The sequence below is a fragment of the Crocodylus siamensis genome, chromosome 3 (assembly GCF_052110815.1).
Source record: "Crocodylus siamensis isolate JL-2025a chromosome 3, ASM5211081v1, whole genome shotgun sequence".
NCBI classification, from domain to species: domain Eukaryota; kingdom Metazoa; phylum Chordata; order Crocodylia; family Crocodylidae; genus Crocodylus; species Crocodylus siamensis.
The window spans coordinates 248,976,014-249,264,371 of NC_143397.1; the positions used below are offsets into that span (position 1 = coordinate 248,976,014).

At 43.7% G+C, this 288,358-nt stretch overlaps 1 protein-coding gene and 1 long non-coding RNA gene across 6 annotated transcripts; one reads left to right on the plus strand and one right to left on the minus strand.

Annotated features, from left to right (window-relative positions):
• Positions 1–15,998: 15,998 nt before the first annotated feature.
• Positions 15,999–47,251, minus strand: LOC149869660 (uncharacterized). The gene is made up of 3 exons (XR_016441127.1): positions 46,184–47,251; positions 20,038–20,453; positions 15,999–17,829 (listed from the first exon to the last, which is right to left on the minus strand). It is a non-coding gene; the product is annotated as an uncharacterized LOC149869660 (long non-coding RNA).
• Positions 47,252–47,507: 256 nt separating this feature from the next.
• Positions 47,508–238,038, plus strand: KHDRBS3 (KH RNA binding domain containing, signal transduction associated 3). 5 transcript variants are annotated; one of them, XR_016441505.1, is made up of 12 exons: positions 47,508–47,767; positions 110,096–110,214; positions 126,646–126,762; positions 142,114–142,260; positions 156,399–156,538; positions 175,397–175,589; positions 184,946–185,086; positions 198,222–198,304; positions 229,593–229,651; positions 233,221–233,370; positions 234,746–234,804; positions 236,398–238,038. XR_016441505.1 is itself a non-coding variant. In XM_090040695.1 (11 exons), exons 1-10 carry the CDS (start codon positions 47,680–47,682, stop codon positions 234,762–234,764), a joined length of 1,197 nt encoding a protein of 398 aa, XP_089896821.1. In that variant the 5' UTR covers positions 47,508–47,679; the 3' UTR covers positions 234,765–234,804; positions 236,398–238,038. The 5 variants fall into 5 exon arrangements, 4 of the variants coding, with proteins under 4 accessions (XP_089896821.1, XP_089896823.1, XP_089896822.1 ...); XM_090040695.1 differs by lacking the exon at positions 229,593–229,651; XM_090040697.1 differs by lacking the exons at positions 184,946–185,086; positions 229,593–229,651.
• Positions 238,039–288,358: the final 50,320 nt, after the last annotated feature.

Genomic DNA, 288,358 nt, shown 5'->3' on the forward strand with positions numbered 1-288,358 from the left:
GGTTGATAGGAAGGCAGATGCCAGGATCCTGCTGAAGTCACTGCTTGTCTTCCCAGCTGCATGGGGAAAGGGCCTGCAGGCAGCATTGGTCCCCGGAGCAGCAGAGAAAGAGAAGGCATCCTCTGCCACCAAATGCTGATGAAGCTGCGTGTCCATGGGCTGGATCCAAAGATTCTGTGGGCTGAATCCAGCCCATGGGCTAAAGACTGCCAATCCTTGACAGAGAGAGTTGTAAGAATACATGTGTGTTTCCTTTCCTGTATTGAGGAGGGTTGGTGTTCATGCAAGAAAGGGCTGCTAACAATGAGATTGAAGTAGAGGCCTTCCAAAAACTTGCCACTGCTGACCTTAATTGCAGAACGCTTAAGTGGCATTGAGGTAGAAAACCAGTTGATTACAGACTTCTTTTATTTGTAAACTGCCAAGCATACATATCAAAACCTTGTAGATCAGAGGAGTTCTCGGTTGAGTTCCACCAAGATGACATGTATCTGAGACAGTGGTTGGCAGGACATGTTCTCTGAACCATCTATAAATGAACTATAAATGAAACAGTTGATAGAGGGCAGTGTCGCGGGACGCGAGGGATGCAAGAATACTCACCGGCAACTCAGGAAACAACACGTTGAGAACAGGAAGCAAAATCTGTATGGCTCATCAGCCGCCTGTTTATACAACTGCAGCCGGCCAGTGACATCAGCATGGAGTGCCGGCCAGCATGAATAAAAATGGTGGCGCACGCTGCGGAGCCGGGAGAAAAGGAGAGGAGACAGCAACTGATGTCCCTGCAGCTAAGGCAAGCAGGTACACTGGGCCAGAAGGGAAGGGACGTCCGGGATGAGTGTAAGAAGAGAGAAGAAGGTCGTCCAGACAATGCTGCGGATGCGGTTGAGAAGGGATGCCAGGATCGCCCTGTAAAGACTGCAGCGGGTATTCCTGAAAAGATCAGTCCTGGAAGCGAGAGACTGCGTGGGATCCCAGTGAGAGATGTTCAGCCGAGAAAAGCATCGTCGCTGGACCAAGAGGTGCATGGGAGTAGGCAGGGAATTGAGTGCCTAGGCATAAGGCAGCCAGTGCCCCGGTAAAGTGCGGGGGGGCAGTTAAAGGGGCAGTATGCCCAGTTTTTGTGTTGGAGCTTCGTTTCGGTTATTTTGGGTTTGTTTCTCCCTGAGCTCCAGGGGACACCTGAGGGTAGTAGACCTGCACTATAGGCCTAGACAGTGTTAGGGAAGGGCCCGAGTAGTACCCGGTTGAGAGTCCAAGGGATGAAACAACAACCAGTTCGACACCACTTACAGGAGGCGTGAGGCCGGGGTGTAGGGGTGGCGGAGCCCTGAGAGTGACTGCTGGGAGGAACCTCAGGGCCAACGAGCATGCACAATGAACGGCCCCAGACACTGAGGTCATCAAGTTGTGGCAGGCAAGAACAGGGTCAGGGAGTCAGGCAGAAACCACCAGCTCAGGCAAAGGCGCGAGCACAGGAGGTGTGTAACATCAATCACCCGGGCGAGAGCGGCATGAGAACAACTAGTTGAGTCCCAGCGGTGACAGGTAGCTATGCTCATTTCTAGGAAGCACCAACTTTGACCAAAAGAAACTAACCTAATGTCAAAGTGAGAGAATCTACCAGCTTTCCTCTACACCAAAGCCCACTGAGGTTGGAACTGAAGTCCATGGGAGTGGGTTACAACTTTTAATAATATAAGGGTGATTCTGGAATAAATAGGCTGGATTTGACAGTCATTCAGAACAGTACTGCGGCATAGCTTTAGTGGGCATCATGCTGCTGCAAGCTTCTTTATTCCAATAAAGGTTTGTATTATTAAATGTTTGATTTATTAGAAAGGATCATCTCACCTCAATTCTAAAGATTGATAATAATAATATGCAACTTATGCATGGGGGAAGTTATGAATTTTTTGCAGCTTTCATGTATTACCACTTACAATCACCATTTGGGCAGAGAATTTCAACACCAACAGTTGCCCTCATCTATTTATTCACACCACCGCAACATGTAAGCACAATCAGACACACCATTTAATTATACTAAGTCTTTTGGGCTCTTATTAAAGTACAGAACCGCAATTGTTCTTTATATACATCAGAAAGAGAATGCAGTATGTACTTATTATTAATGTCTGACTGTTCTTTTCCACTTCTTAACCACAACATCATTCAGTTCTATAGCCAAAGAAAGAATTAGGAGGATGTGCATTTAACTCACGAAATATCCAAAAGGTTACAGAGCTATTCTTTTGTCTGAGAGGGCCCAACACAAAAATAAGATCAAAACCTGCATTCTGAACATTAACTCAATACTTCTCTCTTGTACACTACTGAAATTATGTACAGAGGTACAGATGTGCAGGCTGTTAATCACGTAGAAAAGATGAGGATTTAAAATATAATTGTTCTTCTGATTAAATCTCTTTAGAAAATCTAACCCTGAAGATTATAGAGGCATGGATATTTCATTGTCCTATAGGCATTCAGAAAATAGACAATAACAAAAATGTGTAGGATTTTTTTTCCTAATCTGTTTAGAATGTTTTACTCTACAGGAGGAGTTGATAAAATTTCCCAGGAGTGTCACTTAGATTAGAAACAAAAGGTATTAAGGGCATTGCTATACAATACTTCTCTCTTGTACACTACTGAAATTATGTACAGAGGTAGCATATCGCCTGAAAACAGAAAAATAAGTAGCCTATTGTAATAACTAGGCTCAGGGTACTTACTCTCAGGTTCCTTTTTTAAACAAGAAAGTATGCCAACAAACCATAGAATTTATGTTTTGTTCTCAGAGAAAAAACTGCTGCCTAGTGACCACATAACGAGAGGTATGATGTGTGTCACAATTTCTTTAATATACTCATCTGCAAACTGGGTATAAGGCCTTGTAATTTTTATTATTTGTAAAATGCTTTATATCCCAAGAGAGAAGCTACATAAATGCTAAGACTATTTTTTCTTCTTAGAACAACAGAAAAGTAGGGCTGGAAGGGACCCCAGGAGGTCACCTAGTCTAACTCCCAGCTGAAGGCAAGATAATTCCTAGCCAAACTTATAGTGTATACTCCAGGGGAGGGTAATTATTTTGTGGGGAGGGCAGCTTACTGAGTTTTGGCAAGCTGTTGATCATAGAATCATATAATCATAGAAGTAGGGTCGGAAGGGACCTTGTAGATCTTCAAGTCCGACCCCCTGCCTGGGCAGGAGAAAAAGAGAATGACTGCATTGGTAGCCCTGTGTCAGGTATTGCCATCCCTTGTAGACCTGTAGGGTGCCATCTGCCACTCGAATAAGGTGTTATTGGTTTTAATTGATGATCTCCACGCCCACGTTTTGCCTGCCACGACTTGATATTAATGGAGTTGTTTCATGTACCTGCACGTGTAGTCCAATTAGTAGTCTCACTGATGTCCCGTGGGGTCCTGTGTTCCTGAGGGCTCCACCACCCCTACACCCTCACCCGTTCCACCGGGTTCTGGCCAGCCAGTTGGTCCGGGCATGTGTCTTCTGTTCCAATCAAACAGTCAACAAAAGACCAAAAAAGAAAACAAGAAAACAGAGAAGGCTCTCCTGGCCTGTGTCATTGCTCCTGCTGTTTGCAGCCACTATCTAAGCCAAAATTGACCTTTGTGTGGTCAGTCCCTCTTTGTTAGCTCTCTCTCTTTCTCTGAAAGCCTCTTGTGGAGATCACAATGATTTCTTTTAGCACCTTGGGTCCATCTTATTAGCTTGTGCCACTATTACATGCATTACAGTACCACTAAAAGTCAATAGTGCCCCTCTATTAGGGTTATTATGGTATCATTCTCACTGCCAGGCTCCGCTAGCTTCCAGCACATAAACAAACAGTTCTACTCCCCACAGGGGCCAGTAGACTTGGCTCTAAACCCCTGCTGGGGTTTTTACTCTCTGCCAGAGTCTCCTACCAGCACTCCACGTCGTTTTCAGAGTTCCCTGCAGCGTGTGCCGGCTCACTCCACCTCCTCTTCCTCCTCTTTCTGGTTCTGCGCTCCTCTAGCTTTCCTGTCCTGGGCTCTTCTTTATACCGGCGCAGGAGTTCTCTGCCCCTCCCTTCCCGACACATCTGGGTAAGGGAGATTTCTGCCGGGCTCCTCGGGGCTGCAGACCTGGGTCTGCTGAGCCTTAGATTAGCCCGGGAGCTTTGGAGCCTGGTGGCTCCTTCTATCTCTCACACCCCACCCCTTGATGGATGCCCCACTCCCAGTCACCATCTTGTGAGTGGAAGTCCCACCCCCTAACCCCTGACCCTTACCACCAGAAGTCCCTCCCCTTGCCCCCAGAAGTACTCCTTTCAGCAAGAGGTTTTGCCATCTTGGAACCAGAAAAATATCAAATTATATTCTAAAAAGTGAACATCTTCAACATTCATTAATTTGGTTTCAAAAATATTTTTGTCCTTATTTACATGTGTGTGTGTACAGAGGTGCATAGAGGTGATTGCACAATAGCTTAAAATGAAGTTTTACTCTTGTATATTGTGGGGTTGAGAATAGGTTTGTGGGGGTGTGTGGGTGTGGGGTGAGGGTGAATGTGGGGGTGTGTGTGTGAATATGTGGAGTGTGGGTGGATATGGGGTTTGTGGGGGGATGGGTGCCTGGGATGTGAGGGTATGTGGGGGAAGGTCTGCATGTATGAGGGGTGTGGATGCATGTGTATGGTGGGGTGTCCATGTGGGACCCAACCTATGAACACACACACACACACTGTCCCTGCCTGCAGACACACACACACACACACACACACACACACGCTCTCTCTCCCTGCCTGCATACACACACACATACATACACACAAATACAGTCCCTGCCTACATACATACACACACACACACATTGTCCCTGCCTGCATACACACCTCTTCCCCCCACCCAGTACTGGCATGTCCCCATGCTCCCTGGTTCAGCAATGCAGGTGGCAAACATGTGGTGCTGGAGCAGGGCCGGGGTCGGAAAGGGAGTGAAATGGCTGGTGATGGGCAGGGCTGGGCTGTTCAGTCCTGCTGAGGCTCCTCCTGGGTCCTACTGTCCCTGGCTCTTGTCAGCTGTATTAATTTTCTAAATTTTTAGCGGCCCTATGGGCCGGATAGAATGACCTGGCAGGCTGAATTCAGCCCACGGGCCATATTTTGCCCAGCCCTGGTTTACTCTATGTAATTGGGTTCTAGAGATGGGGTACTCACTCAGACCTCCATACCTTTGGGGTTCTGTCCTCGAGTCACCATTCAGCAGACACTGGTGGGGTGGTAAATAGCTTTATCTTTATTAGGAACAGGATTCAGCAACTCACATGCTCACAACTTGCAGGGAGAACTACAAGTACCCATCACCACAAACCACACCCACAGGGTAGCAGGGGGAGAGAGACTAGGTCATCCCACTGCTGGCTCCTTAAATGTACATATACCACATCCCCCTTTTTTACTCTGGGAGCTCCCTCTTAAATAGTTGGATTTCATCAGGTGTTACATTAACACAGAACGTTTCAGGATCGTGGAGCCAGAGGTTGCTAGCACCTGGATCACCAGTGGGGTCTATCTAGCCTTTACCGCTGTCTCATTATATAGTCCTTGTACTTCACAGACAATCTCACCACATGTCCACTCTTACTTTGCGTGCTGTCATCAGGTTCCTCTGTGGGTACTGGTGGATTCTCTGCAACATGTTGAAACTCTTGCTCATGGTGGCCTGATTCGTCTTCTGAAGTTTGTTCTGCTGCTGTCTCTTGAGGTACATCAACATGTTCTGCTGGTACTGATGAATAATCCTTTCTTAAGCATCTTCTGTTCCTCTTGTAGACATTACTGCTGGGGTTTTTTACTACATAGGAGTGTGGTTCATCCCTTTTTCCCATGATGGACTCTGGTGTCCAACCTTTCTTTGTTTGCATCCTTACTTTCTCCCCCTTTCATAGACATGGCAAAAATGCAGCCATGAGGTCATTCTGCTCCTTCTGGTGCCTTTAAATGTTCTGAAACTTGTGGGAGGCAGTCAACGGTAGTCTAGGAGTTAGCACCGCCATTTTAGCAGGAACGATACTGTGCAAAAGTCTCCCCATCAGAAGCTGTGCTGGATCATACTCAAGACTGGTAATGGGTGTGTTCCTCAGATTGAATAAAGCCAGATATAGATCAGAGATGTCCTGGAAAGTCTTCTTAAACATTGATTTGATGGTCTGAACTGTGTATTCAGCCTGACCATTGGATTGTGGGTAACCTAGGCTAGAATAGGTGACAGTTATCTCAAGGCAAGAATATCCTTAGCCAAACCATTCTTTACAAATACTTATCTAACCTGTTCCTAATACTATACAACAACCTTGTTATACAGCTGCAAGGCAAATCACCCCAAACTACCAAAAGCAACTTAAGCAGGCACAGGCATACAGTAGTGTAACTGAGGAATGGAACAATCAGGGAAGTAGCTCTGGTTGTGTTGGTGGGCACAAAACAGGTGTCACCACAGAGGTAGATGATCATGCTGCTGTCACTGGCCCAATGCTGTCATTGGCTCACACTGTCCCATGTGTTTGGGCTGCCCAGGGCATGAAGCTGCCTGGCTGCACTTCTTCAGATAAAGCAAAAGAATGAGGGCATTGTCAGTGTCCCACTACTGCAAGGATTGTTAAATATACTCAAGAGATCTGAAGAGGAGGATCCATACTCTGCTACAGAGAAAAGCCAAAAAACCCAGTCCATGCCAATCTGACTCTTTTCTGATCCTAGATGTGGCAATCAGTGTGATTACTTCCAGTTCTTAGGAATGGTGTCGTTGGAGCTTTTCCTAGAATAACCTTTTCATGCTAAAATAATATGAGGGCATTTATTTATGTATATGCCACCCTTCCCAAAAAAGGCTCAGGGAAGCTTACAGGAAGAAAAATGACTACATAATATAAATATTATGTCAACTCTTCTCTAAGTTGCAGTCCTGATTTTACAATATGCTCTCCCTGGACAGGAGGGTCTGATGATTTGATCCAGTCTGGGACTGGGATCTATTACTGTGCTAAAATACCAGCAGAAAATAAATAATAATATCACTGTGGGATGAAACAAAAAAAATCAACATATACCTCATGGGTCATTTGCAGGCTCAGACTTAAGAAACACCATGATCAAGGTGCTCTTGTATTTCACTACTTTTGACCATGTACTTCCCTTCCAAAGTGCTAATCCCATGAGTTCAAGTGACCTTGACCTGAATTTACAGCATTTGAAAGGTTTTTGGTTTGGTTTTTTACCTCCATCCTATTTTACATACCAAAATAAAAGTCTACATGGCTGAATAGTGAACTAAATTAGATATCCTGATAGCCAAAAGAAGGGCCATCAGTATCTTTGAGTCTGGTGTGCAAAGTTGATAAGAGTCATATTTGACCCAAGTCTTGCCAGCTGAGTTCAGCTTAAGACAAGACTGTCTATAGAAGTGTATTATTGTTCACCATGGATTGAAATATCAAAAAATGAGATCAGGCAGCGGGTTAATTTAAGTTAATGTTTAAAGTATCTTCATCCTTTCTCTCACTTCATTATACATAAGATAATTAGGTATCCTCATATTTCAAGTTAAGCACCTGAAAAGGTCTTCACAGGACAGGGGTTATAGCAATCAATACCTCCTTTGGTGGATATTTCTTTTTAAGTGACTATATGAAAACTTGCTCTCCTACACTCTGAAGAGGTTACCAAAGCAATGCAACCTCATTAAGTATATCTGGGACATCAGAAAATTGTCTGAAGAACTATTGCTGTACAACAAGCATTTATTAAGACATTCTTATTTTAAAATTTTGATGGTCATTAGCCTAGCAGAGTGGACATTTTGTGAAACAAACAACCTAAAGTAAAGATATATTTCATTAGGAGATAACGTCAATGGAACAAAATGTTGTCATTGGATAATGCTGTCTGGCTTCTAGATTAATAGCAAAGCAAGCCTGAGGCATTTATCAAAAATAAACACCAGGGAGAAGTTGAGACATTTGTTTTCTAAATGGAACACATTTGGACTGTGACACCGCTTTCTTCCCATAGCTTCATCTCTCTCATAGGCTGTCACAGGGACCCCCTAACCTCTGTTACTGGAGAGACAGAAGCAGCAGAGTTAATAGGCCACAAGAAAGTGCAGAGGCAGCCTGCAGAGCAGTAAGCCTACTGATGAGGCCAATGGGAAATTCCTGTGGCTGGGTGAGAGAACCACAGTTCAGGTGACCAGAAGAGGTGGAGCCCAGGGCAATAGGAAGTTCAATTAAGAGTGAGCCAGACTGAAGCTGCTCCATGATGAGTGGGGCAGAGTGAAGGACCTTAGTTCTTATTCTAGTTTTCTGAGAGCAGCTTCCCATATCAATATCGATTTACCAACAAGGTATGCCAGGTTGGGTAGCAGTTTGGTACCCTGGTGAGATTAGATGAGGAATGGGTTTAGGGAGGCTCTAGAGGTGAGTGCTGTTACACAGAGCACATATTTCCATATAGCAACTCTACATAACTGGTTTACACCAAAGGACTTTCCATAACAGTGAAGTAGAAAGTGATATCGTATTTCTACTGCAGATGAGCCTGGCTCACTTTCTGCTGCAAGCATCAACTTAGATATTACTACATTGTTAATTATTAAAATTAAAAAGTCAGAAAATTCTATTTATAATTATGGCTGACAGTAATTATAACTCCCATCCAGCTTACCCATTCAGGCACAGATGACTGAAGTCTTGTTATCTGCTCATTTTAAGTCCTATACATATTCAAATCCATGATAAAGTTTCCCCCCCAAGCAACATGGGGGAAGGGGAGGGGTGGGGAAGCCTCACCTTAGATTTAGTACTGCAGCTCAGCCCCAGCCCTGGCCTCAGGTTCAGAGCTAATGCAGGAAATGAGCTACTGCTTTTCCCAGGCCAAGATATGTCACGCGGGGGAGATGGCATGTGGCTGAGGGAGTGTGAGGAAGACCATGTGCTAGTGGAGGAGTGTATGGGAGACCATGCCACCTGCCCCCACCCTCTGCCACTTACCTTTTACTCTGAATCTGGCCCCTGAAGCCCAAACCTCATTGGGCCCAGAGCTGCAACTGCTCCTTTTGCCTGGCTGGGCAGGGAGGTCACTGTTAATGTCTTCCCCAGAGCTAGAGCAGAGCAGAAGGTAAGTGCTGGCAGTGGGGATGCAGCAGGTGGGAGGAACAGGTGGCAAGGGTCATGCTCAGGCATGGGGGGAGGAGTGAAGGGGCAGGCAGAGGGGAGCAGGCAGAAGAGGGTAGGTACAGGCATGGCAGGACAAGGGGCATAGGGGCAGGCAGCAGGAGTAGCACGGGGGAGGGGCAATGGGAGCAAGGGATGAAGGTCTGGTCTCTTGTCCTTCACCCCCATCTCAGCAGTGGAGGGATGAATTTAAATCACTAATTAGATTCTATACATGGGCAATTATAAAACAATAACTTTCTGTGTATAGAATCTAATTACTTGGGGGGTCATCTTAAATTTGAAGTAATTCTGGATTTGGGTAAATACAATATTTTATATAGAAAATGTAATTTGTGTAGGTTAGTTTGGTTTCCATGCCATATTTCTTTTCCTTGACTGGAGGAGCAGAAGCCTGACGTTGATATTTACCATTTCAAACCTAGACTATTTGTACAAAGCTTCAATATTCATAAAGTAGGAATGTTGTAGCTGTGATGGTCTAGAACAGGCTTGTCCAACATATGGCCCGCAGGCTGCCATGTGGTCCGCCAAGGTATTTTCTGTGACCCGTGGTGCTACGACAGGAAACGAAAGTAAACACGGTTTATTTTCGTTCCCACCCCTTGTCCCCCCCCAGCCCCTCAGCAGCTTCCTACTGCTTTTTAAAGGGGTGGGAAAGGGACTAGGTTCCCACACACACTGCATCAGCGCAGCACAGCTCGGCCGGGTTCCTCTTGTGTCTGGACCCTTCCCCAGCTGGGGGCAGCGCTGGCTGCAGCTGCTTAGCAGCCCCGCCCACCTACACGCCCCAAGGAGCTGGTGCAGGATGGAGCCTTCATGGGAGAACTTTGCCGCTGGGTGGCGGAGGAGCAGCTCTGCTCGCAGGCCCGGGACACACCAGTTGCTGGCGGGGAGGATGAGCATCCGGGAGTGCCCATGCTCCTGCCCTCACCTTCCTGCCCCAACACAAGCCCGTGCCTGTGCCCTGCGCTGCCGGAGCGGCCCTGCACAGGAGGCCAAGCAGCAACTGCTGGCACTGCCGGTCCACGCCTGCCTCCTTACCCACCCACTTCAAGCCAGTGCCACTGCCCTGCCCTGCCCTGCCTTGCCCTGCTCCACAGCAAGGCAGTGCCTGCTCCTCTGGCCAGTCTCCCCTCGAGCGCTGTGGCTCTCCGGGCCCAGCCACCCGTGTGCAAGGCCCCAAAAGGGCCGCTTCTCATGTGCTGCTGGGGACAGGAGGAGTCTGGCTGGGTCTGCACTGGCCAGCAGAAGCGGTGGCGGAGCCATGTGCCGCTCGGGACAGGACGAGCCTGCACTGATCAGTCCTGAGCAGCACACAGCTCTGCCACCGCTTCTGCTGGCTGATGCAGACCTGGCTGGCCTCCTCCCATCCCCAGCAGCACATGGGAAGCTGGCTTCAGCGGCATGCTGCTTTTCCTGGTTGGTGCTGACCCGGTTCTGCCCAGGTGGTTCCTGCAGCACCATGTCAACCCAGGCATGGCACCAGGCCGGTGAGGGACCAGGTCTGTAAAAATACTGTCCAGTGCTTGGATTGTGTTTGCTTCTGTTTCTCTTTGTGCGGGATTGGGGGTTCAGCTTGTTACTACTTGTTAAAGATGTGTTACTAACAAGTTATTAATTCAATAAAAATAAATCTTCTTGAAGATTATTCTCAAAAATGCCCATATTTTCTTGCTTTGATTAGTTTCCACTCTGGCTGATATCTTTTCCACATTTGCTCTGTTGACTTGTATTAAGCTTCTTTCATTCACTGAGAAGTGAGTAGAAATGAAAGTGTTTATTTTAGTCAAGTGTTCGGTATTATTTCATTCTTGCTTTTGTATTGTGTTTATTTTGGATTTCAAACCACATTTCCAGACCCATTTCATTGTCACTTCCTGCAACTTCATTGGTATCAAAGGCCATGTGACATCACTTCCTGATGTGATACCACTTCTGTGAGGTCTTTGAATATGGCTCGTCGGCCCACTGGCTGATAAAAAGTTCATGATCCCGCCCCACATTCAAAAAGGTTGGACATCCTTGGTCTAGAAAATATGAGAAAGCAGTAGTGTAACAAAGTAGGGGGTGAGCAGAGCAGTATCCCTGGGTGTTGCCTTTGGTTGGGGGATGGGGAGGGAGAGGCTGATCACACTGCTGCAACTGGCACAGTGCCAACCCACTCTGCCCTATGTGCCGTGGCTGCTCCAGGCACACTAATGTCCTGCTACACTTCTGTATGAAAGCAAGGCTTTTAGATGATATTTTATATTAAGCTAAGTGTGCCTTTGGGAGAGCTGTTACGCAAGCTTTTGGGCACCATAGGAAAGGTGCTTTGCACCCAAAAGCTTGCCCAACCTCTCTCCCAATTGAAAAAGGTCCAATAAAGGTTAACACCAAAAAAACCCTGCTTTTCAAATAATCACATATGAATAGGTTAGCTTCATGAATATTCTAGCCATAAAGCTTATTCACTGGGATAGTCATATCTGACAGATGTCCACAGGCTTTCTCTTGTAGTATTTGCCCAGAATGAATGAGACGCACTATGGGATACTCAAGATTTATCAGAAGAGATACAAAATAGGTTAAAAGGGTGCAGCAACACATACTGGTGTGCTTTAGTTGACAGTCTGCAGGCTGCTGATGAAGGCAACTCAAAGTGCTACTGCAGAGGTCAAAGCTAAGCTATACCAATAATAAATGAACCATAATACAAGCTGCAAATGTATCATCACTTTTCCTAAATGTTGACATACTACAGCACAATTCACTCATTCAGCCACTGTTGCAAAAGATGGTTATATCTATGATGCTCAGGAATATCTTATTAAAACAAATGACATTTTAAATAAGCCCTGTACTATCCTCATAAGAAAAACAAAACAAAAACAAACAGCTGGCTTTTCAGAAACCTCTAGGAAAAAATTCTAAAAATCTGCAGATACTAAACAGAGCCATATCCAGTACAGATAGATAGGTACTCTACCATCATTACCAACGTTTATTCTGACTAGAAGTTTCTAAGAAAAGCCTCTGATTACCAAGGGCCATGTACTCCTCTCCTCCTAACGTGCTCCTTGGGGGTCAATTTTTCAAATTAGCCTACATCAACAGAACTACAGTTTCCAGCCTGCCTTGCAAAATGTTTGCGCTGAACAACTTCCCTCCATTTCAAAATAGCTCTTCTCCAGTCCCACCCAATAGTTTCCTAATTATAAGTGAATTCCTTTAGATAGTTTGATGTATTCTTTTCCTTATTTTTCCAGATCTGAATTCTAGGACCAGAAAGAGTTAACACTACCAGAAATGTGTATTATATATTAGTTCCAAACTCAAGCTGATTATCTGTCAATAGGTAGATAAGGGAAATTGTTAAGTTGTTTCTTCATAGGTTTTTCACTTTGCTTCTACTGTAGTGGTTCAGATGCATTTATATGAATGTATGCACGTCAATTCCAAGCACAGCTTTTTATAAGAGAGGGAGAAAAGCAAAGAGACCTTGTATTCCTGGGAAATGCCTATGTAAATGACAACTGTTTATAGAAAACCTGGAAACAGATAGAAGGAGCTCCAATCTTAGGGTCTAGAAAAATGCAGTGAGTTTTTTTAACAGAAACTACTACACATTCTTGAAACGTTTTCTCTTATTGCATTTTTTCTCTCAATTCTTATGTATGTGAACTGTTATTTGCAAATATTTGTTAAAGTTTCAGAAATAGACCATCAGCTGCAGGACAGGCCAAAAAAGGTCAAAACTTTTGATCCTTTTCTGAGCGACTGTCTAAAAATCAAACTAGAAATCTAACTGGTCTTTGTTCCCCCTTTGAGCTAGATTAGAGATGGCTTCAGATCAAGCTCGTAAGGGGTCAATACTTTTGCATCTAAGTGAAATCACGGCATGAAAGATTATGAAAATGAAAACAAACAAAAAAAAGGCCGCTAAGTGGTAGCTGGCTCTGAAAAAGGTTAGTTGACTAAATTTTAAAATAATTTAGTATTTATCTTTCTTCCATTCCTCACAGAAGTATTGTGAATTATGTTTAACATAAGACTATTTTCTTGCCATTTTCCAGTTGGTTTAATAAAAGGTATCATTTTGGAATCAAGAGTTCTAGTTTTTTGTATGTCTTTATGTTTAACATGACTTCCAATCTTTGCAATCTTCTTCTCGTGTCCTCTCTGAGATTGTTGATTATAGGAATTTAGCAGAATTTGTGGATTTGTTCGATTCTCACAGCGCCGTGTTGTGGGCGCTTCTGCTATGGTCATTATGGCAGTTGGAACTGTGCAATAAAGACTGTATAAATACATCTGGGTGTTACTAATAACCTTTATCAGAAGAACAGTCCTTTTAAGGAAGTGCTATAGGTTAAGGCTTTGTAATCTGATCCATATATGAACTGTTAGGGATATACATTGTAGATTGACTTGATTTTCTCTGTTGGTAAGAAAGCAATCTACTCATTCCTCAAATTACAGTTACCGTTTTTTACCTTGGAACCAAGTTTTCTAAAGCTTATGTAAAAAGAAAACGCCACTTATTTGCTGAGGGCATCTATAAGTCTCTGTCTTTTATTTACTATAGTATTAGCATTTTATGCATTTAGTTTTTAAACAGATTTCCTGAACTATCTCTTGGGGACAATCTGAGATTAAATATTATTTTGAATTTGTTGTGTCCCATAGTGCAGTAAATGGAGATCTAGGCTGACCTATGCATTAGATTTTTAATTATAAAAAATGTAACAGTGCTCTCAGCTCAGACCATTCAGCTGACTATATTTTCTTTGGAAGCCCGTAAATCTTACGTAAACATTTTCATAAATACCATCGTGTGGCCTTCCTACTTGGCCTATTTGGAAATCTTTATTCTGTAGCAACATTGTTAAAGAAGCTCTTCAATAAGAAAATCAGCTGAACACCAATCTTCGTAGACTGAAAATAGTTTAACTAGGTGAAGCTGCTGCTATTAGCACTTCCATAAGCTTAGTGCTTTTACTTCAGCATGGGTGTGTCTACATGAGATGCTACTGCACCGTAGCTCATTACTATGGCACAGTAGTGTTGCTGGGCAGTAACTGTGTGGTGATGACACTGCACAGTACTAACAAGCTACTGCATGTCCATTCACTCCCCTTTAAGAGGCTGAAACCCTGCATGTCCAGGATATGGCGGGCTTATGCTGCTATAAATTTTTCCAGAAGCGCCAAAGTCCAACTTTTCTGCTTGTTGATCTGTTGTTAGCCACTCCTAGTGATCCACACAGCTCTCTTGCCATATGTCAGCAGCTGGAGATTCAGGCTTCCGCTGAAGCCCCTCCAGGGATGCATCTTCCCTTCACTTGATGGTCCCACTGGACTCTTCAGTGGCCTTCCAGCCACAATCAGCTTGCAGGCTGACAGCTCTTGCCTAATGGAGGACTCCCTAACTTCCAGTTTCTGGCTCTCCCGGAAGTGAGAGCACACTGCTCTCTGATGGCGTCCTTCCACTCTACACTTTACTGGGGCTTTAAATAGCTCTGCTGGGTGCCTCTCCTTCAATCCAGAGAGAGAGGTTGCTTTTAAAACTCAGAGCTTTGGGTGCGGCTTGGCGTGCCAGCTCCAGGACCTGTTTAGTGCTGGGCTGCTGTGAGGCCATTCCTGGAGTCTCTCCCTCACTCCCTGTGGCTCTCTCTCGCTGCACAGTAGCTCATCATTACTATGCAATAGCATCAGGAGAAAAACATGTGGTAATGGTACTGCGCACTAATGCCACTTATTGCGCAGTCATCCGCATGTGTAGATGCAGCCCATGTTTCATGAAAATTACATTTAATGTAAATAAGTGCTTATTCATGGAACTGATTTAGACAGATTCTTATTTGTACTTAATTAGTGGAGGGCAAAGTTCAGGCATACAATTAATATGCTTAATTTAAGAAATAATAATTAGAACTTTTACAGTGAGTTACAAGTTCCGAGTACTTTTCAAAGATGACATAATACTTAACGCTTCTGTGGGAATGGGTAAATATTGTTCAATCTCAAACACTGAGAACGCTCTTTGGACATAAAATATTGAGGGTAAAAATTACAAGTGCTATCAGTTTGCCTGCTCTAGGGAAGAAACTGATCATGCTCAAATTCCTTCTCCAAACAAGCTTTGTGTAGACATGCTGCCTGCATCCTACAAAGCTCCATTTATACCTGTAGAGTTTTTAGGGTGCAAGAGTCTGTCAATATGCAGCTCATTTCAAAGCTGGGGTCTAAATATGATCAAAAAGAAATTGCACTCTGCGGTGCACCTCTGGATATAGTAGGGTTTTTATGCTTTCCATTAAAGTATTCATGGACTAGACTACCATTCATCACTAGGCTCTTTTGATATGGAAATTTCACTATCTTTGTTTGTCAGTATATGAAAATCCACATAGTTTTAATGTTACTATACTTAGATATTGACAAAGTTGAAATTAATGCATATGTTTGTTTCACACTTTGACACTATGTTTTCTTGTGTGAATTTGTCCCAGCCTAGCTTGGGGGTTTGCATACAATTTAGATCTGTTACTACTATAAAATTACAGCTGTGCTATTTTTACAATGCGAAAATGAAGCAGAAATGGATTTTGATACTTTTAGGATTAAGTTTCATAATCTGCTATGGAAATCTCTAATATACTGTAGAAGAAAATAGACCATAACATTAGTATTCCTGTAGCTATAATACAGGGTCTCAAGAAGTAAAATAAGAATATAAAAAATAATATTAAGAGTCTAATGAGAGGTGTCATTTATAGATGTTTTATTTTACAGTATAATCAGTAATATATTGTATCAATACTACATATTAAATGTGTAGAGAAAAGTATAAAATAACTGTATGTTTTATATTGTGAACAAAATGTGTTTTTTTTCCTTTCACAGATCAGACAAAAATCACAGTAATGAATGAAAATATAAGTAGTAGTGAAACTTCCAACCAGGGACCCATTTGTTCTTGGGATTGTTATGCTAATTTTTGGGACTTGCTGCAGCAGCAAAATTGAGATTTAGGATGAATGCATCAATTACTAACTGCTAATGCTATAAAGACATTCTTAGCTCCTCAAGCTAATTTAAAAGGCTCATTTATATCCTATTTTTCAAGTGTTGCACTTTTACTTGAACTGCATAAGAGGTAAACTGTTCAAAAGTCAATAAAACTTAACAGCTTCCTTAAGAAAAGCGAGATTATTTCTTTGGGACATATTAAGTTCCAATTCTCTGCTAATTTAAAGAAAAAAAATCTGACTACTGGGTTCTCTATAAAACCATTGATTTTAGGTATTAGCCAATTACTTCACAATTTTTAAGGAAACCTCTTTACTGAGTTGGATCCGATGAGGCATAATTAATATTTCATAGACAAGCATAGCCTCCCTGGTGCCCATTGCAAAAATTACTTGTCAGTACATCAATGGAACTAATTATATAGATTTTAGTATTTTATTTTTCTTGTGATACAAATATTTTTCATAACTCATATCATAGGTTTGTACCAAGCAGTGATCCCAAAAAAATCCAAAAATCATCACTGACTTAATAAAACCCAGGTTAGCACAACAGAAATTTGATTTATTCTCTATTTTATTTTTTTTCCTAGTGGTGAGGAACTAATTATGCAAACATGACTCTAGTCTGATCATCTTGTATTAAGACAAGCTATAGAATGTTTCTTAGAGCAGTATCGTGATAATTGGAAGAAATCTCTTAAAGTGTCTTCAATATAAATTTTATCAATATGTAGATACAAGTTTATCAGCTTCACTCAGGAACATGATGATAAATTATTTTTAGAATGCAAGCCCTGGTAATGTTTATGCATTTTGCATTAAATAGTTATTAGATAAAATGCAGAAATAATATTAGAACCAAATGCATAGAACACAGACTCACCATCACCAATACGCTATTCTGCCAGAAAAAGACACAATCCTACCAACGCCCATGATCTAAGCACTGATATTTGATTTATTATGTCATTGCTCGTGCCTCAGATTACAAATATGTCCACATCACCTTAGCTATGCTAGAAGCTGACAATTGTTGGACTGATCACTGACTCATCTGCTCAGTTATGTCACTTAAAATGGCTTCCAAAATGACAGCTGCAGCAGAAGCAATGCCAACAAAAGATCATCGTTGAAGGACTCAAGGACCCAATCAAGTGAGACTTCTTTCATCACTGCCTCAACAAAAAAACTGGTGAATTTTGATCAACAAAAGATGGGAGAATGTTGGCAGTGCTTTGGGTCGCTTCAAATCCACTGTCATAAGCACCAGTAAAAACACATGTGGATTCTCTACCAATAAATATCAAGACTGGTTTGATGAATATGACCAGGAGATCCAAGAGTTGATTGACCACAAGGCCTTTTGTTCTTGGCAGAACAGCATCAATTCCAAGCAATACAAACTGAATCATCAACAAGCCAAGGCAGAGGTCCAAAGGAAGACCCATGATATGAAGAGCAGATAGTGGGAAGACATGAAGAAGGAGATTCAACATCTCACTGACATCCATGCTATGTGCTGTTTTTTCAGTGCCACCAAAGTCATCTGTGGTCCAGGTGCTCAGGGACCAACACCTTTGAGACCTAAGGATAGAGAAGATTGGATCAAAATAGGTAAGCCATCAATGCCCATTGGAAGAAGTATTTTAAAGACCTTGTCAATTAAGATTCTCTTACTGAGAAGCAGGGATCCTGGTTTTCTCTGATAAAAAAAAATGACAAATTCTCTGATAAAACCCCCAAAATCCATTATTAAAATTAAAAGTCCCCTGCAGCACCCCCCAGCCCTGCTAGTGCTCCTCACTCATCCACAATGCCTCCCCCAGGCCTACTGGTGCCCCTCGCTGCCCTCACAACAGCTGCCCCCACAACAGCCCCCTGCCATAGTTGTGCCTCTTGCCCCCACCAATAACCCCTGCCCCGGCCCTGCCAGAGGGGGCCCTTAATTGCCAGGGCTATGGGGCGAGGGACCCAAGTCTGAAGGTCCTTGCCCCCAAAAGCAGGCAGCTGCAGCAGAAGCAGCATGGAAATGGCTTCCCCACTAATGCTCCCTGTTCAGGTGGGGGTGGGGGCAGCTCCTGGCTCCCCCAAACTCTGCCGGTGCCCCCCAGTCATGACATGCAACCCTTCAGCCCTGCCTGAGGGGCCCCCAGCCCCCTGAAAGCCCCACTTACTTCAGCTCCAGGAGTGAAGAGTGAAGCTGAGCTGAGCAGAGCTGTGGCTGACTGAGAGTCTCAGGCCCCGCTCTTCCCCCTCCGGGCAAGGCTGGGGGTATCCCACCCTGTTTGCAAACAACTCTTGCAGGCTGGAGTTCAACCAGCCTGCAGAGCTGTTTGCAAAAGCAGGGAATCTGTGAGTTTCTCTGCTAAAAGGAGAAACCTGCATTTTCTCTGATAAAAAAGGGGAAATCTGTGGTTTTCTCGGTTTTTCTGTGGGAAACGGAAAACCAGGATCTCTGTTGATAAGAGCGCTCTCAAAGACATCCAGTCAATGACAATTTGGAATCCTTCCAACTCTTGCCAAGATGAAAAAAAATCAAGTAGATGAAGAATGACAAGGCTATTGGAGCTGATGGAATCCCTGCTGAAATCCTTAAACAGTGGGAAAAGGAGGTCACATCACAGCTCCATACTCTCAGCTTAAGGGTCTGGAATGATGAGAAATTCCAAATGACCTCAGGGATGCCATGATCATGACAATCTTTAAGAAGAGAGTCAGGTCTGACATTGGAAATTTCAGAGGGATCACTTGGCTGTCCACCAAAGGAAAGAGCATTGCAAGAATCCTTACCAGCTTCAGGGAAAATGCTACAAACAACATAAATTGCTCCTCCTGGCCTTCTTTGACCTGTAAATTCTTAAATTGTCAACTGACAAGCACTGCAGAGGATTCTTCTGAAGTATGGATGCCCACTGAAATTTGTCACCATTTTTCAATTGATCCATGACAACATGCAAGTGGTGGTTCTCAGTAACAGATCTATCACAGGTCTGTTTGATGTTAAGATGGGAGTTAAGGGCTGTGTCCAGGGCCGGATTACACAAAAGGCAAAGTAGGCATGTGCCTAGGGGTGCCAACATACCAGGGGCAGCGGTGGTCTGTCCTCGCCCACCCGTGTGCCATCCCTGGGTCCCTGCTCTGCACCCGGTCACGTGCTGCCACCCCCTTCCCCGCTTTCTGTTTGGATAGGCAGCACTGAAGATCATGTGCCTAGAGGTGCGTGAGGTGTAAATCCAGCCCTGGCTGTGTCACCACTCCAACACTCTTCTTGATATTCCCTACCATGGTGTTATATCTGACTACTAACAAGTTTCCAATTGGAGTGGAGCTAAACTACCAAATGGACGGTAAATTGTTTAATCTCAGCCAATTGCAAGCCAAAACCAAAATCACCATGACCTCAATCACTGAGCTCCAGTATGGTAATGATGCTGTAGTCTGTGCTCACTTGGAGGCAGATCTTCAGACAATCATCAACATCTTTACCAAGGCATACAAGAAAATGGGACTGACACTTAGCATTCAGAAGACTAAGGTCCTCCATCAACAAGCTCTTAATGAGCAGTCCCCATCTCCAGTAATTCAGGTTTATGGTGAGACTCTGGAGAATTTTGGCTATTTCCCATACCTCAGAAGCCATCTCTTGCAGAAGGCTGACATGGATGAAGAAAGCCAAAATTGCCTTAAAAGTGAAAGTGCAGCCTTCAGATGCCTGAGGTAATGGGCATTCAATTACAATATTGCAACATCACATCAACCAAGCTCACAGTTTATCAAACCTATGATCCCCACCTTACTGTATAGAGCTGAAACATGGACAATGTGCAGGAGAAACCTCAAGTTGCTGGAGAAGTATCATCAATGCTGCCTGCAGAAGATCCTTCAAATCCAGTGGGAAGACAGATGCACCAATAGTAGCGTCCTCTTACATGCAAACACCACGAGCATTGAGGTGATCATCATCCAGCATCAACCTCGCTGGGCCAGCCACATCATCCAGATGTCTGACTCTAGACATTCAAAGTAATTTTTGTGCTCGTAGCTCAGCCTAGACATATGCTCAAGTGGAGACCAGAGAAAGCACTTCTAGAATGTCCTCAAGGTTGGCTTGGAAAAATGTAACATCATCATCAACTCTTGGGAGACTATTGCTCAGAACCGTCCAAATGGAGGAAGAATCTGCTGCAAGGATCTCAGTACTTTGAAACCTTAAAACAACAAGAGATGGAAAAGCAGGAGCAGCAGAAACAGTTTGATGTAGCCCAAATCAAGAATCCAGAGCAACCCACCCTACACAGAAATGTGTGCCCAAGTTGCAAAAGTCTATAGATCCTATAGATCAGCCTTATCAGTCAACTTCAGACCCACAGATAAAACAACCATGGAAAACAATCATCCTGAACTATGAGGAATTGCTGATATTGGGACCAAACCGTAGGTTTCCTTTCCTCACTGGGCTACAGAGTCACATACCCTCTTATTTGTTCTCCTTCTTGCTTCATGACCGTTGTGCTCTTGGTTGCACAGTTGGCAAATTTTAAGTGGATAAGGAGTGCGAGGGCTTTCAGTAGCCTAGCTTTTAGCCATGAATTTAAGTTGCTTCCCTGGGAAGTGGAAGATGTACGTTTAAAAACCCCTTTGGCCAAGGAGGGACCAGAACACAGATCTCTCACTTCCTGGGAAAGTGTCTTAATCACTAGACTTTTGGGTAAAAGATCCTAGAATCAGAGAAAAGTAGGGCTAGCAGAGACCTCAGGTCTAGCATGCTGTTTAGAGAAGTTAAACAACCTTTATGAAGTTCAGAAGCAAATTCTGATGCCTGCTTTTAGACACCAGTTCACTTTGACTAGCAATGCTGGATAGAACACCAAGAAAAAGTTGGGTTCCAAGACATACCTGTATTTAATGCTGTCCGATTCAGGGAAAAGGTTGGTTATTTATGAAATTAAATTTTAGCTCCATGATGGTACCTCAAGACTGACAAAAACTTCCCTGCATAGGCAAAAATTTTCATAAACCTCCATGGTCAAAATCCACAACTGAGCCACAATTATGTTATAGGCCTGTGCCAAGTGGCTGGTATTCGCTTCCGATTCAGATTTGGCCGATTCTGGGGACAGTGATTCAATTTGAAGATTCAAATCACTGTCCCAAACCGATTTGGCTGAATCTGATTCGGAGATTCAGCTGCTGCTGAATTGGCCAAATTTCCGAATCAAATAGGCCCCATCCCTGCATGTCAATGGCTGCTCCCCGCAGCCCCAGTGTCTGGGCTCTTTAAAAAAAAAAGCCCGGCATTCACCGGCTGCTGCCAGGCGGGGGTCGATCCCCACTGCCCCCCACTCTATCATGAACCGCCAAAAGGCCCGATGGCTGCTGCATTAGCTGGTGAGTGTGGCGCTTTTTTTTTTTTTTAAGAACTGGGAGCTGGGGCTGGGCAGGGCAACCATGGGGGGGAGGGGCCTGGCAGAGCAGGTGGGGGTTGGGGGACCCTCAGGGGAGTTGGGGAAGCAGGCAGGGGATGGGACCCATGGTCCCCTCCCCCTCCTCCAGCCTGCCCCCACCACGCCCTACTTACCGACTCGGAGTCCGGGTCCAGCTCTCTGTGGCAGTGAGTGGGGACTCCCCGAATATCCGAAGCTCTCAGAATCTTTTCGGAATCGATTCAGAGAGCTTCAAATTGATTTGGACCTTTTTATTGGTCTCCTGATTTGATTATGATTCGGAGATTTGGCCACCGAATTGGGCCCGATCTCCTCCAAATTGAATCAGCACCCAAAGCATCACACAGCCCTAATGGCTTATGTTTTTATAACAAAAACAATAGCCAAGTGTTAATTACAACTATTTTGCTACAATTGTGAATGCTTTCAGAAGACTTTATAATCCCTCTTGTGATAATTACAAGAATGGACAAAATGCCTCTGCAACATACCTAATAGTGAGTTACTCTCAGCAAAGGTTTCTCCAAGGTGGTGGACCAACTGCATAGAGCAGTGGGGGCTAAACTTTTTGGCAGGCATGCCAAAAATTACCCCATACCCTCTGTCCCGGGGAGCCGGAACGGGATTCACCCGCGGCAGCAGCGGAGCCCGAGCGGGACATCCGCCGCTTGTTTACGCCAGCGCGACTGGAAGTCGGCGCCGGTGCCGGTAGTCGGATGCCGGCGATAAAAGTGGCTGCCGAGGAAGGATGGCCGTGGGATCAAGGAAGGAGCCTCACACCCGCCGAGGCAGAGGATCCCAGGGTGGACCGAGCTGGCAACCTCGTAGCCACCGAGAGCGAGGCCTCCAGAGGAGGACGGGCCACGAACCCCTCAAGTGGAGGGTCAAGGAGTGCCTGGAGCGGACGAGCTGCCACCCGCCCGGCCTGAGGGATAAAGAATGGCAGCCATAACCGAGCGGCTGACCTCCCTCAAGGTGAGACAGGGAACCCCAGCGGGGAGCTGCAGCCTACCCACAGGGGAGGACACCAGCGGCAACCAGCCCCAGCACGGCAAGCGAAGGGCGGCAGACAGACTCTGAGGAGGAGGGATCCAGCGGCAAGGAGTTCTGGGACTGCGAACCCGAGGTGCGCTGGACTTACAGGTCCAGGGTTGGGGCATCGGCACTGGAAGGCGATACCTCCAGGGAGGGTTGGGCCTGGGAGGGCGCCAAGGAGGCTCAGTCGGGCGGAGGCTGTTGTCGGCCACCTATGGCCGGAGACTAAGATAAGGGTTGCCCGTAGGGGACCTAGGAAGGTCCAGGCTAAAGGCCTAGCTAGTAGGGCTGTGGAGGCCTAGCTTTAATTTTCCAGGTTCTTTTCCATTAAAGAAGGAACCCCGGTCAAGGAATATAGCCGGGGAGTTCTGGCTATGGGCCCGTAGTGGAAACCCTGTCTTGGCCGGGACCTGGTCCCAGGTCACCTGGGGCACGAGGAGCCTGAAGATAAGGGTCGGCTGGGCCAGCGAGGCAACCGGCCTTGGGACAGGGAGCCGGGATATTTGTTAGAAGGGGACACAAGAGGAGGCGTGAGGCTGGGGTGCAAGGGGTGGCAGAGCCCCGCAATGTGACTGCCGGGGATCCCGGGCTGCGGAGTGACCAGGAACCGCCCTACTGAACCTAACAACAAGTCGTGGCGGGCGAGAGCCAGGGCAGGGACTGGACGACCTAACACCTACTCCGGGTCAGCGGTATCCCAGGGTGAGCAGCGACGGTCCTCCATCCTCAGGCGGCTACCCATGGGAAGAACGCCCCCCCCCAGTCCAGCGGCCACACCCTCCTCAACTTCTACTCCATGAACGACGTGTTCTCCCAGTGGCTGGGGGGACAAGGCGGCAGCGGAAGCGCAGCAGTGGCGGGAGTGCAGGGCTGGCAATGGGAGCACGGCATGGTGGTGGTAAGTGACGGGGGGTGGGGGATGCCAACCGGAGGTCAGTGGAACATTTTCGTAGGGGGTGCACCACCACACTCAGGGGGTGCACATGCACCCCCTATGTGTTGCCAAAGTGCTAATCTAATCCCTTTCGCCTGTGTGATTTGCGTTCTGATTTGTTTCCTGCCTAATCTACTGCTCATTTTCTGCTCCCTGCCTTATCTGCCACTGTGCTGCCTATCCCCTCCATGATATGTAGTGTGCCACATATATTGCCTGTGACACTTTGGGCACACATGCCACAGGTTGGCTACCTCTGGTGTAGAGCACCTTTTGAACATATGGCTCTTGATTTGTAGCAAAGTTTATTTTCTTTTTTTACTTCAGTGCCACTAAAGTACCCACTCAATTCTGAAGGTTTGTGTAAAGTACTGGTGGCTCTCAAAGTGTCAGTTAAAAATTATGGGTAGGAAGCACTGGAAACAGACCTCTACATGGTCATGCAGAGAGAGGGAATAAAGAGTTCTTTCTCCTACAGAGCGTCTTTCCATCTGGAGTGCTAACTGAATAGTTTAAGTAGGTGAAGTAGGTGTGAAGTCCTTTGTCCCCTGTTCAGCAACAGATGAAAACAGAGTTCTCTATATCCTTTATAACTTCAGGCTACAAAGCTTACGCTGGTCATAATCTTCAAAAGATATTTCAAAATGTTTCTAATTGGTATAAGGAAAACAATGTGTAGAACCTGTGTACTATTCACACAAATATTTCTGTTTGCTATGTTCATAGAAAAGACATGGCTTTAAATCTTGATTAAAATCTTCTAGTAGAAAGCAGAGACACATAGCATGGCCTTAACTTTTCATTTCAGACACTGAATAAAATCCAACATACTTCTGTGGATTTTTTTTAATGTTCTGTCACTTTAGTGACATTTAATACACGGACAGAAATGCTTATCATGTTCCTGATCATGTGGCTAAGACCAAAGAAATACATATCAGTTCCCAATTAAGCTCTGAATGCCTAATTAAAATTATTGAATTAGTACCCCGGGAATTCAGAGGTGTGGTTTATCTGTAGAAATAAGTTATTCATTCTTCATTTTATATAAAGATGTTTTCTTGATATTTTCTCTTGTTCTCCATAACCACATTCTCTCCTCCTTAGCCCAAAGGATCAATTCTCTCAACTCTTACATAGAGAGAGCAGAACAATTTAGCTTCTGAACTTTTACTTCTTTGAACTCTGAGACTATTCTTCCAAATGCTCTTTACACTCTGAAGACTTCTCTTTCAATCTATAACTGTGAAATTCAGATTCCTAGAGTGAGCTATCTGAATACTTTAACTCTCTACATTTTTCTTTATTTAATGTATTTAACATAAACCTATTGCTTGACCTATTTAAAAAAAGCTAGAATCACACATGGGGAAGGTAGGTGGTAAAATGACTAGCCAGATGTTTAAAACTTCAACAAAAAAAAAAACTATCAATGTGGTAGTTGTGGTAACCATGACAATATCTCTTATTTTTCCTGCAACACTACCTGTTATTGTGACAACCCATCATTTAAATAAACAGCCTAGGATACAAATTTCCAGAGCTTCCTACAGTGAGACAGATAATGAAAACTCTAAATCACCTTAATCCTAAACATGTATTAATTTATATGATCAAATGAATGATTCTGTAACATTACCAATTTGAATGTACCTAAAATATAGGGTTAGAAAATAGTCTTTCACTCTTCTTAAGACCAAGAGCAATCATTGGAAGAGTATAAACCTGACTGTTACTATTAACCAGCATGAAATTTGAACTTTGTACAAATAATACAAGAAAACCTAAAGGTAGCCAACAACAAAATAGCTGTTAGCTAGTAGCTAGCCTATTTTCATTGTCCCAAAGAGGCAAGCTGAGTATTTATTTATTTCCAACAATACATCCAAGAACACAGGAACAACAGATATGTTTAAAATTGTTAGCTGGTTTATACATTCCATAAGTAAGAAACATAGTGGTTTGGTTTGGTTTCATTTTCAAATAAGGCCAGGTTGATTACTGGTACAATCAATAGTTAATTCAGATATAAATTTGAGCCATAAGGTTTTTTTTTAATCTAATGTATAATAAATTTAAAGAAACATTGTCAAAGTGGAAAGACTTTAAAATACCATATTTATCAAAGATTTCCCTTGTACCATGTAGTTATTTCCTGCAGTGTATTTGGGAAATGGCCACCATTTCCCATTTCTTCCAATAGCACAGATGCTACAAGCTGTAATCTGTTAAGATAGTCATTATCTCCCAATAGTGGTTGCAGTGGGAACAAGGCAACTTGAAGTAACGAGGGCCACTATCTTCCATTATTTTTAGTGAGAATCAATTCAGAATTCCCCCAAGAAAGATGGTCTTTGTATTATATTCATGCTCAGTAGATAAATGGTGTACCATTACTTTAAGAGAAAAACAGAAAATGACTGCTTCTTGGTCACTCACTGTGTTTAGCTAAGATGCTGAGGATGTATGTTTGAAAAGGCTTGCTAAAATGAATGCTTACTTTATCCCTTTATTCTCTGTGGATCTCTATTTTCAGGAGTGGTCTAGATGAAGACAATACATAATGTCGAAAGGAAAAACAAATAGGCAAGTAATGCACCATGTGTGGACTTCGAAACAAGGATCACTGCAGAGCCTAGGTTGAAGGAGTTCACCAAGCTTATCCTTACAGGTAAATGATTTGCAACACAAGGAGCTACTGGTTTTCTAATATAAATCAGGCAAAAACAAAAAACCAAACAACCCCAACCCCAAGGATACCTACACAACACAGATCCCAGGACCAAGGAGACTAAAATCTAGGAAGGGTCTTTGAACTACTTGAAGCCTACTGTGTAGAAAAGGGCCCCATAATATTATGTGAGAGACACTGGGGTGTTCTGAAAAAAACTGAAGAGTGGATACCTCAGCTACTGTTGATAAAACAGTTTTGACAAACATGAATGACATGCTAAAAGACAGGAACATAATGGGAACAGACGGATGAGAGTAACAAAATTATTAAAGGACAATAATATAATGTTAGAAAAAGGTTTTATAGAATCATAGAAGTAGGGTCAGAAGGAACCTTGTAGATCTTCCAGTCAGATCCCCAGCCTAGGTAGGAGAAAAACTGGACGAAAATGAGTCCAGCCAGGTAGGCATCAAGCCTCTTCTTAAAGAACCCCAGGGTATGAGCCAGGACCACTTCCCTTGGAAGTTGGTTCCAGCTCCTAGCTGCCCTAACTATGAAGTAGTTCTTGCGGATGTCTAATCTAAACCTACTCTCCAATAACTTGCGTCCATTATTCCTTGTTATGCTAGGGGGCGCTCGGGGAAACAGTGTCTCTCCCAAACCCTTCTGGTCCCCCTGAGTTTATAGACAGTCACTAGGTCCCCTCCTCAGCCTTCTCTTGTGAAGGCTGAACAGGTTTAGGTCCCACAGTCTTTCATTGTAGGGTCTGCCCTGTTGTCCACGGATCATGCGGGTGGCCCTCCTCTGGACCCTTTCAATGTTGAACACATCCATCCTGAAGTGGGGCGCACAGAACTGGACGTAGTACTCCAGATGTGGCCTGACCAGTGTCGCATAGAGGGGAAGGATCACCTCCTTGGCCCTACTTGAGATGCACCTGTGGATGCACGACAAGGTCCAGTTAGCCCTGCCAACTGTGACCTCTCATTGTCGGCCCATGTTCATCCTGGAGTCAATAATGACTCCAAGATCCTTTTCTACCTCCGTGCTCTCAAGAAGGGAGTTTCCCATTCTATAAGTGTGCTGCTGGTTTCTACTGCCCAAGTGCAGCACCCTGCACTTGTCAGTATTGAAACGCATCCTGTTTATGTTAGCCCACCCCTGTAACCTATCCAGATCTTGCTGCAATCTTTCCCTCCCTACTAGCATGCTCACCTCACTCCAAATTTTGGTATCATCAGCAAATTTAAACAGGTTGCTTTTCACCCCGTCGTCCAAATCACTGATGAAGAAATTGAACAGCGCAGGCCCAAGGACCGAGTCCTGGGGAACTCCACTGCCCACTTCCCCCCAGGTCGAATATGACCTGTCCACCACCACCCTCTGAGTACGACCATTAAGCCAACCTACAATCCATCTGACTGTGTAAGCCTCTATGCCACAGTCGCCTAGTTTTTTAATGAGGATGGGGTGGGAGACGGTGTCAGAGGCCTTGTTGAAATCTAGAAAGAGTACGTCCACGGCGACACCTGCATCCATTGCTTTTGTGACCTGATCTTAAAAGGCAATCAGGTTGGTCTGACAGGACCTGCCCCTAATGAAACCATGCTGGTTGCCCTTGAGCATCATCCCTGAAGCTGGCCCATCACAGACGTGCTCCTTGAGGATCTTTTCAAAGAGTTTCCCAGGGATAGAGGTAAGACTGACAGGCCTATAGTTGCCCGGGTCCTCTCTCTTCCCTTTTTGGAAGATGGGGACCATGTTAGCTATCTTCCAATCATCTGGCACCTGGCCTGAGCACCACGAGTGCTCATAAAGCTGTGCCAAGGGCCCTGCTATAACCCCAGCTAGCTCCCTCAACACCCTGAGGTGGAGAGCATCTGGACTCGCTGACTTGAACACGTCCAGCCCCTCCAGAAGCTCTCTAACCTGGTCCTCCGCAACCTGAGGTCTGGAGGTGTTCCCCTCCAGTCCATCTGGCATCACAGCGGGGAAGTCCCGGTCCCTGCACAAGAAAACAGAGGTGAAGAATTGGTTAAAGAGGTCTGCTTTCTCCTCTTGTGCAACCAACAGATTGTCCAGCATATTTTGCAGGGGCTGCACACTACCCTTTTGGTGCCTTCTTCATGCTCTCTATATATTTGAAAAAGGACTTTTTATTATCCTTGATCTTAGACGCTAGTCCTAGCTCTATGTCTGCCTTAGCTTTCCTGACAGCCCCCCTATAGGCCAGAGCAGAGGAGGTATACTCCTGTTTGGAGATAGCACCCCCCTTCCACTGGGTGTACGCTGCCTTTTTGGCAATCAGGCATTCCCAGATGGCCTTGGTGAGCCAGGGGGGCGTTCGGGCACTCTTGCCCCCCTTGCTTCTTGTTGGGATGGACACCCCTTGGGCCCTGAGTATCGTTTCGTTAAGGAACGACCACTCGTCGTGGACACTGAGTTCCCCTGCCCTCAAGGACCCCAGCACCTCTCCCACTAGTCTCCTCAACTTGTTGAAGCTGGCCCTCCTAAAGTCTAGGGCTACCATCTTGCTGCAGGCCCTTGACACCCTGCGCTGGATGGTGGATTCCAGCAAGCAATGACTCCAAGATCCTCTTCCGTGTCTGTACTGACAAGAATGGAGTTCCCCAACCTGTAGGTATGGTGCTGGTTGGTCCTCCCCAGGTGCATCACTTTGCACTTTTCAGTGTTGAATCCCTTCCTACTCTCATCTGCCCACCCTTGTAACCTGTTTAGGTCCAATTGCAGCCTATTCCTCCCTTCTAGTGTGCCCACATCCCCCCACATCTTAGTGTCATCAGCAAATTTGAACAGGGTGCTTTTTACCCCCTCATCCAAGTGACTGATGAAGATGTTGAACAGTGCAGCCCAAGGACCGAGCCCTGCGGAAGCCCACTGCCCACATCCCTCTAGGTCGAAAATGACCCTCCACTACCACCCTCTGGGTGCGGCCCTCCAGCCAGTTAGCAATCCAATTGACTGTGTGGGTGCCGACACCACAGTCCCCCAGTTTCTTAATGAGAACAGGGTGAGATACAGTGTTGAAGGCCTTCTGAAAGTCCAGGAAGACTATGTCCACTGCATCTACGGATTTGGTGATCTGGTCATAGAAGGCCACCAGGTTAGTCTGACAGGACCTGCCACTAATGAACCTGTGCTGGTTGTCCTTAAGCATGATCTCCCCTGCTGGCCCCCCGCGGATATGCGCCAGAATAATTTTCTCAAAAAGCTTGCCCAGGATCGAGGTAAGACTAACTGGCCTATAGTTTCCCGGGTCCTCCTTCTTCCCCTTTTTGAAGATGGGAACCACATTGGCCCTCTTCCAGTCCTCTGGCACCACACCAGTTTACGAGCGCTCGTAAAGCCATGCCAGCAGTCCTGCAATGACCTCAGTCAATTCCCTCAGTACTCTAGGGTGGAGATCGTCCAGACCAGCTGACCTGAATATATCCAGTCCCTCCAGAAGTTCCCTAACTAGTTCCTTACTAACCCTTGGCCTAGGGTTACATAGGATAAGGATAGTAAGTGGCCGAATCAATCTAGAAAAAGAGAGAGGTAGTAAACATAAAATGCAAAACTGTTAACTAGAACAAAATAAACTTCATTCCTGAGACAGAATATAACAAAAGTTCATTCCATACTATGACATTAACATCTCTTCTGCATCAGTGAGGATCCACTCTACAGTAAGGAAATACAATCTTAAATGCAGGTGCAAAGGAAAATGTTAACATCTAGATCTGTAATAAATCAGAGTATGAAATCAATAGTTGGAAAAGCCTTAATATTATGAGGACAAATCTACCCTGCCTTTAACTTAAGAACTGCTGTATGGGCTACCTAATATTTTCATTGTATGTTCCCTAGTCCTAACATTTTGAAGGATTCTTATATTTAAGATACGTGAGTGTGTTGAATTTGCACATATGAATCTGCTAATGGGACTAAATCAAGGTTCCTCTAAGCTGCACATGTATGCGGCTGTGCATGCTTTAAAACAATGCCATGCAGAAGCTCATTAATGCCACACACCCACCCAGTGAGGAGCTGGGTTGTGGCTTCGAGAGGCAACAAGCTGAGTGCGGCAGAAACACCAATGCCGGCGTGGGAAAACTTACTGGTAAGTTCAGGCAGGCTGCCAGAGGCAAAGCAAGGCAAGGTGGGGACGGGGGCAGGGCTGGGGGTTGGAGGCTGGGACACTGCTCCGCTTCCCAGCCCCGGTGCCATGTGCCTCTTCGCTCCCAGAGACATGGCGAGCCAGTGCCGGAAAACTGCTCTGCTCCTCAGCCCCAGTGCCACGTGCCTCCTTGCTCCTAGAGGCGAGGCGAGGCGAGGCAGGGGCTGGGGCCGGGACCGGGAAACTGCTCTGGTCCTGGTGGCGATGTACGGGCTGGAGCTGGGACCGAGACCAGCAATGATGCAGGGGCTGCGGCCAGGATTGGGACTGGGAAACTGGTTTGGTCCTAGGGGCGATGCGGGGCTGGGGCTGGGACTGGGAAAACTGCTCCCAACCCCAATACTCCGCTCCCAGAGGCAATGTGGGGCAGGGGCTGAGGTTCCTGGCTTTGAGGGGCCTTCACTAAAATATTCTTTTGCATGTAACAGAACTGGATTTGTTCATTAAATTGGAATTTCCAAACTGCAAACTAAATAACAAAGCAATGTGCTGGGAAATGTAGAGGGAAAATTAAATTTATTCTGAAGTGTTTTTTATTTTTTGAATATCTGTAATCATGAAGGGATTATAATTCCAGTCTTGGAGATAACCTGGAGACTGTATATTCTGTTTGGAAAACAGAAAATGGTAGATGGGAGTCACTTTGGTAAATAAAGGTTATAGTATCATCTTTTGTTGTTATACTGTGGGCACGCACCAAAAGAGGGAGGTGGGACCGAATTGGCGTGCTTACGGACCAAAGCGGTGCGTTCACAGACTGCTACACCTTAGAGGGAACATTGGACTAAATATATAGTTTTACTTTTATATTTACAATATAGTCCACGCTTGACAGTCTAGCAGCACACTTTCCCACACTTGCGGCTGGAACCATTTATGAATGCCTGGACAAACATAATGACTGGCAAAGAGGGTGGGATCCCACAAGCCGGGCATGCATTAAATCAACCTGAAGAATTTTCTTTAATTGTGAGTGCTTCAGATCTGCTGGAACGCATGACTACTTATCTTGGAACAACTGGAGCACATGATAGCACCCTGAAAAACTGACCCATATCTATACTAGCTGGAACAGCTTTTTGAAGTAAATGAGATTCCCTGACAGAAACACATAGCTGTATTACTGAGTATGTATTTGAAGGGAGGAAAACATGTAATTTACCATGCAGTCTGCTTGCCCCGAAAACAACAGCAAGTAAAATCTTTAAAGAATTAGTGAAAATTGTCCAGGAGCATCTAGCACCCAAGCCATTGATTACAGGAAAGTTCAGATTCCATAGGAGAAATCAACTCGAAGCTGGATCTATTTCTTCTCTTGCGACAGTTCTGGAAATTGTCAGAACATTGTAGTTCTAAGGATGGACTTAATGAGGCCCTCGATAGACTTTGTGTGTGGGCTACTTAAAGAAGGCATGCAAGGAAGCTCTTAGAAGAGGAAAATCTCACTTTTGAATGTTTTGCTGAGATTGAATTAGCTAAGAAAACTGCAGCAAAGGTTGCCACAGAATTGCATGGAGGTGTACCTATGGAAAAAGGTGTGGGCAGTTCTACGATTCTGGAAACGGTGGGAGGGTGTAGGTGGAGTGATGCATTATAGTGTGGTGATTGGCCCGGGACTCCTGGCCCCTGATTGGATGCTTCCACATACATACGGCAGAAGCATTGTTTTTTTGCCTCTTGCCTCCAAATCCTGCCTTTAGTTCCAACCACCCATTGCTGGCCCTGCTCGGACTTCAGCCTGGGCCTCACATGCAGGATTGTTGGAATTCAACTTTCACAGGTATCTTACCCAGCTTGCTCCCTGACCTCGTTCTACCTTGACCTTGTTCTACCTAGCATTTTGGCCCTGGCTCAAACTCTGATCCCCTGGCTTTCACCCTGGCACCCCTCCAGACCTTTGGCTAACAGCATGTACAAATTATCAGTCAGCCTGCCTATGGCTTGGTGAGTGACAAAAAAAGATATTGTTTCAATAGTCCTGTAGTCACTATAGTTAAATGTACATCTCTTCTTGAGATTTGTAAAACAAAGTCTAGCCTTTGTGAATTCATGACAATCCATTCAATATATCAATGTCAGCCACTTCCACACCCGAGTTAATATTACCATACCCGAATTAAGATTTTTTTAGCTAGAGTTAAAAACAGTCTGCAGGGCTATAAAACTGAAAAGAGACGTTACCAGCAATGGCTAACAAGACAGCAAAATTGCAGAAAAAAGGATGGCTGGCATAGTGGAACATCAATGATATAATAAACATCATTAAAAAAGGACAGAGGGTCCTTAACACCTGTGTAGTGAAGACAGAGTAGCAGGAATCACATAGATTATAATGGCCCATGAAGTCAATTGACTTCCTCAGTTTTGCCCGAATAGAATTGCCACTTCCCCTTCTAGAGAGTTGGTTTAAAATTTGCTTAGAGCAGGAATCAAAGCAGGGTACACCTGCACCACTGCACTTCCCCCCACCTCCGATATGCCCCTAGACCCAGATATATGCAAAAGCAAAGCAAGTTCAGGCAGCAGCCTGATGTGTGCTATCAGTGTGGAAAAGGGTCCCACACCCCAGCTAATTGCTGATTTAAGAAATGCTACTGCCAAAGTTGTAATAAAAAGGGCATATCCAGCCAGTGTGCTGTGCTAAGGCAAATAAAGATGAGAGTAAGATAAAATACTGAAAAAAGGAATAAAAAGGTATCTATATTAGATGGGGACAGTAGTGACACAGATAGTGAGAACAGAGTAGCTAGTCTGGGCCTATATCATGTGAACAAGGGTGATAAATCAGCCATCTGGCTGACACCTCAGGTTGCTAGGAAAACCCTTAAAATGGAGTTGGATACAGGCTCTGCAATGTCTGTTATTTCATATGCAGAATATGAAAGAACTTGTAAAAATATTAAATTGAGGAAGACGCCAGTGTTGTTAAAAACTTACAGAGGAAAGAGAATTGTGTCAGTGGGGGTGATGTCAGTGTCAGCACAATATAATACTAAGTGGTGCCTCTTAGGCTTATGTTATTGAAAAAAGGGGTCCCGCTCTGTGGGTTTGTGAATGGTTAAAAGATTCCTTGGACTGGAATTGAATAAAAATGCTGCAGGCATTTTCAAAGGTCCCTGCAGAAACAGTTATACAACAATTAGAAGGGTTATTAAGTCAGGCTTCTGGAATGTTCATGGGAGGCATATGAACTTTAAAACAGAGGTGTACTGATATATTGGTACCTATCATATTGGCACCAATAAAAGGAAAACTGATACTATCAGCAATCAGCTTTTCTTGGCCACCGTAGCCGATAACATCACTGATAAATGCCATGTGTTTATGCGCAGTCACAGTATGCACAGGGCCAGGAACACAGCCTGGCAGCTTGGAGACTAGCATCCTGCTGGTAAGTCTATGGGGGGGAAAGGGTATTGGGGAGGAAAGAGGTGGGGGGGCAGATTGAGGCCCTAACAGTGAGGGAGGGAGTGGGGCTTGGGCAGAGGCAGATGCTGCACAGCCAGGGCAGGGTGGGTTGTGGGACAGAGTCATAGGTGTCTCATCCAAGAGGCATGGGGAGGAGAAGGGGGGCTCCCCACCACTGTGTGTGCCCCCGGCGGAGGCATGGGGGACATGTGCCCCCGGATTTGTGCACAGGGCGAGAGTGGGCTGCCCACTGCAGGGGCTGCACCGGCCTTTTCCTGGCAGGGGGCTGGGTGGGGGCTACTGTAAATTTTGGGGTGATCGTAGCCCACCCCATAGCCTTGGCTCTCCCAGTGCCATTGCTGTCTGCCCTGAGTGCAGCCACAGTCCAACCCCACCGGGAAGAGTCCAGTGCAGTCCCTGGCCGCAAGTCTGCAGTTGGCAGCCCTCCCTTACCTTGTGCACAGGTCCGGGGACGCATACTCCCATGCTTCTCCCAGACCCCTTCCTCATTCATGTTAAATCACAGTTCCCCAACATCCCAGCATATTTTCTAGCCCTGGGCTGGGCTGCCTGCTCCACAGAGCGGGGTTAGTCCCACCCCTCTGCTCACTAGCTGGAACAGTGAGGGCTGACTGACAAGGGGGTGGGGGAAGGCAAGCCAGGCTGGGGATGCATCCCAGTCTGCAGGGGAGGACTGCCTTCCCAGGCACACCGTGGCTGGGATCTGGGGCCAAGAAGGGGTGTTAAACACCCCTTCCTCTGCTTAAACTGGGTGCTGACTGCAACTGTGGACTAAAAATCCCAGAGGCACCTGGAAGCAGGAAGAGGTGGTGAGCAACCCTGCAGATTCCTGTTGCTGTAATTCTGGACTGCAAATCCCAGAGACCTTGGGGGCAGCAGGAAGATGAAGTGAACACACAGTCAGACAGCTATGCTCTACTGCCCCCGGCTTCTGGCCTGAGCCACTACAGGCATGTGGCTGCATACCTGAATCCAAGGTAAATGTCTGTTCACTTCTGTTTCAATTTAATTTGCTCAGTTTAGATTAAGCTGCAAAAACTGAATTGATTCAGCCCTGGGCTTTTTGAACTGCAGCTACCTAGCCAAAGTGCCTAAAATTATCAAGTCCTTTTACTAGAACAATAATGGGATAATGGGTAACAAATGAAAACTGTCCAATGGACAAACAGTGAAAATCACAATATACAAGTTATATTGTTCCCATGTGAAGGATAGACCATAAGCCAGTGATGAGCAGTTTTTGAGAAATCCTAGTATTTTGGGTCCATGAAATGGAAATGGGAATGGCAGCTACTCCTGGATCCCTCCACTCTTATTGCTCTATAACAAAAAAGTGAATAGCTTCCTGCTGTGGTTGCCCTCTGGCAGAAAGCTGCTCTACTCTTCACAGAGGCTTCCAGCAGAACTTATCAAGGCCTCCTGGGTACTTACTTAAGTTGGCTGCTAAAGTCATATGTCCCCCACGAAGTGTGTCTGAGAGGGTCTCTCTGACTTTCCTAAGATGGATTCACTTTTTTTCTTTTTACTCCACTAGGCATGTTAGGTTGCATTTTGAAAAGTTCCTTCTGACAGTGTAGGATGGAGGGGGGCACAATATTTGGCACTGCCTCAGCTCCTGCTATATGGCAAGAAGCAGTGGCTTAAGTGTTACAAGGCATTCCAAGAACACAGTGTTATTTGGATGACATTACTGTAACTGATGAAAATGATGAAGTGAATATGTCTAGAATATTCGAATGTCTCAAAGAATATGGGTTGCAATCAAACCTTGCAAAATGTCAATTTTTCAAAGAGTCAATTGCTTATTGTGGACACGTTATTGATGCGCAAGGCTTACATAAATCTCAAGAGAAGATTAATGCAATTCTGTAAGCCTCACAGCCAAAAGATATTTTTGTGACTTAGATCTTTTCTAGGATTTATTATTATAGTAGATTTGTACCAAAAAACTGGGTCATATCTGATAGGGTACTTGTTCACTTTTAAACCCATCGTTGCCCACCAAGCCAGCATTTAACATACACTCACATTGCATTTAAACTGTCATATTGTATACCATGGCCAATGGCACTGAACGGCTTATAGCATTTGCAGCAGAATGGCATTAGGCATATAAATGACAAAGCAACTTTAATTCTGGTGTGGTGGGTGAAGAAATTTAATCAGTACTTATGGGAGAAAGTTTACACTGGTCACAGATCACTAACTCTTAGCTTCAACAAACAGAACACCTTGTTAAGTAAAGTTTGGGATAGCAACAGGTACAGAACATGTCCAACCTGGCCTCCAACTGTAGGAATGGCTCTATATTGATTTTTGCAGGACCTTTTCTGGGATGATGTACCTAGTGGTGGTGGATGCCCACTCCAAATATCCATAAAGTTTCTGTATGTAAAGTGTTACAACAGCACATATGGTAGAAAAACTGTTGGCAAAGACAGGTTTCTCAAAACATGTTATAAATGACACTGGCCTCAGTTCAGTTCAGGTGAGTTTCACGGGTTCATGGAGAAAAATGATATGTGGCACTTCCCTTCTGCACCATACCACCTGGCCACCCATAGGTTGGCTGAATGAATTGTACAGTCCTGCAAAAATGCCTTGCTCTCCATGGTAGAAAAGGCAGGGTCAGTATAGGAGAAGATGGCCCACTTTTTGTCAGCATACCAAAGTGCAGTATGTACTACAATGAATGAGACCCTGGCGATGCTGTTTATGGGCTGCGATCCTTAGGTCAATTTTGGAATTATTAAAACAGGACTAGTAGCAATGTGTTAAAATTGCCAAATGAGTCATGCCATGACAAAAAAAACAAACCAGATGTCTCTTGGCAGCTACATGTAGGACCAACCGTACTGGCCAGTGATTCCTGGGCACTTAAATGCCTACAGTTGTGGGTCCTTTCTCCTATGCAATAAAAGTGGTGCCTAGTGCTGTTTGGTGCTTCCACATTGAGCAATTATGAGAACCAGGACTGACTGGCAAACAGAGCACAGAAGCAACAGCCCCACATGTTATTGAGCCACCAGCTTTGAAACCTATGCTTTGATCAATAACACTACACTAAAAAGTGACAGGGCTGACTGTCCAAGATCTAGTCATGCTGAACAACCTACATCTGATGAGGGGCTGTCTGAATCTGATACGGATGAAGGAAAGCCACTTGCTCAGGACTGGGTTTGAGGTTGTCATAGCCGTTACCCCATTACCCAGAAAGGAAACCCAACATAATATTCAGTGTAGCACATCTTTAGGGAAACCATGAAGAAGGGAAAAGATGATCACTACTACTCAGAAAGGAAATAAAAACCAGTTGAAGGGATTGCAACAGTCTGTACACTGGTGCAGCTATTTCAAAAAGGGAGGACAGGTTCGTGAATATATTGAATCTGCACATGTGACTCAAAAGTAAAACTATACATTCATTAGCAGATTCAACAGAAAGTAATTTTAATGTTTATAATATATTCCATGCTTGCCACTCTGGCAGCACTCTTTCCCACATTTTTGGCTGGAATTATTTACTTATGAATACCCAGTGAAGAATGCCTTGTATTCAAAAGCTCATCTAACATTTATTGAACCAACAATATCATTCAGATAAAGAGATTGCCCTAAGAAATCCTTCCCTCTTTCACATAATTTCTGAACCATCATGGCTACAACATCATTCTTACACTACCTTCACAAAAACCACTAATTTACCTTCTCCATACTAGTTATGATTTTATAGACTCCTATAATACTCTTGCTAAGTTGTCTGTTTTTTCTAAGCTGGCATGTTAGAGCATATTCAGTCTCTCCACTTACAAAAGCCTTTCTGCACCTTTGATCATCCTTATTGGTCTTCTCTGTGCCTTTTCTAGTTGAGGTCAGGAAACCAAAACTGCATGCAGTACAGTATTCGAGGTGTAGGTGTATCAATGACTTATACAGTGCTATAATGGTACTTTCTGTTTTATTTTCAGTTCCCTTAATAATTCCTAAAATTCTTTTTTACTGTTTACAGTTAAGCTGATGTTTTCAGAAAACTATCTACAATAAGTCCAGGTTCTTTCCTCAGTAGTAACAGCTAATGTAGCATCATATCAGTTGATAAAAATCATACTGGAAATAGAACCCATAAAAGGACATCTCACAGAGGAGAAAATTAGGAAAGTATTTCCTGATGTGCTTGGAGGTACAGTGTCCACTGGGACATTGTTAAATCAAGCTGTCTACAAATGCTATCCCCATAGCATGTGCACTGAGGCAATTGCCATTAACAATAAAGCCCAAGGTGGAGAAAGCCCTCCAGTGTATGGCATAATTACATCAAACTGAAAAGGCAGAGAAACCATCAGAATGGGTAGTTCAGTGGTGGTCGCAGGAAACCCCCCGCCCCCATCTAAACAAAGCAATAATAGGGAACAGTGTGGCTTACCCAGCATAGATGGCATTATGTTCCCTGCAAGAACTGTGTATTCAGGGCACTGAATGAATAGTCTAGAAATTGGTAAATGGAACTGGGCAAAGAGAAGCAAAGTAATGCTTTTCAATACTACCTTTGGAAGATGGTGTTTCAAAATAAATCACCTTTCTTGTCAGTGCTGCACAAGAGGTAAAAGGAAAAGTGCACAAAACACTAGCAGGGTTGGCAAGAACCAGTCATTATCTATCACATTATAGGACAAAGCAGCATGGAGAGAAGGTTTTTGTCATGTTCTTGTTTTTGATAGTATAACAGGGCCTGGCCCTGTTACTATGGATATGGAAGAGACCGAAGAGTCCCACAACTTGAGAGCTTTCCTCCAGACCCACCCAGCTAGAGGGATTCACCAGAGGCTGAAGACCCAGGTGGGAGGATGAAGCCTCCCAGCAAGGGAGATAACCCAGGTGTGAGGAGTGAGGCAGAGAGCCAGTCACCTGACCCAGCAGGGTGGGAAATAAAAGGAAGCTGAAAGCAGCCCCAGGGAAGCTGTAGTAGCAGAGAAAGCTAGGCTGCTTAGTGTTTGGGGTTAGCATAGGTCTAGCAGCTGCAGGAAGGGGCTGTGAGCAAGACTTCTCTTTTGTTTGTTGTGTAAGCCCTCAAAGCCTCTGAAAGATAAGAAGCTACGGGGCAAGTAAAACCTGGGAGAAGCCTGGCAAGCTGGAAGAATGAAGCCAGCAAACAGCTAAGTAGTTTATTTGTTTAACTGTGTTTGTTTCTTTTGCATCTCTCCCAAACTCAGGATCGTAGTGCTATGAGCTTAACTCAGGTGCAAGGACCTAGTGGGTCCTTAACTAAAGCTAGCAGCCAAAGTAAAAGAGCTCAGCTTGGGTCCTGAGCATACATGCTTGGCTCTGCTCTGCACATACATAGTTTCATAGTTTCATAGTTTCATAGTAGCTAGAGTCGGAAGGGACCTAGGTAGATCATCTAGTCCGACCCCCTGCCTTAGCAGGAAAGAGCACCGGGGTCAGATGACCCCGGCAAGGTGCTCATCTAACTTCCTTTTAAAAATCCCCAGGCTAGGAGCCTGCACCACTTCCCCTGGAAGCTGGTTCCAGGCCCTAGCCACCCTGACTGTGAAGTAGCGCCTCCTAATATCTAATCTAAACTTACCCTCCGCCAGTTTGTGACCGTTATTCCTGGTCACTCCTGGCAGCGCACGGGGGAACAGGGACTCCCCCAATACCTGCTGATCCCCCCTGACCAGTTTGTAGCAGGCCACAAGGTCCCCCCTTAGCCTTCTCTTGTGGAGGCTAAACAGGTTCAGGTCCCGTAGCCTATCCTCATAAGGCCTGCCCTGCTGACCCCTGATCATACGAGTGGCCCTCCTCTGAACTCTTTCCATATTGTCCACGTCCCTCTTGAAGTGTGGCGCCCAGAACTGGACGCAGTACTCCAGCTGCGGCCTGACCAGTGCCGCATAGAGGGGGAGGATCACCTCCCTGGACCTGCTCGAGATGCATCTGTGGATGCATGATAGGGTACGATTGGCCTTCTTGACTGCCTCCCCACACTGCCGGCCCATGTTCATCGTGGAGTCAATGACGACTCCAAGATCCTTTTCCGTCTCCGTGCTGGCAAGAGGAGAGTTCCCCAACCTGTAAGTGTGGTGCCGGTTCTTCCTCCCCATGTGCAACACCTTGCACTTATCAGTGTTAAACCCCATCCTATTCTCATCCGCCCACCGTTGCAACCTGTCAAGGTCAGCTTGTAGCCTATTGCACCCTTCTAGTGCACCCACATCCCCCCACATCTTAGTGTCATCAGCAAACTTGAACAGGGTGCTTTCTACCCCCTCATCCAAGTCACTGATGAAGATGTTGAACAGTGCAGGCCCGAGGACCGAGCCCTGCGGAACCCCACTGCCCACATCCTTCCAGGTCGAGAAGAACCCATCCACTACCACCCTCTGGGTGCGGTCCTCCAACCAGCTGGCGACCCATTTGACCGTGTGGGCATCGACACCACAGTCTCTCAGCTTTTTGATGAGGACAGGGTGAGAGACAGTGTCGAAAGCCTTCCGGAAGTCCAAAAAGACTACATCCACAGCAACCCCTGCGTCTAATGATTTGGTGACCTGATCGTAAAAGGCCACCAGGTTGGTCTGACAAGACCTGCCACTGATAAACCCATGTTGGTTGCCCCTGAGCATGCATTCCCCCGCAAGGCCCTCCTGGACGTGTGCCAGGATAATTTTTTCAAAGAGCTTCCCCGGGATTGAGGTCAGACTAACTGGCCTGTAATTTCCCGGGTCCTCTTTTTTTCCCTTTTTGAAGATAGGGACCACATTGGCCCTCTTCCAGTCCTCCGGCACCTCGCCAGAGCACCACGAGTGCTCATAGAGCCGTGCCAGGGGTCCCGCAATGACCTCAGCCAGTTCCTGTAGAACCCTAGGGTGAAGATCGTCCGGACCAGCGGACTTGAAGACGTCCAGCTTCTCCAGAAGTACCCTAACTAACTCCTCGCTAACCCTTGGCCCAGGCGTGTCTCTCTCGGGGCCCGAGGGGGGCCCAGCAGGGAGGTGGCTGAACTGGTCCCTACTTAGGAAGACAGAGGCAAAGAAATCGTTAAATATGTTAGCTTTGTCATCTGGCGTGATGACTAAGTTGCCCATCGTGTCCTGCAGGGGCCCCACATTACCCGGGACCCTCTTTTTACCCCCTATGTATTTGAAGAAGGACTTCTTATTGTCCTTAATCCGGGAAGCTAGTCCTATCTCCAACTCTGCCTTGGCCCTCCTGACTGCCCCCCTACATCCTCGGGCGACTATAACATAGTCCTTCTTGGCGATGACCCCATCTCTCCATTGGGTATATGCCTCCCTTTTAGCAAGGAGACATTCCCGGATGCTCTTAGTGAGCCATGGGGGTTTATGTGCCCTCCTGCTCCCTTTGACCCTTGTTGGGATTACCTCCCTTTGGGCATGGAGGATCGTCTCCTTAAGGAGCAACCACTCACCTTCGACATCTGATTCCCTTCCCCTCTGGGTCCTCAGCGCTTCCCCAACTATCCTCCTTAGCTTGTTGAAGTCAGCCCTCCTAAAGTCTAGGGCTGTTGCCTTGCTGCAGCCCTTTGCCACCTTACGCTGGATGGTGAATTCCAGCAAGCGATGATCACTGTCTCCCAGGTGGCCCATCACCCACAGCCCCCTCACCAGGTCCTCACCCGTGGCCAGCACTAGGTCCAACAAGGCGTCTCCCCTGGTGGGACTGTGCACCTCCTGGGTTAGATGGAGGTCCTGCAGTGCACAGACACAAGTGTAACCTAAAACTGAACTGCAACACATAGACCTAATGAGTTACTTGGGTCACACCTTAGAAAGGAAATGTCAAACTTGATCCAAAATAAAGGGAAAGCAAATAAAAGCATCAACCTCCCCACAAAGAACTGAAAACTACACTTGCAGTATTATACTAAGATGAGCAGGAATCACAAGGTCACTGATTAGGCATGAAAGAAAGCAAGTGATTCCAGAATGGCATGCTGGTGAAAGGTCTGGGAATATGAAGGATGTCCTCACTGTCCAAAATTCCCTAAATACTACAATAAAGTAAGGCAGGAAAACTAGAAATAAACCTGTTACTACTTGCCTAGTATTGTATGTAGTGAGAGCCTTTTTTAAAAAAAAAAAAAAAAAAATCTCCTAGGGCTTTATTAGAAACTCTTGAAAAGGCAAAAGGGTTAATTGTACATAATGGACTGGTGCTGAAAGAAAGAACTAGTGATTCCAGAGAAAATGGACATGGTTATTCTGAAGAAGATTCATGAGGGATATGTGGCACTTTACAGAAGAATAGCATTGTTCAGCAGTCTCTAGTAGACCCCATCATAGTATCACTATTATTCCTTTCTCTCCATCTTCACTCTGAAATACTCAGATTTGTTGCTTTTCTTTTTCTCTTGGACCTGCGAAAAAGCATATCTATTAACACATAAGGCAGTACCATGACATTGTATTTGTGAAAACTACCAGAGGAGAAACCTGAAAGAAAACTATGGTCACTTACAAAGTGCCTGGCAACAATTGCCAGCTATTTAAGTAGTGATGAAACTGCTACTTGCTGGCTGATCTTAGTCCTCTCTCTTTTAAAGCAGCTCAACTACTGAATCAAACGGAGGTAATACTCACCAGACATGGAATTTGCAATAAATTAAATTTTGGGTAAGGAATAACAATGCACCTAAGATGCTTTAAAACTTGCTAAGGATTTTAAGATCGGCTCATATGAATAAGCTAGCATATGTAGTGTACTGTATGACCCACAGTTCAACACACCCACACCCAAATGGATAATTAACAAAACAAATGAAGAATGTCAAGATCTTTACCTAGCTTTACTTAAATATGAAAGCACTGGCCTGAAGAACAATGCTTTGCATTTGAAAGCTTGCCTATTTTTATCCCAGCCCTACAATTGATCCAATAAAAGATATCAACCCAAAAATTTCTTGCCAATCAAATAAGTCTTGGACTAGCATCAGCTACAGCATTACTCTAACACTACCAACGCACAGGAAAGATATTAATATGAAGGTTCAAATCAGTTAAACTATTATAGTTAATCCCTTCTAGTGCCCCAAGTTACAAAATTATAGCATAATAAACAGAGAGGATGGAATGAAAAAGATGACAAATCCAACTGTGATAAAAATGCCAGAACTCCAAAACATTTCTTAAAAAACTCCGATATAATGATGCAAGTCCTAGTTTTCAAAGACACTTTTAGCATTGTAACTGAACTCCTGGGACAAAGCTAGTTGCATGTAATAGAGACAAGGAATGGAGTTATTTAAGCAAATCTGCAGAAACTTAAAGACTGCTCCAATTAGTATAGCCCTATCTGAGAATGAAACTACAACCTGTGATGGTGAAATGGCATGCGAGAAGAACACTAGCTGCAAATTCAACAAGCCTATAGAACCACCCACTGAGCAGACAGAAGGGACAACTCAATTACAACCCACACAAGCATGTCCTCAGATACACAAAATAACTTGCTCCACATATTGGAAGATATTTAATTCCAAAGGAAGGAAGAACCATCACATGTTTGAATGCTGCTGTTATACGGGAATATTAATACTGCAAAAGGCAAGGATTTCTCAGGGTGATATTTTATTGGATGAACTATGTAGCTGGGATAAGGTTAGAGAAGCTTTTGAATGCAAGATGTTCTTCCTCTTGTATCACCGTAAGAAATCCTTGTCTTTTGCATAATTCCTGCACCATTTATATAGCTGCAACATCACTGTTACAGTATCATAATATTAGTAAGTGCATTGCCAATATTTTGTTTACAGTGAGGAAGTATTATGTTAATCGAAGATAACTAGAGAAGGTGAAGAAACAATTCTAAAATTGCTTCTTGATCACACTGTGTACTGTGGTTAATTGTTGACAGCAGTGTGTGTGTTTAAACAGGCTTGTTCATTAACAAGACTTTTCAGCCTATTGGAAAGCAGAGGAAAAACAGTTTAAAAAATCATGACTATTTGAAATATGAAATGCTGTTTTTGAATGAGCTTTGAAGACAGTAATACTAATATCTACTGGACTGCTGTGATCCTTGAATTTCCTTTGGTTTTCAATAAAGACAACAATAGTTTTAAGGACTGATCCTTTTGTCCTTAACCCTTTCAAGGATTTTGTGTCAGTCCAGTAACTACAGCTTAGTCTGCTTCAGGGGCGGATCCAAGATTTGGCAAAGAGACCCCACTGCAGGGGTGGCTGTACGTCCATTCCCAGGCTCCTGCCACCCACATGGATAAGGGTATACCTTGCTGTGGCAGCCTCTGGGGACTTTTTCAAAGTCCTCCAAGCATGTTAGAATCCCCACCTTTCCCTTCATGCTCAGAAGCACGTTCTCTGCTCCTACTGCTACTGCTTTCTCCACTGTCCCAGGGGCCTGGAAGCTTCAAAGTTGCTCCTGTCTGCTCCAAGGGGCCATGAGTGGGCTGGGAATGTTAAAAGCTGTAGCAGCCAGATTTGGAGGGAGGGGAGTGGGAAGAGGGTGATTTCCCTATTGTGCCTGGTCCTCCTCCCCTCCATTCCCCCAAGCAGGTGCAGGAAAGGGGAACACTTCGGCTCCTTGGGGTGACACCTTGGCCCCTGAACCCACCCCAGGAACCACTTTGAAGCTTTATCCTGCCCCAGATGGGGTGGGAGGAGGAAGCAGCTGTAGCAGGAGGAGGGGAAGGGGGATGTCTCTGGAGACCAAACAAAAATCTCCAGAGGCTCCTGGGCTAGATCCAATGCAAAATTCAGCTATGCTGCTAAATCCCCTTCCAGGTTCCACCCTGTCTGCTTCCTTCAACCTGAACCTTCTATGCTTACGTAGCTACTAGGCTTTGTTCCCTCACCCCTTCCTGTTCTGGATTTGCTGTAGCCCTTTGATTTAATTGATTTGATCCTTATTCTGACTGTGGTGGAGAACGCAGTGCATTTCACTAGTAAGATGCTGATTTTGACTTGAACAATAGGCTAACGTGGATAAACTGGTAATGACTGTATTTTCTGATTTCCTGCAAAAGAGGACAAAGTTTTAGATGTATCCTTGCTACACTGGTATTTGTTTTCACATTAAAAGCACCTGAGGTTTCATAAAACCAGAAACACTAATTTGGCCAATTCAAAACACCTTCTCTTTCCAAGGCCTGTTCCTTGCAATTCATGCGGTGTAGATGGTTTGAATGTGGGCTTATCAAATTAAGGTCCTGTACTCTGCAAACACTTTATCTTATGGCTTTAGTCACAGAAGTAGGAATGTTTTTCTCGTGTCCTTCACCAAGGATTACATTCCCACATGTTCTGTGCAAAAGTTATCTGCTTGACCTCTTAACCAACAAATGGCTGCATTTTAAATGTGTGTTTACAATATTCAGTGAAGGATGAATTAAAAAAAAAAACTCTAACAACTTTTTCTCCCAACTGCTTGTAATTTTGGCATTTACATTCCCTGTTTTTGTCTCTCACTTTATTTAATTAGTAACTTTCATTTAGCCTCTTCCCAGTTAAGTACTATAAAATATTGCAATAGTTGCCAAGAGCAAATGTTGCATTCAGTTGCAACTATTAACTTCAAACAACCTCTTGGACAAGTATTTTACTGTCTGACTCTTAAATTTTTTGTTAAGGTCATCCCAGTTCCAAAGATGTTTTTAGTTGTCCATGAGTGTAAAACTTTTATCTTTACTCATATTTGATCTTTTTACATATTGCATTAAAACACTGAGTTTATTTAATAAATGTCGATCTTCAAGTCCTGTGCATACCAGAGAACAACAGTTGTGTCGAACTGGAACCTAACCAGAGTTCCAGCAATTCTTTGTTTACTGCATTTGAGTCTTTGCTCAATGGTGGATTACTTTAGAGACTGCTTACCAAATATGAATCGCTTCTGGACATGTTGAGCTAAATAGCTCTGGCTTGGGTTTATTTTGAAGATCATCAGAAAAATTAATCAAGACAAATATACTTTTTATTGTAACACTGTCTGTGAAGTGATGTAAGACCTTCCAGTTTGTATTCAATCTTCTATTTGATATCTTAAAGTATGGTTTCATAGATTTATAGTCAGGCACAAGGACACACATGGTTGGAGAGTTGTGTTATGTGTACAGTTTCTAACTTTTGAACGCAGTTTCTTAAGCATTAACACTCAGGGCTTGTTTCCAAGAAATGTTATTATACTACAAACACTAATCAATATAAAGCTATCTGATTATCAACCTATAATTCATACTTTGCCATGTTTTAAGGGCAACGACTCACCTGTTATTACTTCTGTTAACCTTGCAATCAATGGACACTTTAAAATGTTATATGCTCCTTTAACTCCTGGCTCTTACTTGTAAAATGGTGATTGTCTCTGTCTGTTTGTCAGGCATTTGTGGAGAAGATTCTCTTTTATTTTCTCTGATGAAATTCCTGAAGGCCAATGAGGAAGCCACAGTGTAGCTCAAAACTAAAGACCAAGGTAAAACGTGTTCTAATATACTAAGTGTATCCACGCACAGATAGGTAGCAGTGATATTCTTGCAGATTGATCCTTGGCACATACGACTGGAAGGGGCCACCTGGTTCATTGAGCCTGCTTCCTTGGTATTGCGGCTACCTGAATTCAAGGGCTGCTAGTCAGGTTCACAGGGCCCATGCAGTGGGAGCCCTGAACGGACTTGGCTCTGGTACAGTTGCAGCTTGCATCGCCCTGAGGCTGGCGCTGCTGCAGAGAGGCTTTTGGGAGAGGTGAATATTCGGCCCGGGGAGGGAGGATCCTTATAGGGAAAACATTTCAATAGTCAACCATGAGTGTTTTGCCGCTTGGGCGGTAAGGGACCCATTTACATCTCGTGGAAGCATTTGAGTGATGGGGTAGCCGGGCTGGTCCTCGCCTCTCACATTCATGCATCATGTCACGTAACTTCAGGTATCAAGTTAATATAGTTCACGTATCAGTATAACTTCAGGTATCAAGTAATATATAACTCATACGAATCTCCTCTCAAAGGGCGAGATTGGCAAGCGTTTTCCTAGCATCCCTTCCGCATTTCGTGCCGTGATCAAGTGGTGTCTTTGTGCTTTTTGCCCGGTGGCACCGAAATGGCAGCTCGTCTTGCTTTCGGACCGTGGCGCGTGTAAAGCGGAGTGGGCCGCGGCCCGTGAGAATTGCTGCCCCTGCGACGGTGACCCCGGTTTCCCGCCACCACCTGGCTGGGCTCTTTCTGAGGGGAAGCTCCAGGGTCCTTTCCTGGGCATGGAGAAGCGCGGCGGGAAGACCCCCAGGCCGCTGGGCGCTGAGGGGAGATGAGCTGCGGCGCACGAAGGGTTAAAAGAGGCTAAGGCTCCTTCCCCCGCCTCCGGCTCCAACTGCCGCCGCGCGCGAGCCCGCCCGGCCCAACGGCGGGGAGCGGCAGCAGCCAATCGGGAGCCTCAGGTGTCCCGGGAGTGACAGCCGCAGCTGCCCAATAGGAAGCTGCACAGGCGTGGGAGAAGGAGGCGGGTCGGCCCCGCCCGGTGGGAGGGTTCGGTGGGTGCGGCCTCTCCTCCCGGCGAGGGGCGGGACTTCGGAGGCGCTATATAAACCTGCGGCTGAGGGGCCGGGCTGCTCAGTCGGCGCCGAGCGGGGCAGCGGCAGGTGGCGCGCTGGGGATATCCTCCCTCTCGTCCTCTTCCCGCCGCGGCACAGGCTTGGGGCGGCCCCGCCCGCTGGATGCACCCCGGGGCCGGGCGGGAGCGCTGCGGCCGCGCGGGGAGGATTTACCGCGGCCATGGACGACAAATACCTGCCCGAGCTGATGGCGGAGAAGGACTCGCTCGACCCGTCCTTCACCCACGCGCTGCGGCTGGTCAGCCAAGGTGCGCCCGCCGGGGAGAAAGGGGGTCCATCCTCATGTGTGCATGTGCCCGGTGTTTCCGCGTGTGTGCATTTGTGTGCGTGTGCCGTGCGTGTGGCGCTTCTTGTGCGGCAGCCGCCGGAGCTTGCCCGCCGCTGCTCCCCTGCCCGTGAGCGGGGGCCTCGGTGCCCTCTGCCGCTTCTTGTGATTTCCGCTCGCGGGTACGAGCCTCTCCTTCCTGCTCTGCTCTCAGGCAGCAGTTCCCGAAGCGTGGTGGGGTGCGCGGACAGCCTGTCACTGGTACGGGTGAGCAGACCGATTATAACTACTTCACACGACCAGCATTTGCTGGTGGGTACTTAAGGCTCAGCTGCAACCTTTGCTGGCGGTGGTACTTAAGCCTATACGGTTTTAAATTGGTGGTGTCAGTCTGGGAACTGCTGGTGTAAGGGCAGCTGATCCCCCTCCGTCGCTCCCTCCCTTAACTTTCCATCCACCTCCCGCTTGAGCGCGACCCGCACCCCCGGGCGGCTCTCGGCTCAGCATCCTCAGCCAGGGGCACAGCCCTCTCCCAGGGGAAGCGGTGTCCCGGTACAATCGCAGCAGTTGTGCTGCAGGCAGAAGGGAGAAGTGATTTCAGGTGCCGGGGTCCATTGGCAAAACATCTTGCGTCTGAAAGCTGCCACAATTGTTCTGGCAACAGATGTTCATGGCGAAATGTTAGCAGGCATTGCGCGCGGCGTGTTTGCACATCATGTGCAAACATCGGATTGGTTATTGATTAAGCCCTCGCTGCGTTAAACCGTTTGTTTCTTCAGAATTCATAAAGTCAAGGTAATGGATTTGCCAGGGTTTTGAATGGTAAAATCCCAAATTTAGGACTCCATCTGTTTGGCAGCAGGCTCTTTAAAAACGAATGAAGAGGCAGGACTCTGACCTGAGCTGCTCAAATGAGTAGAAAGCGGATTAAGTAGAAGTTGCTTTACCTAAATTATACTTATTTAGGTATCTTCAGGCTACAAATGTTATTAGATGGGTATAGCCTGTTGATTTTCAGGTGTTAAGAAATCTCCACTCCTTTAAATTTGAGGACTAATAGTTTCTGAAATGCTGCATACTATAGGGTGGCACTAATACAGGCAATTTCATGAGGGCAATAGAAATTATTTTTGCTTCTTGTTCCCCTTAAGCAGTCAGTGCTCTTTGTGTTTTGGTTTGGTTTTGTGGGGTTTTTTTTTGCATACTTGGTGATCTGTTAGAAATTTTATATATGGGGGGAAGCAAAACAAAAAACACTTGCATAATGTATGGAAAGATGGGGGGAGGAACTAGCTCAGAGGAGGAAGCTTGCTAAAGCAAATTTTGATGTAGCAAACAAGAAGCTGGGTTTAACATGTACTTATTTTAATGGATGTTTGTTCATGAAACTTAAAGCAACATCCGTGCTTCACTTATGAAGAAAATGACCCACTTCTCAATGAGTATCTGAGTGAAGGCTGTGGATAGAAGATTTTCTGAATAGCTGCATTCTGCATGTGTGTAAAGAGGGTTTTTGAGGAGGTTGTGCAAACATGCATGGTACTTGTAAGAGTAGAGGACACAAAGGATAGCTGTGTGCGCAGTCTGGTAAGAGTGAAGCTACCAGCATTAATGTCTGAGGTGTGTTTTTTCTCTTGTTTTATGGATGAGTCAGAAATCGAAAAGAAAATAGGTGGCAGCAACTTGATTGGGAAGTGATATGACCTTTTAAGTTCCCTGATACAATAATTTGATTGTTGCATCTGTGTGTACTTGGTAAGTTTCTAGCTTGCAGGACTAAAAAATGGAAGATACTCCTGGAGCAAATGGATTAGGAAGAGCTGTCTGTTGATGGGTCTTGTGTCCAGGTAGGCTGCTTTCTTCAGCTTTGGTTTTAATAAGTGAAACATTAAGTGTGAACCCATTGTGTTCAAATCTGCAGTCTCTAAAATAAAAGCTCAGTAGGTAACAACTTGCTAGCTCCATGTAAATACAGGTTTCGTTCATAACAATGAATATTCAAAGTGACTGCAGCTGATGGGTGGCTTCCCAGGCAGTTTGTATGCTGGATTGATGTAAAGCATCTAATTAATGAAAGAAGTGGAAAATGGAGGTTGTCCGCTTTCTGTAAGTGATACAAAACTGTACTGTGATTAGTGACTTCAGGCTAAAGAAATGGTTTCTGAAAATGGCTTTTTAAACCTACTAATCTAAACTGTAACAGGTGATATTCTTTGCTGTTAAATGGAGAGCACTTTTTTTTTTTTTTTTTTTTTTTAGTCAAAAGGGTTATTTCCACTTCTGTCTGCCTGAATTTGTGCTGGTTTATACTTTGAGACACATAATTCCCCTCTTATTGTCTTTCCTTACAAGTTGCTCAGGCACTTATTTTTGAAAAATTGAAAGCTAAAGTTTAGCTGTTTTGTTCTCTGTTGCAAACACAGACATTAACAAATCTCCAGCTATGTTAAGGCTGGGTCTCAAGGGAGCAGAGTTGTCCTGTGCCCAGAGTTTTAGTATCTGCTAGTTATTGTTTTCACATATAAAGATGTATGTGTATCCACTTCTATCTGCCTTCTTCATTTGAAAGGTTAAATTACAGGACTCTGAAAAATGCATCATAAGACACATTGGTGGGGTGAAGAATTTTAATTTGCTAATAATAGTTCTGCAAAATGTGTTACTTCAGCATTAGCAGTAGCTTGCTTTTGTCTTAAAGAATTGAAATGAGAAACAATGCATTTTTTGCCTACATATTACCTTCACTGCTACTTCCACTTGCCATAAAGCAATAAACAATAGTCTTATTGTTTCCCCCCCTCCCAAAAAAACCCCAAAACCCAAAGTTTCCAGTGGTTTTAATATAATGCTTACAAATATAAATGAAAAAAAGTTATTTTTTTGAAGTATTATGGTAAACACACATTGGGACAACTCACTACTGCTTAAATTTAGTAGAACAGTAGGGGTCCTTCTCTTGGAGGTAAGGAGAATATATTGTCAGTTCTGGTTTGAATGAGGCATTTACATTTTATACTTGAGCAAAATGCATGAAACCTGTTTACTGTATTGTAATTAGCTTGCTTTCCATCCACTCGGTTTAGGTTTTTTGTGAGGAATTAAAGCCAGATATACAGATAAATCTTTCAGGTGCTTAATAAGGGGATTGTCCTGAAATGGTTAAGCTGCAGCTGCTGTTATATCCCAATTAAAGAAGATATTCTGGTGATCTTTTTCTTTAAAAGAAGGCACCCTTCCTATGGGTGTTCGCTCACTATAAAGAGCAGGAGGTATACATACCCATGCCATGTATAGGCATGAGGGCATGTACCTTTTCATATTTAAAATTTGGGACCTGGCTGATTTAAGAGAGAAATGGTAGAACTGAAAGTTCATATGAGCAAACTGGAAAAATGCAGGGAATGGTACATTTGGTGTTGAGGCTAGGTGAGACCTTCTATAACCGTTTCATTCTTATTTCCTATAACTTTAGGATTTAACATTAGTTTTTTATCAACTTTTTTAAAAAGTGAAACATTAAGTAGCATGAGAAGTTTTCCGCAAATAACGGAAAAGGAAATGATTCCCTTAATGAAAGGTTTTATAAATACTTTTCACTGCAGCTTCTCTCTGAAGGGATGTCAAAAATCTCTCAAAAGTGACTTGTCAGCCCTGGTATTAATACTTAGCTTGGGGGATGCCTTTAATATGCAGTGGATTAATCTGCTCTTGGTACAGGTAGGAAACTACTGAACGAAGGCTACAGTAGTAGGTTTTTCCTGGTTAAAATGAAAGTGCAGTAATACAGCTTGCATTTGAAAGTTTGTAGTACTTACCTTTTTAAGGAAAGATGAGTAGAGGAGACCTTTCTTTAGCTTCCCCATCCAAATTTCTCTTTAGACTTAGGAATTAATACTGTGTCTGATATCACATTTTTCTTTTGAAGCTGAGCAATTTGCCTTGGCTGGTTTTCAGTTGAGGTAGGCAGGCTGTTTGGCTTGATTTCTTGTGCTCTGTGTGTACTGCCTGCTCCCTTGTATAGGCAGACAAGGTTCTTTGGGTAGATGTAATGTATGTATGTATGTATCCAACTAAATAGTTGGAAAAAAATATTTAGTGTAAGCTTTTGGGCACAAACACCCTTCAGGCATAGGCAGAGTCTGGTTTTTGAGCTCTTCTGGGTAGAATAGAAGCCAATAGGCAAAATACATATTTTTTTGCTCCTTTGTATGGAACTTAATGCCCCTGATCAAGCAGCCCTTTGCAAAGCTGACTGCCTTTTTGGCTGTGCAGTACATTAAAATATGTTTGCAAGGATAAATATTCGTTATGTTGTTCCTTGCAGTAAACTGTTAATAACTGAGGAGCGCTGTAAACATAAACAATACAATAAAAGATTGGAAAGGGGAGGATTTGTGTTAAAGAATAGAGGGAGGTAATTTTAGGAGCTGCTAATCAGACAATACAAGATGATCTTTAGTGTTGGCTTATAATGCATATCTATTGAAATACGAGAAACTACAAATGGTAGAAGTTGGTTATCAGAAACAAAACCTGTTAATCGCACTCCATTTGTAGCTGCTTAATATGGAGAACATCTGAGAATCTTAAAAATAACTAAGGCCACATGGTAAGTGTGAAATTTGAAAGGATAGCATATAAACACAGTGAAAAACATCTCAATGCTGAACATATTGTGTCTTCTGCTCTTCTATATGCTGAAGCAGAGAGTTCCACAGATTCAATACTCCATTGCATGGCCTTCAAAGAATAATATTAAAAATATTTAATCCTGTTCCTGCCCCCCTACTTTTTGCTTTCGCAGGATATAAAGTGGCAACAGGGATCAGTAGAAAGTCGGCATGTGCACTGACATGTTGCTTTACTGTTTGGGCACCTACGTGAGGTTTGCTCATTCTTATATGTAAATCTCTGGAGTAGCAATGACATACAGCTCAACTAAGGGCTTTCTAAACTAAATTTCATCCCTGAAATTTCAGAGAAAATAGTGGGGAGAGGCAAGGTAAGAATGTTTTTCTAAGTTTTTCATTTAGGAGCACCTTTGTGTGTTAATTTCTGTGCTATAGGAGACTGATCAACTGGCATTCAGTAAATGAGAGTTTTGTAAATAGCAGCAACCCTGCGTTTCTCCAGTCGGATTTCTTCAACTGAAGTCTGTGATATTACTGAGGAACTAACTTGTGGCCTTTCCATCTTCAAATCTGCTGGGGGTTGCATGCCTTTGGGCCTCATCAGCATGAGCCATGGACCCCCTGCTACATCATGTACCTGTGCCCCCTCCCTCTCCTGCACAGTGTGCCTACTTGTGCCCTTCCTGCTGCACTGTACCAGAGCAGCCCCAGGTTCATGGTGCTGCTCCACACAGTATTGCCCTGGGCCTGGGGTGGGGACATGCAGGAAAAGCCAAAGGAGGGAGGGGGAGCCTGGAGATGCCAGCTGCTCTTGCAGCCAGAGCAATGGGGGGTAGAGAGAGTGGCATCCATGCAGGAGCATAAGGGCTGCAACTTAACCCCCTATGGGTCGCACTGAAAAATAATGAGCATTGGTTCCCTTACAGACTTCTTTAATCACCACACAACCATTAACACTATATTGGTCATCTGGGCCCCTGTGGTATTATCAAAGGGGTGGAATACAGCTTTCAGTCATTTCAATTTGGTACGGATGTCGTGTTCATAGGAAGATGAATGTGTTTCTATTTGAAGTTGTAGATGCAGTAAAATGATCAGAGAAGGGAACCCATAATCCAGGGCTGACATGGCTCTGTGGGCTGGATCTGGCCCATGGGCTGTAGGTTGAGCACCACTAGATTAGGGAATTTGGACCATAGTAGTGATCTGAATGGATGTAGCTTTTTAGCAGCCTCCCAAAACTTGGGTAATGTGAGACATATTCTGATTTGCATGTGTCATAGGTTGCAGCAGTAGGAAGCAATAATACTAGAATAATATATTAACAGTACTGTTTTGGGGTTGGAGTTTAGTATTCAGGCTGTCCTTACAATGTCAGTAAATTCTTAACTTCTTGATTCACTGTGTAAGTGCCTAAAACATTCAGTGATGGGGTGGTTGGGGAATTGGAACTTCTTTTAAAGGCAGGTTATATTTAATTTTAGCCCTATAAAACTGAGTTTTGGATATCCATAGGAAATGTAGGAACCAAAGGCACCAAACTTGTGCAATGTAATGCTGTTTCTGTCTACTTGTGTAGAATGTAGTAAGTTTAACTGGAGTACTGTAAAATATAGATTAAGCTAATCATCTTGTACTTCATGCCAGGCTCCTCTGCTCTGAAGCATGACTGTAGCCTGCAGCCACTCACCAGTGATCACATCTAGTCTAAACTGACTTTAATTCACTTGCACACTTACTTTGGCAGTCAATGAGAGTGATCGAATTTAAAGGTTTCAAACGTAAATTGCCATGGTTTGTCACTTCCAATCCTCTTTGACACTAGCTATGCAAATTTAAAACTGTAACCTTCTTGTTCTTATTTACTAGAAAAGTTGGAAAGAAGGTCACAGAGCACCGATTGGTTGAACTTATGGCCCTAGTCTCATTTTATGCAACTTGGACGTACTTCTAAATTCTACACGTGCAACCTTTGCTGTGCCCCCTCTGGGATTTTTTTCCCTCTTTTTGACTTCCAGAATTATATTTCAGGTCAAGGTATTTAAATTTCTTTTCCCTTCTCATTGGGAAGAACTAGGTATTAAGGTTGTGGCTGAGGAACAGCCCTTGTAAGACATTTGACACAGCATTGTGAGATGTTTGTCACTTTTTAGAAAACATTCAAGTTAAATGGATTCAGAGTTGACTAAGTGACGCATCTTACAGTAGTAACCTGGTGGAATGACTTGGGTCTCTTTCTGATTCAGCTTTGCAAGAGCCATTACTAGGTCTCTCACTTTAGATTTGGAAGTAAAGCTAAAATCAGTGCTGCCCCTCTTTAAATTAGTGGCTGATGCAGATTGCACAGTGTCAAACTAATACAGAGGAGCCAGATACAGTCATCTGAATAGTTTAGGGACACATAGGTTTTAGGTTAGATATAGGTTATTATCGATATTAGGATAACCTAAAACACATAGCGCCTCCTGATACCTAACCTAAAACCTACTTCACAGTTAGGGCAGCTAGGGTCTGGAACCAGCTTCCAAGAGAAGTGGTGCAGGCTCCTACCCTGGGAGTGTTTAAGAGGAGGTTAGATGAACACCTTGCTGGGGTCATTTGACTCCAGTATTCTTTCCTGCCATGGCAGGGGGTCAGACTAGATGATCTGCTTGGGTCCCTTCTGACCCTAGAAACTATGAAACATACTCTTGTGGTAAGGTAACAGGCTCTGAATGGGGGGGAGAACAGTAGCTATGATGTACCTTGACTTCAGCAAGGCTTTTGACAGTCTCCCATGACAATCTCATTACAGGTTGTGACAATACAGACTAGATGAAAATGCTGTAAGGTGAATACCTAACTGGTTGGATCACTGAGTGTTCAATGTCTAGCTGGGAGAAGGTATTAAGTGGGGTTCCCAAGAGGTCTGTCGAGGGTCTGGTATTGTTTAGTATCTTCATTAATGATTTGGACAATGGGTTGAGCACATGCTTAGCAAATTGGCAGGTAACAAGTTGGGTGGATTGGTGGATATCATGGAGGGAAGGGCTAGGATCCGGAATGACCTGGATCAGCTGGACAGATGGTCTACAATCGATCGGATGAGATTCAACAAGGTTAAGTGCAAAGCCCTGTACTTCGGATGGAATAATGACTGGCTAGGCTACACTACTGCAGAGAAGGACGGGGAAGTTAAAGTAGACCGGGGTAGGCAATGTTTTTTGGCTGGAGCTCCGAGAACCCCACCTGCCTGCCTTGGAAGGTGCTGGAGTGCCGGCATGCCAGAAAAAACAGAGGGCAGGGGGTACATAACAAAATGCCCTGCTCGTGCCCCTTGGCCCCCAGGCTGGGCTATGTGGCTGTCAGCAGCTACTCAGAACCTGGGCCAGCTGCAAACATCTGCTGCCTGCCAGGCCCAGACTTGGCCCCAGGCTCCGGGGAGGCAGCGCATCCCAGCAGTGCTCCCTGCTGTGCTGCCCTTGTCGCTTCTGCTAAGCTGTGTTGGAACCCATTTCGGCAGGGCGCAGCAGGGGGTGCAGAAAGCTGCTTACTCCCAGCTCCCTGCTGCCCTGTCACACTTCGCCTGTGTGCATGGGAGCAGTGTGGGCAGCAGCACAAGGGTGTGCCCCTTGCTGCTGCCCCTGCCTGCAGGGGAAGTGCAGCAGGGCAGCTGGGAGCAGGCAGCTTTCTGCGCCCCCCACTGCCCTGCTTTGCTGGGGTTCAAATGCTTATTTGCAGAAGTGGTGAGGGCAGCACTGCCACTATGTGCTGCCTGCCTGTGGGCTGGGGCTGGGGTGGAGAGGCAGCAGATGTTTGCAGCTACCCAGAGCTGGGGCTGGCTGCAGCTGGGAGGCTACAAAGGGCTGTTGCCCTCCTGCCCTGACCCCAGCCTCCAGGAAGGCAGCAGGTGCCAGCACTGCCCTTTGGGGCTGGGGAGGCAGCAGCTGTTTGCAGCCTCCCAGCTGTAGCCATGAAGCCCAGGCTGCTCCCAGCAGGCAGCTGGGACACTGCAGCAGGGGCTCAGAGCTGGGGCCGGCTGCAGCCAGGAGGTTACAAACAGCTGCTGCCTCCCTGGTGCCCAACCTGTGCTGGAGAAAACGGCCTTGCGTGCCATGCATGGCATGTGTGCTGTGACTGGCCAACCCCTGAAGTAGACCATAAGCTAAATGAGTCAACTTTATGCTTTTGCTGGGGGGTAACTGGGGAGGGGTGGAGTGGTATACTGGGTTGTATTGACGTGTCAGTTGCAGACCAGAAGAATAATTTTCCTTGATATGCATTAGTGAAGCCTCAGCTGGACTCCTGTGGCCAGTTGAGGGCCTTACGCTTCAAGAAAGACATGGGCAGTTTGGAAAGCCCAGTGGAGAGTCGGGTGGGCGGGGGAGAATCATTAGACGCCTGGAAAGCATGACTTGCGAAGAAAGACTGGACGTGCTAGCGGAGTGATTTCCATCCAGGGTGGTACAGCACCTGGGGTGGTGTTAGATCTTTTGAAGGGTGCTTTGGGGTGTCCAGAGATAAATAGATAAGTTCAGGCTTGTCCCTGTGTGACAGGTCTCCAACACCCACTACCTGGTTCAGCTGCAATGGGATAAGAACTGTAGTGCAGAAATCTATTCTTGCAATTGGGGTGGGGTGATAATAACTGCCCTTTTTAGGTATTTGGAGAGTGTTGAGAGCACGGAGATGAGTTGTTCCCTTGTGGTCACAGGGGACAGAACTAGGAACAATGGCCTCAAGCTGTAGTGGAGGAAATTTTAGGTTGAAGATTAGGAGGAACTGTCTGACTATGGCCAAGCATAGAAACAGGGTACCTAGAGAAGTTGTGGAGTCTTCACCCCTGGAAACTTTAAAGAGCACCATATACAGACATTTGACTGGGATGGTATAGTCAGGGTTGCTGCTGCTTTGAGCAGAAGGCTGGATTAAATGACCTTGTGAGGTCCCCTTCCAGTCCTAATTTCCTGTGATCCTGAACTAATTCAGACCAATTCAAACGGAGCAACTTTAAGACAACTAAATGCAAAAACCATACATCTAAGAGCCAAGAATTTCTACCTGTAGAATAGGGGCTGTATTCTGAAAAGGATGTGGGGTCAGGGCTTTTAGTAAGAAACAGGGATTTAGAGTTTTTGAAGGTGCTGAGAGTTTTGTTTTTGTTTTGTCGTACTGTTTCATACAGATCTTAAGACACTAATTTTGTGTCCAGTTCTGACATTTGGGGTTTAAAATGGAGTAGTGGAAAAACTGGAGGGGGCTGGGGGTTGGTTTGAAGACTGGAAATAATGCTTCAGTCAGGGGCTTAAAGAACTCGGTCTGTTCTGTCTTTTTGATAAGCTATAAGGTGCACTGACTTCAGTGTACAGGTGTCTTCATAGGAGAAAGTACCAGGTACTAAAGGTCTGATATGAAAGTGAAGGCATAACCAGAACCAGTGGCTGGAAGCTCTTCAGCAAGGCATGTTCAAATTAAAATAAGGTAGAAATGCTCTAATTAGTAATAACCCATTGGAATGAACAGCTGGTGAATTCTACTTGTGCATCTTCAGATCAAAGCCAAATGTCTTTTCTGGAAGGTATAGTTGAGTTACAAAGCCACCCTGGAAGGGTAACTGTTAAAGCTTTTGTCAAATATGACAGACCATTAGGTTGTCAAGGTGGGAGGAGGGCAGTGAATTAAGCTTGATAGATGATACATGAACCCTTAGTGGTATTAGGTTCAAACCTAACCTCTGAGTTTGGGGCTGTGGTGTTGGTTATGCAATGCTTTGTCTATTCTTCACATACATCTCTTCCCAGTATGTCCTCTTAACAGAACTCAGCTTTGCCATATTTCCCACTTCCCTTATTGTTCTCTTCCCATTGTTAGTCTGTTTTGCAGATGCCTCCTTTCATCACATTTCTCTTTTTCCTTTTTGTCAAGTTAAAATGAATAGGAAACTGGGAAGTTTAAGTGAATTTTGCTCCATTTCCAGTTGCTGCTATATTGCTGGCTGCCTTCCATCTCCCGTGTTTGATGTCTTTATCAGACTTTCAGCTTCAGCTAGCAGCTCACCAGGAGCGAAGCTGCAAGGCAACAAACAAATGCCAGTCTAACATTAGTAGTTGATAATTCTTTCAGACCCTTTTGCAGGCTATATGGAGTTTTTTTTTTTTTTCAATTTGGAGACATTTTTTCCTTAATCTTTTTTTTTTTTTTATTTTTTTTTTTCTTACGTAGTAGTACATCTATGAATTTGTAGGTGATTTAAAAGAAAAGGAAAAAATCTTCAGCAAACTCTTGTTGTTTGAGCATTAATTGGAAACAGATTTCAATTTTCTCTTGGATTATCCTTCCCCTGCCCCAAGTGTTGGCAGGATGGAGCGACAGAGCTGGTGGATGCTCATAAATCTTCTGAGGACCTCTTTACTCTTTCAGTGGGGAGTTCCTCTCATTTCAATCAATTTGAGTCGTAGGGGAAGAATTGTCAGTGGGGGGAAATGCTTCCTAAAACGAATGCTTTAATTAGATATGTGCATGAAATATTCTCCAAAGACCTTTCTTTATTTCAGATTACTACTGGACTGGTTAAAGCAGTTTTATGAGCGTTCTGCATTTATTTCATGTTTTGAAAGGTAAAAGTATTTGTAGCTGCTTCCGTTTGACAGCATTGCTAGTAATAGTATGCTTATGTGATATTTTTAACCCCCCCCCCCCCCCAAAAAAAAAAAAATCTGAGTAGGTACTCAACTGCTAGTTTTCATATAGGGTTGCTGTTCCCAGGTAGTACTAGGTGTGGTTGCAAGACCACTACAAGGGGGAACAGTGTTTCCACCCCCCAACCACACTGTTCCCAGGTTGATAGCATAATTTTCCTTTTTACAAGCTGACGGACCTTTCGTGGCAGCTGGGGGACTTCAGTTTGAAAATGGACTTTTTGAAGAACAGCATATACAATGATGGCAGCTGGGGCAACTTAAGATGGAGTGCAATGCTTGCTAGCCTCATCCAGCGTACTTCTGAATGGAGTTCTCCGGTCTTCTTTCCTACCAAAATCCAAGAGGTTCTTGTACCAAAAAGTACTTTTGTATCTATTGTCATTGTTGCTGCTTTCTTACTGCTTTTAAATTTTGTTCCTCCAAGCATAAGGTTTTTCATGCCACGTTGTAAAGTCATTTATGATCCTAGCTTTGGCAGCATGGTACAGCTCTGTCGTTCTAGTACCAAAAATATACCAGCAGGGGGAGCTGGTATTCAGTTTACAGAGTTACAAGAAGGCTTTTTTGTCTACCTGCTGAAGCATTAAGAGGGGGAAAGCCCATTCGTACTGATCTTGGTGAAGCTGGTACTTGGAGGGGGGAGAGGTGTGGTTTTTTTTAACTATTTGGTTTTGGCTTTTGTGAGATCTGTGAGCTGCTATTGCAAAAAAACTACTGGGTATATTCTAATTTGAATAACTGGTGATGGCTAACTTGGGTATCTGAAAACATCTGAATCTGTATAATGCCTTCACAGCATTCTTGAGCATTTGTTCAAGGAGCATCTGCTTGACTAAAGTGTGTTTAAATTCAGGCTTTAACTTGAGCTTGGTCATGGAAAAGGAGGTCTTCACTTTTACTGTCTGTCTGCTGCTTGAACATGCAAGATGACGTGACATCTGCAGCTGTAACTAATGGGTCAGGTTGAAATGAGTATTCTGAGTGGTAAATGGCTTACTCGCTGCTTGCACCACCTCCAGTCCATATAGACCGTGGAGCTGTTTAGTTCATGATCAGCATTGTTACTCTTGGTATCCTGGGTGGCAAGCCCAGACTTAAGGACAGAATGAGCATCACAGATGAAACTGAATCACCACCTTATCTTTAGTAGCAGTGTTTTATAGACTGAAGCCTTGTGAAGCATATCAGTTAGTCCCAGTTGGTATTCACTACATCGGTGTTTCCCAGGCTGGGGTGCATCCCTTGGGAGTGGGAATGAAAGGTTCTCGAATGCAAATCGCTGCCAATTCACTTGGATTCTCTTGTCGCAACCAGCAGCAGTTGGTGGTAGAGGCCAGTTTGCCAGCAGCGGCTGAAGTAGCGGGGGTGTAAACCCACAAAGATTGGGACCCTTTGCATGAAATCTAGTTTTAAAAGACCCTGTGCTAGTGTATGGCTTCCATATTTTCAACTGTTTCAGTGTCCACTAATTATCTACTGATGTAGTTGAAAATTCAGGGAAGCTTCCATAATGACATTTATTGGATTAATTGTTAGCAGACGTGCTTAAAGAATTTACAAATCTTCGGGGCTAATAGGAAGACCTCCAGAAAGCCTTGTTTAGAACACTTTCACTAATACTTTGCATAGTTCAATAAAAGGTTAATTAAAAATGCTACTGCTAAACAGCAAGTGGCTGGCTGTATATTGAGCATTGGTTGTCTCTTTAACATTCTTCACAGAGGTAACAAACTCTGCATGGCAATAAAATGATGTGGGTTTTTTTTCTGGTTCTTGTTCTAGAATGTGCTCGGCAGTATCTAAAACGAGCAATAAATAGTTCCCTGTCGCAGCTGAGAAACTCGCAATTTAGAAAACATACTGCACCGACACCCCAGTGGGCAAAGAGCTTGTGGGTTTTTTTTTTTTTTATTTAATTTTTTTTATGGCTGTTACTTGAGCGCTGTCAAAAAAGACTTCTGAGACTGGCTCTAAATAGCTTGGTGAACTGAGTTGGGAGATTGCTGTATAAGGCTTCAGGTGGAGATGGGAAGAACGCTCATGGGTTCTCTTTGCAGTGGCACGTTCTGAAAATACCACTTGCTTGCTTGATTTCCAGTGCTCATTGTGGCAGGGAAAAACTATAGATTATTTCCCATGATTTCAGGCCAAAAGAATGTTTTTCTTCTCTCTTTCCTACTTTCCTACTTTAGCACCCAGATGAAGAACATTAGTATAGCTTGATTGGAAAGGGAAAGGGAGGCATACACCCAATGGAGAGATGGGGTCATCACCAAGAAGGACTATGTTACAGTCGCCCGAGGATGTAGGGGGGCAGTCAGGAAGGCCAAGGCAGAGATGGAGATAGGACTAGCTTCCCGGATTGGGGACAATAAGAAGTCCTTCTTCAAATACATAGGGGGTAAAAAGAGGGTCCCGGGTAATGTGGGGCCCCTGCAGGACACGATGGGCAACTTAGTCATCACGCCAGATGACAAAGCTAACATATTTAACGATTTCTTTGCCTCTGTCTTCCTAAGTAGGGACCAGTTCAGCCACCTCCCTGCTGGGCCCCCCTCGGGCCCCGGGAGAGACACGCCTGGGCCAGGGGTTAGCGAGGAGTTAGGGTACTTCTGGACAGGCTGGACGTGTTCAAGTCTGCTGGTCCGGACGATCTTCACCCTAGGGTTCTACAGGAACTGGCCGAGGTCATTGCGGGACCCCTGGCGCGGCTCTATGAGCACTCGTGGTGCTCTGGTGAGGTGCCGGAGGACTGGAAGAGGGCCAGTGTGGTCCCTATCTTCAAAAAGGGAAAAAAAGAGGACCCGGGAAATTACAGGCCAGTTAGTCTTACCTCAATCCCGGGTAAGCTCTTTGAAAAAATTATCCTGGCACACGTCCAGGAGGGCCTTGCGGGGGAATGCATGCTCAGGGGCAACCAACATGGGTTCATCAGTGGCAGGTCTTGTCAGACCAACCTGGTAGCCTTTTACGATCAGGTCACCAAATCATTAGACGCAGGGGTTGCTGTGGATGTAGTCTTTCTGGACTTCCGGAAGGCTTTCGACACTGTCTCTCACCCTGTCCTCATCAAAAAGCTGGGAGACTGTGGTGTCGATGCCCACACGGTCAAATGGGTCGCCAACTGGTTGGAGGGCCGCACCCAGAGGGTGGTAGTGGATGGGTTCTTCTCGACCTGGAAGGACGCGGGCAGTGGGGTTCCGCAGGGCTCGGTCCTCGGGCCCGCACTGTTCAACATCTTCATCAGTGACTTGGATGAGGGGGTAGAAAGCACCCTGTTCAAGTTTGCTGATGACACTAAGATGTGGGGGGATGTGGGTGCACTAGAAGGGTGCAATAGGCTACAAGCTGACCTTGACAGGTTGCAACGGTGGGCGGATGAGAATAGGATGGGGTTTAACACTGATAAGTGCAAGGTGTTGCACATGGGGAGGAAGAACCGGCACCACACTTACAGGTTGGGGAACTCCCCTCTTGCCAGCACGGAGACGGAAAAGGATCTTGAGAGTCGTCATTGACTCCACGATGAACATGGGCCGGCAGTGTGGGGAGGCAGTCAAGAAGGCCAACCGTACCCTGTCATGCATCCACAGATGCATCTCGAGCAGGTCCAGGGAGGTGATCCTCCCCCTCTATGCAGCACTGGTCAGGCCGCAGCTGGAGTACTGCGTCCAGTTCTGGGCGCCACACTTCAAGAGGGACGTGGACGATATGGAAAGAGTTCAGAGGAGGGCCACTCGTATGATCAGGGGTCAGCAGGGCAGGCCTTATGAGGAGAGGCTACGGGACCTGAACCTGTTTAGCCTCCACAAGAGAAGGTTAAGGGGGGACCTTGTGGCCTGCTACAAACTGGTCAGGGGGGATCAGCAGGTATTGGGGGAGTCCCTGTTCCCCCGTGCGCTGCCAGGAGTGACCAGGAATAACGGTCACAAGCTGGCGGAGGGTAAGTTTAGATTAGATATTAGGAGGCGCTACTTCACAGTCAGGGCGGCTAGGGCCTGGAACCGGCTTCCAGGGGAAGTGGTGCAGGCTCCTAGCCTGGGGATTTTTAAAAGGAAGTTAGATGAGCACCTTGCCGGGGTCATCTGACCCCGGTGCTCTTTCCTGCCAAGGCAGGGGGTCGGACGAGATGATCTACCTAGGTCCCTTCCGACTCTAGCTGCTATGATACTATGGAATGGTATGCCTGCTCTGCTCTGTTAGATATTTTCCAATGTATCTAGTATTCGGAGTTGGAACTCAATGCAGTCGCTTGCTATCTGTCTTCATGCACTTAAGTCTCGTTGGGTGGTCCCCTATTCAAACCATACCAAAGCCTTGCCTGTCCTGTTATCAGCCATTACAAATTTGGAAGGATCTTGGGAAGCAAACATTTTGCAGAAAACTCTTTCCTACAGGTACTGGTTAAACTACTGAACTTAAAAGAATGCAGCAATTTATTTGTCTTTCCTGAGTAGGAATGGGTCTGGAAAAAATAAAAGCTGCTTCTGAATCCACAAGGGAGGAAAAAGTCTGAACTTGAACAGGTAATTCTTATATTGCTGATGATACCAGTCTCTCTGAATCTCTAGTATAGTTTTCAGGAGGGAGCAGTTTCAGCATTGTTCTCAAGGCAAACTCCCGACCTAGGCATGAGCTGTTATTGTAAGAGCGCTGCGGTCATAGAAAACATAAATGGGGGTCCCTTTTTATATTTAAGCTCAGTGCGGGGTTTTTTTCCGAAACATGGCTTGCCACATTTTCTTGTAATTGATGTCAGGCTGTAACATAATAAAACAAATGTTATTAGAGGGAGGTTATTCTCCCTGCTTCATTTTTATTGGAGATTAATTGGCTATTTGAGCAATGGGAAGCAGTACATCAGGTTTCAGGAATGATAGGTAGGGGGGATTATTATTACTAACATGATTTGATCCTGAAGACGGTTACCTTGAAATAGAAGAAACTTTTTACATGTAACTAATTGAAATCTGACAGAATGGTGAATCTAATCTGGACCTGGGGCATGAAATTAAGGAATAGGAGCAGATGGCCCCTTCAGAAAAACAGATTAAAGAAAATAGATGCTCCTGGCCAACTATATAGCTAATCCCTTGTCTCATCAAGAAGTACTGCCAGTTGCTTGTGACTTATGCAAGGTGACTAGAAATGTATAGGTAGTTATAGGATTTTAATAGAAATGAGGGGGGAAATGGCCTAGAGCTCTCCTACTCAGTCCTCTTATCTCTTTCCAACTAATCTGGAAAGATGCTAATACCTTTTTTCTTTTTAAAGTTTACAAAGAAAAAACAATATTTGCAAGGCTATTCATTCCATCTCGCAGAGCGTAGCCAAAATACATATTGTTTGAGAAATAGTGCCCAAGATCAGAGGAGTGGGTGAATCCTAGCTACGCAGAGTCCTGAACATATAACCTGGCAATGCTAAAGGAAAGGATTTGCTGCTTATTCTCTTTTAGCTGGCTCAGCAAAATCAATATACTGACCTTTTATCTTTAGAAAACATAAACATTCCTCAGTGAAAAGTGATTTTTAAATCTGGCAGCATACTAAAAGACATTTCTGCAATATATTCTGCAGCTTTTTAAATAATTCTGGGTAATCCTTCCCATGTTGAGCTAGCGTAGCATCGCTAGTTCTGTTTGGCATTTGTTCTCAATGCTACTGTTTGAGCTAGACTGTTCTCAATAGTGACAGATGACAGAACAAGGAGCAGTGGTCTGAAGCAATGGCGGTTTAGGTTGGATATTAGGAAAAACTTTTTTTCATTAGGAGGTTGGTGAAGCACTGGAACAAATTGCATAGAGAGGTGGTGGACTCTCCATCCCTGAAGGTTTTGAATACCTGGTAAGACCAAGCCTTGGGTAGGATGATCTATTTTGAGGATGGTCCTGCTCTGAGCAGGGGGTTGGACCAGATGACCTCCTGAGGTCCCTTCCAACCCTCATTTTCCATGATGCTGGACACATCTACACATACAGTTAATGCAACTAAATGTACTCTGGCTCAGTTTGACCCAGAGTAAACTAGTCCTGTTATCAGTCTACACGTGCATTGAAGTACAGGAATTTACTGTGCTACGGAATACCACTTGCATCTGACGGGGCTATCTGGCAATGCAGTAAATTGGTCTACTGAACCCTAATTGCCATGCATGTGTAGATGGTGATGCTTTACAATGCCACTAATTAGTCTTCACCAGGGAACGTTTGCCATGATCCACTTCATTCTTGGAATAGTAGAGAGAAATAACCTGGTGGTTCTTTGATATTTTGAAGTTCACTGAAAACTTTTTAGCAGCTCATTTTAATTTTAAATGTTAGATGTTGAAGTTTGGGTAAAGTTGTATCTTGGGTAAGTGTAGGGAACAGAGGGGTGGGAAAGGAGGATGTCAAAGATACCAACAATTGCCTGGTGTGGTTTCTGAATTTAATATGACAACTAATATAAAATATAAGGCAAACTTTCTTCATGGTAAAGGAATGTAAGATGCTGCATCACGTGTCTCAAATAAACCCTACAGTATCATCCTTGTGCTTTTCTCAGGTGCTTGTTTGTTGCTTCTGTATAAAATCAGCAAATGTATCTTTCAAGATGCTGCATACAGTTTCTGCATTTTCCTTCTAACAACTTCTTTAGGGTCAGCAAGAATTTCTTTGTGTAAACTTGCTTGTATTGGTATCTGAGAACTACTAGATCATAGAAGCAGCATTACAAGATTTGCTGAAAAATCAGCTGCTGGGATCCCTTTTGTTTCAAAACACCAGGGTTATCCACAGTTGTTTATCTTGGTCAAAGCAGAAAGTTTTAAACTACCTTAGCTCTACTAAAAGCTTAAGGTGCCTATACATGTGCAGTGGGGCTGCTCTGATGTGCTGTAATTACAACACATGGGAGCTGACTTGATTGAGTCTTCTGGAGTGTGGTAATTACTGCACTCCAGCATCGTATGAATCAGTGTCCTCTTGCTGAAAAAGCATCCCTGCTGCCATTTAACTTTTTGAACGAGCTTCAGTTAAAGCACCCCTGCCACCATTTTTCAGTGCAAGGACACTAATGTATGTGATGCTCTGGGTGCTTTTAATTAGAGTGGAGCCACTCTAATTAAAGCATCCCCCTCCTGTAGCACATGTATAAACACCCTTAGTTTTGGTTCAAGTTCTTATAAAGACTTAAATCTGGAGTACTGGACATTTTCTCATTTCGCATCTAAAACTTCTGTTGAACTTCAAATTTAATCTGCTATTTAACAGTCTTGAGTTGCATAAATGTTCGGGTGGTATGCAGATCACATTGTGCGTATCTTGTCTCCTACAATGCATTGTTGTCTTGGAACTGAGGGGCTTATAAAATGTGTTGTCCTACTATATATAACACAACATTGAACATGCCTGAATGATCAAGGTAGCATGGACTTGTTATTCTGGAATTGTTCAGCTGGTCATAACTGGTCTTTGTGGGGACACTAGAGTTAATCTTGAATAATGTGTGAGTATGTGGTTGTTTTTTAATGCGGTGTGCCATGTGGCTATTACTGTGCTAGAGTGGCTACAGCTTGTGTTGCCATGCCTGACTTATTTTTTCAGCTGTTATAGTACTAGTGATAAGTAGTTTAGTACAGGTAGCAAAACCTACCTGAGAAATGGGGTGATCACTTTGGGCATAGCCAAATATTTATGTAGGATGGCTTCATAAAGGGAAGGGGTGCCCTTGCTCCCAGCCGCACAGCAGCTGTTAAGCTATACCTGGTACATGAGTAATGGGGGATGGCAATACAATGGCAGGAAAACTACTCTAGCTTTAACCCTAATTCATCCAGGGTCAGAGTTAAGGTGATTTTGAGCTCACTTGTGCATGAGCTAACATAACAGCAGGAGCTCTTCTTTCCTTTCTGAAGCCACTCTTGGGGTAGATATGGATGTTGCCTTAGCCTCACCATGAGAAGTTTCATAGAGGCACAAAGTGACAGCAAACAGATGTCCATACCTCTTTTAATGTACCACAGTGTGGCTGCAACAATATGTAGTAATAATTTGTGCTGCTTCTATATCTATTTGCTTTATGGTGGGGAGAGGATTGGCTGTCTGGAGCTGCCCTGGTCAGGCACTTGAGGGACTTGGTCCTGTGTACCCTGGGACTTCCAGTGCAAGATCTGGCCCCTGGGGCCTCAGAACACCTGCCCAGCTTTCCCTGCTTTGAGAGGTCCACCTCTTGTAATCTCTGGGGCATCTCTCTGGAAATGGTGACTCCGTGGGACAACTTGTTTGTCTAATGAAGGAGATCAGCTGTGCTGGAACACTCATCCCATTGCAGCTGAGCCACTTCATTTGGTGATGTCTTTTCCTAGGAAAAGTGTACCTTTTTGTCCATGCCCTTGGGTATTTTAACCTTCACAGAGCTCAGTGCTACTGCTACTAACAGCACTCGATCCTAGCTGAGGTGCATGGTCTCAAACTGCAGCTTGGGAAGCAACTGATGTGGCTAATGCCATGCGTTAGTGCTGGTTACTCTGCACCTCTTCAATATAGGTAGATCTTAACTTACTCCATGGAATAAGTATTCCTACTCTAGGATGAAGCTAGTAATACTGCCCTTGTGATACAGCTACCTGTTTCACTGTAACAGTGAAAGCCACATAATGGTGGGCTCATTTGGCAACTAAAAATAACACATTCATGACATGTGGTGTGCGTGGCTGATCTTTCTAGCCTCTGTTAGCAGTCCTGAAGCTGACTAAATCCTGCCAGGTTCAAGGTGTGCAGTCTGCTCTGGGTAACAAGGTAAAGCATGTTCACTAGGAATGAACAACCGAGTAGAGATGGAGAAAAAGCTTTGTGTAGCAATGGTCATAAGCAGATTTTACTTTTAAGGAATGGGGGGGCGGGGGGCAGGGTGGAAACACCTAGCTACAGATATTAAAGGAGTTTTGGCAGAAGAAAACTTGCTTGTATTTTGAAAAAATGATGGCACTTAACACCAGCAGCCTCTCCAGAGAAGTTTTTTCTAGTGCTACCTGTAATGCCCTGCTTCTCAGGGTCTTTAGTACCCCTTATATTCGGCAGTCCTCTGCTGTCCCTCTCCATCTTCAAAGCGAGGGAGAATACTGGTCCCTGGTGGCTTACCCAGCAGCAAGCTGTTTAGGGAGCCCTGTTGGGACCCTATTGCTGTCTTGCAATAGGGCATAGACTGTTTGCACTGTGGTGCAAGTTCTTGTTGCTGATTTGAATTGCACCAGAGTCTGGGTTCTGGTGTGGGTTTATGCAAGGGTTGTCACTAGGACACGGTGCACTCATTCACCCTCCATGGAGGCAGTTCAGATGGTGATGCTACTGCCTGCAGTTCCCAACGTGGTTTTGGGTGCTCCCCAGGGGCATGTGAGGATTGCCCCATGGCTTGAACCATCTTGGGATTATGCAGGGGGTGGGAGGGAGAGCCAGAGGTGTGGCAGGGGCTGAGGAGCAGATGTTTCTTACCCCTGCGAAGGTTGGGGGTGAGGTATGTGAATGAAGACTTTTCAGCAGCTGCCACCTGATCATTGACTTACAAGTCATTTGGAAGGTTTTTTAGCATGAGAGATTTCTAGTTTTAAAGTGGAAGGGGAATGATCCTTCTCGGTAATTGTGCCATCCATTACCCCTGGCTGGAGAGTTTTTACATGGGTGTATGTACATGGGTGCATGTGTGTATATATACATACACACAATGTTTTTAAAATTTCATAGACATTAGGGCTGGAAGGGACCTCGGGAGATCGAGTCCAGCCCCCTGCCCAAAGGGCAGGAAGTCAGCTGGGGTCATTGGATGCTTATCTTGCTGGGATCCTATTTGCTCTTGAAGGTGTTCAATGTAGGTGCTTGAACCACCTCTGCTGGCAGACCGTTCCAGACCCTGGGGGCTCGGACAATAAAGAAATTCTTCCTTATGTCCAGCCTGAAACGGTCTTGCAGGAGTTTGTGACCGTTCGATCTTGTCATCCCTTGGGGCGCTCTGGTGAACAGACATTCCCCCAGATCCTGGTGGTCACCCCTGATAAACTTATAGGTGGCCATCAGATCACCCCTGAGCCTGTGGTTTTTCCAGGCTAAAGAGTCCCATGGCTCTCAGCCTGTCATCGTAAGATCTGTTTTCCTGACCTCTGATCATGCGCGTGGCTCTCCTCTGGACTCTCTCAAGCTTCTCCACATCCTTTTTGAATTGTGGAGCCCAAAACTGGACGCAGTACTCCAGCTGCGGCCTCACTAAGGCCGAGTACAAGGGGAGAATGACGTCCCGGGATTTGCTTGAGAAGCATCTATAGATGCAAGCCAGCATTTTGGTCGCTTTACTAGCCGCAGCGTTGCATTGGATGTTCATCTTGTGGTCAATAATGACCCCCACGTCTCTTTTTGTAGTGCTATCCAATGTAGCACTGCTGAGCCTATAAGGGTGCTGCAGGTTTTTCCTCCCAAGGTGGAGAACCGTGCATTTTTTGGTGTTAAACACCATGAGGTTCTCGTCTGCCCATTTGCTGAGCTTGTCCAGGTCAGCCTGGATCACCCGCCTATCTTCTGGTGTGGATGCTTTGCCCCAAAGTTAGGTGTCATCGGCAAACTTGGCCAGTCCACTCCTGACTCCAATGTCTACATCATTAATGAAGATGTTGAACAGGATGGGTCCCAGGACAGAGCCTTGAGGGACCCTACTGGTCACAGGGCACCACAATGAGTGACTGCCATCAATCACAACCCTCTGGGTCTGACCACGGAGCCAGTTTCCCAGCCAGTGGATCGTGGTGGAGCCAAGGCCACAACTGGTCAGTTTGGCCAAGAGGTGATCATGGGATACCAGATCAAAGGCTTTTTTGAAGTCAAGATATGACATCAATATTAAATAGCAGTCTTGTTAGATTTCATTGGTTGTGACCTTTCTTATTATAAGAAGGCTTGGTATCTGAATAACCAGTGTTCTGCTCCACTTCAATACTGTTTTGATACAAGAGCTTGTTTTTTTTTTCAGTGAATCCATTACTGAGTAGAAGCTCCCTTTTAAAAAAAGTGTCTAGAAATTCTGCAAAGAAACATTAATCTTTCTTAGGTTGGTTTCTCATCCTTGTTAGTTTCCAAAGATCTTTTACAGAGTCTCTGACTTCTGAAGTCCTAATTATGTTGACAAATTCATATTCGTTGTATATGCTTACTCTTGTTAAATAAATGGAATTATACAGGCCTATCAATACGATCTCATTATTCTTTTTGAAAAGTGAAAGTTGCAAAAGGAGCCTCAAGTAAAAGGGGTCAAGCTACCTTAACAGGCATATATAAAATAGCTTCTTGTAAACAGACACGCAACTGGTCATAGTACAAAATGAGCCTGTTTGCTTTTTCAGTACCTTTTTGCCTTTTTTCCTTCTGAGAATTTATCTGGGTAGATTTACTTGCTTATTTCAACACATTTAAATCAAAGTTACTACTATCTTTTTTTTTTTTTTTCCCCCCCCCCGGTGTCATGGTATATAATATCCCTGTATATGATGGAAGTCATCATTGTTTGGTACTTTCTGTATGACAGCAGAAAATGTTGGACTACTGAAAAATACTGGCTGTCCCTTTAGTTAATGTACTGTTAAACAATGAAGTCATCACCTGAAGGACTGAAAGAAAAGAGTTGCTGAAACTAGATGTGCATCTATACATCAATCCAATATCGGGCTGGCACGGATATGAAGAAAATTGATCATATTGGAAATCGGCCTGATGTGTCTGGTAATCTTGGCTGATAAATGCTCATGCATGCACGCAGTGCAGCACGTAGACAGCGAGGAGCACAGCCCGGCAGCTTGCAAGTCTGGTATGGTGGAAGGGGAGGGGGGAAAGGAAGAGGTGTGACGGGGTAGATCAGGGTCCCTGCAGTGACAGAGGAGTGGGGCTGGGCATGGGGCAAGTGCTGCCCAGCCAGGATGGGATGGGCGCAGGATGGAGCTGTGCCTCATCCAGAGGGTGCAGGGAGGGGCGGGGGGTGGCTCCTGCCACTGCATATCGTTCATCCAGGAGCCACTGGTCTGGCGCTCCCCCAGCGGCTCCTCCTGCTCCCACTGCTCATCTTGGAGGGGCATGTGCCCCTGGATCTGTGTGGGGTGTGGCACACCCCTCCTGACCCCATGCCCTCCCGTGTGAGCAACGGAAGCCACTGGATGAGCAGGTGAGTGGGCTAGCAGTATGAGCCGCCACCCCCTGCTATCCTGCACCCCCTCCGTGACAAGCTGTGGGGACCTTGATCTGTCACCCCCCACACACACACCTTCCCTTCCCCCCCTTTCCACCACACCAGACTTACCAGCTGGAGGCAGCTCTCCAAGCTGCTGGGCTGGTATCAGAAATCAGATCAGCATTGGCCAATGTGCCAAAATTGTATGGGGCTGGTGCTTGGTGCTATCCTGGTTTTTATATTAATCGTACTCCTACATCACCATGACCTGAAAGTAAATATATAGTTGCTACTGATAAGTTTGTGAAATGACAAAGATTGGCAGAGTAATAAGAAATGAGAGGCAGTCATATAGAGCTGGATCATTTGGTAATAAAGGCTGATGAAAACAAGGTCTATATTTTAACATCGCCAAATGCAAAAATATGCATCTAGAGAAGAGGAATCCATCCTGAAAGGCTTTGACTGGACTGGTTTTGGGGGTTATAATGGACAAGAAGCTGAACTTGTCTTCCCCGTGTGATACCATGGCAAAGGGGCAAATATAGTCTTTGGACACATAAACAGAATAATGGTGAGGGGAGAAGTGAGGGTGTAAAACCTCTTTGCATGGCTTTTGGCGAAAGCTATTTGGGAATACTGTCCTCAGTTCTGGTAACAATGTTCTTAAAAAAGGATGTTGAAAACAAGAGGGTGCAAGAAAAGTCATAAAATTTCATGTTGAAGCTGGAGAAAACTACTGAAGAGCTCAATTTTTTTTATCAAAAAGATTGAGAGCTTGAATGTGGGGTATAGTTACCTTTTGTAGGGCAAGAATAGCAGGTACTAAACTCAATCTTGCAAAAGATGTACATAACACAAACCAAAGCAACAAAGACTGCTGACCAAAGGAGACTCCCAGGAATTGGTCCAAATCAGTGTTCAGCACAGTTTGAAAATAGTATACTTATGTTGGAGGCTTGTATTGGGAAGTTGTAGGTTTGCGGTAGCTGAGCAGGGCAAATGGGGACCTGTGGACTGAATCTCCCAGGATCCTTAAAGACTACAACAAAATCACGAGGCTTACAAAACATTCAGGGATGATGAGGTGCTTAGTAAAGAGACCACCTGTGCTCCCTGAGCTTTTAAATAAATATTCTTGTCTAACAGTAATATAGTAATAAATCTGTATCGCCAAAAAAGCTCATCTGAAATCAGACCTGAGATCTCCAGTTTTTTTCTCAGTGCTATCTTTGTGCCTAAAATACCTTATTTTTGAGAGGGGTATTTGCAGCAATGTTGAAAGCTTGCATGACTATCCATGACTTTGGATTTTTCCACACCCTCAGTCCAGGCATGTTAACAGTGTTGTTTAATGCGGTTAGTTGAGAAACTTGCTTTGCTCTTTCAAAAAGGTATTGGTACTAATCAGTTGCTAGAAATTAAAACCACCTGTCCAATGGGATGTTTGGAGAGAGGACAGATGAGCAGAACCTAAAGGGTTAACCTCCCCAAACCTGAAACCAAAAAATACCTTCTTGTATTAGAAAACCTTCCAAATTGCTTCAGTTTAAAGTTTGCTTGTAGAATTGTTTTCATGTCAAAGGAACCTCTATGGAGGTCTGAAAACCCAGTGGTCAGCTATGGTTCTCACGTGAAATAAAAGCTGCAAGGAAGAACATTCCCAATGTGCAGCTTAAAAAGAAATCCTCCATTTCTGTTCAAGGAGGTAACATTAAAATTGCCTTTTAGTTGCCTAGGAAGCTGTCATAAATGTTGGGAAAGATTTGAATTACTTGAATAAGCTACGTGCTATTGTAAAAAAGCATGTGGCGTTGTAGAAAATGTCACTGAAACAATGCTATCTGCAGACCTAGATTTTAAGTATTCTGGGTAGTGTATAACTTCATGGAGATCTAGGTGCGATGTCAGCTAATCCAGGCTAATAATCCATGTTAACCAACCTTCTGGAAACTGATTTGTTAGATGCTACTGTGTTTTAATGTGGTGTTGTATTGATAGTCCAGGATTTTATGCAAGAGGCAAGGATGGGGGGTGTGTGCGTGTGTTTGTTTTTCTTTACTGGATGAACTGTATAGTTGGGATAAAATTAGACAAGCTTTTGAATGCAAAGCATTTTTCTTTGGGCCTGTGCTTTGCATTCAAATCTTGTCTAACTTGAGCCTACCTATATACAGTTGATCCAATAAAAGTCATCACCGTAAAAAAATCCTTGTCTCTTGCATGGCAACTTAAAGATGGCTAAACTCTGAAGGAAGACAATCGCAAGATAATCTTTGCGAGGTGGGATATCATCCCTTGCTTTAAAGCTCCTTTAACATAATCCCTGGTAATGCTTTGTATACAGTTGTATCATAGAATGATTTATTTAATACCCTGTCCTTCCCCAAGTGAGAGCGCTCCTACTCTCTGCAGTTCTCTGTAGAATTAATAGTCTGAAAATGCTATGTTGCCAAGTACTATAGAAAATTTAAATTTTCTATTGATTTAAAAAAAAAAAAAAAAAGGCATCTATAATTTAAGTTCATAGTGGACTTTGTAGAGTGTTCTAAGAAGCTCAGACATACAAGTTTATCCTTGTGAGCGCAGGTGTTCAGATAACTAGCTTTTCTAAAAGCTAAGGAAGTGGTGATCCTGCTAATCATATAACAGGATGTTGCCTTGTATATTTTGTACTTTGGGGATATTCAAGAATTGTGCACTGCTTTGGAGCTGAAATATATTGGCATGTAATCTCTAACCATAAAACTCCTGGTTTCTGTTAACTTAGGTACAACCTATTTTTCTTCATGGTCTATTTTAAGAATGCTAGTTTTACCAGCTGGACTTCCTTGGCTCCATTTTCAGCGAAAAGAAGGAAATGATCATTTATGTGATATAGTTCACAGGTCAGTTTACAGTAGAGAGACTTGTATGATTTGAAGTTTGCCAAGCTATTGCCTTGTTGAAATGTTTTAATTCACTTTAATTGTATCAAGCCAGATGTATTTTTAAATTGATATACTTTCCAAAAGGTATTTAACTACCTCTTGTAGATAAAATGATACTCTAGTAAAGAGCTGTGAATGGAGAGGAGCATAGACCTTACTGATGTACAATTTTCAGTTGCATGGATTCTAAAAATTAAAGAAAATGTCTCTAGAATCTAGAACACACTTGCTTGAGTTGCATATTTTTACCTGTAAGTTTTTTGATTTAAGGAGTCAAAATTCAATGACCACTTTTTACTAACCGGGGGGGTGGGTGCGTGTGGGTAATGTGTTTTAGTACACACATTTGTACATACTTGCAATGTTTTCAGCTACTTCTGAAAAAGGGTGTTACTGTCAAATAGCTCTCAAGTTTTCTGTTTGATATTTGTATCCAGTGTTTCATAAAATTTAATACTTTAATAGTACATGAAAACACAATGTGACTATGTTGGGTGGGGGGGAAATAAAATATAATTAGAAATTAAAATCAAACTTCAACTACATTTGAAAATACAATATAGGAAACATCCTTGTTACCCCTTCTTGTATTTCTATATAAAAATATTAATGTGGTGTAAGTGAATATTGGGTACAGTATGTGTCCCAACGCTGCATCAAAGGTGTGGGCATGGATTATGGTCTCTGATTTAAGACGGTGCTGACAAGATTTGTGTTGGAACCCTTCATATCTGCATGGGATTTCTTTTTTCTGGGGGGAAAGAGGGCACTGAAGAATAGTTAAGAGAAAACACCCCTTCCTTGAAGTTAAAGAAAGCATAGCTTTTTGTTTTTTTTTAAGCTTCAAATGCAGCTTGTTACACCTTGTTTGGATGAAGATGGGCAAAACTGAAAATTAACTTCTCATAACATTTCTATCTATCAGTTACTGAGCAAATCAGTCTCTCTTCCTGGCAGGAGAATTTCTTCTTAGATGTTGGGGTCAGCCTGTTGCCAGTTTCTATAGAAACAGTACTCTAAATATTTTTTCTTTTACCTTGTGGGTATACTTAACTTAGTTCAGTGAACAAATGGGATATAATAATAGATTCCACCTTGCATAAAGAAGACTGGTATTGGCTCTGGTTGTAAACAAATACCATATTGCATAGCCCTGTAAAATTGGCAGTCTGGGAATGCATGCTCTTAGTGGAGGGGAGCTGTTTGCAAAATATCAGTAAATGGTACCATGTGCCATCATGGGCAGACTTGCATCTCTCTGGAAACATGAATAAGGATGTCTTGAGTCAGCCTAACCAGTAGTTGCTGAAGTGCAATCATGCAGTCAAATAAGGAGTGAGGATACAAATGGTTGTTTAAAAAGATAGATAGATTTTTATTAATAAAGTGTGTAGTGGAGCTCATTTGGTACTGGTACTACCTTACGTGCCAAGAGCAGGGCTGGGGATGAAGTGTGGGGAGGGGGGCAGCAGTGGAGTTCTGGCTTCCACTGCAGCAGTGGAGGAGGAAGGGGGCATGGTTGTGGGGAGCAATAGGGATACCTGGAGGACCAGCCAGACCATGCTGCTTCTGTGAAGAAGCATCATGATTTGCTTCCTCAAATGCTCCATAGTCTCTAAAGCCTCGAGTGTCAACAGCTGTATGCTGTGCATCTTTCCCCGGATCCTCTAGACTTGACACCTTCAGATGAGGTGGCTGTCTTGGATGCTTAATCATACCAATGTTGCCCTGGTAAGATGGTGGCTGCTGGTTTAGGCAGGGGGTTGAGTTAATGACTGCCAGAGATAGAAGGCTGAGTCTTCAAAGCCTTTTTTTTACTTGATGATTATGATTTTATTTTTTTTTTTTAGGAAACATCTCTTGAGTGAAAAGATGTTGAACTCTTATCCCCTGGATTTAGCATAGGAGTGGATGAATAACATGGTGATTAGTATGTTGTGACTGAAATGTGCATTTTAGTGATGATTAACACCATAATTAAAAAAAAAAAAATGCATATAAAAACTATGCTCTGTAGCAGGGACACTGCTTCAATGTGTACTGATCATCATCGGCATTTGAACTTACTGGCCACAAACCCAGCTTATACCTACTGCTTGGGCTACAGGCAAAATTGCTACTCTGCTTACCGCCCAGTCACTGGAGGAAGACTTGACAGATTTTCCCCATGTTTGATTTCACAGCTATTCGGTTGTGAATGGGTGACCTACAAAGGCTAGGGTCTCCCACAGATCCTGAAGTGGGAGTTCAGATTGTAATGGTTGGGAACAGGGCAAGCAAAACTAATTTAGTGTGGTCCAAACAATATTAAGATTTTTTATCAGTTTTTACTTTTATCTGCAGTGGACTTATAGTCGTTATCTCAAACATAGAAATTGTTATGGATTACCTGAATGTATTATGAGATTTATAGCCTTTTTTTAGTAAAAACAACAACTGCATAAGGATAAGGACATAAACTGAAAGCCTAAGATTTGAACTTTTGGGGGTGTCTGTTCTTGAGCCCTAATGTGCTGGACATACACGTTACTCCTTGCTGGGTGCCTTGATCCCTGCAGCATGCCAGTTGACCCCTGGAAGGCTGCCTGAGCATTGCATAGGGCTGGGTCTGCCCTCCCCTGCCCATCTTTCTGTGGCATGTTCAGTCCTTGGCAGTGTAACCATTGGGGAAGAACAGGAAGTCTGCCAGTGGCTTGCCTCTATCTCACTTTCTCTGTTTATTTATCATGAGACCAAAGTACAGAAGCAAGTGGCTGTGCACTTTTTTTTGTCATGCAACAAGGGAAATGAAGATGAAAGGACTTCCTTCTAGGAATCTGTTTGCCCAAGACATCTGCTCTGGTGTGTCCGTACTACTTCTTTCTGTACTTTTGTATGTGCACAGTTACAAAGATAGAAGGGAAAGGTGGTTTATGCTGGAATGGTTGAGAATTGACCCTTAAAGTAGCCCCAAGCATAGGTACAGACTTCTCTTAAGCTCCGTCAGTCTCCATTTTCCTCAACTATCTCAGCCTTCAGGTGAGTGAATTGGGCCTCTCAACCAGGGGTATGGACAGTGGGATTCATCACGGTATCCATGTTGTCAAACTAGATGGGTTCAACTTTGCACAAACTTGCTGTTGAGGCTAAAAAGCATGCTGTCTGCTTGTAACTAGTGCACAGTCTACATAAAATAAGTAACACTCTGGATGATTAATCCCATGGTGTCTTTTTAGATTTGGCACTTGGAAGATGTGATTGGGAGGAGAGGAGCCTGGCAAGTGAAGCTTATGCTTGGCTATTTTTTTAATATCTCTTTAAAGCAGGCGTGGGCAATTATTTCAGGTGGAGGGCCACTTACTGAATTTTGCGAAGCCATCAAAGGACCGCATGACGGGCAGCCAAGGCAAATCAGTATTAATTTTTTAGGGGCCCTGCGGGCCAGATCCTGCCCACATCTTGCCCACCCCTGTTTTAAAGGTATGAGTGAAATACAGGAAAACTTCATTAGTTTGATATCGGGTAGCTTCAAAGTATTCAATACTTGGAGCTATTGTCACTCCCCAGCTGAAAGGATAGGTTTTGATATGCCTTACAATATGGATAATTCAAAATATGGCTACTCTGAAATCGGAAGCCATTTTCTGGTAAACCCATAAAAACTTGTTTGTTAACTTCAGAGAAAATGAGGAGCTGGAGTCTTAGCAAGCCCATGTACCACAGAAGAGGTCACATGCAGCATTCACAGCTCTCATTTCCTTGCTGAAAGACAATGCTGCTGCCGTGGATGAGGGATTGATGAGAGTCGACACATTTTGTCCATGACCAATATAAGACAATTGAGCAGACCGCAATAAACTTTCTTTAAGAAACTAAGACACAGATGGTTTTATTTAATTAATACAGTATAGTAAATTGGATAATTTGAAACCATTTGTCAAAGTCAGTATTTTTTTTTTGGTCCCCTGCATTTTGAATTAACAAGGTTTTCCTGTAGTTGGTAAAGAGCTGTCTGACAAATTTTAGTCTAAGATGTTATTGAAAAAATAAGCCACTGAGTCATGGGTGAGAGGCAGTGTGGTTCAAAATCTCACCTGGAAGCACATAACTGAATGGGTTTAGTTAGTTTTGCTGTTGGTAAAGGATTACTTAAAGACTGTCCTGAATGCTCTGCTCAGTTAACTACTTGGTGATCTGGAAACATGAAGTTAGTTCTGATTTACCGAATCTTGCAAATAATAAAGCATTATTAGTTTCAAATTTATGTTGTCAACAAATGCTGCAAATCAATGGACACTAAAGGAAAACTGTAAATAATACTCAACCTTATGGGAGTTTTAAACTAACTGTATCAACTCAAGGGACTTGGATGTCATTCTGTACTTTGTTTAATGAAAATCTGCGTGATGAAGATTGTTTGGTTAAGGAACAAGACAATAACCCCTATAGGAAACGAAAACATCTTCCCTGAGGTTGGTGGTGTGGCTTTTTCTGGAATATGTTGTATGCTACTGGTCGACCTATATTGCTGAACTGGACAGGATTCGCATAAGGCTATTAAAAACAAAAAAACCCTTCTGTAGAGAGAGTGAAAAGATTTGCATTGTTTTAATCCGAGTGGAAGCCAGTAATAGCAGAAATCATAAGCACACAGAAGTGAATCATGCAGTAGGTAGATGAGGTAATGTAGGAAGAAGAAAGGTTTTGAAGATATTTAATCTAAATTTTTGAAATCTTTAAAAGGGAAATTCTTTATCTTATTGAACTTTGACAGCAGCACTCACTGTTACAGGAAGGGTGAATGCTGAGAACAGAAGATCAGAGGTATTGAGCCTATTTTTTTTTTTTTTTTTCCCACTTTTGTCTTGTATCTAGACTCTTTCATTGTTGCGGTGGGTCTGGAGAGAAGATCAGCCCTCATACTTTGGGGAATAAAGCCAATTTCTAGCTCTTGGAAAATGGCATCAAACTTGAAGGATATTGGGGGGAGAGAGAGAGCTTGCTGCAGGGCTCTGCTACTTTTACTCTGAAACATCGAGTGTGATAGCCCTTTTAGTAACAAGCCTGCGCAAAGCATCAAGTGTTCGCTTCAGATTCAGCCGATTTGGAGGGACAGTGATTCAAAGCACTGTCCTGATTTCAATTTGGGGATTCGGCCATGGATTATGATGAGGAATCACTAAAATACCTATAACTGTCATTTCTATGCAGATTAGGGTGAAAAGAGCAGGGATAGTAGCCTCTTCTAAGGGTATGAAGCCTGCCAAGTTTTAAGGAGATGAGTGCAGGGGTTTCTGTGAAAGTGCCCCTCAAGTTCCTGAAAGCAACTGGGTGAGGAGGGCGGCATGCAGTCCGTCTGCACGTGGAGCTTGGGGAACCCCAGCGGTGGGAGGTTCACCTTCAGGAACACCCCCTGCTCCACAAAACCGGGGTCCAAGGAGGTATGGTGGGGTGTCACTACATCCCCCAGCAATGCTGAACACTCTCTCGCTTGGAGCACCGGTCAGTGGACAGGACAGGTTCCTGGACAACTGCGGTCAGATCCGGCCACATCAGGCTGCCGGTTGCCCAATGAGCCAAGGGGTCACAGTGCAGTGGCTCCACATCCTCAGTGAGATGAGTAGCTACTGATGCTTCTGTGCTACCTGGCTGATGGTGGGGTCTGGTGCCTCCTAGATCCTAACACTTGAAACCATGCCCTTGGCCCAGATTGGCACCAGCTGTGGTGGAGGAGAGTGGCTTGTGCTTGGAGTGCTGGCATGGGACAGTGGATTTTCCCCCTTCCACATCTCCTGCCCCCCCCCCCCACCTCTGCCCTTCTGCCTCCCTGACTCTCTTCACCAGCACCTCTGTCCAGTGATCGAGGGTTTTGCAGGTGCAACTGTTCCCCTTCACCCTTTGGTCACACATGCACATGGAACGTACTGGACCGCAATGGCTCTAGAGAAAGGTCACAATCACTGGCTAGCTACAGATGTCCATATTAGAGCAGTCTTTCCCCTCCCTCAGCCTTTCGGGCATATGGAAGATCCCCATCCCCTTCCTTCCTTCTCAGTTTTTCTGCAAGCCCCCAACCTCTAAATCAATTTGGAGCTTTCCAATTTGATTCAGACCTCTTTAATGAGTCTCTTGATTTCAGTTTGGAGATTTGGCTGCCTAATTGGGCTGAATCTCTTCCAAATCATATCGGCTACCAAAGCTTTGCACAACCCTACTTGTTAGACCCACTGGGTCTCACTTCCTGGGGCATTTACTTTATGATCTTGAACGAAAATCAAGTCTGGTCAAAGACTTCAAAAGGAGTTATTTTGAACTGTCAGTTCATTTTCATCTTTTATGAAAAGATGTGCTACTCAGACCTTTCATTCTACTTTTGGCTTTGCTATTTCAATGGCATTTTTTACAAAATGAAATGTAAAGCTCTTGATACATTTAATAAAACATTAACATGGGACCTAATGCACCAGTCTTAATGTTTTTAATGTAGAGCATGCACCCAACACATGCTGTATTGGGATTGTAATAAACACTACTTTTTTCTTTAGTCCTCAGAGTAAAATTGAATAAATATTGTCATGTTGACTAGAATGGGGGTAGTCAACATGCAGCACCTTAAACCTAAAAAAGTGAATTTGATTGAAGATCCACTGTCAGAATGAGCCTGGATGCAATGGAGCAGAGCAGTGCATTGTTGTTTGAGGAGCGCAGCATCCTGCAAGGAGCTGTCTGCCAGGGCTTGATGGCCTATGGGAGCATCCACAGTCAACTCCCCCTTTCCTGCCCCTAGCCATGTGCAACCACTGTCCCATTGGCTGTTTCTTGCTTCTGCCTGTATACCTTGCAGGTAGGCAGGGCTGTGTGGTCCCAGGCAATCTGAGATGCTGATGGGATGTGGCAGTGGGGCCGGGAGGGAGAGAGCCACCTTTTCTTGCATTCCTGTGGGAGCCACACAGCTGAAAGTTTTGTGCCCATGCTGCCTTTGCTTCTCCCATCTCTGCACCCGCATCCCCACTCACGAGCTCAGGCGTGAGTACAGTTTCCAGCTGGAGGAGACGTGTGCCTCCGGCAGGGAATGGGGTGTGGACAGGGCAGGGAGGGGAGGAGCAGTAGCAGCATTAAAGAAGCTCCCAGCTCTGGTGCAGGTCCCTTCCGACTAGGAGCTGTGCCCCTGCTTGACTGCAGCGTGAGTGCAGCTTCCAGCCAGAGGGCAACTGTACCAGGACCGGGGACCTGGCTCCCCCTGCTGCTGCTTCTCCCACTACCCAGACTAGCTCTGGAATAGCTCCCCTCCAGGTGGGAGCTATGCTCATACCACAGCCTTGAGATGTAGGGTGGGGGGAGTTGAAGATCAGAAGCAGCAGTACAGGTGCAGCTTCCAGCTCCCAGGCCTCGATACAGCTCCTGTCTGGCTGGAAGTTTCCCTCTAAGCCCACCGCCTTGGAGTTGAGGTAGAGAGGGGGGCACATGGAGAGAAACAGCAGTGGCGTGGACAGTTCTCAGCTCCCTGACCCCTGCGTAGCTTGTCTCTACCTGGCTTCAGTGGAAGCATCAGCACAGTCCCAAGGACCATGAGTTGCAAACCTGTCTTAAAAGATTTTCTGAAGTACAATGGTCAACAAAAACTTGAGTTTGGGAGGTACAACTAAAGTATGCTGGGCTACTGTAATAACTCCCCTGGTATGGAACAAGGAAAATCTCTATTGAGCTATCTACATGAACTTGGAGAGAGCTACAAAGCAATATTTTGGTTGGAAAATATTTCAGTAAGGTTTAAAAAAAAACAAAACAAAAACCCCCCCCATAAAATAGACTGTGCATTAATTTGATAGAGCTTTGAACACTTGCTCTACTTATTTGCAACTGCCCATATGGATTTCTCCAATCTTGGTATGAATTCTTTCCAGAGAAATGTGAGAGGCAAAGATGTTTTTGGGTGATTTTTATCTTTTATTGGACCAACTACGTAGTTAGGATAGAGAAACTTTGAAATGCAAGCTGCCCTGAGGAAGAATGTCTTGCATTGAGAAGCTTGTCTAATGTAACCCCAGCTACATGGTTGGTCGAATAAAAGATATCACCCAAAGTAATCGTTGCCTCCTACACAATTTCTGGACCATCATGGCTGCATTACTCTTGCATTGCAGTCAAATGGTGTTTACAGCCAGGAAAGCACTTTTGGGGCCTTGCCTATATCCCTGATGTCCTTGCATACACTCGTACCTATCAAGTGAAGCTGTACGGGACAAAATACTGCTGTTATTCTTCAATTTCTTCTTGTTGCCTAGCAGCGAGGTTGAACCCTTGTAATGTTGACTTCTCCATTTTGTGTTGGTGTTTAATTATGGCTGGCTTCTAGAAAGTGTATGATATTCTTAGATGAAGCTGAGCTACATTAGCAACCTCCCATCCTGTGAAGGGTATTATCAGCTTTGCAAAAGTAAATATGGGATTCAAATCCTCCCCCTTGTAATGTTTCAATGCTTACTAGTAGGAGTCTCCATTTACCCTGTTGCCATGAAAGTATTTATCTACTGTAGTCATGTTTTTGGTTATCTTTTCAGAATTTAATCTGTTCAGTGTATTGAGGTCTGTCATTGCAAAATATTTCCTCCAGCTGTCAGATTTCTCTTTGTGGCCATCTTTCTGCAGTCTCTCAAACTTGCTTTTGTGAAGGTGTGAGTGGGCACCAGAGCTGGATGTAGTATTGTTTTTGCCAATGCTGTACATGGATGTGCAACAGTAGTGTGTAGGAGTGTAAAGCTGTTTCACTACACTTGACATTTGGCTCTTTTTACCAAAGCACCCCAGTGGGAGTTCCTGTTGAATTGCTTTACTTCCGTGCTGTGAGCTGTAGATCTTTTTTCCAGGGTCTGTTTTCCAGGATGCAATGGTCCATTCATTAAGTACATCTTCCATTCCTAAATGAATAACTTTTGCCTTTGGATATAATGTTTGAATGTGCCCAGCTTGCCAAGTGATTCATATCTTTCTTGTTCTGTTTAAATTTTTATATTGAAGGATTTTTTTTTTTCCTGTTTGCTTCCAAATTATGGCTGAAAACATTGAACAGCATTAGGCCTAGGGCCAATGCCTCTGGAACTGTTAGAAACATGCCGGTTACTTGATGGGAATTCCTTAGCGACTTGTAAATAGGGAGGTATGACAGGATGATTTGAACTAATCGTGCCTCATTCACAGTCACTCTCTCTAAAGCATGTACTACTTGCCACTGTTGGAAACTGGATATTGGGTTAGATGATCCATTGATCTGACTCACTATGATACCTGTTTTTTAGTTCTGTACTGGTGAGAAAATGAAGGGGTGTTTAGACCTATTATGTGATCGGGCTCGGGCACAGTTTTTTAATGCCAATGGATGCTGCTGTCCAAAGGAAGACCATGTTATGTCTGTGGGGCTTATTAATTGTAGAAAGTGTGTGGACAATGCATCTTGGAGGCATGTTCATCATTGGATAGCTCCTCACTTTATCTGGGCCATTCTGAAACTATGGTGCGCAGAACACATGCGTTATAAAGAGCAATCTTACACTGGCAGGAAAAATGAATTGGATGGCCTAGCAAGAGCCTTCCATCTCTGGTTCGTATGGCTTTAGACAAGGTGTCAGTTCTGGTGTTTTGAAATATGCATGAGAGCAGTTAAAATTTACATTTACAAAATAGTTATTGCCTATAACAGTGATGGACCAGCTCTGTGTAAAACCTTGTGTTGTCTGCTTGGCTTACTCCTTATTACAGGTCAAACCTACCCACTTCTTTCTTACTGACAGACTAATGTAGATTCCTGTGCATTCGTTATTACCAAGGAAGGGAAAACATTTTTGAAAAAAGAATCCATAGCTGCTGTTGGAAGTGGCAACTTCTGTAGTGTTAAGATGCCTCTGAATTAAGTGAATTTGGCTAAAATGCAGCTTGTCTGCAGACTCCTTACAAGGTGGTGGTATCACTTGTGCTTTGTGGCTATATATTCTGGTGTTCACAGTCTCCAAACTTTAATGAGTTGTTGGCACAGTAAATGCTTTCAGGTGATGTACTTTTTAAAACATCTGACTCTTTAGTACTCCAAGCCCAACTCTTTTGATAGGAAATCTGAGTGTTTATAGATATACTCCAGGAGGTGGAGGGTTGGTGCACTTTAATTGGCAAGCTGTGCTAATTAAAAACACCCAGGTGTCATGTGTATCAGCATCTCTGTGCTGGAAAAATGGTGGAGGGGTGCCACCCTGCTGCCATTTTTCAGCACATGGATGCTGTTGCATATGATGCTGGAGGCTGCTGGAGAGGGTTAATTTACAGTGCTCTAGCAGACATGATTAATCGATTTTTATAGCACATTGGAGCAGCCTCCCTGCATGTGTGTAAATGCCCTGTGTTCACAAAAGGCAAATTGCTTCAGGCTTCAAGTCCTTGGATCATGTTGGTCCCTAACAAATTTTCATTGAAAGTGTTAGACTGAAGACTCAGTTAAAGATCTTTGCCTCAAGAAGTATCTTCTGCATTCTGAATTTCCTTTGTAATCTGAAATGTGTTTGGATGGGACAGAGACACAAGTGCAATCAACAACTTAATTAACAACGTGTTAACATTGCTCAGAGGCAATATGCATTCAAAAGTGAAGTCAAGGTTAAGGGATCGTTTAGCCTTACCCTTTGCATCTGAAATGATACTTGCTTAAAATCTATATCCACAACTGCACATTACCTAGTTGTATTGGTAATGTACATAATGCGACTCAATTGCTGTGTTTTTTCTTAACTTGCTGCAACACAACCTTCCCTCAGTTTTCACATGGCTCATATGTCTCTCAAACTTGATATGTAACTAGAGATGGATCACTTTGTTTGTTTTTTCTCCCTTGTTTTGTAACTTAGGAGGAGAGAAGATAAAAGGCACATTAATAGGTCTCAACACACAAATACTTTTGTATTAGATCACAGAACAAAGCACTAGCACCCCTCTATCTGGACATACCAGATGACAAAAGTGCATGATTCACTGTCCCTTAAGCAGAAGGTCCTTTTTACCTATTTTGTTTTCAATGCGACGTGCACCCAGTGGGTTTATAATCCTTTGTTCTCAAGAAGCAACATACAAAACCCTAGCAATTTGGCCTGGTTTGAAAACTGGATATTAGTTTGTGGAGGTTTTTCTGCCAACTTCCTTCACCAGTATAACAGCAACACTTGCCTACCTGTGTTTTTCTTATTTGTCATTCCAAATTAATTATGGTGACCTAAGTTGAAAATGGCTAATTACTATTTATTAGCATGATGCATTTTGCTTATAATGAGGAAAAATTTAGTGTTTTGGTTTGTGGTGTTTTTTTTTTTTTTTAATTGAGTGGAGAAAGTGCTGAGTCATGTTTGCTATTTGAGAAGTGTATGGTTGTAATTTGGCAAACAAGGTTCTTTGGGTAAATGTGATATCTTTTATTAGTTCAACTAAAAGCTGGCAAAATTGTTCTTTGCAAGCTTTTGAGCACAAACACCCTTCAGGCACAGGAAAGTCAGATGTTTTCTGTTCTCCTAGGTAGACTAGAAGCCCAAATGCAGATTGGTGAAGATGCACATACATGGTAGGGAGGATCAGAGGGAATGGGAGGCAGTAGCTGCAAGGCAGGTAGGTGGGGGCAGGGCTTTGACTTGGTGTTAAAATGTAGCTGGTAAAATGCAGATGGGCTATAATGTGCCCTAAATCTAATGTCTATATTTAGGCCATGCTTTTTCGTCCCCTGTAGTCTTATGAAGTGAAGCTTGTAGGTTTGTCTATGAAAGGTGTTCTGTAAATTTTCCTCTGAGGATTAGAATTGAGAGAGTGGTCTTCCTGTGAGAAGTGGTACCCACAGGTAATTAGGTATTCTTGTGTTTGATACATTTCTGGTGCTCAGTTGTTGCTCAGTCTCCTACATATTTGCCATCAGGGCATTTAGTGCATTGGCTAAGATTACATTTCTGGAGGTGCAGGTATAAGGTCAGGGAATGGTGATGGTTCTGTTGTGGGGTGTAATTATTGTGACAGTGATAGAGATGTAAACCTGCCAACACCTGTCTTGTCCTGGTATGGTCTGGATTCTTTTAGTGTTATGAGCTGTAGGAAGCTTGCTTCTGGTGATGAGATTGGTGAGGTTCAGTGCTTGTTTAAAGGCTAGGGTGTGAATTCTGGGAAGATCTCTTTTGAAGAATTGTGTCTTCTACTATAGGTTGCAGTTGCTTGAAGATTTTCCATGTAGATCCCAGGGAAGGGTTATATGACATAACTAATGGTGTGCAGTTTGTGGGGATTCTTTTTGTATTGCACCAGTTTTTCACATGGTATCTGGGTGGCTCTTTCAGAAGTGTGATCTGTCTCTCTCTGGAGGAGTGTCCTTGTTAAGTGAAAGACCTTTTGAGATTTGTGAGGTGGTGATCATGGGTGTTCTTCTCAGTGCAAACTTGGTGGTATCGGAGGGCTTGGCTGTACAGCTTCCTTTGTGTGTTTTAGGGTGATTTGCTGGTTCTGTGAATGTTGGTCCATGAGTTTCTTGTATATTATGGTGGTTTGTATTGTACCATTCTGGATATTGATTGTAGCATCTAAAAAGGAAATGCTGGTGCTGGAATACTAGAGAGCTAATCTGATGGAGAGGTGATGATCGGGGGTCCTAGTTTTCTCTGTTTACAACTGGAAATTCTCTGATTTTTAAAAATGCTAATTATCCAATTTTAATCCCATCCAAATCTGGGGGTTTTCCCATGATTAAAATGAAATGCTATGTTGTGTACATATGTGTATTGAACACAATGTTTTATTGATTGCTTTAAAAATTGTAACTATAATTTTAAAGCCTGCCAGTGCCTCAATCACTAATTAAAAAAAAAAAAATTCTAAATACCTGTAAATGGTGGGTTTTCTTGATTTTGTTTTTGTTTTTTTTTGGGGGGGGGAGGGGGTTATCATGGAAAATCTGAGTTCCCCCTTCCCCTTTGCTCAGCTGGATGATTCGAGTCGCCGTTCTCTTCCCCTCCCCCCTCCAACTGTTCTTGGGGCACTGAGCAGCCCTGATGCTGGTGCCATGGCCATGCCATTGTCTGTTGCCACACCTCCCTGCAGCTCTGTTGGAGGCCCTCCCAGCCTTCAGGGCTATGGGGCCAGCGACCAGGGGCCACTGCCCCCTGTGCCCTGCAGCAGCACTGAAGCCCCCCTCCCCCATGGGTGGCTCAGCCAGAGTGGAGCCTGTGGGGACAGATGTGGGCTGGCCATCCCACTCCCCACTTGGGCCCTGCAGCCACACGATCTGGCCCCAAGACCCACACATTCCCTAGGCTGGCTAGCAGCCCTGGCCCTGCTCAACTCCCTTGCTCACTCACTGGGGGGGCTCAATTCCCCCCACTCCTGCATGCCAGACTTGCCTGCGAGAGCTGTTCTCCGGGCTGAATGGTGGCCATGTGCATGTGTACCTGTGCACATGCACATGGTACCCTCTGCCTGACTGCCTTCCTCCCATTCCCCTCAGCCCCTTGCAGGCTGGAAGGCTGCCAACCTGCAAGGGGAGACCTTTTTTCTCAAATTTTTCTTCTTTTAAAGGAGAAAATCTTGGTTTTACCATGATGAATGGAAAACGTAGATCTCTGGTGATGGTGATTTGAATTGGTGATGGAAATTGATCACATTGCAGGATTTTGGTCGAAATGATTATTTCATCTAAAAATTTAAAGTATATCATGGCTTGGTGCAGTTCATGAGGAATTCTTCCAGGTGGCCCATAAAAAAGCCCATGAAAAGTTTGTTATGTTGGTTGTAATTTGAGCATTTATTCACCTGTAAGTTCTTGATGACAAATTTACTGCTGTGCCCTGCTGCCCCCACCCCTTCTGGAGGTGGGGAGGGGGAATGCTTGTTTAGTTATGTTAATGGTTTTTCCCTTGTTTTGTAGCTAGACTTCAAGAATGATGATAATACACCAAATCCTTTGTGTATATTGAATTTTGATTTACCTTTGTAGGTTTTCTGCTTTCTTGTTCAGTATGGTATTTCGGTGGACACTACTACTTGTTTGACTGTTAATTCAGTCTTGAGCTAAGATTTGCCTGCCAGCTGGCTGTCACAACTTGGTGTAAGCTTTACTTGCATCCACAATGCAGTTGCAAGCTGTCTTATAGTTTGGTTACTTAAGTCAATGATTTATCAGGAGCAAATTCTGTTGTGATTTTTAGTATGTATTACCATTTGAAAATGATAAATTGCAGTTTGACTGGTGACTTATTAGCTAAAGCGTTTTGTGTACAAATCAATAGGACCCTAGCAGAGATTTACTATACTGATGAATAAGACCATAGTGACTATTTCATGGAGTAATTAACAAGATTTCTCCATATTTATACTGGCAGCTACTGCTGCCGTCACTTCTTCCCAAGCTATGCTGCTAGTAATACTTCACTGGGATCAGGATTTCATTCAAGATATGTTGTTCATGAGTACAGTTCATAATAAGAATTTTTAAAGAGATTTTTTTAACCTAAATTGAATCTCAAATTTTAAATGTCTAGATTTAATACAGTAAGTGCAACTTTTTCAAATGCTTGCTCTAACCTGATAAGCACAAAATAGTACATGGGTATAAAAAGATGTTTAATTTGGATGCATCTGAAGGCCAAAAATGCATAATTAATCTCTTCTGTAGGTTTGTGTGTCAAATTCATTTTAGTGTTTTTAGTCTAGCTTAAGTTTTGTGATGTAATTGCATGTGGTCAATGGGGGAAAAACAGTTCTGTCTACCAACAATATCTTGTGATAAAATATAGAGTTAAATGCTACTTTATTATTCTTATAGACTATATTAGTGCAGTCATATTTCTGTCTCGGTGTATGATAACACCAGCAGGATAAATGGGAGAGACTGAATCTTCACACAAAGGAAATAGGTTTTATAATGAGTGTAGTCTGAACAGAACTAATCTCTTTTTGGATCATTACTTCACCTAATCACAAAGTCTTTTTTAATTCAAATCCTTGCAGGGTTCTAATTGGTGACCTCCAGAGCCTGATAATTGTATAAGATAGCTGGTCTTTTGCAGGATACCTAAATGGCTCTTGCAATTAAAAGTGAGAAATATAGCTTCACCCTTAGGCTGATTTAGCCGTCCTCATTATTCAGGGTTTAATAATACACACACTGTATTCCACAAAAAAAGTCTCTAGTTTAGGAGGGCTCTTCATTTCTTCAATGTGTAGTTTTGTTATACTTGTCTGATGTACCCTTTGGGTGTTCTGGCATGTACTGGATTATTCACTGCATCTAATTTATGTGCTCTTAAGTGATTTGACTTTCTGCAGATGGACTGGGATAAAGTATTTTAATAAAGAAATGGACCTCTGAGTCTTGTGTTTATCTTTGTACATTTTAATTCAGATTTTCACAGAGAGAACTGAAACATGCAAATAATATTCCCTAGTGTTCCCCCATTTCTAGTTTTGTACCTTGTTACAGCTTCCAAAACTTTGGAAGTGTGTAATGGATTTACAATAAGAATTGCTTGTTCCTTCTCACTCCTCTTGTGATAGACCAGTTTATTTTTACCTGTTTTAGCTTTACCTCTTAATGTTTGTAATGCATTTTAATGTGCAGCCCTTATGCCACAAATGGAACTTGATACTGGCAACCTTCTTACCCAGTACCATATAGTGAACATGTACCAAGAAGTATTTTTGGTTCTGTAGTGGTGTTGCTCCAAGTTCAGTTTTTGTTTCATCCAAGTTGTAGCAAATTGAATTTTTAATACAACTTGTATACATGCCAGAGTGTTTGCTAAGAGGGCGTTAAATTGCCTGTACAGTACTGACAAAATTGAAACCTACTGTGGTGGTAGCAGACAATTAGTATAAGGTTGACTTACTGGCTTTGTTAATAGGAAAATGTGGCTTGTGTGTGTTTGTTGTTTTTAATTTGCTACATGCATAGATGAAAAAGGTTGAGATATTGAATAAACCTGAATATTATGCGAAAAAGCATGAAAGCAAAATACTTTCAGTCTTTAAAAGTTCAGAATCAAGTGGTCTCATAGTGTGGTGATGCCAGCAGGAAATATAGCTGTACACAACTTTATACCTACTGACCTGCTTCCTTTTGTTTAAGGAAAACAAAAACATCATTGTCGTGTTCTTTTTCAAAAGCCAGGAAAATAGATGAAGAGAAATAAGGAGAGAGAGAGAGGGAAGAGTATGGGAAAGCAAAGCAGATCATGGATAGGGTGCTTAGGACTTTAATACTGGACAACCCTGTGCTCTTAATCCCCAAGCTCCTTCTAGCCCAGGACTCTTGACTTTTTTTTCTTGCCACCCTGTCCCCAGTCCCTCCCTGGGATTCTCTTCCTCCTTTCCATTGTGTTGCTCAGTTCATACAGGAAACTAGGACAGTGGTCTCCTTTTTTTTTTTTTTTTTTTTTTTTTTTTATAGTTGCTGCAGAGTTTTGACCAGTTCTGCTGTCCTGCTCCTCTTCCCTTCCTCTCCCCTCCCCAGGCAATTGGGAAATACTGGAATAAGCTTTTTAGTGATTTCTTCAGCAAATGAATGGATTCATTCTTTAATTCCTGGCCCACCACATTACAAACATACCTATGATATTTGACTTGTTTTGCAGTTGGATCTCAAGCTGTCATGTAAGGGCGAACATGTATGTCTCTTAAAGACTATGGTTTTTAGCCTGTGGTCTGCGGACCCCTTGGGTCCTCAAATTATGATGTCAAAGGGGTCTGCAAAAGATGACTGTGATCAGTCAAAAGTATGTGAATATACCAACACATACAATTCAGTGGTACCTGCTCCTCCATTCAAAAATTTTAGGGGCTTGATGGGGGGGGGGGGGAAAGGTTGAAAATCACTAGTCTAAAGACAACATGAAATTAATTTCCCTGCTGCTTTTTTAGTTTTAAGTGTTAAGCTACCCATTTAATTTTTTTTTTTTTTATTACAAAAAACAGTTTTCTATGGAAAAGGAGTAGAGAGAGGAGATAATGGTTTCCCCCCCTTTCTGTACATCTAAATCTAGTTTATTTTTGACCCTCCTAGAACATGAATATCTTCTGGAGTGCTGCTCCCTTTCTGTCGGTGTCTGGTTTGGTACTTGTTTGCTCATTAGTGGTATAAATCAATGTGTTGGACAGATCTGAGTGTAGTCTTCTCAGATTTGAAGGTAATAGGTGTTCAATTAGATTTTTTTTTGTTATTTAAGCAAATTGAGACTTTCTCAAAACATTTGTCAAATTTGGTATCTGAAAGACTTCTTTTCACACCAGCAACCACAGTAATATTTTAATACTGTCAGACAATTTACGGTGGCTGTGAATACTATTTTATGTCTCTTAAAAAAAATCAATTTACATTCTCCGACTAGGGTATTGCATTAATTTAAAAATGATGTGCCACCATGCTCTGTGTTCTAGCATGAATAACTCCTTTATGGAATTTTACACTTGCTGTCCTCGGCCTCTGTTAAAGCGAGGGGATGGACAAGTAAACTCTCTTGAATTTTACAAACAATAAAAGCATTGTGTCCAAAGAAATGCTTAGGCTACCTGGACTGACTTCTGTTTTATCAAACTTTCTTTCCTCCGAGTGGATTCCTGGTAGTATCCTGCCTTGCGTTGGACCATGTTATGATTTAGCTTTGTGGTCTTCATGGGTGGGAAGCCTGCCAGGTGGAGTTAAGCTTTAGGTGATGCAAATCCTTTGTGTAGGCAGTCTTTAAGGAAGGCTGGGTTTATCGCAACATGCCAGACCAGATAAAGACTATCAAAGCAGTTGCCAGAGTTAAGCCCCTTTTTATTGAACGGAGGGACATTCTAGTAGTGCCGCCCATTGTGAAACAGGCCTATGGGCACTGTCTTAATAGATCAGTCTCACGGTGCGTCTTTCAGAGATCTGTATGGTAAACCTTAAAGAAAGCCTTAAAGAAAATCTTTTAGAATATGTTATAACTGCAGTACTGATGTATAAAATAAGCTAAAGCAGCTCTGCCTTATCAGATGTGGCATCATCTTTTGCTTCCGAGGCAACCAACACACCATTTAACTAGCCTTTAAACTTCAGCAGCTGTTAGAAAATTGGGTTGAGGTGGAGAGGTGAAGTTGCATCATCCTGAGCAGTGTTGCTCCAAATGGTTTTATTGCTGCAGTGATATACTTTGAAGCTCCAGGGTCCCATCAATGTGTAACCCCAAAGCACAGACAGAAATGACAGTTTTCACCCAGCCTGGCCCCTGAAAATGCACTACACCCATGACCAAACAGAAGTGCATGGCTGCGAAGTGCTTTCAAGGGCCTGATCTGACAAAAATCAGAACCTTCTTTGCACAAGGGTTTAGATAAAGACATTTCAAACAAGGCATCTTCAGTAACTGGTCTGCCTGGCCAGTTAAACGGTTAAGCAGAGAAGGGTGAGGCCACTCCAGGCCCAGGAGAACCAAACCCAGGGAGCTGGATTGAGCAATGGCTCCCAACCTGCCTTAGGAGCTGGCAGGAAATTGCTACCAGCCAATCGGAGGATGTGGGTGAGGATAAAGCTCCTGAAAATGAGAAACAGGACTGGGGTGAACTACAGCCCCCAGGCTGCTTTGAGGGGAAGTGAGGTAAAGGAGCTGTAATATGAAGGCCCCTGCCTGGAGCCAGTCTGGTTGGAGCAGAAGTGACCTTGCTCCCTAATAAACTCCCAGAGCCATTGAAAGAGCCCCAAGGAGATTTGTGGAGGAGCCTGGTGTGTTTTGCAGCTGAGAGTAAAAAGGACTCGCCCACTGAAGAGACCTCAATAGGGAGAAGCAGACCGCTGCCGCAGCAGGGCCAGAGTGAATTGCACTGAAAAGGCTGCAATGAGTGCAGTCAGCGTGGTTGTGGAGCGGTGAAAGTCTTCGTGCCACCTGGGACAGCTTGGGCTGCATACAGGGCAAAGGGTCCTTGTGGGCCTGTTGGTGGTCAGTTCTAAGTTGCAGTGTTAAAAGGGGTAACTTGGTTATTGGGTTTCCATGCTGTGTTTTTGTTGCAAAAAGCGGTTCGTTTCTTTGGAGGCTCGCAAAAATCACAGACACACAGTCATCAGTCGGCACAAAAGGATATATTTGTTTGCAAACAAGGTCAGAGTGGGGCATTGATGCCCAAATCAGCTTCTGACCTCCTAATTGTGTTTGCAAGCGGAATTTATCTTCTCTCTCCTGAGCACGTGCGCAGACACCGGAACTCTTACAGCTACTTCCGTTTCATACAAGCATACGTGTAGTTACATCATTACATACATGGCATGTATAGTATAATTAGCTACTTAAGTATGCGGGGCGGAGGGGTAAATATGCATCAGCTCATTAAGCATGCCCAGAAACTACAACAGTTCGCCAAAAGTTCATACCCCAAGGCCACAGTCAATTGAATTCCAGCTTCTGTATCAGCATGAGAGAGGCTAAGGCGGGTGAGGGGGAGAAAGGAGCCTTGGGCAGTATTTCTTTCTTATCAGGTGCAAGAAGATGCAAGCTGCGCATTTCTAACATTCAGATTGTATTACAAATTACTGTTGTAATACCTATGGATATAAATACATTGGACGTATTTGTACTCGACTGTTAAAGTGCAGCTCTGTGGGGGCACAAAGTCAACCAGTGCCACCCCTCTCACCCCCCCTCCCCCCCATGGGAGGGGTTGCAAATATAAAAAGAGAGATACTTGGGGAAAAAAGGGATCAAGATATTCCTGGTGAGTCTTACCTTGTATTAACAAGGGAGGAAGAAGCAGAAGTATGAAATCAATTTGTAACGTGCGACTTTGGTTACTAGTGTGGCCCTTGCTGTTGTGGTGCCACAGCTGTAGTCGGCATCCAAGAGTTTCCTGTGGCATGAGTAATTCTAATGAAGATGATGGTGCTAATTTAAAAAAAAAAAAATCATGCTCCTATAATTGTTTGTACTGTATAGGATTGTTTTGATGCAGTTTTTTTCCTGATTGCTTAGAAGATGGTATAGGGATCTGTTCCTTCAAAAACTGTATCCCTATCTATCCAAGTGTTGTCACAAGAACTTCTGAAATTCTGATGAACTGACAAAAACCATAAAAGCCACTTCACACTGCTGAAGACTGGGACAGGAACAGTTTTTTTTAATGTACATCTTCCATCACTTCTACAGAAGAGTAAGCTGACAGACTCGAGCTATTACCCTATTCTTTCTCATCTACCGTGGATTGTTTAGCCAAGTTGGTTGCAACAACCTGTCAACAAACTTCAAGTAATTTTTTTCTTTTACGGAATCTGGATTTCCACAGATTTGAAAACCAGCATACCAGCTGTATTGACTCATTACATCATATGAAGTGCTAGGCTTTATGCAACAGATGTCTCGCCTTCCCCTCTTCCCTACCCCATGCAACACTAGTAACTTCCATTTGAAAAATAAACAGCTTTTTTTTTTAACCTTGCATATCTAAAATGTGTAAACAACGATTTTTTTATTGGTAGTGAAAGTGCAAGCACAAAATCAGTAGCTTTAGAAAATAAACCTTGTCTAGGTTTTACCATGCATTGACAATAAGCATTTATTCTTCTCGCATACCACGACAGCCTTTCAACTGTTTCTTTCTGAAATCTGTAGTTGTTGGCAGCTCTTTGATCTGACGGTCATCTCTACCACGGCTCATTGATGGGCCTGGAGGTGACATAAGAGTCCAATCCTTGAGCTCCACAAATCACTCTGCAGAAGTTGCAGGTCTTTCCACAAGGGAGAGCTGGCTCTAGGCTGGGATTCCTCTTCTCCTCCTTCTACTTCAGGGGTCAGCAACATTTTTGGGCACCATGCCAAAAACACCCGCAACTTGTAAAATGTTGGTGTGCTGGGGGTGGATGACGGGGTAAATAAGGGGCCCAATCCTTGCTGTTGCTGTGTAGTGTTACCTGTCAGCTCCATGTTCTTGGGAAACCCTGACACCAGGATGCAGACTGTCTGACTCTCAAAGACTTTCCCCCTCCCCCCCCCCCCCAACAAACTGATTAAAATGCAGTGAGATGCACCTAAAACCTTCCAGATAAGGGTGACAGAAGTGAAACAACTGCCCTAGGTCTCATTTGCATCTGAGATGGGACCAGATGACCATTCATTTACATGGGTAATGGAGAACAGAAAGCCCGAAGCAGAGACTGCAGTGAATTCTGGGATCAGAGAAGCAGGGGAGCACTGCATGATGGGGAATCTGTGCTCGAAATGCTAATCAACCCTCACACCCAGCTCGGCATTTATCAGACCAGTTCTAATCTGGATTTACAAAGGACTTTTCCTCCCCCTCCCCCTCCCCCCCCCCGGCCCCTCTAAGCAAAAGTAAGTTTACTAGGCATCTTGGGTGGTACATTCCCCAGTCCCACTATGGTAGGCCTATGTAAACTTAATTGGCTAAAACTCGGTTGCTGGGTTAGGGAATGCTGAGGCAATAGACCGAGTCGGCGTACGGGCAACATTTGAACAATGGTACAGGGTTCATCGCAGTGTCCAGCCCGTTGGAGCCCTGTCCACAAGTGTTGTCATACTTTTCCTGGGATGACTGGTGGAAGTCCTCTCCACCACAAGTTATGAACACTTCCATAATTGCCTTAAGTCTGTTAAAAGACTATAGTAAGATCTGGAAAAGTCATGCTAAGCTAAGGCTTGTGCACAGCAAGTAAAAATCCAAAACCCTGATGCTGCAAGCTATTGTTTCTGAAGATACCAGGAGATATCCCATCAAGTATGTGCTATCCATAGGAATGTCAAGCTGGGTCCTAAGTAAGCATTTCCTGAGTATCAATCAGGTTCCTGAGATGTTCCAATCAGATAACCCCTTATTAACAGAGAAGATGATTTGATTTACACTATTGAGAATGCTTGAAAGAAGCTGAACTGAGGGTATAGAAGAAGCAGTAGTGTGTGTGTGTGCTGACACCATGTGCTTTCTTCTGGAGAGGCTGAGGGAGGCAGATCATCTCCCTTCAAGGATCGTGCTGAGAACTTTAACCTGTCAGCTTTGCAACCTGAGTGCCTTGGACTGGGGAGATCCCAGCTCGCTCTCTCTCTAATACAGTTCAGGTTCAGAAATCTGTGCTTAGTTAAGCTTGAGCTAAGTTTCCCCAAATACTTAGTGAAACCAGGGTAATACCGTAACTGTTTGTGTTTGTTTTTCCTTTGCATGTTTATTACTGCTAGTGTCATTATATACTTCATCTACTTGGCAATAAATAACTTTTATAGTCAAACTGGTGGTAATTGGGGGGTTTTTCCCTCCTTTTCTTCTCTTTCCCCACTTACGCTGCAGCAATGCTCCTTTTACCTAAGCTAAAGATCCCTGTAGCACAAAAATACTGTGGGGTTTGCTCAGCAAGAGGCTAAAACATTGGGATGGGCTGAGTTTGAAACACATAAGGGGATCAGTTTGTACAGGCTGATTGACCCAGTTTGGCTTAGCCGTGCCCTAATGAACTGAATGCTGGCCCATGAGGGTGTCAGCTGGACACCCAGCCAGATTCAGAGGGTTTCTGTTTAACTGTGCTTGTGTCTGACTGTAGTTATTGTTGCTCTGATGAACTGATTCCTGGCATACGAGGGTGTCAGCCTGTCCATGCTGATCAACCCAGCCAGGTCAGGCGTGTCGCATTAATCTCTGTGTGTGTGTGTGTGTGTGTGACTGATTTGGGGACTGGAGGAACCCAGCCCCACTGAACTGAGTCCTGCAAGATAGCTCCATTGGGAGTGAGGGCTTGCAGAAGGGAGAGATACAGCTCTGTATAGAAACACCAGTAACACGAGCAGCACATTAATAGAATTACCAAGACCCTAGCCCTAATAAATGAGCACACCTCAAAGTAGCAGGCAGATCTGGTAACAGTAGCCCTGGCTCCTTCCTGCCATCCACCCGGAGGTATGCATGCCAAACAAAATGCCTTCAAGTGCCACACTCTGGCACCCGTGCCAGGGTTTGCCTACCTCTGTTCTACTTTCTCTTCTCTGCTTCAAGGGCAAGATGTTTTACCTCCAAGCAGGCTGCTGCTTGGTTGAGGCTGTGGTGCTTCTGGAGCTGGTTAGCAGTCAGCTCCTCCTAACTCTTAATGCTGGCATCAGCTTCCTTTTGGTATGCCTTCAGTGTCCTTGTATACTTCCTCTGGCCACCATGAGATCTCAGGCCTCGACTCAGCTGGGAGTAGAGCACTTGCCTTTGGAATTGAGTTGGGTATCCATATGCAATGTCCAGCCCAGTGAAGTTGCTGCCTGAAGATCACTGACTCAATCCTGGTAACATTTATGTTCAGCAAGGATGCTGGGGTTTATGTGGCTATCTTTCCATTTGATGCATGGAGTTTTCTGGAGGCATTGTTGGTGATGCCTTTCCAGACTCTTGAAGGTGACAGTATGCAGTTTCACATCCAGACTGTAGAGTGGGGCTTGCAATGGTGTTGCAGACTTTGGTTGTGTTCTCCAGAAAGATGCCAAGATCCATAAAAACACACCAACATAACTTCCTGAAGGAGGCATTCGCACACTGGATTCTGTGCTGGATTTCTTCCCTTACCCTCTGTAGCCACATCTGAGAATGAACGCGGAAGTGCTTGACTACTGCCAGGGTTTTTGCTTCAGTGGTAATTTGTGGAGCATGCACAGAATTGTTGCTTTCAGTAATTTGGTGAAGACATCCTAGGCTTGGAAAGCCCTCCATCTGTTCAGTATTCAAAGTCCATTCTGGAATGGAGGTGGTCCTTTAACGAGAACCAGGATGATGGCCAAAAAAATGGAGAACAGAATTAGGGCGATTTTCATTCATTCTTGCTTGACCCAACTTTGTATGACAAATGGATCTGTTTCTAATTCATTACAAATAGTCACAGCCATCTAGTTGTGGAGAAGCTGGTGTGCAGGGGGGTACAGACTCAGCAGTAACATCTGTCACGGTCGACTCATGATCCAGGAGTGCCTCAATGCTCTTTCCATCTAGTTCAGGGCCAGGCAATTATTTTGGGCAGAGTCCCGCTTACTGAATTTTGGCCAGCTGTCAAGGGCCGTATGACAGGCAGCCCAGGGCAGATTAATGTTAATCTTTAAAAATTTTTAGGGGCTCCACAGACCATATTGAATGGCCTGGTGGGCTGCATGTGGCCTCTGGGCTGCATTTTGCCCACCCTGATCTAGCTTTGAATAGTTTTTGAGGAGTGGCAAGCCATTCTCAGGAAAGTAGGATCATGGGAAGTTGTGCCATAAATGACTTGTTGCCTGTCATGTTTGTCAGTATACAGCTGAATCTCCGTGGCTTTTGTCTTGCTACTACTAGTATTTGATATTCATAATGGGTCTGACAGGACTGATCTGTTCAGCAATTGTTGGCTCCTTGCGTAGCTTGTGATACGGACATCCATTTGACCATGGGCTCCAACAGTAACATAGTTGAGAAGGTGCCAGCGCTTAAGCTGAGGGTAGTCTTTATTTGTGTTTGTCTGAAGACTGTGTTTCTAATGACAGGACTGCTCTGTGCATTTGCTTAATAGAAGGGTGTTGTTGAAATTACCTTTTCCCATTTCTACCTTCCCAGTGGTGCCACTGTGGAGTTCCAGGTCCTGCCTGACTTTTGGCATTGAAGTCACTGAAGAGAATGATCTTTCCCTCCTTGCATATATTAGTTGGAAGACAGTCAAGTTTGGAGTAAAATTGCTCTTTGACATCATAATCATGATTAAACACCGTAGCGTTTAGTGGCATGCTACTTGTTGCTGAGCTTGAGAGAGATGGCTATAAGATATTAATTACCCATGGGGTGCTCCCTGAGTTGACTGGTGAGCCTTTTTTTTTTGTTGGCAAAACTGATGCTGAATGCATCTGTCTTGGGCTGGTGTCCCTTTCTAGAAGAAGGTATAGCCTCAGCTGACTTGCATGCTATTCAGCAGCTGCTACCATGACTGAGCAGTCCTATTCAGGATCTTCCTCTGCTTACCCCACATGTAGGAGAGACCAGGAGAGGTAACTGCATCCAGCAGGATCACTCCCGCAGTGGTCAAAAACAACATGGAACACTTGCACCATCGTTTCCAGTGAACTAGTGAGATGCACCAATTGCACAGCTCTTCCAGAAGTAGCTGTTCAACAAATTAGTTAACAAAAACAGCAGACTTCATATTGAGAACCAATTTTCTAGCTTTCACATTAAGGAACACTAAACATGAGGAACATTCTCAGTTTTTACTGGGTTTTTTGTTTCCCCCCACCCCTTTGATTACATTTCCTGAATTTTTTTGAATTTTTTTTTTTTGGCAGGCATTCAGTTTTTACTGATTTACACCCATTTTTAAATTCAAATCCCTGTTAACCAGCATGAATGGCCCATACAGAACCCACATAAATCAAGGGAAACCTTTATACTTTTTTGTGAATTGTCAGCATACTAATGTAGAAACCATTTAAACGTGTATGTTACAGCAAGAAATAGTTGTACTCACCAAAAGTACTATCATCCTACTATTGTAACTCCCTACGGTAGTACGCATAAGCAAGAATTAAAAAAAAAAATGAAAATGATGTCCAACTTTTGTCCAACAATATCTATTTTTCCTAAGTTGTTTTTTGTGTGTGTAAAGCTCAGGTTTTTATAAGCTGATTTTGAAGTATTAGAAAGAACAGTAAGGTTAGGCTTAACTTTTTATATACAAGCATAATTTTTGTGTCCCATCAAAACTCAAATTTTTTTTTTCCAGAAATCCTGGTTTGCATAGGCTCGCATGGCTTTCTTAAGTGTATCTTCACTCGTGTTGAGTCTCTTGCTCTCTTGGATGTAGTCCAGTTTTGAAAATAATAGTCCACTGATCCGGGGAGTACTCAAAGGTCATGCAGCTTTACTAAAGTTGGGAAGTGTCTTGGGTATTTCAGAAAGCCAGCACAATTAGTTCCACAGTGTCAGGAGTAGGCATATTCATGTAGGTAGTGTCATTTACTTTTTAAGATGTGAAATCTCATCTTTGGCAAACGGTTGAAACACTCTGGCATAATGGTTGTAGTTTGCAACAAAATTCACCTTGAGGAAGGGGTTTAACACCTGGATGATATTCCAAGAAGGATCTTTGGTGCCAAACACTTCAGGGTTCAAATTGCATGTTACAGTTGCCTGCCATTTTTTCATGGAGAACAGTGTTGAAGTCTTTCAGCTTGTTTGTATGCTTGAAAACAGCCCCAAAACAAATGATGAAAGATTGCACGTCTCTCGTTTCTTCAGTAGTTCTGACCGATGGTAGTGCAACATGAATTAAACAAGCGGGAGAAGCAACTCATAATAGCTCTGGTCTGTGATGGAGTTTTATCTCCATATAGGAGGCAGAATCAGTGTTAGTTGTGGTGACGTTTTCCAAAGTTGGTTAGTAAATGCAGTGTTACAGATGTACTGCTGCATAGATGCTTGGGGTGTCAGTAAATAGGATGAATGTCACTTATTCACAAAACGATGAAGGTTTTTTGGCTTTGAAATCAAAACACAAAAACAAAAGGTGAGAATCTGGAAGTCACACATCAGGTGACTTTTTTTTTTTTTTTTGGTCAGAAATCAAACTAGACTCCACCTATCCATTAATTCTTTCAATCACTTTAGATACTAGAGCTTTGTCATTTTCTCTGAGGTACTTACAAGTCAGGTTGTTTGCATTGGGAAGAGTGTACAGCAATACTGTCCAGCAGCAAAAAAAGGTCACTGATCGGTCCCTCCGGGAAACGGTGGTTGCCCAGCAAAACAAACAGCATGCACAGATTCATTACCACGGTCTTGTTGGGTTCTCTCTTTCATTAATGCCCTGTTAAAGGCTCCAGATATGGCCTGTTTATCCCTAATCTCACATTCCTTTTAAAAAAAAAAGAAATTGTGTTGCTTGCTTTCTACATGTTCTTTTATCCTGTTGGCACGAGAACTGACTTTAAGCCACAGCACCTGCGGTGCAATGCTGCCTCCTCTTCACCTTCCTGTTTTACTCCTTTTTGAAAACTTCTAAACACTGATTTTTTTTTCATGGACATAATCACATGGACCAATCTCATTTCCTTCTATGACCAGGTGACCTATCACCTGGACAAGGGAGAAGAGGTTGATGTCATATATCTTGACTTCAAAAAAGCTTTTGATCTGGTATCCCATGATCACCTCTTGGCCAAACTGCCCAGTTGTGGCCTTGGCTCCACCACGATCCGCTGGCTGGGAAATTGGCTCTGTGGTCGGACCCAGAGGGTTGTGATTGATGGCAGTCACTCATTGTGGTGCCCTGTGGCCAGTGGGGTCCCTCAAGGCTCTGTCCTGGGACCCATACTGTTCAACATCTTCATTAACGATGTGGACATTGGAGTCAGGAGTGGACTGGCCAAGTTCGCCGATGACACCAAACTTTGGGGCAAAGCATCCACGCCAGAGGACAGGCGGGTGATCCAGGCTGACCTAGACAAGCTCAGCAAATGGGCAGACGAGAACCTGATGGTGTTTAACACCGAAAAATGCAAGGTTCTCCACCTTGGGAGGAAAAACCTGCAGCACCCTTATAGGCTCGGCAGTGCTACATTGGTTAGCACTACAGAAGAAAAAGACTTGGGGGTCATCATTGACCACAAGATGAACATGAGCCTGCAATGCGATGCTGCGGCTAGTAAAGTGACCAAAATGCTGGCGTGCATCCGTAGATGCTTCTCGAGCAAATCCTGGGATGTCATTCTCCCCTTGTACTCGGCCTTGGTGAGGCCGCAGCTGGAGTATTGTGTCCAGTTTTGGGCTCCACAATTCAAAAAGGATGTGGAGAAGCTTGAGAGAGTCTAGAGGAGAGCCACGCGCATGATCAGAGGTCAGGAAAACAGATCTTACGATGACAGGCTGAGAGGCATGGGACTCTTTAGCCTGGAAAAGCGCAGGCTCAGGTGTGATCTGATGGCCACCTATAAATTTATCAAGGGTGACCACCAGGATCTGGGGAAAAGTCTGTTCACCAGAGCGCCCCAAGGGATGACGAGGTCGAACGGTCACAAACTCCTGCAAGACCGTTTCAGGCTGGACATAAGGAAGAATTTCTTTATTATCCGAGCCCCCAAGGTCTGGAACAGTCTGCCAGCGGAGGTGGTTCAAGCACCTACATTGAACACCTTCAAGAGTAAATTGGATGCTTATCTTGCTGGGATCCTATGAACCCAGCTGACTTCCTTCCCTTTGGGCAGGGGGCTGGGCTCAATGATCTCCCGAGGTCCCTTCCAGCCCTAATGTCTATGAAATCTATGAAAAGATGGGTAGAAAGTGCAAATCTTTCTTTTTCCTATCTATGGCAGCTCCATTTCATAAAAATAAACACAGTAAAATCCCTGTTATCTGGGACTTCGCTAACTGGAAAACTCTAACCGGAAATTCAGTGGCAGGGAGCATGTGCTGTTGTGTCCTGTCTTTTTCTTTCCTGGTGGTGTTCCACCCCTCCCCCCTGCTGCAGCAGCCTGCTGCTGGGCTGCCCTGGCACTTGGGCAGAGGGAAGAGTGGTGGTGGGGGGGAAGAGACTTGGTATTGGCAGCTCCTGCAGTCAGAGCCAGGAGCCCTGTGCCCCCAGGTAATGGCTCCAGACCTGTGTGGAGCAGCTGGGTGCAGCGCCTACTGCAGGGAGTGGGGCTGGGCTCTCCTACCTGGCCCCTCCTCCCCCCTCATGCGGCTTGCAGCTCCCAGTGCCTGGGGCAGGGTCAAAGCCGGAGCCACCAAGAGGAGCTGTCAGTGGGTATGGGGTAGTGGGGGGGCCTGGCTCTTGTTCCTGCACGGCCCCTAGGAGGGCTGGGGGGGCTGTGCCAGACTCTTCCCACGGGGTGCATGACCCCACATCTCTGCAGGATGAGCCGTCTGCTTCTGTGGGTTGGGGGCAGCAGAGGCACCAGGCTCTTCCCAGTGCTCCGGGCAGGCGGCAACCTGCTTGTGTCCCACGCCGAGATCCAGGGGCCCACACCCCTCAGGAGGGCTGTGCTGGGCTCTTATCTGTCCCCCATACTGTGCACAGGACAAGAGTAGGCTGCCCCTTGCCCGGAGCACCGGGCAGAGCTTGGTGCTGCTCTGAGCACCCATCCCGTGTGCAGATCTGGGGGCACGCATGCCCTGTGAAGAACCCCCAGCCCACAGCCCTCCCAGGGGTGCATGTAGCAACAAGAACTGCTCCCCTTGCTTTGCTTTCTGCTGCAGCCCCAGGAGCAGCAGACAGATTGCACTGAGCCACTCCCCTCAACCCCCTCTAGTCCCAGCCTTTCTCATTGCTGACTTTTTAAACCCCCTTTTCTTCCTTTAAACCCAATCTCATCCTGGTTTTTGTTTTCAAGACGAACCCTGAAAAATTCTCGGACTTAAAAAAATAAATAAATAAAAGCTAAGAATGAGGAATACTACTTATGTTGAAAGCGTCTGTAGTAGTGAGTCCTGGAGGGGGGTGACTGCATCTTCCTTTAAGAGAACAATCTTGGAAAATCGTGCATTTGGAATTCAGTTCTGTGCAATAGTTGACAGAAATAGGCACAAAACAGATTACAGCAATGTCTACTCCAGACTTGTTTGATCTTTGGCCTTACATTGATGATAGTCACAGAGTATCATATGATGTTATGTATTTTCAAATATATAGTATCTGGCTTTGGAAATAATATGCCTTATTCTAGTAGTTCTCTTGGGAAGATTAATTCTGCTTTGAGATTAAAGTCAAATAAGTCTTCTTTACCATTAGATAATGTATTCAGCAACATTTTTCTGTCATGAGTTAATCAAGAAGCAATCACTGCTTAGCTTTTCTCTTTTTTTAATCCCTATGTAATTATTACTTCAGATGAATTCCTAGACTACTGCAGATGCTGCATCAATGGCCTGAGAACATGGGATTTTAATCCTTAGCAATATCAGAAGCCTTAATCGCATGTTCATTTATTCTTTCTGAACTAGGAGACTGCATTGGCGCACAAAGCTGAAGAGTACCGAATGTAATCTAGGGATTAGGGCAAGGCAAATCCTTCTCTCGGTTCAACCTTGAAAATCTGATTGGATTTCCAATTTGGTCCGCCCGGGTTTTCCCTAATTAACTCAAATTTGTACATGAGTGAGTGATGGATATCAAATGACTCCTGCAAATCTTCCAAGTGTACATGCTGGTTCTAAAAGCTTGAGGATTTTTGCTTCCTGGTCACTTCTTCCTACACAGCCATGCTTAGAAGAGCAAAGATAAAGGTCAAAAGTGGGTCTAGTATGCACAAAACGGTAAACTGTTTTTGTTATGACAGTTAATGCTTTCATACCCAGAAATGAACTTGTGAAATCTTAGGAAAGTGGTTTAATCAACTTGGTACAGAACAAGGAAATGGCTTATTGCCAGAGGGAAGGGAATTCACTTTTGTGGGGTAAACCCTGTTTATGGCAGTCTTGAAATAACATCTATTTTATCAGTAAATTACGTATTCTCAAGGTACACATGGTTCTTTGGGTAGAAGTGATTATTTTTTTATTAGATCAACTGAACTAGCCTTAAAACATTAGTAAACTGTCTTTGTGTTGGAGATTAAAATCTGATAAATACTGGAAAGAAGAGGTGAACTAGAAGTAATTTACTTTCTAGCTGAAATATTGGTCAGTAAAACAACCATCGATACACTACTTCCTTCTCTGACCAAAAATACTAATATGCAGAGTAATCAATTAATCTTTGTATTTTTGCTGGCTGTTGTAGATCATGATTGCTTGCTTCAGAGCTGTCCAACTGGAAGCATGTGAATTGCATGCAAGTCCCAGAGGCTCAGTGTGTGGCTCCTGGTCTAGGTGCAGGTTTGTCTACTGCTCTGGCAGCAGCTGCCACTGCAGTTTTCAGGCTCCCCTCCCTTATCAGGCTTCTGCTGCCTGACCCTGCTTATGAGGCCAGAGCCAAGGGAGCGCAAGGCCAAGTGGCTTGGAGAGAGCCAGGGACCTTGGATGCTGACATGGTACAGAGAGATCCACATGGCATGGCACGGTGTTCAGGGCATGGGGGTACTGGGCAGTAGGGACGTGTGAAACGGGCCGTATTTGATTTAGTTGGCCCAAATTGGGGGACAGTGATTCAATTTGTTGATTCGGATCACTGTCCTGATTATTGATTTGGCCAAATCCGAATCTGAAGATTCGATGCTGATTCAGAGAATCAGCAATTCGGCCATAGACACAGCTTTAAATGTTTTTTCTACATACTTTGAGGTACCAAGTGCAGCTCATGAATGCTGTGATACTGGGGTGGATGGAGCGTCCCACAGGAGCGTGGGGGGTCCCCCCACGTGCTCAGCAGCGGACCTGGAAGTGGACTGGAAGTACTTCCCCCTCGCACCTGCACCCACCCTCCTGGCTCGGCATTTGGCTGCGGGTCTCTCCCCGCCAGACCCAGGAGATGCCAGTCGCTGAGCTGGGGGGGGCGGTCCTGGAAGTAGATGGGGAAGTGCTTCTAGTCTACTTCTGGGTCTGCTGCTAAACATGCTGGGGACCCCCCCCCCACGCTCCCGTGGGATGCTCTGTCGGCCCCACCATCTCAGCATTGTCGAGCCACCTGGTACCTTGAGGTGTATAGAAAAAACATTTAAAGCTGTCTATGTCCAAATCATCATATCTCTCCAAATCAACCTGGAGGGTTCTAATTCGATTCAGAGAGATTAAATGGTCTCCTGGTTTGATTCAGGTTTGGGGATTTTGTCACTGAATCGGGCTGAATCTCTGCTGAATATAATCAGCGACCGAAGCTTCACACAGCCCTACTGGGCAGTACAATGGGAGGCATGCAGTCTGGTGTTGGGGGTGGAGGAAGTCTTGCAGTGTAGGATATGCCTCATGCACCATGCAGCCTGAGCAGTGTGGTAAAAGATAAAAGGATACTGATAAAACAGTTGCCCTTATCCACATAATTTGTAGTAAACCAAGACTGTTTGGCTTCAGCGGTACTGCAGGGATTGACTGGATGGGCTGCAGTAGTGTAGAGATGGAGTTAGTGGACCATGAGCTGAATAAACTAAGTGCGTGCTCGTGTTGCCACAGCATATACTAGGCTGTGTTGCCAGAGTGTCGCTTCCAGATCACGGGGAGTGATGCTTCCGATCTTTTCAACACTGGTGAAGGCTGTGTGGAGCACTGCCCCTTTTTGGGCCCCACGCTTCAAGACTGATGCGGACGGTTTAGGTGAAGTCCACTGAAGAGCAACAAAAATGATTGCGGTCTAGAAGGCAAAACGCAAGAGGAAAGGCTGAAAGAACTGGGGTGTTTATTGGGGAGAAGAGAAGAGTGAGGGCAGGTTATGCCTGAAGGGTGATTATAGAAGGGATAGAAAGATGGACTGGTCTCTGTTGCAGTAAGGGCCTGAACTAAGGGCAATGGCATCCAGCTTCTGCAGAGGAGACTTGGACTGGAAATTAGGAGGAACTTCTTGAGTATGAAGGGTGGCCAAGCACTGGAACACAAGCTGCCTAGAGAAGTTGTGGAAGCTTTGTCCTTGGACACTTCCAAGAGCAAGTTAGATAAGCATTTAGCTGGGATGGCATAGCTGGCTTTTGATCCTGGCTTGAGCAGGCGGCTGCACTAGATGACCTTGTGGCATAGGACCTTTACTATCAAAGTAAAATAAAAAAAGACCCCAAATATATGTTGTGGCAATTAATATTAATCAGACTTATTATAATAGGATGAGGCTCTGGAAATACTGGTAAATACATTTAGAAAATGTACGTAACTGATGCAAGAGAGACTAGTTTATACCATTGTTTCCCATGTTTTCCCTAGCCCCACACACACTCCCCCAGATCAAAACTGACAGCACACTTTACTCACCGGTCTGTGGGCTGGATCCCCCTGTGCAGTGCTGACGTGTCTGTGTCTTGGACTGGCACCTTCATGTGTGGCGGCACACCGTAGGGAATCGCTGTTTTATGCAGTGTTCATGAATGTAGAGGAATTGATCCTACTGCTTAGGTGCAGAAATAGCGAAGGTGGTGACTGCAGTAGAACTTTTAACCCTTCGTCCCCTGTATATGCCTTAATCTTGATATACCCAGAAGTCCTGGAGGGCCTGGTTCTTAGGCTGGGGCGGTCAACCCACAATGCAGGCAGGGCAGGCCTGCCAAAAAGGTTGGTCACAATGGTCTTAAGCAAACTGCATAGTGTAATTTTTAATGACCACTTATGGCAAGGAGCAAAGACAACTGTATTGTTTACATGTTTCAAGTCTGCTTTTTTAAATTTCATACAAACCTTTGTGGCTGTTTTGGGATTTTTGGTTTTGAACTAGTTAAGTTTGCTTTTCCCCAAGGAAAAGAATAAGTCTTGTGTATCTATTCAGTTATGTACGCTATGCATAACTTCAGCTTTTACCTGGCAGAAGAAAACAAATCTCATCTTTTATTTATCTGTTTATCATCAACTTAGACACCTTTTTAGCATGAAGAACAACCTGTTTGATTACAGATGAGCTAAAATTTCAAAATCGGTGTCCAAAGAAGAGAAATCGAGGCAGGAGATTCTTCCCCCACCGCCCCCTCCCCTGTAATTTTAAATATGTAGATACATATTTTGATATGTTGGCTGATTTCTAAATTTTCTACTTGTTTAAAAAAAAAAAAAAAAAATCCCAAAGCTGGAAGACTGCTGATTCTGTCACCTAATGTAAAATTAGAATTGTAGATTGGATATCAGTGGTATTCAGTACCTTTGAACAATTACTAGTATAGTCATGTGTTCCTCTTGCCTTTAATCCTCCATTTTGACATTTTTTATTGATTTCCATTAGTACTAATTTTGTTTTTATTGCCAGCAGTAAATAAATGTATTAAAAATGGATAGGGAATATTTAATTAATATACTGAGTGTTACAGTCCCTTTCATAAAAGTTATGCCAGTGGGACCATTGTTGAAAAATCAGTCTCTCTTTTAAAAGGTTAAAAATTTAAACTTGGGGATAAGTTCAGACTCCTACTACTAATAGATTGTTGCATCAAAAAAGTCACGTTTCCTTAGCTTTTCCTTCTTACAACATTTTCAATTGATTAGGGAAACCTTTCACAGTATATAATTCAGCCTTATTCCCCGGGGGATATATAAAGTGAATGACATAATGAAGTTCACCTTTAATAGAAGTACGGACATTATAGCTAGTTTCACAATACTCCTTAAGTAATTATCATCAATGTCAGATTCTGGAGATCAAAAGCTATAAAGTAAAAAATTCCAAAACTTTTCAATTGGACCACTGAGCTTAACGTTACAATTGCTGAACTTCCTGTTTTACACATGCATATCTGAAAATTTAATTTCAAAGTGACTGTCTTTCTGACTTAGTGCCTATAGCATTCAGGCCACTAAAATAGAGAAATAGCTAATAATCAAATGGGGTGTGGGAAGGCATGCTTGCTTGCTTTTCTCATGCTTCCTACTACTCCCTGCATCTCACCCTGGGCCAGTCCTCTGTCCCCTTTCAGTGTTCCTCCCAAGCCCATACCTCTGTCCTGCCTCACCTATTCCTACTCTCCTGCCTTTAACCCAAGGGAATCTCCTACCCCATCCCTTAAGGCATCTCTGGAGTCCATACCTTCTCTTCCAGGGAGGCTGTCACCAAATCCCACTGACCCTCCCCTTTTCCCTCCTTGTCCCTGTCCCCACCAAAGGGCAATTCAAATGGTGCCTTTGAGTGTGGCCCTTCGGCAGAGCCTGCACTGGAGTGACTTGGAGTCACCTGAAGCCCACAGGTCGGCTGTGTCCTACCCCTGTCCGGCTCCATTGGCCATGCGAGGCCTGCTGGGGGTCTTGGTACTTTTACTCTCTTCCTCCCCTCTCTGGCAAGCTACTTAGATAATGCACTTTTTAGAAATACAAACAAACACTTGCCGTAGTTTGTGATTTTAGTTTTAGTCATAGGATCCAGAGAGATTTACATGAATATATTCATTTCTGTGTATTGGCACGTGAATTGCGCAAGCTATTTATGCAGTTGGTGTGTATCTATGCCCCTGCTAAGTGAGCTTTTTTGGACAAACGTTCAATATCCTTGGCAGAACCTCGTGGAACACGTTGTGGCTGCCTGACTGCAGCGTAGGGGTGGAATTTCATATATGCTCCCAATACTGAAAAATCATGGCCTTGATCTAACTATGCAAAGATTTTTACAAACCTCCGTAACTTCACAGCTTCTTCCAAATATATATATATGTATAGCATTAGTTGGGTGCATTGCTTCATTAGTATATTGCAAAAATCTATATTTTTTTTGTGGGGGGAGGTTGGAAAATCAAAAAAATTAGTTTTTTGAAATTTATCCTCGGGGCATTAAGCAGTATGAAGAGCAAGTAAGGACTTCCAGCTCTTAAAGATTACAGCCCTAGAAAACATCCAGTTCAACTTTTGGACTTGATTTGTTACTTCATTGGTTTACTTTTAAACACTTGAAGGAGCGTGCATTTTCCTCTCGAGATTAACAGCAGTGCGTGGGGCATTTATTTAAATCTGTACAGTGGGGGAATCAACATTAGTGTTAAGTGTGTATATTTCCTTAGTTCACTCTGGTTTACAACACAAATGTAGGGAGAAAATAAAAAGCTATGGGCCCTAATTTTGTCATCCCTTCCCCCTCTTTTAAAGGGATGATCTCATATTCAAACAATAATTGTAAGCAGGTTTTATAAAATGTGAAGTGGGAATGGTGTTATGAATCCTTGAATTTTCATGAGTTTCTCTTGAATAAAGAATTCTATACTTCCAGAGAATGTATTAAAGTCAGGGGTATTTTTGTACATAAGTAAAATGTAATATGTTAATAATGGAAAAACTGTTTTTTTTTTTTCTGTTAAACTAAGTTGCTAAGGTATTTTAAGCACTTAGTATTATGTTCCAAAGTAATAATTTTTAATATATTTTCTCTACAGAAATTGAGAAATTCCAAAAAGGGGAAGGAAAGGAAGAAGAAAAATATATTGATGTAGTGATTAATAAAAATATGAAGCTGGGACAGAAAGTGTTAATTCCCGTAAAACAGTTCCCCAAGGTAAGCTCAATTACAAATTAAGGTTAGCAATATGTATCCAGTTAACTTATGTATAATAAGGTTTTATTATTACATGCCTTTGCTCGTGCTAGTTTATAGCCTGTTCTGCATAAATTCATATACAGCAAATAAATATGCCAAAGGTGGTAGGAAATGTAACTTGAACGTCATAAAAGTATGTCTTTGCCTACCTGTACTAAAGACAAAAAAATCCCTGTAGCCCCCATCTTCAGGCAGCAGAAAAATGATTTTGGTATCTTTAAACCATATTTAAAATCTCAAAGACTGTGTAAGCTGTAAGATTGTCATCTTAATTCTTTGTGAATTGTTACCCTGTTGATCTCAAAGCAATTTATAAAGGCAGGTAACGAAAAGTATTCCTGTTTTCAGTTGGGAAAACTGAGTGCATAAATACTTGCTCAGCATCAGACAATGATTACATGAAAAAACTTGAAAGAGAATTTGACCTTCCTCTTCCCTCATGTAGACAGATATTGTTGTGTAGATGACTAATAAAGGGATACATTTATTTAAATAATCCATTTTATAGATGGCATCCCAATGAACATTCGTCTCGAAGTCTAAATATAAATTTTTAAACTACCGAAACTCCATAGATGGGAGCGTCTACATGGGATGTCTACTGCACAGTAGACTAATTGACTGTGCAGTAAATGTCTTGGCATCTACATGTGTGCTTCTATTAGGCTGGAGTAAACTAATATAATCTGTTTTTAAAAAAAAAAAAAAAAAAAAAAAACCTCTGCAGCTGCCTGCACGTTGAACAGTGGAGGGGCTCGCTGGGGTATGAGGGTACTTCAGTGTAGGGGTTGTTTGTTGGCTAGCCCTGCATTGAAGCACCCTCATGCCCCAGCCAGCCCCTCTGCAGCACACTGGGGAAGCAGCCCTGGGCTGGCAGGCAGATCCTCAGAGCCGTCTGCCAGCCACATCTGTTCTGACCTGGCTTGACATGCTGCAGTCTCAGATGCCTGTGCAAACGTGAGCCTCAGAGCAATAAATTCTGGTGCAGAAAGCTCCAAAGTTTTTATTGCTGTGTATTTAATAGGCACGTGTAGATGCGCCCAATATATCTCAGGTTACCTAAAGTTATTTCAAATATCTAATTCTCATTGATTTCAAATATCTCTAAAAATATGGGGCTTCAAGTCTGCTGATAAAAGCAAGTGACCCTTTCCTTCCTGAAATCTTCTTCTTACCTATTTTATGAAGCATAATATGCTTCATTATCAGTCTTGAAGTGTTCTTTTTCTGTTCACGTATAGATATTATTTATGACATGGAAGGTTTTTGCTGATTTTACATTTCATATGGATTCTGCTCATTGATTATCATCACTATTATGAATGCAGGAAAAAAACATACAAAATTAGCATTTTATCAGTTGCAACTTGGAATAGCTTTGTTCAAAGGAGCCACTTCTTGGGTGGGGAGGGGCGAGTTGGGTAATGGTTTAAACAGTTTGGAACTAGGATGGGGATAATTCTGATAACAAACGAGACCTGAAGTTTGTCAGCTCTTTATGAAAGGTTACAGTGCCAGCAGTCCAATACTGCAAAGCTTTCATGTTTTCATGCAGGCATTTTAGCAGATTGAGCAAGTGGAAACTGGCAGCCGCTGCCCCTCTGGAGTAGCAAAGTGTGGTATACTTCAGCATATTGATTCTGATGATTCACTTTGAACCTGTGTTGCAGGCAAAAACACCATTTTTAAGGGTGTATTGCTCAAATTATCTTATTACTTAAGCTATTTCTGCTCCTTAAACCTTTTTAAAGCAGCAGTCAGCATAATATTGGAAGGTGTTTAGATCCCGGTTTCATTTATTAGTCCTTCCACTAGCACTTTAAACATGTACATTAGACTTCTTATAAATTATGCAGTGTTTTATGGGAGATCGGTGTCTGCTTATAGAACACTTGTGGCCTCTAATTTCTTAATGGCAAAACAGAAGAAATACCTGTTCAAATATTTGCATAGAATTCATCCAACAATATAACAACCTGGCAATGAGCCATATTCTATAGTGTTTGACAGAAACTATTAAATTGTAGGGTTATGTGGGGTAAATTGTATAAAAATACAAGTTCCTGCCTCTCTTCCCTCCATTCATAGTGGAAGATGCTTGTTTTGACTCTGAGATCATTTCTAGAGTTAAGAAGGTAGTATTCCTAAGTAAGGCTTTGGTTTTTTGACCACTGGAAGTTGTTCTAAGAAGGATTGCTTGGAAGAGACCTGATCTAACTAACAAAGAGAGGGAAGAGCATCTTTGCAAACAGGCTCACTAACCCAGTGAGGAAGGCTTTGAATTAGGTTTGCTGGGTGCTCAAGACCAAAGGTAGGTGGGAAAGTGGGTGACCTGGAGAAGCATAAGCAGGAAGGGGCAGCTATGGAGGCGTTCTCATTCTTCCTGACAAAGTAGAACAATTGGTTGGTTACCTTGGATGTCTATTCCAGGCCCATGGCATTTTTGTAGACCAGGAGGAAGAACTGGAAGCTCTTGCACAGTGTCATAGCTTTGTGACAGTTATGTCACAGAGCTATGACATAATTGAAATAGAGACTCGGTGGGAGCTTGCATGGCTGGAGCACTGCCATGGATGGGTACAAACTGTTCAGGAAGGGGAGAAGAGGAATTGTGTTTTGTTGTTCTTTGAGCAATCCATACAGATCTTTACATAGGTACAGAACTGGAGATATAGGCCAGTTGAAAGTCTCTGCTGTAGACCACCAGACGAGGAAGATGAGGTGGCTGAGACTTTCTTCAAACAGTAGAAGCTTCCTGTTCACAGGCCCTGCTTCTCCTGGGCTACTTCAGTCACCCTGACATCTGCTGGGAGGGCAATACAGCAATGCACAGGCAAGCCAGGAAGTTTTTTGGAGAGTGCTGGGAACAACTTTGTGGTGCAAGTGTTGGAACGGCCACCTAGGGGCTGTGCTCTTCTTAACCTGCTGCTCACAGACGGGGAGGAATTGGTGGGGGGGGTGTACTAATAGATGGCGACTTGAGCAGCAATGAGATGATCAAGTTTACGACCCTGAGGAAAGGAAGGATGTAGAGCAATAGAGTAACGACCCTGGACTTCAGAAAAACAGACTTCGACTCACTTGGGGACCTGGTGGGCAGGATCCCCTGGGAGACCAGTCTGAGGTGGGGAAGGAATCCAGGAGAGCTGGCTGTTTTAAGGAAATCTTAAGGAGCGTGCAAGAATGAACCATCCCAATGTGTGGGAGGACTAGCAAGTATGGGAGAAATCCACCTTGGCTTAGCAGGGAAACCCTTCAGCTAAAACGCACAGAAAGGAAGCTTACGAGAAGTACCAACTTGGACAAACGACTAGGGAGGTGTACAAGAGGATTGCTCGGGCATGCAGGGATGAGATCGGGTAGGCCAAAGCACAGTTGGAGTTGCAACTAGCAAGGGATGTGAAGACTAATAAGAATTGTTGCTGACATACTTGTAGAAACCTAGGGAAAATCAGGGGAAGTGTGGGTCCCTTTCTCAATGGGAAAGGCAAGGTAGTGATGGACTGAGGAAAATGCTGAAGTGCTCAGTGCCTTTTTCACCTCCAGTCTTCACAGGCAAGGTCAGCTCCCGGACCACTGCACCTGGCAGCACAGTTTAGGGAGGAGGTGAGCAGCCAACAGTGGTGAAAGAACATATTAGACACTACTTAGAAAAGCTGGATGTGTATAAATTCGTGCGGCCAGACTTGATGTACCTGGGGATGCTGAGGGAGTTTGATGTGATTGCAGAGCTTCTGGCCACTATCTTTGAAGACTTGTGGCAGTTGAGAGAGGTCCTGGATGATTTTAAAAGGGCAACTATTTTGTGCTCATTTAAGAAAGGAAAGAAAGAGGATCTGGAGAACTACAGATGGGTCAGCCTGACCTCAGTCCCTGGAAAAGTCATGGAGCCAGGTCCTCAAGGAATGCATCTCTAAGCACGTGGAGGAGAAGAAGGTGGCAATTTAGGAATAATCGTCATGAATTTACCAAGGACAAGTCCATACCTGACCAAACCTGATTACCTTCTATGATGAGATGACTGTGTGGATGCAGGAAGAGCACTGGATGTGATACACCTTGACTTTAGCAAAGCTTACGAAATCCTTGGAAGCAAACTAAGGAAGCACAGGTTGAATGAATAGACTGTAAGGTGGGTAGAACACTTGCTGGATTAGTAATCAATGGCTCGCTGTCTAATTGGCAGCTAGTATCAAGTGAAGCACTTCTGGGCTTGGCCCTGGGGCCAGTTTTGGTCAATATCTTCGTCAGTGACTTCTGAAATGGGATGGAGTGCACCCTCAGCAAGTTTGCGGGTGACACCAAGCTGGGGGGAGTAGATGCATTGGAGGGTAGGGCTAGGAGTTTGTGACCTAGCCAGGTGGGAGAATGGGGTGAAAAGAGATTTTATGAGGTTCAACAAGTGCAAAGTCCTGCACTTAGGATGGAGCAGTCCTGTGCACTGGTACAGACTGCGGGCTGACTGGCTGCAGAAAAGGACCTAGGAGTCACAGTGGACACTAAACTTGAATGATCCAACTGTGTGCCCTTGTTGTGAGGAAGGCTAACAGCTTACTGGGCTGCATTAGTGGGAGCATTGCCAGCAAATTGAAGGAAATGATTATTCCCTCTATTTGGCACTAGTGAGGCCACATCTGGAGTACTGTGTCCGGTACAGTACTTGACCCCACTACAGAAAGGATGTGGACCCATTGGAGAGTCAAATTGAGAGCAACAAAAATGGTTCGAGGGCTGGGGCACATGACTTCTGAGCAGGAGCTGAGGGAAATGGGCTTATTTAGTCTAGAGAAGAGAAGCCCGCAAGAGGAGGTGGGGGGAGGGCAATTCAGTAGCAGCCTTCAGCTAGCTGAAGGGGGGTTGCAAAGAGGATGGAGCTAAACTGTTCTCAGTGGTGGCAGATGACAGAACAAGGAGCAATGGGCTCAAGTTGCAGCCAGGGAAGTTTACATTAAATATTAGGAAAAACTTTCTCACTAGGAGGGTAGTAGAGTCCTAGAGAGAATTGGTTACTGGTCTTACAAGGTTTGAGCTCAGTTACCTTCCCATGCTTCCTACTGCAGCCTGATGCAAGGAGTGGCCTCCAAAGCAAGGCTCAGTGCAGCTGGGTAGGGTTGCAGTCCCCCAGCCCTCCGTTCACCTTGCAAGATCACGGTGGTATTCATAACAAACTTTCTTGCCAGCTAGTCTTGGTTGCCGGCCATAAGTGTTACCATGTGGTATTAAGGTGGGTAGTCTGGCTTGCATCATTCACTTGGAGCGTGAGCAGTAGGTTTTAACCCCCTATGTGACAATGCCCAGGCTCCTCTTCTGTCCTGGGCAAGTAGCAACCACTGGCTACATGGTATTAGGCTGGCAATCCTTAGCTGGGTTTGGGACTGCCCAGTGGAGATGGACCCTGTGTACTGTGCTCTTGACCTTGTGTAGTGTGCCTCTTGTCCTGAGTTGTAGTGTGGTGCTTCTGGCATATTGTGGATGTTAAGCACTGGTCATTTGCCTGCCTGTGCTTAAGGTCTGGTCAGCCTCTGTGGCTCTCCAAGGCCATTAGGTATGAGACTGACAGATACCTGACTTGCTATGTGGTGCTGTCTGGCCTGCTATGCGTATCAAGCACTGAGGATTATTTGAGGGGAAGTTGCAGCTGCCTCAAGGTCATTTGGTAGGAAAGCAACAGAATTGACAAGCTGGCCCCTCTCTCGGGGACTGGAACTTCATGTCCACGTTTTGCTTCCCAGCTGTGCCTGGTTTTCTTCTTTTTCTGCCATTTCATGTCCAAATTGTTCGTCTTTACAACACTGCTTTTCTCTACAGTGGGAAATCTTGTAATTGTTATATTATCATGCAGTCATCATCATGGTTGACAATGGCTTATGCCAATGGTCACTGTACTGTGTCTCACCAGGTTGAAAGGGCCACCTGGGGTTATGGCTCTGGATGAATACCTTGAGAGGTGCCCTCTGGGGGGGGGGGGGCGGTGGGTGTCAGTAAATAGCCATATTTGGCTTGTCTTGGGCTCAACTGAAGGTACCTAATGGCCTCAGGAAGGACCTTCTGGTGTTATGGTACTGGCTGTGGAACAGACTGCCATTACCACTGGCACTTGTAAATGTGATATCTTGGTACCAGTAGCTTCAAAAGTGTCCACTGTTATTACTCTGTGTCATAGTCCACACGGCACTATGTTTGCCCCCCACCCCCGCTTTTTTTGTCTTTCCTGGACAGAGTGGGCATGGGCTTCCTTCATCTTTTTTCTACAGCAGGAAATCATCTGCTACTCGAGCAACTTTTTGTAAAGCAAGAAAGGGCATGGGTCTTTCAGGGAATACATCCCCTTCTTGCTGTCATTCAACCTAGGGGGCAGAGCTGTACTGCTGCTCTTGCAACCACTGAGCTCCAGTACGCTGATGATACTGTAGTCTACGCTCCCTTGGAAGCGGGCCTTCGGACCATTGTCAACGTCTTTACTGAGACGCACAGGAAAATTGGTTAATACTCAGATGCATTCAGAAGACCTAAGGTCCTTCAGCAAGCTCCTAATGAACACTCCCCAGCTCTGGTAATCCAGATCCACAGCGAGACATGGGAGAGAGCTGAATATTTTCCGTACCTCAGAAGCCATGTCTTGCAGAAGGGTTTGAAAAAAATGAATGTGGCAGATCCCAGAATCAACACAAACTACATTTTAAAGGAGTAGACAGATGTAACCAGTCCCTCTTGGGGGCTTTAAATCCTTTTTCCTTGCATCTGGTGCCAGTCATGCATAATACATAATGCTAAAGATTTTTCTGAACTTTCCTGAAGGCTGCTTTGGATGTCTGACGCATCCTGGGATGCAAAGGGTCTTCCTGGCTCCAGCTCTGAAAATGCTCAAAGAAGTTTGAGCAACTAGAAAACCTTCCCTGCAAGTACCCTGGCCTTTTCTGCTCCCAAACCAAGGAAGCTCTCTCCATTTTAAGACTCTCTATGGGGCTGGGCTGCATAAGCCTTAAAGTGGAAGAGGACCCTAAAAAGAAAGCCAGAACTTGTAACTCCTTCACATAGCGCCCTTTTGCTCCACGTTATGGTGATCCTCCGAATGTGAGAGTACCACTGACAGGTGCCAACATGCGTATCTGACTGACAGTTCCTCATCTGTTGTATATTCTGTCTTGCTCTCAACAACAAGCTTGATGCAGTTGCTGATAGCTTGGGAAAGACAAATATAGCTCATTAGGTTTACTCCCCTCATTGCTTTTTAGCAACCGTTCCGTCCACTTCTGGGAGGATGGGCTGTCATTATGAAGGACTAATGTCTTTAATTGTCAGGAGAGACTCAATACAGTTGAATGCCCTTCCTGTCTTCTGTGCATGTCTTTGGTCAGGGGTCTTGATACGTTTGAAACAATACTTGACACTCCTTTTTACAGCTTGCAGAATTGCCCGTATTTCAAGGGAAGGGGTTTCTGTGCCCATGTTTTTAACCCTGGAAAAGGGGGCTTGGGGCCTTATTTTTAGACTAGTAGACAAATACAAAATGTACAGTATAATTAGACTACAGACTTGGACTGCATAATTAGACTACGGTATAATGGGAAAGAAGTTTTGTAATGAATTGCACACCAAATATAGGTCACAGTTACAAAAAAAACTTAGTGTGCTCAGGTATATTAACAGGAGTATTGAGTGCAAATCATGGAAGCAATTCTTTTACTCTGTTCAGCACTAGTGGGCCTCACCTGGAGTCCTGTGCCCAGGTTCAGGCACTGTATTTCAAGAAAGATGTGGACCCACTAAAAAGTCTAGAGGACCACAACGGACATAAGTCTAAAAACTTGGCACATGGTGGGGGGGGAAGGTACAAGAATTTGGATGATTGGGTGTAGACAAGAGGAAACTAAAAGGGACAAGCAGGTGGGAATGTAACCTTTCTAAACATAAGTACAGTAGGACAATGGAGCAAGCTGCTCAGGGAATATGTGGTGATGAGATCCAGGGGATGCTGAATTAGATGTCCTTTTAGGTCCCTGGCAACCCTATGGTTTGTAAGTCTTCAAATACAAATAAGACATATAAAGAGGATGGTGATTGATTTACTCTGTGTTCACAGGGGACAAGGTACGAAATAATTCACTTGTATTTTAACAAGGGAAATTTAGGCTAGAGATCAGAGAGAATTCTGTTAAACATTGGAACAGATTATCAAAATAGGCTGTGGAAGTTGTCATTAGAAATTTAAGGGCAAGTTAGACAAGAAATTGGTAGGAATAACCTGCTCTGAGCAAGGAATTGAACGAGATGACCTTTTTGAGGACCCTTTCAGCCCTGAATTTTCTCTTAATATAGTATGAGGACCTCTGATGCGTCAAGTTTTCTCTCTTAGGCCAAAGGTCACTATTTTGAATTTAACTAACATGCACCCCAGACGGGCTTGTTGATCTTGTCCTTTAGCATCTCTTTCCACCTCTTCATACACCATTCACAGACAATACCGGTGATCCCTGGTAGGGGGCATTTACTAACAATGGTGGACCCTCTTTGTCCACATTACTAGGTTTTGTTTGGGGGGTTTTCCCCTCCCCATCAAGTTCCTGGTCGTGTTGGGAGCTGACTTGAGATGGCTAGCTTTCCAGGTGTCAACCACTGGCTTACATGAGGGAAGTCATCCCAGTAAGTGAACGGATCAATCCATGTATTCCAAACACTCTTTGCTGCTGCAGACCTTTAAATAAGTTTAAAGTTTAGCTGTCTTATCAGAAACCTAGTTTTGCAAAGTGTCTTGTGGCATTGGGTGCCAGGTGAATGCTTTCATCAGTATTATACTCCCCCCCCCCCCCGAAAAGGTGCATCATAACTTAAGACAGGTTTTCCCCTTCTATAGCAGGTGAGCATTTTAAGGATTGCTTTGAATAGACTTTGAGAAGGACCAATATATTAAAATATATAAAATCTTCAAGTATGCAAGTAACTTGGATGTTATGCTTTTCTAAATATAAACACTTTAATAGACCCTGTATTTTGATCATGGGTTCTGTTAGTTAATTTGAATGAAAATCTTTAATGATGTCTACTTAATACTGACACTTCAGTATGTTGTTTTGCCTACTGTTGTAAGTAAAGCCAAAAGGTCACACTAATCTATATGCTGTTGGTTTGGTTTGAGCATTTGAGTACTCCTATAAATCATTTCTGTGATATTAAGTTTTGGCTCACATATTTACACTAGTCTCGTATCATCAGAGAGAAAATACACTTTTTAAACTGTAACTGTTGGCATGAGGAACTGGGGCATGTATAACACCAGGAATTGGTTTTAATTAGCTTCTGAAATGGACTGAGTTTCATGTAGGCTGTTGTTAAAACCTGGAAACATTGCTCACCATGCTTTCCCAGCAAAGAGGTTAACAACATGGTGCAATACAACCAGGATGGTCGAAATAGAGGGACTGATGGCATTTCTCGTTTCCTGGAAGAAGCAAAGGAATTCCTTCTCCAGACCTGAGTTGAGAGAGGAGGGGTTTTTGTTTTGTGATGATTTGGGTTTTTTTTTATGGTTTCTTAACTCTGAATAAATAGCTCTTAACCATACTCCATTTTAGGGATCTCAAGCTAGAAGAAAACCTACTATGCTAGGCAGCTGTCCATAGCTTTGAAATTGGCTTAAAAGCTTTGCAATAGACCACTTGGGTCAAGCATTAATACATTCGCTAAGCGTGTTAAGCTGGATGTAACATCCTCAGCAGGCTTGTCTTGGGGATAAACAAGGATTGCATGTTCTATCTATATCCACCCTCCGTAATGTGCATGCTAACTTTGGAATAGCATTGACATGATTTCTATTCTTGCTGAAGCCCATACAGAAGATTTAATGCCATGTGAAAGGATGTTGCATGTAAACCCTTCCCTTGTATATGGAACAGATTCAGATTTATGTTCAGTAGAACATTATAGCAAGGAAAAAAAATCTTTAAATTATTCCGTACTTTTTTCGCTTGGGGGGGCTGTGAAGTGAGTTGAGTTTCAATGTTGAGGATGCCCTGTAGTGAGGGTCAGTCAATTATTTTGGGTGGAGGGCCGCTTACTGAGTTTTGGCAAGCTATCGAGGGCTGCATGATAGGCAGCCAGGGGCAGATAAATATTAATTTTCTAAATTTTGGGGAGGGCCCTGCAGGCCAGATACAATGGCCTGGTGGGCCACATCCGGCCAGTAGGCCATATTTTGCCCACCCCTGCTGTAGTACCTTACTTGCTATGATATTGTTTTACTAATTAGAATTTTGAAAATTTGACTGTCTTGAATTGGGGGAAAAAAATGTTCTTTTAAATTAATGTTTACACTTAAAGAGGGTCTCCAATCTAGTCTGCAGAACCATGTGATCTGGCCCACAGATGTGCATGTTCAGCCTCTGGGGACTTTGGCAGCAGTTGTTCTCCCCATGCTGCTGTAGGGAGAAGCAGTGGCTGGATCCTAGTGCCCACCCATCTCTTCCCCTTTGACCAAGACACTGACCTGCAGTCTAAAAATGTTGCTGACATTTGTTGAAGACTACTCTTTTTTTCTAAATGTTGTCCTGCAGCTGAAGATGAGTCTTAAATGAGGGAGTGGGTGTTGGAAAGACTAGCAAACTGATTTTTTATTTGCTTCATGGTGTTGCGGGAGGGGGTGTCTTTGGTTTAATTAATGTTGGAAGTATTAGGAAATTTCCTTTTGCTGAAAGACTTGGAAGTCTCAAATTTGTATTGAAACTCTTGGGATAAGAGGTGGGAGTGTTACAGCTTTCAGCAGTCTTGGTTAGAATAGCAGTTGTGTGGATTATGTGCTGAACGGGTGCATAGGAAGGTGTTTGCACGGAATGGGTGCTTACATCGGTGATTCTCAACCAGGGTGTCATCTTATCCTTTGAAGGGTAAGCGAAGTAGATAAAGGGTCAGACTTGTCCCCGCCTAAACGTTCCCCTATTTTCACTGCCCAGCCCCTCTGCAAGGGGGTAAGCACTATATATATACATTTTATTATTTTTAAATTGGGTGCCAGTCAATTCACAAAAGTTTTTTTTTTTTTTTTATGGAAGGGTGCCTCAAGTACAAAAAGACTGAGAACCGCTAGTCCTAGTTATATTTGCTCCCCCATGTCCCAGGCCTCTGAGATCAGTACATAACTAAATCAGAACAGCCAAAGACAGTTTTGGAGCTGGGACTTGCATTTTACAAGGGTTTGCATACAGTTCTACTTGAGGAGTCCCTGACTGGTCTGGGCCTCTGAGACTTGTTTATTGTAACATGTAAGAAAAACAATAACTAAAAAAATACCAACTTTTTAAAAATATGATCTTGTATCTATACTGCATCCTTGAGAAATTCAATAAATGCTTTTCAGATATTCATTTACAAATGAAGTCCTCATTTGAAACACAGTTTTTCTTCCCATTTAGCCCTGATAATATAAAAGAAAGCTAGAAGCATTCGTACACCCCCCCTATGCAAGACAGGATATACTCTGTCTACGGAAGGGCCTTGTGGTATACGGAGGAAAGGATCCTTAAGCATTATGTTTAACACCTTTGCACTAAGCTTTAATTTTTTTGGGACCCTAAGTTATTTCCAGCTGTTTGTATCTTCAGGCTATCAGAACAATCAGATTTTCCGAACAGAATTGATGGGGTTGAGACATAAGGCTAAACGCATGTGAAGACTTCAGCGCAGAAGGAGCGAGTTGCTTGATCTGACGTAAGGATATACCCAATGCAGTTCTTTGTCACCAAGTGTTTACTAGGCCACATCACGTATACAATCTGTGCATGACGGCCAGTTTGTACCTTTAGGCATTTTGCATTTTTAATAGGATAGTGAACTTTCTTCTTAGCTTTTTCTGCTGGTTTACTTACTCCCAAAATATTTGAGATGGCAGAGTGGAGTATGTGTGCCACAACTTCATGACAAGCATGACAGTGCTTTGTTTGGCCTTTGCATAGGGGTGGTTTAGATCTTCCTGAAGCTAGTTGCAGGAATCAAATGGCCAACTTGGAGTTGGAAAAGCTCCGTCTTTGAGGAGCTTTTCCAACTCCAAGTTGGAAAATTTGGCAACTACAATTATGGCATTAAGGTAATGTCAAATCTAATACATTTATGCACTACACAGTGTGTGGAAAGATTACTGAAAACAGCATTAAGTTGTTTTTTCCCCAGAGTATTCAGTTATCTACATTACTTCTCAAATCAGTGAGCGGAATTACGATTCAGTGTTTCTAATTAGCGCTTGGGAGATATATCCAACATCCTCTCCTGATTTATGTCAGAAAATAGGTGCTCAACATTTTGAAATGGATTTCAGCATGGTTTACTGTAAATGAATAATCCCTCATTTAGAATGCATTGAAGGCTTATTTATATTGCTTCCCCTAATAGCTTACCTTTCTATATATTTTGAACTGTTCTGTAGCTACAAAAGTAGCCTTGTAATCATTAAATCAAGGCATACCTTGAAATATTGACCTGATGTTCCATTAAACTGCAATGAAGATCTTTATGCAAGTTGTTAACTATAAGGCTACCATTTTCAAGCAATGATGTTTCTTTTTATAAAGCAAGTGAAATGTTGACAAGGCTTTATTGACTTCTGAAAGTGCTGTATTCATTACTATTTGTCTTGCACAGTTATAGCGCGCTTTATGCAGATGTGCCTCGGATCACTATATTTATATTTTCTTGATGCATTTTTATACTTTCCCAGCTATCTTGATACAGCCATCTTGAGCTATTTATGAAGAACAGAAATAAGTGAGATTCATATATCAGGATGTTGCTGAAGATAGATAGTTGGATTTGGGGAAAATTGTTTTTCTTTGGGTTTGTAATTGCATCCTAAGGGGTTCTTTTGCACCCTTTTTTTCTGAGCAAAGTTGGTTTCATAAAGTTGGGGTGAGGAGGAAGGCTTGTTGCGATACTGAGTTAACATCATAGCTTTTGAAAAGTTACCGCTACCCGTTTGGTCAACCGTTTATCCTGCTTCCATTTCAGACTTTTTAGTCCCTAGGTAGTGGTTTGCTTTAGAAAGCCAGCTTACCTGCTAAGTTTGGATTTTTTTTTGGTTTATTTTGTGGAGTAATGGTAAGATGATTTTCTTTCAGGGTGGTGTCCTGGACATGTCTTGCCTGTTCAGTCGTTAGAAATTAAAAACATGGTGGACTAACATGTGATCACGTTACTTTTTATTGGTCTCCTACCTGCCCCCAGTGCAGTTTGTCTGCATGATTTAAGGCATCAAAAGAACCTTAACTTTTTAAAGTGGCATAGACCATGAGGAATTAAATGCAGCTTTATAAACAGGTTTTACCTGGGATGCCAAATAGTAAAATGTTCTGTGATTATAATTGCCTGGTTCTTGCATTGGAGGTGTACAAGGCAGAGCAGAAGTGACTTGCATGTCTAAATGTGTATGGATTTCTTTAACAAATTAAACCAAGGCATTTGGTGGTGTTAGAATTAACTCTTCACTACACATTATAACTATGTCTGAAGTGAAGTTCATGAAAGCTTATGCATGCCTGATTCTGGTAGTCTATAAGGTGCATCTCTACACTGCTTTCTGCCTAACTTCAGAGTAATGGCTTTCTCTAACCACATCTAAGTGTGATATACTTACTTTATTACTGGAATTCTTGTTTGTTTGTTTTTTTTCCCCTTAAGTATAAAAACTTCTTATACAAGATTAAAATACAGATACGTGCAATTCTCAAGTCGCATGGTACCACCCCTGACTAGATTGTTTTAAAACCTTTGTTGCCAAACATGCAGCTTCATATCTGTTTTCATGATTGAGGTATATATTACTCAGGGTGTATATTACGCAAGTGTATTGCTGGATGTTGAGTTTTGATCTCGTTTCAGATGGTAGTTTTTATTTGCTATGCTGCCTTTTCTCCCATGTGCAACTCTATCATCCTTATTGACAGCTAAGGCAAAATACTAATTTAGTTTTTGGCCCAAACCTAGAAAAGCTGTACCTCATACCTGCTGAATAATGGATCCATTTCTTCTTTTCTGACTCTGGCCATTAAACAGCCATTCAGTTTCTTTTGGGAGAGTTGCTGTTCTCCCAGAAGAAACGCAAGTATACAGCTATCCTTGCTTCTCTTCACAAAGCAAAATGGTTGCTTCAGGAGAAAAATAACTTGGGAACAGCCAAGATTAAATCATTCCCAGGAGAGTTGGTTTTTTCCTGGGAGAATGAATGTCCTGTAAAGGCTATGGCTTCTCTTAGAAGAGAATGTGGTCCTTAAGCATCCCTTTTCTACCCCCAAAGCTCAGGAGACGTTGTGTTGCTCACTGGACCCTGCTGTTTCAGCAGGAAGCAGAACACACCCCTTTTACAACCTCCACATTGTGCTGCAAGGAAATACAAGCTGACCAGAGGCAGTCTAACTCAGTCACTCAGGGCTGCCTGGCATGCTGTGGACATCTTTCACCAGGCAGACTAAGAGAGCCTGCAAAGCATGTTGACGTTGTGTGAACAGGGCCCCCCCCTCCCCCCCAGTATTGCACAGTGCCAGCACTGCAAGCTCTCCACTTTTCAGGGCTTCAGCATATGAATGTCTGTGCGTGCCATTCTGGGTAAGTATGTTTTGTTTTTTCTACCAGGAGAACAAACCCGGGGGAATTTTTCTGGATTATCTGAGTGTGTGTACACAGCATCTTCTATTTCTACAGCAGGAGAACCTTATGCAGTCTGAGCCAACTCACCATGGCTTTAGCAATTTTCACTTTAACACTACACTTTCTAACTCCTGAGGACTCATTTTCTTTGCTGACTAGTCGCTTCTTCCCAGTCCTTGTTGGGTTTCCATTTAGTTTGAAATGTCTTTCTTCAGGTTCTTGTTCATTTGGCTAGTCCAAAACATTTTCCTCTTCCATGTTGCATCTCTCTCTTTTTAAGTTGTGCCTCTTCTGCGTTCAGGTCCCTGAACTGCAGTCCAGTTGATTTCATATACGTTTTCATAACACAACTTTTGTCCTTTGGAAACTAAGAAACTTATCTACCGCTGTAATTGTAAGAGTGCAGAAAGTAAAGCTGGATATGCTTGTAAAAGCTCAGTCCATGCTTATGGAAGGGCAGGCTGCAGAAAATAATGTCCTTGCAAATTGGTTCAAACTTGGCAGGATCACTTCTTGTTGGTTCAGATTGTATTGACTGTCATGTCCAGGATTAACTAACTAGCTCCTATCATTAATAGTATTTTGTTGTCCAATCTGTTCTAGACAAATTTCTCTCCCATAATGAAACTGATCCCGATACAATTTGTAACATTAGAGTTCTAGCACACCCTTTATACTGCCGAGTAAGCCTCTTGTTATGGTCCTTTCTTTTGAAGCATTTTATAATCCAAACAAATACTGAATTTTTCTGTGGTTTCTAACTTTTTTAGTCCATCATATTGTCACAAAGCCGCCCTACCACCTTTACTTTTATTTCAGTTTTTCCTGAACACCACATGCCCACCAATACTTCATGATTTCTACTGTACTTTTCCCTATCCCTATAATATCCATTTTAATGTCCTGTGCTAAGTAGTTCAAGCATTGCCATTATGCTGCCTGATGTCCTTGCATTAATTATACCATTACAAATTATATTAGTATTCAGTTGTTTCTTGCTGGCCAGATTTTGTTCGACGGGAGGAAGCATAGTTTTTCACTGTCACCTGCCATAATTACTATTCTTACCAACATTAATTTACTATCACCCTGCTGTCCATATTTCAACCCTCAAATATTCCTTTGCCTGGTTTCAGTAAACTGAAAGAGAACAAAAATGGACAAAGTTACGCACAACCCTCCCAGCCTTCTCCCCTCATTTTATTGCTTTTACCAGCTGTAATCCCAAAGGCATGAGCTTGCCTTATTTTGGGGCATGAGGGAATTGTAGGAGAGAACAGGACTTTGCTTCATGCAAAATGTTTAGGATGTAAATATACTATTCTTTTTCAAAATTCTTCCATGTACAGTGGCTACTAGATTTGGTCTAGTGTTTTTAAGTTTTTTTGTTTTTTGGTTTTTTTTATTTAATTTGTCTGAAAGTAGAATTGCAGTTTAAGTATAAATACCTTCCTCTTGTCTCTCTTCTTCTTATCAGTTTGACTAACATGAATGAGCTGTCTTCATATTATTTAAAATTTCTTTTGAATACTGTTAGTTTATATAATGCTACCATTTCAGGGGCTTCTCCCTCTATACAGCAACTGATCCACACATGCTTGTTTAATGGCTATAAAATTTATGATCCAATATATATATTTTTGTTTGCAGCTATAACAAAATGTTGTTTCAGCAATATTTTTCATACCTTGCAGAAGTCTTAAATGGCTTATAAAAATAGTTGTTACACTGCAGAGTTATTGCATATATGTTCTTTCCTTACAGTTCAACTTCGTGGGAAAGCTTTTGGGTCCACGTGGCAATTCACTGAAACGTTTACAGGAAGAAACCTTGACAAAAATGTCTATATTGGGAAAAGGTTCCATGAGGGACAAAGCAAAGGTAAACCAAATAGCTGAAAAATGTTAATGATCTATGGCATGTTTTCCTTCTACTTTTCCTTCATGTAAAATGATTGGTAGGAGAGTATAGGAGGAAATAGTTAAAAACAGAACAAAAAGCCCTTCAGCTCATAGCTTTGATAGTCTCAAGATATGGAATAAATTTTAGGCCACTGGTGTAATGTTATTGACTTTCAAACACTTGCTGTCTAATGCTGTGTATGCAGTTGTATAGATGAAATAATGAAGAATTTTGCTCACAATGTGTTTTTTGCCTTTTTTACAGAAATGGAAAGGCTGTATTTTCACATACCTGTGTCCTATCATATATTGTGTGGGGAATATGAATAGCATGCAATACTAGAATTTGTAACATGTTGAAGGGGAGGAGAAGCTTGAACTTTAATTACAAGGGTGGTATGTTGTTTAACAGTTGCACAATGTGTATATGTACAAACTTTTTCCTGAGCACTAAGATGTGTGGCTTCCTGTTGGGATCCTGCTCACTGCACACTTGTTTAGTGACTTTCATAACCAGTCTCTATACCAAAAAGTTCACGTTCTGGATTTTGTCGAGAGATCGTGGGCATATGAGACAAATGGGTATATGGGCTGAATTAAACACAAGCCAAGCTGACTAGAAAAACCTGGCTCAAAGTATTGTCCTATTAACTTTGATTCTGCCATTTAGTAAATAGTCTTCTAGTAGAGCAGATACTAACGTGGCAGTTTTTGTTGGCTCACATATTTGCCAACTGCTCCAGCATGGTGCTGAGATGTTCCTTTTTGATTCAGGGTTTAGATCATCTTCTGCTGACTCTTCAGTGTAAGAACAAAAGTACTGCTAGTAGTAAAAATAGTGCCCGTTTCACTGAATTTGGGAGAAGGGGCAAGCTAAAAAGATCTGTATGAAACAGATTCCATATGAATTCCCCTATTTGTTTTGGGGATTAAATGTTTGTTTCAGAATACTTCTTCACTTCCAGCTTCTTGGCTTCACTTAAGGCACAGTTTGCGAAGGAAATGGGTACAGTGATGCTGTGTATTCTGGTGCCTAACTTCTGGCTCCAGATAGGCAATTCACATATCGGAGTTAGGTGTCTGTATTTTAAATGGGGGAACTGAAGTCCCTAAGAATGCGATCCATAACACTCACTGGGGAATCTGAAATCCTGCCTCTCCTAGATGCCTGGGAGACTAGGATTAGTAGCCCCAAATTTGCACACAGACTTAGGTGCCTCAGGGGTGTGTGTGTGTGTGGTTGTTTTGTGTGTCTCCCCCCCCCCCCAGTGGTAGGAGTTGTAGGCTCTTAAACAATAGTGCAAGCCATGGGCCTCCAGGCCACATCCCTCTCCCTTCCCACTGGACCACATGTGGGCAGCTGTTGGACTGTGCATGTGGGTGGCCCCCACTCAGCTCCCTTGCTGTGCTGCATCATGGTCTTCCCTGGCACCCTGGGCTGCACTGCCCTACCCATGGGGCAGGAGCAGGAAGCAAAAAGCTGGTGAAGGGAGGGGGAGCCTAGAGACTGCAATAGCAGCTGGAGTGATTGAGGGAGTGATGTCCAGGTAGGAGCCTGCAGGCTACGAGTTGGTCAGCCCTAGTGACCAACATGGGGATTTGTTCTCCCTGTTTCTGTCTCCAAGAGAATAGTCTCATTGGATGTGTTCTTTAAGCCATGACTTAGTTTCAACAGGTGAAGGGAATGAATGTCCCCACATACCCCCCCCATCAGTAGTCTAGTGCTCACATCACTCTGCAGGGAAGTAGATGTGGGTTTGAACCTTCTCAGGCAGAGGACTTCGAATCCAGTGCTCTAACGATTAAGCTGTTTTAAGTGAAAGATGACTTCCCCTTTCTCCACTGTTGCTGGCTGAAAGTAGCAACGAGTGCTGAATTGAAGTGTATGCAATGTATGTTAAGTGTGCCTGAGTATACATCTTTTTATTTAAGGACTGTCAGGAACCTTGGGTACAAGGCTGCTTCATTTCTGGATCCTGAGTACAGCAGTGGGATTGACCCTCCTGAGCCACTGAGGGTCCTGTTGCATGCATTTGTCCTGAATGGACCTCCACATTCCACTCAAAACCATCATGTACACAATTACACATCACAATAGCAGAAATGCTATGAATGCTGTATAAAATGCTAAATGTAAAGGCAAGGGAAACTAGGATACTGCCACAATACATTGCCTCTGCAATGATGGGGAAGTAGGTGGTTAATATAGACTCAGAAGTTCCTAGAAAAAGGATAATTCTCTTTTCCTATGGTCTGTGCCAGTTTGGCCTATTGGAGAAATTTCCTTCTGATTTCCAGATTTGGCGTTTTGTTTGACCCTGAGCAAAACCATCTAGCCAGGAGGCTTAGCATGCGCTGTCAACATCCACACAAGCCTTAGCTATAGTTGACATCCTGATACTTCAGATAAAGGCATGGAAGTTCCTCACCAGAAGGCAGTGGCATTCATGCAGGGGGAAAGCAAAAGAGTGCCCTTCTGACCACTACTGGTGACCAGCAAAAGCGCTGAATCGTGAGATTACTAGACGGCTACTGCAAGAGTTTACCAAAACAAGGACTACAAACACACAACTCCATTCCCTCAGCCCATCCTTTTTGTTCCATCCCCTCCACAAATTCTTGTTTCAACTCTGAAAAAAGTTTAATTTTTGTTCTCATCAGTTTGCTTAGGAAAATGCTACTCTGAAAGTTAAGAACTTGCTTAACTTTACAAACAATCTAAATGTATCCATTGCCAGCTTATAGCCACTTGAACTTGCATTTTGTGTTTTTCAGCCTAAAAGCCTACTTTTCACCCCAGTATTCACCCCGCATAGGTACTAGATAGGAAATAAAATGTTGATTGTAAAACTGATCATAACTTGAACAAGACATGCTCTTTATAAACTTCTTCCATAAGGAAAAGTCTCTTTTTTTTAAATTGTGTCCATGGCCTTTCTTTGAATCATTGGTGACTGGGGCTGTAATCCGTGTGCTAACTGGGGTCTTGCCCCCACCTTGTAGTGGCACAGCTGACGCTGAACAATCTCTCACCCGCAACATTTCCTCTAAAACATTTTCCATGCTGTGCATTCGGTTGGCATGCCGTATGGTAGCTCTGAAGTGCGTGCCTGTTGCTACGTAGCATCATGGCAGAAACGTGTTGCTACTAACAGAGGTTGATAGCACTACTACATCTACTGAATATACCCCACGAAACAACTCCAGGCTGGCATTCCTCTTCCTCATGGCAGTTCATGATCTTTCTTTCAGTCAGTCAGTAATCCAGGACAGATGAATGCGAGTTATGTCCAGTCTGGGCACTATTGTATCCATAGTTCTGCAGTGGGAGATAGGTGCCAGGACACACTTGTGATGGCTGCATCTCCTAGCATGTGTTTTAGCAGAATCTCGTGGGCTAAACAGCTTTTCTAATGAGAAGTTATCTGCCTTTGATACCTAAGGGACTTAAACAGGGTTTTCACTGGCAAAAGTTAAATCCCCGTTTTAGGCATTGAAGTGCCTCTACTTAATTATCTCCCTAAGATACTGGTTTAATGCGTTAACTTGATTAAAATCACTAATATGAAGTATTACAGATTAGTGGAGTAGTGATCCTCTATTTAAGGGTCTGGTTGCAAATATTTAAGTTGTAGTGAATCATCCCTTTCACTCTGGTCTCACTAGGAAGCAGGCTTCACTTCTCCAGTGTGGCTCCTGAGGGAAAGGACTGAAGAGTGAGGTAGAGACTCCAGCTGGAAGATCTGGAAGCAGCCCAAGTGGGGGACTGCTGCACTTCCCAGCAGAGTATAAATTGGGCCCATTAGGTGCCTTCATTTTCTGCAAGATCCCTCTCCAGACCCGCTCTTGTGCAAAGCAGACCGTCTCTCCCTTGTCTTGGCTCTGTGGCCTTCTGTAAAGACTACAGAGATGAGCCAGCCAGATGCTCCTTTGGGAGGAAGCAGCAAAACGAGCATCTCTGGACATGTTGGACAGCACTGTGGCAGCAACGTGCTTTGCCTAGTATGTGCACAGATACTTCCTGTTCACCTACTCTGGCTGATGTGCTTCAGACTTGGAGGTAAACTAGTAAAGTGGCTCTTCAGCATGCTGGAGACCAAGACTTTGGGCATTTGAAGGGGTGCCCTCATGTGGCCTCACAGGTTTGGAGCAGGTGAATAGCATGTGGTCAGGGAAGGCTGAGTTAGGACCACAGTGTCAGCATGCTCATAAAGAGCTTTGTGGTGGTGACTGAACTTCCTTTGTTCTCTGCTGTTGGGCTGTATGCACCTGGGCATGCTCTCACTCCTCTTTCATGATTGGACAAGATCCTCTACTAGTTTGAACTCGGTACCGTACAGTGAGGTCCCACTTTTACTTGTCCTTTAGGCAGTACCATAATAAATGAGTAGTTAATTGAATGATGAGACTATGAATCTTTAAAACAGCCACTTCACTTTTAAAAATAATAGGAGTCTAGGCAGAAGCCAAGCACAGACCTGAATTAATGGACTTGTCAACAAGCAAAGCTTCAAGTAAAGTGGAAATTTCTGATAAGGGTTTGCTGTTCATATTTATCCTGAAAGTCTTCATAATACAATATTGGGATGTTTATTTTCATGGCACAAATGCTTCATCATTATTTCTGTACTGAGTTCACATACTATGAAACTCGATGCACGTTCTTAAAACAGACAAAAATACTTGAGTCTTCCAGTACGTGCCTGTAGGGCCTAACCTCCCCCTGCCTTTATACAGGTCGCTATAAAAGTGTCTAATTGCATGGTTCCTGTTGCCAAGAGTTTAGTCTAATTACATTTTTTTTCTATCAGTAAGGACTGTGGAAGACTGCCCTTCCAGTTTCTTCCCTGACTTCTATTAGGTTTTTCCTCACCATTGTCTTCTCACCCTTCTGTCAGATTGGTTGCCCCAGGTTGCTGCGAAGGTGAGGAACTTTGGGTAAGAGGGTGGGAACTCCACCTCTCTCTTGTGTTAGCACTGACCTCATGGCATGGGGGCAGGGGCTTGAGTCCATGTCATTCCCTTAGGTGACCAGTGATGCTTTTTAAATTGGTTGGTCAGCATCAAACAACACCTGCCCTTGATTGGGTCTCACAAGTCATGTCAAAAGGGCTTTATAAAGCTAAGACTTCCCAGGAGGAGGGGTGGTAGCCATGTTAAGTTGCGTACAGCAGCTGGAACATCTGCAACTCTCTCTTTACTCGCTTCAGCATCCTGAGGGGGAAACTACTTGGAACTTACCTAGCTATAGAGCTTACTGTAATATGGAAGTGGATCAGACAGCTACTAAGCTGACATGGTTTTCTCTGGGTTATTCTTTGATACTTCTCTATGGTGTACCCCTCCGCAAGCCTGCCCTCTAACCAATAAAGCTCTCCTCTATAACAAGCATGGTGGACTTGCTGGGAGAGGGATTGGGGCATGCTTTAAGCTTCCTACGCTTGCCTGACTAAGGGAGGTTACTCTTTGTGCTTCAGGCTAAAGGAAGCACTCCAAGTTCTTGCAGTGGGTCGAGCACTCTCGGTCTACAAGGCATGTGTACCCCAGGGGGCACAGTGCCTGAATACAGACCAGACTCCTGTGTGGTGGCAGCGGTTATCCCAGGCTTGCAAGTGTGCTCCAGGAAAGGGGTTGGCCAGATGCGAGGCAACCCAGGGGAGGCACATAGAGCTTGGTAAGTGGATGGGTGCAGTGAGGTGGGTGATTCAGCACTGGAGTGTCCATCATTGGTCTGCCATAAAGACATGAAGACAAACAAATGCCTGTCATGTTATATAAATTTGGCAATAACAGACTGTCTGCTTCTCCATTTTGGACCCCAGGAGTCTAGGTCCTCAATCGAGCATAATTCACTACTGCTGACCTGATGTTGCCCGACATCTTACTATTCCCTCTCCACCAAATTGGGTGGTGAAGCAAAGTCTTTAGTACTCACCATCCTTTATGGAAACTGTGCTTGATGGTTCAGGTGGCAATTCTGATATCTAGAGTCACTGTGATGGGTAGGAACAGAGGTAGTAGGGGGTTAGCATAATTTCTTCTGCCCTTTGTCCTTTTTATCTCTAACTGGTGTCAAACTCATATGGGGGCAGAGTTGAATTAAGACTACTTGTTTGTTCCTCTAGTATTCCTGTGTGGTAGGAAAAAGGGTCAGTATGAGGTCTTCTGGGTTTTACATGTCCCTTGAGGTGATCCTTTGCAGGTATCATTTGCTGTTGATTAAGATGTTAAAATGCTTAGAATCACAATATCGTTTGATACAATTAAACATTTAAAATCAAATATATCAGCACAATGAGATGAAGCTTTGAGTGAGCTGAAAGCCTACCGACTTGTTTCAGAATCTCTTGAAAACTGTCCTGTGTTTTGTAGTAATTCTCCCTCTTACACACTACAGTTGCCAGACTTCTTCTTCAGTTCCAAAGTCGGAATAAAGATCACCATATTTGAAAAGAAAAGAGAAGCAAGGGGGAGGGTCAGATCTCTAGCCAAAAAGAATTGATGTAATTTCAGTAATCAAAACTGTGGCATTAATTTTGTCAGCTGAAGATCTGACCCGTAGTTCCTGCTAACTACCTTGACCCTGCATCTCACTGCAGTCGTTAAGAAGGTTAGATGGCTTCCACCATCTAGCTTAGTGATAAAAGTCACAGATATTGTGCTAAACCAATTATTATAGTCTGTGTAAAACCCTGAGCTGATACATTAGTGATACATGCTGATAATTTGACCACATGGCTGACACCAGTGCCAGCTATTGAATTGGCTATTACCTCTCTTAATCCTGAGAAATAGGAGGCAGTGAAGGACACTTGTCACAATTTGTTTTCACAGTCTTCAGACACATTTCTGGCTCTTGTGTTGTGTTAACTGGTAATACTTAAAATTGTCTGAATTTCTTTTTGAGGCTTTCTTTGAAGAAGGCTTATTTAACAGAAAGGCTTGAGCTCTTTGATATTCTGCGGAGTCTAAGTCCGCTGCGTATTTTAGGGCCGGAGTCAAATGAGCCAGGAAGATTCTACCTCAATTTTACATTCCAGGAGGAGTGTACTATGTACCATCACACCCAGTGACCAAGCTGGACAGTGTTTCAAAGGGTTTGCTGCTTATCAGTCAATGCTTGCATGCACCTAGCTCTTAAGCAGTCCATAAAATCTGAAGCCTAGGTCCAACGTCAGCTTTTGTTACCCTTTCTTCTCCCTTCCCCTTTAGAGGGCATTTGATACTCCTTGTAAAATAGAGAGGAACTACTGGATTTGGAGATTCTTTAAATCTCCAAATTCTTTGAATAGGACTTTATTTCCATGCAATACTACTTTTCAGTTTCTTTCACTATTTATTCCTCTGGGCAAAGACTATATCCGTCCCTGTACTGAATAGGCACTTTAATGTTTCTCGTGAAACTGCCTAACCATAAAATAAAAAGGGCCTTTTTTAGAGGTCCCTTTATGCCATTAAAAGACTGCTGCCTTCCCATTATGAACCTGCAGATCTGTCAAAAAATTGTAAGTTTAGCAGACCATCTGTATTCTGTAGCCAGTGATTGACTTCTGTTATACGTATCCTCTCTCTCTGAGACTGGTACAGGCTCACTTTTGAATAGTGTAGAACTGAGTTGTCATATGGACTCCAAATTCCTTTAGTACATGTGCTAATGGATAATTGTACAAAAAGTGTTTGTGCTGGCAAGTAAAGACTTTATTGGAAGCAGAAGTCGTATGCAGTTTTATCCAGTAAGCTAGCTACCAATCAGGTTTTTCTCTGCCTTGGCAGCAAAATAAACATGTCCTAGCAAGCAGCTGACACTTGCAGACCATGGGGCCCACATATACTCCAGTATGGTCTTTGATGGACCCAGTATGGGGGCGCTGTCCGTGAAACAGCCTCTAAGTAACAAGCAATGAATGGTGTTCTCCGTTGCTCCATAGCAGGGATGGACAGGTGATGAGAGGACACTTTGCTTGTTTGACCGTACTGTTTCACAGAACAGAGGTGTTTAGCTGTGCTGGTCTGAAATAGGACAGGGTGGCACCTTAGACATTAACTGGCACAGAGAGGCATCAGATTTTGTAGGGAGCAACATGCTTTCAATGCTATGCCCTTTCATAGTATCTGGCCAAGTAAGTTGCCTTTTAAAAGTTCATATCTGAGTGCAGACATTTGGTTCCCCAGGGACAGTTAGCAGCAGTACACCTTGTGCCACTGCTGCTTGTCGCTGGGGAACGTCTGTGCTCTGGCATGCGGCAGGTTATCCCAGGTGGGTAGGGGAACCTGGGGCCAGCAACTGGGCTGGCCCCAGCAGCCTTACCTGGGGGTGGGGGAAGCTGCAGCAGGCACCCTGGCTGGCAGCCAGCGTGGCTCGGGTCAGCCAGGCTCCGGCTTTGAGCAGCGTGCGCTGCTGCTGTGTACCACCCTTCACTCTTCTCCCCCAGTGCCAGTCTCTTTTTAATCCTGTTCTGGAGTCAACCCCCGACCCCGCCTGGTACACCTAAATGTGCAGTGTGTGGTGCCGCAAACCTGTCTGCATGCTGCATGGCTGCGCTTGTCTGGATGCGGCCTAAGGTGCCACCCTGCCCTATCTTCTGCCTGCGTTCACAAAGACTCTTAGCATTGCGTCACCAGAGTGGAAGTGGGGGCATGTACCAAGTGTATAGCTACTAGCTGCAGTGTTTGGAGGACACTGATTTCTCTTGTAGACTCTCTCCTGGAAAATGTGGCAGTCTTGCATGAGCACATTATCCCTTCATTCTCTTAAGGGGCTTTTCCCCTTTTCTCTGAATTATTTGATGGCTCCTGTCAGTCATTCTGATGTGGTCTGACAATTCCTGTTCAGTTTCTTTTGAAGATGTCACAAGCCTGAGGTATAATAACTTTCATTTTCATGATCAACAAATGCAAGGAATCTCTACAAGGGTTTGTATGCATCACCACTATTAATATCAAAATCCTGAAATGAAAAATAGTTCTTTCTCCCCTTACTGGCAGAGCCTCTGCCACCAGAGCTGTGCCATCCCACTCCTCCAGCAGAGATGCAGTGTATGCAGGCAGAAGGAGTCTTTCTATTGGCATTCCTATGCCATTTCCCAAAATGGTATAAGTCATTAAAAACATTTTTTATTAGTGTTGCTGTGTCTACATTAAGGAGTTTTTTTTTTCCTGCCAGTTAAGAGGTAGGTAATTTCCCTGAACCCGCTCGCACCTAACTGATCTGCTGGCAAAACCCTTGATGTAGACCTCATCTTGGACATGTTGCATTAATAATATAATGGGCATGCATAGTCTTTAGCGATATAGTCTCAAAGATCAATTGATAGGGTTGTAATTTTGACCTAAATGCTACCCATGTTGCTGTTTTATTGAAGTATTTGAAACATTTTGTTGGTGCTGATTTCTTAAATTGTCAGAAATCGATAGAGTAAGAATGGAAGATCCTGTAACTTGTATTTGGGAGGATAAGGGGGCGGTACTTCACCAGGGAAGGGAAATGCTTTTGGAATTGTGACTGCCAAGGATGAAGTTCAAAACCATATTCTATTTTGATTTAGAGTCTTATTAACACTCCGGTCTTTAAAATTTAAGTACTTCATCCTAAAGCAGTTTGCTTCCATTAACCACTAGTCACTGCTGTTTGCTTATGGTGGAGGGTTTGAACTCTTACGGCTTTCTGACTATGAAATTGAATCCAAACCGAGACCTATCAGAAGACCACCTGGACAGCTGTTTTAGTTCAAGCTTTTAATTTTGTATAATGTAATCTACTGATGGAGACTGTGGTCTAAACTATGAGAGAGGCCTGTGCTGCTTAAATTTGTTCTTAGCCTGACCAGTGTAGGTGGGTGCATCTGTTGTTTTCAACTTGCATGCTTCTAAACGCTCCAGACTTCGCTTATTAGTAACATTTTACTTTACCTATCCAATAAACTGCCCTAGAATGACATTTATCATAAAAATTTCCTGACAAACTTTTTATTTAGTTTCATTAAATTTTATTTTAAACTACCTTTTGTGAAATGTTCTTGTTTACTTCATCTAAATTAGGCTGCTTTTTTTTTTTGTTTTTATCCTTTTGCATTTTTAATGTGCCACTACCCATTGAATCCTGGATATCTTCCTTTTTTGTTAGGTCATCTAGTGTCATGTGGGATTATTACTTTTGTATCTCTTCTAGTGCTTTGTTCTCTTCTTGAATGTCTGCTTCTTCCTGAGGGGAAACTGTTACATGGTCCGTTATATTTCAGTTAAATTTGTTTATGGTTAAACTTCTCCATTTTAATTTCATTCTTGATCTACTTGCCTACACCCTTCTAGAGACCATTGTACATTTCTCTTAGCCTTTTGAAAAGCCTTTAATTCGCTCTAAACTAGCTTAAGAATATGTAATAGTTTTCATGGATTTCACCCGAAAGTTTTTGGGGTGCTGTGATGCAACCTTCAACTCTTAAGAGTGCAGACATGCCATGGTGGCATTTCAGCAGCTGGGCCATCTCTGCCCTTCTCAAAAAAATCAAAATTTAAAAAAAAGACTGAATTTACCCTAACGTGACTTGGGGATGTATGGTGGAAGGGGGGAGGTGCATTTGCTTGGACCCATGACCGGAAATAGATCTGGCTCGGCAGGATCCCAGGCCTAATTGGGGTGAGATTTAAGAGGGGAGGGTTTATTTACTCTGGGAGCGGTAGTTGTGTGGCCCCTGCTCGCGGTGACCAGGAGTGTGAGTGCTTTCCACTGCCCCCTGCAACCAGGAGGCGGCTTGCCAGTTTCCCCTCGCTACTCGCCCCCTGTGTTCCTGGCTTGGCAGGCTGGTTTGGGGTGAGATGGGGCCAAAGGGGAATGTTTTGAAACATTCCATGAAGTTTAAACCAGTCTGTTAAGGGGTGCGTACCTCTACACCAGTAACTCTCAGCCAGGGTGCTGTGGCACCCTGGGGTGCCTTGAGATCTTTTCATAGTTTCATAGTAGCTAGAGTCGGAAGGGACCTAGGTAGATCATCTAGTCCAACCCCCTGCCTTGGCAGGAAAGAGCACCGGGGTCAGATGACCCCGGCAGGGTGCTCATCTAACTTCCTTTTAAAAATCCCCAGGGGTGCTGTGGGATGCTATGTACTTTTAGCACCATTAGCTATGAAAACAGGATTCAGAAGATGAAGCAAATGATTTTCAGGTAGGAATCCATGGTATTCAAACGATTCTTCAGTCTTTTTGAGCTCTTTGCAACAGAAAAATTGCTATATAATTTTGTGAGATCTAAGAGCTGGCACTTTCCAAGGGGCTCCTTGAGTCTAAAAAAAAAAAAAAATAAAAAAAAAAAGAAGAAGAAAGTTGAGAACCACTGATCTAGACCTTTTGGGTTATAAGTGTGTTTGGAGGTTTCCAGGTGAAGACAGTGGATTCCAACAGGTGACAGCACTTTAGGGTGTGGATAGACATAAGGGATATCCACACCCTAAGGTGCTATGTCACCTATTGCAATCCACTGCCTGCAGTAGGTGGCTAGCTCCCTATACAATGCCTGCAGTTAGGCACACAAAAGCCAGATGCTGAGAAAAGTTAGGTAACTAAGCCACTAAGTGTGTAGATGCAGGAACCCTTGGAACAGTGCTTCCCAAACTTTTTTTTTTTTTTTTCCTTGGCATGACCCCATTTTCTCAGCAGTTGGAGTGAAGAGCCCTTCACTCCCAACCTTCAGCTCCCTACGCGCAGCTCCCTGGCCTTGCCAGTGCCCCTCATTCATGACCCACAGCCCTCTTTTCCCCTCCCCCCCAGCCCTACTTGCAGGGGCCCCTCAGCTTCTAGGGCTGCAGGCCCAGAGCCACAGCCTGCAGCCCCGTCCCTCCTCCCCAGCAGCACCTGAGCCACTGCTGCTGCCCATGGGAGGCAGCTGCTGCAGCTAGAGCAGAGCAGTCAGGCTCCCCTCCCCCTGTGGGTGGCACAGCCAGAGCAGAGCCTGTTGTGGGGGGAGGATAAAAGGTGATTGCTGTGGACTTAGAGCTCCTACCCTGCTGCCCTCTAATGAGACCTTCATGGCTCAGTAGGTGGAACCTATTGCAGGAGGATAGGGAGGCTCAGTGTTGCAGCTGGGAGCCTCATGCCGACTGCTGCCATGGCAGGGTGGTGCCCCCTGTCCAGTCAGCGGTGTAGAGTTGTGCCATTCCTGTCCCCCCTCTCCCCCCCTCCCCCATTTCCAGGTGGACAGTCGGTGCCTCGCCATCGCAGGTCAGTTGACGTGGGGCTCCCAGCAGCAATATCGAGCCTCCTTGCCCTGATCTGCCCTGGGAGGAGGGCAGCAGGGAAGGGAGCCGCAAGCCTGCAGCAGACAGCCTGCATCTACCCCTGCCCTGTGAACATCTGGAGTGCACAACCCCATTTCTTATTGTTACAACCCCCAATGGGATTGCAACTCCAAGACTGGAAACCGCTGCCTTAAAACCCTTTCAAAAGATGGTTGTTTCAAAAGGGCATCAGCTGGTATGTTCCAATTACCTGTGAACTAGCTGAAAATAATGCAAATAGATCAAAACCATTCCAACTTTAACACTTCTTTCTCTAGTGTTAAAGTTGGAGTGATTTTTTTTTTTTTCTTTCTTTCTTTTTTTTTTTTTTGGCTACATTTGATTTGTTCTTGGCAAATTCACACAGCAATTAGAAGATTCCATCTTTTGAAATGCCCCTTTTTAAAAGGGCTCTAAGTTTTCCTGTGTCCACACCCTAAGAGCTGCTAAGGAGCAGGGTATCTCCCTGGAATTGCTTATTCTGGGTGGCACATCTTCAATAAGAATTCTTAATCCTGTAGCTTCTTATGAGGTTAAACATCTGTATTGGCCCTTTCATGAAAAAGCATATTGAAGAAGCAGTAGTTCTCCCCTTTTACCCAGAGATCTATTGTCAGCACGCTCCTCCATAGGGGGTTATAGGGGAGGATTATTCAAGTATGTGGAAAAAGCAGTTAAACTCATCTTCCACATTCTGTGCTAGTGCCCTGTTGTGCAGCTGTATAAAAGGAAAGACCCCTATACTGAATTTGGTAGATGTAAGCCTAGGTCATTACTGGGGAGTATCTGAGGCTGAGTTGCTCAGTGTGGTCAAGATGATTCTGGGCATATTGAAAAGCAGGCCTATATGTTCTAAGGGAGCTTTATTGATGAAAACTTAAACGTCTACATACTTAAGGATCTCCCAAGGGTTAGGTGGTAAATTTGAAAATCTCAGTTTCGGATTTAAGTGAATAAAATTGAAGTTTTGATGTATTATCTGCTTTAAAAACCATATGCATATGGGAAAACAACCTCTAGAATGATGATATTAAGGAAGGAAGGAAGTTTTTATTTTCTATTTTTATAGTCCCTCTATCATATGTTTTGACAACATGAAGTTATGGCTGCTGAGACTTGGCAAACTAATTATGGCATTCATTTTCCTATGCCGAATGCTCTATATCAGCTAATCATATTGTTTTTGCTTTGCTTTTCCTACCAATGTATTCAATAGTCAGACATGGTAAATTTGACAACAAAAAGATTAGCTACAATAAGCTGGAACTAATTGTCATTTATGACTAACTCATAATTATAACACAAAAGGAATGGATAAGAAAGATTTAACCTATCATTTTAAAACTCCTTTTGTAGACTTCTCAGAAAAGAAGAAGTTAAGAGTACTACTAGGTGCTTGATAAGTGAAGTAAACATGGCAAGGAAATGTTATTTGTTTAGCGCCTCAGATTACTAGTAATCAGTACTGTGACAAGGAAGTTTGGCACCGAGGCCAAAGCCTGCAGCAGCAGCCCACCCACCTTGTGCACAGATCCGGGGGGCATGTGCCCCCCCATGCTTGCCTAGGAGTGCATGCAGTGGCAGGAGTTGTCCTCCCTCCCTTCCCCCCCACCACTGTTCCTGCGCCCCCTGAGACGAGGTGCTAGCAGCTCCGTTCTGCTCCCCGTTACGGCTGGTCAGTGCCTGTTGGCACCCTTTCACTTCAGCACCTGGGACGGTCACCCTGCTCACTCTCCCCTTGCTATAGCACTACTAGTAATGTGTTTTCCTTTGTGGTGGTGTGGTTTTTTGTTTGTTTGTTTGTTTTTAATCAGACCCTATCAACCTTACCAGAATCGGAACGCCATGTACTTTCAGGGTCCAAGGATTTCTTGGGTGATTATATCTTTTATTAGACTACCATTTTATGCAATTGCAATAAGCTTTTTCAAATGCAGAACATTTTTCCTTGGGTCTCTGATGCAGACATTACACTCAACCTGTGCCTGATCTCAACCAAACGTGTGCATATATGGAGCACAGCCCAGGGCTTGGAAAGCCCAGCCCCAGGGCTGTGCTTCCCCCATCTCCCTGCACCCCACCCATCCCCCCCATGCTGGGGGGTTATGTTTAGTTCTCTGACCTCCAACCCCCCCACTCCCCCAATGCTACCCACTGCTCCCCCTCCCCTGATTTTTAGACAGCATTCCTAGCACCAGGAAATATGTGCATAAGTGGGGACCCAGTCTACAATCTCATGGCTTAAAGTAAGCCATGTGATCTTAGTTCAGGTCTCACAAATGTCTTAATGTGCCCTTAGATTGGTGTCCTTTAAGCCTCTGTATTATTTCCATGATGAACTAGATATTTCCAGAAGTCTTGAGAATATGCAGAACAAACTAACTGCTTATTCATTCAACAAATGCCTTGCCCTTTGTCCAGCCAACCTGAAAGTGGAAAAGTAATAAAAATAACACGAGTCTGTGACGAAAAAGGAATAAAAAACACTCCTACATAGATTCTGAAGTACTATGCTGTTGAGTCAAAGCAACACAAACTATTCTATTTTGTATTTCCTTGGGGAAGAGGGAGTAACTGGAACACATCAGGATACTTGTGATGGCCACATGAGGAAGTGGAATACCATCTGATAAATCCCTGTCACCATGCACAGTTTTGGAACAAGCTGTTCTTAATGTTTCTGCCCATGGCTTGAGAAAAGGGAGATCGTTCTCCTACTTGTACATACCTCGTCTTGATTCTGCCTAATGCCACCTCCCTCGTGAATGTCTTGATTGTTGCTAGTGCAGGCCCCCAGCAGAGTCTTCCTGAAAATACTTTCACAAATGTGCTCTAGTAGGCAACATAGCAATAGTGGAAAGCATTGCTGTTACTGGTTTTAAGGTCTACTAGTAAAATATACAGCGTCATATTTTCCAGTTTACACTTAGTATTTAGTCTAAACTTGAATAGACCATCTGTAAATGGCAAATGGTTCAGCAGCAATTTTATTTTTCTGTTGCACTTTTTTTCTGATTTTAAAAATGAGCATTTTGTAAAACGAACCTTTCTGTTCTCCCTAGGAAGAAGAGTTGAGAAAAAGTGGAGAGGCAAAATATTTCCACCTAAATGATGACCTGCATGTTCTAATTGAAGTATTTGCCCCACCAGCAGAGGCATATGCCAGAATGGGACATGCTTTGGAAGAAATCAAGAAGTTTCTCATCCCTGTTAGTATTGTAATTTTTCATCGTTATTAACTAAGCTTGTTTTAATGAGCAACATAACTTTTTTTTTTTTTAAGGTTTTCAGTGTACCATCACATTCAAATTATGCTGTAGATCAACGGTTCCCAGACTGACAGATGGCACACCACCAATTTTAAAATAATACAACCTTAAGTACCACCAGCGCACTTGTCATATAAAGTAATTGTAATAAATCTGTTGATACATACCACTGACAGGTTGTCTGCGTATCATTGGTGGTACCCGTACCACAGATTGGGAACTGTTGCTGTAGATAACTAAAATCTCTTTAAATTGTGAGACCTATGTGAAATCAAATGTTTCTTTGTTCTTCATTATCCTCATTTGTAAAAGAGTAAATGGTTATTAGTCTCCTTTGGAATGTGCTCTTAAGTTTTTTGGGTTTTTTTGTTTGTTTTAAGCTTTCATTGCACAATTAACTTATTACCTATGTTGTTCATTCTTCTCGTTACCTATCCTAAGTATATTTTTAGTCGAGTGACTTTCATTTTCAAGCTGAATACAGTATGACATTAGGTAATTTTTTTTGATAATCATCTAGCTTAATTGGACACAAGTCAGATAGGATATAGAACTGTAGTTTTAGAAACTTATTAGGTACAGTCTTTAAAAACATCTTTTTAGCTTTTCATTAGTGGAGGCCTGAGGTGGTTTTGGTACTGAGTGGTTTTCAGAAAGTTTCTAGCCTCACAAAGAAATGCTATTTGCAATCAAGTGGCTCCTTATTTTTCAGTAAAAATATAAATATTTTTATATTTATATAAATATATAAATACATTTGGTCCAGAATAAAACTAGCTTGTTCATGCCCATCGTGTAGAAAACCTTGTCCTGCATGATCAGAAACTTCTCAACTACTGCAGTCACTTCATTTGATGAATTTCCTGCGAGGGTCTTCAACTTCGGTGGGATCTGGAGAAGTCGGAGGGACAAATGTGGTGAATGGGCTGAATTGGGAAGCAGTTCAAAGCCATGTTTGGTAACTGCAGCCTGAGATGTGTGGAACAGTGCATTGTCCTGGAGAAGCAGCTCTCCTTGACTTTTGCTTTCCGACGTGCTTGTTCCCGACAGCTTCTCACAAGCACAACGGTCTACTTGCGTAATACTCCCCTTTTGGTCTTGCTTGTTTAAAAATTAGTCACTCATAATTGCTCCATCATTGTCCCCCAAAAAAACGTGTGGCCATGACCCTACTGACTCATGGCATTGTCTTGAGTGCCTTAAGAAATGGCAGTTGTGTACGCTTCCACTGCATGCTCTTCTGTTTAGTCTCGGGATTAAAATGATGATTCCATGTCTCAACCTGGATTGCAGTCCTGCTTGGGACTCTTTCTGACTTTGCTTCAAACTACTCCAAAACGTGCTTGGAAATGTCAACTTTTACTACTTCTCATCACTGATCATCATTCTTGACATTCCTTTTGCTGATGACACCTTTCTTATGGCCAAGTCTGTTGAGGATGGTCTGCATTGACTGACTGCTAATCCCCACTGTCTTGGGTGTGTGCCTGACTGGGTCTCCTTTCACTTATTTCCCTCCTTGTGGACTGGGTATACTTGTCTGCTTTCTGATGACTGACTCTTTGACATGTCTTCATACAAGTTTGGCACAAATGAAGAAAAGTCTGTTAACAATTGCATTAAAATGTGTGCTTTGATCTGTGACATCTGTTGGGGCTCAATCTTAAGTCAACCTAGATGCTTGTGAATGTCCTTGTCACTTGCATTTCTTCTTATAATCTTCCAAGGTTTCTCAAGGTGTAGCCAGTTTTTTAAGACCATATCTGTCTTTGGTCTTAGATAAGAAAAGATCCAAAGCACAAGAGCTCTCTAACTAATTCTGAGATATGAACCTTGCAAAAAGTACAATTTCAAATGGCAGCTAAATGAAGGTAAATTTACTAATCACAATTGCCTTCTCTAAGGGTAAAATATTAATGGTTAAATATAAAATGCCTTTACCACTAATATTTGGCATTGTTGGATTTATTAATCTAAAATACTCAATTTTTCCCTAGATCAAATTTAGTTTAAAGTAAACTGTTCTATAAGCACATGGGTAAATTTAAAGTTTGCAAATAGAAAAATGCCTTTTCCAATATTTTATTATCTTATAGTTTCATAGTAGCTAGAGTTGGAAGGGACCTAGGTAGATCATCTAGTCCAACCCCCTGCCTTGGCAGGAAAGAGCACCGGGGTCAGATGACCCCGGCAAGGTGCTCATCTAACTTCCTTTTAAAAATCCCCAGGCTAGGAGCCTGCACCACTTCCCCTGGAAGCTGGTTCCAGGCCCTAGCTGCCCTGACTGTGAAGTAGCGCCTCCTAATATCTAATCTAAACCTACTCTCCGCCAGCTTGTGACCGTTATTCCTGGTCACTCCTGGCAGCACACGGGGGAACAGGGACTCCCCCAATACCTGCTGATCCCCCCTGACCAGTTTGTAGCAGGCCACAAGGTCCCCCCTTAACCTTCTCTTGTGGAGGCTAAACAGGTTCAGGTCCCGTAGTCTCTCCTCATAAGGCCTGCCCTGCTGACCCCTGATACGAGTGGCCCTCCTCTGGACTCTTTCCATATCGTCCACGTCCCTCTTGAAGTGTGGCGCCCAGAACTGGACGCAGTACTCCAGCTGCGGCCTGACCAGTGCCGCATAGAGGGGGAGGATCACCTCCCTGGACCTGCTCGAGATGCATCTGTGGATGCATGACAGGGTACGGTTGGCCTTCTTGACTGCCTCCCCACACTGCTGTTCATCGTGGAGTCAATGACGACTCCAGGATCCTTTTCCGTCTCCGTGCTGGCAAGAGGGGAGTTCCCCAAGCTGAACTTAAGTTTGGCAGATGTGCTTTAGTTGCCATAGGAAATCAGTGTTTTATGTTGTAATGATCTCAGTTGCTGCAGAAAAACACTGAAATCTTGCATTAGAGCTGCCTTTGAAGTAGAGGCTATAAAGCATCCTTACTCTTGGTGGTTGTTTCAAGTTGAGGCCTTGAAACTTATATAGTGTATTCTTTAGCACTAGGAGGCGTTGAAGCTTCCTTGCATACTTCTGTTGCATATCTTTGGCTGTGTCTTTAGTACAACTCCAGCAAAGAACTCTTGCTCAGTCTTGATATTGTTCATCAATAATATTTGATCAAACTATGTATTTTTTTTCCCCTCTCTCATTCTGTGATGTTACTGTTTGAAAATGCTACTCCAACTGTGTTTATCTGGAAAATAGTGTTAGAGTTCCCTAAGGGTCACACTCTTCATTTTACACAACTGAACTGCCACCATGTTATAGAGTCAAGGTTTTTATCTAATGTGCTGCTATGCATACTTTGGCCATAATTGGCTTTGGGTGGATGGTATGGTTAATATTTATGAAGCCAGAAAATGGTAATTCAGGTCAGTCGGCAAAGAACAGTAGTAGTCTCTTCCAGAGCTCAAAGAGCAGCTCTACCTTACAGACTAATCATTTCAGAATACATGCACCTGGACCCAGGTTTGATATATTTAATATCTAGAGGAGGGAAATAGTGGTGCGTGGCTCTGGAAGGATGTATGCGATGGCTTATTTCCATGGAAGTCCTATATGAACACAAGTGTAAGCTTGTCTCTTGAATGGGTGCAGCTCAGTACTGGATCCATAGCTTCAGGTGTCTGAGCATCTGATTTCCACTCTTTTCCCCACCCCCCATTGTGACATAGAATTTAAATGCCATTGGCTGTATGAAGCACTAAATAAATTCCAGTAGACAAATGTGAGACTCCTTGTTGTATCAATGCATTTCTGCGTGTAATGTTCAGGTTAAGGAGAGAGGAAACCTTTAAACACTAGCTGATTTCCAGCATATTAGACTCTGCATCTAGACTCACATTTTAGATGCTAAAAAAAGAGGTAAGGAAATCCATGGTAGCTTTAAAGTGAACTCGCATGGACTTGAGTATACGCATGGTCCCTCATCTTAATGTAGAAGACATAGTTAAATCACTTGAATTTATTTGTGGGCACATGTAAGATGTCTGCCTTCTAAACAGAGTACTTAATGTATATAAAATCTTGGACTAATGGGAAAGAATTCTGAATTATTTTGCAGGCAATGAGTTTGCGCTGTCCAGGAAAGTAGCTGTGCAAGGTATTCCAGAAAGAAAGTAGTCAGCATGCCTCTAACAGCTTGTCACTGATCAACTGTAGTAAAGAGAGTTCAAGTCTAAGTGGACATCCTTGATAGCTTTTTCTCTACATAAGCCCCTATATCGGGTATATTAGACCCCTGGTTCACAAACCAGATCCAGCTCCTGGAGCGGTCATCTGGCCTGCAGGACTCCCCACAGGTCTTGAAATGTTGGCAGTGAGGGAGCAGTGCTGCCAGATTTCTGAACCCATGGGGGAGCCTTGTGGGCCAGATAGCATAGCCTTATACAGGGGCCGAATCCAGGCCACACTGAGCACCACTGCCTGGCATCGTAACCGTTGGCATCAAAGTCCTCCATATCCTTGAGTAGGACTTACTTATGAGACATTCTGGATGACACTAAATTAGCTGGAAAGGAGAGCATAATTGAACTTAGTTGATAAACACTTTCAATTGGTCCTTGAATTTGAATGGGTACTGAAGAATTAATCTTTCAGGAAGATGATAGCGATAGATTAGATTAGTTAAACAAAATCGAATGAACAAGAACTACTAGATTCTGTCACCAGGAGACTTGCGAGAAGAAGCATTCACCGGAGAAGAAAGGTCATGTGTGACATTCAACTCTGAGGCAAGAGCTTTAATTAAACTGAGTGGAGAAAACGTTCTGTGATTAACAGCACTGTCATGGATAAGATGTATTTGCTTCTCACCCCTTCAGTGACTCTTGCTGTCATGCTGAGCCTGGAGAGCTGAAGTTTGGGAACAAGAATGACTCTCATCCTTGGAAGCATCATCTTGTTAACACTTTTTATAATTGGAGCACAAAAGGTTAGGGGGCTGAACCCTGATTTGTGCTGGCCTGAAATGCTAATAACATTTTGTGAAATGTATAGCGAGTTCTCTTGCTTTTCAAAAGGAGTCTATGAGAAGATGCAGAAGCTAGGATTCAGATTAGTCTCAAGTATTTTAAATGTGACCTTAGAGTTCCTGCCTAGGCTCTAAGGCTGTTCAGATTGGGCCTGTACTAACAGCCACAACATTTTGAATTACACTTACCACTCCCTCATTTCTGTGTAGAGTGATGCCTACATTCCCAAACCTGAATTGCATTTTGATACTTCTGAACCCTCTTTACTGACTGTATAGAGTTCCTTAAGTTCCTGCTCTAGGCAAACTGAATTACAGTCTGGAGCAAAGAGTGTAATGCTTGGGTGCTGCAAGGTTCAGCTGGAGGCACCCAAGAAACCACTTTGGCCTAAATTGTTTTTCAAAGCTGTGTGGTGATTGTGCATGGCAATACAGAGGCTATCTTATACCCAAGTTCCGGTAAAGTTGTGTTTTGCAGTGGCAGCCAGTTACCCAGTTGGCCTCCATACAGAAAGTCAAAAAGCCTGAGGCTGAATTGATTCAATCTTCATAGGTTAGTCTAAACTGTGTAGATTAAACTGATAAGCAAGTGAACAGATTCACTTTTGATTCTGGAAATTTAGCCACCTGCCTGCAATGGTCCAGGCCAGAAGAGTGCAGTGGTGGAGGGAACTAGAGCATGGCCCCCTGATGACCTGGAGCTTGGGCCAAGGCTAGCCTGCCCCCACCCCCATGAACGGCTAGGGAGGTGGGGAATCGTAGGGGAGATGCAGAACACCTTTGGATGCCAGGACACTGAGTCAGCTTGAATCTGGAGGGGATCTGGAACTGAAATCAATAAACCAATGTAATCTAATTAAGTCTGAGGCTACATCCATCCAGGTTTATCTTAAACTGGTTTTGGCTATTTTGAAAGTGGTTTATGTGCACTTTTGCATTACAAATTTGAACTAGTTTCTGATCCATTATACCAGTTTATGTAATTTCTGTCCCTAGCCTTATTATTTACTTTGTACCAAGCCTAGTGTCTCTTTCTTAGCAAACAGAGAGTAAGCCATGTTAGTCTAGTCCAAAGTCAGGAAGAAGGTAGAGCAGGGTGATAGGTTAGGCTAAATTAGTTAATCTCTTCAGTGCCACTCTGCCCTGCCTTCTGTCTTAGCAAATTTAAATTATCATTCAAGAAAAAACAACTGCATTTGTACTATCTGATTGTGATATATAGTCTGTAAGCTTGATTCTTTGCCCAAAACTCAAAGCAAATAGTTTCTTAAAACTACGGCTGCTGACACTAAGTTTGCAGGGCAGGACTAGAAGCTGCTAATACTTTTATTTTGCATTGGTTCTAAAATTCCTTCGCTACTTATTCTAGCATAGATAGCTGCTACCTTTTGGTTTTGTGCTATAGCCAGTTACTTCAGAGTCAGTTTCCCTCTTTCTTCTCCTCTTCCCAAGTCATCAGAGATCCATTTATTGAAGAACTAATTAGACCACCTAGTTTCTTCCCAGTTTCAAACATCTCTCCAAATTGACCATATGTGGCTGCAATCAAGACCTCAACCTTTTCCTGCTGACTTAAAGCAACAGAGATTAGCCTCGCTCATCATGTTTTCTGTCCCTTCCAAATGTTATTGCTTTTTTGCTCTAAGACCATTCTTTTGCCACCTTTTTACCCTTTGCTCCCACCCTTTTTTAGTAAGTCAATATTGCAGTGTACTCAGCCCACCTGATCATACTTCCTTGCCTGCATTGGGCAGGTGAGTCACTGGGTAGCTTTAAGCAACACTGGCTGAAAAATATCCTGTTGCTCAGAAAATTCCAAGTGTACCTTTGGACAGACACCAGTGTGTGTGTCATTGAGTCATCAGTGACAGTTTTTCTACAGGACTGAGAATTTTGGGCAGATGGTACTTTTTAAAGGATTAAACATGCTGCATCTCTAATGGTGCTCTAAGAAGATATTGGATAAGATTCTCATCTATCTTACCTTGTTTTTTGCACTTTCAAAAAATGGCTAAATTTTGGAAGAGGTAGTGCTGCAATGGTGTTAACACAGGCTGTCTTCTAATTTGTTGGTTTATAAAGGCTCTGATATTGGAAGCATGAGACATGGGGCTCGTTCATCTGTCAGTGCTGTGATCAATCAAAAACTTGTGTGTTAAGCAAACTTCAAGCCTCTTAAAGAACCACGAATGGGTGCAGTGAGGATTCATCATTAAAGCAAACTAAGATGGGTAACTTTTCCTCCCTTTTAGGTTCACCTTTTAAAAAAAGAGTATAGAATTTTCTTTAGGGACAAGGATGCCAACATTACTTGGCTGCTTTCCAGGAGAAATTCTCTAAAAACAATCATAGAATCTCTCAAAATAGTGGGTAGATTAATAGAATTTAGGGGTGAGTACAGCTTTCAAGTTCATCTAGGTTGATTTTTGGCTTCTATAGGCCCCTAAATTGATTAAAGTGACAGAGACATCCAATCATGATTTGAAGACACCAAGATGATAAAGAACTCTCTAGCTGCCTTACTAATGGGTTTGAATAGTTAATTGGAATCAAAAGTTAAAAATATATGCCTAACTCTTAAACATAATCTACATAGCAACCAGAAAGTGATTCTTTTTATACCTTCTCTCCACTAGGTTAAAGAATCATTTTAACACCTGATATTTTTTTCCAGGAGAGAGAATCCAGTAATCAATACACCTCTTGGTCTTTTTTTTCCCTCATAAACCAAGCAGATTGAGCTCTTCAAAATTCTTACTAGAGTACATTTTCTTCAGTCCTTAAGGTACTTCTGCACCTCTCCATTTTTTTTACATTCTGTTTAAATACTGGATATTAGTTCTTAATATCTCACTTTAGGCAATTCATAGAAATTTAAAAAAACACTTTTCATAGCCTCTTCACCACTTCCCTTTTATGAATTAGTTGGGTTTTTTTTTTTTTTACTGTTCTCTAGTTATGATCTATGTTTCTTGCATGTCTGTAGTTTAAAAAAAAAAAAATTGTTTGAGCCCAGTTTATTAAGCAATCCAGACTGCTCTGAGATTGCCCAGTGTGCATCATTCTTTAGCTGTCTGCTGATCTTTGTGTTTATTTGCAAATTCTGCCTACAGTGGTTTCATATTTACTTCTCTATTTTAAATGAAACTGTTGACTTGTCAAGCCACTCCTACAACATGATTAGAATTGCTCCCATTTAGTAATTCCTTATTGGCAGATACTTTTTCAGATCTTTAATCCATTTTACATAAAGAATCATAGAAAAGTAGGGCTTCAACGGACCTTCAGCAGTCATCTAGTCCAGTCCCCTGCTTGACGCATGATTACTCGTATCTAGAGCATCTGATACAAATCCTTATCTAACCTGTTACTAAAAATGCACGATCAACCCTGTTGCACAGCTACAACGCGTAGCACGCTAACCTGCCACAGATAAAGCAGAAGGACGAGGGCAGTCAGTGTTTTGGGACTGCAAGGTTTGTAAAATATGCTTTTCAGTGCTTAATAATACTTCTATACTAATAATATTTTTAGCAATGTTGTGTAATACGGTGGCACACTACTTAAAGCTATTTTCATCTATGCAGATACTCTTATTAACCAAATATTGAGTATAATCAACCCCCCATTATCCATTTTGCATACAAAAGCTGAATGATCATAACCACATTCCTATCTTTCAGTACTTAATTGTATCCTGTATTACCTTTGCATTATATTCACAATAGATTGTTAGAACTATTCACGTGTAATGACCCAACGGTAATAGATTTTTCCCCCACCCCGTATTTTGCATCCCTTCCCTTACCAGTTTTCTATACTTCATAGCTACTGAATTATGACTACTACATATGTAATGTTTTTTCACTTGCTATTGGGTCTTTCACTTCATTATACAGGCATTATTTGGTAAAGAGGATAACTTCCACTAAAAGCCCAGCCTGCCTGGTCCATTGGAAATCTAATGAAGTCAACTAAATGTCAGATTTCCCTTCATTTTTTCTATCTAAATTTTTCCTTCCAGTTTTCCTTTATTTTCTTTAGTTTTAAGGAAATTTTAGCCTTTTTTGAAGTACTAAGCCTGCGTGTTACTGATTTCGGTCTTCTCTCTTTGCCCATATTGAATGTAATAGGTTGTAATTGCTGGCCCCTCTAGGCCAGCACTGTCCTCCAGTCTGTTAAGGGATTCCTCTTTTGTAGGTCTGTGTCATGATACCAGTGGGTAACAATTTGGGATATGGCAGGGGTAGGCAATGTTTTTTGGCCGGAGTGCCGAAAAAACCACAGTGTCTATTTTGGAAGGTGCCAGAGTGCTGCTATGCCAGAAAAAAAAATGGGGGATGAAGGGCCAGTACATAGCAGGACACACTGCATATTAGTATATCTAATAATAAATGTTGCCTATGTGTACTTCCTTTTTTAGGAAAGCTGCAGTCAGGGAGGGAAAGGGGAAGAACCAGGCTCACGCGTACGGAGAAGTGCACACATGCATGCAGAACTACATATGCACAAACATGGAGAACCAGAACAGATGCCTGCACACATCCAGAACCAGACACGTGCACATAGATGCACAGAACCAGAGGCAGACAAACGTACAGAACCAGATACATGGGTGCACAGAGCCAGGCTGCTGGGCCACTGTACAAAGTCCAACCCAGCAACGCCCTAGGGCTGCCAGAGCCCCTGTGCGTCCCTGTGGAGCCAGCCCCCAGGCTGCAGCACAGTCAGCTGAGGCCCTGACCTGGAGCCTGCCCATCAGCCCAACCACCCATCCACCCCACACAGCTAAGCCCACAAAGGTGCGGTGCTCCTGGCAAGGGGCAGCGCCAGCGCCAGCCTCATCCCAGTAGCAGGGCTGGGCCAGTGCTGGGCTTGGAGCAGGTGGGAATCAGGCCGGCTCAGCTGCAAGCCCTGCTACAAGCAGCCCGGGCTCTGTAGTTGAAAGCAGCTACCCAGAGCTGGGGCTTGGAGCAGATGGTGCGGGGGGCCTGAGGCAGCATAACCCCAGCGTCTCCCCTGCTGCGGGCGCAGAGCTGATGACTGGGCTCCAGAGCGCTGAGCAGCTACTTGCAGCCAGCCTGGGCTCTGGGCCACTGCAAACAGCTGCGCGGGGCTCTGGCATCCACTTGGTACCAGCATGTACAGGCATGCCTTAGGCCCCTCCCCTGCCCCAAGGCAGTGCAAATTCAGTGTCTCCCTGGCTCCCAGTGCAGCTGTTTGTAGCCAGTTTGGACTCTGGGCAGCTGCAGCAAGCAGTGAGCAAGCTGCAAACAGCTGCGCCAGGCTCCACAGCTCTGGCATTAGCTCCATGCTGGCGGTGACTCTGTGTGCACCTTGGAGCAGACAGTGGGGATAGGGCCTGGCCCCAAGGCAGCGCAGCCCTCCTGCTGTCTGCTCTGAGGTGCGTGCGCAGTCGCTGCCAGCACGGGGCTAATGCCAGAGTCATGGAGCCTGGCGCAGCTGTTTTCAGCCTGCTTGCTGCAGCTGCCCAGAGCCCAGGCTGGCCACAAACAGCTGTGCCAGGCTCTGGGACCCTGCCGTCAGCTCTGTGCAGGCGGGGGTGGAGAGACGGTTGCGCTGCCTCAGGTCCCTCCCCTACCACCTGCTCCAAGGCACGCATGCACGTTTCATAGTTTCTAGGGTCGGAAGGGACCTGAGTAGATCACGTAGTCCAATCCCCTGCCACGGCAGGATATAATACTGGGGTCAAACAACCCCAGCAAGATGTTCATCCAACCTCCTCTTAAAAACCCCCCAGGGTAGGAGCCAGGACCACCTCTCTTGGAAGTTGGTTCCAGATCCGAGCCCCTGACCGTGAAGTAGCGCTTCCTGATATCTAGGCTAAACCTGCCCTCTGCCAGCTTGTGACCGTTGTTCCTGGTCACTCCTGACAGTGAATGGGGGAACAGTGACTCCCCCAATGCCTGCTGATCCCCCCTGACTAGTTTGTAACAGGCCACAAGATCCCCCCTCAGCCTTCTCTTGGAGGTTGAACAGGTTCAGGTCCCGTAGCCTCTCCTCGTAGGGCCTGCCCTGCTGTCCCCTGATCATACGAGTGGCCCATGTGCTGGTACAGAGCTGATGCCAGAGCCCAGCACAGCTATTTGCAGCCTGCCTGCTGCACCCAGCCCTGGCTCTGGGTAGCTGCTGCCAACCACGCAGCCTGGGATGCTTGCAGCAGGGCCTGCAGTTCCCAGCCACCTGCTGGGAGCTGCCCGGGCTCCATGGTTGGCAGCAGCTACCCAGAGCCAGGGCTGGTAGTGGCGTGCCGAGCAAAATGGCCTCGTGTACCATGCTCAGAACATGTGCCAGGGATTGCCGGCCCCTGGGATATGGTATCTGTTAGATTTTTTTCCTAAGTTCTGGAAATTCTAGTAGTGTGGTGTTGGTAGGACAGCACTACCACGTGTCCTGAACTGAAATGCCTTATAACATACCCTCTGCCCCATACCACCATGTATTAAAAAGAAAGTTACGGAGTAATTCCATCTTGTTCTGCAGTTTTGATTTGCTTATCTGTAACCGATAGTCTTATACAGCAAATCAGCTGTCATTCACTTTAGTTAAAGATATTAGAGGTGAAAGAACGTGTTAGTTGAATGCAAAAAAATCTGTGTAGAGAAAAATCAATATCCAATCTAACGAAGACAGTATTAAACTGTTTGATTCCAAATTATTTTCCTATTATAAGTGTCCAAATAACCCTTTGAATCTTTCATTCGGAAGCTAAATAGCTCTTGGGAATATAGTTTCTTCAATAAACACATTAGATATTCCAAGAGATGAGGTCAGTCTTAAATGCAAAAGATTCATTCCAAAATTGGTTTAACAAAAATATAGTCCAGAGAGACGATCGATCGGTAATGTAGTGCATGAACTAAGGGGAAAGAGCAAAGCGTAACCTTATCTTGTTACTCTTTGTTAGAGGAAGGTATTCTGGCAGGCAAGGTAACTTTTAAATACAAAACTCTTGAAGAGCTGGTAAAACAAGAAGTGAAAGTAACATTTTAAAGTTGACGTGATCTCTGATAAATGATTTTAAGCACAGGGTTGTAACCGACTATTCTGCTTATGCAAAGCAACCAGGAATCTTTTGAGCATGTCTTGTCTTTTTGAGCTGAAGGAGCCTGGGAGAGCAGATGATAGCAACCTAACTTATTTGAAAGGGGATCTGTTTCAGAAGTTCAATACACTGGACTAACCTACTTTGAATATATATGAGTGCACATCAGTCTAGCACGATCTTAGACCAGATTCCACCGTTTTTAGTCTGGTCTTTGTGCTGCAGACTTCTGTACAGTTATGGGTTCAGTTCAATTTCTGATCCTTTGCTCCGGATTGTGTAGCAGCTGTACCTAGCCTTTAAGCTTCTTTCAGAACGCAGGTTTTCTAGTGCGTTCTGCCTCCTCTTAAGGTTTTATTACTGTCTTGTTTCTTACTGAAGTCTTCCAAGGAATAACCCTTAAGGCCTTATTCCCATGAGACTGAATGTTTAGAGTCCGCTAAATAAATTCCCTGCTTGACAGTACTTCCATTTATTTTAAAGGAAATCAACTGAGACTTATTCCAAGACCCGTTCTTCACTGTCGTTCCAAGGTTATATTTATGCAGCACTCTCTAGTATCTGTTTACTAAAAGGGTTTCTAATGCAATCATCTGTTTAGTTAGATCTTATATACTTAGCTCCCAAAGGGATCAAAGAATTGACACACGGCTTTCCCCTGTAACAGTGCCAGAAATATTATCATCCTCCTCCTCTCAGACAAAGCTTGTACTTGTCCGTTCAGAGAGCCAAAGGGAAAGGATCTCAAATCCTTCCATCTCCAAATGTGGCTTCTGAAAGAAATACACATGTAATCTTCTGATTAGGTGACAACCAAATGATGATAGTATTTTCTTCCAACAGGGATTGGTAGTCAAATTTGGGTATGATGGGAGCAAATTTCAACAGACGTGGGTGCAATCAGAATTTCAAATGGGTTACCACATGCTGCATTTACAGAGATCTTCCCCTCTTCTCAGAAAACTGGCACATGCTAATGCAATCCAAACCACAGTCATCTATCTCCTGTTCATAAAATGGATATAGTATTGTATTTACACTTGCGGGGGGAGATTGGTGGCAGGGGACCAGAAGAGAGCAAATAAATGTGTTGTCCAGAAGTAATAAAAAAGGAAATGATCCATGCTGGATTTACTAGTTGAAATTGGAAAAGATAAACTAGACCACTTTGAATTTGTCTATCCTAAATAAAATCTTTCTGGTTTTTACCCTAAAACTACATTTCTTGGCTGACCAATAGCAAGTGGGAGGGGGCGGGGATCTAAAAACAAAACAAAAAAGGAAGAAATGCAGTTGTTAGGATTCCTCATTAGCTTTATAGCCTCCATTTTATTGCCACCTTATGTACTGGATTTGGAGGATAACTCAGCATCTGAAAACCTCCCTGTTTGAGAACTACTCTAAACGCTGTTTTTTTTTAGTTGGCATTTATAAACTCTGTGGCTTTCTTGAACAACTTTTTGTAGGAATGTGAATATATCTAGTATGTCTGAGTTTGTATTCTCTTGTAAGAATTGATAAACAAACTCTGATTTCAAGAAAGAAAATAATCTGTTGGCTTGGGTCATTTTATCTGTCCTTTCTTCGTGAAGGATTGATCTCCATTAATACAATGCCTTAGACTGCAGCTTAACTGCTGACTGAAGCAATAGGACTATTGCCACATTTCAGTGGGACTTCATTACATAAACAGAACTCGGATGCTCATTTGAAATTAAGAGGCATATAAGATTTTTAAATACTAGTAGGATTTTTGGTGGATTGTTTTTCTTTTGTTAATTAAATGAAAAATCAGTTAGGTAATGGTCAGTCCTGGAGAAGAAAATAGGATTTGAACAAAAACATAAGAGAAATATTACATTTGATATACAGATCTTAACAAGATTGAAATTGAAATGGAGTCCCTGTGTTGAAATATTTATGTACTGTTTCCAGCAGGTTTTCAGCAAGAAGTTCATCTAGAACGGTATAAAAATGGAAATGATGCTTTTCAGTAATATTTTCCTGAAGTGGTTGATTTAGCTTTCTTCCCCCTTCTGTCTAGGACTACAATGATGAAATCAGACAGGCACAGCTGCAAGAGTTAACATACTTAAATGGTGGCTCAGAAAATGCAGAAGTTCCAGTTGTTCGTGGAAAGCCACCAATACGAGCGCGAGGAGTACCTGCCCCTGCCTTGGCCAGGTAGGCACCTCCAAGCAGAAGGGTGCATTTTGAACATGTATATCTTGGGGCTCAGCCCTTAACATTAGACTTTCTCCAAAAATATTCTGATTGATGCTTGCACACTTACCACCATTGTTAATACAGCCCAATATGTATGACATGTTTTATGAACTCATCACTAAGATTGGATGAAATCTATCTTGAGAAAAGATAACTATACAGTGCAAAGTATGACATGTAGGATTCTCAACCACACTCAAAGTCTAGCTTTGCTTTAGGTTGGAGTAGGCAACCCTAGCACATGTGCCCAAGCATGGCACACACAGGCATTTTGCTTGGCACAAGCACCTCGGGGCAGACAGGGGAGCTGCAAGGGACCTGATCCTTGCTGTGGCAGTGTAGCCCGGACCCCTTCCCTGCCATCCAACTTGAGGCACGTGTGCGCCTGCTGCTAGCAACAAGCTGGTCTGGGGCTCTATGGATCTTGGTGCAGTTGCTTCCAGCCTCCTCACTGCCTGCAGTGAGCAGCTTGAGCTCCGTGGCAGGCAGCAGAGAGGCTGTAAGCAGCGGCACTGTGGTCTGCAGAGCCCTAGCCTGGTTCACTGCGGGTGGAAGGTGCATGTGTGTGTGGGGGAGGATGGTGGGGAAGGGTCTGAGGCTGCGCTGCCACAACAAGAATCAGGCCTGCCCTGCTGCCTGCTTCTGACACACCAGCATCTTACAAGTCTAAGTTGCAGGTGTTTTGGCATTTTGCCCTGCCCAAAAACACTGCCAACCCGTTTTAGGTATAAGATGCTGACTCAATAGAAAACGCTACCAAATGCAATATTTTTGTGAGCAATTCTGTAATGATTAAACTCTTAGATATGAATAATGTTATTTTGCCTTATTTCTACAAATGGAGAAATTCCTTGGGACAGAAAAATTAAACTGCTCCATTGTCACACAGAAGCTTATTAGGGAAAACTCATTGGTACCTAGGCCTCCTTATTTCTAGTCTCATTCAGTTCTTAAATGCACACTGCCTCCTCACCTTACTTTTTAAAGTTCTTTACAAACAGGGCCAATTTGCTTGAATAACTTCATTCTCATATCTTTATTCTCACATCGTTATTTAGTAGTTAATTATTTCAGTTGCTGTTTATTAGCATTATGGAACTCATTGTGTAGAGAAACGAATAGTAGTACATTTATTTTCTCTTGGATGAGATTTGAATATAGGGTGTTTTCTTAAACAGCCATTTATAATGTACTGTATTTAATCTCAAAGTTGTGTGATGACTTGATGTGCTAAAAATGTAAGGCTACCTAGGCACTTGAGCTGGCACTTGGTCTTGGACTCATCCCACAACTAAACTTTAAATCAGAAAAAAATATTTTTGCTGGAAGGAAGAGCTTGATATGTTTCCTCTTTCCACTATTATGAGAAGTTTTATCCTTCATATTATGCTTCTGAACACTCTTTTTTTGAAGTGTAAGGGTGACAGCTTTAAGTCTTTTTGAGTCCTTGAGTATAAAGAAGAAAAAAAAAATCAGGATATTTGCATTAGACAGATCTTGTATGCTAGATGGAAACTGCTGCTGCTTTCCAAAATAAGCCACTTTGATTTTAGTAGATTTTATTTTCAAAGAACTTTTTCTTCTACACTAAAATTTGAAGTCTTAGTTGAAAAGGTAATGACCTGAAGATTAGTGAAAGGTATAGCTACCAAGGGGTACAGGTTATAGTATAGTATAGATAAGAATATAGGTACCAAGAGTAAAGTGTTGAATAGCATGGAAGATTTTTTTTTAATTAGTACCACTTAAATTACAATAATCCATTAATACTTTTTGTCTGAAGGAAGGCTTTTAAGGTTATAATACCTTGTATAGATAAGAGTATGTTTGAACAAACGCCATGCATCTGAGACCTTCCAGAGGTTTCGGGTATTAGGCCATGACAAAAAATGGCTTTCTCTTCCAGCTTGTTCCCCAGCCCTATCCTCCACCCTGTACCCCTATCGCTGCACTTCATCTCTCCAAAAGTACCTTGTCAATAGTCGTACAAGTTGCCAAACATTACTTTGTCTCTAAAAGGTAAGTTCCGAATGTATGGGGTTTTTTGGACTAACTAGTGCTTCATTAAACTTGCACTGACTTCTTTGGTTTGCTTCTAGTTCTGTTTCACCCTTTTTTTCCTTGTTGTTTATGCAGAAAACTTATTCCTTCTGAAGGAGAGAGAATATTAAACGGGGCTTACATGATCATAAAAGACCAGTCTCTCTTAGCTTTAGCTTTTTAAACATTCACTTTCTTTCATATATGTTGCGTAGGGAGGTTGTGGACTTTCCATTGCTGTGGCTGTTCAAAAAGAGGTTGGCCAGCCACTGGGCAGGAATGATCTAGCTGTAGCTATGTTCTGCTATGGGTGTTTTCCATGCTCCTGGGCTTTGCTGATTTCCCTCCTGTCCCCCTCCCATCCCCCCCAAATATGTCAGGGTGCTTTTAAACCTTTTTTGAAGACATTGGGTGGTGGCTACAGCCAACTCTGGGAACTTTGACTGGGCTGTGCCAATTCTCCTTCTGGAATCAAAGCCAGAGGTTCCTGGTTAGAGGGTCTTGCCCTTGCATTCAGGGTCAAACCAATCACCATGTTTTACCCCCTGGTCAGATTAGTATGGACTTGTAAGGGTTTTTGCCTTTCTCAGTAGTCTTCCCTCTGCCTGGCCCTTTACCTGGAATCTCTTGAGCACATATTGACATTTCATAGAAGCAGGACATTAGCTACCATGATTCCCTTTTTTACCTGTGGCAAGCTAGGGTGGTAGGTCTGTGTTGCATCAAGATTCACGGCAATTGGTGGGCAGATTTTGCCTGGATGGCTGCTTAATGCGTTCTGATGAACTGTGAAGACCACATGGGTAGCCCTGCCTCTTGCTGGCTGCCCTGCCTCCTGGTTGCCACATTGCAACTGGAAGTCCCACCCGCTAACTCCTGACCTTTTTTCCACCAGAAGTTCCTCCCTTTACCACCCCCCCCCCCAACAGGCACAGGCACAGGCACAGGCACAGGCACAGGCACAGGCACACGGGGGTTGCCATCTTAGAACCAGCAAAAAAAATCGTATAATAAAAGTCAAGTACCTACTATAACATTTTAATTTTATTAGAAAAAATATTTTGTCATGATTTGTATTTTCATAGTGTATATATAGAGGGCAATATGTAAATCATGGGGGATATGGTGGGGGGGCCATAGGGCATGTTGGTATATGTGTATATGTCAGTTCAGGGGTGCGGGGAGCCCTCATACAGTCCCCCACATGGTATGCTGCCTCCACTGCTGGAAGTAGCAGCAGTCGGGGGTGCTTGTGCCCAGTGCTGGTGCCTGGTGGGGCACAGCTCAGGTGGGTGCTGTGCATGGGGGGGGGATGGAAGAGCACAACCTGGCTGGCTGCCTCTTATCACAGGGGTTCCATGCTGTGTGCCTGCAGCTCCCACGCTTGCACCAGGGGAAGCCCTATGCTGGGCTCTGCAGAGAGTGGGGCTACCTCTACTCCCAGAAGAGTCTGGGGAACTGCATGGCAGGGAGTAGGGAAGGTAGCCAGCTCCAGTGTGTGGCTTCACCTGTTGTGAGTGTGGGAGCTGCAGATGTGCTGCACAGAGCCCCTGCGGTAGCTGCAGCCGTGCCCTTCTGAGTGCCAGTGCGTGCACCAAGTATAAGCATTGTCCCCTGCCTGCTGTTGCTGCTAGCAGTAGGGACTGCGCACACCTCCCACCCTTCCTCATACCCACATCCTGCCCAGCTGAGCTCTGCATTACTACCACCACCCCACTGGGCACAAGGTCTGCACTGCTTTCTGCACTTCTACCCAGCTGCAGCTCCACTGTCCCCACCACTTCGCTACCTGCTTCCTGGAGTGAGCTGGATGCCTGGGAAGTGAAGCCACTTCCCATGGTGGCGGCTACACCAGGGCGGCGGCTACACCAGGGCGGCGGCTGCACCAGGGCAGCAGCAGCTCCTCCTGGAAGCTGCTGCTGGCAGGACTGGGCCCTTCTGCTTACAAGGGTGGGAGCGAGGTGCTGTGGGGTAGGTTGAGGGCAGGGTATGCATAGGTGCCTGGCTCCCACCCTCATGGGCAGAAGGGCTGGTCAGGGCACAATCCATTGGTGGGCACCATGGGCCAGGTGAGAGTGCCTGGTGGGCTGGATCTGGCCTGCAGGCCATATTTTGCCCACCCCAGTTTAGATTATGGATTTTATAGGATGGCTTGGAAAGGAATGATAATGCTTCTGGCAGGGGGCTGGACTAGATGACCTCTAGAGGTCCTTTCCAGCCCTTTTCTGAGTCAGTACACACTCTTGATAAGTTTGTTCCCAAAAAAGAAGAGTTGTGCAAATAGACAACTATTGCACTCTCCCCTTTTGATCTACCCAAAAAATATTACCTCCTCTTTAAACATTCTAGCTATGTGGTATCTTTCTATTTTGGTTTGTATTTGCAGTCCAGACACTAGTGCTTAAAGAGCTAATGCAGGCAGTTGGAGGTGGCTAGTACTAAAAGGTTTCACTAAGTGTTCGTTTTAGATAATAGCACAAGAAGCTGCTATGTTGAATATTCTACTGGAAAATATGGTACGGTCATTTCAAGTAAGGATGGCTTGGCTTGCGGTCAGTTTTGTGCAGCTCTGTTGTATGGAAAAACAAACTGTGGCTCCTAATTTCTCTGCCTTCCAAATGCCTTTATTCTGTCTTGGGACTGCTGATGTTCTCTAAAATTCAGAAGTATTTGCCCAAAAATCTTGGTCCTTGCACTCATCCTTGTTGAATCTCATCCAATTTGATTGCAGACCATTTGTCCAGTTTGCCCCTGTTATTCTGGATTCTAGCCCTGTCTTCCAGGGCTGCAGCGACACTCAACTTGGTGTCATCCACAAATTTGTCAAGCGTGCACTTGATTCCATCATGTAAATCATAAATGAAGGTATTTAAACAGTACTGGACCCAGAAGAAGACCCACTCGGGGAAATCCCACTTGATACCTCCTCTCAAGTATATGTTGAGCCATTGAGCTCATTGGGCAGAATGATCCAAACAGCTGTGTATTCACCGTACAGTATTTTCATGTAGTCATTATTTCCCTAGCTTGTTAATGAGAATATCTTGGGAAACCAGTGTCAAAAGCCTTGCTCTGTGGTTTTTACATGTACTGAAATGAGGCTGACTGCTCTGTAGTTCTCTGGATCCTCCTACCTTTTCTGAAGGAGGGCACTATATTTGCCCTTTTTTGAATCATCCATGACCTCGCTTGACCTCCATGAATTCTCAGAAAAGATAGCTAATGTAATAGCTCAGGGAACAGTTTGGCCAGTTCTGTCTGTACCCTGCTGTGTGTCCCACCTGGCCCTGGCAACTTGAAAGCATTTGGCTTCTCTAAGTAATCCCTAACCTGTTCTGCTTTTACTCTAGGCTGTTAGTGACTCTGTCCTTTATCTTTGCTGCTGACTGCACTTGTCCTCTAGTAGCTGCCTTTGTTTGGACTGAAGAGAAAAAGGCTGAAGTACTGAATGCCTTCTCTGTTCTTTAAGAAACCTTTGGTTCTTTGGCCTTCCTCTTATTTCTGGCATGCATAAATCCCTTTTTGTTGCCTTTGTCCCATGCCAGCTGCATCTCCTTGTGCTTTGGCTTCCCTAATTTTCTCCTGGCATGCCCACGTGATACATTTATACTCTTCTGTAGTATAACCAAATTTCCCCTTTTTGTTGGATTCCTTTTTGTGTTTCAATTCATTTAAGAAATTGTTGTCTAGCCAGACTGATTTCCTGTTGCACTTCCGTTTCTTCTGCTAGATCAGGACACCTTGCTTCTGTGTCTTTAAAAGGGCTTCCTTAAAGCTAGCTAACTCACCTGGATTCCTTTTCTTCTTAGATTTGCCTCCCAGGGGATCCTGCCTACCATTTCCTTTACTTAGTGAAGTGTGCTTTTCTGAAGTCCAGTGTATTTATCTCGTATTCATTGCCTAGGGTCCTAATTCTTACAATTTCATGGTCACTGTCGCCCAAGTTGCCTTCCACCTTCACATTTTTCACTAACTCCTCCCTGTTTGTGAGCAGCAAGTTGAGAAGTTTACCTCCTATTTGGCCTGCTGACACCTGTATCCAAAAGTTATCCCCAACACACTTCAAGAATTTTCTGGACTCCTTGTGTGTTCATAGAATCATAAAAATTTAGGGTTGGAAGGGACCTCAGGAAGTCGCGTCTAGTCCAACCCCTCCTCAAAGCAGGACCATCTCCAACTAGATCATCCCAGCCAAAGCTTTGTCTAGCTAGGTCTTGAAAACCTCCAAGGATGAGGATTGCATCACCTCTCTGGGTAACTTGTTCCAGTGATTTACTGCTTTCCTAGTGAGATTTTTTTTTTAATATCTAACCTAAACTTCCCTTGCAACAACTTGAGCCCATTGCTCCTTTTGCTATCTTCTACCACTGAGAACTGTCTAGCACTCTAGCTCCATCCTCTTTCAAGCCCCCTACAGGTAGTTGAAGGCATTATTTCCCTTCCACTCATATAGTGCCTCTTAATATATTGTTATAGGGCCACCATATAAGAAAAAAATTGCCCTTTCTTTAACATCACTTTCCAGGTTTCAGAGATAAAAACCACTTGTTTTTTCTTGATTAAAATTCTGTGATTTAGCCTTTAGTATGCAGGTTGGGATCATAAAGGCTAGATTACTGCAATTCCATCTAGGGCTGAATAAACCTGTCCCAAAAGCAGTAGTCTGGCATGCTGAAGTATACCTTGTCAGTGCCATGGATGATGTGGGGCACTGCTGTAATGTGCTTACAAACCTTATTAATGTCCAGACCAAACTTAAATTTAGGGTCCAAACGAGCTGGTTATTTTAAGCAGCATCTCATCTATTACAGTCCACTGAGAAAGCATGCTCGATAGGGATGTGGTAGCTTGAGAGACCTCCGATTTTTAAAATTCAGGAGTGAAAGCGGGGCATAGCGTAAGTGGCTTTTATCCCTGTTATCTGAGAAAATGAGACCTGAGAATAAGCCTAATTTGTGTTCAGATCAAAATGTAAGGTCTGGCTTTTTGATGATTTTTTTTTTCTTTAGCAGTGATCTCTATTTAAAAGAAAACAACAACTTTAACCACAGGAAAGCGGGGGTCCTAATTATGAGCCTGTTTGGTATTTGGCAAACTATTCATTACTTAGAGATCTGTGTTGTTGAAGAACGTAAAAGGTAACCTAATACTTTATTATCTATTTCATGTCAACTTCACGACCGTATTTCTCTGCGGAATTGCTTCTGACCCACTACAAATGTCAGTTGTGTATGCGCTTAAAGGGGGTGGGGGGGAACTTGTTTTCTGGTGACCAAATAAGCAGTCCTGTACCATTTTATAGAAATCAAGTGCTCTGCTCACTCTAATCTCAAGGGATATACTGTACTGTGATAAATATTTGATATGTATACAAAGTATTACAAAATGCTACATTGAAGTACAGGATGATTGTAGGAAACTTATCTGAACTGCAGTGTGTTGTATTGTGCTGGCACTGGTGATAGAGAGGTTTTTAATGATATTTCTGGCACAAGTAAATCCTCTATTTTAGACTATAAAGGATATGGTTACAATTGTGACTAATAAGCAGCAAAACAAATGGGAAACCTCCTTTCTGTAAGAGTCACTGCTTCTAACATATACAGAAACTGTTCCCATCTGCGTCATTGAGGAGCAGAAGTGCTCTTTGCCTCAGTCTTTTTCCTTAAGATTCCAGATTCATTTGTAAAACGCATAATTAAAAGGCCATTTACAAGTACAGCAGGTTCGGTGTACATTAAGAAAGGTCTCCAGCCCACCATGCAGTTACGCTTCCAGACATTAAACCCCCCCCAGAAAAGCGCTTTTAAACTCGGCATGTTCCAGCACCAAACCCCACACCCATCCAGAGGAGGCAGTGTGTTTATTTCTGCTCAGCTCTGCAGCATCTATAAATATCAGGTATTTTTAGTGGGGCTTTTTTGGTGTTTATCGAATAGCCGATTGAATCAGGTTTAGCTAAAAGTGCCAAAAAGCCCACTGGAGCACTCCGATCTTTTCAGATGCCGCAGAGCTGGGTTGAAGTAACACACTGCTGCTTCTGGTGAAGCGCGTTTTTATTTATGAATTTATTTTTAATGTCTGCAAGCATCCACTATGGGCATTATCCTCTCACTCTCTTTCATAAATAGATGAGCGCCCCACATTTCTGACAGTACTCCTCAAAACAATGGTGTCTCCATATGGAGCACGTTTGCATTACCAGGTGTGTGTTTTCTGGCCACTGGCCGTTTTCCCTGCCTGGCAGGGTTTTGTCTACATTAATTAAAAAAAAAAAAATTTCCACAGCATACCTGTTAAGGCATTCTCTATGCTCATACCTATTGTAGTGCATTGCCGTGGCAAAAATCCACGGTACGCCTCTTAATTTCTGATGGCACACTTCTGTGCAGTGGTTGGGAAATGCTGTTCTAGGGTCTGAAGTCGGAAGACTGCTCTTTCCAGGCCTTCTGAGAAATCTGAGGCTGTGCAACCACCAGCTCAAGCCCCCTTGCATACAATCAAACCACACATCAAAACCATGAGACTTTTTTTTTCCAATACAAATATAACATTAACTTCAGGCTTCCTTGCCTATAACAGTCTAGTTTAATGTGCCTATCTAACGCATGCTGATGTTCACTTAGAAAGAGCAACAGTAGTGCCAGTTTCAAAGTGTAGGCAAGATGTGCTGGTTTGTTCAGACTGGCTATTTAAAACCCAAAGCATTGTTTGGATGGGAAAAGGTTAGAAAAGTGTGTACGATGCAAAGTGAACTGAAAGTCTGGTTTGACTGGACATACCTTAAGATGATGCAAGGAAAGGTTTTATATCCCTTTTATTGTTTTGGAAATGCATTTGACTGAATTAAAGCTCGACTATTACAACCTGAATTCATGCCAATAAATGCGACACTTTGGTGAGAGTGGAACCTATAGCATAAAATATTTCTTAATAACATAGTAGTTCAGAGTGTTTTAACAGTAGCTGTCCGTATTTTATACCTGTGATGGGATTTGAACGAGTACATTGAAAGAGTGCAGCTGCATGCCATAGTTTCTGGTGGAAAGAGCAGCTTATGATACCAGGCAATACTGTGAGATCACAACACCATATATTTAATTTATAAGAGTTTAACAGCACAGTTCAGCAATGCACAACTGTTTAGGGCTGGAAGTAACTAGTACTAGTCATAGATGCCAACACTTGAATATTTAATGGGGACATTCTCATGGAAAGATGAAGATACACCTGCCATTCCCATTGAAATTCATTGGCATCAGTGAATTATTTTTATGGTACAGGATAAATAAATTGCTAAAATTAGACCTTTTCTTCCTAAACAGACAGTTAACAACCATGCAGGTGCAGCAAGTTGCGAGAGGAGAAATCTCGACAAGCTCTACTAATCTCTGCCCTCAATTGCTCAGAAAAAAAAATGTTTTTATCCAGCATCTGTGCTCCTGCCAATGCATATTTAAAAGTGGAAGGACCTAAATATCAGAAATGGACTCTGTCAAAGCGTTTTGAAACATTTGGAAATTTTTCCTAGGCTGTGAGCCCCAATTGGGTTGGGGGGCAGGGAGTAAAGTCCTTCAAGAAATTAAATATAAGGAAGGAGAGGTTGAAGGAATTCTTAAATGTACTTGTTTGTGGAGCAGATACTTCAGGCAGTCGGTCAGACCATGAAACAGAGAAAAAATTGCGTCTTTCCCACCCTTTGCTGCTGCTGTTCAGTAATGGGAGTGCTCTTTACAGGATGGAACAGGTACCATAAATGGACCTATTCTTTCTTTCATCTCTCACCCAAAGAAACTGTAACGTCTCTAAGAGAAACTAGATTTGCTGGCGGTGTCTTTCTAAGTGTCAGGAGTGCTCCTCATTCAAGCAGTGAAACAAGAATAAGTATAAAAATAACATTGTTTAAACAGTACTATTCCAGGTGTGATGCAGACAGGAAAAAATACACACACATTTTTTTTGCGTTCTAGTTCTTGAAAAGCCGCATTATACTCCCACTTAAGTACATATTGTTGCTTCCCCCCGATATTTTGTACAAAAGTATCTTGTTCTTCCATCTTTAACATGTTTAGTCATGTCGTTTTTAAAAAAGGTAATTGTATTAAGTGGTTACAGCTAGTGTGACTTTCAAGGTGATTTTTTGAAAACCACCTTCCAACAGTCTCTAGTTCCCTTTTACTTCTAGTGAAACAAAATTGTCGGTGATTAGGAAACAATAGTATGTGGAGAATCAAGTTGCCAATAGCTGATGCTTTTAAATTCTATAGGATTCTGAGACTATAATGCAAAACGTATACTTTTAAGAAAGTGTGTTTCTATTTGTCATGCTGCTGGCTGTGATACGGCCTGAAAGACGCTAATGACAATTGTGTATCCAGCTAGTATGTTTTTATTTTTTAACATCGTTACTGAGTGCAAATTAAAGAAAAAGAACACAAATGTCAAAAAAAAAATCCTTTTAAGCTTTGGACTGTAATTATAACACTGTAACCTAAAAACCTTCAAGAAATCATCACTTTCCCAAGACCAGTTTAAGGGAAGAGGGATTTCTTTAGTTTCTTGGGCCGTGTTAACTTTTGTGGGCTTCGTCATGTTTTGGGAATTCATACAGAAACTATATCTTAATATTGAACAGTTGTTTATTATAGTGCTAAACATATTATGATGACATGTATTTACTTGTCCTTCACCCCTTCAGTTTAATAAGAAATGTATTTAAAATATTTAGTGGAATGTCTCCAATGCTAACAAAACTAGCCAAAAGTAAAGTTTTCTCATTTTATGTATTTAAGAAGTCCTCTTTAATTTAGCTTCTCTGTTGTAAGCCATACACTTGAGAGTTGATCAAATATCAGTGGTAGGTAGAACAGCCAAATACTTATTGATGATAATTGCAATCATTGAAATTAAGTATGTATTTCAGGAGAGTCATTAGTGGTGCATTTCCATGCTAATTCCAAATAAAATGCATCTCAAGACAACAGGGTTGATTTAGCTTCAGGGTACTGTTACGGCTATTGTAAATATTGCCAGCATAACATTTGTGGTTTTGCTTGTGTTTAGCTGAAAAGACCAATAGTCACTTTATTCGCATCTAGTATCTTTGTTAGGTAGTAATTCAAAATGGTTTAAATGTATTTTTGTGTATTCTGAAAACTTTTGACACGAATTCCCTAGTCCTTTCAAGAAGCTAGGAATCTTTTCCATCTGGGACAGTTTGCTGCACATCACCCCAAAAGAAGTAGTGTGGAAATGAAAGGTGTGGAGCTGGCTAGACGCTGAGGAAGAAACTAACTATAGGAGGTCGCAAAATAGAAAAGTCGAGGTTCTTTATTATCACCACACTTGAAGCAGGCTCGGAAGCTTTGGAGCAGTGGTCACCAACCAGTGGATCTTGATCCACCGGTAGATCTTGGAGCCTCTTGGCATCTATCTGAGGCTGGGTGCCCACATACATGCACACGCATGCCCCAGTCCAGCAGGTCAGTCTATGGGGGAGGGAAGGGGCGGGGGCTAGATCGAGGCCCCTGCGGTGAGGGACAGTGCTGCAGAGGCGGGAGCAGGGGGGAGTAGAGTGGGGCCCCGGCCAAGTGGGACTTGCCTGCTGGGGAGGCAGACTCCCCAATTTTTTTTCTCCCTCAGCCTTGATTTGCTCCCTCCTTTCCCCCACAGACTTGCATGCTGGGTGGGAGGAGGGGTGGCAGCATACAGTAGATTTTGGGTTTCTTTTAAACGCCAAACATGATCGGCTCACAAAGGTTGGAGACCATTGCTTTAGAGCACGGGTGGCCAACCTGTAGTATGGGCGGCCTGTGGGGCACGTGGCACACTGGGGAAGAGATGAAAATGTTCAGTGATTTTCTTTTTCTTTTTCTTTAGTATTTTATAAAATATCTAGGTATTTTCATAAATTGGATACTATTTGCCAGTTACCTTAAACTACTTGTGAAATTCGCTGAATAATATATTTGCAAAATACCTGTACCTGCTACACCAGCTTTTGGGACTAGTAAATTTTGATTGTTGGTCAGTTACTCTTCCGTTTAATTTTACAAAAAGTAGGCGAGATGACTAGTACATTTTAAATATATAGCTTTTTCTTATCATAGAAGTCGGGTGGGAAGGGACCTTGTAGATCTTCAAGCCCGACCCCCCGCCTAGGCGGGAGAAAAAGACTGGACTCAGATGAGTCCAGCCAGGTAGTCATCAAGCCTCTTCTTAAAGATCCCCAGGGTAGGAGCCAGCACCACTTCCCTAGGAAGTTGGTTCAGCTCCTAGCCGCCCTAACTGTGAAGTAGTTCTTGCGGATGTCTAATCTAAACCTCCTCTCTAATAATTTGTGTCCATTGTTCCTTGTCATGCCAGGGGGCACTAGGGGAAACAGTGTCTCCCCCAAACCCTTCTGGTCCCCCCTAGTGAGTTTATAGACAGTCACCAGGTCCCCCCTCAGCCTTCTCTTGTGAAGGCTGAACAGGTTTAGGTCCCACAGTCTTTCATTGTAGGGTCTGCCCTGTTGTCCCCGGATCATGCCGGTGGCCTCCTCTGGACCCTTTCAATGTTGTCCACATCACTCCTGAAATGGGGTGCGCAGAACTGGACGCAGTACTCCAGCTGTGGCCTGACCAGTGTCGCATAGAGGGGGAGGATCACCTCCCTGGCTCTACTTGAGATGGATCTGTGGATGCACGACAAGGTGCGGTTAGCCCTGCCAACTGAGACCTCGCATTGTCGGCCCATGTTCATCTTGGAGTCAGTAATGACTCCAAGATCCCTTTCTGCCTCCGTGCTCTCAAGAAGGGAGTTTCCCATCTTATAAGTGTGCTGCTGGTTTCTACTGCCCACGTGCAGCACCCTGCTCTTGTCAGTATTGAAACGCATCCTGTTTATGTCAGCCCACTCCTGTAACCTGTCCAGGTCTTGTTGCAGTCTTTCCCTCCCTACTAGCATGCTCACCTCACCCAAAATTTTGGTATCATCAGTGAATTTAAACAGGTTGCGTTTCACCCCGTCGTCCAAATCGCTGATGAAGATGTTGAACAGTGCAGGCCCCAGGACTGAGCCCTGGGGGACTCCGCTGCCCACTTCCCCCCAGGTTGAATATGACCCGTCCACCACCACCCTCTGAGTATGACCCTTGAGCCAATCTGCAATCTACCTGACTGTGTAGGCATCAATGCCACAGTCGCCTAGTTTTTTAATGAGGATGGGGTGGGAGACAGTGTCAAAGGCCTTGCTGAAGTCTAGAAAGACTACGTCCACGGCAACACCTGCATCCATTGCCTTTGTGACCTGATCATAAAAGGCAATCAGGTTGGTCTGACAGGACCTGCCCCTAATGAAACCGTGCTGTTGCCCTTGAGCATCATCCCTGATGCCAGCCCATCACAGATGTGCTCCTTGAGGATCTTCTCAAAGACTTTCCCAGGGATAGAGGTAAGACTGACAGGCCTATAGTTGCCTGTCCTCCCTCTTCCCTTTTTTGAAGATGGGGACCACATTAGCTATCTTCCAGTCATCTGGCAATTCTTGTTTAATTGCAGGGGACATGGCATGGGTGTGAACTGCTGATACCACTATATTTCATTTCAGATGGTGTGTTTAAGCTTTGGGCTGTGTTTTATAAGGTCTGTTACCTCTAAATGTTATGTGTAGTCTATCTCTATCCTTTTCCTTGTTTATGCCCCAAATGTGGGCATTTATGAAGAGAGGAGGATCTGCTTGTGGGCCTCTACTGATGAGCTGTGCAGAGGCTGCTGGCCTGTGTGTCTGATGGGAAGGGAGCCACGATGGAGCCAGGCCTGTTGTATAAGAAGCTACAACAGAAACAGGAACCTCAAATAAGCTATTAGGAGTAAGCAGAAGGTATAGAAGAATGGAAAAGGAGTCTGATGAATAAGAAGTGATGTCTTTCCATGGTTAAAAAAAATGCAGAAACAAAGGAAGAATGCGTAAAAAATTTGTTGAAAATCCTTTATGAAGAATATTAAAACTAATAGCAAAATATCTTCAATCATACAATTTAAGAGGGAACCTGGAAGGAAGAAGTGAAATCACTGTATGATGAAGCAGGGGTGGAAATGAAAGGCACTGTAGGCATAGTTAAAGAGCTGAGCAAGTTACTTTGATGTTGCTGGTTTTGGGGTTTTTTTAAATGCCATGTGCCTGCAGCCTGGCAGTTTGAAGAGCAGTATCCAGTCGGTAAGTCTGGGGGGGAAGGGACATGGGTCGGGCTGATCGAGGCCCCACAGAGAGCCCCCCTTCCCCATGTCCCTTCTCACCAACAGCCTCAGCAGTCAGATGCTGTTCTCCAATCCGCCCAGCTGCATATCAGCAGTCAGTTTGGTATCAGGCGATATGGCTGGTTAATAATCAGCCATCAGTGTCAGTTGAAAAAATCCTTATGGGTGCACCCCTATTCAAAGGACAACTTAGATTGCTTGCTCTGTCAAAGTTGAGGTGCCCTGGTAATCCGTATGCTAGCACCTTGAAGGAATCATCACACAAAATAGTGGCTCCTCTAGTACAAATCCTGACTGAATCAGTCAAGTCGGAGAGAGCACCCTATGACGGGAGAGTTACAAATATAGTGCCCATTTTCAAAACAAGAAGAAAGTTATTTGAGCATTACAAACCTGCACGTCAATAGTGCATAGCATCTTAAAGTAGATACTGCAGGGAAGAATAGTTAAAAATATGGAAGGAAATGGGACAAAACATCACAAGTTTATCGGAAGATGATAGTTTCAGACTAATTTAATTCTTTTATAAGAAGGGTAGTTTTTTTTATGGGGGGAGGGGGGTGGTATACAGTGGACTGCATTTATCTGCATCTAAGCCAAACTTTCGAACCCGAAAGCTTGCTTAATAATTGTTTTCCAACTATTTACGTTGGTCTAATAAAAGAGATCAGATTCACCCAAAGAACCTCGTCTGCCCATGCCAGGTTTAGGTGCATCTTGTGTGCAAAGGCCCTGTAACAGGTCTGAGTCAAGGTTGTCATGGAGGTGACTGTGGCAGGAGGTGGTTGTGTTGAGACAGCAGGAGATGGGGTCAACTTACGGGAAATACTAAGAGGTTTGTTTTAGCTGTGTTTTGAACTTTGATCTTATGGCAAGGCACTCATGAGAACATGATGCAGAAGCAGGCTGAGACTTTGGCTTGGGTGTAAGAAAACAAGTCGGGAGTAGATGCACCTCTGGAAGTCAAGAAAACGACAAGCATTCGAGAGCAGTTTTCCTGATGGTGTCAAAAATGACAGATGAAATCACGGATAGCAAGGATGGCATGATTCTGAGCTTTGGCTAGTAAGAGGTAATTGAAGACTTGGAAAACCCTTTTCAGGTTATACAGACAGTAAAAGCCAGGTTAGAGACTCTGTGGTGAAAGGGGGGTTCACTCTGAGCTGCAGTTGTAAATAATACTTTGAGTGAGTTTATGGGTGAACAAAATGCAATGATGCTTGGATGGGGAGGGTGAGGTGAGAGGTGTGCTTTAAAGATAAAGTCCACATCATCCAGAGATGTACTTCCCTGGCAAATTAAACCAGAACAAATGGAAAAAAATTGCGGGGCTGGAGTTTAAGAGGAGGAAGCATGGGGATGAGTAGTCAGTTTCCTGGTGCAAGCGGAGGGGAGGAGGAACAGCAGCTTTATCTGTGATGGGGAAAGGGGAGGGAAAATTAAGGGGTGTGGTCCGACACCATCTCTTCAGTGACTAATGGTTGGTCAGCCAATTATCTCTTTTTCTCAACAACTTTCATTCCCCCTGTTCCCCATTCATCTTCCCCCATCTCAGTTTCCTGCACTTGTCTGCCCTGTCTTCTGCACCTCTCGGGAATGTGCTTAAGGACATTGCTACGTCTAGCACAGCTGATAGTGCTTGTTTCTTTCTTTCTTTTTTCCCCCCAGTTTTTTGCTTTATACTGACCTTGCTGATGACTACAAGTTCCTCTTCCTAATAAGTATTAGGTTTGCTTTTTCCTTGACAGCTATTTTTCTTTGGGTATCTGGACCCTTCATTGCTAAATCTGTAGAAGCAGTTGCAAAATAGGTTGAGCACCTTCTGACAAACAAGTACTCAGCAGACCACCAGTTAATATTTTTTTTTGGCGCACAGTTTGCCAGTGCTTGATGTTTATTGCTGCTTAAATTTTTTGCTATTTGATGCTATTTTGATTAATTATTATAAGAGTAATTGCATATGTATTTGCTTTGATTATGATAAAATGTTGCATTTTTAAATTCCAACAAGATTTATTTTTTCAGTTATTCAGTTGTGATGCAAGGCAATAGTAAAAATGATTTTACTAGTAAGAAATGTGAGGTGCCAGTTGCTTAATGAAGGTCATGCAGGAAGTGTGTGGTAGAGGCGGGGCAGAAGCCACATCCTATACTTTATCCACAAGGCCGACCTAGCTCTTGTTGTCTGGTGACTCGAAATATTTCTGCTGAACTCAGAAGAGTATAAATAAAGACCCATCTACAGTCTATTCTCTGCAGAAATATATTTGCATGGGTTGCTGTACCTTATCTGCTAGTTTGGGGCTAAATTTACAGTGGATTGCTTGTCTTCCGGTAGAGAAGGTGCTGTAGTGTGGTGTTGCTGCTGCTACTCTGTATATTACATGACATTCACCCAGCAGTAGTAAATGATGCACAATATCAGCTAATTTATTTTAAATCTTGTCACTAGAAGAAATTAATTTTGGGATTTTTACTGGCATTTCAAAGGTTATCTTTATTTCGGCACACAAGCTATAAGTACAAGGTAATAAATAGCAGTTCTAGTTTGTAAAAGTAATTTCAGACATTGACACGGCTAGATTTTTCTTAATGCTTTTTTTGCCTCCCCTCCTCCCCCGTTTTTTCACTCTTGTATCATATCCTCATAGTACTGCGTCCAGTTTTGGGCTCCACAGCTCAAAAAGGATGTGGAGAAGCTTGAGAGAGTCCAGAGGAGAGCCACACGCATGATCAGAGGTCAGGAAAACAGATCTTACAATGACAGGCTGAGAGCCATGGGGCTCTTTAGCCTGGAAAAGTGCAGGCTCAGGGGTGATCTGATGGCCACCTATAAGTTTATCAGGGGTGACCACCAGGATCTGGGGGAACGTCTGTTCACCAGAGCGCCCCAAGGGATGACGAGGTCGAACGGTCACAAACTCCTGCAAGACCATTTCAGGCTGGACATAAGGAAGAATTTCTTTACTGTCCGAGCCCCCAAGGTCTGGAGCAGTCTGCCAGCGGAGGTGGTTCAAGCACCTACATTGAACACCTTCAAGAGTAAATGGGATGCTTATCTTGCTGGGATCCTATGACCCCAGCTGACTTCCTGCCCCTTGGGCAGGGGGCTGGACTCGATCTCCCGAGGTCCCTTCCAGCCCTAATGTCTATGAAATCGATATATATACAAGAGCATGAGGAAAGGAGTTGAACTAGCGTTTCACTGGAGGAAGTAGTTCTGAAGAATTGATTTATCTGTATTTCGCACATTGTTAAGGCTTATCTGGCACAATTAAAATCTTTCCCTTTTTGGTTAAGTACACTTGTCTATAAGGTTTTAGTCCTCCAAGAAGTTTTTAGTGCAGCTAGCAGCATAGGGATCTAGTGGCTGCCTGGGGCAGCAACAACATCCAGTTGCTGCAGACACAGCTGTCAGCAGCAGCTGCCCCTTTTTAGTTCCCTTTTCCCCCTTCCCCCCCCCCCAAGTTGGCATCTGGGGTGGCTACCCCATTTGCCCCAACCTATTACACTGTTTGCTGCTGAAGAAACCATATTTGCCACAGAAGTGCAGCTGCTGGTAGATAAAATCGCTATCAGGGGCTATACTCTTTGGTCAGAAAAAAATAATTGTTTCCTAAGGTGTACTTTGGTGATCTAGGTCTGGGGGCCGCTCCCCTCTCCCCCTTTCCCTGGCCTCATGGGTCCATGCTTCCTTTCCTGACCATTCAGTCCTCTTATATTTTGAAAAATACACTTGAGACAAAGTCACAAGAGCAAGGTAAGCCACTTCAGCACATGTATGCTGCTCCTGGTACACATTACTAAAGTCATATACTTCACATGGAATAATTAATAGGAAAATGTATTTGTGTGGCTTTTGCAGAAGGGATGTCCATTAACTCCATGCTGGAAGCATGGATGAACCAGTGGCATGGTTTTCCTTTCCACAGGTTTTCCTTTTCACGTTTTAAGTAATTAATATACATTTGTTTAAAATATAGATGTACCTTGGGGGTACCTTCCCTAGTGCTGAGAAGAACAAAATTTGTTGTTCAACTGCACCAAGCTTCCTGCAGCATGGTCCCTGGAAGGCTTCTGTACAGGGGTCAGAAGGAGATGGGAGCAAGTCCTCTATGCATACATCAAAAGGGTACAGTGTAACTTAACCACAGCCTTTCTTTCTGTAAATGAGGTTTCCAAATCACTGTAAAGTTACTGTGAATCTGACTGGTCACTAAGGCTCTACTAAGGTGCCTCCGCATACACTTTCAACAAAAAGTAGCAAGATAATAAATGTTGCTGAAAATTGTTTTCACATCACTGTGCCTTTCAGTGTTATTTTACAGTAAATAAAACTGAATCAAACTATAAAGATAAATGCCAAACTATGAATCACTCTTTGACAACTTTTTGGTAAAGAATCTTTACCCATTCTTCTTGTCTAGCTCTAAGAATGAACAACAGGAGCAAAACTGACAGGAGACTACAGGAAAAATATGACTGTGGAAAGACCTGGACTGTGCCATCTAACCACAAATGTTCCTCTTGCTCACAGGGGTCGTGGAGGTGTACCACCCCCACCAGCAGGAGTACCACGAGGGGCACCTGCTCCTAGGGGGGTACCTCCAAGTAGGGGCCCGGTCAGTCGTGGTCGTGGACTTCTAGCCCCCAGAGCAAGAGGAGTTCCCCCGCCTGCAGGTTACCGGCCTCTTCCACCACCGCCAGCACAGGAAACGTATGGAGAATATGTAAGTGAAACCTTGTCGCGGCCAAGAGATACGTCCAAGCCTAATTACATTACTATTATGATGTAGGTTATATAAGGACTTGTATGGGATGGTTTGGATAGTGATGCCTCCAGCAAGGGGTTAGACTAGATGACCTCTGAAGGGCTAGAAGGGACCTACTTTTCTATGATCCTGTTTATATGTAAGATTGCAAGCTATCATTTTAGAATTCAACAAAACATCTGTGATCTACACCTCATGTATATTATTAGCCCAAAACTTTGTGCACTTTCTCAATCTTTGGAAAGTTGTCATAGTCCATTGGGGCTCAAATTGCTACAAAATAATTTAGTGCTTTTACTTACTATTCCATTACATTTTACCAATATAGCATGAGAATGAAATGGTAGTTGAAAAATTAAGAGAATAAAGCAAATTCTGCAATCAGTTACTGCAGTTTTTTGCTTGTTCTTATTAATTGTGATAACTAAAAATAAATAAATTACAGTGTTGATTTCCTAGGGTTTAAATATGAATTAGCCAAGCAGTCCTTCAACTTCTTAAGTCAAGTAGCCCCTTAAGCATCTAATTGCACCAGAAGTTTTGTATGGAAACTGTTTAGTGTGGTTTTAAATCGTGCTTAACCATGGTGACCCAAAATATGCTGAGACACAAATATTTCATTTTTCCTTGCTTAGAAAAGTTGTATTGTTCTGCATGTAAACACTTAAGAAGCGTCTGTGTGGTTAAGTATAATGTAAACCTGTTGTGCATGATTGACAGGAATTCTAGGTTGTGAAAGCTAAGTTAAAAGTTTTGTATGTGCCATGTAAGGATTTTTTCATGTTAGTCTAAACATGAAATGGGGGGGGAGGAATGTATTTATTTTTTAACTTGAGTTCATGAATAATAGAATTTATTTTAATGTAGTTCTTAACAGATACTTAACACAATCTGCTTAAAAAAAGCTAAGTTAATTTTGACTTGATACAGAAAGCTAGTAGTTTGGGGGATATAGTGATCTTCCTCCTCCTACCCAACACAACAATTCAAATACATAGGTTTAATATTAAAAATAGAAATATTCATGGACAAAAAGTTGCTTTTTAGTTTCATTTTAGGAAACCATAGCAGTCTAATTTACAGTGTGTGGGAACAACAATAAGCTAGCGGAGCACCGGTGCTTGATCTTCTGGTACTTAACCTGGAAGAGGATGAATTGTATTTCCTAACCAACTACTCTGCAGGAGGTCTCAAAGGGCGCTTGTACATATGACATGGGTTTAGTCCCTTTAAATTGAAATGGTGGGTTTATAATTGCAATAATTAAAAAACCCCCACTGTTTCAATCACCTCCCACCTTTCCCGCAGCTAGGGGGTGAGCTGCCAGCAGTCCCTGAGCTGCGGGGGGCCCTGGTCCGTCCTTCCAACATGGCAGTGCGCCCCAGGGCCACCACCACCACAGAAGGAAGGGCCGGGGCCCCCCGCAGCTTAGCCCACTGGCAGCTCACCCCTCCTGCCATGGGAGACATGGGCAGGCTCTGTGGGGGTAGAGGGGAAAGGATCATTCCCTCACCATTTCTGGCTTCAGCCCACTGCTCCTGTGGTGGGGTGAGCTGTCAAATGGCGGCAACGGTACAAATATCTAAGTGACTGTGGTTTAGTTTGCAATGTAATAAACTAATTTAAATTATAAAAAAAACCCACAAAAACCAAAACCCTGCACATGTATAGTGTGATGCAGTTAAACCGCAAAAACGGCCAATCTGTGTCATCCAAAGTCTTTCTTTCATTATTGAAGAGAACATTTCTTATGGATTAGATCCTATACCCATGCTCGGAGAGTATAGTCTGCATCCTCCCATGCCCTCTGTAACATGCAGTTTGTTCCTGGTTTTTTAGGCTTATGCAAATAAACAGAGTTGACTAGAGGCACTAATTTAGTTTCAATTGAGTGATCTACAAAAAGGATTCTTAATTAGATTAATGTAATTTACTAGCCCATATGACAAAGTGTATCCTCATACCGTACCTGATATCACCTGACTCTCTTCATGAAGGTGAGCAGTGAAGTTGTTCGGTCATTTATAATGTCTTTGAAACCAGCTGTTCCTCATTAAATTGATTGTCACAAACTATTCCCAAGGCATGCTCTGCATCACTGATGGCAACATCTGCTGGAAAATAAATCTGTTTGAGTGTTTGCAGATTAAAACGTATCTATTACCTATAACATTTCTGTAGCTGCATATAGTATGGTAATGATTGGTAGTTTTGGATCAGTATCCTGCTGTACACTTACCTTTTAAGAAAGAATCATTGCAAAACAGTATCAAAGAGAAGTAATGGGGACATTTTGTAACTTCAAAAGAATATTCTCTGTTTATCACCTGTCTTTCAGAAAAAATGTGAGTTTTATAATGGAAGTGTCATTGAAAACCATAACATATACAATAAGCCCTCCCATTGCATTTTTAATATTATAACATATTGTGTCTCACACCACGTTAAAATGGAGTTAAGATTAAATCTGTACCAGTACTTTAAAAGCAAGGATTGAAGGAGTGCATAAACTTCCCCCAAATCTTTACATGCTAGGCTTTAGACATTCAAAACTAAGCTTAAATTTAAAGAAATGCAAATATGGTATAGTATAAAATGTGTAGGAAAGGCATCCAAACAACTGAAATTATTCCGTAGAATGAAATGATGCAGTGAATTTTCAATTATGATCAATACATTGTAATGTTTGTACTCCTGCATTACATTAAATGCACATTTTATTCCCCTCCATTCTGTTAGTACAGATGGAAACTAAGGTGTCTGGATGGCTTCCTACACATTTTTGGATTTGAAGTTCCTGGGTTACTAATGTTTCCAAGAGTAATAATTACCACATCGTTATAAAGCTTCTACACTTCTATTACTGATACTTACTTGCATCCAGATAACTGTCCTCATGGTTTCTGCTTCTTTCGCCCATGCATGTGGAATCAGATTCTTTTGGCCAGCAGCATCCATCAAGCTGTATTTTAAATCCTGCATGCTCCACCCAAATGCACAAATCATGGATTTGGACCTAGCTGCCCCTCCACTCCTGACTCCTCATATGAATAAGAGAAAATTCCTGCAGGGTCCACTTACTCTGCACACTGTCATTAGATGTCAAGCTAGTTCTTTAGATGGCTTAGTTTGTTGCTTTTCTCTCTCAATTAACATTTTTAGAATATGCTAGGGATACCCTTGACACCAAGTAACTAGTTGCCATGGTTGAAAGTAAATCACCAGGGTTTGAACCATGTTCCTCTTATGTGGCTGCTGTACTGCTCATTGATAAACACCCTAGGAGCCTCTTCTGCTTCAGCAAGTGGTATACCATGTTTACACACACAGCTTTCCCCCAAATATCAGCCCTCCAAAAGGATGTGTATTTTAATCAGGGAAGCTGATTTTCTTTACCAAAACTTCACTGCAACGAGGCATAGAAGAATAAGGACACTGTGCTACCAGATGGCTACCAGTTTTATTCTAAAACATGCATATGGTGGATATGTAGTGCTGAGGTAGACCCCAAAACTTACCAAAAACTGGTGCCAATTTGAGAGAAGCTATGAAAGGGTTAGCACTGGGCTGTGCCCCCATCCTGCTTCATGGCAGGAGTAAGAGAAGCTGGCAACTATCTTGTACCGTAGCGTCTTCATGAAAAAGCTAGCTGCAGGACATAAGACTTGGGGCGGGGGCGGGGGGGACTGCATTCTGCCTTCCAGAAGCAAGGTTCAGGTCTTATTTGGGGTCATATGGTATGCAAGGAAATATGGTACTACCCCTGGTTCTTCGAGAAGAAATCTGTTTCAAGTTTTTCTGTCGGAGCATTGAATTAAGGGCCTCTTCAGAGCCAGACACTAAAAATCCTTCTAAGATTTGATAGAAAGGGATAGAAAAGATCATAACTTTCAGGGAAAAAACCCCCAAAACATCACCTTCCCGGAAGCCTAAGAAGTTTCCATCACTATATTAATTCATGCTTCTCAGCTGACAGCAAGTTCAGGGCTCAAGTCAAGTTCCTCTGTCTCTGGCAAAGAGGTACTTATCTCTACTTTGATAGGTATAGGCTAACTTCATATCAGACTTGGCATTTTCAGTCATTACCTACCGCAGATGTTTCCATCACTAGTTTTCTCTGTATTCGCATCATGATCATATAACTGGAATTACCCCTGTTCGCCTCATCTTTTGTGAGAAGTTGCTGCTGGAGCTGTCATAAAAACCTGGACTAGATTTCAGGAACATCCTTTCATGGAGGCTAGGGTGGTTCTACAATTGGCTTCCCTGAAATGAAGCCTTTTTTTTTTTTTTTTTTTTTTAAGGCCCATTCTTTGTCTTGCATCCTGACGTGTACTTCTAAGTGTCAGGTTTATCTGCTTTAGCTGTACTCCTGTTGAAACCCAACTGTCTGAACTTCGTGGAGAATCTTCAGTGCAATCCGAAAGATAACATAAGATCTTTGGTGTCAAAATTAGTACTTGGAGGGTGCATATAGGAGTCACCCTGCAGCAATTGTAGTGATGAGCTACATTGCCAGTTGGCATGCTATAATGACATAGCGATCCAGCTACGTTCCCATAGTGGTGCACTCCCCGTGTATAGCTAAAGCACAGTGCCGTAGCAATGTCACTGTATGGTGACCTTGCTAGCTACGCCCAGAATATCTCTGCCAATTGCTCTAGATGTAGATAATCCAGCTCGGTGACTGATTGCACTGCAATGCTCAGGCCTTTGTGGTTCCAGTCTTTTGGGGTACTTGGAAAGATCTAAACCACTAACAAGGACCTCCCATACAAAAACTCTTTTCAATTTTAATGTGAAGTCTGATAAAGTCCTTTGTTCCTTAAAAGATTCGAGAGCCTTCCACAGCCCCCTCCCAAAATCTGCATGATAACCTCAGAGAAGTGGCTGGTGAGACTCTCGGGGGAAGGTCTCTGCTGTTCGCTGTTGCAACCCTCAGAAAATGTCAAAACCACAAACTAAAAGGCAGAGGTGCCAACACAAGAAGACTTCTTTCCACTTTCTTCCCTTTTGCTCTGTGATGCCAGAAAGTTCACCGTTGTTGAGAGCTCAGCAGACACACACTTGGCAACTAAGTGACTTTTCATTTTTGAGAGGCTAGAAGATGTGTTGTCTGAGACCAGTGCACCCTGGAAAGTATAAAATGGCTTTCTGTTGAATTCTAGTATCTTCACAACCAGCTCCCTTTCCCCATCCCTATTCAAGAACGTTTCTCACAAGATACTTTTCAAAAGGAGATTGGAATCACTGCAGTGTTTGGAGAGGTACTTTTCAACTGTAGAGGTAAAGATTTGCTGGTTTTTTGGTTGTAGCTGTGTTGGTCTAAGGACATGGGCAGGCAAGGTTCTTTGAACAGAGGTGATATCTTTTACTCAACCGGGTAGTTGGAAAAAATGTTCTTGGCAAGCTTTCAGGCATGGGGAATCAAGGTAAAGATTTTACTGTCTCTACTTTTTAATCCTGTTAAACAGACTAGCTCCCAATCTGGATTTGAGTATTCTTAGCAGCTTCATTGGTCACTCTGAGTTTAGGAGGATGACTCCAATCAGTATATTTTCCTCACTGAATTTCAGAATTTGTTCATGGCTCTCAAGCTGCAGGTGCTTCCTTCCACATATCTAACTATTAGCAGTTCGCTGTCAGAACAGAGTTCTGCCTTTTGGGGTCTTTCCTCAGCATTGATAGTATTCACTAAATCTTTCACAGTTGAGTGTTCTTCTAAGGCCGCAAGGCTTCCAATTATGCTTTAGCCACTGGTGCATAAAAAAAAACAACTATCCCCAAAACTCCATTCACATGGTCCTAGAGGTTTTCTTTGCCATATGGGGCTCTAGGTCAGCAGAACAAAGGTCTACACTGTTGCCAGTCCAAAGCTTAGAATTTGCAGAAGCCTATTTGACAAATTCTTGATGATCACCAGCCTATCGCAGGCAAGGTTCTAGACGGTGCTTGACAGCTTCTGTCACCTGCAGGTCATGTTTGGATACCTGGATTCAGTGGCCACCTACACTTGCATGTCCTATGCACTATACCAGGATGGTCCAGGTCAACATAACTTATTCCATAAATATCACAGGAATCTTGTTCAGCTAAATGCAAAATATTCTGTGTGCACATCACGAGTATGGATTCAAATGGTCTAAGTAGGCACTGAACCATGGCTTAGGTAAGAGTTAGATGCCGAAACTCTAAAGAGCAGTTCAACTCATCCTGCTGCTTACGCACATAAATCCAATATCCGCCTCCATTTGGAACTGCAAATGGTGAGTGGCTATAATTAATGCATATACCTTCTCAGAAGCATGTGCCTAGCTCCCCCTAAGTCTTACAGTAATCCATACTGACCTGGGAGATGGCCAAGCTTTGTTCTGAGATCCCAGAGAATAGCCATGGTGATAAATAGCCAAAAGCTACAAATGACTTTTATATTGATCACATTGAATTGAGCTCAGAACTAATGGTGGGAATGATAGTGATATTGTCCCTGTCCTGTCCCTGCCGCCTTCCAACAGCTGAGTGGTTACAGCACTTGCCTGGGATGCGGGGACCTGGGTTCTATCCCCCATATGCATTTGATGGGTGGTGAAACTGGATCTCCCACTTCAGAGCAGTGTGCCCTAACTACCGGTCAAATAGGTTACGTGAGGCCATTCACCACCTTTCCTGTACAAACTGAGCCGACAAATTTGTATGCATTTCTCATTTAGCGTTTCCCAGTTAGCATTCTGACTCATGGGGCCAGAAGGACAAGCAGGAGTGGGGATAAACTGGGCCTTCCAATTCCTATAGCAAGAGGGTTTTTTTTCTTTTTTTAACAGAAATGGTTCTTGGAGCAAGCAAGAGAAAGCTTGTCTCTGCTATAACTGTTAAGTTACAGTCTCCTACAAGAGGGGAGTTCTGGATTCTCTTCCTTGCACTGTTTTAGGGAGCAGTTTGAATCCTGCCTACAGTGCGTTTCTCAGTTAGTACTAGAAGGGTATTGGACATTCCTATCCCTACTCTTCTGGAGTGTCCGCTGACCCTAAAATATTCAGGACCATCAATCGGTACATTTAGCAGCAGTACGTGTACATGATCATAGAATTCAGGGTTTAGACTTTATTTTCCCACCATAAAGTCTGCTAGAGTCCCCAAAGATCTCATTCACGTTTTCCTTAGTCCTGGAGATCTCTTTCCTGGCACCTAAGCATATGAATTTAGTCAGGGCCTCCTTTTGAGCAGGAGGCCCTGATTAAATCAATGATTTAAAAAAAAATTTAATGGATTTTTTTTTTTAATTTAAATCAAATCTTTTAATTTTTAAAAAAAATAAACCTATATAAAGGTGGATTTAATTTAAGTTAGGCTAAGCTAAAGCCCAAATATATCATTGTGGAATAGGGATTATGATTTCTAATTGTATACTATTTGAGACAATATATTCATGTAACCTTTTTAGAAAAGTTTTATAAATAGGTCACAACAGGCCATAGACCATATTAGGGGCCTAATCTTCTGGGGTTCCCAGAGGCTTCTATATTGATTAGTAAAGATTAAAGAAAACCACTCTACCCAGTGGGACCAGTGCTCAGTCTAGAAGATCCCATTAAGCATCACGGTGATGTTTTGTTTCATTTCTCAAACTGGATTTGTCTCCAAGGATAACATCCTTGTTAACAGCAGTATATGAACCTGATTACCTACCCATCAGCCCTGTTGTACTTCTGCGTGTTTGTAGTCAAGTCCTTGCCTCTCTCTAAAAGTGCAAAGTTTCAAGAAGTTAAATAGAGGGTTGTTGGGGGTGGAGCAGATCAGGGCAAGGAGAAGGCATCTGGAGACAAATGCAAGGAGGGAGGGGCAAGAGAAACAAAAGAGAAACGTTTTCAGCAGACTATTGCAGAAGTCTGAAGGGATAAGTTCATGGGTAACCGGTGCCTCCAGGCTGGGGGGGGCACCAGCAGCTGATTGCCGATGCGGGGGTCCCCCCAACAGCTGATTACTGACCCTGCAAGCGCCAGTGGCAAACCAGAAATGTCACCAGCAAAACTGGAAGTGCTGCCAGCACTCCCCCCTCCCTGGCCAGCAAGGGCCAATTTCGGTGGGGGGGTGGGGACATGCCTCCCCTGTGTTGCCTATGGATAAGTTTCTGAGTCTAGCCTCTCCACTGATTTGAGATCTAGTGAAGGAATGGTACGGTAGAAGGGAATACTTATCATGGCAGCAGGCTTGTCAGGCTATAAAAGATCTTAAATTAAAGATGGAAAGAAATCTAGAAGAAAGCAAAGAAAGCCTTAAACTAATAATATTGCAGCACTCATTTGATGTCCTTCTATTACAGCGTGGAAAAATATACCTGAAATATCTACGATTAATCTTGTGAATTGGAGGATAGTTCATCCCCCAGTGACTTCACAAGTATCTGTTTCAATTACCTTTTGGTAAATAACCAAATCGTAATTCAATTTTCTGATGTAGCTGCAACATTAATCTGAAAAAAATCAAAATAAGTCAATGTATAGTGAGTACATCTATCTCAGTTGTGAATGATATGTATTAAGGTTATATCAAACAACAAAAATGCACTTTGTAGAAAACAATGATTAAATCAAGGCTTCCTGACCAGTGATTTAAATCATGATTTTTAAATGATTTGATTTAAATCAAATCCACCCTACTTTTGAGCATCTAACAATACTTTCCTTGTTACGACTACTAAAAAGATATCTTTATAACATTAGCTTGGAGAGTAAGAGAAATTCAGGCTCTTAAGGCTTTCTGCCATGTTTCATAAAGATGGCGTTACACAAGCCTCGCCCAGTTCTTGCCAGCATTTATCTCCAGTTTTTGGTAGACTGGCTGGTTCAGCCTTTCAGGTGGTTGTTTTTTTTCCTTCCCACTTAAATCAGAGGAAAGCCTAATTGCATACTCTTGCTATGTCATGGCACTTTTGTGCTACCTGAACAGGACTAGACCTAGCAGGATCTCCCATAGACTGGTAGTAATGTTTGCAGGTAGAGTTGTTAGAGGTCAGGCTGTATTCGCATAGTGTCTAAATGCATGTCTGATGGTGTTAGTTCACATAAGAACCCCCTATATATATTGGAGCCCTTCCCACCAGTCATAACCGCCCCACTTGCAGAGTCATCCATAGCTATTCTGTGGTTGAGCCCTCAAGAACTGATGCCCGCTTCAGTAGATACCGAAACTAAGATTTTTAACTAGTTTTAGTTTTTAACTAATACCAGTTTATAATGCCTATGTGTACAATACATATAGGCAATCACTTAAAGAAAGAATGGTTCCTTATCTTACATGAACTCTCATTCTTCAAGGTTTCCACAGCCTGCTCTCCTTCCCCTCGTATGAGTCCTATGCCACCTGGATTCTGCATTGACAGAGGAACTGAGAGAAGGTTCGGTCTGCTCCATTCTTTATGCCCTCAGGTGGATGGTGTAAATTCACGTAGGGCACAGGTACGCTTCTAGCATATCTTCCAGGCCAAAAGAATCTAGTTTCCTGCCTCTGAGGTGCAGGAGCATCAATGAAAATCAATGAGCTCAGCACATCTTGAACAACATTTACAAACTAATGTAGTTTTTGTGGGGGAGTTTCCTTAGTTTTAAAAAAGTTATGAAAAATGTCCTACATGACCATGAACCAGAAAAACAAAAACAATGTTAGTAGATGATATTTTTTAATGATGTTAAAACTGCCTTTGGAGTAATAGGAGATGTGACGTGTCTCACTCTGCATGTTCACACCTGCATGTACACAAAGCATTCACTCTTTTCCCCTGCTAGCACTGTTGCGTAGATGTGGTGATGTTCTTCCTTTTGAAGAAATGCCCTTCTGTGAAGAAAGGTGATAGAGCGTTGGTTCCCAGCCTTGGGGCACAACCCAAATCAGGATTGCGGGGGGTCCTCAGTAGGGTCACAAAGGGCCCATGCACACGCACACTCACGTGGCCCAGGAGCAGTGGGTGGGTGGGGCAGGACCACTGTGCACGAAGGGGGCATTGGCAGCTCCCCTGCCCCCGGACCACCACTACTGCACTCTGCTCCCAGCAGCCCCTGCAGTGCCAGTCGGTGGTCACGGCCAGTTTAGGGTCGCAGCAAAAAAAAAAAAAAAAAAAGGTTGGGAACCAATGTGATAGATGGCTACTATCACCTCTTATTTTTAGTAAGGTTGCAGGCTTTCATTAAAGATGATTTCTCAAAGAGTAAAGCCACCTGGGAAGATTGTGGTTCTTGGGTTGCCGGGGCAGCTGGGATTTATTCCCAGCAGGAACAACGGGATGCAGCTGCCATTTTGAAGGAGGCCATGCTAAATCCGTTTTGCCTTAACCTTACTTTTTGAGGACAGAATATGGGAGCTGTTTTGGAGGGAGTTTTTTCAGGGATTCTCTGTAGAGGAGCCTTTTTTTTTATCAGTGAAGTGGAAACTTGTTATGAATAACAGCAAAACCAAAAAAAACCCAACTCGATCCTTAAAATCAATCTTCCATTGCAGTTAGTGCAAAGGATTTCAGTGAGTTTCAAATACAAAGAACACGTATTGATCATGTGTTATTTCGTTATTAGGATAGAGAATGAAAAATGGTGAGCCAGACCTGGCATTTCTAAAGGGCTCCCTTTTTTAAAATTAGTTTGGACTTTAATATTAATTTAATGACTTACAGAATTAGTTTTAGAAGAATTCATATCAGAGCATGTTACAATCTGAAAATGTGCCATAGCCTTCATGGCCAGTAAAGTGGTTGAACTTCTGGTTTAAGTGCAAAACTTGATTCTTGTTTTAGAATTGGAGGAATTTCTAAAATGGAAATCTTGAAATCTACTCATGTAAACTTCAAAGGGATTAGAAGATTACCTTTCCTTTGATAAACCTCGAGAAAATCGGCCAGTAAGAAATTGCACAGATTTTCTGACCCCCTGCCATATTAGAAGTGAATGGAAAATGTTGGAGACATACTAATTCAGGGAACTAAAGCCCCCTGGGAGTTCCAGACACTGTTTTAACAGGTGAATTGAACTAGAAAGAATGGTTGGCAAGTCAGCTTCCCATCCCCTGCAGGGAATTTGTTTTTGATGAAGGAGCAGCGTATAGATATATGCTGTCCTAATGGTAAAGGTAGAGCATTCCTGACTGGCTGTTATGCTGTTACAGGCTTAGGAAAGCTGGGAAAAATGCCCTAATTTTTGTTCCATCATCATCTGGGTTTGCAGTTTGGCAGAATGTGTCTGAGAAGTGAGGGCATTTCTTTTGGATGTTGAAGGGAAGCTTTGGGAATCAAGGAAAATACTAAGTTGTCAGAGTCTCAAGGAACCTAATGTGTTAGTTTACGAGGAATCATATCCCTGCATTTTAGAGGATAATGGACCAGTTACCTGAAGCAGTTCTCTAACCTGCAATATTTTTTTTTTTTAAGGGCTGTGTTTTGATTTTGCTTGCTGTTTTAAGGTGTATTTTTGGATGTATGCATCACAGGTAACCATTCTGTTCTTCCTTATTTTTGTTGGAAAACACAAGGAAGGTCTTGGAGTTGTGTGAGTAGCTTAAGAAAAGGGGTAGAAATGGTATATATTTAACAAAAACTACCTTTATCGAGAATAGTAGGGCACAGAGGCTTAGTACTGTGCTCCCCTGTTTGCTCTCTCTTTCAGTAATGCCAATTGGTGATGAAATTTCTCAAAAATGAAACTTCATATTGCGCAGGAGAGTGGTGTAAGTTCCTCTGGCTGGAAAAGTTCATTTTATGCAAATTAGGCTTGGATAAAAGTTGGAGCAGTCTCTTACCTCAGACGTGTCTGGTGGCGAGCAGGATGTTAAATTATGTTTCTTTGCATTTCTTCTTTGCCTAAGGAAGGGCGCATGAGCCCTAACATTTGCAAATAAAGACTTTTGCAACTATCTAGTTGGCTGAATAAAAGATATCGCCTCTAACATTTTTACCACCTCTGCTGCTTTTACTTTTAGACCAATACACCTACAACTTTCATCCTTGAATCAAAAGTGAAATCATGCGTACACTACCAGATTTGGGGCTGGGAAGGAATTTTTGTTTAGATCCCGTTAGTAGAGACCTTGGATTTTACTTGCTTTCTCTGCAGCATGAGGTGTAGTTTTCCCCCTGGGATCATTTGACCTTGTCAGCTAAACAATTCTTTACAATTACAAGGGCCTCTGGTACTGCCTGCACCTTGGTCTTCCCCATTTTCTAGGGCATATATTTAGGTCTCTTTAGAACTAGAGTACTTTAGTTTACACTGAACTCTGTTAGTTTAAACTAAATTTATTAGCCCCCCCCGTATGATACTTAATGGCTTATGATAAAAAGGAGATGAGGCTAGACTGTATAAGATGAAACAATATATAAAGAAATTAGCCCTTTGCGGGGGGAGGGAGTTGAGTCAGATGGGGACCCTCTCACTCGCATTATGGGAAAGCTGATTATGGATAAGAGTTATTTCCAGGTTTAGTAGTAATGATTAGCCAACTGCCCGTCAAGAATTGGGGTGGCGGGGCAGACTACAGTCACCTACCGCCCCATGCTGCCACTACCCTGCCTCTGGCCCCATGTGCCACCCCAGCCCCTGCTGCTCCACCCTGCAGCACCGCTGCCTCCCAGGCACGGGGGGGGGGGGAAGCTTTGCATGAAGTGACTGCAGCCACCACCCAGAGCCCTGTGTGGCCACTGCTGCATGTCCAGCTGCATACAAATCCCCGCCCCCCATCCTCTCCCTCCCTGCTAGCTGTTCTCAGGGCCTGATGGTGGCAGCGGCACACCGCTACTGTGTGCCCCCTCACCTCCCCTTCCTACTTCCCTTCTCTCCTCCACGCCACCTCCCCCTCACTGCTGGCTTTTGATGGGGCCTGGTGGCAGTGATGCCAGAGCCAGGGGGTGGGGCCAGTGCTGTGCTGCCACCTCCAAAGCACCAGTGGCCTCGCCCTCCACCCCCAGCTCTGTCCCTGCCATCATGACAGTGGGACGGTGGCCCCATGATGTCAGGGATCATGGGGCTGGGGGGGGGGCGGGAACAAGCCCCTCACTGGCCTCGCCCACCTGTTCTAGCCCCTGTGCATCCCGCCATTCCCCTCCCCTCCATCCCCTCTGCCTCCAAGGAGCAGGGCTGGGGAGGGGGGTGAGGCCAGAGCTGCTGGCCGCCCCCCCACCCTTCCGACTGTCATAGTGGTGCATCTCTCTGTGCAGAGCAGTCCAATTAGTTGGTTCAGTAAGCATTGTGATTGGCTGCCAAGACAACCAATCAGAGTGCAAATAAAGTGTTATGGACAGACAGGGGTTTATAATATTAGAATGGGGCTGTTTGTTCACACACAGCGTGGCTGTAAAGGATAGGTAAGCTTAAATGGAGGTTATGGTGAGAGAGTGATGAAGGTATCAAAGGCATGGATTGAAGCACCTCCAGATTTGTGCCAAAAGGTTGCCCCTAGTCAAACTAGCTGTAAATGGGAACCACAATATTCAGACTAGGCAGCCAGACCGTTGGACTTAGTGGGCATTTTTACATGTGGTTCTGATGCGACATAGTTTTAATTAGCGAGCTGTGCTAATTAAATTTGCTTGGTGCTGCATCAGATGCAGGTGTATAAGTGACGCAACACACATCAGCACTGAGAAAATGGTGGGCAGTGGGCTTTGAAATAAAGCGCATCAAATGAGTTTTAGTTTGAAGCTCACTGCCCTGGTGTTTTCTTAATGCTGATGCAAGCTGTGCCACGTACACCTGGATCTGACACAGTACTGGGCGCGTCAGTTTACGTGTTCCCGCACAGACTCCGTTAATCGAGACTGCTCCAACGCCCTGGATTTCCAGAGCGTCTGAACAGACCTCGTTGTGTGTAAGCGCCCGGTGTGCTTTTGGCTACAAAAGGTGCTGGTTATGTGCCTTAACCACACTAACTCCGTGAGTCATTGAATTTGGAAGGACACTTGACCTTGACTCAAAGTGCACTGGATATGTGACATAAAAATTGGTTATGTTGGAATTTACTACTGTTTTTGTATTTATTTATTTTTTTAAATCAAACTTGTATTGGCTTGGTCAATGAGCCGCATTAGCTTACTTGGTGGAGTCGTGGACCACAGCTGCTGTAGTCCAAGTTTTTAGCACAGTGCACAGTTAATAGATTAATTAATAGAAGTATCTGTCTTACAGATAGCTGACAACTGCTTAAGTCTTTCACTTTAAAGAGATACAGGGTGACACTAAAGCAGTCAGTAGAACTTAGTGTACGTATACAGTCAAAACCTCTTGTTCATGGTTTTATTATTGAAGCTTGGCAAAAGACTCTGTAAGATATTCCAACATTTAATTAATCACAGTTTCTTTACTTGGCCAATTAAGTCTTTCAATTTTCCTTTTATTTACGAAAGAGGAGCCTATTTGGTTGAATGCTAGATCAAACCAATAGGCAGATATCAAGAAAAAAAACAAGCAACTGTTTTTATTTCATTATAATAAGAATGGTTTATCAGTGTTTAATACTTTTCTGAAAAGTACAATAGATATGGAGTGGGAATACGCCAGCAGTTTCACTGCTTTTTGCAGTTTAGCTGTTTCTGAGATGATGCCTGTTATGGATGTAGATGTGAACTTGCATGTACACCATAAGTTACCTTTCTAATTGAGAGTTGATGGTTTACATCCTCTCGCTACTGTTCTTTCCACAACATACCAAGCTTTTTTTGAAGTTTATTCCCAGTTATCATCACTAAGGGGATTCTACCCACATGCGACTGTTTTGAGAATAGTTTTTAAAATGGCTTATTTCAAAAACTGTAAAGACTTTACATATTAATTCCATGGCAAGTTATTGTTCTAAACTCTGCTTAGATTTGTTGCAATGGACATGATAAGTTTCCAACATGGCATCTTGTTTTTTGGCAAGCATTAATTAAAGGTCAGACTTCAACTCACATTTAGAGACTGCAGTGTAAAAGTGGGTAGGGAATTTCTGTGCTGTAAAGTGGAGAAAGTTAACGATTTAGCAAGGCACAGGCAAAATATGTGGTAATTATAGTGTAATTGTTAGACCTTTTTTGAGACCACTTTGAAAAGCAATTATTGGTTCTAAGTGTTCCTTCCAATCTAAAAATTAGTGACAGAACTTTAATTACGTGCCTGGATATTTTATTGATATTTTTGTGTTAACGTTCAGATGAGGGTTGTCTTAATGACAGATTTTTCCCAGTGCAGTGACTACTTGATAATTTCTGACAGTTAACTAATCTCTAAGATACTTCAATTAGATTTCTTTCCATAATAGGAAATTTAATTAAGATAGAGTGCATACTAGTAAGAGGCCTAGGGATCATTTCTAAATTTAAATAAAGGGGTAGTACTTTCTGAATCCTCTGAACAATTTTAAAATTATGGGTCAAGATTTTTTAAATAAAGGAAGGTGGAGGAGTCTAAGCTTTGATCTAGGACCTGATCTACAGAGGGAAGTAAGCACTTAAGTTCAAAATCAGATCCTCAGAACCCTAGCTCAGTTGATGTGTGGTCCTAGGAACATGTGGGCAGCGGCCAGGCATCTAGCAACTCGTTATGGACCTTCCCAGAAGCACTTTAATCTTGATTGTGGTGAGCAGCCTGGTAGTCTAGTTCACATATACGCTATGTTAGGGTTCTCAGGCAGGGGAGCAGTTGGTCTCTCACCCAAAGACCACAGTACAGTAAGGAGTCTTATGCTGCATCTATAGGGCTAGGTCCACACAGAACATAACTGAAACAGGGGTGACAGGTCCTTTGCCCAACTTTCCCAAATGACTCAATAAATCAAATCTTCCTCCGATTTTAAAAAATAAATAAATAAAATCCTGGATTCCATTTCTTCTTTTGCATAAAGAGATTTGAACCTACCTCTTCCAGGCTATAAGCTATTATGCGGTGTATGGAGGCAGAACTGACGTGTTATGAACAAACTGTATAGTTGTACAGGGTGGCAAAGTCAGAGGGGCAGCATTTGTCAAACTAATTAGTGGCCATTAGTTGGTAGTGCCAACTTTTTGTGAATGTGGGGAAAGCAGCAGAAAGCTTGGTCCAGGCCCCCTTGACTGTCAGGAAAATATGTTTTCCAATCACTCCTATCAGTTTAATGGAATAATTAATGATTCGTTAGGCCCAAGCAAGAACATGGCATCATAGCCTACCAGCTAGGTCATTCATCAGCATGGGGAAGGGCATGTTCTAATAACTACTTAATATAAAATGCTTTAAATATTCAGTGGAGGAAAGGAGCCTAGGTTTTTCCCTACTGAAATCCAATTCCTGTAACCCCCAGACCTTTAAAGTCATGTGCCATAGCACATTCTATGGTCTGATTTATATTTGTAATTATTATACGCAAAGAGGAACTGGGAAGGTTGAGAGCCCCTCCCAGAATAGCTTGTCTCTTAGAGCAGGAATTGTCAACCGGGTGAATGCATACCCCGGGGGGTACTTTGAAAAGTGCCAGATGGTACGTGGAGATGGAGCCACCGCTACCCCACGCTGCTGCTGCAAGGCTGGGACAGGGCGAAAGCAGGGCCGCACAGATGCTCCGCAGCTGCTGCTACTCAGCCACTCACCACCCCCCTGCTCCACATTCAGATGCTTGCCGCCCCCCACCCTCCCTAGGGGTACACTTAATAAAAAAAGGTTAAAAACCCCTGCCTTGGGGTTTGTGACACTCTTCTTGGATATGGGAACAGTGCATTCAGATCCCCTTAAGTAGAGGAGGAAATTGAGCTTTGGAATCAAATATCTTGTATGAGTGGTGTTAGGTAAGAGGAGGTCTCAGCTGTACCCATTTTGATTGTATTTTGTGATAGACCCGGTGCGCATGCTGAAAGTTCAGGTTTGGGGATCCCAAGCGCGCAAAGGAATTTGAGCTTTTACAGAGAGCTGTAGTCTTGGATGCACTCACCTGTCCCCAGTGTTTCATCCTGGCTGATGTGCATGGCTCCTCTCTGAGCACGCGACTTCTGTGCTCCACTGTTAAATCCCTGCCTCACCGTGTGCGCTGTATTGGGAACCTTGGCATTCGGTTCAGGCCTATGGATTCCAATAGATGGCTTAGTACCCAGAGACTATGCAGTCTGATGCTGAATGTGTATTGCTAAAGTCGCATGTATTATTCGGTTCCCTCAGTCCATGTGCAGATGCCTAAATAAGTGAGCTGTTTTTCTTCTCGGAAAGATCTGTATGGTCACCAGTTCCCATTTTATAAAAAGCACATTACCTATCTGAAGGCAGCTTTTGTTTGAATATTGGTTTCATGAAGTTTTGGTAAATCATTTTTAAAACAGATTTTTTTTCTTACCTGTCATAGAAAAGCTTGTTCTCGGTGTCACTGTTCTTCATTTGATAGATAGGGTCTTCAAAAGGAGGCTGGACAGACATTTGGCTGGGGTGATATGATCCCAACACTTGTTCCTGCCTGGGGCAGGGTGTCAGACCTGAGGTCTGTTTAGGTCCCTTCTGACTCTAAGTACTATGATACTGATGACGTTTGTGTTTCTCTGGCTATGTCTTCTTTCCCATCCTGCATGCTCTGATTCCCAGTAAAATTGAAAGGCTTCTTTAGCAAATCCTAAATTAGTAGATTTCACTGTAATCCGAACCTTTTTTTTTCCCCTTATTTTTTGCTCGTCTCTAGACTGAAGAATCCCGTGCTCACTCAGTGCTAATCACCAGTCATGTGTCTGTTTTTAATCAAACACCGTGGGCAGCAATGCCATTTTCATCTCTACGCTTATGCTGTTCAGCTCAAAATTTGGGAGTTTAGGCCAACAAAGAGGCTTGGAAATGGCTAGTTCTGAACCTCATTGTTCACAAGAGACTTGGTCCCTACTCCCACCAGCAACATGATAGTTGTAGCAGATCTCTCGATGGCAGTGCTGAGTATTGAGTCTGCAGCAGGTCTAAAACTGCCACACATGGAGTCACTCACCAAATTGGCAGGTGACCCTGTGGAAGTGGGCTTGAGATCATGGTCTTTTGACCTCAGGGGGGATTCATTTATTTTATTACATCTACAACTCAGTTTTATTTCTCAATCATCCATTCCTGACTTTCTGATTACACCAGAAAATAAAACATTGTTCACATTTTCATAAATCAGTTGGGAGAAAAATCTTGCACACCTGCCAGGAGTGTGTTAGTCTCAGTACAGACAAAAATAGAAATATGATCCCTCTAAGTAGGCACCTACAATCTGTATGTAAGCACTCATAGTGATAGGACTCCAGTTGGCTTTAGATGCTGGCCAATAATCTTAATAGTTCTTTAGTGGCTTGAAGTACACGCTAGCTTAATATAATTAGATCCTTTCATTAAGGCCAATGGCTGTTCCTGCCCTTCAGGGCTCTTGTCTTTCCAAGAATATTCTTGCTTCTACCCTAGCTGATTTGCCTCATCCTATTGCAAATTCCTACACTTTACACTGGGACACTTGTTAGTAATGCCACTACGCCCTGTCCTTCTGGCTTTCCTCACTCTCCAAGAACCGTCTACCAATGTTACAAATCTTTCTTGAACATTGCCTCTTGCCTAAGGGCGCTGCCTCAGTGAGGCGAGGAAGAGCATGTTACGTGCGTTTCAGAGACACTTTATGTGAAAACTGTCTAATCCCTTTAAACAAGATTTCCCATCTAGGAATTTTAAGATAATCCATATATAATTCCTATAGAGGAAAATCTAAAAACTGCCCCCTTCCAATTTATGGTTCAAGTGTTATCCAGAATACACTTCAGTTCATAAAGTGATTTGCATCATTTATAGATGTGTATTATTGTGTATAGTGTATGCAGCACACTTTAAAGTCTTTTCTGTTTTATACAAATGATTCTGGGAAGAATGAATTGTATAGGTTAGCTTGGTAAACTCCTGGCAACAGAACAAGCTATCATGCAGAAGATGAAAGACGAGCCTCTTCTTGGTCCTTAACCTTTGGTAGGTTGGAAGCAACTGGTGCTTCTGTAATAAATGTGTAACTCGTTTCTGGAGTTGGCTTGCTTCCCCTTAGAAGTCATGCATCTTCTTTCCTGGTTTAAAAGGAGGATGTTGCAACTTGAACACGGAAAATTGAAAATGGCATCATCTTTGGTTCTGAGGGATTTTCCCTTCCCTTCCCACCCTGCACAAAAAAAGGAAAAAAAAAAAAAAAAGATTTTTATACACTGGAACAGTAATACACCAAAACTCTTTAAACAAATACTTTACTAGCATAATTAACTCTTCATCAGATTTCTACTATGTAATCCAGCACAATAGTTGGTTACTTATGTTCATGTAAATGATCACAATATTTTAGGATAATGCATGTTATTAGATGGCCAAATGTGTGCTGCCCATTGATGCTTTATAAACAATGTTAAAAAAGACATTGTGGAGAACTACAAGTTCATTTCAGAAATAAATTGCAGGCTGATTTCCCTAAGTATTCAAATTATGGAGATTTATCTAAAATTTAAACTAGAGGGTTACATGCAACACTGGCCAAGTCGCATTAAACATGCAGCATTTAAATACTTTCCAAATATAGAGAAAATGACAACATAAGATGCCAGACTTAATTGTAGGAAAAATTTAAAACATACTTAAACTGGCCATGTTTGGTTTCTTTTTAAGGGGAATCTGTTGGGGTGGGGGGAGAAGAAGTTTGGATTTGAGTATTTTACTATTTTGCATATATTATTTTCCTGCCTTTATAATAAGGGTGTATTGGACTAGAGAAAGAGAGGGCATGTGACTTCATAGTTTACCTTGAGTCTGTTCCTTTTGTTTTGGTTGAATGGGTTATGCTGTTGCTTTGTTGTGAAGATGAAGTAGGTTGATACATTTAAATAGTGGATTATAAATGAACTGGTGACTGATTACTTAAGAACCTTATGAAAATGAAACAAGTCTGGTATCGTTAACCAGAGAGGTGGTAAAGCTACCGATGAAAAAGAAAACTACACGGTGGAAAAGTACCGAATACTGAAACTTGGAAAGGAAATGTATTGCTTAAGTCCTTTTGTATTGTCTTTGACTGCCAAAATTGATACAACAATATAGCCTGCAAGAGATGATAATACTAGAAGGATATTGAACCAAGTTCTGTTGGTTATTGTTTGATGGAGAGAGATTAAGGTGAACTAACCTCATATTTGGTCTTCCTTGTTGTAGAGATAAAACAATACTCTCCCCTGTACCACATCCCACTTTGAGGCTTATTTGATTGCCATAGGAGGTCTGAGATGCAGGGCATCTCAGCCTGCTGCCCTTTTCTTTCTTTTAGGATTATTCTTTCTGTCCCTGCCTTCCTATTCTGGGTCAGGTGTGAGATCTCTCTATTAGCTTTCCAAAACTTACCGTGACCCTCCAATAGTAAAAGTCCCCTGATCATGTAATGAAGGGAATTCATTTCAGTCCTCTCTCTTTAGTATTTTGGCTCATCACGTTAAGCAAATATTTTGGGGGTTGGGAGCATGTCACCAGGAGCTGATCGCTGATGCTGTGGGATCTGGAGAAGATCCAACACTATTTATATTCTGCAGAAGAGCTAATAGTGTGGCTCTGATGTCTCTTCTGCCATTGGTCAATAGTCAAGTTGGTACCAGATGCCTGCATACTGCATCAGTAAATCATTAGGCTCTTGTCTGCCATAACTGTCGGGACACAGTTGTCCTGTGGGATTGGTGTTTGGGGCAGCCCATGTCATCTGACGGGGAAAGAAAATGTCTAACACACTGCTCAGTCTTGCAGGAACAATGCAAGTGGTCTTTGAAAGAGACTCTGAACCTGCTGTTGGAGGATCAGGCCCATCTGGTCATAAACTGCTTCACAGCATGCAATGCTGTGAAGAACCCTTGCTTCTGCTTCATTGGAAAAAGGGAAATGCTGTCATAGACACAGTCCCGCTCAGCTCGGCCAAGGGATTCCTTTTATGCCTTTCCACTAATATCAATGGTAGTCAAGAAAGTTTCAGGAAAACAGATTTAGACTATGCTGCCTGCTCTAGTGTGAGCTACACGGTATGGGTACATGAACCCCCCCTAGATTTCCTGGGACACTACCACTGCTACATACCTCATCAGATATGCCATCTGTTCCACTCGCGTGGAATTACTTTTCTTCCATTATTCAGCTGGAAGGATCTTGCTTGACCACTTCTGATACAGAATAGTATTCTGTAATATTCTGCTACAGTCTAGAAAGCCATTTGTTTGGAACCATTATCTTCAGAAAATGTTGTGTCTATGGGAATCAGATATTCGGTCACCAAGTGCCATCCCCATCTAATTGATTATGGAATATTGCATTTAGCCTTTCCTGGTATTCTGCCTATACCTTTTAGTTTATCATCTCCTGGATGGGTTTTCAGCTTCCTATCATCAGAAGATTCCTCTTATGTATCTGGTGTTTTCCAGCCAGTAGAAAACCCATACTACTAACTTTTAATGCTGTGTTGACAGGATTAATGTGTGCTTTCAGGTCTTTTGAAAGGTTGCTTTGCTCCATTTATCTCTATCAGTACCATGTTAATTGCAGTTGCATCTATAGGAGAGTGCATGAGTTATTCTCTATCTTTACTCCAGATTTTATACTGAGTGAGGCATCTGAACTGCATATAATCAGATCATCTGTCTCCTATGTGTCTTCTCAAAGCTTTGTTTTTTCTCTTGGGGGAACTGTATTGGATACCCTAAGAACCAAGTAAGACCTTTGAGCTATTTAGATAGAATAAGCCTTTAGAAAGCTATCGATTCCTAACCTCTGGGGCATCAAAGCAGAGGGAATGCAGTTTTTAGTTGGTACTTGTTAAAGATGGATGAAGTTTTATATTGTATTGTGGTGAAAGTTAGCTAGCATTGGTTCTGTACAGACCTAGAATTCACTTTACCAGGGTAAGACAATATGACAGACATAGCTTTTGTTATTCTTCACCCCCCTGCCCACCCCAAATCTGGAGTTGTGCACATTTATCTGTGTGGCTCTGCTCTTGATTTTATCGTGTAGATCTGATGTTTCTTTTGGGTGGTCAGTTTTCCAATCCATTGTTTAATTAGAATCCAGCTTGCCTTCCAAAGTGTTTTGCTGTTCACTAGACTCAAACAAGCAAGAATATTTAGAGGCTATTTTAAAGAAGTAAAATACCTGCTTAATAAAGGAGCCGTGGCTTTTTAATGGTGTTGGCTCTGTTACTGGACTGTCCGACACTTGGAGTAGTTGTGAATGTAGTGGCAAAGACTAAGGCATTTGGGATTGTTTGGTCATTTCCATAGTTTGAAGTTCAGATGTTTAGTACCAGAAAAGCTCCAAAGTAGAAGTGGTTTTCAGGAGGTTCTTGAAATGTTGTGATGCTAGAGGGGAGAAGGGTCCTTCAGATCTTAATATAGAGAGGTAAACTTTTGCAGAACCACAGTTTCTCTGTGGTAAGTAACCATAAAATACAATGGGTTTAATAACCCAGAAGAGTAAAAATAAGGCCACCATTAAAACCACAAACCATTTTGTTGCATAAATTTAGATATCAGTGGATAGTGGTATTAGTAGTTATCATTTTTTCTTTCAGGTTATGGAACGGGTTGTAAATTATCTTTTTGTTTTATGCTTGCAGGAGTATGATGATGGATATGGCACTGCTTATGATGAGCAAAGTTATGATTCCTATGATAACAGCTATAGCACCCAAGCACAAAGGTAAGAATTATACCCTATTGTATTTATAGCTGAAGACTCCTGGTATCAGATAGCTAATTTTACTTTCAGTACAAAATCATTTCTTCTTAATGTTATTTTGTAACATTTGTACTGTTTAATAGGCTTATTAGCAGCTGCCTGTGGTCTTATGCATTTCTCTAGTGTCAGGTAAGTACAAAAGATGACAAATTGCTTTCAAAGGCGGTTGAAAGGAACAAGAAAAACAAGGAGTTGAAGTATCTGGAAAAAAATATATAACCACAAATTGTTTTCAGCAGTTTCAGGAGGCTTTCTCAAGAGGTGTTGTGGTTTTTTTTTTTTTTGTTTTTCTTATAATTCCCTAAAGGGAACCCATGTTTTTCAGGAAAGAGGCATTATTTGTATGAGGTGTTGAATCATCTGACGTGGAGAGCTTGTTGAGTTGGCCATTCGCCTGAAGTAAGCAGCGTTGAAGTATCTTGCTCATATACTTCAGCAGTACTCTAAAATACAGACAACGTGCTTGCATTTCCTTTTGACACCACATTTTGCTTTAGTTTTCTGTAGAGTGATTCCCATCCCCCCCCCTTAAAATCTACAGGATTATAATTTTGCTTTTCTTTCCCCATCAGAGTAAGGAAGATATTCTCGTTTTCTCTGGATTTTGCTTTCTCTTAGCTGAGCAAACAGAGCCTTATCGGTGTTGTTGAAATTCTTGACATAGCTCAAAGTTACAGTAATATTCCACTTACAAATGAGAAAAGAAACACTCTGAGAAATAATGAACCCATATTAATTTATAGCTTGGGGGGTTTTTTTGTTTTTCTTTTCTCTTTTGTGATTCAAATATGCCAAATTGCAGAGGACAGAAGTCTTAAGCAATTTGCTCTACAATTATAGGATGAGGTGCTTGGAAGGTGCATTCTTTTGAAGAAAATAAAGGGATTTTTACTCACTTGTTGGAACTTCGGGGGAGGGGAACAATCAAGAATCAAAAGAAAAAAAGTATAGTTGTCAGTGCCTGTAGATTTAATGCAATTATTTCACACATTCTGGTGCTGCTTATTGTAGGAATTTTAATATTTTGTTGCGGTCATAGTGCTAAAAATGCTATATGCAGATAAGCTGGTTTTATGATCCTGCTCTTGTTACTGGTATTTATAGTGACTTGGATTTGAAAGTGTTATGTATCTAATTGTAGAGGCAGATATAACTGGTCTTTGGAGTAATTTTAAGGGTGTACTAGTGTAAATGACAGTATTCAGCCTACCAGGAAAAAATAGGATCACTTTTTACCTAAGCCCTTTGTAGAAGTGCAGTATGACCAGAGAAATCACAAGGACCCTAATTTTCACTACACAGTTGAGAAAAATGCAAGTCTACCCCTGACAACTCAGGAAGTATTTTGATGCCATCTTGTCAAGCATGAGTTTAGATTTTTGTTTTCAGAGGTAAATTCTCAACATAAGCCAAACTGGTCAAAGTAAAACGTTGGCAGTGAAGTTCAGATTTCACTGTTCTTGTCTGACGTTTGTGTATGTTTTGAAATCTCTGACCACCGTGAAACGTATTAGTACTTGTAATCTCCCTCCTGCCAAGGTTTGTAAGACACCAAAAGTTGATGAAGGATCATTGTTTTCGTGTGTAAATTCACAGGACCTACAGAGAATGGGTTTGTGCAGCATGCCATTAAAGAACAACTGCAGGCAACCTGATTTTATTTTTCTTAGTAGAGATCATACCAAATATAGTCTTCACACTTGAATTTCAGATGGTGCCAGTTCTATTTTGCTTTGCTGTTTTAGTGTTGACAGTTCAGTACGCACACTTTTAGGTTTCACTGCTACTGAACTAAACAAGTTGTTGGGATTTGTTCTTCCTAGGGTTTGGGCTTTGATAAACAACTAGTGTAATTTTTTAAAAATGTTGGTGGATGTCCAAATTAAGTGCGTGCACACGTGAAAATGGAACATACAATGTAATGTACTGATTGTTGTCCATGAAATGTTAATTATTGTGTGACCTGTGCAGAACTGTAGGGGTGTGTGAAGTGGGTAGTATTCAATTTGGGGGACAGCGATTCAATTTGTGGATTCAGATTACTGTCCCAATTCGACTGAGCTGAATCTGAAGATTCAATTCTGATTTGGAGAATTGGCGATTCGGACATAGCTTTTATACGTTTTTTTTCGTGGTACCTGGGGCAAATGGAACATCCCACAGGAGTGCATTTGCGGGAGGGCTACGTCCACTCCACTTCCAGGTGCTGCTGAGCATCCTTGGGACCCTCCCATGCCCCCTCCCCCCCCCAGCTCAGTGATGGGCTTGTGGGGGGGGGACCCTGAGTGCCCCTCAGACCCAAGAAGCACAAGTTGCCAAGCCAGAGGGAGGGTCTTGTGTGGCAGACCTGGGAGTAGACCAGAAGTACTTGTGGTCCACTTCCGGGTCCACCACGGAGCATGGGGGGAACTCCCCTGTGCTCCCGTAGGATGCGCCATTTGTCCCACCATCTCAGCATTCACAAGCCACACCTAGTACCTCGAGGTACGTAGGAAAAACATATAAAGCTGTGTCTATGGTAGAATCTCTCCGATTTTGAGTCGGAGGCTTCTGATTCGATTTGGAAAGATGAATGGGGGTTCCAATTTAGATTCGGATTCAAAGATTTAGCCGCCAAATCTCCTTCGAATCAGCGACCAAAGCTTTGCACAGGCCTGCAGAACTACTTTAATGTGGCTACTTTTCTGTTATGTCTGTACTATAGTCCCACAGCATAAGCATTAGACTAGTGGTGCCCAATCTCTAGCCCATGTGGCATATGGGGCTATGTCATCCAGTTCATGGGGCTCCACATAAGGCCAGAAGTTTGTGTGGGGTGCTGGCAGTATTAATTGCCACAGCTTTCAGAGGGGTCCTTTGCAGCTGGATCTGCTGCGTGGAAGCCACACCAACATGCAAGATTACATGAGCACTCAAACCCCATGCCGAGTCTAGTCTGTGAACCAGATCTTGCCTGCAGGATCTGCCCTATGGACTGGCCCTGCTTCACTCATCTAGCCCACAGGACCAGAAGGTTGGGCACTGCTGTACTGGACACTGGACTCCAAACTGAATTTTCTTTTAACATTCGTTTCACAAAGTAGGAAAAATTCATGGTGGAGAAAAACATGAAATTTCTCCTGTGACTCAGACTCACATTTTCTTGCATGTTGCACAGCTTGGCAACAAGGATTATCCCTAAATATTGGCAGGTAAAACCAAAGCTCTTTAAACAACCATCTGAGCTACACTGAACAACATTCCTGTCTGTAATTTGAAAATCAAATGGTTGCCCATATTGTAATGTGTCATTTGCAACCACTGAGAGATTCTTATAATGTTGGAATATATTTAAATGTGTTTATTATGACACAAATTGTGGAGGAAATTGAAGGAAATTACTTTGATATATAGCTTTAAACCATTTTGATAGCCTGCTTTCATTATAAAAGCAAGAAAGAAAATGACATGTTTGAGGCACAGGATTCTCATGTTTTAAAGATTAGCCTGTAAAAGTATGCTTTTCTCATTTAAAACGTTAATTTTACAATGAATATAAGATAACACACAGTACATGCTTTTATTCGTGTGTGTGTGTGTATGTGTGTGTATAGCTGTAAGGTTTTATTTTATGATACCAAAAGTTAAGGACATTCTAATAGCCTCCTATTTTGTCATGAGTATCCTCAATTAATTTTCGAATTACCAGGGTTAAAGAGGTATTAATGAGAAAAAGAGGTTAAGAAATGCCTGATTGTTTTTAAGGACCACCAAGTAATACTTTAAAATGTAATGGATTTATAATTAAATTGCTGTTTACTCTCTCGTTTTACTATACTGTGTTTCTTCTGGGATTAACAGGCCTCTTCATACTCAGTCAACATTGAAAGAACAATTTTCCTGTGTAGTACAGTGGGGGCACTTAAAAAGTTAATCCTTATTTTGAGAAGCCATAGGATTCAGAGAGATTCCCCACACTTAATGTAGAAAACACTAGCAACGGCGCTAGTTCTAGAAATGCACTTGCACTAGTCAGGGGCACTACCTATGCTGTTCCCATTGCCTGCTTTTTGTTGTTAGGATTCCTAATTGCAAAAAAAGACATTTTGAGAATAGAGAACTATTTGCAATCGTTATTGTTAAATAACAGGCATCTTAAGTCGTCTTTTCTGAAAATAGTGAAGTCTTTTACTTAAAAGGGAATTTTTTTCTTCAGACTTGTGATGAGATCATTATCCCATGCCGGCACATCTTTTAATGTAAAGCTGACATTTAGTACAGTTTTGTAAAATAAAGTGTATTCTTGTTTTCCACTCCTCACCCTCCCACCTCCCTCCACACGCACTTTTTCTCTCCATATAACTGGATATCTTTAACCTCTGGTACTCTACCCTTCACCCTATGTACTCTTCCTCTTTACCATTTTCCTGAGATGTCAGTAGCTGATGGAGATTGGAGGGAGTGATATGATTATTATTTGTCTTTGTGTTTTAGGGTATTTGATTCCTAATATAATCTCATGATCAAATGTTTCTCCTTATGCAAGCTACCCTCCCTCTCTTATCATCCACCCTATCACCAATATTGTCGTAATCACCAGTCTCCAGCTGCGAGAGTTGAAGTGATGTCACTTTTAATTCTCCTGATGACATGTCGGTTTTTTGTAATAGTGCTTAAGGGTGGTGATTCCTGATGCCAGTCAGTCTTGGGCTTCGCTTGAAAACCTGTTGTCATATCATCAGGGTAGGAGACCGTATTTGAGGTTTCTCTGCAGTTGTTTTTGGTTATTAAAATTTTGCATCAACCACATCACTTGTTTATCGTTTAAATCAAAAAATAATAGAGAGCATTTTCAGGGGCCTTTTTTAACAAATTACCTTTGGCAGTAAAAGTGCATTTTAAGTAGATCTTTCTCAGAGTTGATTAGATTTAGCTAGTCATTTCCATTGACTTTAATGAGAGAGAGAGAAAACTGTGTTACAACACAACATTTAGGGGTTAATTTCAAATGAAACTTAAGCTCATATGAATTACTAAAACTAATTTTAAAATGCTAAAGCAGTCTAATTAAAGTTTTAAAAAAAATTAGGCATGTACTAATATGAATTAAGCAACAATATTGCTTGGCTTTTGAAAATTGGAGGTTAGCAAACACTTGTGCCACTGTCAGCCAGCCAGCATTCTGTAAATAGCCAGAGTATAATGGAAACTGTCAAAAGCTATGAACTTTCCTGGTAGATTTTTCCATGCCAAACTAAGGAAAGCAAAAAGACTAAAATTAATGTTGCCATATGCCATGCTATATAGTTTTCTGCAGGCAACTTCTGCATTATATGTTCAGTAATTTCTTCATGCAAGCTATCCTGCATAGATGGGTAATAATTTAACATATACTGTTACTTCTGTATGTGCAGAAGTTACTGGTTTTAAATATAGCTTGAGCCACAGGTGTTAAATACTCTTAAAACAATAACCCTTTTTTTGCTCCCTGGTAGTGACTGACACGCATGTGTTTGTTTTTTTTTTTATTGACTTCATGTGTATGTGTTTGTACACAACAAAACTGAATTCCAGTAAAGATGTTCATAAAACTGCACATCAGGCAGTGATCTTTTACTAAGATTTATGATCACGAGAAATTGGTATTTAATAGCTTAATGCTGGAGTGATTTATTTTTTTTAATCACAGAAATCATCCAATTAGGATAACATATAGAAGAAAGTTTTAACAGGGACTTGCTGTAAATCTGCAGACCAGAATTTAAAAATTTCACTGGAAGGCAAAATTTTGTTAATATTAAATTTAAAATTTCCTAAAACATGCCATAGAAACATTAGGGCAACAGTCTCTATCCCCTGGCAATTCCACACATGATCTACACAAGTGTTTGCAAGACAATAATAGGGCAAAGGCAAACTACTGATAATAAATCAATTGCTGTTGTCAGCTCACTATTTAATGTTCTCTAGAATACATAAGATTTATCACTGAGGAATTGTAGAATAATGGTAGTATATGGAAACAAAGTCCACTAGGGAGATGTAGTACATCATTCGGATTTAGCGCTGCCATCTGCTTAATAGCATTGAGATGACTACAGAGGTACTTATGATCAACCATTCATAGCAGTGACAGATGCTGCGGAGAGTTAACATGGTAGAGAATGAGGTTTGTTACTAAAACTCAGATTATGTGACAAGGTTGCTGAAAAAGGGACTGTTTTTGTTACCTGTCCAACAGCCCTAAAGGTTTACTATCTCCTTTTTAAGTTTACTGTCAGGGAAGAGTGATTAATGTTGCTACCCAAAACAAAATACTTAATCTTTCTCCGATTTCAGAGCACTTCTTTAAAAGTGTAAAGAACTATTTCTGTTCTGTCCTTTTAGAAGCTGCAAAAATATGTGCGGGCTTGAGATATAAGAATGTCTTTCCTTTTAAAAGGTACTTGACTAGATCCATAACATTTCAGCCTCTGGTAGAAATTTGTCAGGAACTGAGCTAACAGTTTCAAGTGTAAAAAGTCTGAGAGTAAACCAACTGGCATAACTAGACATAATATGTTTTTTGTGTGTTGATGGCTGGTGCTTGCAGGCTCTTAAATATAACATTTTTTTAAAATCAAAATGTGTTCAACAAAAAACAAGTCTTATTTTTCTGTATTAAGTTCTTGAATATAAATATATTTTCCTAAAAGGACATGAGGTTTTCAGGGCCTATATTCTGGATGCAACAGATCTTGTCTGATTCTCATTAAATATGATGTTCTTCAAATCCTTCCTTAAACACAAGAATGTATTTATGAATGCATTGCATTTTGTTTTTTCAGTGCAATTCTTTTTATGTCTACTATAATGATACATAATACATACTTCTGGTCTATACAAGTTTACGTTTTGAAGAATTTTTTTTAAATGCCTGAAATTCTTTTAAATTTAGCAAATGGAGGCATGTTTTGAGCAGGGAAAAAATTCAGAATCATTTAAATTGAAACCAAAAAAATGTCTTTGAACTTGAAGGTCTGTGTTTGTATGGAAGCTTTCATAGACAAAGCAGTGTTTTAGTAAGCGTTTCTGTTCCAATAGGGAGGTTATCCATGTGAGCCAGTTTTTACTTGGTATTTTATTTGAGGCTAACAAAAGAAATGAACTAGCAACTCTTGTTCAACAAGTTTAATGATTAATTCAGTCATGTCTTCGCTGAGGATACAGTAAAAATACTCAGTGTAGACAGTGAATAAAGGGAGGAAGTTTAACTGATATAGTTTAGTCCAGGGGCGGGCAATTATTTTGGGTGGAGGGCTGTTTACCCAGTTTTGGCAGACTGTCGAGGGTTGCATGGGTAGCCCTGCCCCTTGACAGGTGCCCCGCCCCCTGGTCACCATCTTGGGACCAATGTCCCTAGGCCAGCACCGGTGGGGCCCAAAGCAGGGCACGGGCTGGCAGGCATCTGTGGAGCCAGGTTACCAGGTGGTGCTGAGCGCAAGGGGCGGAGAAAGGAGCCCCTCCCCACCCCACGCCCAGTGCCCCACATTGCAGCTGCTCACAGCCTGCCTGGGACTGCCTGTGCCTGTTCCATGCAGGGAAGGAGCCCAGGGAAAAGCTGGGGGGGGGCGGAGGGAGCGGCCCCTCCCACACCTGGTGCCCCACACTGCAGGCACTTGCAGCCCACGCAGTCTGCAAGCAGCTGCAGTACAGGACACTGGGTGTGGGTGGGGAAGGGCAGTTTCCCACCCCTGCACTCCTTCCCTGCCTGGGGTCCCCCCCCACTGTTACCTGAGCTTCCCACTCTGGGGCAGCCATGCGCTCCCAGCCCAGAAACCCTGGCTGGGGCTTCCGGCTGTAGGGCAGGGCAGGCCCCGCTGTTGTTGGAGCCCACTAGGCTTCCCCTGGGTCCTACTGCCCTTGGTTCCTACATCTTTGACAGGAACCAAGGGCAGAGAAATATTAATTTTCTACATTTTTTTAGGGGCCCTGCGGGCCAGATAGAATGGCTTCATGGGCCGGATCTGGTCTGCGGGCCGTATTTTGCCCACTGCTGGTTTAGTCGCATGCGTGTTCTGTATTTCTTGATGCTATTTTGTCTGTTTTAACACTAATAATCTGAGTAGTTGTTTATATATACCAGAGTGCTCAATCAGTTTTCATACTTCTGTTTTTCATTTTACTATACCGATTTATTAAAGAAGGGAATAAAGGAATTTATATTAATTTTGAAATTCTTTGTACCACTAGGACTTGGTCAGTCAAGCTAGTATGAACTTTCAGTGTGGAAGCCATGCTTTGCTTAAACATGCCTGTGGTTTTTCTGTACGTTTAGCTTGTTCAACTAATGTTACCTGTTAGGAATTGGATTATAGAGCATTATTTAAATTACCCATCTAAAGAGTGTGAAAACATGATCCTTTAATATGCATGCAGCACTCTGATCAAATTAATATAGTGCTTCTGCAGTGCTGTATATGTGCATGGTTCTTGGTAAGTCATGTCCAGTTTTGGGGCCTGAAACATTCACAATTAAGTAGGGGAAAGAACAAGCATGAGGAGCCAAACACATAGGGGTGTTGAGGAAGAGGACTGTCTGGTCATATAGCCATATACAGCAAAATCTGTGGCATGCTTTAGAGAAACCTTTAGAGGAACCCTAGATGAAATTTGGGAGCCCATATGCAAAACTGAAACCCTAAAGACACCTGCTTAAGTGTTGCCTAACGCCAAATGCATGTAAACTAGATAGAAACCTTAGTTTTTGACATTAAGTCCCCCTAGGCTCCTAAAGGTCTGCTTCTTTGTCCCCAAAGTGCCTCGGTCTTGACAGAGCTGAGCAGCTCAGCTCCTTGCTTGCACCTGAGCCTGGTCAGGATCCAGAGAAGAGGATACATAATACATGATGCATAATACATACACCTCTGCTGCCTGTCTCCCCTAAGGGGCTTGATTTGGAAGACATGCTCTGAAATGTCTGTTGTAGGCATTCACTGCCTACCTGACAAGAATTTGGACACAATGCGCTGGAAGTTTCTACTTAAGGAAAGGGGGGTGGGGGTTGGAAAAAAAAAAAGAAAAGACAGAGCCTCTGTCTCTGAGGACTGAAACTCAAATCTCCCTCCTGCCTGGGGAGTTCCTCAACCAGTGAGTCCTCTCCATCTCTTCTTGAAGCTGTTGTATAGTGCAGAAGAGACATCAAGTGGCAGACAAGGATTTTAAGCTCTCTTTCTGTCCAGGGGACCACAGGGAGTCAAAGCTACATCTTTCACCCCCAAGGAGAGTGCCTTACCCTCCAAAAGAAAGCAAGCATAGGGTACACTGAACAGTCGTTGGACACTGTTCTGAAATAGTCCCTGGAGCTGAGACCAGAACCCAGAGCTCTTGCACTCCCAGGTGTGTGCTCGAACAAGGGGGGGTTACAGACTGATGCTCCTTCTTTCTAGATCCATTAAACTTGAATTATTTCCTGCACTGTACAAAATCCTCAAAAGGAAGAGGAAAGTCCTTTCATCTCTGGTACCCTGGTGTTTAGGATGCTGTCTGGGAAATGGTGGATTTGGGTTTTGGTCCCCTCAGTCTGAGAGAAATGGACCTAGATGTGTAACACTGGTCGGTGCTCTAATCACTGAGCTATTGTATAAAAACGCAGCTGCCACCATTAGTACCATCTCTTCAGCTCCAGCCCTGCCTTAAATGCTCCTCCTTGGCCTTTTATAAACCCTTCCCATTTTCAGGAGAGTATTCTGGACTGTGGATAGAGCTATTTCTAGGTAGCACATGCAAGGTGCCTAAGCCCCAGAAAGGGTAGGGTTTAAAGTACACCAATCTTCAGCATTTCAGCTTGTAGCTGAGCTGGCTAACTCTCCCCATCCGTTTTAGTTGGATAGTTGAGGCATTAAACTCGGTTCTGGATTCTGCCGTGGCATCCAAGCACCAAAAACAATAATGCTGCATCCTTCATCCCTGGAGTTTAAAATTTATAGGGTTAAAAGGAACTTCAAGGGTTGTCTAATCCAACTCCCTGCACAAACAGAGGGTGCACTGTTCACGTTCTGGAATTTGTGGTTTAAATTCTTTAGCTCCTCCATTCTCATGTGTCCTTGACCAGTAATCTCTCCATGTCTCAGTTCATCTATAAAATAAGAGTAATGGTATTGCTCTAACTCCATATTTTGTAACAGTAAACGCAATAAAATTGTGAGTTGCTCACATATGTGTTTTCTAGCAAGTACAATAAAAAGCTATGCTGAACATATGATAGTAGTACTTTCACATAAGGACAATTTTAGTACAACTTTGTGAATGTACTGATAGTGGAGCTGTTCTGTGAAGGTATTTCTACTCGTGTTTAAAATTTAATTGTGAACACTGTTGTGGATGCTCAATATTTTAAATTTTTATTGTTAGACTTGTCAGCAATCAATTTTCAGGTGTATAAATATGTAGTGAATGTAAAATGGTGTCTGTTACTGTAGCTTTTCAACATTTAATTTCTGCATCTTAATGCTAGTAGCAGATTGCTTTGATTTTTTTTTTTTCTGTAGAAATTGATCAGTCCTATCCACAAGTTTGACTTGATTTCGTATGATACGTACAAATGCCTCTTCTGTTGCTTACAGAGCACCTGCTACAGATGTGCTTCTTGAAAGGGCATAATTTCTTGCAAAGCCACCTTCCAAAATAATTGGCACAAACAGGATAACAGTGAGCGTCTAACTGAAAATGAGTCTGCTGTCATTTGACTTTCCTTTTTAATTTGTATTGTCTTGTTTATAAGGATTTTTACATGTGTATACATGCTTGTATCTTCCATGTATATCTGTCTAGAGGCCAGAAAGTGTGAAGATATATATATTGAAAGTACATAATTCCTCCCCCCTTCCAAAAATAATTAGCACAAACAAGATAACCATGAGATATATAGATCTCCTGTCCAGTGAATTGGAGACAGGAGTGAAAAGTATGCTGGGTGGAGTTTGCTAACCTAATGGTTATCTTGTTTGTGCTAATGATTTTTGGAAGGGGGAGGAATTATCAATAAACACACTTATAGATGTGCTGTGTAAGCAACAGAAAAGGTATTTGTACCCTCAGACAACACCCGAGGGTTGTATGATGAGAAGAAGCTTGAGGTCCCTTCCAATCTCAAGAGGACTGAAATCCTGTTGCTTCCTTGGATTTGGGCATGAAGTCATAGTTGTAGAGAAGTAGGGCTGGAAGGGATCTCCATAGGTCATCTAGTTCAACCCCCTTCCCTATCCAAACAGTCCCATCCAAACCATAATCTAATCTCTACATAAGGCTACCCTCAACCCTGACACAACGTAGACCTAACACCCTAAACTTCCCCAGGTAAAGCAGGGGAACCACAGCAGCCAATACCCTGTTTCTATACAATGTTGTCAATATATGCTGAAGAGGTCCCCAGTAGAGAGCCATGCCCGCTGCTGCAGAGGAAGGGAAAACTCCCCACAGTCCATACCAGTCTCACCATGGGGTAAAATTCCTTCTTGGCCCCAGATAGGGCAGTCTGTCTGACTTTGAGGGGGGGCAAGACCATCTAGCTAGGGACCTCTGGCTTTGCTCCTAGAGGGAGAATTGGCACACCCCAGTCACAATCCCCAGCCCTAGCTATAGCCACAACCCAGTGCCTCTAGGAAGAATTAAAAACTCAGTGACACAAACAACAGAAAAGGTGGGGGCAGGGGCAGCAACCAGCAAAGCCCAGAAGCATGAGCAATACCCATGGCAGAAAATAGGCAGCTCCCTTGGATCAGAAATAAAATCATAGAAAATGAGGCTTGGAAGGGACCTCAAGATCTAGTCCAACCCCCTACTCAAAGCAGGACCTTCCCCAATTAAATTATCCCACCCAAGGCTTTGTCTACCCAGGACTTAAAAGTCTCCAAGGGTGGAGATTCCAGAACCTCGCTGGGTAACCTCTTGCAGTGCTTAACTGCCCTCCTCGGGAGAGGAGTCTTTCTTCATATCCAACCTAAATTTCCCTTGCTGCAACTTGAACCTATTGCTTCTTATTCTGTCATCTGCCACCACAGAACAGTCCAGCTCCATCCTCTTTGTAACCAACCTTCAGGTAGTTGAAGGCTGCTATTAAATCCTCTGCCTTCTCTAGACTAAATAAGCCAAGCTCCCTCAGCATCTCCTCAGAAGTCATGTGCCCCAGCCCCACATCCATTTTCTTTGCTGTGTGCTGGACTCTTTAGAAAATAAAAAATGGATAAGGGTAATCTGAAATGGCTTTCTGGACTTTGCCTAAATTAGCCTGTTGGATAATGGGGCCAAACTCGCTATTTAGAAAACACATCTGGGTAGGAAGAAGGAAGATGACTAGGTGGTGCCTGACTCCTGTATGCCTCATTGAAACATTCATCAATATGTACTGCTTACACACAAACTTTGCTAGAGTACTGGCCAGAGTAGGCCAAACCTAACCGATGCATGCACTTATGTAAGCAAAACTTGGCACATGGGCCAAATGGGCACTCTGCCCAGAAGATGGGAGGGGGAGAGAGTTGTACAAGATGTAGGGTAGTCCAGTGTCTGCATGGTAATACTAAAACGGGAATGCCCAGGTCAGAATGTGAAACAAGCCCATGGTACAGGGTAGTTTGAGACGTTCAAGGGACAGGGAGAATTCAAAACATGCTTTTATTTTGATCATCGTATGGAAACTTTGTAGGGTCATACGGGAGCCTGTGTACTATTGTGCCAACTACTTTGCCACAGCTACAAATGTCTTAATTCCTGGTCCAACATACCTGTTAGGCCAAAATGTATTGGGGCTGTACTTGTAGACAGTAAACCTGGCCAAATCTTTGCCACTGAAATGAGCCTGTAGTCGTTTTTTAAGACGAGATCAGTGTTGCAATCTCCTGAATGCTCCTATATTTATTATAGGAGTACCCTTAAAATACAGCTAGTATATAGGCATATGGAGACTACAGCAGCCATTTCCTAGATATTTGTGATGTAATGATGATTGAAGATATTTCTAAGATACAAAAATCCCCATAGCAATGAACCACTTGATAGTAAACAGATTAAAAACTTGACTTGTTAAAGGAGTAACCAGTAATGCTTATAAGAACAGGATGTAATAAACCAGCTGCCTGTTACTGTAATTTGAACAGTACAGTTCTGATGCTCCCAAAAAAGCGGTACTATTTAAGAAGTAAAGTGTGCAATTTTAACTTTCAGAGCTCCATGTACCAGATATTGCCCCATGGAAGCAAAAAGCACTGAATCTGAAGATTTAATTCAATACATAGATGCTACAATAATGCTTTAGTTTCTACTCTCTGTTCTACTCTGTCCATCTTTCCCCTTACTAATGTTCTTGGAGTGGTTTGCAAATGTTCAGCATTTTAGTAGCTTTCGTTAGCTCTGGGTAAAAATGTTATAGCCTTGTTTTAGTTCGTTCTATAGTCTGTTTCTTTGGTCTACTTTGTCTTTGGGAACTGTTATATCTGTTTTAGTTGCATTGATCTGAGGAAGCTTGCTCGCATAGTCGGGGATAATTGAACTGGGAAATGCCTGGCAGAGCTACATAATTGTACAGCTTTTGCAACCTTACTTGTAAGTGGAGACAGAACTTGTTTGTGTCATGTTTGGAAACTTGTGAAGTAAGGTTTGTTAGACAAGTAGATGATTCCACCCCAACTGCATAGTTGGTCCAATAAAAAAAAAAAAAAAAAGAGATCACCCTAAGAAATCCTTGTTCCTTGCAACTTTTATCTCTGCATGTGTACATTACATAAGTTCTTTGGGGGCAAGGAGGGGGCACTATAAGTGATGGGAATCATTAATATCATGCATGAAAAAAAAAGCTAGTTGGAAAATTCCTGACAAAGCTAAGTTTGAACTTGTATTTGACAAAAATCTTGAATTTGACAAATTTTGACTGAATATAAGGTATATTTCTGGCAGACTTTTTTCCTTGGACCATGTATAGTAGAAGCTGTATGTTCCCTGCTTTCTGAGCAAGCCTTATTGATACACATTCCATGCGCACACTTGAAGCAGTCCACTTGGATGATCGCAAGAATAGCAGCTGAGTAACTGTAATATCCAAGAGTGCTGGTTAGCAGGAAGTTAAAAAACAAAAATAGTTTTGGTCTGAATTAGACCAAACCAACCTTCAATACAAATTAGATTTTCTGTGAACTGAAAATCCTACTTTTTTTGGCAGCTTGAATTTAAAATATCTAATAAAGGAAGAGTGTGGCATAGTTCTCTTCAGGGTTTTAGTTAGTTTGTCATAGGAGAAATGTTAATCATGTGAGATTATTTGAATTGTGCATGTTGATTACAAAGGGAGAACCGGCTGCAGTTACAAGCTAATTGAATGAGTTAAAGAAACCTGTGCAGTGGTATTACAGGTTCAAACCTTACTTAAGACTCATGCAGTGATTATTACAGGAAGGAATTGAAAAGTATCCAGAATTTTAGCATTTCCTCATTTTTTTTTTTTTAAAAAATCTCTGACAAATACAAGTCACACTTAATTTTGAATGTTTTAAACGTACTCTTTCTAGAATATATTAATGGAAGGAATATGTTCCTCTTCATTGCAATCGCCAGTTTGAAAATGAAAGTAAATGTGAATCGGGAAGGCAAAGATTAAAGAAGGACCTGGACCTGGCAAAGGAGGGGTAAGGACAACAAGAAGAGGTTCTAGAAGTACGTTGGGCAGAGAAGGACGAGCCAGGGGAAATTCCTAACGGAAGATGTGAAGATGGCAGATCTACTCTACAGCTACTTTGCTTTCATCTTCACAAAAAATTATGCTGCAGCCAGGTACCTAATAAGGAATATCTAGATAAGGAAGGGAGCAAGCTGAGGCAGGAGATTTTTTTTTTTTTCTTCTTTTTTTTAAGACTGTCAGAGAGCTTTTGTTGGCTCTGAATAAATTCAAGTCAGCAGGGCCAGATGATCCTTGTCCCAGGGTACTTGAAGGAACTGGCAGAGGATATCTCTGAGTTCATGGCAATGATTTTCATGAAGTCATGGGAAATGGACTAGGTACTATAGGAATGGAAAAGGGCCAATGTAGTACCCCTATTTGAAAACAAAAAAAAAAGTGCAATTCAGAAGGATCTTGACAGATTGGAAAGCTGGGCTATTGCTAATGGGATGAAGTTCAGTGTGGACAAATCAAGATGCTACACCTCAGGAGGAATAATCAAACAAGTATAAATGGGGGACCTGTGGTTGGATGGCAGCTCTGGAAAAGGACTTGAGAGTCTTGGTAGATCACAGACTCTGAGAGTCTGCAGCTAGTTGCAGCTGCACAAAAGGCAAATGAGGCAGGTGCAAAACATGGGAAGTGATAGTACCTCTCTACTCGGCATTGGTTAGGCCTCATCTGGAGTAGTATGTGTAGCTCTGAGACCCACATTTTACAAAGGACATGGAGAAGTTAGAGACAGTCCAAAGGTGGGCAACAAAAATGATCAAGGGCTTGGAAGGCGCATCATATGAAGAGTGGCCGAAGAAGCTAGACATATTCATCTTGCAGAAAAGGGCCTTGAAGGGAGATGATAGCTGTCTTCAGATTCTTGAAGGGCTGCCTAAAAGATAACAGAAAGCACTTTTTTTCTCTTGCTGCAGAGAGGAGGATGCAAAGCAATGGCTTAAGTTGAAACAAAGTAAGTTTAGATTAGATGCATAGAAAAACATCCTCACTGATAAAATAGTGAGGCAGTGGAATAGGCTGCCTGGGGAAGCTGTTAGCTTACCTTCACTGGAGGAGTTCAAGAAGAGGTTGGTCAGATCTAGGTGCTTCTGGACATTGCTGACTTGCCCCCCTTCTGCTACGTGTGTTCAGGATGTTTTTAAGCCTTCTTCAGAGGCATTGGGTATTGGCTACAACCAAGTTTGAGGATTTTGACTGAGGTGTGCCAGTGCTCGTTACGAGAACCAAAGTTAGAGGTTCTTGGCTAGAGGGTCAAGCTGATTTGGTATGGACAGTTGGGGTTTTTGCCTTCCTGTGCACAGGTCCCATCTAGTCCAACCCCCTGCTCAAAGCAGGGCCGTCCCTAACTAGATCATCCTGGCCAAGTCTTTGTCCACCTGGGTCTTAAACCTCCAAGGACAGAGCTTCCACCACCTCTCTGGGTAGCCTGTTCCAGTGTTTTACTACCTTTCTAGTGAGAAAATGCTGCTTAATGTCTAACCTAAATTTCCCTTGCTTCAACCTGAGACTGTTGTTTCTTGTTCTGTCCTCTGCCACCACTAAGAATAGTCCGGCTCCATCCTCTTTCAAACCCCTTTCAGGTAGCTGAAGGTTGCTGTTAAGTCTTCTCTCAGTCTAGACGAATTAAGCCCAGTTTCCTCAGTCTTTCTTCATCAATAATGTCCCTCAGACCCCTCACCATTTTTGTTGTCTTCTGCTGAACTCTCTTCAATTTGTCCACATCCTTTTTGTAGTGGGGGGCCCAAAACTGAACGCAGGACTCCAGATGTGCCCTCACCATTGCTGAATAGAAGGGAATAATCACTTCCCTTGACCTACTGACAACACACCTACCAATGCAGCCCAGTATGCCATTAGCCTTCGTGGCAACAAGGGCCCACTGCTGACTCATATTGAGCTTATTGTCCACTGTAACCCCAGGTCCTTTTCTGAAGAGCTGCTGCCTAGCCAGTCACCCCCAGCCTGTCCCGGTGCATGAGATTGTTGTGTCCTAGGTGCCGAACTTTGCACTTGTCCTTGTTGAACCTCACGAGATTCCTTTTGGCCCAGTCTTCCACCTTGTCTAGGTCACTCTGAATCCTGGCCCTACTCTCCATGTATCTACTACTCTCCGCAGCTTGGTGTCATCTGCAAACTTGCTGAGGGTGTACTTTTTGTATTTTCCAGGTCATTGATGAAGACATTGAACAAAACTGGGCCCAGGACTGACCCCTGGGGCACTCCACTTGATACCAGCTGCCAACTAGACATCGAGCCATGGATTACTACTCTCTGAGCCTAATGCTCCAGCCAGTTTTCTGTCCATCTTACAGTCCATTCAGCTACCCTGTACTTCCTTAGCTGGCCTGGGAGAATGTTGTGGGAGACCATATCAGGAGCCTTGCTGAAATCAAGGTCTCCACTTTCATCCACTGATCTCCTCACATCTGCAGAGCCAGTCACCTTGTTGTAGAAGGCAATCAGGTTGGTCAGACATGACTTGTCCCTGGTGAATCCATGCTGACTATTTCTAATCACGTTTTTCTCCTCCAAATACTTAGAAATGGAGTCCTTGAGGATCTGCTCCATGATTTTTTCCAGGACTGAGGTGAGGCAACTATAGGCCCGTTAGTCTTACCTCAATCCGGGCAACTATAGGCCTGTCAGTCTTACCTCAATCCTAGGGAAACTCTTTGAGAAGATCCTCAAGGAGCACATCTGTGATGGGCTGGCTTCAGGGATGATGCTCAAGGGCAACCAGCACAGTTTCATTAGGGGCAGGTCATATCAGACCAACCTGATTGCCTTTTATGATCAGGTCACAAAGGCAGTGGATGCAGGTGTCGCCGCAGACGTAGTCTTTCTAGACTTCAGCAAGGCCTTTGACACTGTCTCCCACCCCATCCTCATTAAAAAACTAGGCGACTGTGGCATTGATGCCTACACAGTCAGGTAGATTGCAGATTGGCTCAAGGGTCATACTCAGAGGGTGGTGGTGGACGGGTCATATTCAACCAGGGTGGAAGTGGGCAGCGGAGTCCCCAGGACTTGGTCCTTGGGCCTGCACTGTTCAATTTCTTCATCAGCGATTTGGACGAAGGCTAACAAGAAGGGTTTCTACAAGTACATCCGTTGCTAGTTGCAACTCGGGTTACGCTTTCGCCTTCCTGGCTTCATCCCTGTGTGCCCGAATAATGAGTTTCCACTTCATAGTTTCATAGTATCTAGGGTCGGAAGGGACCTGAGCAGATCATCTAGTCCGACCCCCTGCCATGGCAGGATAGAGTACTGGGGTCAAACGACCCCAGCAAGATGTTCATCTAACCTCCTCTTAAACACCCCCAGGGTAGGAGCCAGCACCACTTCTCTTGGAAGTTGGTTCCAGACCCTAGCCGCCCTGACCGTGAGGTAGTGCCTCCTAATATCTAACCTAACCCTACCTTCTGCCAGCTTGTGACCGTTATTCCTGGTCACTCCTGGCGGTGCTCGGGGGAACAGTGACTCCCCCAATGCCTGCTGATCCCCCCTGACTAGTTTATAACAGGCCACAAGATCTCCCCTCAGCCTTCTCTTTTGGAAGCTGAACATGCTCAGGTCCCATAGCCTCTCCTCAAAGGGCCTGCCCTGTTGTCCCCTGATCATACGAGTGGCCCTCCTCTGGACCCTCTCCATGTTGTCCACATCCCTCTTGAAGTGCGGCGCCCAGAACTGGACGCAGTACTCCAGCTGCGGCCTGACCAGTGCCGCATAGAGGGGGAGGATCACCTCTTTGGACCTGCTCGAGATGCATCTGTGGATGCATGACAAGGTGCGGTTGGCCTTCCTAACTGCCTCCCCACACCGCCAGCCCATGTTCATCTTGGAGTCAATGATGACCCCCAGATCCTTTTCTGCCTCCGTGCTGACAAGAGGGGAGTTCCCTAACCTGTAGGTATGGTGCCGGTTGTTCCTCCCGAAGTGCATCACCTTGCACTTGTCTGTGTTGAAACCCATCCTATTCTCGTCCGCCCACCCTTGTAACTTGTCTAGGTCTGATTGTAGCCTGTTGCATCCTTCCAGTGTGCCCACATCCCCCCACATCTTAGTGTCATAAGCAAATTTGAACAGGTGCTTTTTACCCGCTCGTCCAAATCACTGATGAAGTTGTTGAAGAGTGCGGGCCCGAGGACCGAGCCCTGCAGAACTTATAAGTTGCTTTTGTGATTTAGTTTACTGAGGAGTTCCCTGCTAAGCCAAGCTGGTCTTTTGCCATACTTGCTCGACTTCCTGTGCATTGGGATGGTTTGTTCTTGCACTCTCAGTAAGGCTTCCTTAAAGTACAGCTGGATCCCCCGGACTCTTTTCCTCCTCAGACTGGCTTCCCAGGCGATCCTGATCATGAATTACCTGAATGAGTTGAAGTCTGCTTTTGTGAAATCCTGGGTTCTTCCTCTTCTGCTCTCCATCTTTCCTTTCTTCGGGATCCTGAACTCAGTCATCTTGTGGTCACCGCTGCCCAAGTTGCCATTCAGTACCACATCCCTCACCAATTCTTCCGTTTGGCAGCAGCAGGTCAAGAAGAGCCTGGATCCGAGTTTGCCACTCCAACTCTTGCACCAGGAATTTGTCCCCAGCACTCTCCGGAATTTTTTCTGGATTGCCTACACCCTGCTGTATTGCCCCCCTAGTAGATATCAGGGTGATGACAACCAGGACCTTTGATCGGGAAATTTCCTCAAGGTGTTTTGAAGAAAGCCTCATCTACCACTTCCTCCTGGTCTGGTGGTCTATAGCAGACCCACACCATAACATCATCCTTGTTGGTCTCCCCTCTAACCTTAATCCAGTGACTCTCAACAGGCCTGTCTCCAGGTTCATACTGGAACTCTGAGCAATCAAATGGCTCTTTTACATAAAGTGCAACTCCTCCACTTCTCCCGTCTGTCCTTCCTAAGCAGTTTGTACCTGTCCATGACAGTGCTTCAGCAATGTGAGCTCCCACCAAGTCTCTTGCTATCCTGATCCTGTCACAGCTCTGTGACTGTGCAAGGGCTTCCAGATCTTCCTGCTTGTTTCCCAGGCTCTGTGCTTTCGTGCACAAGCATGCAAGGTAACTAGTTGATTTTGTTTGTTTTTTTTTTATCAATGAAAATCAAAGCTCCTCTTGCCCCCTTTGCTTACCAGCATGTGGATCCAGCTGCAACTGTCGCCCCCACTGCTTTGTGGTGTGGAGTAGCCCTGATATGCTGATGCCCTGCCTTTGGCTGGTGTTCCTTGCTCCAGTGCATCTGGAACAGGATGGGTGTTGGCACAGGCAATACATGAGGCGGGGCGAGCAGGATGGGGCACAGGCGATCCTGCCTGCCTGGAAACAGTGAAGCTTACTACTCTGGACCGCTGCTGCTATTGCATTTTACCTCAGCGGCCATGGCAGCATGGTGTTCTTTCCCACGCTGAGTCCCACCTGCAGAGGTGGCTCCTGCCCAGAACTGATCCAGGCCTGCTGTAGCCCTGCACCCTGCTGTGTGTATGCAGAAACCTTGGGGGTACATGCCCCCTCTGCATTGCCCTGGCCTCTCCACCCCCCCCAACCTTTTTTTCCCTTGCCCTCCCCCCCCCCATTGTGTTGCCTGTCCTCTCCCCCGCCCACATAGACTTACCTGGAGGGAGCTGTTTTCCACCACTGCTTGCTCATGCACATGGTGCCTCCTGTCTCCGATTGCCCTCCCCTGCTCCCCACAGCCTCAATTAACCCCTTGTAGGTTGGAAATCTGCCAGCCTGAAAGGGGGAACCTGCAGTTTCCTGCATTTTTCTCCTTTTAAAGAGAAACTCCACCTCTTCCCATAGTACACAGAAAACCCTATGACCTATGGCAGTGCGGGGAAACCTTCTTGGCAGGCAAACCACAAGTTAGCCCACACCCTCCCTGAGTGCCGCTCTGATCCCCTTCCCCAACTTGATTTACTGCTTTGAACTCTACTGCGAGACTTGGGGTCCCGGATAAATCTGCTGCTTTGCATTGTGCTCCCTGACCTACAATGCATGAAACAGGAGGGAAGCCTGCCTGTAAGACTGAGCAAAGTGAATTGGATATTCTGTGCCTTCCTCTGCAACACGAGACTCTTATAGTGCCAATTGCCCAGCAGCTGCAGAAAGCTGCTCACCAAGCTGAGCGGGCAAAAAAATGGGAGATACCTTGCACTTGTTGACACAAGTTAATGCACCTGGGGACAAAAACTTTCAGCTACGTGCATACAAAGCTGGGTTCTGAACTAGCTGTTCCAATTCGGGAAAGAGACCTTGGAGTCATTGTAGATGATTCTTAAAAACATCAGCTCAGTGTGCGGCAGCGACCAAAAAGCCAGTTAAAATCTTGGGCAGCATTGAAGAAAGGAATCTTAAACAAAAACAAGAACATCATCATGCCATTATACAAATCCATGGTGCCCCCTCATTTTGAATACTATATCTGGTTCATCCCCACATCTCAGTATGTAGGAGAGTTAGAAAAGGGACAGAGAAGAGCAACCAAAATGATCAGGGGCCTGGAGCAGCTGCAATACCAGGAAAGACTTGAAAGGCTAGGACTGTTCAATTTGGAAAGTTGAAGGCTGCAAGGTGGGGAGGAGGGGGGGAATAAGACAGAAACCTATAAAAAAAAAAAAAATTAAAGGGTATGGACCAAGTCTCAAAATACTAGAACTAGGGGGCACCCACTGAAAGTAGCAGGCAACAGGTATAAAACGAACAAGGAAAAAGTTCTTTTTTCACACAGCGTAGTTAACTTGTGGAATTCATTGCCACAGGATGTTGTGGAGGCAGATACAATAGCCAGGTCTGAAAAGGGACTGGATAAAATCACGGATGATTAATGGGGCTTGAACGGAATGGTTGGAGAGGTTTCCTCTGGCATGGCTAAACCAATAAATTATGGATGCTGGGGGGTGGGGTCGGTTGATAGCATAGGGGGAGATCACTAGAGCAGGGATCAGCAACATTTTGGGGCAAAGTGCCAAAAAATACCCACAACCTCAACTTCCCTGCCAGCAGCAGATGGCAGGGAAACCATTCGATCCTTGCGGCAGTGTAGCCCTTGCCCCTTCCTTGCCCTGAGGCGCACATGCCAAGCAAAATGCCTTTGTGTGCCATACTCTGGCACCCATGCCTGCCTACCCCTGCTCTAGCAGTATCCAGCTTGGTGCTCCGGTGCTCTCCCTGTATAATATCCATATCTGCCACTGTCAGAGATTGGGTACTGGGTTAGACAGGCCACTGGTCTGACCCAGGGTGGCACTTCTTATGTCTTTTCAGCTGCTGTTCTCAGCACTTTGTGTAGTTTGGGTATTTGACAAGCTTTAGTGGGAAAGATGACACAAAGTGGGACTTCTTGTTCCCATTTGGAACTAAGCAAGGGTTAGGTGGTTGTTGGTCATAATGGCCACTCTCCTTCCACTTCCCTTAATCTTCCTCTTGTTTCTCCCTTTTTTTACCGTCCTTTCAGTCCCTGTGGCAGCCTGCTCTGTTTAACTAGGTGCTTACAGTCAAGGAAGCTGGTCTTTGAAAATCAGTTATAGAAGTCATGAGGAGCTTGTCTGTGGCTAGACCTAGTCCTGCTGTGTCTGGCATGTGCTTCCTTTGTCATTGCTCTTTTTTTAGGTTTGTTAAATTAAAAGTAATTTGGGGAAGAAGCTCCTGCTTGGGAAATGGATGAAGTTAAGTGCTCCCCAGGGTTCTGTGTACAGATGTATTGTTCCTCATTGAATTGATTACTTTGAGAATAGCCTTGTAGTGTTTCAGTGTAGCGGCTCATCTACTACTTACCATTGACCTTGTACATTTTGAGGGATACCTGATGGGATATTAATGGAAACGAGGCAGATAAATAAGGGTGGATGAATACATTCCCAGATAGCAATAACTAGAAGATCCAGATGGTAGAACTGCAAGCCTAAGGGAGTGTGTAGGTTTCTTCCAAGAGTCATAAACACTTTGCATCTGATATGCAACAACAAAACACAGGTCCCTTTGAAGACCAGAAATGGAATTATAATATTGCATGACTTAGATGTCACTGTTTGGAAACTTGTTTTAACAGTATTTCTAAGACCATTCTAGATAAGAGTCTGATCCAGTGTTAGGAATAAAGAAATAAACTTGTAATTTGGTTATGTTCTAGTGTAGCTTCAGAAAGGAAAAAATTGAGGAGAACAGTTACTAATGATCTTATTTTAGTTTTTTATAATAAATCTGAAAGAGCTTTCTAAAAGAGATTGATGTTATAACTATTTTATAGAGAAGAAAATCAAGGCATGGGTATGGAAGTGGGTCAAACAAAGTCACTAGGTAAATAAGGCAGTGACAGTTTGGAAGTGAACCTTCTGTCAGACCTAATGAATCATAGCTCTAAACAAAATATGACGAGATCAGTCTTTATTGAAGAATAAAATTCAAAATGTACCAATGAAAGTTTTCAATCTTCACTACATTAGGGCTATCTTAAATATTTGGTCTGCATAACTAATATAAAATCTGGCTAATAAATTGAGCTATTCCTGAGAGAGTTCAGGATTAGATATCAGCCAATTTAAAGTTCCATATTTTAAGTTAAAATCTGTGCAGTTTATAGTAATCTTCCCATTTAGCCATAGCTATCAGATGAAAAGGAGGTATGTTTTGTTAATTCAGGACAGTTCATTGACTGCAAGGTTAAAAGGATCTCAGCGTTTACTTATTCTTTCTTTCAGGCACTAGCACTATCGCGGGTGTTTTTCTGTTGTCCTGAAAGAAACCATTTAAATCCAGCAATTTGACATGGGCAATCTAGTGTAAAACCAGTAGTGCAAATAGAGAATGGGTTAAGTATGTTCTTTCTTGAAGAAAAAGAAGAATTGAAAGAATAAGAAGATGAAAGAAAAAAAAACATTCTCATGAATTTGTAACTTCTACTTGCTGCAGTAGCTCATGTAATACTAAATCACACTAATTAAATGGAAGCTCAGTAAAATCAAGGACAAGTGTGAAGGTCATGACAAAAATGAGTAGCTAGAGTTGAGAGGCCATTTTTGGAGATACTATTTCTCCTTCTGGCAGAACTGTATTATGGGAACTGTGGCAAGGCAAATTTTATTTCTGATCCTTATCTTTGTATCTCTTTTCTAGAGACCAGAAATGCTGCAGCTCAAGATACTTGCCATATTATTTGCATACGTATAGTCTCTTTAGGATTTGTAGTGAGTAAGGCTAGGGAATGTCTCGATCTTGTTTAACACTGAGAACAAAAGTGTGTGCTGTTCTGTGAATGAAAAAGAAGATAAAAATTTAAAAGTATGTTTGTATTTGATGGTAGTAAGGAGTCAGCATCCTGGGATGTTTTACAACATTTGTTTAGGAAAAAAATCAATCCCTTTTTAGTTTTCAATACGCAGTGTTTGTGGGTATTGGAATGGGCTAGCAGTTCGGTAGCTAACATAGTTGTTCTAGATAGACAATCAGGAAGACAGCAAATTTTAATTTCTACTCCATAGCATCTTCAGTAAGGATTATACTACTTCATGATCTAACTGCCTATGTATTCAGCTGGACAGAAGTTCTGAAATGTTAATGACATCCTCTGGAAACTCCATAAAATGTAGTGTTTTAAAAAAACTGGCTTTTCTACTCTTGCCCTGGAGAACCAACCTGTTAGAGTAGCTGGGGTTATTACAAGCAGAACTGGTAACTCTGCTTTTTTAAATTGCCAAAAAGAAAAAACTTCCTCCACCACTGCTTTTCCTTTTCAAAGCTACCTTCCCCTAACATGGATGTGCCTCACAACATTTTTTTTTTTAAAAGATCCCAGGTATTGCTGTTGCAGAGTAGGCCATGTCCAAATGAGCGCGGATATGTGATATGTGGTGCCACACACGGCACATGCTGACGATGCCCACCTTGCAGTGGGGGAGGAGGTTTGATCCCGAGAGATCCCAAGGTTAAAAAAACAAACAAAACATTGCCTTAAAGCAAGGCAGTGCCCATGCCAGAGCCATGCTCCAGCTGCTGTCCAGGCTCCCAACTGCAGGTCTGCTGTGGCACAGTTGCTGGCCCCAGCCTCCCCTACCAAACTGGGCTAACCTGCCATGCACCATAGGGCTCATGGCACTGATATTCCCCAGGGACAAGTAGCAGCGCCACAAGGTGTGCCGCTGCTTCTTGTCCCCAGGGAAACAAACTTCCGTGCTCATATGGGCATGGCTGTAAATGGCAAAAGCAAAAACTAGTGGATTAGCTGCACTCCTTCCAGTGTGCCTTGGACCAGCCCAAGCCTACAAACTGGTTGCCTACAAGCAAGCAACTTGTTAGCACTAAGATGTGGGCACGGGGGTAGAGGGAAGCAGACTTAGCTAGGCAAAAAGCAGACGTCAGGGACTCCAGCTGCAATTGGCTCCATATACAAGTAACTTCCTGCCCTCTTGTCCGCTCTGCCCTTAGAACCATAGGGGCCAGCCTTACCAGTGTAAACAGGCTGGGCTTCTCAGATTACAACCAGCCGCTAAGAGTCCTGACGGACATGCAGACTACTGCTCTAACTTATGGCACTTTACATAAAGCATTCAAGAGGTAAGAGCACCCCCCTGACCTGGGGGGGCAGGAGGAATTGAAAATTGAGTCTGCCTTTAGGTGAGGAGCTGCCCCTCTCCCCACTCGTATACCCCAACTCCCCTGATCGCACAACACGTCAACCCTAGAGAACACAAGTTCCCCAAGGTGCTGTAAAGTAGAGCACCTTCATCTGATACCTCATTTGAGGAAAGTTAATTTTCCGCACAGTTGGCGACTTCAGAAGTGCTGCAGTTGTGTACATGCGTGTCAGCATGGCTGTAGAGTGCTTTTAGGGGACCGATCATGTAAAAAAAAAAAAAAAATGTAACTTTTGTTTGTGGCCTGAGACTACTTTCTCTCCTTTCAGCAGTCACGTCTTGAACTGGTTTGTCTCCATCACCAGTCCTAATGGATCCTTACTTACAGTTCATTAATTCTAATACATTCTTAAAAGTTGTACCCATACACCTTATGCAGACCTACTAAAACTATTTATTTTCTGTCCTGGTTTTTGAGTTACTGAACTTATGAATGCCCAGGTAGTGACTAACCTTCTGAGGTAGGGTAAATTTTGGAATGAGCATGAGCTCTCTGAATAGCTAGTGATCAGGAACCTCTCTACATCTCCAGATACAGCAAAGCAGTTGTTTCAGATTAACAGCAGAGCTGGTGTTCCTTCTTAGGACTTAAATTTGGTACTGAAAGGCCTTAGTTAGCTGCTAGTTGAATCCTTATGAAAAATCACTCTGTTGCCATGATCTATCAAGATTTTATTTTTAGAAGCCATCTGCTCAGCAAAAGAGCTGGAGAACACCAGGTCCCTTCCTCCAGAGCTCTGAAGATTTCTAATGAACATTTGTAAATTAGAGGAAGATATTGTTGCACTGAACAGGGTTCCCAAAGAAAAGGATAGGCAGTTTCTAGATCCATACTAACTGACTAGATAAAACAGCTCATCCAAGAGACTTACTTCAATAGTGGTAAAGTTACATGAGAATCATTCAAAGCGTGCTGTACTAGATCAGTGCCCATTTCTTGGGCAAAAGATGATACTTCCCTTTTGGCAATACATAAATTACTTGCTTAGGCATCATTTCATGCTTTCTCAAGGCAGTACAGGATTAATGTCCAGCCATGAGCAATTAGGAGCATGCTACTGAAGCCTCTTTGTCAGGTGCTAATCCTTCCATACCGTATGTAAATAAATGCTTTGGGTGGTACCAAGTTTTTAATGTTGGCACAGAAAAGGAAATCTTTCTCTTACATTCTTTTAAGTTACTTTCCCTTATCTAAGAGTACGTCTGCCCAGCACAATGAGTGCCATGCAGAGGGATCTGAGCTAGCTCAGATAGCAGCAACAGTGCTGCTCTATTAATATGGTGTTGTGCTTAGACTAATATAACCTACTTTCTCAGCAGGGCAAACTAGTCTAAAGAATTCTGTGTTAATCTGGTTACACTCTGTTATTATTCCAACTAACTGCTTCAGAGCTAGCTCTGAATATAATTTGCATGGTACTGCTTTGTGCCACTTTAAACATACCAATGGTACTACAGTGGTGGTATAGCAATACAAAAGTGGTTACATTAAATTAAAAAAAGAGAAATATCTAAGCACAGAAGCATGTGCAGAGAATTAGAGTTAACCTTCCAAAATCAGTAACAGCCAGCTTCATATTTTTTGAGAAAATGTTTTGAAAGCCACAAAGCTACTTTTGACCTTGTTGAATGCCATATTTCTATAAGGAATAGACATCGTTATAAAAAGTGTAAGCATCCTGTCTTTCATCTGGTTTCAGGGAGGAGTTATCTTCAGACATCTGAATAAGTATATAAATGCACAAAATCAAGAAGGGAAAAAATCCGCGCCACCTCCCCCCAGAGTACTGAAGTATTCCTGTATGTGTGTGCATGAAGAGTGAATGGGAGCAGGGGAGTTAATTTTGTGGTGGTGTTTGCTGCTTTGTTGAGGGAATAAGATGAGAGAGAAATGTGCGTGAATGATGAAGGTTTCTCCATTGAAAGCTGACCATTAAATAGGAAAGTAGAGTTAGACCATCTCTGACAAGCATCCTTGAATCCCGTTGTTCTCTAACCTGTACACAAGAGATCGTGTATGTCAAGGTTGTTTACCACACAGATATAGTTTAAACTTCTTTCATTCACTTCCTTTTTGTTTTTTTCAATGTCCATTCACTATATAAGAATTGGATGGTTTGACAGGTTGAGAGCTTTGGAGGCAAACAATCTCTTTATTAACATAAGGTATAAAGTGGCACTTCTGCATGGGGAAAATTACCCCTGTAATCTTAGTCATAATCCTCACAATGGAAATGATCTTAAATATTTGGATTATTTAACTGCAAAAAGTCATTTGAAAGGGAGCAAGACTTCTGGTAGTCTTTACCCACTCAAAATGCATTTCAGTTGTGTGAGTGCTGATCTCTAAAAGGAAATGATTTCAGCACCTAGGACAGCACACTTCCATAAGTGGCTTATATTAGGGGTGTGTGAAGCAGGCAGCATTTGATTCAGATTTGGCCTGATTCAGGGGACGGTGATTCAGTTTGTTGATTCGGATCACTATCCCAATTTTTTTCAGTTCGACCAAATCTGAATCCAAAGATTCAGTTCTGATTTGGAGAATCAGCGATTCAACCATAGACACAGCTTTATGTGGGGGGGTTTTTCTATGTACCTCAAGGTACCAGGCACAGCTCATGAAAGCTGAGGTGGTGAGGTGGATGGAGCGTCCCACAGGAGCGTGGGCAGATCCCTGCACGCTCAGCGGTGGACCGCACCCCCCCCCCCAACTCAGCAATCGGCTGCGGGGGGGGGGGGGGGGAACCTGGGTGTGCCCCCAGACCCAGAAGACACAGGTCGCTGGGGTGCAGGGGTCCTCCATGCGTTCTGCAGCGGACCTGGAAGTGAACCAGAAATATTTCTGGTCCACTTCCAGATCCACCGCTAAGTATGTAGGGGAGCCCCCCACACATCCCCGTGTGACGCTCCATCTGCCCCACCATTGCAGCATTCACGAGCAGCGCTGAGTACCTTGAGGTACATAGTAAAAACAAATAAAGCAGCATCTACGGCCGAATGGTCAAATCTCTCCAAATCGGATCGGAGGCTTCTGATTTAATTAGAACTCAGATTCAGTGGCCAAATCGGGCCAAACCTCCTCTGAATCAAATTGGTGCACAGCCCTAGCTTATATCATGTTTTGCTCCACATCATAAAGACAGAAGGTTCTGGAGCAGAGAAACATGGAACTTTTTAAGATAAAGTCTGTTCTTAGTTTTAGGAGCTGAGCACTGTTTTCATTATGTACTTACTGACAGGTGTGAAAAGAGTCTGAGAAATGTTCCTTGTTTTTTCCCGTTTCCCAGGCTTCCCTGTGTGTATGATCTGTTTGCTGGGTCACATACTTTTTCAGTTGCTATCTTCTGTAAATTGTCAAGTTTGTTTAAAATAGTCAAGTTCTGACAGAAGCCTACATTGCAAGGCTTTTGGGAGGAGGGGAATTTTTTTTTTTTGTTTTGTTTTGTTTTGTTTTGTTTTGGAGGCGGGGGGTGGTTTTATTTTTTGAGTGCAAGATTGCAGGGGTGCAAGAAAGGGAAACAGCATTGTACCTCACTGAGCAGCTTGCAGTACTTTACATTATAACATATTTTTCACAAGATTATTCATGTTGAAGAGTCTGTCAGCTAATACAGATAGATTTGGTTATACTTTCAATGTAAATAAGTGATTTTTCTTCCTTACAATATGTATTGGTTTTTGCAGTTTACATGCCACAAAATGTGAGTCATTCTTTGTTTAATAGACACTTAGGTCTGTGAAATGAAACACTGCAGAAGTAATTCTGACAGGATTGACAGGTATAGGCATGGGGCTCAGCTGCTGTAGGCCACTTAACTTGATGACACTCTTACAGTAAATAATCAGACACGGTAGGAAATGATAGCAGACGTCAGTTTAAAGTTCTTGGTTGTCAAAACTAAGATTGTTTTATCACTGAACTGTTACAGAACAAAATTATACTACTTTTTATGCTTCAAGTTTTGATCTTTGTTATGCTGGTCTGCATCACTCAGGCTAACAAATTGTAGGTGAATTGTAGATCTAATCTGGTTCCTCTGATTTTCACAGTACAGACGTTAGTTTTTTTTTTTTTCATCTGCTAAGCTTTAGTCTAGCAAGAAAACACTCATTTGTCTGCATTTATGGCTGCACTTCTGCCAGAGGTTTTTTTTTCACACTTTTGGTTTAGACCGTTTGCCAGAATTTGACAACTCTTATTACGTGAGTAACTGAAGACTCAGATGCTCACTCAGGCCTGTAGTTTTGTCTTGGAGTTGGATGGCATTGCAATACAAATATTGCATGAAAGAAGAACATAAAGCTCTGGAATTATCTGCACCTGCTAAGTTATTTTAAAGGTATGAGCTTATCTTCGCTAGGGTTTTATCTGTTTAGTTACCACACTAGCTGACACAAGTTGAGATGACACTTCTTTGTCCAAGAATGGCAAGGTCTTGGTGTAGCAGCTTGTAGCTGACTTTCCATTTGGTCATGCGTTCCTTTTTTGAGATCTGTATTGAGTTACTAACTTGTCGTGACTTCCCATTAGGTATTTAAAGGATAACTCTTGTTGCTTAATATCCAGCAAACATATGCAGCTGGAATTTGCTGGCATTTTTCTAATTGCTCATAAAAAAGGTGATACACAGCTACAGTTCCTATATATAAACCACAGCAATATTGGTGCATACTGTCCCTTCAAAATAAACTTCATACTGCATTTTTCTATGAATTCTTTTATTTCTTTAAATTATAGATACGTGTCATGAAACAGTGACCAAAGTCTTAATACCTCTCAAAAAAAATTGCTTCAATCCATGTGCAAATCTACCTACTGTTCAGTGTTATGCATTTCCTCCTATTATTCCATCCACCCGGGTTCAAGTCTCCTGCAGCCCTCGGCTAGAGCAGTCTTCTACCGCCCTTTAGCTTGTACTTTAGGGAACTTCCACTTCTAGCACTGCCCATCCCCGTTTCACTTCCAAGTATGTTATTTCGTAGACATTAGGGCTGGAAGAGACCTCGAGAGATCATCGAGTCCAGCTCACATGGCCTTTGAATAGCTCAGAGACTTGGAAGAAGCTTTATCTTTCCAAAGGAAACCTATAGCCCACTGGGGAGCATAAATTTTGTCCTTTTTTGGACCCCATTTATGGATTTGGCAGGGGTTGTTTTAGTTTAGGCTGGAGAGATTATTATTATTAACAGTAGGTGATCCTGATTTTGTTCCCAGTGTGCCAGCCAAAGGGCAAGGTATTTTTAGTAGGTCCACTTCTGAAATAAGAAACAAAGATGCAAAGGCCAATTGATTTGCCTTGTGGGTCTATGGATAATTGGTTTAACTGTTCACTTGCAAACCACAGGAACTGGGTTCAATACCCGGGGCTGATACTTGATTGTTCTGTGACCCTGCAAAATCATTTAGCCTCCTGACCTCCCCAGCTCTACACTGAGCTAGTGGTTTGCTTCTCACCAGGGAAGGAGTGGAGCAGCTGTGAGGATTACTTGGAAATCTATGTACAGCAATTTCAGACAATTCACCATAAGGTTGTGATATTTGAGAGAGTATTTATTCAACCACTTCTATGAAATAATGGCAAGGGAAGTGCAGGAAAAAACTGGTATTGTGAATTGCTTTTGAGGAGATTGTTCTTTGTTTCAAGACCTATCCAATGTTGAAGGCTTGATTTAAGTGTCCACAATTGTAGCTTGAGACCTCAGTAAAGCAATCCTCCGCGAAGCAGTGGCATCTAACATTTTATTCGGCCAGTCTTGTTCAGTGAGCAAATAGGGGCTAACCAAGTAGCCAGTAGGCTACATAGGGATGCTGTTTCTCTGCTGGAGACATGCTGTCCTTCTTCAGGCTTTCCTCTCTGAGTAGTTATGATTTAAGAGAAGCTGCCTCAATCCGTTTTTAACTGCATTATTTGTGTGCGTCTCTCCTTGCAGCGGAGCTGACTACTATGACTATGGGCATGGACTTAGTGAGGAGACGTACGATTCTTATGGTGAGTAGCTTCACTTGTAGAGCTATTAAAGGTTGTTAACAATTCAGGGAAAAATAAATATAAATGGGTTTTCATATTCCTATATCAGTAGTATCTACCTCCATGGGTGCCTCCACCGGCACAGTCCCACTTTCTGTAAACTTGTGGTTACTGAGAATAGGAATATAGAGTTGATTTAATTGCTGTCAGTAAAAGTAAACGCTCCGTGCAGGATTCTGCCACTTTTACTCAGATTTCCCACTTGGCCCCAAACAAGGCATCTCTACTTTAGAGTACAGTAATCTGAGATTAAAGGTGACACAGTTAGACTGTATGCCCTTAGTTCAGTGGAGCACTTAAGCACATGCACAACATTAAGCATTTCCTAGCTGCCACTGAAGTCAGTGGAATATGTATACGCTCAAGTCCTTGTTGAATCTGCCTATATGAGCACATTTCAGACTTGGTTTATAGTCTTTTGATGTTAATTCACTTCCCAACTCCAGTGCTGTGTGAAATCAAGTAGGGAGTCATTATGTAAAGGTTATAAAAGTATTTTAGGTAGGTAATAGACATGAGGGCCCTGGGGTACTTGCATGAGGACAAAATAATGCCTAATAAAACAAAAAAGCATATGCTTATATTAAGGATTGCATTATTCAAGCCAGAAGTGCAGTAGTGATAGGTTTAATTAGAAGAACAGCTAATGGATTAGAAGCCTGAAGCACAATTAAGAGCCACCTTTGCTTAAGGGATAATCATTGCTTAGAGATCAGGGAAATGTACTCTTAGATCAGTCGAGAAAATTAACTTCCAAATTGGTAGTAAATGATACAAGTGAATCATGATTCTGGTCAATGGATGCTGTGACTTTTTTTTGAACATAAGTGAAAGGATTCTGTGGTGCATCTCTTGAAGTCTGTTTTGCAGTGTCTCCTGCCTGAAGCAGTGATGACCTCAACCACTTTGTTTGTCATAATAAATGCTCTGAGCATAGGTTTGCTGCATGTTGTCGTCGTCTCAAAACTGATGCAAGGCAGCTCGAGGGAAAATCATTGATTGGATGATTACATGAAGGGGAAGTCACTTCAAACTTTTTTCCCCTCACAGCACTTTAAATGTGTCTCTGTGGACTGTGTAGCTTAAATCACTGTATATTTCAACCTTAAAATTAACCATTTGTAGTTGGAATCTGATCTATCTTTTGCCCCAGCAGCTTCCAAGCTACCCAATGTCAATAACTGGATGAGGGTACAATTTTGTTAACACTTATTGAGCCTTTGGACTTAAATCTGATGATTTTTCTATTTGGTAATGCACTCGAGACTTAGACCCTGATTCATTAAGTCTCTTTCCTAGTCACAGAGCTGCGGTACATGTGAATTTGGGCTGAGCATTCAGTGGTGGGATTCAAAGAGACAACACACTTGCCTGGGGCTCTGGTACCTTGAAGAGAAACCCCTAAGCACATTTTGGTCAGTATTCAAAGCAGCCAGCCCTCTACACATGGGGATGCACAGGCCAGCCATGAGCAGAAGAGGGAGGTGTGTCTTGGACCCTAGTGTCTCCCGAAGTCAGGCAGGGTTAATGTAATTCTTTGCAGCCCTGACTTGCACATTCCTGAATCAGTGGCTTTAAACCTCTGCATGCAAAAGGGCTCCAATTCTCTCGTAGCTAAATTGTACAGAAGCATACATACCCATGTTATTTTCTGCATGGGGCTGACCCTCAGCTGCGGGTATCTCCTTTTCCTCACTGAGAACTGTTGACAATACTACTATCAGCTGCATTTTTGCTATATTTTACTCATTCAGTAAGACAGTTGCATATTTTACCTTTGCTAATTGTATTTTTCACCTTTTAAAGATTCATGCCTCCTAATTTGGAAATGAAGTGGCATGTATGGGTTTTATACCCAGAAAAAATCAATTGCCTGTTATTTGTTTTAGAGGTATTACTGAATGGCATATATAAACAATTTATAGAAAAAGCCCATTACGGTTTTCTTTCTAGTAAAGTATCTTTCTTCACATATTGCAATTAACAATCATATTCATAGATATAGATGTATAATTTTTTTTTTAAATAAAGGCCCCCAAAGTTAGGCAGCCAACCTTTAACTAGGAGTCCCATTTACATGCTGCCCCCCCCCACCCTGTAGTGATAGTGAGTGAAACCAAATTGCATTAATAAGAATTCAGTTTGACGGCCTCCAAGAGTGAACCTCCATAAGTACATAATAATATTTGCTGGCACAAAACAAACTGCGTGAATACTCTTGTAGACAGTCTACTGAAGGGCCAGAGGTATAGGAGCTGGTGAGATTGAGAGAAGAAAAATGGTCAAGAGGACCAAGATGCAGATTTGCTGAATAGGTGTCCTTGATTTTCACTTAGGACAGTGATCCGGTCGGGTGCCTCAGTGTGCTTAAGTATCCTGGTATTGACAGTATGACTTAATCTTCCTTTACATGCGTACACAAAGGTATTAATCAAAATGGTGGACTTGTATGGCTATACACAGTAGCTGAGTGTACTGACACCCAGTTCTGTTCTAGCATAAGCACAAAAAAGCTTTACCTGGTACTGAAACAGCTAGGCCTTCCCCAGCACATCACTGTTTCATTGGGCTCGTACTGAATTGTGCATTACATAAACATACCCAACTGGAAGGAAACAAGACTGCCTAAATACGTTAGGAGTCTGACGTTTGTTGCATCATATTAAGTATTATCTTATGTTTAGAGTTGCAGGTATTTAGTTAATTAGCACCTGGGAAGAGGGACTGCATGTTCCCACGTGTTTGCACAATATCTAGCACAGTAGGTGTCTGATTTTTTTTTTTTATTTGGTCCAGGGTGTTAACATACATATATTTAACAGCTCAGTATTGTGTGCATGGGAGTCATCCAACATAATAAAAATCCCTATTTGTGTGCTAATTACTTTTTATTACAAGTGATGATAACAATCTCCTCGGCTTTAAAAAGACTTCTGACAGCCCAACTGCCTCTAATTCTTGCGCTGAACAGAAGGTATAATTTTTACTGTGAAATCCTCTTTTCTCTTTTTTTTTTTTTTGGTTGGGTTCTGTTTTCAAAAGGGAAGCCATGGGCATTTGTAGTGTAATCTGAAACTTTTCACTTGTAGCCTGCCAGTTCAAATTAAGCCCAAATTGGAATCAACACAAAGAAGTTCTTCTGATCACTGTTCACTTGCCTGGGTAGCATTATCACTCTTCTTCTTCTTAAGTGTCCATATTACAATCTGCTGTCGTAGCTGGTACTTCAGGTTGATAGTGTCAGCAGAGAAGCCTGACTGAATGTTACAGGTACCTGAACTTTCTTACACCTACTCCATATCACTGTATTGAGGCACGTTGGACGAGCAATGCAGGCCCGTTCTCCCCAGCTTGTATTATAACAGAGCATTTTTTATCAGTGTTGGATTTCGGCCTTGACATCTTTCAGCTCAAAAACCTCACCCGCACTGGACTCCAAAATTAAACTAAAGATGGATGGATAGATATAATAAGAACAACGACACACAGAATATTGAGAAGAATCTAATGATGTTTTTCCTTCCTTTTAGGGCAAGAAGAATGGACCAACTCGAGACACAAGACACCTTCAGCAAGGACAACAAAGGGAGTCTACAGAGACCAGCCATATGCCAGATACTGATTGTACTGTCTGATGTTGTGAAATACCCAATCTCCACCAGTCCTGTATACTGTTCAAAGTAATTTTTTCTATGAACACTCCCTTTTTATTAAATCAAAGTGCTTAAATATCTGAATGGATGGACTGAATTTAAACTATTTTGACGAAAGAACAACCTGGGCATAATGATATGTTTAAAAAAAAAAAAAGAGAGAGAGAGAACTTTGTTATTTCCAAACTGTATTTGAAAAATAGGTGATCAAAAATAACCTTTGATTAACTAGTGTTAAACAAAAAATAGGTTTACTAAATATGTTAATCCATTCTTTTAATATAAGCGTAACCTTTTATTTAAAGGTTTTCAACAGTTTAGTTCTTTTAGTTTTATCTTTCAACCATTTGCTAGTTTTTCTCTTTGCAAACATGCGTAAAAAGGGAAGCAGATTACAAATGCAAATAATGTGGTATTTTGTAACTTAAGTCTTGAAATGTTCTGTAGTGTTAAGCAAAGTTTACTCTTGCTTGATACTAAATAAACTTTTGAAAGAAAATCACTGTGTGAGAGTAATGTTATGCTTTATTTTACAATAAACCTTCATAAATAGTAGTAAACAGGGAGAAATTCTTTTAACACAACGATCAAGATAAAAGGCTCACACTAAACACTGTACAGCTTTTAAAACTGGTATAAACCTAAATGTACATTTATGTACTCACAGTAGATTTAAATGCTGTTTAAAGTATCCAAATGGTATGGATCTGTTTGAGTGCCACATTAAAACAAAATCTTTGTTAAAAATGGTTTAAAATAGCTAATGAATTTTCTGAAAAAGATGTGACTAGTTTTCATCTTGTTGAGCATTTTTTCACTAGTGCAACTTTGGAATTTTTATGAGAATTTTGGTACCTTAATGACCACCTCGCTCCGTGCTGGAAGCAATAAACACAAAGCTTTTAAAGACTTTCTGACTTGACTAATTGAGGTCGCTTTCGTCAGAGGCAGAGGATGTGTAACCCTTAAAACGGTCTTCATTTGCAAAGGTAAATAAATCAAATAAGATTTTAATCTCAATTTATCTTAATATAACCAATAAAAACAGGGAGGATACAAATTAGAAAGTTTCATTGTAGATTTTAGAAAGGTTTTAAGATCACCTAAATTCTCACTTTAAAACTTTTAATTTGTTTTAGTAATCTAAAAAACCTTAGCTTAGTTTAATTTGGGCAAACTATTCCCTATTAAACAAATGTAAAACACCATAACCACTAGTTTGTAATACATTATTTTTACATAAATTCTAGTAGCAGAGACCAGTATTTAAACATTACAAATGTTATCTAAAGCTTTTCCTTAATAATTTAGTTTAAGTCTTTTAATTGTAGTCTAATATTGTTTATTTTAGTGTATATTTTAGTCTTCTGTATTCAGTAAAAAAGATCTTTTCTCTTGTCAGGAAACACTATACGTCTTGAGGAGCAAGGAGAACGAAAGCCCGCATCTGTTGACGCTGTGGTAGGTACTTATATATGTACTTCGTCTTATCTGACAAACAATAAACCATAAAAAACAATGTTATGTGCGTGATCCTGCTTTGAAAAAAGAATTTTTAAAGGCTGTATAGCCTATAAACTCAACATTGAACTGTCCTACTCCATTCCTGGCTCTGTTTACTTACGCTCTTGCATTTGAGAATTAATGTTATATGCCAAAATTTGATTAACATCGGTATAATCTGAGCTAACTAGGTAATGGAGTCTTTTCTCTGATAGAGAACGATAGAAAAGTAGTAAGGTTTACATTATTCATTTTCCAAAGAGAACACAAACCCCATAGAAAAATCGGATTTTCAGATTCAGGCAGAGGGTTCCCAAGCCATATTTGTTCAACAAATATGTATGTGTGTGTGTTGATTTGATAACACTGGAGGACACATTTGATAGAGGATGATTGGATGAACCAGTACAAACAGTTCTGCATCAGGAACGTATTGAACGTGCTTCGAATAATGCATGCAGTACAGTAAGCATAGCTACTGCATAATGTTATTATGTTAAGAGGCCTCTTCATTTACATCAGCAAAATATGTTTGTGAATCTAAACTTGTTCCAGAAAATTTTAAGACCTACTTGAAGAGTCCAACCAAACAGGCTCGCAAAGAAAACTGGATCCATAAAGTTCAATCAAGATCTTTAGCTTATTTGCCAAAGTATGTGTAGAGGTAGAAATCACTGAGCAAAGCCTTGTAGTCATTACCAAACCCAAGCGTAAGAGAGAGGATTATACCAAAGAAGTCTGCTTTTGAATGCTCTCAACTCTCTGTGCCCAAAGCTTTAATTAGAATCACTTGTGCTCACGTCCCAGCATAACAGTTAAATGTTCACCTTAAAAACCTTTTGTTGCATCACATACAACTTTTTACCCTGGTGAATGATGACTATAGCTGCACTAGTTTGTTAATTTTTAGAAGGGAGATTTTTATAACTTGGATTCAGACCTTTGACATTTTGCCTAGCGTGTCAGGAAAAGAAATACTAAGGTTGCCACGAACAAAATCTGATGCTGTTATAAGTTCAGAAGTTCCAGCATCAGACTTGTCTAAGAACACACATTGGTAGTATTAAATTCTATTATACACCTGTTGTTCTTTGAAATAATAGAATGAGATATCAAAGAAGATGAGTTAAATATGATAAAAGTGAAAAAATTAAGAGCTTGGAATATCAAAGCAAAAGATGATCCTGTTTTAGTTCAACAAACTTATTCCTTCCAAGAACTGGTTCTTTCAAGTAGGATTTCATGTTCTTATACATAATTGGTCAGTCACTGTATATGACTCGTCTTACAAGTAATAACTACATGAATAAAATTAATCCTTTATAATCAGTATATTCCCTTCGTTGAACAGCTGTTTTTGGTCATCTGTGCACCTATTTAAACAATCAAGTCCTTTCTTGCATTCGTTCCTATAAATTTAGAGAAATGTATTTTATTTGTTTGTCTGTTTCCACTGTCTGTAACCCTGCTCTCTAGAGAGTCAGTAATAACAATTATTTTTCTGATTTATACAGATGTATTTTCTTCTGTCTTTTTCTTTTTTTTTTTCAGGGACTTCTGTCGTGTCAGTCATGGATGACTTGGAATATTGTACTCACCAGTGTGCCTGGGCAACAATGAAATTGGCTTTGGAGTTTGAAATCCAGCTGTTTCTCATATGCTATTTTGTGTACTGTACTAGTAAAGTGTACAACATAAATGCTTTATTTTTTAACAATTGTTGAGACCGTTCTTAATTACTTAATAATGAACAAAGTTTTTTATGTAGAAGTTAATAAAGATTTTCCATTTTAAAACGCTGGTATAAAGCAATAATACATTCTTACATTCCACCAGTGACCCTCTGCTGTCTACGCAGCAAATACGGGTGTCCTGCCTTGAAGTCTCTTATCACTGGACCCACAGTAGACTTTTGGAGATGCTTTATCTACTTTGTAGCACGGACAAGTAAACATGACAACGAGGGAGTTGCACAGAAGCTCGTGCTACACTTTTTACACTATTGCCCAGTCTGGGTGTACACAACTCTTCCCAAGCAAGACTGATTAGCAAATACAGCATACGCCCAGTTTCAGCTGACTTAGATTACTTTGTTAGGAAGATCACAGTCAGTGTGGACTGTTACAGTGCTCCTTCTTTCATTCATTCTGGTGAATTGTGATTATAACTTTAAAGCTTGACGAATATATTCTCCACTATATTATAAGGTCAGACATGTTTTACAGTGGTGGGATTTCACACGAGGCTTGTTTTGATACATCTGCGCTCTTGTACCTACCAGACGTGTTTCCTCCGCTTCATATTAACTGTGTTTGGGACCATTTGTAACGCGAATAAACTTCTGATAGTTTTAACCTTTGCATATCTCTTTATAATGCTGACTGAGTTCAACTGACTGCATCCCATATGCCAGACGTGTTTCAACTGGATATTGGGTTTTTTTAGTTACTGAATCTCAACAAATTTAGATGCTGCATATGCAGATTAATCTATTGCCATATTCAGAACACCCTTCTATGTAGAAAGTATAAATCTTTTTTCATACTTTTTTTTAAAAACAGGGTTATTACACTACACTACACTTGTTCCCCTCCAAATGCTTTTCCTCCTTCAATGCATATTCAGCTTTCCTGTTAAGGATTTAATAGCTACTGAATGACTTTTCACTTTTTTATGCATGGGTACAGAGAATTTATTTCAGATCTTACAATTTTCATCACTATACATTCTCAAAAATCTCTAAGCTATTTTTTTCCTCAATGAATTTATCTTCTCTGTCTAGAGTTTTGGAGTGTTTCTTTCCCATTGATTGATTAGGACATATTTAAAGATTCATTTATTCTCAGATTACATGTCTGAAAAGTTTCCCATGCTTTACTATGTCAAAACTGCATTTCTGTAGCTCCTTTTAAAGGACCTAAAAGTGCTTTTAAAAATATACATGCTTCCCACAGTCTAAAATAGGTAAGCGATGTGGTAATGTAATTATGCAACTGTTTAACATTTGAAATGCTATCTCTGTATATAAGCCTGGAAATTAATCCCTGATGCTGCAGAGGGGATTTAGATATGCACAGTTCGAGTTTGGTCAGAACACTACAGAATTAACAATTCCATTTCTTAAAAGCGCCGTAAATTTTTTAATGTATTCAGATATCAAGGTTTTGGTTCTGAAACTTATTCAATAAAACTTCACCACTAACAACACATTTTGTGAAGACATTGCTTTGTAAATATTTTTAACATTTTCTAATGACATCGTAAATTTGTTCTGATGCTTAAGAGCCACCCAAAGTGTTAAGTACTAACTTGCCAAGGTGATTTCTTGTGTTGCTGTTATTTTTTGCACATAGTTCCTGGCTTTTTCTAACCCTGGTGATCCTGAAGGAAGCTGAGATCAACACAACATGGTATGACAGAAGGCTCTGCATTGCACGCATTACAGGCAGTTTTCCTAAAAATTAAGAATACTTGTTTCTATTTCTTAAAAGCTCACATGGATGGTATACTAAAAGCATCTTCATTACTTTTATCTACATGCCAAATACAGGTCCATATTTCTGTGACAAGCTATGGATAAACTTACTGGCCGCACCGAAATCCAACGATAGTTTTGTAATCGTCTCTGAGAGTTTAATTACAAGGGCATGGTAGCAGCAGCATATGCTTCCCGCACAATGCTTATGGCTGTATCTTGCATAGTGATGATCCTGATGCTATACTCTTAATTCTTACAAAGAGGGAGTCGGTGGTGGTGGTGGCAGCAATCTCCTTGTTGGAGGATGATCTATTATGGCTCATATCGTACTAATTGGAATAATGGTGGTGTTGTGACCACTATGGTTGAAGAATATGAGACAAACAAGGCTTATGAGGAGGGATAATAGCTTTATTAGCCCAACTTACATAGCTGAGAAAGGTAAGAGGCAAGCTTTCAGAGGCATCAAGTGTTGTTCATCTGGTCTGAGAGAAGCAGTCACCATCTGTAACTTAAGTGCAAGCGAAAACAATGTTTCTCTCTCTAAACCAGTGGTTCTCAACCTTTTTTGTACCAGGGCCCATTAGTAAACATTGGCCTGTCCCAACCTGGTGCCCCTTACTCCCAACCCGCTGCTCCCAGGCCCCAAGCGGGGGGCATGGAGGGCTCAAGTAGCTCCTTGCAGGCTGGAACTGCCGCCTGCAAGGCAGAAGCCCCGGTTTCCCATGTTCTCCTCTAAAGGAGAATCCATCTTTAAAGTTTGTTCACAACCCTTTCATTTTGGCATGGGTTGAGAAAAGCTGCTCTAAACTATTCAAATTAACCAGCTGAACCACTTTAAAGAGAAGTGGATAGTTTTTACCTGTAGAGTGAAGAGGAGTTGGCAGAGGGAGTCAAGGAAGGTGAGTTATGATGGACCATAAAACTTCTCTCTGTTAAGACCATGGTGTTGTGATGGGTTAACTTAAGAATTGTTTTATCGCCAATTCCTGAAGATATTATATAGGATTTCCTTGAGGACGAGGACTATGAGATCAGAGAGAAGAGTGGCCACTCTGAAAATACTCTCACCAATTATGTGGGTCTCGTGTCTTGTTTTTCCTTGCGAGTTTCTTCTGGAGTGTAGTGGTGGTTTGGCTCCAGCAGCATGGTTAAACCTACTATAAAGTTACTCCTATCATAAAGTTAATGCATCAGTATATATTAGTATAGACTGAACCTCTGTGTAATGGATTGCTCAGTCTACCTGCCAGTGTGTGTGTGCATTTTCCCCAACCCTGAGCCTTTCTTCTTTAGGTACAGCCTCTATGATGGCTGTAAGTGCAAAGCAGGGAGTAAGTTGTGGGATTTTGAATTATCATGAGAAATCATAATGATTTCCTGGGCAGAACTAGGGAAAAGCTTGAAGTCAGGTTTCTTGCTAGAAGACGTTGTGAAGCAAATGTTTCAAATTGGCAAACCCCTGAATACCTGCAGGTATTAATAATTTAAAGGTAAAAAAAAAAAAACCAACCCAAAAGTGTGAAGTGAAACTAAATTTCTACCTAGGAAAAAATTAGAATCAGATTTAACCATGATGTTTGGAAATGGCTTAGGATCCTCACAAGGGAAAACAATTTCCAACAGTGTTCCCCCCCCACCTTTTTTTTTTCCCCCCCTCTCATTTAATTTATTTCAGATGTTTGTATTGCTTTAGTGTTAAACTGCCCATCTTGCAATGAAAGCATCCAGGCTATTCCTCTCCAAGAAACTGGGCTCTATTGCTTCTGAACACACACACGGGGGGAAAAAACTTGAGTTCCAAAATTAAAAGTAAGGCGCATTGATTGAACAGACTCAGGATCTTTTTTTATTTTTCCTAGTAGATCAGCAACTTCGTCAAGGTTGTCTGCGTTGGTTTAACACTAATAAGAAAAGGTCTTGGTAAAGAAAATGATTGAGGGTGTTTGCAGTTGACATGTATGCTGCTAAAATAACAAGGGGTCATGCATTGTGGGATCCTGCAATGGACTGTGTGAACTTACCCTTATAGTCAGGCAGGCTTTTTGAGGATTGCAAAAATGAACCTTGTGTAGAATAGTCTCATGCTTTAAAATATTTAGAAAACCTAGCCAAGAGCAGTCATAAAGGTGCCTCAATATGGAGTCATATTGTGCATTACCAAGTTGCTTGTTTAAAAAAAATGTGCATAATGACATTGTTATTCAACATGGCAAATTATGGAATAGGCTTAATAGAAACCTCATCTTTTCAGCCAAAAACTATTGCTGAAACTTGTAAGATTAAAACAGTTGAGTTTGACATAAGCTTTCATTAAACTAAAAACCGCATCAGGCACTTTACATCTGATTTAATCTATACGTAGCATCAGTTTTTGTAAGCAGAGGGCTTGCTTTGTCGGATGCTGTGAAGGGACTGCAGGAAGCAGAGCTGCTAAACAGAAAGAAGTGAATACAAAGGGTTGGGAAGCATGGAGGAAAAAAAGGAGCTGGCAGTACTGAGAGGTGCAAGGTGAGTGGGGAGGGGAGCTAGAAAGCAGTTTAACCTGTGAGACGCATAGTTTATGAAAGCTAATCCGGGTAAAGGAATAAGGATCGGTTGTCTCAGTCTTAGACTGTACTTAACACAATCCAGTCTGGGTGATTTCTCGTTCCATGATTTCCCATTCCAGTGTGTTTTTAAATTTTTGCTGTCAGAGCAGCTGCTATAAGGTCAGTGATGGATGATCCTGCTGGTTAAAGGGTTTGGCCGGCGGTGTCTGTATTCCTGGTATTGATGCCAGATGAGTGTTCGTTCATGTATGCATCAAGTATAATCAAAACTAAGATTAGAGATTCTTGTCCCATTGCCTGGATTAGCCCTTAAAAGACCTATGATTTGAAGGCTTTGTTTTCCTCTCATGCACGCCTTGCCTGTCTCAGCAGTTCTTCCTTCACTCTTTTCTCCTCCTCCCTTCCCTACCTATGGGCTCATCACTGCTTTCTACAGCAGCTCTGCTCCCTGCACTCCCTTCACAGCATGCCATTAAGCAAGCCCTCTGCTTATGAAAGTTTATGCTGTACATCTCTAGTCAATAAAGGGGCAAATCTGCCCTACCGTCCTCGTCTGTTTTGGGGTTTGATATAAGCTTTTATTAAATTACACTACCTAGATGGGAGGGGTGTGTGTGTGTGTGTGTGTGTGTGTGTGGTGTGAGATATATAAATAAATAAATAAAAGGTATGCATGTACCCTGTCTTCTGCCTGACTTCAGACTAACATGGCTTAAGCACCTCCATCCGCTAATGGGTAGCAAAAATGTATCAGAAATCTTTCCCAATCAAATGACTCCCATGCCTCATTCTTTCAGGACAGGTTACTTGGGACTACTTACGCTGGCTAAACAAGATTTTATTACCACCAATCAAACAGCAAGGGCTTGGGCAAAGCAGTCTCCTCAGTTCACTTTGGGATGCTACAAAGATAAACATTTTTCTGCAGTCTTTTGTACAGATATAATTCACATCATATAATTAAAAGTGGATAAAGGTGGTGGCACTAGTCTGAACTCTGGTCTGAGTGACACTTTAGGGATTGGTTCAGAGAGCCATGAGCTTTTGCAGATGGCAGCCTATTACGTCAGATGCTACAAAAGCTGAAATCATAAGACAAAGTAGGCAGTCACCTGCAAAACCTTATGCCTCTGAACAAGTTAGTCTCTAAGGATGCCTGTGCATGTGGCAGGAGGCTGCTCTGATGCACTGTAATTAGTGTATCAGAGCAGACTCGATTAATTTGAGTCTGCTGGAGCGTAGTAATTACCGACTCTAGTCGCCTCTGCCTTGTGTATCCGCATTCTTACGCTTCAGAATGGCATTGGGGTCACTTAAAGCTCATTCATTGAGCTTTAGATATAGTGCCCCCACTGCCATTTTGAAATGGGGGGGGGGGTTGCTGATTATATAAGATGCTGCAGGCTCTCCAATTAAAGCATCCTCTCCCCACTCCCCCCCAAACACACGCACACCCAGAGTGCATGTAAAAATGCCCTAAGGTGCCACCATACCCAGCCATATGCTGGTAATAACACAGTAGAAAGATTTCTGCTAGACAAAGGAAATGTTTGGACTGAAATCTTAAGAGTATAAGTCCTATCCTGGATCAGACCATTGGTGGATCTAGCCCAGTAGTCCGTCTGTGACGGTGGCAGTAATGAATGCTTTGAGGCTGAGCATATGGACGGGACATGTATAGAGTGAGCTATCCTCTGCCGTCTGCCATCGTTGGCCTCACTTTTCCACCTCGGTGGAGCTAGAATTTCACCTTTGAATTAAGTTAAACTCACAAAATATCTCATCAAGTAGTGCTTTACCAGCTTGGTAGTTAGCTTCCTTCTGCCTCAAAACAGTACGTGATGTGGTAGCTGGCAACTTGTCTTGCTACTGATGACTTGTTTGTTAAACTTTGTCTTAATTCCCAATGCTTCTCCTGAGAGTCATTAATTCACAGTTTATTTCTGTGGTTTTCTAGTTGTTATATTGTTTCATTACTCAGTTCATTGGAGTAAGTTATTTAATAGTGCTGGCTTCCTAGTCTTTTTTTTTTTTAGTGACACACAAGGTATACAATGCATCATCCTTTTTAGGAGCCCCGAATACAACAATCCACCTACTTCAGTTTTCCCCCCATGACCCAGTGCAATAATGGACTCAGAAGTCCTTTTCTTGTGAGAGAGCTCTGTTATTGCCTAAGGTCACTTGCTACTTTCTCCCCCGTGTGTAGCTGCCAGGACACGTGCACTTTAATTGAAGATGTGCTACCCTGGCTTTGTGGATTCTGTGCAAGCACACTGCTGTTTAGCAATATTTGGGGTGGGTTATGTTTTCAGTGTCAGCCCTGCTGCTGACATCTCTCCAGTAAAATGATATTGCAGTTAATTATTGGTGTCTAATTTATTTGTTACCTGTTACTATAATAAATGAGCCTCACGGCATCCATGAAGTAATCCCTAGGCACAAGGAGGCTAAGTGATACGCCCACGATAATGCATGTAGTAGATGCAGGATTTGAACCCAGGTTTCAAGGGCCTTAAACTAGCACCTTGGCCTGCATCCTGCTTTCTTCCCTGTGCCTAGCAGCTATGTCACTGGAAATACTTACCTGGTGGTAGTACTTTATGCATTATGGTGGCAAACTAAGAAGACCAACAGATTATTTGTGGTGTTGTAGAGTATATTATTTGATGTCCCTTTGAAAAGTCATGTTATGAACTTCTGAATGATGTTATATAACTTTAAAAATACTTGTTTCTGGGGTACTTCTGAGAAGCAGTTATCAAAATATTTCAAAGGCAAGGAAAAATATCATGCTTGGGAGAGACTAATAAGCTTGATTATGGTGAATAAATACCTCCCTGGGGAAGAAAGTAACGGGTACTGAAGGGGTCTCTAATCTAGTAGAGAAAGACGTAACAAGAATGAATTGCTGGGAGACAAAGCCAGGCAGTTTCAAATTAGAAATAAGGCATGAAGGAGAGTGATTAACCACTGGAGCAAACTATCACAGTGGCAGGCATTGGAAAGCTAGCTTCTGGATTTCTCTGTTCTAATAACCTGAGAGTGTTAAACTCATACAGACTCTTACTTAACAAATATGAGATCCCTTTCCCTATGTGAAGCTTACATGCATTACATGTCCTTTTCCTTTGCTCCTCCTTGCATACGGTAAAAGCCATTAAAAACACAGCATTTGGCAACTTTTAGCACCATTCCTATACTACATGTAGAGAAAAAGTTGTTAATCTCATACAACTGTGCATTAACTGCTGCGTTTTTAAGGGCAGCCTCTGCATACAAAAGACTAACAAATATTCTCAGCAAATATGATGGGAGAGACCGAGAAAACTGTTCCACTTGGCATCATGTCAATACCTTGGAGACAATGTGAATAGGACGCTTGGAAATGACAGCCACTTGCAAAAAATGCAGAGGGAAGGGGTCATGTAGAAATAGGCTTTGAAGACTGCTTTGTAGACAAAGGGCACGTCCACACATGCAAGCATGTGTGCTTGCAGCAGCTCAAATAGCAATGGAACAAATTTTTGCCAGAAATTTGTGCCTCAGCCCATGTGCACGAACATGCACTTTGTAGGGCAAATTGTGCCACTTGGGGCAAACTGACCCAGGCCAGCTTCTACTGGATCTTCAGCTGGGGGAGCTACAGGCTGGGGCCAGCACCTGTGCCCTGGCAAGCAGCTCAGGGCTACTTGCCCTCATGAGCTTCTGTGGCCCTGGTGAGCTGGTATCTGGGGACACTAGCTCCTTGTGCCCGCAAGACTACTGAAGCAGCTGTGACCTAGAGTGGCCCCTGCACCCTCTACCCACTGCAGAAGTCTGGCAGTGCAGGGCTGCTGCCTGGCTGTGACCAGCTGCCACCTATAACATCACCCCCCCCCCCCCTTGGATCTGTGGCCCCATGGCTGTGCACCTGCCAGACCCTGCACAGCCACCTGGGCTGTGATGTGGGCACTGCAGCAGAGCCTCCTGCACCTCTGGGGCAGCTGCCAGTAGGATGTGGCTGCACAGTTGGCCTTTGTGCAGCACTGCTATCGTGTCTTCCGGTGCTCCCACTCTGCCATCTGGGCAGCTAATACCCGGATGATGTGCTTGTTGTGGCAGCTCACTTTGAATGGTCCAAGCATGTCCTCCCAGCCCCAGATAACCAAGTCAGTCACCTCATCTGTCTTCCAGTTTGGTCCCTGGTGCTGACCCTGAGCAGGCTTCTCTGCCTGGGTCCCACCACTTGCCTCACCAACAGGGATCTTGGTGTTCCCTGTTTAAAAATCACAAATCCTCTGATAACCACCCCCCCACACACCAAATTCTCTCATTGAAATACCCAAAATCCACATTCTTCCATGATTAAAATGAAATGCCACAATTGAATGGATGGATATCAGTTGGGCAATATTTTATTGCTATATTTATAGTTTTAAAGAAGTTTGGAAGACTACTAGTGCCTCCTTTCATCATAATAAAATTAATACTAAATATCTGTATAGTTTGACATTTGCTTTTGGTTTTTTATCATAGAAAAATCTGAGTTGTCCCTGCCTCTTTCACTCACCAAAGTGCGGGGTGCTGAGCAGCACTAGAAGGCCGGTGCCCTGTCCCTGCCCGTACCCTTGGCCCTTACTCCCAACCTGCAGCCCTTCCAGTGCCCCTCACACCTGCCTGCCCCAACTACCTCCCTCCTGGCGACAGCTCCATCCCAGCACCAGGTTGTGAGTCCAGCTGTGGATGTCCCACCTGCTGCTTTGTAGCTCTGTGCCTAGGCCCCAGTGATCCCCATGCCGTTCCTGGGAAGCACTTAACTGGGGCTCAGGAACTAGGCTGGGCAAACCACACCCCTTCCAGGCTGGCCTCCCCCTGCACAGGCTGCTCTAGGGGGTAAGGGGACTCTAATCCTGGCTCTGGTGGCCTCTACTACCCCAAGCTCTGTCCTTGATCCCATTTCTGTCTGTCTGTCTGTCTCACATGCACCCTTGCTACCACCTCCACTCCTCCCCACAGCCCATCACCCCCCCCCCCCGTGGTTCCTAGGACCAGGAGACCACAGAGGTTGGAGCCGCATGTCCCAGCACTGGTGAGGCCATGGGGCAGGGCTACAGTGTGACAGTTGCCCTGAAGCTGAAGCTCCTTCCAGCAGGTCCTGTCCCATCTGCTATCCCATGGTGGACTTGAGACCCTTTGGGATAAAATCATGGAGAACACGGCCCAGGGGGTACAATGGTGGGAGTCTTCTACAGACACCCTACCCAGGGTCAAGACCTTGACCAGGAGTTTGCCAGGGAACTGGCTGAGGCCACACGCTCCTGGTGCATGGCTGTCATGGGAGACTTTAACTACCCAGACTTCTCGTGGGAGGAGCACTCGGCCAAATCCAAGCAGGGGCAAAGCTTTCTCTCATGCGTGGATGACCTCTATCTGATGCAGGAAGTCTACAAGCTGACAAGAGGTAAAGTGCTGCTAGACCTGATACTAGCAACCAGGGATGGTCTAATCAGTGACCTAATGATTGAAGGCAAGTTGGGTGACAGTGACCATGAGCCGCTCACTTTCACCATCTGCTGTAAAGCTGGCAAGTCAGTCAGCAATATCGAAGTCCTGGATTTCAGGAAAGCTGACTTCTACAAGCTCAGGAGGCTTGTCAGGGATGCCCTAAAGGGCCACAACCCGGAGGGGAGGGGAGGGGAGTTCAGAATGAGTGGTTGCTTCTCAAGGGAGCAATCCTGGATGCACAAGTAAAGTCCATCCCGTCTGGGAGGAAAGGCAGCAAAAGGGCACAACAGCCCCCTTTGCTCTGCAGTGAACTAGCAGACCTCCCACGTCTTAAGAGGAATACCTACAAAGGATGAAGGACTGGAACCACCACCAAGGAGGAATACTCTTCTCTGGTCCAGTCCTGCAAAGAGCAAACCGGGAAAGCCAAGGCTGTGATGGAACTCCAGTTAGCTACAAATATCAAGTACAATAAAAAGTCCTTTTTTAGATATGTGCGGAGCCAGAGGAACAGCAAGGGCAACATTGGACCCCTGCTAAACCAAATGGGACAACTGACAACCGATGCCCAGGAAAAAGCAAACTTGCTAAATGGGTACTTTGCATCAGTTTTTCACCAGTTCCATGGGATGCCCCTGCCCACTGTGGGACAGGGAGGCCTGGGTGAGGGAGATTTCTTACCATCCATCAAAGCTTACCTTGTAAAGGAACACCTTGACAGGCTGGATACCTTCAAGTCAGCTGGCCCTGACAGTTTACACCCCAGGGCACTCAAGGAACTGCCGAGCATCATAGCCCAGCCTCTGACACGGATCTTTGAAAACTCATGGCACTCTGGTGAAGTGCCCAGTGATTGGAAGAAGGTCAACATGGCACCTATCTTCAAAAAAGGGAGGAAAGTGGATCTGGCAAACTACAGACCCATCACCATGACCTCTATTCTGGGGAAGGTCTTAGAAAAGATTATCAAAGAGGCCATCCTATACAGGCTAGCTGACAGCAATATCCTGAGGGATACCCAGCATGGGCTTGTTGTGAGTAGGTCTTTCTTGACCGATCTCATTTCCTTTTACGTCCAGGTGACCTATCACCTGGACAAGGGGGAAGAGATTGATGTCATCTATCTTGACTTTAAAAAAGACTTTGACTTTAAAATAGCCTTCGATCTGGTATCCCAGAGGGGAGGGGAGTCAGGTGTCCAAGAAGAGTGGTCGCTCCTTCAGGCGACGATCCTCCAAGCCCAAAGGGAAGTAATCCCAACGTGGATCAAAGGGGGAAGGAGGACGTATAAGCCCCCATGGCTCACCAAAAGCATCCAGGAATGTCTTCTAGCTAAAAGGGAGGCATACACCCAATGGAAGGGAGGGGCCATCCCCAGGGAGGACTATACTGTGGTTGTTCGGGGCTGCAGGGGGGCGGTCAGGAAGGTCAAGGCAGAGATGGAACTGGGACTAGCCACCCAGATCAAGGACAACAGGAAGTCCTTTTTTTAAATACATAGCGGGCAAAAAGAAGGTAATGTGAAGGTAATTGGTAATGTGGAGCTCCTGAAAGACACGCTAGGCAATCTGGTCATCACACCAGAAAACAAAGCTAACTCACTTAACAACTTCTTTGCTTCCATTTTCCTGAGCAGGGACCAGGTCAGCCCCCCCACTGGGCCCCCCTCAGGCCCCAGGGGAGGCACACCCAGGCCAAGGGTCAGTGAGGATCTAGGCAGGGAACTTCTGGAGGGACTGGATGTATTTAAATTAGCTGGTCTGGATGATCTCCATCCCAGAGTGCTGAGAAAATTGGCTGAGGTCATTGTGGGACCCCTGGCATGGCTTTATGAGCACTTGTGGTGCTAGAGGCCTGGAAGAGAGCCAGTGTGGTTCTCATCTTCAAAAAAAAAAAAAAAGGAGAAAGGAGGACCAGGAAACTATAGGCCAGTTAGTCTTACCTCAATCCTGGGTAAGCTTTTTGAGAGAATTATCCTGGCACATATCCACGAGGGACAAGCAGGGGAGGTTATGCTTGGGGGCAACAAACACGGGTTCATTAGAGGCAGGTCCTGTCAGACCAACCTGGTGGCCTTCTATGGCCAGGTCACAAAATCTTTAGACAGAAGGGTAGCAGTGGACATAGTCTTTCTGGACTTTAGGAAGGCCTTCGACACTGTCTCTCACCCCGTTCTCATTAAGAAACTGGGGGACTGTGTTGTCGACATTTACACAGTCAAATGGGTCACTAACTGGTTAGTGGGCAGCACCCAGAGAGTGGTGGTGGATGGGTCAGTTGTGACCTGGAGGGATGTGGGTAGTGGGGTTCCCCAGGGCTCGGGCCCACACTGTTCAACATCTTCATCAGCGACTTGAACCTGTTCAGCCTCCACAAGAGAAGGCTGAGGGAGATCTAGTGGCCTGTTACAAACTAGTCAGAGAGAACCAGCAGGCATTGGGGGCTTCCCTGTTCCCCCAAGCATGACCAGGAGTGACTAGGAATAACAGTCACAAGCTGGCAGAGAGTATATTTAGACTAGACATCAGGAGGTGCTACTTCACGGTCAGGGCTGGTAGGATCTGGAATGAACTTCCAAGCAAAGTGGTGCTGGCTCCTATCCTGGAGGTCTTTAAGAGGAGGCTAGACGAACACCTTCCTGGGGTCATTTGACCCCAGTACTTTTTCCTGCCATGGGAGGGGGTCGGACTTGATGATCTGCTCAGGTTCCTTCCCACCCTACTAACTATGAAACCTCTTGGCAAAACTGGCCAATTGCATCCTTGACCTCACCATGATCACCTCTTGGTTAAACCAGCTAACTGTGGCTTTGATGTCACCATGATCCGCTGGCTGGGGAATTGGCTCCGTGGCAGGACCTAGAAGGTGGTGATTGATGGAAGTCAATCATCGTGGTGCCCTGTGACCAGTGGAGTTACTCAGGACTCTGTCCTAGGGCCCTTACTTTTTAACATCTTCATCAACAATGTACACCATGGTGTCTGAAGCAGACTGGTCAAATTTGCCAATGACACCAAACTCTGAGGTAAAGCATCCACACCTGAGGACAGGAGGGTGATCCAGGCAGATCTTGACAGCCTCAGGAAATGGGTGGATGAGAACCTGATGGTGTTCAACACCAAAAAATGCAAAGGTGTTGAGGGAGCTAGCTGGGGTTATAGCAGGGTTTATGAGCGCTCGTGGTGCTCGGGCCAGGTGCCAGGTGATTGGAAGATAGCCAACGTGGTCCCCATCTTCAAAAAAGGGAAGAGGGAGGACGGGCAACTATAGGCTCGTCAGTCTTACCTCTATCCCTGGGAAACTCTTTGAGAAGATCCTCAAGGAGCACATCTGTGATGGGCTGGCTTCAGGGATGATGCTTAAGAGCAACCAGCATCGTTTCATTAGGGGCAGGTCCTGTCAGACCAACCTGATTGCCTTTTATGATCAGGTCACAAAGGCAATGGATGCAGGTGTCACCGTGGACGTACTCTTTCTAGATTTCAACAAGGCCTTTGACACCGTCTCCCACCCCATCCTCATTAAAATTAGGCGACTGTGGCATAGAGGCTTACACAATCAGATGGATTGCAGATTGGCTCAAGGGTCATACTCAGAGGGTGGTGGTGGATTGGTCATATTCAGCCAGGGGGGAGGTGGGCAGCAGAGTCCCCCAGCACTTGGTCCTTGGGCCTGCGCTGTTCAATGTCTTCATCAGCGATTTGGACAATCGGGTGAAATGCAACCTGTTTAAATTTGCTGATGATAACAAAATTTGGGGTGAGGTGAGCATGCTAGTACGGAGGGAAAGATTGCAGCAAGGTCTGGACAGGTTACAGGAGTGGGCTGACATAAACAGGATGCGTTTCAATACTGACAAGTGCAGGGTGCTGCACTTGGGCAGTAGAAACCAGCAGCACACTTATAGAATGGGAAACTCCCTTCTTGAGAGCACGGAGGCAGAAAGGGATCTTGGAGTCATTACTGACTCCAAGATGAACATGGGCCGACAATGTGAGGTCACAGTTGGCAGGGCTAACTGGACCTTGTCGTGCATCTACAGGTGCATCTCAAATAGAGCCAAGGAGGTGATCCTCCCCCTCTATGCGACGCTGGTCAGGCCACAGCTGGAGTACTGTGTCCAGTTCTGTGCGCCCCACGTAAGGAGGGATGTGGACAACATTGAAAGGGTCCAGAGGAGGCCACCCGCATGATCCGGGGACAACAGGGCAGACCTTACAATGAGAGACTGCGGGACCTGAACCTGTTCAGCCTTCACAAGAAAAGGCTGAGGGGGGACCTGGTGACTATCTATAAACTCACTAGGGGGACCAGAAGGGTTTGGGGGAGACACTGTTTCCCCTCGTGCCCCCTGGCATGACAAGGAATAACGGCCACAAGTTATTGGAGAGTAGGTTTAGATTAGACATCTGCAAGAACTACTTCACGGTCAGGGCGGCTAGGATCTGGAACCAACTTCTTAGGGAAGTGGTCCTGGCTCCTACCCAGGGGGCCTTTAAGAAGAGGCTTGATGCCTACCTGGCTGGACTCATCTGAGCCCAGTTTTTCTCCTGCCCGGGCAGGGGGTCGGACTTGAAGGTCTACAAGGTCCCTTCCCACCCGACTTCTATGATTCTATGACAAGGCAGTGCTGGGGGTGGGGGAAGGCTCTGCCAGCAGCATGTCACAAGTGCCCTAATGGCCCACTGCTGACTGGTGCTGCCAGGGACAGGGGGGGCTGTCCACCTCCCGCACAGTCTCCCCTGCTCCCTCAGTTCCCCCAGCCCCCACGTCCCTGCTTACCGGGGACAGAGCCTGTGTCCACACCACTGCTGCCAGCCTTGCCCTGCTCTTATTTGTTCCAGCATGCTGAGGCAATGCGCTGAGGCAGCAGGGGCACGTGGCAGTCAGAAACACTGGCCAGATGCTAGAGTGTCTCTTCAAGGGACCCAGCCTCCGGCTGCTTCAGGGCTTGCTTCCAAAGTGCACTTTGTGCTGCTTTTTTCTAAATTTTTTTTTTTTATACCAGGATTTCCTGGTATCAAATTTAGAGTCCATAATGTAAATATGCAGCACAGGGAACACCTTTTCATTCCTAGCATGCTTTCTGCAGTGTCTCAGACTACTTTGAGGCACCGCAACAGGCACGTGCTCGCTCATCTGGATGCGACCAAGGAGAGGACATAGCGTGTGATCTTGTGCTTTTCATTCCGTTATCAGCTCGATAATAAACCAGAAATAGCTATGTTGTATGCATCAGCAAATAAGACATCTTCACAGGAACTTGTAAGCAATATGGAAGCTCTTTTTCCAACTTTATATAGTGAAATATTATCTGGTCCCTTGAAGTGGCAGGGCAGTGATTCTCAAACAGGGTGCTACAGCTCCTGGACTGCCTTGAGGTCCTTGTGGTCCAGGATGCCACGCAATGTTGGTGCTGTCAGGTGTGCAAACATGATTTACAAGATTTTCAGTGGCAATCTGTATCATTAAAAACATCCTGACTTGTGTTTGGGTTTTTTTTTCTGAGCTCTTTGCAGCAGAAAACCTGCTCTATTATCTTTCTGTAGTTTAAAAAAAAAAAAAAAAAAAAAGGGGGGGGGGGAAACCTAAAAGCTGGCCTTGGAGGGGTGCCTTGAGGCTACAAAGGTTGAGAGGCACTGGTCTAGGGACAGGAAGTTGTCTGTGAATACTCTCGTACAACTGGAGCACAGCAGCTCTAGGGCTCTGGTGCCTGTCCTCGCTGGGTCCAGGTACGTTATGAGGGAGGGTGGCAAAATTTCATTTGCCTAAAATGGAAAGGATCCTTGCATTGCTCCTGCTAGACAGAAGGGGTTAACTGACCTCACCTCGCTGCTTTGTACAGCCAACAATTTTTAGAAACGACAGTGTAATGAAGGTGGCCGTACAAGTTTATTGCTGCAGGAGGACTAGCTGTACATCCTAGCAGAATAGGAGCTAACACAATAATCCTCCTGGAACATCTGAATTGTTTTAGACGGTGATATTTAAAGGCGCTTTTAAGTACCAAGTAGAAAAGGTAGCAAATGGTTTAGTGGCTGCTGAAGATTTTCTAAGATGAAAGCACTAGTTTGGGGATTAAATTTCCACAGCGTGGCTATGTCGACAATTATCTTGTCAAGCAGGTTTGAAACTGAGCTAATGATGAGGAAAGGAGGCAAGTTGTCTTTTGATGACTTGCACTGGTAATGTATTCTTTGAAATGCCCTTCAGGATGTCTTCATGACCAATGATTATATCCAGTCTTCTATGAAACATGGCTGCATTTTTTGGGTCTATACACAATTTTTCTAAGTGTAATAATTGTCCATGAACAGGTGTGTGACTGGTGTATATAGCTGAGTTACTACTGGGTTAGGATCAGTCAAAGAGAAATTTGAGATAGCCTGGATGTCCTAAAGTGTTGTCCATAATATCATTCTACACGGGGACAACTGGATGCAAAGGATTTGCCATTACAAATGAAACCGTCTTCCACCAAATCTTGCATCTTGTCTGTAGCAACAGCCAACATTTGTTGCATCACAGAAAAGTAACCACCCTATCAATGTACCAATCCAGTTCAGTTCTGCATGGTTAAGTATTATCAGTCCTTTTCTGGACTTCCTCAATCTCAAAACTTCTGAGACAATTGGAGTCATCTGACAAATGGCTAGATGCAGCAGGTGTTAGCACTGATTTTATTCCTATGTGCAGTCCTAATGGAGCACCTTTGCCAAGAAGAACCTAAGGACAGGTCCAGACAAGTGTGCCCATGTGGTATGCAGGCCTTCCCTGTGCTGCTAGTTAGAAGCATGGATGGATTTTGTGATGTCAGGAGATCCCAATGTCAAAGAAACCTGCATCTGAAAAAAGGGGGTTGATGTGTGCTGCCTGAAACTAGAGCCTGGCTGGCCAGAGCCACACTCCAGTGGCTGGCCAGGCTCCCTACTGCTGGATCCCCATCAGTGGAGTCCCAGGAGGTCCCCAGGACCCCAGGTAAGCCTGGTGAGGCCAGCCCAGATGCTGGCTTCAGCCTCCCCTACCCCACCCAGGGCAACTTGACACACTCTAAAGCACACTTGCATGGGCATTCCCAGGGACAAATAGCAGTGGCACCTATTGGGCATTTTTACACGTGCTCCAAGGGTGGGAGGAGTACTTTAATTAAAGAGACTTCAAAAGCCGCTCTTATTAAAGCGCCCAGAGTGTTTTGTGTATCGGCATCCCCGTGCTTCAAAATGGTGGTGGTGGGGGTGCATTTTAGCTCAAACTCATCAAACGAGCTTTAGTTAAAGCACCCCGGTGCCATTTTGAAGCACGGGAACACTGATACACGAGAATGATCAATTCTCAATTATTCGAGTCTGCTGCGACGCCGCGCTGTAACTACAGTTCATTGGAGCAGGCTCCCAGCTTGTGTACAGGTATACGTTGTGCTGCCTCTATTTGTCCTTAGCGAAAAGCACGTGGACGCTCATCTGGATGCACCCTAGGGGTTTACACTTCTGAAATGCTTCTTATCCAAGAAAACAGCAACCTTTGCTGAATGCTGTTGAGATAAATAAGAAAGAGGTGATTCACTTGGGCTATTTTGCTCGTGACTGGATAGCAGCCAGTCTAAAGTTGTAGAAGTAGAGCTAGTCAGAACATTTTCATCAAAATACTGCATTTACTCACATACCTAATGATCCCCCCCCCCAATAGCTCTGTACAATTGGGGTGTACTTATTACACAGGGAAGCTGATTTTCTGCCTAGAACAGAAGCATGGAGATGCTCTAAAGTGGCTTCTGCTTCTCCTCCCCGCATTGGCCACATGGAGGGAGGAGCAGAGTCTAGTCTTCAGCAGCTGGTACAGTTTTAAGCCTTTCAAAGCCAAATTGAAGCAAGGGCAACGCCTAGTGTTCAGCTCCGTCATCCTCCCTTTCGTGCTCAGGAAATTAGTGTTAACATTAATAAAAGAAGCCAATTCAACTATGTAAGTTTTGTAGCTTTTGCTGAAGCAGGAAAGGGACCATGAGTGAGCTGAAGATTACATTCTGTCCCTGCTCCATGTAGCCATGACTCTGAAAAAAATCATTTTTCTCATTTTGTATTCCCCAAAACAAGGGGCTCGTCTGATGGAGGGGGCCTGTGCTACATGAGAAAATCGAGTACTTTTCCTGTGGATAATGCTGTAGGAGACTGACTTTCTCAAGCAGTCTTAGACATTCTTAACACCATTTCTTGCCAAAACAGAGTCCTCCAAAGTGCAACACTGGGGTTGGGAACACTTCATTCTTGAGAAAATTTGCAATTGCAGTTCAAAACAAAATTTGCCTTTTTAGAACAAAAATGTAAAATGTTTCTGGAAAATAGCCAAAAATAGTTCTTTCAATTTCTTTTCATGGGATGTTTGTTTTTGTTTTGTTTTTTGGGGGGGGAAGTGTTTGCATCTTGATTGAGAAATTAAAAAAATGTAATGTATTTTCCGCCCCCAAAACAGTTTAGCTGGAAGCCAGCAACTCCTCTTGCAGCTTGAAGGCTTGTTGAAGTAGACAGAAAAGTCTTTTTAAGAAAAGTACACCCCTTCTTGGCCAGCGATCAGCTTGTATCCACCTTGGTAACGGTAGGAGTGTGTCCATGGGTATGTCAGGGTGTGCCCTGTGTGCCCTTCACCAGAGCTGCTCTCTGCTTCCTGAAGAGAAGGTAACTTAGAGCAGCCTGCGTGCCATTCTGTCCTCCGATGAGACCAGGCTGGAGTCTGTATGCCCTCGTAGGTTAGAGGCTTCAAAACTGCCTTGCATTTATACTCCTGTCTAAAACACGGGAATGCAATAACGGAGTCATGCCTGCTTTTCTAAATGACGTATCGTCTGTGAAAATCCAGAATGAGGACGTCATGCTTCTGAACAGACCCCTCGGTAGGATGAGTGAGTGATTAAAGGACATATGCCCTAGATAGTGCAAATGTGTCAAATCCAGATTTCTTTTTTTTGGAAGTGCCATTAAGCCATCCAATCATCCTTTCATTTTTACTCTGCATTAAACCCCCAACCCTGTTAGATTGCAGAGTAGCTAAGAAGAAGGCATAAAAAGGCATCTCTGCGCTCCAAGAGCTCCAAATAGCCACATTCGGTAAATTCAAGCTGCTTCACATGATCAAACGTTGCCTTTGTGTGTCTGAAAGGATAACCCCAACTGATTTGCCCCAATTCTTTAGTAGTATATAAGCCAGTCAAAAGAAATTGAGGGGGAGAGGAGGGAAGGGGGAAGCTTTGATAACTAGATTCTTAGAACCTGTGCATAAACTGTAGTCTCCTGTATTGGCATTATAATGTGACAAGTATCTAGCACAAATGATGGATGTTATTGAATTATGCAGGATCAGTAACTGCTTTGGTATGCACAAAAATGTTATGATCAGGATATTAGTGTATAGGTTCTTGTAGCTCAATCACAGGACTGAATCTTGATTGCCTCGTTCAATTTTGCGTGGCAGCAGGAATACTTGCGTAACGTGATTTAGAGACGTGTGCCTCCGGATGGGTACGGGGGAAAACCAGGGCAATGTAACATGAGATCAGTGCGGATTATAGAGACGGGCTACGCCGTGCTTTGCAATTGGACCCGACTAGTAGCAGACTGCGAGCAGGAGGGTACAGCCACCTGGAACCAGCGTCTAGAAGAGTATGTCGCCCCAGGGAAAGTGGCAGCCCCTGAAAATGGTACAATTACACTTCTTCAGAAGAAAAGAGAATTTAAACAGTAGGGCTAAATTCAGCACCAGTTAACGCGTCTTCTCAGGTTTAAGTACATTTCTACTCTCAAGAGTTTATGCTATAAATACATAGCGACTGCCAGGCAACTCTTGGAGGACAGAGACCACCATCTAAACTGGTGCCATTTCAGACAAAAACGAAGGACATTGGGCAAACTTTTTGACTGGAGGATGTCTAGAAGGGAGAAAGTCAGAGGTATATGGACAGGGGTGACTGGTGCCTCCTGAGTCCGGGGGGGCAACATTTGTGGGCGGGCCTGGGGTGGGCCAAAAGCCCCCTACTTCTGTGCTGTGGCTTAGTGCCCACCCCCACCCAAATGCCATTGGGCCGCGTGACAAAAAAAACTGCCCCATCCTGAACGGTGCCAAGTCAGGGGCCAATTTTCTGGGGCGGCATGTGCCTCCCCCATGCCTCCCATACCGGTCACCTGTGTGTATGGCCCAGGGTCTGTGCCCTGGATGCCAGGGGCAGGACTCACTGCAGCAGCAGCTGGGCTGGCACCAGCTGCTGTTGTTGTGCTCCCTCTAAGCAAGTGCCTAGGGCTGGTGCCCTGGTCACCCACCTCCCATTACACTGCTGGAGAAATCTGAGGCATATGGGCAGGGGCATATTGTTTTGAGGACAGTGGACTGCAGTAAGATAATGCCGTCTCTGACACCTTTAACTATACTAAAGTATGGTCACAGTGGGCATGGTTGCTATTGTGCAGTTAAGCTGGTGAACTCTGATCCTTATTAAAATCAACAGCAGGGGAACGGGTCAGACTGTGAGAGAGAACCAGAATAGCCCAGACGGATGGTAGGCTGTCTGAATTTTCTGCAGAATTATTGCACCTCTCCAAGAACGCCAGGCAACAACGCGACGGTCCTGAAGGCCGCTGTCGCTGTCTTGACCTTTGGCTAGCAAGATAACTTGTATAAATGATGTGGGCAAAAATATTCCAAAGCACTCTGTAAAGCAACCATCTCGTTTTTTCCTGAACTGCAGCCACCTCTGGGCTGCTTAAAAGCGCGTGTCAACAGCATATTACAGTTCAGTACAATTGAAGAATACAATATCCACTCAAAACTTTTGGGGGATCAAAACCTGTCTTTATTACCTACCATCTCCAGCCCTTAACACTAGAGTTAGGTGCCAATCCCTACTGGCAAAAGGAAGGATGTCACCAACTTAATCACCTTCTGCTCTCGCCAAAACCACAGGTACTGAACACCATCCAGACCTGACTCATCTTGCGATCACAGCTGCTGGTGCTATAGCTGGACACTCAGGTCTTACACAGAACGGATAGAAACCCATCTGGTTGGAAACAATTTTGTTCAGAGAGTAAAAGCTGGCGATCCAAGAGATAAAGCCAACCCTGTTGCAGCACAGTTTTATGGGCAAGTGTTAAAGGCAACGAGATGTTTCACATGGCGTGATGGAGAGTATCATCAAAAGTGAGGCTGGAAGGACCCTCAGGACCTCACCTGGTCCATCCCTTTCCTCCATGAATGGCAATCCCTGTCTAAACTATTCCAGACAAATATTTGTCTAACCAATTTTTAACCTCCAATAATGGAGACTCCACTAGCTCTCTGGAGGATCTCTTCTAGTCCTAAAGCACCCTCGTGGATGGAAAGCTTTCCTTAATATCCAACCTAAATTTTCCTTGTTGCCATTTAAGCCCATTACTCTGTCACTGTCCCCTGTGGATACAAAAATCCCCATCCTCTTTATAACAACTGTTTTGTAACTGAGGACTTGCCTTATTGCCCCCTCACTTTTGTCTTCTCCTAAATAATCCCGATTTCATAGATTTCTAGGGTCAGAAGGGACCTATTAGATCATCAAGTCCAACCCCCTTGCTTTGTCCCAACCTGCCTTCAAATGTCATGTTTTCTAAACTTCTAATCCTCACCCCTGGACTTTCCAACTTGTCTTTGTCTGCTTTGAATTGTGGTGCCCAAAAGTAAATGAAACAACATGCCCTGAAACCTTGGCTCGGGCAAATATTCTGCCAGGCAGTTTCTGCATGGGGACAGGGGTTTACAGGAGAGTTGCAAGGATAGCTCAGCCATATACCTGGACTCCGCAGGTTTTGGTGCAATTGTCCCTAGGACCTGCATCCACCAGCCAGGGCACAGCCTGGAAAGACTCCAGCAAGCCTTTACCCAGTTCTTTCAGGATTAAAAAGCTCCCCAGAGAGCTCAGAGCAGAACCAAATTGTAAAGTTATATCTCTTAACCAGAGTCCAGATCCTCAAGGGTCTTAGGCAGGTCATTCCTATGGGTTCCCTTGGGATCGAGGTGCCTAAAAGATCTTTGATGAGATTGATGCTTGAATTGAGAGACTGGCGATTACTCCCGGCGGGGCTCGTGGCAGCACAATGAAGCCAGGCCTCCCTGCCTACTTAACCTGTGGTTTGGGGTTGCCTCCCAGACCAGCTGCTTGCCTTGCTGCCCGCACGTTATTGCACTTCAGGGGAAAGAAATGAAGTTGCATCCCTGGCCTGCATGGCGCGGTGCTCTGCTCAGGCACCTGTCTGCTCTCGAATGACTTTTCTGTTTTTGCTTTGCAGCCCAGCGCTTCTGACCTGGTTTGTAAACAGCTGCTTTACAGGAAGAGATGTTATAGGCAGGGTAGGGAGTGGACACAGCTGCTTAAGCATCTCTATTTTCTCTCCTGGCAACATGCGAATACTTGAGTTCCCATCTGCATGAAAGGGCTGGGGTGTCTCGCTCACTCCAGCCTTTATCTGGGGGGCAGGATCTTTGTCTAGGGAGAGTCCCCGAGTCTGTGCTTTGTATTAAGCATGGGGGGGGGAGGAGGGGCGGGGGAGGGGTTATGGAAGTGGCTGACAAGCCTTTGCCTTTGTTCCAGAGTCCGTCCAAAATGCCACTCCATAAGCTTCAGTTCCAGGCAGTGGGACTTAAGCATCAGCTTAAAACTAAAAACATTAGCTCAAGTGCTTTCCTCAGCTTGAACAAAGTGATATTCAAATTAGCTTCTTTTCCCAGCGATCATTTCACTTAAAAACAAAAGCAACCACAATGCCTACTCCCCCTCCCACACGCCCGGAGTCGGTGATAAATAAGCTGCTTATAGGCAATAAATTTTAACGCGAGAGATGACTCCTGTATCTCTCACCCTCCCCTCTCCACTCTCCCCATTAGTGGCTTTCAGTGAAGCATAAGAGTTCTCTCTTGATAAGTCAAGTTGAGTATTGTGCAAGTGGGCATGCAGCTAATCAAATGGCTTCTCGGCAAATGGCGGTGCTTATTAATCATCACTGCAGATCTTTTGTTCTATTACAGATACATGAAGAGAGACGGCAACATTTTCAATTATATCCAGGCATTTATTTTTCAATGAGTTTTTTAGTATTAAAAAAACAAAAAACAAAAAACCCCAAAGAAGCCCAGCCAGCTGCAATTTATTATTTACTTTCTTTTGAGTACCTGCAGCATTTTACATTCTGTGGGCAGAGTACAACACCGCCTTATTTCATGTATCTGTAAATGTATTGTTCCTATTAGCTCTGTGTAATAGGCTTTAAAATTTAAAAAGCCTCAGCCATATTTTAAGACAAGCCTCCTGATTCATCTATATCTTTCAAATGAACAACTGTCAGAATTGTAAGTACTTGGCTATAACGCATTGTGGTTTGATTAGGGTAGGACAAACCGCAGATGATTTAAAGCTTTGGATCAGTCAGCAGCGCACCTGGAACAGCGTTCACGCTCCATGCCCGATTTCATGGAGGCTTTCTGTGCGAGTGCAGGGGTCTGCCAGGATGGTCCTATTTGCAAGCTTCCGACCTGAATATTTGTTTAAACAAGACAAGCCTCTTGCATCTGCAGAACTGTCAAACTAGGGATAAAATCCTGCCCTCTCTTTTCACTTTAGCGGTCCCGTGGAAGGGAATGGAACGGCTTATATCAGTGCCACAAGCAAAATTTGGCTGTAACTCGATGTGCAGACAGGAGCAGTCATTTCCTGGTTCCTCTTAATTCACGCATTGTAAACATTTTTTTTTTTTTAACATCTTGAAATTCTCAAAACTACAGTAGATAAAAGGGTAAGCTCTTCAAATCAGCCTGAGTTGCAAAATGCAAGTCCTTTGTTTCAAGGGGACTTGCATTTCTCATTCATTTAGGCACTATTGAAAAATCCCACCTGGAGCGATCATCCATTATTTTCCCACTTTTCCCAAAGCTCTGCAGCATGCCTTCAGTTTGTAGGGTCATTTCGGCATCACCTGTTTATGGCATCCTTTTTAGAGCAAGATGTAGATTATATTTCAAAACCACAGGTGATAGTTTTGCCACATTTATAGTTTAGGACCAATATGAAACCCACAAGCCTGTTTTCAGATGTTGCCACATCCTAGACTTGTACCTACACGTCCAGAACAAAACCCAGAGAAGACCACACGTGCCTGAGCATTTGTGGAGCAGCAGAAGTCATGCCAGGCACCGCTACAAAAAATGGACCCCACTCTGAAGAAATTAAACCTATGGTAGTTAGTGTCAAATCACCGGCCTTTTATAATCATGACCTGTGAATCTAGGCAAGCTGCTTTGAATTCCCCTCTTTGATTTTCTGATGCTTTAATTAGATCTACCAGGATTCTTTTGTGTGAAGACCCAACACGTCTTAATTAATGAATTGGCTATCCTTTTTTCTGGAACTGCATTCATCCCTTTCTCCTCTAGGAAGTCTATAAACTCTACTGTTAAACCACCTAGGCCAAGGACAGAAATGGCACATAAACTGCTGTAAGTGATCGGGAACTGGTTTAAATCTGTAACACTACAGAAGTTCAGGGCGGACAAACCACTTTCAAAATGCTGATACTTATTTAAGATCAATCTGGATGGATGTAGTATCAGACTTAACTGATTTAAGTTAAATCAGTTTATTGAACTTCTGTCCCAGAACTCCTCCCAATTCAAGTGAACTCTCAGTTCCCAGCATCCCAGGATGCTTTGCACCTCCTCTACAGGCCCCCGCACCTTGCAGGCTCCTGGTCCCAAGCTGTCTGTTCCAGCAGAGCAGAGAGGCATCCTCTAGCGCCCCGCAGTTTCTGGCCTGGGCCACTGCAGGCATGTGGCTGCATTTCTAGAATCAGACCTGAATGTCTGTTCACAGCTTAGACTAACCTGCAAAGATTGAATTGATTCAGCCCTGGGCTTCTTGACTGTCTGTACTTAGCCCTAATGTCTATCTTGAGCCTCACTATTGACTGTCCTCATTCAGGACCCCATTGCCTCAGTGTGGGCAGCACGTTCTTCATTCATATTTGAATCATTGCCCTTCTGTTTCTGGAAGCTGCTCAGGTTATTAGCCTGGGAAAATGCAGTTTGCAACCAAATGTAGCTCCAAAACTAACTGCATCAGGCTATAACACTGGAGCTGCACTTGCTGCTGCAGAAACAGTGTAAGGAGGCTCTCTGCTGTTGGAGTTGCCATGTTTTATATAAGACATCAAACCAAAGCCCTTGCAACATGAGGATTTTTAACATCCCGAGGCACTACCAAAAGAACCAGGAGGTTTAGCTCTCATCTTCCACCCAAGTAATCTGCCTTGGGGAATGACTGTACATTTAGTCCAGGGGAGTTCTTGAAGCAGTCAAAACTGCAGATGTTGTTTTTTGTTTCCTGTCAAACGCTTACGTGGCACTGCTGTTTGCTGTTAAATGTGGCGATTCCTACCCCAGAAGTGGCTGCAGTTCAGCAATGGATCAAGTAATGTCTGTTGTGCAAGTTTTTGAAAGCCAGCGGAATAAAAAACAATTCTAAATTGCTACTTTGTTTGACTTGAAAAATCCTATTCTTCGCCATCGGATTCAGAGAAGAAGTATCACTCCTATATATTTATGCGTTAACAAACACCTGGTACCCAAAAAGCACTTTGTGATCTCTTCTGAAACTGATATTTGTTATTATGAAATTGCACTGTAAATGTTTGCTATTATCTCCACCTTTATATATTGTGTTGCAACTAAAAACAGAAAAAACCTAAGCTCCTTGTCGTTTCCTGGATAGGCCCATCTTTGCCTGTTCTCAGCAGCAACATGCATCACAGGAAATTAGGATCGGTCTTTTTTTTGTGAGGTTTTTAAGACTGACTGCAGTGATTTACACCACCCCGAGATGTGGCCCTGAGGGCAGAAATGAAAGTGTTGAATATGCAAGCCTTCTACAATGCAAATGACTTGCGCAAGTGATGTGTCTCTGCCTGCCAGTGAGTGCAGAAACGCGGTCACGACAGCCCACCATGTGTACTCGCTGCTGGGTCCGGGCAGTGAGTGAGTGACCCTAACACAGATGGCCCATTCTGAATTAGGTGTGTGCCGGCACCTTCAAGGTTGCTCCTTGCTGGCATAGGGAATGGCCCAGTTGAGACCTGCCTACATTATTTAATATCGGAGCAGCTGGCTTGGACTGTTTTGCCTCTCGATTTTTTCCTCCTTGTTTTTCAAATCTCTGTAGGTACTCACTTACCAGACCTGGTAGAGCTCTGAATTAAATTCAGCTGTCAAGGATACTGTCTCATTCCCTCTCCTTCCTACCTTGTAATCATCACCACTGCCCTTTATCTGCAGCATAGGGGAATGAATGCATCTTCACAACCTGGATTATTTTAGCTCATAGGCCTCTGAAAGCCCACAGGCAGACCCCCTGTGCAGCACGCAGCAGACTGGAGAGGGGGCAGGCAGCATTGTGGCGGACAGGGCAGGAAGTGCAAAGCAGAGCAGCAGATTGGGTGAGGAGCAGTATGCAGAGCAGCAGATCAGGTAGAAGAGGGGGATCGGAATAGCACTTGGAGGGTGCGGGACTAATCTGTGGCATTCATTTTGGCCAGAAAGGTTGGCCCTCACTGGTTTTGCTCATGCCAAAGTAGGTGCGGCTGTGGGAGAAGCGCTATATCTGAAAGAGCAGCGGTGGCAAAATTCACATGGTGATGTCTGTCTTTGGAGAAGGAAATTAAAGGCTTGTCTACCTGGGGGGAGTTGGGAAAACTAATCTAAACTACTAAAAAGAAACTCCTGCCCAGAAGAACAGTCCATCTTTCTACTCTTCTGTGAAATTTGAAACATCATAACCAGAAGGAAATCTGACTACATCCTGCTTGCCAACCAACCACTTCAAGGTAAAAAAAAAACTATTCCGACTTTGCTCTGAACCTAATTTGCACAAAATGAACTGTTCCAAACAGGAGATTTTACCACACCTCCAGGTTGCCTATGAAATATGAACTTCCATTTCTACCTAGGAGAACCTTTACGAGCTTTTCTGCAATGCCTGAAGAAGGGGGCTTGTGCCCGAAAGCTTGCAATTAAAGAATTTTTTTTGCAAAAATCTAGTTGGCCTAATAAAAGATATCGCCTCTACCACGAGTTCCGATTCCTTTTGCCTCTAGACCAATATGGCTACAACCTGGATACCTAAACCACTTGGGACATTTATACATGTATCTTGTCATGTTGTGGCATGCTGGAGATCTAACGCATCAGAGCAGACTTGATTAATCAAGTTTGCTCGCCATGTGAGCTAATGTGCCGGGCTCAGCGTTGCATGCATTTGTGTAAATGGCGAAATGGCATCTGTGGTGAGAAAATGACAGTGGTGCACGTTTCAGTTAAAACACCTTCGATGTGTTTTAGTTCAAAAGCGTGTCGCCGTCATTTTCTCAACACGGATGCCATTTCACCATTTATACAAATTCATGTGCCCTGTGCTTTCAGAAGTGCCCAGCACTGCATTGAACACACTTCTGAAAATGCCCTATGTAACTTGCAGTTTAATGATATTTGCCTTTTTGTAGATGCTTTTGTTCAGAACTGAAGTGCCCTTTATTTGGTTCAGCTTGATTCACTCTATAAGCAAAAGCCAACAGAAGAGCAACACCCTGGTTGCCCCTTTGCAGAGGTCCGCGCCAATGGTTCATTTGTTTTTTGGTTTTTGCTAGTTTCCTTTGCTTCAGGTTTGAGAGTCTCCAGACGAAACTCAGCTAGCTGAATGGTGCATGGTTTTGATGCAAGCACTCAGCTGGAAACCTCTGCTTAGGTAGAGTTTACAGACCTTTCTTCTCTGCTGAGCTCCAGCAGCTTGAAGGGGAAACTTCCTTGGTCCCTTTCTTTCACTCTTACGTGCACCATTTCCTCACCTCATGCCTATTAGAGGCACTGCCATGGGACATACCACCCAGCCTACCTCCTTGACTCATTTATCTTGGCAGGGAGGAAAAATCATTGGCCCATGTCAGTTGTCCTGAAAAGTTTTAAAGGATTATTTTGGATAATTACTGGGCCAGTTCTGAACGTTTTGTAGTTTGCTCATCAGTAGGTCTAAAAGTGGTCACTGGGTGATGGCCTGACCATCACAGGGAGCAAATGGGCATGTCTACCTGAGACAGCTACTGCAGAGTTGTCTGATTAGCTCTGCAGTAACCATCTTGGCATCTGTATGTGTGGCCCTATTAGACCCGAGGAAAATAATACACTCTGTATCGGGGTAGTACTTGTACATACAAATACTATCCATCTACAGAGCTTTTTTTTGTGCGCAGCAATGCACCCGTAGATGCTGACATGGCTGGATGGGGCATAAGTGTGCTTCAGTGCAGGGGCTGCCTCACCCCGCACTGGAGCACCCTCGTACCCCAGCGGCCCCGCCACAGCATGTTGAGCTGGGTGGAGCAGCCCCAGGCGGGAAGGCTGGCCTCCCGGATAAACCTGCCAACTGAGGTTTATCTGACCTGGTTCAACATGCTGCAGTCTTGGGCACACATTTAAATAGACGCCCGGAAGCAATAAACTCTGGGGCAATATGCATGGCAGTTTTAGCTCTGTATTAAATGCATTTGTAGACATGCCCACTGAGTCTTTCCCATCTCTGTTAATTAGAAGAAACACAGATTTTAACTGGACCACGCAGGCTACAAATAGACGGAAGGAGGCAGATCAGATCTGCCAGGTTATGTCCAAGCACAGCTAATCCACTTCATTGCGGGCACATTGCTCACTGTCCCACATGCTGATCGTGTGGGACAATAGGTAGCATGTTCCCTGCTTTCAGAGTTGCACCCCTGTCAACCTTCAGGGTTCCTGGAGACTGCTAGGGGTAAGTCTCTGGAAGCAGGGAGATTGCTAGAGGTGTGTCTTTGCAAGTGGGGAACCCTCCCTTTCCCACTTCCATAGGCATATCCCAAAGATTGCCAGGGGGGCACCTCTGGAAGCAGGGAAAAGTAGGCAGGCTTCCCTGGGATTGAGGAGCCCAATCCTGTACACCTTACACCCAGGGGGTGCCTGCCTGGGGCTGTGGGAGAGAGTGGGCAGCTTGAGGCTTCCTGCACTCCCATCATAAAGCAGATATCCATTGCAATAAGGCAGCAAAATTTATAACTACCTTTTGTCACAGCCATGTTGTGACACCAAAAAATGGTATAGACATCTATTTGCTGAAAATGTTTATGGTGGCACAAAGGTGACAGAAGGCAACATCTATTTCTGCCCACAGACACCTGAGTTCCCAGGGACCCGCAGTCAAGGCAACACCTGTAATACCCTGAGATGCAAGCAAGCATTGCAGTAGGATGATATCTTGGCTGATTGTATCCCAAGGACATAGCACTTTCAAGCAGCTGCTAAAAACTGTTGGGTAATCTTCTCAGGGGAGCTACCAATATTGCACACCAGAGTGCAATAAGTAAAAACTTACTTACAGTCGCACGGCATGTGATCCACAAAGAGGGGATGAAAACCTACATGACTGCAGGCCTTGCTACTGCATTCTGAATGCTACAGCGTGGGTTTGGGTTTCCGGCCTTGGGAGGACTCAACCACTCCTTTTGTCCATTCCTGACCTGGGAAGATATGCCAGGACTGTTGTACTACGATTTGCTCATCTTTGTTACAAAGTCTGGAGCCCTCCCATCCAAATGCTGGGGCCTCTCCTGCAGCATGTCGAACTCCCTTGATTCCTAGAAGTTGAGGGCACTTAGCACCTTGCGGGTGGTTCTTCAGCACTTTACAGGGTTAGGGCTTTTGTGGCAAATGCTACCACAGATGTTTGAGGACCTGAACTCTCAGCTTCCCCACTTGAGAGAGACCTTGAGCTGAATTTTCGGAGGTGCTAAGCCCCACAGGGTTTCCTTGAAATGAAGACACCATTTTCGATCTAGTTGCATTTCCTGCATATTACAAGCATCCTCTTTTAGGGCCAAGAATAAATTAAATTAAAGCAGTTCAGTCTTTCGGGGACTGCCATGTGGTAGGGCGCGGTCCCAGAGACCAGGACATAGGGGGAGCTGGGGGTGGCATGCTGCAGGAGCTCGCCAGCTCCGGCCCCATCACCGATGGTGGTGGCGGTTCATGGGGGAGCTCACCAGCTGCGCTCCCGCCGCTGACGGTGGCAGCAGCACCTGCGGGAACTTGCCAGCGCTGGCAGTGCCTGCAGGTGCCCCCCCAGACTCGGGAGGCACCAGTCGCCCATGGACCAGGAAAGAGCAAAGCCTCCAAAATGCCCAAGGCCCCTGCAGTGATTCCAGCAGACAAACAGCAGGCCCTCCTATAGGACCATAGGAAACTAGGGCTGGAAGGGACCTCACCTGCTCACAGCAGGATCATCCCAGCCAAGGGTCTGTCTAACCGGCTCCTAAACCTCCATGGATGGAGATACCACCTTTCCCTTAGGTGGCCTGTTCCAATGCCTGAGCACCCTCATAGTCAGAAAGCTATTCCTAATCCCCAACCTAAATTTTCTCCGCTACAGCTTAAGGCCATTGCTCTTACTCCTGTCCCCTTCGACCACAAAGAAAAGCTCATCATTAGCCTAGCTCTAATTGGTTTTCAGCTATTTTAAAAGCTTTGGAACGCTTCACTTGGACTAATGGGAGAGATCACAGGTGTGGGGAATGTCCATCCAGATCCATCTCTCCTGCAGATACGAACCTGGAGGGCTAGATTCTGATATCCTTACTCACGCTGGGTAGCACTAAAAGGGGTCCCACTGAATGATCAGGGTGAGCTACATTTAGGGGATTATGAATCTCAGAAACTGACCCAAACCTTGCAAGAATTGCAGGGCGGGGGAAAAACTGTCAGGACCATGTATGATTATGCTATGATGCATGAGGATCTTGGCAAGGAAAAAAGGCAGCGTGCTTAAAATGAAAAGGTTTCCTTCCCTTTAAAATTCCAAGCGTTGTTCATTAGCTAGCTTGCTCACAGAGCCATCTGCCCAAACTAATGGATATGTTGTGTTCAAGTCACGGAGAACAGCAAGGGAGAGAGAAAGAGAGGGGAGATTCACAAGTTTTTCCTTATGGTGGGACTGAGAGCTGTACTTCGCAAAGCCAGTTCTTTTGGTCCTTTTAATAAAATGACAGTTATTCGACAGTAATAAACATTAGGCTGTCACTATAATGCTGTCATTTGCAAATAACATTGACTTTATCATATGCTTCGTGTCAGAATATGGGGTCCCTTTATCGGCTGATTAACGGGGAAATTGGGCATACATATATATTTTGATTCTGACAAAAGCAGCTTGGGTTGCATGGTGAATGAGTTGCCTTTCTATTTTTCCCCCTCCTCTTTTCAGACAGCGATAGGATTGTCTCTTTGTTTTGCTTTTGCTTCTTCCTTCAGAGCTTTTATGCAGGGCTGAGGCATGTTAAACAGGAATGTTTACGTTGTCCAAACGCGGGAGCTTTGCTCTAAGTGTCACTTAAGTATTTTGTGTTCAGAAGCAGAAAATGATCATTCTCTGGAAAGCTGAATTTCTTAAACGAGGAAGGGATTTAAACAACCTTCATCTTTACCTCCTGGCTTCTTCCCTTTATGTTGCAGCCATGCCTACACGGCAGTGAGTTCTTTGCACAAGATGAGTTGCTTTCCCTGCTTATTCTAGGGAATTGCTAAGACAGAAATTCACCGGGGTGCATTTGCCATGCCAAGGACTTTGTCTGTCACTGCTGTTCATCATCATGAGCCAACAGTCTTTCAATAAAAAACAAGTTCCAGTCCCCAAGCTCGTCTCAATTCTATATATTTTTTTCACTCGGCTTTTCCTTGAAATGCGTCTGACTGGGGAGGGAACAGGGAAAGGCAAAAAAAAAAAAAGAGAGGGGCAAGATCCTCCCCCCATGTGAAATGATGCACAATGCCATTTTGTAGCATCACATTATGCAAAAACAGTTGATTATGTTGATAGTATGCTGCCTACTGCATGGATATGCAAAGCTGGGATGGATTGGGAAACTGGCTTGATTTCAAAAAGGGAACTTGGGTACTAAGGACGAGAGCCATTCCCATCCCACTGTAGAGGGGGCAGAGGGTAGCTGTGTGTCCAGGAGGTGCTCTGGGAAGGCACTGGGGCTTGAGAGCCACCCCGAGGTCCTACTTCTTTTAGGTCTCCCAGATTACCAAGAAAAAGAGGAAGACTGAAAAGAGTACCTGGCGATGACCACTTCCTCCCACCCTCTTGCTCCCGTCTGACCATTTTTCCCAGACAGAGGAGTATCAGGCAAGATCACCGCTGCTCTCCTCACCCTTCATATCAGCACTCAGCTTCAGTTTAAGCCTCACATAGTTACAGAGGGGAGCAGGGATAGGGCTTTATCCAGACCCATAGAAAGGGCCTCCAGTTTTCATAATGCAGATTCAAATATATTAATTCAGTCCTCCTATTTTCAACGGGGCCATTTGGAATCACTCACATCCTACAAATTACACTTGTGCAATACATTCCTGTGATCCCCACGAATGGCAAAATCCACGAATAGGGCACTGCCTTCGTGGACGCAGTGCACCCCGCGGCTGGGGGGGCAGGCATGGCTCTGGTGGTGATGGCAGGAGCATGGCGGCAGCAAGCGCAGAGCTCCCAAGGAGCTTCAGTAAGTGTTTAAAGTATATTTAAAATGTGCGTTTGGCATTTGCAAATATTTGAAACCATGAATGCTGAACCCATGAATACCGAGGGTTTCCTGTACCTTTGTAATACTGAACAGGACTCTCCCTCCATAACTCCGGTAGGAGGGAGAGGTGTTGGGTACTGATCGACTAATTCCCAATTCCATTCTGCAACCTCAAGGCACAGGTTGTCAAAGAGCCCTTCCATCCTGGGTGGTGTATCCTGAATATTTTGGAAACCAGTCCTATGCCCAGTGACTGCTGATAATGCTTCTGTAGCTCTCGCAGCCTATAGATCCCATAGTATTTTCCAAAGGGATGTAGGTACTATCCCAGTTCTACAGATAAAAGACACAGAGCTAGGGACATATAGAAGTTAGGATGTACATGAAGTCCATGGCAAAGCCAAGATTAAAACCCAGTTCTCTTGACTCTTAACCCTTTCTTCACTGGACCAGGTTGTCAATAATAAATCTCCTCCTGGCTTCAGTTATGTGGAATGGGGACCATGAAACCTAATTTGGACCGGATGGTTCTCCGTTCTTGTGAGAAGCGCTCTGCTCCTCCCATGGACTTGCAATGCTTATTGAACGTCAATATTTCCATGGGGCTTGCTTTGCCACCCAATATATGATGAACTTTACACACCAGGGAAGAGTCCATTTAATGTACTATTTAATGCCAAACCATAATGTTGTTCCTTACATGGCTTCCTTGTGATTAAACTCTGTTTTTTCGGCTTCCCATTGACCTTTATTCATCTTCAATAGTGTGGGACTCAGTGAAGTCTAACAAGGGAGATGAATTGTGATTCCTAAAACAAAATACAGAAGAGCCATTGGCGAGAGAGAAGGGGACAGCTGGAGAACAGCTTTCTTCACCTCTGATGGAAAATAACAGTATTTAGTGGGTAACCAGGTTTTCTTTCACCTCCCCACCTCCTTGGTAAATGTGTTGCAGGCAGTGGAGGAATAAATACAACCACGCTCTCTCCCGAACTGGATGACGTGCGAGGAGACAAGTAGATGGGAGATGCCTGGTTACCGCAGGAGGACTGGTCCTATGCCATGCGCCTCGGCAGGAGTTCCAGTGGAGAGACACTGTTCTCAGCACTATGCATTGCATGGCCCCAGATCTGAGGGACCTCATCACGTCAGGAAACATCATCACATAAATATCCTCTGCGGTCACTGATGTGCTGGGTACCCCATAACGCAGGGGTCCAGTGCAAGACGGAAAGCTCAGAGTGGAGGTAAAGGTGGTTGAGTCCTTCTCAGCGGCACGCTTCTGACTCAAATGGCTTTTCGATCAAACATTGTCACTGAAAATGTTCATTTCAGCTGAAGATTTCTGGATTTTCTTTTTCTTTTTAACCAGAAGAAAGAAACTGGAAGAAAAAAACCAGGTTCTGTTTTCAGAGTTTTGGGCTTGTGATAGAACAGGGGGTTTTTTCATTCTGTTTTTCCATCATAAAATCAAATTCTTGTGAACATTTTTTAAAGAAATTATTGCTTAAAAAAAATGTCATTCCACTTCTTGGTTTAGGGGGGAAAAAAGGCACAGTCATTTTTTCAGGCAGCTCTGCTGGGAGGGTATTCACCTTGGCAGTTTGTGGTTTACGCTTTTGGATTGCCCTGTTCTGGCCTGGTGAGTCAGATCAGCTCAGTAATAGCTTTGGCCAACTGCTTGCCTTCAAAATATTGTGCTTCTATTTCCTGTAAATGCTCCTCAGAATGAATCAAACCAGCGTTAACAGTTTCAAGGGCCCAGCGCCAGCCTGCTAGATCCTGGAAGCTCTGTTAAATGGGAGGTGACTAGGGCTGTCTTTTTGGAAAAGGCTGTGGATGTGTCAGCCTGGAATAGTCAGACGAGAGATGGTTTTCATGCCCAATGCCCCATAAGAAGGATGTTTCTGAGATGCAGCCAGGCCATCAATTTATAATCAAATTGCCGTTTCACTTTTATTTTATGTCTAACTTTCCCCCTGTTTGTCTTAATTATCTTACCCATCCCCTTCTTTGAGAATGACAGCTGCCTTTCAGTCGCTTCCCGTCTCCAAGCCACACTTCCTCCTGACGGCTACACACGAAATGACCTTCCTCTTCCTCTGTATCAGACATCCTCCCTCTTTCAAATCTTTCCCGAGTCTGTTTTATTTTCTCTGCAAATGCCAACATATGGCAGTAAAAATGCCGTTGCTGAATTACTGTCTCCTTTCATGGTAGTTAGTGTAGGTTTATGTACACCCCCACCTTCCTTGCAACCTGAATAGCGTTCTTTTAAAGTCCAGCACTGCAGGGCTAGGAAGTACCGACCGGAGGTCTCTTGTTCAGCCCCGTTGCTACCCTTTTGCATGTGTGTCTCTTGTTGCATGTGTGTCTCATGTTACTGACACGATCAGGCTCTATTTTCCCTCATGCAGTGCACCTGGCTCTGTGGATGAATCAGAGTAGCGTGGTGCAAAGGAGTCCGATGGCTGGCAGCTCGCTGCCCTGTTCACTGCAGACTTTGGAAGCTAAGGAGGCAGCAGGGAAGGGGTCCCAGGAAAGGGACTTCTTAGCTTAAGTAGTCAAACGTCTAAATGAAGAGCTGGATTCCTTGCCTTCTCCTGTCACTGAACTCCTATGAGCAAGGAGGCTCATCTGGTCAGACCAGGGGAGAGCAGGAGGGAGCCTGTCTTTGTAACCTGGTGTTTAGGATACTCCCCGAGCAGAGGTGCTAGCCTCCAGGACTTTACATTCCCTTCCAGTATTTTACATTAAATGCAGATTTAGATGTAATATAGATGGTTTTAGGAAAAAAGCAAGACTTCCACGTTCCCAGGTGAATGCCCTACCCCCTAGGCTGCAGAACTAATGCTCCGCCATGTGCTCTCCCCCACTGGCCCAGTGACTCTCGAGTCTTTTGCTGCCTATTGGCACAGCATCAACAGGAGGGATCTTAAGAAAGTATGGCTGGAAGGGATTTCATGAGGACGTTTGGTCCAGCCCGTTGCTCAAGGCAGAATCATCCCTGACTAAACCATCCCAGCCAAGTGTCTGTTCAGCCTCCTCTTGAAATTTTCCAGGAATGGAGATGCCACATTTTCTCCAAGTAGTCTGTTCCAGTGCTTGACCGTGCTCACGGTCAGAAAGTTCCCCTTAGCTTCCTAAATTTTCCTTGCCTAAGCTTGAGGCCAATTCTCCTAGTCTGGACCCCTCCAGCCACAGAAACGAGCCATTCCTCCTAGTCCTGGTCCATCTCCATCCTCTCTATAATCACCTTCAGGTATTTGAAGACTTTTATCAAATCGCCCTTCAGTCTTCTCTTTCCAACTAACTAATCCTAGCTCTTTCAGGCTTTTCTAAGTCTTGCTTCCCAGGTCTCTAATCATTTTTGCCATGCTCTGCAGGAGTCTGTCCACATGCCTCTGGCTGTGTGGGGCCCAAAACTGGACACAGGATGCCAGGTGAGGGGTCACCAGTGCCAAATGGAGTGGTAGAATTGTCTCCCTTGATTTGCAAGAGACACTCCTGTTAATTTAACCCGCTGTGCTGTTGATCTTTTTTTAAAATTTGCAACAAGCACAATTTAGGTTTAGTGCCTCTTCCTCTCCCCAGAATTTCCCATAACTCTGACACACACGCTCACACACACACACACACACATATTTTTTTTTTTCGGGGGGGAGCTTACCCATCTCAATCTGAAGAGACCTGGACCCAGGTTTCCCACTTCCTGGATAAGCGGCCTAGCCACTAAAACATGATATAAGTTGGGTAGCAAAATTGTCCTTCCTTGAAAAAGAACTCGGCAGAACTGTTTTTGAAAGAAAGAGCTTAAACACCAAGGCCTCAGAGATTTCACAAGTGCCCCTGTTCTAGGGAAGGAGTCGAGTCGCTCGGGAAGCCAGGTTTCCGCTCCGGATTATGAGGGTCGTGTACTCTAGTTGATACCTATGCTCTGTCCCCGTCTGTCTCAGACCTCGCCTGGTCTCAAAGGTAGGTCACACTCACCATGCCACCTGCCCTCCAGCTTCTCTTTCTAGTCTTAGCTTCTCAGCTTCACATCCCAGTCCAGATCCTAGCTTGTCTCACATCCATTTCTTTTTCTGTCTTTTCTTTTCACCCATCTCAGCTGCTGTCACAGAGGGTGAACATGACCTCAACCTTTATATACTGCCTTTCTGAGAACGAGCTCTTTCTAGCGCTAGGGCCATGAATGATGCATGCCCCTGGAGGCTGGGGAGGTACAGCGACTGGCAGCAGCAGCGGTGCTGGTGGTGGGGGTATGGCGGCAGGGAGCGGGGAGCTCCTGCAGGCAGCCGCAGTGGTGTTGGCTCTGGGAGGGGGGGCAGGTTGGGTGGCGAGCAGCAACCACCTGTAGGCACCGCTGGCAGCGTTGGCAGTGCTTTTCACAGGAGGTGCACTGCCAAGCTCAGGGAGTGCACATGCCCCTGCGTGCACCCCCCACACCTTGCCAATGGCTAGCGCCAAGGCCTCTCGGTTTTGCAAGGGGGAGTCCCACCGCTCTACTACTCAGCCTCAAGCCTGACTTCAGCACTGCTGTTTCTTGCTGTGGATTCTTTTTAGTAAGTCCCAAAGAACTGATACTCCTCTTTGATCCAATGGGGAGCTATGCATTGACACAGGATGGTCCTTGCAAAACAAGAAAGCTCCTGTTACATGACCACAATGCGGTATTTTAGGTCTTGGATCTGGAAAGCAAGGCGAACAGCAAGTCTGTGCTGGCAGAATCACCTGCTGCTTTGAACAAAAACATCTGGGATTCCTCTCTCTTGCCTGCATAGACAGGGTCTTATCACTGTCCAGATGCTTTGGTTCTTTGTTTTTAGCTCGTGTCATGTTGTTTTTATGCACCCTTGCCTGGCGGTCCTTAACAGTGACTGTGGGATCAGTGTATCTCCCAAATAACTCCATTCACATGTCAGCCCTTCTTGATATGTCAACCCAGACACAATTACGTGACCAACAGAAATGTCTTTTCCCTCTGTTTTGGAGAAGAAATTAACCTTTTCAGACCTGGTAAGCGGAGGCATAGCATGGAAAAAATGCATCCTAAGAAACCTTCTCTCGCTCTTCCTCCACAGCAGAGAGCTGGGCAGAGTGCAAGGCATTCTGGGAATCATAGTCCTCCAGAGCAACAGCGCAGTTTGCTCCTGCCAAGGGGGAAACTTTCACCCTATATTTTGCTGCTGAAACCCAAGTCTACAGAGAGAAAAAAAATTGCTGAATTCAGCAGCAAAAAATGGGGGTCAGTTCTTCCCTTCCAGCAGCAACAAATCCACTGCTGCTCTAAAGAAGTGTGATTCCCAGAATGCCTTGTGCTGTGTGACACATAGTGCTGGAGCTGGCAACGTGTGCCTTACAGGCAAGCAGCAAGGCAGGCAGTGAGCCAAGCGAGGCAACTAGCCCTGGGATGAGGCCAGATCTCTAGCCCACCACTTGTCCAGATCTCTCCCTTGCCCTCCCCACAACACCTCCTTACTGCCCTACAGGCTCAGCATCTCACCCCTCTGCTTTTCAATGGGGCTGTTTCATCTTTTATTCTCTGTACTATCTGGGCACCAGCAGGGAAGCATGGAGAGCACGGACGAGGCAGTCTCCTTGTTATCCATTCCTGTGATGGACTACAGTGGGGCACAGTAGACAGGACAGGACAGGTGGTAGCAGGGAAACCTCTGCCTAATACAGCAGTTTTGCAATTTTCAAAAGATGTCCATCAGTGCCTCTCTGTCTATGCCGTCGAAATATGGGGAGAATTCTTTGCTCCAATGAAGTGGATGATAAAACTCCACTGATTTCTCCTTCACTGATAGGGTGCAGGCACACCTTGTAAAAGCAAGCTCTAACCTTTGCTCCAAATCACAAGAAACCTATATCACAAGAGTGACTTACCCCTTGCTGCAAAGAATGGCCCCTCCTCAAATTTAATTTAGTGTAATGAAGCCCAACTAATAGTATCCACATTGTTAAGACAACCCTGTGATCCAAAGGTGTACAATTAAATATCCCTAAAATGCAATAGCACAGTATGATTGATTAAATTAATTAGATGGGTTACAGTCAAGTACTCAGTTTAAAGAGTCACTCACTACTAGTTATCAAAATATCTGCAGAGGACAGGTGAAGGTTGTGAAATTGTCCTGAGAACACATCTAATAAAGTAAACTCAATGCAGCAAGCTCTATGCATGACTTACTACTTTTAATAACGCAAATATGTGAATATTAGAGACTCTATTGATCCTCAGTACCGAAATATCAAACTAGGATTAGCCCAGGTAGTAAGACAAACATGGAAAATAATAGCATATTAATTGAGGTAAAACCAACGATTTGCAAAGCTTAGTGTAACTTTGAAAGCCATGTATGGAGCATTGCTTTATTCTGGCATGGAATTAGTTGTACACAGTAATAATGCAGTTGATTGACGCGGGGAATGAATACTTAAAGCGTTCCTTCCTAATATTTCTCCAGACACTTGGAGTATAGTGAGCAGTGATGGTCAAAACAAGAAAAAAAACAGCATTGTAAAAAAGTTCTGTTCTGTTCATGTTGTTTTAATTTTGAGAGACAAAAAGAACCTATTTTTCATTTACAAATTAGGGAATTTTAAAAATTAAAAGTGACCAAATTTGGGGAAAAGAAGATTACTGAGATGACTATTCACTGCTTTTGTTTGCCCAATAACAGAATCTGACTTACAAGGCTGCACTGACTGATATGATCTTGCATTAGAAACATATGTCTATTAGACAGGACTCAGAAGGAAAGAGAGGTGGGGGCGTGGCACTCTATATTAAGGAGGAATACACATCCTCATTAATTAGCAAGGAGTCAAGGGAGGGGCACTCTGAAGTGCTTTGGGTTAGAGTACAAGGCAGTCGAGGGGAAAGGGACTTAAGGGTGGGAGTCTACTACAGACCTCCCAACCAGGGAGAAGAGCTTGACCAGGAATTCTTGGGCCAGCTCACGGAGGTAGTGAAGGCTAAGGATGTGGTAGTCATGGGGGACCTGAACTTCCCGGACATCTGCTGGGAAGAGCAGTCAGCCAGGTCTGAACGCTCACGTAGGTTCTTGGCCAGAGTGCAGGACCTCCATCTAACCCAGGAGGTGCACAGCCCCACCAGGGGGGACACCTTGTTGGACCTGGTGCTGGCCATGGGTGATGACCTGGTGAGGGGGCTGTGGGTGCTTGACCACCTGGGCAACAGCGATCATCGCCTGCTGGAATTCACCATCCAGCGCAAGGTGGCAAAGGCATGCAGTAAGGCAGCGGCCCTAGATTTTAGGAGGGCAGACTTCAACGAGCTAAGGAGGATAGTTGGAGAAGCGCTGAGGTCCTGGAGGGGAGGGGAGCCAGGTGTCCAAGGAGAGTGGTCGCTCCTTAAGGAGATGATCTTCCAAGCGCAAAGGAAGGTAATCCCAACGAGGATCAAAGGGAGCAGGAGAGCACACAAGCCTCCGTGGCTCACCAAAAGCATCCAGGAATGTCTCCTTGCTAAAAAGGAGACTTATACCCAATGGAAAGAAGGGGTCATCACCAGGGAGGACTACTCTGTCGTTGCTCGGGGATGTAGGGGGGTAGTTAGGAAGGCCAATAAGAAGTCCTTTTTTAAATACATAGGGGGTAAAAAGAAGGTTCCGGGTAATGTGGGGCCCTTGCAGGACGCCATGGGAAACTTGGTCGTCACACCAGACGGCAAAGCCTCCTGATATCTTCACAATCAGGGCGGCTAGGGTCTGGAACCAGCTTCCAAGAGAAGTGGTGCTGGCTCCTACCCTGGGGGTGTTTAAGAGGAGGTTAGATGCACACCTTGCTGGGGTCGTTTGACCCCAGTACTCTTTCCTGCCATGGCAGGGGGTCAGACTGGATGATCTGCTCAGGTCCCTTCCGACTCTAGAAACTATGAAGTCCTGAGTTCTATTCTTGCCTTGGATGTTTTGACCTCGGGTAATTCACTTCAGTTTTCTGTACTCCTATTTTTCGTTCTCCCATTTATCTGCTTAAATGACAATCTCTTTGGAGCAGGGCTGTCACCAACTAGCACACTGGCATCCTGATCCTGATCGGAAATCCTTTGCAGTGCTGTAATAAAAAAGAAATAATAGAAATGACGCAGAGCAGTCCTAACTTACTGGAAAGAGTTCACCAGGACAAGAGAAACATGACCTACATAATGGAAATTAGTGCACTCAATGCCTAGTCATTGTGACATGCTTCTTTGTCCCGCCCGAAAGAAGCTTAGCATAGTTGTAAGGGATGTGAATGCATACACCACTGGCTTACAGGAGGGAAGAAGATGGAGCCCTGCACCCACCTGAGCCTTATAAAATTACTTTTGCCCATAATGTGTCAACTTTGTCATTTTTTCCAGTGACTCCATGGGTGATAACAAAATACTTTCTACGCTCCAGCTTGTCTAACTCTCGTATTGATTTTTCTCAGCCCTGCGAGCTTGTTTAATAAGAAAAATGTTGTTCAAAACTGAGTCTGATAATCTTAAAGATGTTATTTACTTTTTGAAAGGTGAGCTGGATTATGATTAATATGGTGAATAGCTAAAACCTAATAGAGTCAATGTTTCTTTATATCTCACAGTGGCCCAGTACTTGAGGGGAAGAAGAAAGAAACAGTCAAGTTCGAATTACACACACTTGGTTTTTGTGTTTGTGCAAGAGATTGTGGTTTATTTATTTATATGTGCTCCTGGGCAGCTGTTCAGTCGGGGTAACTAATGCCATGGGGGTGAAGAGAGACAGACTGAGCTAGACGGTGCATGGAGCTCACTTCCCCCTACTCCTGCCTCTTCCTTCCTCCACAAATTCCAGTCCAGGAGTGGTCTCACTGTTTGTTACTCGCATTAGGTGATTGGTGACATAAGTTATCATAGGGTATTGTTTTGTTCTCTGATCGAATGAGAGCAAATTTTCAAAGAGGAAAATAATGCATGCTAAGTGGCAAAAGCTGGTATTGGGCCTGAATCCCCTGATGAGGTCCAGATGTTGCTGGCAGGAGGGATCCTGTTACAGCAGCGGAGCCTGGAAGTGTCGGCAAGTGGGCAAGGTTCATGCTGCCTTCATGGCCCTTATCTTGTCCACGCACTGCTCCGTGCGACCTGATACTCTGCGCTCCCACCCCTTTCTCCTCCTTCTGCATCCCTCTATTCCTTCACCTTCCTCTCCTCTTTTCTTTTCCCACTGATACCTCCTCAATGGATTTCTCCTGACAGCTTCCACCTTCATCCCAATATCCTCTGCTCTGCCCCTCTTCTGTGCCACGTCTGGCAGACTTACAGATACAGTCTGGTGCGTCCTGAGCTCAGCGAATCTTCTTTGTGATTGGTGGAGTCCATCCACCAATTGGGTAACTGCTGGGAGGAGTTTTGCCTTGCCCCTGCTTGGGACAAGAGGAAAAAAAAAAAAAAAAGAAAAACCTTGGACCTGGTTCAAGACTGCACTCAACCTGCCCGGCAGAACTTCGGGGGAGCGGAGCCTCGGAAGAGAATAAAAGGAGCTGCTTGCCCAGCATGTGGCAGTCGCATCAAAGGACAAAGAGAAGAGTGGGGCTTGGAAGAACTGAAGGGAGCTGCTCAGCAGGGCAGAGCCTGGAAGAGCCCCTGAAGACTTCCATCAGTGGAGGGGAGTGGCAGACAGCTCCAGCAGCCAGGCTCTTGGTGCACAGCGTACAGTGTCCAGGCCCTAGGAGCTGCACGAGGAGGGTCTGGGAGCGGACCGAGCCCTGGCGCTGCGCAAGGCAGCCTGGCCCTCCAAACCATAGCAAGAGGTAGAGCCCAGGGAGCCAGATGGTGCTTGGGCTACTGAGCCAGTGGGCAGGGCAGAGCCAGAGGCCTCAGAAACCCTGCATGGCACAACCCTATTCCAGGGAGCAATGACCCCGAAGCCCACCGAGAGAGCAGCTTGGTGCAGAAAACGAGGGCCACCCTACAGGCCTGAGAGCTGCAAGTTGCCAGGGAGAAGGACTCCCACAGGGGATGGGCAGTTTAGGGCTCCTGAAAATGGAGGTCCCACTGGGAGGGCCCCCTTGAACTTACCGGCTTCCTTGCAGGGTTTGGAGAAAGGTCCAAGGGGCATTGGGGTTTTCCCTTGGGATTAAATTTATTTTTGAGGATCTTGCACTTTACATTGTGTGATGGTCATGCCTTATATTTTCTAAACTCTCATATTTGTAAATTAGTAGATTAGTAGAGTCTTGAATTTATAACTCTGACTAGGGCCCTGCTGGGACCCCTTTTGCTATTACTCACCTGTTGTTTACCCGTATTTATTTATGGCTTATACTTACCTGTAGTTTATCTGTTGATTACCTATGTTTATTTGGGGTGTACCTGTTTCAGATCAGACACTTACTTGTGTTGGGTTCAAGGCCCATGGGTGGTGGAATAATTTTCCTAATCACTTATTATAGACTATAGCATTATATGTAAATTGTATGTATATTTATTTTCTATATTTTGTGTGTGCGTGTGTATATATACATATACTTAACATAACGTTATGGGAAGCACTGGATGTATTTTTAGCAGTCATTTAATGCTATTTAGAAGCTGGAAATAAGGCAGGAAGAACCCAGGTGACTGACCAGCTCTTCAGGAACAATCAGCAACCGCTCCATGGATCACCAGCAGTCAACACATCACAGTGGAGGAGCTTCAATATCTCTCCAGGGGATAGGCATTTGATGGAGTGTGTATGTAGCAAGAACAATTGTCCTGCCTACTGAGGAACAATGAATGTACAGTAAAGTTGTGTACAAGGTTCGTCCTTGCTGGATTTACAGTTGATTCTTATTAAAGAAAAGACATCATTAATGAGACCCTTCTAGAGCTTGTATTTATTCCCCCTTCTGAGGTTTGCTCACATTTCCCATGGCGTGCACACACCAGCATTTGCTCACTAAGGGGCCTTTGATTTGCTCCTTGCAATCAGACCCTGTGTACATAATGCTGTGATCTCAATCAGGGAGCAGTGTGCTACCGCTGATGCTCTTAAATGTCACTTAGTTTCAGTGTGACTACATAAAACCTTACGGACTCTTGCACTTTAAAATGGGGCTCCCAGGGACTAGAAGGTGCTGAAAATTGCCTGTAGTGTATAGCCATCATTTATTTTCGTTAAAATAAGTAATTAAATCAAAGGTCTTCTGATGTTAGTGATTTGGTGAAGAATGTACCTAACAGTGGGTTTGGTTTTGTAGTATACTTTATAACAGGCCAGCATGTATGAGAAGATCTTTAATGAGAAGTTACTCTGCTTAGTCAAATTTCCAGTTCATTTCAGATGGGAGCAAAATCGACCTTGGGTCACACTAAAAAGTTTTCAAAATTAATTTTCCACCGTGATGTTGCGAGGAAGATGGTAGGTGTCTTACAATTGCTCCCAGGAATGTTTGATTCCAGAGTCAGGATTAATTTCTATTATAGGAAGGGGCAAAGTAATGACTTTTTCACACAATCTTTAAGTACAGTAGATCCCCACTGACCATGCCATGTCTTGTCTCCTGGAAACATGCAGCTTGAAACTATTGATTGGAGCTCTTTTTTCTTTTCTATTATCTTGCTTAAATAGTTATCGAAACACAACAAGGGTTATTGTACACGTAAAGAAATCAAGGACAGGCTAAAAGAAGAAGGACTGGGTTGCTTAAAAAACCAACAAAACAATGATATGACCTTTCCCTTCCTCTCTTCTTTCCTCTCCTACAACTGTCTCCTCCGCTTCCTTGTTCCCCAATCCCAGATTCAGAAATTTCTCACTTTTTCTGCTGGGCAGCCTCATACCTATTCACATCCCTTCCCTTCCTCTTCTTCTTAAGCTCCAACAGTCTTCTGGGTCTTTCCCTCTACAATGCTCAGTTGCTTCAGTCTCTTTCATGTTCCCTCGGTGCATAGGAACGACTCTTATTTTTGCTGAGGGTGGGGGCTAAGATGATGGAAATGTGGAAAGCTTCTTATTTGTTTAAAGGTATTTGACTCATTTAAAGTGTGAGATCATGTATAACAGTAATAAATCAATAATACTTTCTGTTTTGGAGCACTAAACAATGAAATGCAGAATAAACTGACCCGCACCCCCCTCAAGTCTGCTGGTGCCCCTCACTCCCAGCCCATGCCCCCCCCAGCCCTGCTGGTGCCCCTCACTCTTGACATGCTGCCCCCTGCCCCCAGCCACCCAGTGTGTGGGGAGCAGGGTGGGTGTGTGGGCATAGGTGATGTGGGTGGGCAGGAGGGGCACAGACAACGCAGCAGGGTTGTGGGGGGACATGTACCCCCCCCGAGACTGTGCTCACATTAAGGGGTGGGGCTGCAGCTGGGCTGGACCAGCCTCCGCAGCCCACAGGTAGGACGTGGCACAGGAGGGCCAAGTGCCACCATTGTGTCAAAAGTGAGGTGCCCCATGCCTGCTCAGCACCAGTAGGGGCACAATTCTGTGTTGCCACCACCACTGCACCTCACTTTGGCAACCAGAGCTGGTCTGGCCCAGCTGTAGCTACGCACCCAACTGTTGGCACAGAAATCTCAGGAGGCACATGTCCCCCCGCCACGTTGCTTTGGTCCCCATCCCTTCTCTGTCCCATCCCCCCGACGCATTGCCTGTACCCCTTCCCCTATATACTTACCTGGTGGGAGCTGCAGGAGCTGCTCTCTACTGCTGCTTGGCTGCCACATACATGTGTGTGCACACATGCATGTGGAGACCCTGCCTCTGATTGCCCTCCCCGTTCCCTCTGGCTCAAGCAGCCCCATGTTCTTCTCTGGTAAAGGAGAAAATCTGCATTTCTTCATAGTGGATGAAATATCTCTGGTAATAGCTCAAGGCCTCAGTCATCACTTCCTAGCACGTCACCTTACATCCAGCACGATCCACATAGCTGAATCCATCTTTTACAACAGAAAATAAGATGGAAATATTACATCATTTTCTTCAGGTTGGACAGCTCTCCTCCTGAGGGGACTATGGCCCTTGGGCCCCCATGTACTCAGCACTAATACTTCAGGGTGTCCTTTCATTGCCTCCTTATCCTCCCCCTGAAATTCTCACTCAGGCTCTCCTCATCTCTGAACTTGATTAGGAAACAGACTTCTCTCCCTCCCTGATCTTGACAATGCAAACATTCAACCCGCTGCTTCAAATTACTCTGCCAGCGTGTCAGCCCCTTTGATTCTACCCCCAGCAGCTCTCCCTTCTCCATGACATAAGTCTTTTCTCTTAACTTCCAAGACCAGTCTCATCAGCTCCCATTCAAAGTATCTAAAGTTCAGCTCCAGCGAATGACTTGCCCTCAATGCCAAATCTCCATGTCCTCTCGTTCCATTTTCAAACAGCCAGCTTCAACTTTTCTTCGGACCTGAGAAGTGCTCCCTGACACTATCTGCAAAGTGACTTCATTGTTCTCCTTCAAAACCCTCCTTGCAACCGTCCTTCTCCATGTGTACATATAACTGGACATAGGTGTGCATTCTCAGCACACCGGCAGCCTTATCTATAAGCCTGACAACCACGGTCTCATTGTTTGTCTTTGATTTTCCCTATCTGCTTGTCTACACAGGTACAGAGAGACAGCTGTTGCCTCCAGTCATAGACTTCGTGGCAAGGACCATCTGTGTTTTGCATTTCCACTGCACCTAGTACAGACGGCTCCTTTCCCATAACTGTGATTTCTATATGTTGTGATAATGTGAGTAATAATGATGGTTAAAATAAACAAACAAATGGTGGTTGATATCTGAGCTACAAGGAAAATGGGTAATTGTAGCAAAGGGCAAATATAAATATATTCAGAACGCAATACATACCTTTAAACTAGGCTTTGTGTTATGTTAATGGTTCTTCCAGACCAGAAGGAAAGATTATGGCCATTTATATTGGACATGTGCACACCATAGGCCAGAGAATTTTACCCAGTGGTCCCTGAATTATACACCATAACTTGTGCTTGAATCACAGCATAACTCCTCGGAAGATAGCCATTTTTGATTTAAGGTTTCAAGTGGTCCTGACTCCAACATTTCTGTTGGCAAGCTGTTCCAAAAGTCAAGTACCTCTGATGCTTGAATTTGGCTAGGCTCATATTCGAACCTGGGGATCTTCTCTGAACATTTCAGAACCTCTGTAGGTAGAAGGTAGATAATTAAAACAGGCCCAAGTGTGTCAGGCCAAGGGTGCTTGTATACGAGCATGGAGGCCGTTCTGATGCGTGATAATTACTGCACTTCATCCAGTGTCTCATGTATCAATGTTCTCATGCTTCAAAATGCAGTGGGGGTGCCTTATCTAAAGCTTGTCAAATGGCCCCACCACCATCATTTTGAAGCGCAGAGATGCCGATACACAAGATGCTGTGGAACTTTAATTACAGTGGCTCTTGGAGTTGCTCTAATTAAAGCACTGCCCCCACCCCCCCATCACCAGACCACACGTAAAAGTTCCCCAAGTTACCTGATAGGCGCTTTTTTTTTTTGAGGTGGAAAAAGATCTGTCATCACTGAATACCGAGAGAAACTATATGATGTGGTAAAGATACGTATTATTAGAGGGTTTAATAAGTCTACCCCTATAGACACCTGGAGGGGACTGTTCCCCACCGCTGCTTGCCTGCCACATGCATGTGTGCATGCACATGGAGCTCCTTGCCTCTAGTTGCCCTCCCTGCTCCCTCCAGCCCCAAGCAGGAACTCTGCCAGCCTGCAAGGGGAAACCCCGAGTTTCCTGCATTTTTCTCTGTTAAAGAAGAAAATCTGCATTTTTCTGCAGTAAACAGAAAACCCGAATCCCTGGTAATAGCACAGGACCTCAGTCATTGTTTCTAAGCACATTGCCTTATATCCAGCATGCTCAACATAACTGAACCCTTCTTTTATCACATTAAATAATATAGAAATATTATGTAATTTTCCTTTAGTTTGGGCCCTGGACGCTCTCTTCCCAAGGCAGGCCATGACCCTGGGGCCCCCATGTACTCAGCACTAATGCTTCAGTGTGTCTTTTCATAGCCTCCTTATCCTCTCTTGAAGCAAATAGATTTTACCCTAATAAGGGGGTAAAATATGCATGGGAAAAACTTGGTTGCATGCAGACGGAAGATCTCACAGAGTAGCATAGTCTCTAAAAGAACTGGAAAAAGACCTATAATTGAGACCGCTAAAACTAGTTTTTGTTGCGTCTGTTTTACATTCTTCATATGGAGCTCCACTTTCTGTCAGATTTGGGGTGTCTGGAGACATGGTTTAAATTTGAGCTCTTTTAAATCTTAAATTGCATTGACTGGATAGAGTAGTAGTCACTGGGTACAACCCTATGTAGCCAGGGATGGGCCGTATGGACTAATTTGCAAGTGTGTCTACTTGTGCTATTAAGATGAAGCGGAAACTCTGGTTTGCCCCAAAGTTTATTGCTCCTGGGTGCCATGTTTACATGTGCACCTGGGACCACTTCACATTGAGCTGGGTCAGAGCAGCCCTGGCTCACAGGGATTCAGGGGGGTCAGCCTGTCAGCCTGGGGCTGCTCCAACCTAGCTCAACATGCTGTGGAGGGGCTGGCCAGGGCACAAGTGTGCTCCAGTGCAGGGCTACCTTCAGGCAGTCAGTGTCTACATGTGCAGTGTGGCAGAGTGAAAAATATCCACAGCAGGATTGTACTTGTATTTACAAGTACCTTGAAAACTCATGGGATCAGGAGGGGTCCTGGATTACTGGAGAAAGGCAAACCTTGTGCCCATATTTAAGAAATGGAAAAAGGAGGACCCAGGGAATTACAGACCAGTCAGCCACACTTCTGTCCCTGGAAAAGTCATGGAGTGGATCCTCAATGAATCCATTTCTAAGCACTTGGAGGAGAAGGTGATTAGGAACAGTCAGCATGGATTCACTAGGGGCGAGTCATGCCTGACCAACCTGATTGCCTCCTATGACAAGGTGACTGGCTCTATGGATGCAGGGAGATCACTGGATGTGATGTACCTTGATTTTAGCCAGCAAGGAAGTATGGCCTGGATGAGTGGACTGTCAGGTGGATAGAAAACTGGCTGGAGCATCAGGCTCAGAGGATAGTAATCAATGACTTGATGTTGAGTTGGCAGCTGGTATCAAGTGGAGTGCCTCAGGGGTCAGTCCTGGGGTCAGTTTGGTTCAATGTCTTCATCAACGACCTGGAAGATGATATAGAGGGCACCCCCAGCAAGTTTGCAGATGACACCAAACTGCAGGGAGTAGTAGATATGCTGGAGAGTAAGGCAAGGATTCAGAGTTACCTTGATAAGTTGGAGGATTGGACCAAAAGAAATCTTATGAGGTTCAACAAAGACAAGTGCAAAGTCCTGCACTTAAGATGAAACAGTCCCATGTACCAGGACAGGCTGGGGGTGACAGGCTGGGCAGCAACTCTGCAGAGAAGGACCTGGGGGTTACAGGGGACAATAAGCTGAATATGAGCCAGCAGTGTGCCCTTGTTGGCAAGAAGGCGAATGACATCCTGGGCTATATTGGTAGGTGTGTTGCCAGTAGGTCCAGGGAAGTGATTATTCTCCTCCATTCAGCACTGGTGAGGCCACATCTGGAGTATTGTGTCCAGTTTTGGGCCCCCCACTACAGAAAGGATGTGAACAAATTGGAGAGAGCCCAGTGGAGGGCAGCAAAAATGGTGGGGTGGCGGGAGGACATGACTTGTAAGGAGAGGCTGAGGGAACTGGGTTTATTTAGTTTAGAGAAGAGGAAACAGAGAGGCAATTTAATAGCAGCCTCCAGCTACCTGAAGAGAGTTCAAAAGAGGATGGAGCTGGACTGCTCTCAGTGGGAGCAGATGACAGAACAAGGAGCCATGGGCTCAAGTTGCAGCAAGGGAAGTTTGGGTTAGATATTAGGAAGAATTTTCTCACTAGGAGGGTGGTAAAGCACTCCAAGGTTATCCAGAGAGGTGGTGGATGCTCCATCCGTGGAGGTTTTCAAAACCCGGCTAGACAAAGCTTTGGCTGGGATGATCTAGTTGGGGCTGGTCTTACTTTGAGCAGGGGATCGGACTAGATGTGACCTCCTGAGGTCCCTTCAAACCCTCATTTTCTGTGATTCAGTGATTCCACCCTGCTGTGGAGTGAATCTATTTCCTGCCGCCTAATACGGCCTCACATGTAGACATCAGATGTTTCCTGCAGAGCCAAATAGTCTACTCCGCAGTAAACATCTCATGTAGATGCACCCTGTGTGACTTTCACACACCTCCCACACTTTCTCCTGTTGCACTTCTAACACACTGGAAAGAAAGTCCTTGTAAAAATTCATAATGCTTCTCAGTCCAATCCTATTTGTATTGTTGTTGCATCCACCCTCTCACCCCCTCTCTCATTTATCTGATAACCTCCCCTAATGCATTGCGTCCTGTCTGACAGGTAGATTCAGAATTGCCTGGGGAGGGATTGTGCTCTTTGTGAATTCTCTGTGTAGCACCTAGCACTGTTGCTCTCTCCTCTCTGCTTGAAATAGCTCAGCACTACCGCCATAAATAGCATGACTACTGGGTCCGGCTAATCTCTGAGTCCTACAATGCCAAAACCAATTCAGAAGCTACCTTAAAATGTATTAAGCTTGTAACAAGATGAGAGAGGCCAGGAGATTCCAAGTAAAGGCCAAATCTCTGCTTTCAATCTGTGCTACCTTGCTGAACCGTTCAAGCTAAGGACAAGACGCCAGCCTGTATTTACCATCTCTACTTATTTTGAGTTGCAGCCTTAAGGTCGCCATACGTCCATGAATGAAGAAGCCACCATTAGTGATCTGCTCCCAGTAGGATTTGAAAATTGGCCCTGGAAGCCCCAGTGATGTTCCACCAACTCAGGGCAGAGAGGCTGCTGGAAGGCTTCCAGATACCCATCTGGGCTGAATTTGGGATAGCAAATCAGAAGTGTGGCTCTCGGCCTCTTGAAGGCTCAGATCGAGCGAAAACATTTACTCTTCTATCTCATATATAGTCAGCCAAACCCACTGTAAGGGTCATCTCTTCCCCAGAGAACTTCTCATCCTGGTCTTCAGTGCAGGTGTCAGGCAGGACTGTTGCTCTTGGAATGGGCACGATACTCTTTGTCACTGCGAGCAGCTACAAGTTCCCTGGAAACCACCTTTCAGATCTCTTTGCAGACTGCAGTCACACTAGATGAACTGAATGAAGTGGCAATGCTTTGATTCATATCACTGACTTTATCTATTGACTTTAGGATGGCCATCAAAAAGATCCTGCAAGATCCTGTCAGGGTTACACCGGATCTTTGGGAACAGAAACCGCTCTGCTCCTGCTGCCATGAACAGACTTTATGCTCATTACATGGAAAGCAGAGTTTTCACCAATAAACACCAACGTGGCTTGGCATGAAACCACTACCTGCCTGCATACCAGGTCTTATAGGTGGGGGTCTTGGTAAGGGGGTGGGGAGCTAGTGTCTAAAATTAGTCAGTTGAAATGCTTTGAATGTTGACACGCAAGAGGCAAGGCTTTCTCAGGACGTTATGTTTTATTGGGATGGCTGCATAGTTGGCTTAGAGATAGACAATTAAAGATGCAGAATTTTTAAATAGAAAAAAACCCTGCAACAATGTTCTCGGGTTCTTGGCTGTATTTAAGCCTGTAAAATTTTGGAGGTTTTAAATATTTAACTTTTGAAATTCTGAAAATTCAAACTTAGAAAGCAAGGGGGGAAAAAGGTTTTGCTACAAGTTTATGAAAATGTCACTTCTTTTTTTTATCAAGCTATGTTTAAAATGAAACACAGTATTGTTTCTTCTCTCCAAAGGCACTGTACAATAAATGTTAAGTCTAAAAGCTCTTAAAGCATGTGTGTGTGTGTGTGTGTGTGTGTGTGTATATATATAGATAGAGAGATAGAGAGATAGATATAGATATATCTATCTATCTATATATTTTTTTCCCAAATTTATCCCCAGAATTACAAATACTGGTGGATACAGTAACATTCTTTATCGGCGCACAAAGTTTCTGTTACGTTGGATGAGTACCGTTGTAAGAAGCAGTCTTGTATCTAATGATTCTAGCCAGAAGACCTGCCCCCTTTCTGTCCCCCCCCCCCAAAAAGCTACTGTGTTTGGTTGGGATAAAAGTATCTGCACTGCAATTAAGAACTTTTTTTTTCCCTACAAGTATAGCTACATATACATATCTTTAAACAGAATTTGTAAGGCTATGTTTCATTTCCCATTTTGTGCCTGCCAATAATATTACAGTTACATTTTTCATCTAAGGGCTCCAAACTGAGAACTTGTAGCACTTCTGAAAAATCAGAACAAGCTCTGAGAAAAAAGCTTCATGCCGTGCTTCTTCCCCAAGTA

Coding starts and splice junctions, on each gene's coding strand:
- KHDRBS3 (XM_090040695.1), top strand. CDS start 47,680: ATGGACGACAAATACCTGCCCGAGCTGATGGCGGAGAAGGACTCGCTC. Junction 185,087..198,221: donor TAAATTCACGTAGGGCACAG/GTACGCTTCTAG, acceptor TTATGCTTGCAG/GAGTATGATGATGGATATGG. Junction 198,305..233,220: donor TATAGCACCCAAGCACAAAG/GTAAGAATTATA, acceptor CCTTCCTTTTAG/GGCAAGAAGAATGGACCAAC.